The 220,358-nt window shown below is 51.3% G+C and overlaps 11 protein-coding genes across 16 annotated transcripts; 6 read left to right on the top strand and 5 right to left on the bottom strand.

The window, feature by feature from the left end:
* Positions 1-11,399: 11,399 nt before the first annotated feature.
* CTNNBL1 (catenin beta like 1) lies at positions 11,400-59,303 on the top strand. The gene is made up of 16 exons (XM_088174901.1): positions 11,400-11,538; positions 18,976-19,164; positions 21,335-21,441; positions 22,302-22,443; positions 26,063-26,158; positions 28,271-28,364; positions 29,081-29,172; positions 31,759-31,831; positions 32,105-32,163; positions 32,822-32,970; positions 37,544-37,725; positions 46,087-46,184; positions 47,247-47,327; positions 53,210-53,347; positions 53,926-53,998; positions 59,053-59,303. The coding sequence occupies exons 1-16, from the start codon at positions 11,509-11,511 to the stop codon at positions 59,139-59,141; spliced, it is 1,692 nt and encodes a 563-aa protein (XP_088031027.1). The 5' UTR covers positions 11,400-11,508; the 3' UTR covers positions 59,142-59,303.
* A 7,868-nt stretch (positions 59,304-67,171) lies between these two features.
* Positions 67,172-79,815, top strand: VSTM2L (V-set and transmembrane domain containing 2 like). 2 transcript variants are annotated; one of them, XM_088174902.1, is made up of 4 exons: positions 67,172-67,328; positions 74,603-74,775; positions 75,880-75,930; positions 78,486-79,815. In XM_088174902.1, the coding sequence occupies exons 1-4, from the start codon at positions 67,220-67,222 to the stop codon at positions 78,795-78,797; spliced, it is 645 nt and encodes a 214-aa protein (XP_088031028.1). In that variant the 5' UTR covers positions 67,172-67,219; the 3' UTR covers positions 78,798-79,815. The 2 variants fall into 2 exon arrangements, with proteins under 2 accessions (XP_088031028.1, XP_014745553.1); XM_014890067.2 differs by having other exon boundaries at positions 67,177-67,328; positions 74,606-74,775.
* Positions 79,816-81,785: 1,970 nt separating this feature from the next.
* TTI1 (TELO2 interacting protein 1) lies at positions 81,786-96,703 on the bottom strand. Its single transcript, XM_014890089.2, has 7 exons — positions 94,111-96,703; positions 93,432-93,626; positions 92,512-92,654; positions 91,535-91,675; positions 89,933-90,137; positions 89,170-89,257; positions 81,786-83,222 (listed from the first exon to the last, which is right to left on the bottom strand). The coding sequence occupies exons 1-7, from the start codon at positions 96,701-96,703 to the stop codon at positions 82,988-82,990; spliced, it is 3,600 nt and encodes a 1,199-aa protein (XP_014745575.2). The 3' UTR covers positions 81,786-82,987.
* Positions 96,704-96,794: 91 nt separating this feature from the next.
* RPRD1B (regulation of nuclear pre-mRNA domain containing 1B) lies at positions 96,795-121,603 on the top strand. 2 transcript variants are annotated; one of them, XM_088174899.1, is made up of 8 exons: positions 96,859-97,028; positions 98,490-98,619; positions 99,658-99,791; positions 105,772-105,884; positions 107,608-107,734; positions 108,802-108,977; positions 117,755-117,810; positions 119,142-121,603. In XM_088174899.1, the coding sequence occupies exons 1-7, from the start codon at positions 96,878-96,880 to the stop codon at positions 117,785-117,787; spliced, it is 864 nt and encodes a 287-aa protein (XP_088031025.1). In that variant the 5' UTR covers positions 96,859-96,877; the 3' UTR covers positions 117,788-117,810; positions 119,142-121,603. The 2 variants fall into 2 exon arrangements, with proteins under 2 accessions (XP_014745577.1, XP_088031025.1); XM_014890091.2 differs by lacking the exon at positions 117,755-117,810 and having other exon boundaries at positions 96,795-97,028.
* Positions 121,604-126,261: 4,658 nt separating this feature from the next.
* Positions 126,262-139,295, bottom strand: TGM2 (transglutaminase 2). The gene is made up of 13 exons (XM_014890112.2): positions 139,090-139,295; positions 136,587-136,766; positions 134,220-134,462; positions 133,014-133,132; positions 132,094-132,222; positions 131,458-131,638; positions 130,409-130,544; positions 130,189-130,292; positions 129,828-130,067; positions 129,409-129,681; positions 127,663-127,823; positions 127,321-127,457; positions 126,262-127,024 (listed from the first exon to the last, which is right to left on the bottom strand). Exons 1-13 carry the CDS (start codon positions 139,097-139,099, stop codon positions 126,868-126,870), a joined length of 2,070 nt encoding a protein of 689 aa, XP_014745598.2. The 5' UTR covers positions 139,100-139,295; the 3' UTR covers positions 126,262-126,867.
* Positions 139,296-145,519: 6,224 nt separating this feature from the next.
* Positions 145,520-158,475, bottom strand: KIAA1755 (KIAA1755 ortholog). Its single transcript, XM_088174898.1, has 14 exons — positions 158,352-158,475; positions 155,552-155,749; positions 153,793-155,080; positions 153,532-153,684; positions 152,872-152,995; positions 152,440-152,557; positions 151,734-151,820; positions 151,533-151,649; positions 151,113-151,211; positions 150,729-150,877; positions 149,689-149,827; positions 149,320-149,442; positions 148,562-148,753; positions 145,520-148,482 (listed from the first exon to the last, which is right to left on the bottom strand). The coding sequence occupies exons 1-14, from the start codon at positions 158,352-158,354 to the stop codon at positions 147,523-147,525; spliced, it is 3,750 nt and encodes a 1,249-aa protein (XP_088031024.1). The 5' UTR covers positions 158,355-158,475; the 3' UTR covers positions 145,520-147,522.
* Positions 158,476-163,960: 5,485 nt separating this feature from the next.
* Positions 163,961-172,760, top strand: LOC106861649 (bactericidal permeability-increasing protein-like). 2 transcript variants are annotated; one of them, XM_088174897.1, is made up of 15 exons: positions 163,961-164,159; positions 165,113-165,227; positions 165,840-165,968; positions 166,378-166,533; positions 166,926-166,989; positions 168,892-168,955; positions 169,334-169,425; positions 169,591-169,767; positions 169,950-170,009; positions 170,134-170,301; positions 170,588-170,655; positions 170,878-170,920; positions 171,251-171,314; positions 171,800-171,876; positions 172,479-172,760. In XM_088174897.1, exons 1-15 carry the CDS (start codon positions 164,039-164,041, stop codon positions 172,524-172,526), a joined length of 1,446 nt encoding a protein of 481 aa, XP_088031023.1. In that variant the 5' UTR covers positions 163,961-164,038; the 3' UTR covers positions 172,527-172,760. The 2 variants fall into 2 exon arrangements, with proteins under 2 accessions (XP_088031023.1, XP_088031021.1); XM_088174895.1 differs by having other exon boundaries at positions 166,375-166,533.
* A 2,871-nt stretch (positions 172,761-175,631) lies between these two features.
* LOC106861648 (bactericidal permeability increasing protein) lies at positions 175,632-182,991 on the top strand. The gene is made up of 15 exons (XM_088174894.1): positions 175,632-176,577; positions 177,371-177,470; positions 177,739-177,867; positions 178,296-178,451; positions 178,844-178,907; positions 179,362-179,425; positions 179,894-179,985; positions 180,151-180,327; positions 180,533-180,592; positions 180,717-180,884; positions 181,171-181,238; positions 181,461-181,503; positions 181,826-181,889; positions 182,375-182,451; positions 182,718-182,991. The coding sequence occupies exons 1-15, from the start codon at positions 176,457-176,459 to the stop codon at positions 182,763-182,765; spliced, it is 1,431 nt and encodes a 476-aa protein (XP_088031020.1). The 5' UTR covers positions 175,632-176,456; the 3' UTR covers positions 182,766-182,991.
* Positions 182,992-183,979: 988 nt separating this feature from the next.
* Positions 183,980-192,494, top strand: CDK5RAP1 (CDK5RAP1 mitochondrial tRNA methylthiotransferase). 2 transcript variants are annotated; one of them, XM_014890170.2, is made up of 13 exons: positions 183,980-184,235; positions 184,835-184,938; positions 185,396-185,430; positions 186,085-186,185; positions 186,321-186,531; positions 187,245-187,365; positions 187,630-187,860; positions 188,113-188,210; positions 188,323-188,378; positions 188,494-188,624; positions 189,501-189,650; positions 190,044-190,184; positions 190,316-192,494. In XM_014890170.2, exons 1-13 carry the CDS (start codon positions 183,995-183,997, stop codon positions 190,394-190,396), a joined length of 1,701 nt encoding a protein of 566 aa, XP_014745656.2. In that variant the 5' UTR covers positions 183,980-183,994; the 3' UTR covers positions 190,397-192,494. The 2 variants fall into 2 exon arrangements, with proteins under 2 accessions (XP_014745656.2, XP_014745658.2); XM_014890172.2 differs by lacking the exon at positions 183,980-184,235 and having other exon boundaries at positions 184,272-184,938.
* A 4,249-nt stretch (positions 192,495-196,743) lies between these two features.
* LOC106861610 (uncharacterized) lies at positions 196,744-202,644 on the bottom strand. 2 transcript variants are annotated; one of them, XM_088175234.1, is made up of 11 exons: positions 202,373-202,642; positions 201,929-202,105; positions 201,467-201,839; positions 200,966-201,070; positions 200,358-200,504; positions 199,984-200,047; positions 199,313-199,373; positions 198,634-198,725; positions 198,508-198,550; positions 197,781-197,836; positions 196,744-197,615 (listed from the first exon to the last, which is right to left on the bottom strand). In XM_088175234.1, the coding sequence occupies exons 1-10, from the start codon at positions 202,557-202,559 to the stop codon at positions 197,805-197,807; spliced, it is 1,281 nt and encodes a 426-aa protein (XP_088031360.1). In that variant the 5' UTR covers positions 202,560-202,642; the 3' UTR covers positions 196,744-197,615; positions 197,781-197,804. The 2 variants fall into 2 exon arrangements, 1 of the variants encoding a protein (XP_088031360.1); XR_015807429.1 differs by having other exon boundaries at positions 197,524-197,615; positions 197,706-197,836; positions 202,373-202,644.
* Positions 202,645-210,479: 7,835 nt separating this feature from the next.
* Positions 210,480-218,145, bottom strand: LOC148221814 (BPI fold-containing family B member 3-like). Its single transcript, XM_088175075.1, has 16 exons — positions 217,883-218,145; positions 216,708-216,819; positions 215,696-216,404; positions 215,278-215,379; positions 215,059-215,181; positions 214,640-214,703; positions 214,173-214,233; positions 213,730-213,809; positions 212,922-213,131; positions 212,731-212,784; positions 212,480-212,650; positions 212,023-212,090; positions 211,687-211,729; positions 211,228-211,291; positions 211,029-211,105; positions 210,480-210,790 (listed from the first exon to the last, which is right to left on the bottom strand). Exons 2-16 carry the CDS (start codon positions 216,802-216,804, stop codon positions 210,716-210,718), a joined length of 1,998 nt encoding a protein of 665 aa, XP_088031201.1. The 5' UTR covers positions 216,805-216,819; positions 217,883-218,145; the 3' UTR covers positions 210,480-210,715.
* Between the last annotated feature and the right edge of the window lie 2,213 nt (positions 218,146-220,358).

Raw genomic sequence — 220,358 nt, 5'->3', positions numbered from 1 at the left:
TGAGGTGCCCTCGAGCCAGCCTCCTGCTGCTGGCACAGATCAGGATCAGCAAGTACAGGGATACAGAGGGACACCCCATCCTCTGGAGGCACTGAGCCCCTCAGTTGGCAGCACGGAGTGCCCACACCATGGGCATGGACTGTGCATGGCCCCTCAGGTCCAGCTGTGCACCTGCTGAGGGCTCCTGCCCCACTGCCATGTCCTGCCACTGCCTAGTGCCCCACTGCCCCCACTGCCCCCACTGCCCCATGGACCTTGGTGGCCCTGCTCTGTGGCGTGGCCACAGCTTCAGTGGTGCTTGGACGCTCTGGAGCTTGGGATGTGCCTGGCTCTGTGCTGTGGGATTGCTCCTACCTGCTCGTTCCATGTGGGACCCCAGTCCCAAGCAGCCCTGCAGTGCTCCAAGGGCTAGCAGAGGGCATCCACCCCAAGCCCCCCAGCACTCACCTTCGTTCCGAGCAGCCGTAGGGGCTGCCTGCAGCTGGGCACACAGGGCCAGGATACCCAGGAGCAAAATGAGGGTGGTCTTCATGTTGGTGAATGCCACAGGTATGGATGGGCAGTGCGGTTTGGCAGGGTTTATATCTGTGTGGGGCTGGGGAGGGGCAATGCACACAACCTTCGTGTGCCAAAACACTCGGTGCTGCCGCGTGTCACAGTTGTGCCCGAGGCAATGACTTCCTGAGAAATGATTTACCTGGCCTTGTCAGCCCTGGCAACCCAGCTGCAGCAGGGGGAAGGACCCTCAGCACCCTCATGGGGAAAGGGAGGTGAGGCCATGGGATAGGGTCACCTTACAGCCATGAGGAGCCCAGAATTACCCAGCTGTGACAAGTGATTAGATGAATTTGTGGGATAGGAACCCAGAGGGGGCTGCTCGGGAGGATGTTCCCCTGGGGCCTGCTGTCCTGGCAGTGTGTCACTGGGGTGACACAGCGCTGTGGATCTGTGCCCATTCCAGAGACCCAGCACCTGCTTGTCCCAGTCCTGGCATGGTGCCTGCATCATGCCACGTCTGCCAGTGGAGCCTCAGGGGACAATGGGCTGGGTCCCTACGGGGAAGCATGGCCTCAGGGGGAACAGCGTGGGAAGCCTCCATGAGACACAAGGCTGGGTGCACCCGTTGCTGAGCACCATTCCTCCGTGGGGACAGGCTGGTGGCTCAGTGCCGGCACGCCGCTGGCTGCAGACATGTCACAGCAGATGGGTGCTGTGGCGGGGTCAGCACTGGGGCTGCCTCTCACCTCCCCGTGCTCCCAGACTGGTGAGAGGTGACCCTGAGATACTCAAGGTCAGAGGTTTGGAGGGGTGACAGGGAGCCCAACTGAGCATGTGGAGGGTAACCATGCCAAGGGTGAGGTGTGCTCCCTCTTGGGGATCCCACGGTGGTGCCAGTGCTAGGTGTGAGACCCTGCTAAGCAGGACCTTCCTGCATCCTATTCCATGCAGACAGGGGCGTGGTCAAGGGACTGCAGCCCAGCCAGGGGGCTGTTCTGTGACTCCTCTCACTGTTGAATTGTGGCCATGCGGGCACAGTTCTCTGTGCCTCACTGAATGGCAAAGGGCACCTGCAAGTGCTGCTGACAAGTTGGGCAGAGGCAGTCTGGCTTGGGGGGCAGAACAGGGGACTGGCACGGCTGCAGCAAAGCACAGGGGACAGCTGGGGCTGCAGTGGGTGGAGATGGACAGAACCAGGTTTTTGAGGGGCTGGTGGAAGAGACTTGTCCTGTGCTGGAGCTGGAGAACGGCTTCAGCTGGGGTCCCAGTGTGTGGAAGGACACCAGAGACATGCCCTGCCTGGGAAATTGTGACAAGGCCAGCCTGCCAGGATGCAGGCATCTGTGCTGAGGCCAATGCGACCTGTGTGGCCTCATTCAGGGCTTTACAACTTAACGACTGTACTTTCCCACTTGGAAATTCCTGTGTGCGTCATCCCTGTTCTGAGCAGCCGAATGCATTTGCTCCTGCCAGAACTCTGTGTCTGAAGCAAAAGGAGACCTGAGCAGGATCCAGGGGCTTTGAGAACAGCCTGCTCACATGCATGGAGACACCTTTGCCCCGATGTGGCATGTGCCACAGTGCAGTGGTGGCGATATGGGGGTCACCTGCCTATGCCGAGCATCCCTTTGGCTGGTGCTAGTGGCCCAGGGCTCAGCGGGTGCCTCGCACTCTTCCTGCCCCGGCTGCTGTGTGCCCGATGTGTGTCACGGCGTGGAGCGGCATCAGTGCCAGTCGTGTGGCACATGTCAGTGCGAGCCTGGCATACCCTTTGCCATAGGCTGTGGGGCATGGACCCCCTGGTCCGGGCAGCCCCTTCCCCACCTGCACCCACCTCCCTCCCGCGGCTCCTCCCAGCCGGTGCCGGTGCCCCTGGCGGCTCCTCCCGTCCCCTCCCGCCGTGTGCCGCGGCTCGGGGGCCGGTCCCGTCCCGGTGCCGGTGCCGGTGCCGATCCCTTAGGGCGGCCGGCAGAGGAGGCTATTGCTCCGCCGGAGCGGACCGGGAGCGGGCCCGGGCTTTGCCGGGCTCTGGCAGCGCTGCCCTATCCCGTTCTGGGGGTGACCCAGCATAAGAAGAATGTGGAGCTGCTGGAGCGGGTCCAGAGGAGGCCACGGAGATTGTCCGAGGACTGGAGCACCTCTGCTCTGGAGCCAGGCTGGGAGAGCTGGAGTGTTCAGCCTGGAGAAGAGAAGGCTCCGTGGAGATCTTATGCCACCTTCCACTGCCTAAAAAGGCCCCAAGAGAGCTGGAGAGGGACTTTGGACAAGGGCGTGGAGTGACAAAACAAGGCGGAATGACTTCCCACTGATAGAGGACAGAGATATTTTATTAGAGATTAGGAAGGAATTCTTCCCTGTGAGGACAGCGAGGAACTGGCACAGGCTGTCCAGAGAAGCTGTGGCTTCCTCACCCCTGGAAGTGTTCAAGGCCAAGTTGGATGGGAGTTGCAGCAACCTGATACAGTGGAAGTGCTCAGTGTCCCTGCCTGTGTGCTCTAGGACTACTTGGCCCCGAGCTGGCACCGTGGCTGCTGCTGGGTGCTGACATGAAAGTTCCTGTGTGTGGGACGCAGGGAGCTGGCACCTCATGCCCAGCACATTGTTCCTAGAGCTGGGGGAGCTGAGGGAGATCAGGCAGGACCACACCTGACCCCCAGCTCAGGGTGAGGAGAGTGCCCAGCACAGGCAGGGTACTGCCTGCTGCAGCCCCACTCAGCCCTGCCTTGAGCTGTCTCTCACAATCTGGGGGTTAAACAGCACTGGCTGCTTGAACACCCGCAGGGACTGCTGCTCAATAGCAGCTCTAATAGCCCCTATCCATAATGCAGTGAAGTCAAGACAAGAGCAGTGGTCTAAGGTGGGCTGGTGTTGTCGGCTCACAGCTCTGTGCCACGCGTGGCACCCGAATGGTGGCACGGCCACGCGTGGCGCCTGGCTGGCGGCGCGGGAAGGCGGCCTCCCAAAATGGGGATTTTATTACAGCCATACATCACGGCGGCAGCCTGATGTGGGCAGACGGCAGTGATTTTTCTTCATGGTTTACAGACAAATGAGGGGAAGGAAAATTGATGTGAACTTTGCTATAGCGAGAGGTCGGGTGCGGGCAGGGAGCTGGTTATGGATGAGCCAGGGACTGCTGGGACTTCCTGTCCATGGGGCCACTCCCGGCCCCCTGCTCCAGGCTGGATGGATGGGAGCACTGGCAGCAACAGGGCTGGGAGCTTCATGTCCAGCATGGAGTGCTAGAGTGCTGCTGCTCCAGGGGCTTGGAAGAGCAGGGCCTCCCATCCCTGTGGAGGGATGCCTGGAGGGATGCTCTACTGCTCAGGGGGACCATGTGAGCAGAGTTATTAATTCCAACATGGTTTGGCCATGCCGTGATAGGTGGGCTACTGTCACTGGCTGCTGGCGAGACCTTGGCTGCTCTTACCACAATTAAAGTTGCATCCAAACATCACAGTCCTGCCCAGTGTAAGATAACAGCTAATACCCTCCAATAGCAGTTATCAGCTTCTCCATATGGTCCATAAATATTAATACAATTCTAATTAGTTCCTTTAAATACACTGCCTAATTTCCAGGGCAATAAATCAGAAGCAGGTTGTCCACTCACCCTGCTCATACCCATTGCACAGGGACTGATAAACCCCAGGGTTTGTCATTAACCCCTCCCCTTAGATCCAGGGAAAAGAGGGGCCCAGGTGCAGTGTGTGAGCTGGGAACTCCCTGTAACCCTCATCAGCAGTAATTCTTTGATGTATTTCCCCAGGTGTGCTTGGTTTGCATTCCCAGTGATTTGCTCAATACCAGGACTGCCCGTGTCTCACCCTGGCAGACAAAGGCTCTGGATTGATGGCTCTGTGCCAGTGTACTCCTCTGGAAGATCTGGTCCAGCTGCAGCAGTGCCACGTGTCCCCCTGGCACAAAGCAGTTCCTGACCCCTGAGGCAGGAGTATGCCTGGGGGGTCTCTGTGCAGACCCTGGCCTTCATCCCCCCTTCTGATTCTTCCTTCTCCTGGGAGGTGACAGCAGTGACCATCCTGCTCAGAGCTCTCCTGTGAGCTGGAGGAGATGGGATCCTTTCAAAGGTGCTTTGTGTGGGGAGGTGTGTGCCCAGGGTGATATTGCTCACAGGAGTGCAAGGGGCACAGAGCTCCAGCTGGGGCACAGGCATTAGGTCTGAGAGGAGCATGGCATCCATCCTTCCGGCGCTCTGGCTTTGGCAGTACTGGAAAAGAACAAATACCAAACTCATTTGCTTGAGGAGGAATTAATACGGTGTGAAGCCTGTAGTGGATGATTTAGGAAGTGAATTTAAAATCTCAACACAAATAGATTTTTTTATAAGGTCAGAGGAAAGATTAAATGCTACAGACAAGCACAGCACTTGCCATTTCCAGCATCACTTTCACCATAAATATTTTTGGCTGGCGCTGTCCCTGCGCTGTCCACGTGGGTCTGAGGCTGCTCACCATGGCAGTGCTGGGTGAGCAGGGATGTCCCCATAGAGGGCAGGATGCTTCACCATCTTCCTCCTTACCAGATTGCTGCCAGCACATGGAAGCAGCCAGTGATGCTCCATGGTGATAGGAAGGAGATGTAGCGTGTGTGGCCATGCTGCTTGTGTTACTGGAGAAACCAGCTGTAAGTGCTCCAGCTTGGGCAGGATCTGTTCCCAGACCCCTCCAGTATTCCTGCCAGTGGTGCAGGGGGAATCTAAACTGTGGTGCTCACCCAGCACGGTGTGTGCCCATTGCCAGTTCCTGTCTCCTTCCCAGTGCCTGGCAGTGACCAGGATTGATGACAAGAGATTTGAAAGGCTCCAAATGTGGAGGTTATAGCACTGAGCCACCCCCATCCATCACCGGCCATTCATTACCAAGTAACACCCTGCACGCTGGGCTGATTTCACACCTTATCTGAACCCAGCAGCTGTGCCCTAAATCCTGAGTGCCGAGACTGTCTGGAGGAATTCAGCTGCCTGTGCTTAAAATTAGTGTTAGCATCTATCATTTCCCTACACCAAATGGCTTTTGTGTCGGCACTTGGCAGGGCTCATCTGTCACCAGGGCTCCAGGCTGCCCAGCACTATGCCCTCTCTGTCACTGTCACAGGACCCCTTGTTGGCAAAATGTCACCCAAAGGACAAGTGCAGCAGCTTGGCCTCTCCTTTCAGCTGGCCTGGTGGCACTGCCAGCAGTGAGGGTGTCCTTTGTCCCCTCGGCATGGCAGGCACCAGCTCTGCTCTAGCCCCAGCACAGCCAGGCATCTGGCACAGGCACAGCCTGACACGTGTCCTCTGGCATGGTGGCTCGCTGCCTCACGTGCCACGATGCCAGCACAGCCATAGGGCCAGGCGCCTCTGGCTGCAGTGCCCACAGCCATTGCCGGGGAGGTGAGTCACTCCTGCCAGGCTGGTGCTGCCGGAGCTGTCGGCGTGATGAAAAGCCTCCCGCAGCAATGCAGATAACATACAAGCACAGGTCAGGCGAGGCCCCTGTAGCCCATCCATCAGGCACAGCAGCTACAGGCGCTCCTGGTGCCACCATCTGATGCACGTTATCCGGCACAAATGTGTTTCTTCCCCCAAGGTTAAACGGATGAGTGAGGTTCAGGCGCTGACAGCTCCGCCTGCCCCGCGCCAGCGATAAATGAGCTGCAAGAACCAGAGGGAAAAAAAAGGTTTGTTCTCTGTCAAATGCTCCTTTTGATGGTGCTGGCACGAGGATGGGACCTGCTCCTGGTATGGCTGCAGGGCAGCCAGTGATGGCACTGTCACTATGTTGGGTGATGGGCAAGAGCAAGGGCTTGGTGAGCTGCTAGAGTACTCTGTGATGCTGGCAGCAGGCACTTGGTGTGGCCCCAGCGTGCTGTCAAACCACGCTGGGACTGGCAGGGATTGGATGGGATGGTGGCGAGCCTGCTCCTTCCCAGGGTGCCTGCCTGCCCTGGGCACTGCCCCAGATAGAATGCCAGGTGAGGGTCCCCCACCCTTTGCAGTGTCCCTGCCAGGCTGTTGTTGCCCTGCTCAATGTCACACTCAGAGCCTGTCAACGTGAAAAAAGGTTTGCAGGCGATAAGCGATGGGGCTGCGGCCGCGCCGTGCCGCCCGCGTGTGATTTACTGCGGCGTCGCTAACGGAGCGCAGATTTTTCTTAATCTAAATTGAAAACTACTCAAGTAGAAAAATAATTTCATTGCTTCATCCTGAAGGGGCGGGGGGAGAGGGAGGGGAAGAGCTGTGCCAGGGAAGGCAGGGCCACAGATGCCTGCACCCCCTGTGCCATCATTCCCCATGGCCTTGGGCAGCTCCTATGCTGGGGACATGCAGCAGCTGCTCCAGCTCGGGCAGAAAAACCAGGCTGTGTGAGCAGGGGGCAGCTGCCAGGACTTAGCTCTGGGATTACAGGGCACACCCAGTCCTAGCTGGGATGCAGCCCCCCAGTGCAGGCTGATGCTGGCACAGGTGGGGGTGCGCAGCCTCACAGATAGATTGGTAATTTGGAGCACAAGTGAATTCTGGGAGCATTTGCTGAGCTGGATAATAACGTGCCCAGTGAGCTGCATCCCATGCATGCTGCCAAATTAAAGAAATTTTTTTCTCCTTTAATTTAAAAGTCACCGTTGGGAAATCTCCACTGGCCGCAGCAGTGATTTCCCCTAGGCTGCCTTTCTGGAGAAATCTTTAATTTTGATTGTCACACTTTGTGGAGTTTATCTCAGGGAAGTAGAGCCATAAATAAGGTGCTGCTTCAGCACCTAGGCTCCAGCTGTACCAGGACAGTGAATGGCATGGGCACAGGTGAGGAGCGGGGAGAGCCTGACCACAGGCACTTTCTCCTCTTGCACCTTTCTCTTCCCTCCCCCTTCCAGTCCCATCTAGCTCCCTGCCTGGCTTCTCACAGCCTGATTTCACAGGTCAGCAACCTTTAATTACCCGGGCCTATCCCCACCCCTCCCACCAAATGATTCGCAGGTTCATGAAAATCTCATTAACCATAATACCACAGCTGGGTTCCTGTGCTGGCACTGGAGCCCTCCAGCTCCTGCCGTGCTGCGGGCTCAGCCAGTGCTGTGCCCTGGCATCCAGCACCACGGAACCCCAGGACCAAGCATGCACGGATGCTGGCCAGGAGCTGTGCCAGGCTTTCAGGGTAGGAAGGTGGTACTGGAGAGGGAGGGCACAGGCTGTGTTTTGCTCCATGCTTACACCTCCACAGCCCCAGCTCAGCTGGTCACGGTGCTGTGGGGCTGGAACGGGTGTCATGGTCAGATTGGGGAAGTGGCAGGTCCCAGGGCTTCCCTGGCACCTCTGGTGCCTCCAGCTCTGGGAAACCAGCACACAACCCTGACAAGGGGCCTGTCCTCTCCCTCCTGGGGCCTGGGGAGGGCATCTCCCAGCAAGCTTTTGAGCAATTAAGAAACGAGAAGGGATTCAGGCAGCTCCCTTTGGCGTGGAGCTGGCACAGCAGTGCCGGGTGAGCTCAGGAAAGGTTACACCATTTTCATTTTACCCTTCAGTAATTCCAGCACTTATGGGTGTAATTAAGTGGCAGCCTGGTGTTATGAAGCTATCAGGGCGGAGAGACCTGAATCCCAACGAAGTCCGTGTGCGTGCCTGTCCCAGATTGTTCCATCTGTCTGCGGTGACACCACAGCGATGCCGGCGGGTCCAGGGATGGGCTTTGATTCCATCTGATGCTCATTGCTCCCTTGCTGGTGGCTCAGCCCTGTCCAGGCACCCAGTTTTGATACTCTCAGAGAGTGAGCACAGACACCACGGAATGGAGGGAGTGTTAGGATAGTGGAGCAGGCAGGTCCATGCTGGTGCCATACTTGTCACCACAACAAAGCATTGATCCGATGGTGCCCTCCAAAGAACAGCCCCTTCATGTGTGGCCTCCTGATGCTGCAGAGCTGGATGGACCCAGATGTGCCAGTGGCACATCTCTCCTGTGGAACAGGGTCTCCTCAATGTTTGGTGGCCCCTACCCTGACTAGGAGAACAGGGGCTCTGTGGCCATTCTTCTTTCCTGCTTCAGTGGGACAGCAGGGTGGGAGAACTGCTGCCTTCCCCTTTAAGCATCATCCCAGCTTAATTCGATGGTTTTGAGTCCCGGCTCATGATTTCTGCAGCAATTTGGGCTGAGATTTCTCTCTTTCCCTCCATTATCCACTCTGATTAACTCAGCTGGCCCTGTCAGCTCCCATTCCGGCGCGGGGAGCCCTGTGAGAGCCTGTTAAAATGCATGAGCCTGTGGCAGTCGCTCCACTGCCCAGCAAGGCTGAACCAAGGGAAGAGGCTGCAGGCAGCAGGGCCGTGGTGGGGAGCTGGGGGTTCTGGGGGTCTAGTGCCGGGGTGCAGGTGCTGTGGAGGTGCCAGTGTCCCCCTCTGTCAGCATGGGGGTGTCTTGGCCAGAGCTGGGGTGGGGGGGACCCTGTGGGGTGCAGGACCCAGTCACCTCCACATGCCAGGCTGTCGGGTGGCTGAATCTTTCCCCATGCTAAGGCTCATTTCCCATTCCTGCTCTGACTTGTTCTCTTTTTCTCATTTTAATAAAGACGAAAGCATCCGGAAACGCGGCTGCACCCGCCAAAGAGCGAGATCTGACATAATTAAAAAGTGGCTTCAATCAGGCTGTTTTCCTAATGGTTTGTCATATCAGCCCGCACGGCCCTGCACCCCCTGTGCTCCCAACCCCCTGAGGCATCATTTACATTTCTTAATAACCCCTCATTAATATTCATGACGTGGGTAGGGTAATAACGGCTGAGTGCACACCACTAATTCAATTTCAGCGAGCCTCAGTGTGTTTAGTTAATCACTGGGGGACCTGGGTTACTCAGTACAATTATTTATTCGGAATTAGATCTCGAGGCATCTGGGTTGAAACCTGAACTCGGAATAAAATTAAACCAGGATTCTCCTCCTCTCCTCCTCCTCCTCCCACCTCCGCTCCCATCCATGGTTCTGAGCATCCCCTGCAGCCCTGCTTTGCTGGGATGAGGAACTGGTGTTTCTATGTTGGGACTGCTGCAGTTTCTTGGGCTTCTCCTCATCTGCAGCTCCTGCTGGGTCCTGGCTTCTCTGTGCCCATACAGGGAAAAGTGTCAGGAAAGGCCCGGGGACATGGTCAGCCCTGGGGGTGGCACCCCAATCCCTGTGGAAGGTGGGTGCCTGGGAACAGGAAGCCAGGATTTCTGGAGTCTTTGTTCTCCCAACCAAGCCAAATCCCAGGGTTTTGCTTCAGCCCCTTGCCCAGCTTTGTTGTATGTTCCACCTGGGAGAGGCTGGTGCCAGCCCCATGCAGCACCCAGTGCAGCTGCTCATCTCCATCCTTCATTTATTTCCTTGAGAGCTTTTTCAACACTTTGATTTTGCTCCTGGTTTCGCTTTTTAATTCAATATTTTGTCCCTGTGCTCCAACTCACCTTATTGGATAAAAATTCTGTTATTGAATCCTGCCCTGCAGGACTGGATGAGAATTGGGTTTCCCAGGCAGCAATGTGGTGCCTTGGTTCCTCATATTTTGAGTCTTCCCCCTGGCCTTTGAGTCTCCTCAGGGAGGTGAATTGAACATTTTCTATTCCTTTGTTTAACAAGAAGGTCGAGGTAAAGGTGCCAGCTTCACTCGCTGTGCTGAGGTTGGGGCTCTTCTTGTTATTAACTATTTTTGCCTTCTCCCAGCTCCTCCCAGAGCTGTTCCACTCAGCAGGAATGAGGTGGAGGGGAAGCCTCGTGGCAGGAGCAGGTCATCATATTCTATGTGACTGTGGATGGTCAGTTCTTGTCCCCACTGCTCTGTGTGTGTGTGCTACACCTGCTTGCCGTGGTTATCCCTGGATGGGGTCAAGCTTCCCAGTAGCTGAATCTTGTTCCCAGTATGTGCCAGTACCCCTTGAGGGTCTCCAAATGTGGTGGTTTCACAGCTGGGGAATTATCTGTATGCTCAATACCCCAAAGCCATTTGAGCTAATAATTATCTTCTATTTATCTCATCTTTAACATGCAGATTTGTTGAGTTAATTTTGCTGTGACCGATCTCCTATATTTTCTTGGAACAATGGGGGATGTGAGGACTCCTTCAGAAACATTATATATATTTTTTAATTTTCTGAGATTTCTCAAACCAGATTCCTGCTGAGATAACTGCTAATAACCGCCATCATTATGAAAAATTACTTTAGCTCAAAACTGTTTTTTAAAGCACAGCTGAAATAAATTCAGTAGGATTTCGGCTGAGTTGACTCTCTCCTAATTATTCTTATTTGTTAAACTGAGAAATGCCTCAGTCTGTCTGGGGTTCTGCATCTTATGGAATTACAGAGCGATTTGTCACGACCTCAGCAAACAGAGGGGCCGTCACGTCGCCGCTGCCGCACTCCGGGCGCAGTTATTGGCCTGTTTTCAAGGTGACAGCGGTTAATGACGCCGCGTATAAATAGAAGTGTGCTGTCAATAAACGCCGGCAGCAGCCGCCTGCATTCCCGAGCCCGCGGAGCGTTTGCAGAAGGTTATGGAAAATGTGTCACGAGACAGTGCTGGTTCCCGCTGTCCCCGGGGGGGCTCTGCTGGGTGTCGCTTCCCCCGGGTGACAGCAGCGCCCCGGTCACAGCGGGGACGGGACCCCGGCTTCGCCCGTGCCACCGGGCGCTCGGGGCAGGGAGGACCCTTCTGTCACCGGGGTGCGTCGGGGTCCCGTCTCCTCCCTGCACCACGTATCACCGCGGGACAGGCGCGACATCCCCGAACCCTGCCCCGGTAGCCCCGGCGGGCTCGCACCGTGGGGCGGTGGTCGCCCCGCTCCGCCCACTCCCCTTCGCGACAGTCCGCGCTGCTTTACGGCAGTGTGGTGCCTCCCGCCTTTCCCTTTCCGGCACGGCCCCCCCGCCTCGCTTTCCGGCAGTGTGGCGCCCCACCACCCGGCCTGCGCTGCCTGCCTTACGGCAGGTGTCGCGCGACCCCGGTGGTTTGCGACAGGTTCGCGGTGGCGGGGCCCGGTGGGTGCGATGGACGTGGGGGAGCTGCTCAGCTACCAGGTGAGCTCAGGAGGTTGGGCTGTGCTGGGAGTGTCGCGGTCCTCTGCGCTCCGGCCGCCAGCGCGGAGGTGCCCTAATCCGTGACCCCGCTGCACGGCATCACGGCAGTGATGCTGCTCCAGCTCCAGCCGCGGGCCTGGGGCGGCCGCCGTGCGGGGCCTGCCCGGCCGCACTCGGTGCGCTCGCACGGGGTCTGTTTAAAATGCCGCTAAGGTTTGGGGGTCTCTCCCCCTCTTCGGAGAAGTGGTGCCTGGTGGGACCCGGTTGCCGGGGGCTCTGCAGGACCGCGGCTTTGCCGGTGGCGTTTTAGCCACAGATGGGCAGATTGGTGCCCGCCTGTGCTTGGAGCAAAGTCTGAGCTCGCTACATGGCTGTTCTAGCATGTCTCTATCCCTGTTTTGTGACGAAACCCATTTAATTTCATTTTAATAAAATTTTTTTTAAGAAGTTTTCCTTATAAAAGTTTACCTACTCGGTGCGTTTTCTTGCCTTGCGGTCACTGATTGCTCGTTATGTGCAGGTATCAAGTTTATTGTCCTAGGAGCAGATTTCAGGTGTTCCCTGTGGAACAGGGAATGAAGGTATGAGCTGCAATAACATTTTGATACCTTGGCTGGTATAGTGTTGGGCTTTGCTTCAGTTCTCAGCCGGGCTGCAGCAGTGGGGTTTCCCTATCACCTAGGGAAAACACCTCGGGACATTATCAGTCATGTAAGTGCAGCCGGGTCTGCTCCTGAGCTGAGAGCACAGAATTCCTTGTGGAACTCAGTGCCATCCTGGTGTGCCTCCTTCTGTGGGGCACAGAGGTGAAGGCAATGTCTTGCTGTTCACTCCATGTTTGTGCTTTGGGAATGTGTTGTTTGGAGATGCTCAGGGAAAAAGGGAAAGTGGCTGTTGGGTTTGAGAAGTTTCTCAGCAGTTTTCCCAATGGCATTGAAGTGTTTTGGGCATGGCTGTGGGAGGAGTCTGTCTTTGAGAGCTCTGCTGGATTCCTCCTTGATAATACCCAGGATGTTTCCTTCTGTGGATTGCTCTGTCTCAAACGTTCTTTCACATCTGCTGCATCCAACAGCACAGCCCTGCTGGTCCCACTTCTGTATTTCTCTGTCTTTTTAAAATGCGATTTTTTAACGTCAAATTAGAATTTTAATTTCTTATATTCCTTTGATTCTTTGGCCTTCTCCACCCCATCTGGGGGTTAGCGATGTCATCTCTTACATGTCTGGGATGCAGGTTAAAAGCACAGAGAGGTAAACCCGAATGAACTTTGTAATTTTTTAACCAATTTCCAGTTTGGGGTTTTGTTAGTTGGTTTTTCTCTTGCTCTCAGAATGTGGACTCCCCAGGATTCCCTCCACTCTGGAGGGAAATGTCTGTCCACTTTACTTTGCTCACTTGGATTTTGTACAGCTTTCCCTTGGATGAGCTTTCAACACGGCAAGGGAGTGATTGCTTGTGACAGCAGGGGCTGTATTCTGCCGAGGTAAAGAAATGCTGCTTAGCTGCAGGGTATCTAAATTTTCATTTCATTTCTTGCTGCTGAAATTGTTCTTAGCTGTGGGGAAAGGAATTCTGCAGCTTTCAACCAACTGCTGAAATAGTTCCTGAAGGATTTGTCCTGGCTCTGTGTTCTCCTGGGCTCTTACCTGGATTCAGGTGGTTCTCGTGTCACTAGCTTTGGTGAGCATTAGAAGTCAGTGGTGCTAAATTCTGACCTCCAGAACTGGGTACAATGATGACTACAGGTGAAAGAAGTGGAGGAGCAGAAGGCAGGCAAATAGCTCTGGTTCTGAGAAAACGAGATTCCCTTCTGTGAGGACATTTCTGGCTGAGAGGTGGGGAAAAATAGTTGGGAACAGAAGATTTCACTGCCTCCCATCCTGTGGGTCAAGCTCTGCCTTCGGGGAGGGTGGCTTGGCAGCTCGCCCAGCAGCTCCAGCCCTGAATTTGGGAGCTTCCCTGCTCTAGGCTGAGCTGTGGGCTGGCTCAAGGTCTTCCTGGTTGTCCTCTTTGCAGGGATGGTACTGGCTGTCAGGGAGGTGGTGTGATGGCTCAGCTCTCTGATTTTAATCTCTTGCTGCAAATGAGTTGGTCTTCTCAATCTCCCTCAGCACAACCCAAAATAATTGCTTTCCTCTTACACTGTTTTGAATTTTCTCCTCTAAATGTGTAATCTGTGCCCTTGCTTCGGCAAGAAGATGTTCTCCCTCAGAGCCAAACTTGGCGTGGAAGACTGCAGGCACCGTGCCACCAGTTCAGCACCAAGTGTCTGCCAGAACGGGAGAAGAAACCTCTTGCAACAAAAAATACAATTAAACAGCACCTGGCCGTTTATACAAAGCTCAGGAATCCATAAACTTTACGTGTTGCTGCAAAACAGTTGCAGATGGTCTAAAGTGATGATTAAATATTGCTGCTGTTTGCCCAGATCCTCCGTGTTTGGTCTCTGATTACAGAGGGTAATTAAGAGGACAAAGCCAACACCGGGGCTATTCAGAGTCTTTTTTCAGTTATCTTGGGAGGGAATAAGGGAGATTATTTGAATTCTCATTAAAGGTAGATTTCATCACCGTGAGCAGTCATTACAAACTGCTAATTTTTTTGATGGAATGTCAGCGAAATCAAGCAGCAGAAGGAGCAGTAACTAAGGGGGTGAGATCTGACTGCACCGTGCTGGGCGATCTCCCGTTGTCTGTCGGGGTTGAGTGCGGTGTGTGCTGGGGTGGATCTCCGTGTATCCATGGGGGCACACCATAATTTCTGCTGCTGGTACAGATTATTTAGTGTCAATTTGCAATGTAGTGGATACATCTGATGGTAGGGGTAGCTCAGCTGATCTGGTTGTTGGCTACTTACAGCATTATTACCCCGGTAGCTCCTCTCCTGATGGCAGGTAAAACAAGGAGCCAACATTGGCTCAGCTATCTGCCTCATCCCTTGGCTCTGCTGCTGGGAGTACAGCCCCGTGCTGCCAGAGCTGTCTTGGTGCTCTCACAGGGTGGCAAGTGAATCTCTAGTTTACTTCCCAGTTTATTGTCTTTGACCACCAAACCAGAGGCTGTCAAGGAAGATCCCTGTCCTGCACCTCCCTGATGTTCTCTTTGGGTGGTTCAGAACCTCACAAGGGAAGCTGGAGGGCACAGGGTTTAATTCCCTCTGAAATTAATAATCCATATCTATGTGGGTACTGTGTGCACCTGTCATTGCATTTGCCTCAGTTTATGTGATTTTGGATCGCTTGGGTCTTCTGAGATTTCTGATTTTCCTGGGGTACCAGTTCTTCCAGTCTTTAGCAGTCAGATCCTGCACCATTTAGAAGTGCAGTGTGTCATGCCTTAGGAAAAAAAAGCACGGAAAAGTGAGATTGATAGTAGCCTGGTTTATCACAAACATTGAAAACAAAATTAGGAAGTCATTGAAGATTCCTCTGGAGATTAGGATCCCAAACTGACAGCTGCTGTGCTGCTTTCTGAGTGGCTCTTTGGAGCGGGCTGGGATGTGGGCACAGAAGAAGCTGTATCATTTATGAAGATTTATTTCAGATCTCATTAACAAAAAATTTCTGAGCTTCACAGTAACAAGATTACTTACAAAACAGATACCTTAGTAATATGAAACTCCTGAGTATTTCCTGAGTAATATGAAACTACAGAGACATCTCTAAACGTTCCTCGTGCTTGACGAAGGCTGAAGCAATCAGGATTCTGAGAAATGTGTGTTCTGATTTTGTGAGGTACTTAACCCTGATATTAATGTGCAATCACTGCTTGGAGGGAGCCCAGGGGTGCTGGCAGATTATTGTGCTTTGATTTAGAACGTTGTTTCCCTGTCCCTCATTGCACATATGGCAGGTGCTGCTCCTGCCACCCTGACCAAGGGCAGGCTCAGCCTTACCTGGCTGTGCATAAACCAGGACCTGTGCCAGGTGTGCTTGGGGAAAGTCTGTACCCAAAGGCTTGGTCCCAGTGAGTGTCAGCTCAGGGTATGTCAGCTAACAGACAGCACCAGTACAGGAGGACTACAAGAGAAAGGCAAAGATAATTCTCCTCTTCCCAATTACCAGCTTCTGTTTACTTTATCATATTTTATAAACAGTAGCTTTTTTAAAACCCTTTTGTATGCATTGGTTTTTGTGTGATGCTATCAGTGTTAGATTTAAATGAAAATGCCTACTGAATAAATTACTGTGAATGCCCTGCATTCAACAGGAACAGAATTAAGCTTAGCTAACAAAACAATTGGAAAAATGCTTTTCTTGTGCATTTTCTAATGAATTCCAGCTTCTTGCCAGATTCACCTTAGCTTTACAACTAAGTAAAAAACCCCACATTTTGTTTATCAAATGATTAACTTTCTCTTCTCTGTCAGAAAGCCAGAACTTGTGCAGATGTCTGTGAAGCCGTGGAATTGGTTAAATAAATGTGTTTGGACACAATCTGTGTGTTTGCTGAGCGAAATGTACCAGGCTCAGTGCAGCAACCTATGGGCTTAATTCTTGCTAGTTGGTAACAGTCCCTTGCAAAACACAAGATGAAAATCAATGAACAGAAAGTAATGCCTGCCTTAAATCAGTTGTTCATGACTGTGCATCTCCTGTGGAATGAGCAGGACCCAGGTGTTCCACTCGGGCCTTGGTTTCGTGGCTTTAATAAGTGCTGGTTGGGAACAGCAATGTTCTTAGTGAGGTTTTGCATAACATCAATAAGGAGAGGCAAAGCCTTAATGCCTGCTTAATAGCGTTTGCCCAGAATTCAATTACTGCCTATTGCCAGGCTGCTGGCAGCGTTAATGATCACACGCGGGGCACTTCCATGATTTATCATAATGATTCTGGTGTGTGCTGGAGACGCCTCCCCCAGCAATGCATAAATACAAAAAAGGGGAAAATAATTGAGATGGAAGTAAGGGTGTAAATTCTGATCTTGAGGATTGTGTATTCAGAAGAAATGGAGAGGGTTTCGTGGTGTAGTTTTAATTAGGTTTTGTTCTGGGATGCAGTCCCTTCCCATGGCACATTACTTTGCATCTGACAGACCCTCAGCTCCCTCAGCCTCTCGTTACACCTCGGGTTGCCAGGGGCTTTGGTCCTTTTTAATGTTTAGAAATAAGAGTGAGAAATGTCCTTTTTAATGTTTAGAAATAAGAATGAGGAATGCGACTCTAATTCCAGATTAGGAACATCCGTGGCAAATCTTGTTGAGATTTAGACGTAAATTTCAGGATTTATGTCACTAATTGCTTTATTTGTGTTTGTGACATTAATCTGTCAAACATGGTTTAGGACGAGTAGGGTATTACCAAGGAATGAATGGAAGGACATAGGAAGGGCAGGGCCCTTTGTGACATCACGGACATTGAGTAAGGGCTATGGATTTACTGAAGTTTTTTTCCTTGGATGGTGTCATTTAGAAGAACACCTTTTCCTTATTCTTTTTATGGGGCTGCTGGTTGCTCAGAGAGTGTTTGAATTATTAGTTGTTGTCAATGACACGTTTGTTTCCAAATGGATCTATGTGAAATTATATTTTAATGTACCTAGAAGATAAGTAATAGGAATCTGCTAAAAAAAAAAAGCCCAATCCACAAAACCCTCCAAGCAAATAAATTTTTCATTTCACAGAATCTCTGGGTATGCTTCCACGTCATGGCTATTGAATTATGAGCTGAATAACTGCTTTAAAAGTGCATGGAGGCACTTTAGAAGGGTTTCAAGTCAGGAATGTACCATCTGTAATGGAAATGGCAGAGAAGATATAGAGAGAAAGGAGACAGATAACAGAGCTTGAGCAGGTCTGCAGGTCTGCCTGGGAGCGAGCAGACCCAGCTCTGATTTGTGATAATGTGTTGTCTGGGAAACTTGATTCTGCATCTTCCCTAAAGTGGTGACAAGGTGGTAACCCTGAAAACAAGGTGATCGTAGACAGGCTGCTGTCTGGCCTGCGTCTTAACTATAATTAAGTCCTCATGTGCTTTTGGGGCTGACCGGGGGGGGCTTTATTTTTCTACATCTCCTGAAAGCAGCGTTTTCTCTGGAGCAGATCATTTACCAGCTTGTCATTGGTACTGGGCTGTGCTGCTGGTGCAGTGTGTAGTGGAACTGTAACCACAGCTGGATTTCCTTATGAGCCTGCAAGGTTTATTACCCTCTGCAGCCCAAAGTTCCTCACCTGCCAGGGAGCTGTAGTTCCTGTCTTGATGCTCACACTAGTGCCAGACCTGGCAGGACAATGACACTGTCACTTATTTCCTCTGCACCTTTCTTTGGATCAAACGTGTGAAGGATCCCAGTCTCAGATAAAAGCATGGCCTGTGTTCATGTAAGCCTGGTGTGACTTTTGCCATTGTAGACAAAGGGTCCCACAGAGCAGAAGAGTAGGGGCTGCCTGCCAGGTGATGTTTTATAAATTAAGATGGACACATGAGACCTAACAAGGTTACAAAATCACCTACCAGGTGACTTGAGCAGTGATGTAAAGTAAAAGTATTTTTGTTATTATTTTATTATTCTTGATACATACACTCCTTTTAAATAGTAAAGAATTAAGGTTTGTTTTGCTGTAGTTACAGAGCATAGTGTACTCCTATTCCAGCTTGGTTGTCCTTCAAAAATATGAGAGACTAAATTTAATATCCTTGTAGTTTTTGAGTGGAAAGTTTTCCTTCTCTTGCAAATGCTTTTATCCCTTTCTGCCTGAATGAAAATATGGGATTAGGATTAATGGACTTCTTGTCCTTGGCAAATTACCTTTAGTTTTGACAATCAGCTAGAAATAGTGGAATAAAATAATAGGTTGTTCCAAGCAAACCGTGACAGTTTGGGCGCTGTTTAATCCAGTGCCAAGCCCCTGCAGAGCTGCAGCAAGCAGCAGTCCTCCTTGTCCTGCCTACACTGAGTTGGGCTGATTCTGCTTTTACTTGTCAGCAAACTTCAGACAGAAGGATGGGGATGAAATGAGATGCACACAGGAATTCAATATAATCTTGTATACATTGTGGGTAAAAAATTATCTTTCCTTGCTGTCTGCTGAGCATATCAGTCTGCTGGCTGTGAAATGTGGGTTTGTCTCAGCTGAGTCAGCAGATTGGAGTTCTGTGATGGGCAGCTGTGCCCCACTGAGCAGGGCTGTTCGGCCACTCCTTGTCTGTGCACTCCTTGTCCTTGCTGTCTATGAAGATACTTTCCCATGAATTGTGTTCATAGATCAAAGGAGGTAGGATGTTGACACAGCTCTTGGCAGAGGCATTCATCTACTCATGTGATGTTCCACTTCACTAAATTAATTTCCTTCCAGTTTTCGGAGTTGTTAAGTGTCATGTAAGCAAATCTTTTAAACAACTAGTAAGAATTTCCTTGGCATTGCTTGTAATATTGGTATTCTGCTTTGCAAGGGTCACTAAACACTTGTATTCATTCACCTTTTATTTCTCTGACTTCAGCCTAACAGAGGGACAAAAAGACCCCGCGATGAGGAGGAAGAGGAAATCAAAGCACGTCGGAAACAAGCCAGTGCCCGAGAGCATGGTCGTCATAGGGAAGAGGAGTCTGCTGCCCTGGAAGAAACTGATGATGAGAAGAAAAAACTCCTTCAGATAATTGAGAGGGATGGAGAAGAGGAAGATGAGGAAGTAAGTCCTCTGGGAAAAGGAGAGGCAGTGGAAATAACCAAACACCTTCTCTGTGATTTGCTGTTCTTACCATGTAGGTGGTGAGGTTTAACGTGATTTTCCTGTGCTTGTACAGCTTCAGTCTGTGGGTTTGCTTTCCTGAACTGCGGGGTGTTCATTAATTTCAGATTTCTCAAATATATCAGCTGAAGATTTAAAGCGGGGGCAAAAGGGAGAGGCTTTCAAGTCTAATCTCTGTTTGGTATGAGAACACCCAAATCACCTTCTAAAGTATGTGTTTAGGAAACAGTTTCTGTGTTCTAACCAATTTCCTGACTATTGTTCTCATCAGTACCCCCAACCATGCAGCTTCTCCCCCTCTTTGTAGCTGTGCGGCAGCAGCAGCAAATAAACAAACATTCTTCTGTACAAGAAAGGTCTTGGGTCAGAGGAGGAGGGGGGCAGCTGTCAGGGGTAAATGATTTCAAGCCTTGGAGACAGAAATCCAATGCTGCATTGGCCTTTCTGCCAAGGGCCAGGAAAAAGATCACTTTATAAATGTGACACATGGATTGGTATAAATCTAGAAGATATTTGCTTCCTGCTGCCTGTGTCCTGTTTGATAAAAAAACAAGCAATATTCACCACTGCAGAATCATGTAGCTTTGTAAAATATCATTGTCCTTTGTATACAGCATTGCCAGCATCCGTCTTTGAGAATCTCTCTTGTTTTTTTTGATGTTGAGCTATTGCCATGACAGTTGTTGCTGATAGCAGAGAAAGATAATGCAGGATTTCTGTAGCATTTCAGCTCCAGGGAGGATAGATTGAGAGAAGAGTCCTCCTGACTGGCTAGAGTCTTGTGGATTCCTGCAGTGTGCCAGTCCCTCATCTTTGTCAAGTGGAGTCCTCTCAGCCAGACATTTTAAAGGCTGAAAGTCCAGTCTTTCTATAGAACTCAAATCACTTGTTTATTACTTTGGACTACAGCTAATATAAGTGCCATTAAAATGTGCTTTGCCCCAGTAAATTTGATGTGAAGAAGCTAATCTGTAGGACACTGCAATACTGAATGCAAATTCAATACAAGATATAAAGTAGATCCTAATGGAGATATCGTAGTGATATGTGTTAGAGGAAGCAAAGAATCAAAGGAAACAGAGGGAAGCAGTGTCAGCATGTGTGGGTTGAAATCCCACTGCAAGAAGAATGTGCTTTGGGCACTGTAGTATTGATTGGCTGACTGGGGTGGTGACATGAGTGGGATGGCAATGAGACAGGTTGGGCAAAAGAATGGAGGAAATCCAATAATAACTGAAGGCTAGGGCTGGTGTTGTTATTGTAATGGAGTTTGCTGAAGAAATGGAGGTTTTCTCTCTCATACCAGATTGCTGCTTAGAGTCAGTGACCAGAGAATCTGCAACTGCAGCAGCAACTCTTGATTTAATCCTGGGCAAGGGATGGGCACAAAACTTAGCTTAAGATGGGAGGGTGTCTGGTTTGGTGTTTGTTTTGAGAGCTTCTCTTAAATAGTGGTTGTAACACAGTCAAATAGAGGAGAGGGAAGAGGTTACCCAGGGAAATCTATATCATCAATTTTTTAATAAAAGAAGTGCATTAAAATCATAAACTAAGGAAAATGTTTGTAGGTGTCAGGGAGGCAGCCGAGGTTGCATTGCTGCTATACAGCAAATATACAACCCCAGCTGAGAAACACCTTGGAGCATTTACAAAATAAAGAGAAAATATAGAATAGAATATTGATTTATTTTTTTCTTTAGGAGAAGGTTTTTAAGATACCAGTGAAAGCTTATCCAAGTGAGGAAAATGCGGAAGAACATAAATTCAGGGCAGTTAAATGTAGGCTTACAAAAAGAAATAGCACAAGGGACTTCTGCAGAGAAGCTCTCTGTGGGCACAGGCTATGAGTGCAGGTTTACTCTATGTCAGAAGCAAAAAAAGCCTGGATATGTACTGGTGGTGCCAGGTTACAACAGGTGTAAAAGAGCAGCTCGAGGTCCGAGCTGGAGTGGGTAGTGATGGTGTGTGAGGTGTTTGGCAGCTCTCTGCAGTGAGATTCCAGAGCTGGCTGGAATTCCCAGGGCCCTGGGCCTGGCTGCAGTCCCACCACATTGCTGATGTTTCTCCAGCCATTCAAAGCTCACTTTTCTGCCTTTTCTGATTTGGTCAGGAGGAACCTTTGGATGAAAGTTCAGTGAAGAAGATGATTCTCACCTTTGAGAAGAGATCCTACAAAAACCAGGAGCTGCGGATCAAGTTTCCTGATAATCCAGAGAAGTAAGACTATGCTTAACTTTTTTTCCTTTGATTTCAGGTGTAAGCCTAAATCAATTGCTGGAATATAGAGACATTTTCAGTTACATAAGGCTTATGTAACAGCAGTTATTGCCTTGTAGTTCTTCTAAACATTATTTGAAACTGACTTTGTTAATTAAAAATGGCTTTGTTGAGATCTGGCGGGGCCAATATATGGCTGGCAGCACAAAAACCATTATCAGCAATAATTAAAGGTTTCATCCCATCATTTGATGTGAAGGAGTGTGCTTGCATACCAGCCAAAGGTCTATGTGGGGAGGAAATAATTTCGTGTTACCCACTGCTGTGGTGAGCAGAATGGCTGGATGGGCTCAGAGAACCAGATGTGGTGTTTGCGTTCTAGAAGCCTCTTCCTCCCTTAAAGGTGTTCTATTATTCACATTAAAGGGATTTCTTCTTACACTTCAATGCCATTATATTTTGTCCAGTTTACTGTCCTTTCCCTTACCCAGCTTATTTTTATGGACTTCAGACTCATACAACCCACATATGTGCTAGCTAGGGAAGGTACAGCGCTCTGCAGAATTTATTTTGTAAGCAGCTTTTTTCATATGTGGCTGCAGCATCTTGATTTTAATTTTTTCTTGAAATTCTAGAAATGATTTAGAGAATTGGAACAAATCTGCTTATTTGCTCTGTATAAATTATATAGTAGAAATGTTCATGCTGCTGCACGATTAAACTTCAAGAGGCAGGCATAGGACAGGGAAGATAGAAATGCTGGTGCCATGTTCACCTGAGGTGACAAGTGCTACCAGGTGTCTCCTGGAAGGCAGTGGTCTCTTTGTGCCTTTTTATTACCCTTTTTTGTCTTGCCTCAGGTTTATGGAGTCAGAACTGGATTTAAATGACATCATTCAGGAAATGCACGTGATTGCGACGATGCCCGGCCTGTATCACCTGCTGGTGGAGCTGAACGCTGTGCAGTCTCTGCTCGGGCTGCTGGGACATGACAACACAGATATCCTTCAGTTTTAAAGCAGCTCTCATGAGAGAGGCTTTTTACAGACTTTTCTGTAATCCCTCATATCCTCTTTCCCAGGCTCCTGTAGATGTTTTTCTCCTCTTCCCACCACACTGAATTTATGTGTTGGTTTTTTGTTTTTTTTCCCAGTGAAAGCCCTCTTTGTTCAAGTAATATTGATTCTGAATTCTTTTTCAGTGCTGTTATTCTCCTTTCTTGTTTTATGACCCTTTCATCTAGTTTTGAGTGGCAGTGTTAGAGTGTGAGCAGACGAGCAACAGAGGAGAAGTGAAGGCCTGGGCTTAGCAGTGCTAATCTCCGATTCTGCAAACTTTGTCTGTAATAGCCCCAGTGAAAATGAAACTATTTATGCCTTCTTGCTGAGAGCTGAGCTGTCAGCTGTTTGTCGTGGATTCACTCACCACATGCTTCACCTTAGTTTGTAAATGTGCCCTCTTCACATGCCCATGCCTTTAGTTTGGTGAGTACAGAGCTCAAGGCTGTGGGTGGCCCCTCTGGTTAAGTACCTATCCAGAGACAATTCTATTTTCATGCTCAGTGAGGTCCAGTGTCACTGACCTTGATCCCTCTGTGTTCCTGGCTCTTGTACCTCTGAAGCTTTAAGGGCATCTGAGAAAGAGTTTCCCATTTTGGTAGTGTTGATCAAAAACAGTGCCATTTTTTGAGTATCCTGGTGCCTCGATGCTTAGCTGTCAGCTGGGAACTGGCACTATGCTCAGCTCCCACTGTGCAGTCTGTAAAAGCAGATCTCGGCCCGCTTTGCTTGTAAAATATTCTATAGCAGATTAAGCTGAAAAATTGTTACATGACTTGGGAGATTGCCTGTCTGTGTCCTGAAAATATCAGTGAGTGGAGGGAGCAGTGAATCCCCATGGAAAGGGCACTGGGTGTTAACTTGGGACTCAGGCAGTCCTTTTTCCATTTTTATTGATCCATGGCTTTAGGAAGGTAATTTATTCTTTGCTTCTTTATGTGTAAAGCAGGAGATAACACTTACCAGCTTTCCTGAGGTGTTTTGGAATACACAATGTGAAAAGGCCTGTTACTGCTTCATGTTGTGGTCTGATGCACAGATCTTGGGTTTTTTTTAGCACTTTTCTTTATAGCACCATCTATTGAGAATTCATAATTCATTCTTTCTAAGTGGGTGCAGTGATCAGAAGCTAAAACCAAAACATAAATATTTTATTGCATGCCAGTTTATATTAGTGAGCACTGTGTTTGGGTATTTTGACTTGGATCAGGTAGAACCTTGATGTGGTGAATGCTGGTCCCTGCAAAACAGAAAACCCCACAGCTTCCCTTATCCAGGATCTGCAAGGAAATGCTCTCAAATAACTGTTAACAATTTATGTTGTACAGGGGGAAGCTCCTCCCATGCAAATCCAATTTCGTGGTTACTGTAGTTTAATTATTTATTTTATACCAGACACCACAGACTTGTTTGTACTATACACTTTTATACTGAATTTCTCATTCATAGGGAAAAAAGGAACTGTGGGAGTATTGCCTGGGATAGTAGAGCTGTTTTCCAGATGAAGTGCGCTGGAGTACAGCTTGCTTTGTCCTGTCAGCCATGGAAAGCTTTGTGCTGGGGTCACTGCTGCTGTCAAAGACTTGTCAGGGTTTTCATTGTGAACTCTTTTTATTTGGTTTGCAACTTGCCTGCCAGTGAGTTTACGGGTAGGAATTTGGCCTGAGAACTGCAATTTTGGGAAAAGTATATTTCTTGTTATAAAACTGCTGAAGTGTTTTGAGCTCCACTGGAGGCAGAGACTGCTGCTGCTCACGTACAGGGTAGAAGCACTATTAAAGTGAAGCATCTAGACATAAAACTGAATTGATACAGCTCAGGTTTTCTAATGATGTTTTGTTAAAACAAATGGGAAAATATTTTTTGAAATGAGTTCTTCAAGGAGAGAACGAAACAAATGGCTCTTCAGATGTGATTTAAATGTGGTGTCTTGAGGAACTAATGCAAGGAGACAAAAGCAATGTCCAGGGGGAGCAAATAATCTGCTGAATGATTCATACAGTTTTACACAAAACATGTGAATGAAAGATGATCACCAACAAGATTTTATTAATGAAAGACATGAAAGCTTCAAGCGAGGCTTTGCTTTACTATCTCCTAAATTTTATAGGACAGCTGATACTCTCGCTGCAAGCCTCAGCAAAAGCTTCCCAGACAGGAATGCTCTGCATGATGAACTCTGCTGAGTTCTTTGCTGTGCACTCTCAAAAGAACCTGGTTCAGTTATCTTTGTAGCACCCAGGGGACAGCAGAAATCTTCAACTGATTCCTCTCTGAGCTTTCTCTCCCATGAGTTGATGAAACCCCATTGCTTCAATTTGTCTTCATCAGTCATGTATTAACCCCCAGACCACCTCAATGGTCCTCTGCTCTCCTAAGCACAGTATGTCAAGGTCTCTGTTTTATTGGGAGAGCCCACAACTGAACATAATATTCTGCAAATTGCCCCATGAGTGCCAAGAAGATATGAACTCCTTCTGTTGACTTGCTGGTTTTGCTCTTGCTGGTGCAGTGCAGTGTGTGATTAACCTTTGTCCCTGCAGTGACACTGCTGAGGTGACACTTGGCTGAAGTTACATGCTGGCGACCCACCTGCAGCAGAAGGTCCAGGCTCTCTCTTGCAGAGCTCACCTCTCCAGCTAGCCCCAGCACACGGCTGAACCTCGCTAAGAAAAGACAGATGAAAATACTTTTCCTGTTGCTGCTTGTGTGTCTGAGCAAATGCACAAATAGGAGACCTGGGAGCTGGTTTGTCAGCCCGGGCACTTGAGAGAGATCCATCACAGAGTGGTTATTTAGGACATGCAGAAAACCAGCGTCTCCTGCTCTGCCCCTGGGACGTGGGCAGGATTGATCAGTGTGTCTGAGAGAATAGGGAAGTGGGTCTAATGAGCTGGAATACGTCTTGTCGTACAAGGGAGCTGTGCAGCAGGCAGGGGAGCTGTGTGTTATGCAGCCCAGAGTTAATGAGTGAAAATTGGGCTGGCAGAAGCTCTGCTGTTCCTGTGAGGGCTGCGGTTTGAGGAGTGTGCTGCCCTAATTGGGCTGGGCAGAGGGGGGTGATGCTCCTGCTGCTGGCGGTGCCCTCGTTAGGGCTGTGTGTGTATCAGGTCAGCAGGGCTATCACTGAGAGCAGAATACCCAAATCACATTATTATAACTCATTTCTCTTTGCTTGTGTTCAGTCTTGACAATGTAAAACAGTGCCTCATTAGATCAACTCCAGCACGTTTGATTTGAAAAAAATAAGTACTTACCATGAAGGAAACAGTAAAATTGCCTGATACAGTAAGCACAGAATCACATTTGTTTTTATCATTCCTAATTGTTCAGATTTCCTAATTTTAGTGCTTGTGGGGAAGGTCTGCTGCAGTAGTCTGTGTGCTCTTGTGTCTGGTATCCTGTGCCCTGCTGCTGTGATTGTAATGCATTGTATCACCTCACTGGTAATGTATTGCCAGTTGCTTTGGGGTCATGTCATGAATGCACTGGCCTAAGAGGCATCTGCTATTGATACTAAATGTGTTTGCCTCCCTGTTGGTTGTCCTTAACACCCAGCACATGTTTCCATAGCTGTGGTTGACTTGCTGCAAGAGCTGACTGATATTGATACTCTCCATGAGAGTGAAGAAGGAGCCGAAGTCCTCATAGATGCTCTTGTAAGTAGGAAACCCCAGATTTTTTCAGTGCCTCAACATCTGCCTCAGCCCAGCAATGAATACTGACCCACCCTGCTTTCTGCAGCTCTGGGTGTCTTTGCTGCCAACATCATGATGGAGATAGCTAGGGGAAGCCTGTTCTGAATCTGAGTCCACAATGGCTGTTTTTGATGAAATGCTAGAGTTTGGGGAGTGGGTGGTTGCACCATTTGCAGATTGTTGCACCACTTCTTTTTTGGAAGGAACACTGTCATATTGCAAAATTTGTGTGGGCTGGGAGATTTTTTGGTGCAGGGAGAGAGAATGAAATAATAATATTTGTGACTTGGACAGTGTCCCATTGAAAACAGGAGCTTTGTTTGCATTTCCCTTCTCTCCTGTGCAAAAGGGTGACCTGGGTTCACTCATGGAGAACTGAAGTTTGTGGCAGTTACCCAAAGGACAGTGATGATGCTGTGATCTGTCAGTCTCACCTCTTGCACAGGAGACTGGTTGTCTTCTGCCCAGAAACTCTTGTTTCAAGCCCAAATATCTGGGCTTGAACTGGGGCTTCTGTCAGTGATGGTTGGATTTTTTCCTAACAAGAAATAAAAACTTCGAAGTTTCCATGTAGCAGAGCAAATGAACTTTAAGCGTGGAGGAGGGTCCAGAAGTAAGGATTCCTTTTGGCACAGAGAGTAAACCAACCCAGAAAATTACCTAGGTGGGTAGGAAATACATTGAATGGCATTAAGTGTTCCCTGCATGTTTAATACTCTGAGTACCTCTTGGCATCTGTGGGGGTGGATTTCCCCTTTTCCTGGTGTTTGTGCTGGATGCCTCCTGCTCCCCGGCTGCAGAAAAGGGGGATATCAACTCTCCACAGAGGTGATGCCCAGCCAAACATAAATTTTACAGGTCTGTCCTGCCTTGGAGCTGGTGAATTGGCTGCCTTTGAGAGTCACTATGGCTGTGTCTGTGTCTGGTTCTGTAACTATTGTGTTGAATTTGGAAGACAGGGAATTACAGGTTTTCTTTTGTCTGCTTTGTTTGGCTGCTCTGTTTTCTCCTACAGTCCTTCTTGTCCAGTCACTATGATGTTACCTTCCAAAGGTTAATGACAGTGCCCAGAGCCCAGTCCCTCCAGCTGGCCTCTGGGCTGTTGTTAATTACTCTGCCTTGGTGAGGAGATTGCTGGGTGAATGAAATGGGAGAGAGGAGCTGCTAGAGAAGATGTTTTCTATAAAATATGTGGAGAGGTAGTAAATCAACTGAAGTTCTTTCTCTGTTTTCATTGTCCCCAGCTCACTGATAATAGCCATGTTTAGAGGTTTCATTGTCCTGCTTGAAAGAAACAGGTCAGGCCTATCTTGGGAGAAATGTTTAGATATCTGCTTTTTAGATTACTTCTTTTTTTTTTTTTTTTTTAAGAAAATAGGTAAAAGATTGTAGGGTATCTGAAGATTGGTGCATTTTTTTCTGCAGCAGCCCATACATGTGCTTTTCCCACATATTTACTGGGTCCAAAGCTGCATTAGAGTGTTTGAATTGGTAATGTTATTTTGTGTAACTCTTCTTCCAAGCTCATGTCCACGATGGAAAGTTTGCCAGAGTTAAGATGGAATCTTTCCAATTCCAATTTTAAAGGTGTATTTTGGGTATGAGCTCTGTGATTCAGGGACTCGCCCCTGCCTCTGCTTTTCCTTAACTCACTGAAGGCAATTTAGTGCTTTCATCTTGAGAGGATTTAACTGAAGGACTTCAGCTGGTGATGGTTCAACCCTTGGGTTTGGATCTGTGGGTGTGAGCATTGTTCTGTCAGCTCTTTGTACCTGTTAGGTGGAATGTCCAGCAGCAATGTAGGCAGGCAGCAGTGACCAGCTGGGAGTGCAGCTGCTTGCAGAGCTGACAGTTCTGTCTGCAGTGGTTTGTGAGCCTTGTGCTTCAGAATTCGGAGGGGTTATAAATCCGTCAGGCTGGTTCAGGAAATAAGACAAGGTGCATGTTTGCCTCTTGATGCTTTTCTGTTTAATCTGAAACAGAAAAGCTGTTTCATTGATTAGGAAAAACATAGTGACAGATTTTCAGTCTTGTTTCTTATCTCTTTATCTTTTCCATGACCCGGGGATTTAGGTGGAGGGTCAGGTCGTGGCCTTGTTGGTCCAGAATTTAGAGCGCCTGGATGAAAGTGTGAAAGAGGAGGCTGATGGTGTCCACAACACCCTGGGTAAGTGGCAGCTGCACAGCCCCTTGCTTCTTTCTGTGGTTTGTACCGAGGGGTGTGAGTTATCCCTTCCTTTCCCCCCTCCTCTTTTTCGTTTGGACTGCCAGTACTGCAGTACAGGATCTGGTGCAACTTTTATTCAAGCACAGCTTGGAATCGCTCGTCCCTGGAGCCAGAGTTTGTCCTTTGTTCCATGGCTGCATGAAAGGTGCCTCTTCCCAAACCAGTTGCATTAGGAGGTGCAGATACATGGATCACAGCGCTGCACTAGGGGCAATCACAGAGCTGTTTAGGTTGGTAAAGCTGTCTAAGATCACTGACTCCAGCTATTAACCCAGCACTGCCAAGGCCACCACTAAACCATGCCCCAAAGTGCCACATCTACACAGCTTTTAAAACCTCCAGGAAAATGCTCCACTGGCCACGTACTTGCTATGAACATATCTGTGAGCTATACTTTGTTTCTGTCTTAACAATATATTTAAGTTGCAGGTAGTAAAACATTTGCAATTCATGGAAGGACATAACTGCCTCTCTGCTCCCTGATCGTTGCACAGTGCAGAACCATTGCAGGGTGGTGCCAGTCAGACCATCACTCACTCCTTGCAGTCCTTTGGGATTGTAATTTCCCAGGACTGTTAGAATGAGAGAGACTGGAAACATGAGGTTTGTAATTTTTGATGGGGAAAATAATCTCATTTCTGTTTCTTTCTTCCCAGGAATCGTGGAGAACATGGCAGAGTTCCGGCCGGAGATGTGCACGGAGGCTGCACAGCAGGGTCTCATGCAGTGGCTGCTCAAGAGGCTGAAGGTGAGCTGGTTTCTCACTTTCCTTCTACAGACCAGTTAGCACAAAAAGGAGCTTAAGAAAAGCCAGTCGTGCTTGTGTGCGTTGTGAAAGCTCAGTTAAGGACAAAAAGTTATAGTTCAGGGTCTATGTCCTCAGCAGGGTCTATGTCCTCTTTTAGTTTAGAGACACGCTTTGGTCTTGTCTTTATAAATTTCTTGCAATAGAAATTGTCTCTTTTATCTTTTCATATGATTCATATATGTAGGATTTCCATGTGTGAGATCTGTGGGACTATGAAAGCTGACCAATGAGGGGGACACTAATACTATTTAATGACCTTTGCTTCCCACGATTCTAACACTTCTTTGAGTTTTAAGTGATGTCTGTGTTTAAATGCTGCTGAGGGCAGCTTTTGCCTTGAACTCAGCTAATTGCCTTTTAAATTAAAAGCTGCTTTTCATACACTATATCCTGTGACAGCGAGTTACACACTTCTCTGTCTTGTGTGAAAAGATGCCTAAACATTCATTGGAAAATGCTATAGAAAAAGAATGGATAGTTCAGCCCTCTCACAGAAATAGTAAAGGAAATACAGCAAAGAAATTCTGGCTGTTCTCTAACCTGTCAGTAACGCATTAGCAGTTCCATGCTTAAATGTCTGCATGATTAGAAAGCCTCTGAATTCCAGAAATTCTCCATCAGCTGTGTAAGTGCAGGTACCCCTCTGTGCACTTCACATCCTTGTTAGCAGAAGTAATCTGTAATTTCTCACTACAGGTAGTAACATAATTATGTCCTTTGCTTAAAAAGAAAAAGCGAAGTTAATTTTAGTCTTGGCAGGTAGGTACTGCTGCCTGCCTTGGAACTGCTGTTGCAGCTGAAAGACTGAGAAACTTGGGAAAGCAAAATAATCCCCAACTAGGAATCCCCTGCCTGGTGCCACAGAACATGAATGCTCAACAGCATTCCAAGCTTGTGAAGGGTGTGTCTGTTGTGTTCTCTGACTGTGTTATCCCTGGATTTGGGATATGGGATCAGGCAGGCCTTTTTCTTGTCTGTACAGGGTTGTGAGGAGCTAATGAACCCCTCTCCAGGTGCTTTGGCTCTTGGCAGTGCTTGGTCTTGAATCTCTCGCCCTGACAGATGTGTTTGGGATTAACCCAGATTCTTGGCAGCTGGGTAGAGCTGCTGTGGAATGTCTGTGGGATAAGTTTTAAGATCAGGGTTCTGTCTGGGCAGTGATGAGGACATCTGGCACACAGCACAGTGCATGACTTTCTGTTTCCTGACAACATTTCAGGTCTTATAATTGTATTGTGACTGTCAGAGCTGCCTCAGAAAGCTCAGCTGGAGAGCTCATAGCTCACTTCTGCAAACACAAGCAGGGTTTGATGATGTGTGCAGTCCTGGGAGATCAGAATGTTGTCTCTCAGGATTTTCAGGGCAGCAGTTGGTCACCCCATGGCAGAAGCTGACAGGGCTGTACAGCACCGAGCACCTTCCCCTCTCCTTCGTGGTCTGTCTGGAGGTGTCACCTGGCTGCTGTAAATACCATCTTCTGAGGAGTGGTTGGGGATCATTTGGAATAAAAAGCTTTATTTAAAGTCAATACTTGGTAGTGTTTGGGGTCTTCCTGCTTTCCATATTTCTATGTGTTGCATGATGCTTGTACACCATGCTCTGTTCCATGGGAGCAGGGTGGGATGATTGCCCAGCAGCCCTGCACAGGCAGGACTGTCCATCGTGCTGCAGGGAGTTGTGTGTTTGGGGAAAAACTGGGGGACATATGCTATGTTTTAAGCCTAGGACTTCTTCTTTTTCCCTTCTTGAACAGTGGAGTATAAATAGCTGGTAACTGATGATTTTTAAACTTGTTTTGTTTTATGAGTCCCTCAATAAACCAGGTTGCATTATTATCTGATTGGTTAATGTTCAGTCTCTTTCTGTAGATGAAGCAGCTTTGGCAGCATGCAAAAACATTGGATCCAGTTCAGAATCCACTCTAGGGATTTTTTTTTTTTTGGTTCAAATTCAGCATTTTCATTTCATTGTAACTTCTTTAGCATATGTGAGGATGGAGGGAATATCTGAAATGGAAGTTAGGTGATTGTGCAGGCAAAACCCATCTCATGTTCTTCTGACTGTGACACTCTGATCTTCACAGGAAACTCTGGCAGTTATTATATAATGTTATTGTGATGTATGTTCTGAAATTTTGGTTTTGCTGACAGGCACGGACTTCCAGAGCAGAGATAAGTGCTGTGCACCCACATAACATTGTAGAAAATATATCACAGGAAGGAGATTCTGTGTGGCAAACAACTGGAGACTGTTCTTGGGGTTTTGATTCAACTTGCCCAAACCTAATGATGTAGGGCCATGTGAAGAATCATAGTGGGCCTTCTACATGTGTGCATGAGCCCACATGCACCTCCCATCACCCCTATCAGAATTGTTAACTTCTGTCACTGAAGAAAACTGAATTACTGCAGTTGGGTTTTATTTTAAGTGCTGCTCATACATTTGGTGATTTGATTAATGTGTTCTTCAAATCAGTGAGATGCTGAGGGCCGTACCCTGATGGGTCTCTTATTCCTTCCCCCACAGGCTAAGATGCCTTTTGATGCCAACAAGCTGTACTGCAGTGAGGTGCTGGCAATTCTGCTCCAGAATAATGATGGTGAGCCATGCCTACCATATCTGTTGTCAGTGAGGGCAAAATCCAGGCTTCTCTCAGATCACAGCAGCCCTTTTCTGCCTCCAGCTCCTCTTTGTTGGCTTTACTCTCCCCCATGTGCTCCCTCGCCTCCACCTTCTCTTTCTCTGCAGCTTTTGTGCTCTGTCAAGCTGTATTGATTTTGTTTGCTGATGTATCAGTGTTAGATGGCTGTAAAATCTGACAGTTAGCTTCATTTTTCTCTCTCTTTTCCCCCTTCCCCCCAACTCCGTCTAGACAACAGAGAATTGCTTGGGGAGCTGGATGGGATCGATGTGCTGCTTCAGCAGTTATCTGTGAGTAATTTCCACATGCCTTTTCTTCCGTTGGGAGGCTGCTGGGCTGGGTGGGAGGAGTGGAGAATATCCTGGGTGCAGGTGCTGTCCTAGCCGTGCTTCATATTTGGTGAGGCATAGTCCCCAAACAGCTTCCATGTGGTGTGTCACCCATGGTCAGTGGGATGAATCCCTTTTGTAAAGATGTTAATGCTGAGGTACATGGAAATTATTACATTATTATTTCATGGCAAGTTGGAGGTAGGCAGAGTTGTAACTGGTCCATCTTCAGCATGCTCCACTCCAAGCACATGGCTGCCCGTGTTTGAGCTGGCTGAAGGTAGTGTGTTCATAGCTCACCTGTATTTCTTCAGGCACTGCTGCCTGCAGCACCCTCAGGTATGAATTGTGTAGGAATCTCTGGTAATCAGCTTATCCACATGCTTGAGTGTGAATTTGCCTTCCCCTTGCAGGCCCTGTGTAGTATCCTTTAAATCCTGCACCAGGCTGCTGCACTTTTGTGGGTGCCCAGTCAGGGCAGCAAAGGGCAGCAGCTGCAGAGGATACAGCAGTGACCTGTGTGAGCACTGGCTGACGCCTGTCAGGTGCTGCAGCTTTTTTTTGCTTTTTTTTTTACAGCCAAACATTTGGGGGTAATTTTGCTTTCTTTGTCATTCAGGTGTTTAAACGGCACAATCCAAGTACAGCAGAGGAACAGGAAATGATGGAGAACCTGTTTGACTCCCTTTGCTCCTGCCTAATGCTCAGCTCCAACCGTGATCGCTTCCTGAAGGGTGAGGGTCTGCAGCTGATGAACCTGATGCTCAGGTACGTCATTAGCATTGTAATTTCCTTCCTGCTTTTGATGTGCCAACACATGTTCTGGCTAGATATTTGTGGTTTTAAAATAAAACTTCTGTGTGAGGATATTTGTCTGTCATCTCTTTCTTTTTTTTTTCCAGCAGGTAAGTAAGTTGGACTTTCTCTGACATGGAGTCCCATCCACTCTTTGTCTTTAAGTTTATTTCCTAAAAACTGAGGTTGCCACAGTGGCTCCTGGAAAATGGCAGATCTTTCATCTGGGTGTCTGCCACAGAGAATGTTGTAGGTCAGGTAAACCCTCTAAGGGTTTGAGGATCATCTTTGGATGTCTCTAGGGAAAACACTTTTCTTTTTGCTCCCCAGTTCAGGCTCCACTGTGTTGTGTAGCCTCTGAGCTGCTGAATTTTTGTGGATGCTGATAAAAAAATTACTTTAGTGAACGGGGCATAAGTTTGCATTTCTTGTGCTGTGCTTTGTCACACGCTGAACCTCTGGGGTTTCTCTGCTCTCTCTTCACTTTTCCTTGCTGGTCTGACACTGAGTTGTGTCTGCTGGGCTGTCTGGCTCCCCAGAGCTGAAGGAGGGCACAGCGGGCTCTGTCTGCCTGTCCCCAGAGTGCCAGGCTGTATGCTGGCGGGTTAGCAAACACCAGCCAGGAATGCTGAGCTCCTGCAGCTCAGGGCTGGGGAATGTGTGGCAGCAGGGAACTGAATAAATAACCCAACTTGGATTATTCAAATAGGAACACTGGGTTTTCTTGAGGCTAATTAAGGAAAAGCTCCAAAACTAAGAACAGGAGGGAGGCCTCCCTCTGCCTGGAGTCCTAAGCTGCTAAACCAGCCTTGCAGAACTAATTAGTTGGAGTTCTTGTGCCATGTGGGTGGGATTCAGTGTTTAGATTTTTAAGAGCTTTTTCCCCTTTTTTGTGTCTACTGTTTACCACTCTCTGCACCAGGATCCCAGCTGGAAATTTATGACGAGAGGAAAATTTCTCCTTGGCTGCATTTTGCCCCCCACAGTAGTTGCAAAGGGGTTGGGAGGGACAGAGTGTGATGGATCTGTCAGCAGCAACTCTGTCTGATGGACTGAGTTTCCAAGGCCTCAAACTTTGGATTCTACAGTTTGAGTGGGATTGGTAAAGTGACAGTGGAAAAAACCTAGCAATTAATAGAATTTGTTCTAGAAGCTTCTGTCACTACTATCCACAGGCACGTACTATACTGACAGCTGATTATTTTGTATTTTTTAAACTCTTCTAATCTAGTTCTAGTGCTTAGAAGCTCTCACAAGTGCTCAGTTTTTCTTGGACAGAGCAACTTAGGTGACCACAATCTGTTGTAAATAGGGAGTGAATGTGGATAGTTGTGATCTGGAGCCGTACATCTGTATCTTCTTGATACCTTCGTGATAAACAGCAGAGAGCAGACATGCCATTCAGTTGTGATTGACCACCTTGCCCACAAACAAGGCAGAATATTTTTCTCTCCTTTTGTTGTCCTCTGAAGGCCGGGGGCAGAGATTATTATTTTTGGGTTTTACTTTGGAGGTGGTTAATCACTGTACCACAGCCTGTGTGGATGAAAGGAGAAATAGACCAAGTTGAAAGTGTATTGACATGATGTGAGATAGATAAGCTGTGTGAGAATAAAGATATCAGGCTTGAATCTCCATTACTGTCGTAGGGAACACAGCATTTTGTGTCTGGTGCTGCCCGATCCATCCAGTCAAGTTGTTCCATTATTGATGGTTGTGCACACAAACCTGCAGAGAGCTGCAGCAGCTTTCAATGAGTATTTAATGGGCTCATGATATTCCTACAGATAGTCATGAGACCAGGATGGTTTCTGTTTTGCTGAGCCTTAAAATGTGTGGCCAGCAACAAAAGGTGATGTTGTATCATGTGAACCTCTCCTGATTTATGGGGATTCAGTGGTAATGCCTGAAAATGAGCCCAGTGTGGCTGATGTGCTTTATGTGCATGTCCGTGGCCAGATGGGTCCTGGGCTTGTGCTGTGATCTGGGACTTGATTGGCCCTGAAGGAACTGGGGCTTCACCAAGCAGGTACATGGCAGGTGAGCAGAGAGTCTGGGAGAAGAGCAGATTGAGAGGGATGAAGTTGGTGACAGCAGGAGTGAAGGAGGAAATTTGGAAGTAGAATGAGACCAGGGCTTATATAATTATTTAATTTACATCTCTGCACCAAAGGAAGCTTGTTTATGTTATGTTGCATCTTTATCAAAAACAAGATGGTTTATCAAGGTAGTAGCCACCAGCAGAAAGTTTAGAAATGTCCCTTAGAATTAAACTAATTTTTTTTTTAGGTCAGGAAGTACTTCTCAGTGCTCAGTCCTTCAGTCTTGCCTTAGTAACCTAACTGCATTTTAGCCAAAAGAGAGGAAAACAGGCTTGTCCTGTCAGCTCCCTGGTGCACTGGCAGGCAACTGATTGCTTTGGCTCTAGAGCTGTGTGGGGTTGGAGGAGGTGCAGCCGTGCTGCTCCCAGGGGATGTGTCAGGGACATTCTCTGTTCCTCAGGAAAATGACATGTGGCTTTCCCAGCTGTGAACCGAGGGGCATGTGTATGCACAGAGACAAATACAGCCCAGGGAGCTCACGGGGACCTGCATCACTTGTGCCACAAAATGTTCTGTCCTGCAGCTATGCTGAGACTTTTCTTGACCCTCAATAAGAGCTTTTGTCTCCTGTACAACAAAACAGAGTGAACAACTTCATATGGCTCCCTGAAGCTTTTCTGTAGCTATTTCAGGGTATATTTTTTTATGATTATTAAAATATTTCTATGTTTTCTTGTCCTGCTGTTCCTAATGACCCCTGGAAACATAAGCTGTCTCTTTACTAAATCTTCTGGTTAATTAAACGGAACCATTTTATGCACACTTTCCCAGGAAATCTAGTGTTCTGCTTTTACCGGTATTTTGGAAAGTTAAAGGCTATGTTCTGCTAATGTGGAAAGTACAAATTATGTCAGCACCTTGATTTTTTTTTTTAATAATAGATGTATCAAGTTGTCTCAGATGTAAAGTGTTAAAAGAAGGTAAACAGTGGCCAGTGAATAAAGTTGTAATTCAGAGTTTCAATTAAACTAAGGCCCGTCCACATTTGGTGATTCTCATGTTTGCTTGTCTGTGAATTAGTGTTCAGCTAAAAGTTCCCTCAATGAGCACAGATGAGACTAAGATAAACTGCTTGCCCTCCGGCAGAATAAATATTTCAAATAAAATCAACTCCAGACAGTCCAGGCAAGCAGCTATTGATCTCTAAAAGCCTGAACTTAAATCCAATGAATATTCCAGAGCTCAGGCCTGCACAGCCTTCCTAAATGCTGATCAATATGCAATTACTTCCCCTGAAAACATTTCTGGTGTCATCTGGCCTAAGGAGTACTTTATTTTTAGCTCTCTGTAGTGGGGATGTGAGGGTGCCAAGCCATCCTCCTGCATAGCCCTTGGCTGGTGGGGGGAACTCAGAGTCCAGCTCCCCTGCTGCCCTCCCACCATGGGGTCACAAGTGCCTGTGGCTGCACTGGGCAAGGTCTCTTTCAGGCCAGGGTGTTCATATATGGATATTTTGGTTTGCCTGTTGTTAGGGGCTCATGAAAATTGGTCTTTGCAGGGAAGTTGTTCTCCACAGCTCTCTGGAGGCTTTGAGGAGCCCCTGCTGATGGACATGGGGTCCTGGTGGCTCAGTCTGCAGCTGAGCAGGATCAGAGGAGATTGGCATGTGCTTGGGGTGAAAGGTGGTGAGGTTTGTTACTGTCCTATCCTGGAGGGAATGTCCTCCTAGGCTGGCCTTTGGGGACACTGGTGGCTTATGTTCTCCAACCTCATGTTAGCTCCTACTGATGTTCACTTGGTCTGGGCTGTATTATTGTCCAGTTTTTTAGCTCAGTTTTCCCCTGGATGGATTATAAATTCCTCTGGTTTGGTTTGTGAGGTACAGGGCAGCTGGAGATCATTTTCTGGGCATCCCTGTATAATTGGTATGAGCTACCACCATCAACATTCTGAACTGGCATTAAAGCAGAACAGCCCAGGGTCTGTCTGCCTCCTTCCATTGTGTGGTTCTTGGTGATGGGATTTTATTATAACTGACCCAACTATGCTCACCAAACTTACTCCTTTATTAAATTAAACTATTATTAGATTGAAATCCTGATCTTTTTGGTGTAATAGCATTTGCCCTTTGTATCCAACACAGCCTCCCCCTTCTGTTTTGTGCCAGTGTTTGTAAAGGAGTGAAAAAATACCTTCTTCAGTAGCCAAGAAATAAGAAAAAAAAAACCATGACAATAAAATACTTAAAATGAAATAACAATAGAAAATAAAAAGAAATAAAAGACATTAAAAAAAGAAATAACCAAGACAACATTCTCAGCCACAGTTTTGAAAAGAGTTACTGTTGATACAATGTTTTGGCTTCTAGAAGAGAAATCTAGCTTAGAGCTTGTGCTCATACTCTTGATCTTGTCCTTGTCGTGTTCCTTCCCTTTGTCTCTTTAGAATAGAGTGCTCCAAAGCTCCTCATGTCCTTGTACAATTTAATTTACCTCTTTTCATAGAGAGAAGAAGATTTCCCGCAGCAGTGCCCTGAAGGTGCTGGACCACGCCATGATTGGACCAGAGGGCACAGACAACTGTCACAAGTTTGTGGACATCCTTGGGCTGAGAACCATCTTCCCTCTCTTCATGAAATCACCCAAAAAGATAAAGAAAGTTGGAACAACTGAAAAAGAACACGAAGGTAGGTGTGCTTCCAGATCCTTCTTGTTGCCATGGAGGAGGTGAATGGACAGGCAATGTCTGAACAGTACCTGCAGGGAGGAGGGAAGGGCCCAGCACCCATCTTTGCAGCTTTCAGGTCTGGGTGTCCAGCCTGCTGCTCCCTGACGTAGCTGGCTGTTGAGGGCACAGTTGTCCTGCTTGTTTGGTATCAGCAGCTCCTGGCAATTCCATTTCGTGGGCTGTTAATAAGTTATTTTACTCCTGTAGAGTCTGTTGTTTGAAGCTCTTACTCTGATGCAAAACTCTTTTGAAAAGAGTAATGAGGCAACTACAAATGTCACCTCAAAAGCAGTGTTTTCATGGCTCTGAGCACTGAAGTGTGACTGGATGAACATCAGGCATTGCAGAAACAAACTGCATTGCTTTTGAAGTTGTTTTTTTTTCCTTTTTATATTTTTTAACTCTCTGCCCTGGAAAACTGCTTTAACAGAGATCTACTGTGGTATAAAACTACGATTACTGTGGGGCCTTATGCTGAGCTGAGTGGTCAGTCCCTCCTGCTCCTGGTAACACTGCCTTTCCCATTTTGTTGTTGGACTATGTCTTGGAAGAAATTTTAAATACTACCAGTGATGCTTAAGGTTTTGTGCCAGTTCATTGCTCAGGTCAGTTCTACAGAGGGTGAATATTGTCAAAAGCTGAAGGAGGTGCGAGTGGGTCTCACATATGCCTGGGATCCATCCTGAACTCCTGCAGCAAGCCAAGAGAAAGTGGAAGGAAATAGCAAAAACACGGGAGCTCTAAGCCCAAATCCCCTGCTTTGGGACTGTCCTGGAGGCTCAGGTGGAACTTAGGGGAACTCAGGTGTTCTCCCAAGGCCAGGAGAGGGAGGTGCTGTCCCTGCAGAGCTCTCTGGGTGCTGGCTGAGGCATTGGCTGGGACTGAGCAGCTCCTTTCTCTGGCTGAGCTGAGGACAACAAGTGCTTGTCCTCCCTCCTGAGGACAAGGCATGGGCACTGGCATGGGATGAGCATATGTGTGACAGTGGCTGCTTTCCTGGCACAGGTGGAGAGCAGGGGCTCACCTGTCAGCCAACCCCAGAGCAATTCACACACCTGCTGACAGTTCTGGTCACTTTATGTGCCTTGTGTTGCTTATCTTGGGTAGGTAATGGTGAGGGGGAAATGCTGTCGTGTGGCCTGGGGTTAATTCAGTGGACTTGCAGAGATAGGTTTAGTTTCTGTAGGTTATGTAATAAAATTGCACGTTTATGTAATGAAATACGCAATTTACGCTTTGATGGATTTTGGGGATGTTTTGAAATTTTCATTTGCACTGTGAAAATGAGGTTTGTTTAATTCTTCTTACTGAGAGAAATCTTCAACTGGAATAGGAGGTTCTGGGTGGAGATCTGAGTCTGTGGCTCATGCCATTGACTTAATTTTTCAGTTTTGGAAAGTGAGCTAATCTCTGTCTCATCTGCTGCTTCTGGAGACTGCAGTTGATACCTGTGTGCAGTCCTGGCTGCTGTGAGGATTAGTCTGGAAAGCCCTGACAGGGTCAGTTTCTGACTATTTCTGTGATAGCATGAAAAGCCAATCTGGCCTCAGGAAAATTAGGTGATCCATGCAAACAGGATTTGTATCACACCTCCATCTCATTATCATGCTGAAGAAATGGAGAACATTAAGATGAGTCCAGAAATCAGTTCTATTAAAATAAACTCTCTCTAAAAGGCTGTGGTAGTAAGTCCAATTTTCTTTGTTTTGCATCACTGGGCAGGTGAGTTACTGAATTTCTAACGACAGGAGGTAATAGAGATATTCAACAGGGTTCCCTGGAGGCTGTCACGCCGTTGTCCTGACACAGTGTAAGCAGCACAGTGTGTGCTTTTACTCTGCTGAGTGTTGCCCTAACCATGCAGTAGTTGCTCCTGGGGGGGAACATGGCACAGTCTCCTGGATGCCTCTGTTTTTAAAGGAAATGGTGCAGGTGTGGCATGATGGTTCCCTCTGTGCTGTTCTGGTCCTAGGACCGTGCTACTTTTTGCTTATCTCTTTGTTTATTGATCAAAAAGAACGCTTATGTTCAGTCTGCATCTTTTCTCATAAAAACTTTATCTTGTGTTCAATCTGGTTTTTTTTAAAAAAATAATTAGAACAGTCTTGTATTAGGAGAGCTTTCATGTGTATGCCAAATGGAGGAAGAGATTCCTTTAAAGGATTCTTTGGAATGGCTTTGCAGCAGTGGCATCAGTATTTGTTTAAAGCAGCTCTGAGGAGCTGGGCTGTGCTCGCCCTCTCTGTGTTGCTGCTGGCATGGTGTCAGGCTGGGTACCCCATGCTGTGCTGTGAAACAAAATCCTCGGTGGGCTCTGAAACCTGGGGCCTAATTACAGCTGCCTAAAGACCAGCCTTGCTAAAATGCTCCAGCACTGGATAAGGTACCAAACAGCTCTGCTGAAGGGTTTGTCCTGTCTGTCCCTTTGTGTGCAGTGGCTGAAGTGCCACCAGGCTGGGGGTCCTGGCACCCACTGTGGCTCCAGGTACTTCACCTCTCACAGGACATCCAGTGCTCAATCTCTAGAGCACCAAGTCTTCTGTATGTATCTGATGGTTGTAGGAAAATATCCCCTTGTCTTTATTTTATAGCAGTGTTGCTATTTACATAAGAGATAGTCTATAAAACCATGTTTGTTTTATTGTCTCTAAGGTGGTGTTCTGAATGTGACAAAATAATAAATACCCTGGTGAAAAAAAATCTCAGTGTGACTTGCTGAGCTTTTATTTATTGCAGAAATTTATAATCCAAATTAAATTTGATAAAAGTAACTTCTCTGTAATGTATTTCTTCCTTTCTAAATGCTAGCATAAAGGTGTCAGTGCTGGTTAGCTACATTTTAAACACTGTCAGTGTTTAAAAATTATTTTACTCTAGGGAGCTTGTGAACAATTTAAATCCAAACTGCATGTATTTATGCTTTATGTACACTATGTAATTAGGAAAAAAGAAGGGGAAAATTTCTTAACCATCTTTATGGATGATCTGAGCCTGAAGATTGGGCCTGTGGTGTCTAACTGAGTGCACATTATCTACACTTGAATTTTGCCTGTGTTTGTACAGATCATTATATTAGGATATTAGATTTGGGAGAAAAAACTCGTTGGAAACAATTTCCCTTTTTCTGAGGCAGTGAAGCAACTCAAACCAGAAATATTTTGCAGCTGAAGACAGACATGGCTTAGAGTTTTCCTATGTCTGTGGGGTTGCAATACTCGTATGAGTGCCCAGCTGGGTTGGGCAGCCACAAAGAGAACCAGCCTGGCTGTGTAGGAGGTGCCATGTCGTGGTTGTGTGCTGGTTGAACAGCAGTGTCCCTTTAGTGTCTGTGATTGCAGGGAATGGACAGAATTCTGCCTCTGGGTGGTTCTTGGCATAAATAGAGGGTAAGATTTTAAATAACACTTCTGTGTTGTGACTTTTGAAATGTGGGGGTTGCTCTATGAGCATCTGCATTCCCGAAACCTTCCTGTTGCAGAGCTGAGGGTCAGGGTGTCCCCCTGTCCATGAGGGTGCAGCAGCTCTCAGCACACTCAAGTCACAGCACAGTTGGATGTTGGCTTGAAATTCTTGAACAATCTCGGTGAACTAAAAATGGAGAAAACACAAATTCCTCCTGAATTAGAGAGTCTAGTGAAGCAATCATAGCTGGCTCGACAGGCTGTATATCCTCCTGCTCTTTCTCTGGATGGTTATTTGCAGTCGAGTTTTGCTCACTTGGAGAGTGTAATGAACTATAAAAGGATGTTTGTCCAATTCATCTTCATTTAAAAGCCTTCTCTTGTCTTAGATGTCAGTTTTACTTAGGAATGCTTAATTTGATAACCTGAGAATTAGTTCAGCCAGTTTCCAAAGGAGAATTCCTATCGCTGGGGTGTTTTGCTTGTTTGCCCTCTATCAATAACAAAGCCTCTTTTGGAGATCCTCAGCTACACCCTCCCTTTAAAAACAACAACAAAACCCATTTCTTAGTAAATATACTCTTACTCCTTTGTGATATGCACTAAAGGCAACAGAGCCCTTGGAATGAATGTCTGCTGCAGAGCCCGGTTCCCTGGGCATGGGGAAGTGAGAGGGCAGCAGCAGAAGCATGGCCTGATAATGAATTATTGGTGTTAACTGAGCATCCTCTGCTAGCCAGCAGAAAATGTTTTTCTTTTGGTGGTCTTGAGGAGTGAGCACCCAGGGAAGGCATCAGTCTGTTTAAGCAGAACTTTATTATGCCAATTTGTTATTTCACCATCACCCTCTGACAGGAACCTGTGATTTGAGTGAGCCATGATACTGAGAGCAGAGTTAAATTTATCTCAATTAAAGTGAGCGTGCTCTGTTGCAAGAACATCAGAAAAATAAACTTTCTCAGTCAATAGCAAGAATTTTTTTTTACATTCAGCTTGATGGCTGGATCAGACTTAGCAGGGCTGTTGCATGTGGAGCTTTTCCAACCCTCCCAGGTCCCTCTTCACCCATCCATAAAATTGGTGTTTCTTGCTTGCTCTCAGTATTTTAAGATAAGATTTTTCTTGGCAAAATGAAGTGATACTCGAGTGGGTTACTCTTCTGAAACGTAGATTATTAATGCACATGAGAACAAATCAGGTTATCAGATGCAACACCACTGGAATAGCATGTCCCAGTGCCACCTGTAATACTGGGATGGACCAGTGGCTTCATCCAGGTTTCCCAGCAGCCTTGAAGCCAGAGTTGTGTGCCTAGGAGGGGTAGAAGTATCTCAAAGAGCTGGCTTGCTTTTTTCTAGTATTTTCCTGCTTCTAATTAGAAACTACAATTTATCTTAAGCATTCTTTACAAGACAGAAGGCTCTTAAATGTGTTCTGCAGGGTTCACCAGATCATCTTGCATGGCCTCTAATGGGCTGCTGTCCCTGGCATCCAGAACTGCCTGCTATCCCCTTCCTGCAGGATGATGCTTGCCTCCTCTTCCTCGCTGTTGAGCTTCCTCCCCTGCCAGGCAGATGTCCATTATAATGAGATATAAAAAGAAAAAAATAAAAAGCAAGGGGTGGGGATAATAAAGCCAGAGGAGTGTAGTGTTACAGCTTGATTTGACAGGACCTCCTGCTGTTGCAGCTGCCAGTGCCAGCCATGGAATAGATTAATCTGTATTCCAACACGCCGAGCTGAAGTCAAGATCGATCTAATTAGGGTGTTTTAAACACTGCTTGCATGCTGAAGTCTCTGTGCCTGTCTGGAGAGGAAAAGGCTCCCAAGAGCTTGAGGTGATGCTGGGCTAAGCAGGACCCTGGTGCTGCTGCAGGAAGCACATGGAATACGACCTCCTAGAGCCAGGGAAGTGTGTGGGATGGTGCCCTGCAGGACTGGGATGGTGAGGAGTGGCAGGGCTTGCAGGTGAGCTGGCCATGGGGCAGCAGCAGTGCTACTGGCTGATGAGACAGAAGCTTCCCATCTTCCCACATCCATGAATTTAGGGGATTTTGGGATTTTGCATGAGAAAAGTTGTTCTTGATGCATAGTAGTTACCAGCTGGTACCTGCTATTTCTGTGAAGGCACCTTTGTGGTGCTTCAGCATAGATCAGTCTGTTTACTTCTCAAAGGAATCCCATTTAGACATTCTTGGAAATAGGGCTCTGTCTGCAACCTCTGCCTCTGGCCTTGTCTGTGGAAGTGATGCATTTTATGCAGGTGTTGTGGACTTTGGCTAAGTATTACATTCCAATGGAGAAACTCCCAGAATATTCTGTAGAAGGGAGGCTGCCTGTGGCTTCACCCTGGGGCAATGCACAGCTCATGGCCTCTGTCTGCACTGAGATCAAAGCCAGGCAGCTGCAGGTTCTGCCTTCTGGGGACTCAGAGCAGCATCATCTACTCACCATTTCCCAAAGGAGATCAAACCCTGAGTAAATATTGTGATTATAGCTTTTAAAATCTTGCACATGTGAGATGGAGATTGGGTCAGTCCGTGGTAAAATGATGAGACCCTGTCTGTGGGAACCTGCACCCCAAGGTTAGTGTTTCCCCCTTCCCGTGGCTGTGCAAACACTTTAATCCATTGAATCATGGACTCAGCCTCTCATTCCATCAAGCTTTGCCCTCATTTTGGCCAGTGTCCTTGACCATGGATGTTGGTATTTATTGGGCCAGGACTTGCATTATCAAGCATAACCTTGATTTTGGGGTGCAGCATAAAACACTCTAGTGCGTTACTTTTCAGGAAGCTGATAAAAATCCAGTTTAGACAGTTCAGGAATATTTCTGCAAAATATTTCTTTGATCATTTTGACCAGGCAACTGAATATTCTCTGGATTTTCTGCAACGATATGTTGAAAGAATAACCTTGTTCTGAAAACCTCTGTGTCAGCTCCTTTAGACTTGTCAGTAGTTTTAAAGATTTTATTGATAAAATGGATAAATATCTGCATACAACCACCAAAGCAAAAATGATGGCTAAAATACATTTCCTAGTAAAGGAATATTGGAAAAAAGCAATGAAGACAGATCATTGGTGAGAATACTGCTACTAAAATGCTGCATCAACACTTCCAAAAAAAGAAGGTTGGAGAAAAAAATAGCGTGACATACAGAATGCTGACTTCTTTCTTAACCAGCAGAGCATATGTTGGCATATATGGGGGGGAAAAAAAAAACCCCTTCATTTCGTTGAATTTCTTCCTCCTTAAGAAAATGGGACCTTGCAAGAACTTGAAGGTTTTTTTAGAACGCTTTTAATGCCAGCACTTAATTTGGTGTAGCTTTTTTGTGGAGCAACAGTTTGCGTGCAGTGGCACCCCCGGAGCCATCCTTCACCCCCGTTAGGCTGTCGGGATGACGGAGCAGCCGCTCGGCGCGGCCGCCCGATAAACCTGTTATCTGCCTGCTCCTCCTGCCGGCACCGCTCCCAATCTCCTTGGAACATGAAAAATTGACACCACCTCAGGCAGAAATCTGTTTCCAAAAGGAAGCTCCATTTATAAGCAGCTAATGAAATGGGGGGGGGGGGGGGGGGGGGTGTGAGTGTGTGCCTGTGCAGCCTCTCCTCGTGCTGCCCTTGTGCAGGATGCTGATAATCCGTGCAGCAGGGAGCACAGGCACCCCTGGCCAGGCAGCCTGTGTGCCTTCGCTTTCCAGGACCTGGGCAGCTGGGAGCAGGAGCTCGCAGCAAACGTGGTGGTGTCGCTCATTCTTTGTGCTGGACTGATGGACCAGGGCTGGGGAAATGCCTGTGTGACAGCAGTGAGATGGTGATCCCTCTCCTCTGCATGCTGTGTTTCCCCCTCTGAAAATGTCAAATCCCTCTCCTCTGCATGCTGTGTTTCCCCCTCTGAAAATGTCAAATCCCTCTCCTCTGCATGCTGTGTTTCCCCCTCTGAAAATATCAAATCCCTCTCCTCTGCACGCTGTGTTTCCCCCCTCTGAAAATATCAAATCTTGAGGCCCCATTGCTCCCCACCACCATGGATGAGGAAGTGTTCATGGCCATTAATTTTCATCAGTCTTAATCAGCAAGATTACAGTGAGGACATCTTGGAGAAGCTAGGGTGGCTAAACCACCAGGTCTATGTTTAATGCAGTCATGCAGGTGGGAAGTAGTACTGGCTGGTTTGGGAAGGAAAAGAGATTCAAGCCCTTCTCCTTTGCTTTGCACTGCTGTGCTTGGGCTTGAGTGAGTGGCTTGGTCACCTCTCAGAATGCTGGGACATTGACACAGGTGTCCTCTGTGTGCTTGCAGCCTTGACTTTTTACTTGTCTCCTTGGTTTGTGCTGAAAAATATGATCCCCAAGTGCAATTCAGAAGACTGTCAACATGTTTATTTGGTCATTTCTGGTTTGTTGTGGCCCATTTTTATTCATTGATGGGATTTTCTGCAAATGAAAGTGGTTGGTTTGAGAATTTTTCCACTAGCTCATACCACTTTAGTCTCTGCAGGAGCGCACTTATTCCCTTTCTCCAGCTCTCTTGTTTCAGTAGCTGTCCCTGTTTTGGTGATCTGAGGGTCATTGGGGTGACAGTGCTGGCTTTGACCAGGGCTCCTTCAGGCCCAAAAGAGGAGAAAACCAGAGTGGAAGTTGTGCTCTATGTGAGGTCCTTTAGGTCCCTGAGGCAGAGGAGGAGGAGGCCTCGCTGGCTGGGCTGGAAGGAGCTTTCTGTGCTCCCTGCAAACGTGGCTTGTGGCTCTCACTGCTGCTCTGTCTCCCCTCACAATGATGGGAAGGAACCATGGTTCTGCTTATCAACAGCTACACAACTGGAGTGTTAATAGTAAATTTAATGGCATGTTACAGAGGGAAATAAGCTCCTCTTCCTGATCTCAGCATGCAGTTTTCATTTTGTATTTCTAGAACATGTCTGTTCCATCCTGGCCTCCCTTCTGCGAAACCTGAGAGGGCAGCAGAGGACACGGTTACTGAATAAATTCACAGAGAATGACAGTGAGAAGGTGAGTGCTGAATGTGTATCTCAGTCTCTGGGCTGCCAGGTTGGAAGGGTTCTTGCTCAGGGTGCCTGGTGCACTCGCTGAGTTACAAAAAGCCATCCTTGTACCTGCCTGCAGAGACTTCTGCTGTCACAGACCTTTGTTCTCTTATTCACATTGTGTCTACAAACTGCAAAACTGGACATTTAGTGCATGACCTCCACATCTCCTGTGCTCTTATTTTCTCTTGCTCTTGCATATGGTAGTAGCAGTTCTGTCCTGGGTTGTGTCTGCTGAAACCTGGCCATAGAAGACAATCTGCAGTATTACATCCTGCTGGCTCTGAGATCAGGGCAGTGTGGAAAGGCGCCAGTGTGTCTGCTGAAGCTCTTTTGCAGAGAGTTTAGGAGTTACTGTGGTACATATTTAACATTCCCCACTCTTCTCCTAGACTGTTTCACTTTAGTGGTGTTTGCTCTGGGAAATTCTTCCCAAAATATTTACATGGTGGTGGATAGATCAAAGCTTCGCAGAAAAGAAATAGCTTTTGCAAACCAGGGATCCCAAGGGATTTCTAAATTCTGCCACTGGGAAAATACTGGTTCCTTAGTATTCCTCATTAGTGTGTTTTAAAGGTGTTTTTCATAACCTGTTCTACCAATTGTAGGTAATTACTAGATAGAATTTCAGCTGCCCTAACACAATTCAGAGGAGAGTGAGGGAGCTGGAACATCCAGCACAGATAGACAAGTCCACTGGGGAAACCAAGAGCCTGGAGGACCACAGTACAGAGAGTGAGCTGGGGACACGTGTCTGTTTGCTGCTGTTTATGTGGCACTGATGGGACTGTGTTCCATGCAAGATGACATCCAAATGCCTGCAGCCCCAGCGTGCTCATCCGAGCAGCACCTGTACCCTCCTTCTGTAACACGTTCCTTCCTAGGAGGGACAGAGCTGCCTGTTGCTTTGTGAAGGCTGAAGCTGAGAGGAAAACAGAATTGCATAAAGGATTAAAGATGATTGCATTGTTCTTTTTTCTTGCTTATTATTCTTTCTTTCTTCTTTCTCTCTCTTCTGCCCTTGCAGGTTGATAGGCTGATGGAACTGTATTTTAAGTACCTGGATGCAATGCAAGCAGCTGATAAGAAGATTGATGGGGAGAAACACGTATGTATTGCTTAAGTTTTGCCAGATCATGTCTGTAACACCTCTGCACAGCCGTGTCATCTGCACAGGACTTCTGGCTCAGCCAGTCACTATTCTCAAGTGTGCCCTCATACCTGTGCTGTTGCCTCTTAATTCCTATTGCCTCACTTTCCAAGTCCCAGGTAACCTCAGATAAAGTGAGCCAAGAATTTCTCTACAAGTGCTTCTGGCTGTCTCTTAGAGTGAATTTTACTAGAAGTACCTAAGTCTGTGCTTCAATTTGCCTTCACTTTTACCTGGCTGCAGTCCTGCTTGGTTTGGCAGATGGAGAGCAGGTGAAATGCAGAGAGACAATTACATGATAATGTGTGAGGCCTCCTACCCTGGTCTGCAGAGTTGTGATCAGCCGCAAGAAAGTGGCTGTGTTGATGAGTTGGCTGAAGTGCAGCCGAGGGCTGTGTGCTCTCTGCACACCAGCAGTGAATGTTTGAGTGACAAGAGCCTTGGTACGGCACAGCACTTTCTTGGAACTGAAGCTGGAACAGACCTTTTGAAAGGGAACGAGCGGCTGGAGTCAGGAAGCAGCTTGCAGAGCTGTTAGCGAGCTTGGCCAGCTTCCCACAAGATTATCTGTATCAGTGCTGGGGAGGGTGTGAGATTGATTAGCACCGATGGAGAGCAATGGCTGCAGCTGCCATCCCACACACTGCACGCTCCGTGTGCCGCGGGCAGCAGCCCCCCACCAGGCCCCAACAAACAGCTGCCTGCCCGCTGCCAAGGCTGCTTCTCTGGGCACTGCCAAACATTCCGAGGGCATCAGAGCACCGCTGCTGCTCAAAGAGGCACGGGAGTGAGTGATGAATGGAGCTGCTTTTGCTGCCAGCAGTCAGGCTCCATATGGACAGCGGCAGCGTCATTGCTGAGCGGTGGCCTGGAGGAAAACAGCGTTTACCCTTTCCTGCTTTCCTTCTGTGCTCTGCCCTTCCTCCTCAGAACAGGGCAAGAAATTGTTTATTCTTTACGTCTTGGTGTTGGTGAGGGAGTTTTAGAACTCAAAAACCAGTGAGGCTTTTTCCCGGCCCTCAAATGGGGTTCTTCACCCTTCCTCCAGTCTAGCTCAGGTGTTAGGGTGATGGCTCCTGGGGCCCTTGCCTCATGGACGTAAATAAGATAACAAAAGAGGCTCTTTTCCCTGATGAAGTTACAGGGTTTATTTCTCGTGGGTAGCGAGGAAAAGAGGGAGCAAGAGGGAAAAAAGAGACAGAGGTCAGGGGGCACAGATCTTTTCTAGGGTCTGAACAGGGGGGCGGGGAGAAATTGGATCCCAGCCAGCCCTGTATGGCCAGGAGGGGAGAGGGACCAAGCTACAGGGCATAGCAGGGGTCACGGAATGTACAATTTACAATGCATCTAGGAAATGCAACAAACCAGAATGGATTTTTTCAGCTGAAGCCTTGTAGTGTGTTGAAGCTGCCTGCACAGAGCCCTAAAATACTACATGCAGGGTGAGGGTATGTGCCCTTTACCTAGGAACACCCTGGAGCAGCCTGCAAACGTTAACATCTGTAGCAAACAGCCAGCACAAAGCAGGAGTGGAGGAAATTTGAGTGTGAAGAAGCTTTTGTGGAAGCTTTTCAATTAATAATATTAACCCATTCCTGTCTAGTAAATGTACAAGACCTTGTAAAACCAAGGAACGTCAGATTCTCCTCCTGTATCTAAAATAAATGGACCACAATTGTTTATCTTCTATTAGAACTAAAAATAGGATTTGGCAGAAGCATCTCATGGGTGCAAAATATTGGCCACAATATGTATAAAATATGATATTGATATTCATTTGATGATATTCCATTCCTTGGAACACTTTTGGAGAATTATCATTTGCTTTATTTTGTAGCATCATCAGATGGTCAGTGGGACATGGTCTCCTGAGATCTGAAGTGGCTCAAGCATTTTCCCCTCACAGAAATAGGCAAAAGCCATCATTCTGTCTGTCACATCACAGCACTGTCTGGCTGTGACAGGATTTACGGGGCACTTTAATGTTCCTTGTTGTGGCACATGAATCACTGAGGTGGATTGTATGAACACTTCAGAAAGTGTGCTGTGTCACTGGGGGGCTTTTGACCTTCCCCTTGCAGTAGAGGACATAGTACCCCCAAAATCTGGTGTACAGGTCCTCACCTTTCTCCCTGCCCCATGGAAAAATGATACTTGGTGAGATTTTACAGGTTCAGCCTACACTGATGAGAGTGAGATCTAAATGTGATGGACAGAATATCCTGGTGTAAGTCTTGCATTACAAGGAGTGAAAAGCTGCTTACACAAGGAATGACTGAGTGTTTTATCTTTAGTAGTGCAGCTGGCATAAGAAGCTCCTGCTCTTGCAGTTCTCCTCCTTTTTATTTCTTTTAGCTTGGCTTATTTTAGTGATCTGGCTTATGGCCCTGCTTTTCAGCCCATGGCAGTGATGGTAGGGGAATAGTTGAGGGTGGAAGGGAGGGGAGGAATTTCAGCTGTTCTGAGCAGGAACAGTTTTAATAATCTGCACCCTAATCTAGACTGTGAAACAGGATGAGGCCATTGAGCCCCATCTCAGTGTTACCCCCTTGTTTGCGTCAGTGAAATCTGTTCAGAAAGGGTCAGAGGTGATAACGTGTTGATTATGCTAATTGCCATGGGAAACCCAGGAGCAAAGTCCATGAGAGCATTGTCTCCAACACCTGATGCCTGTCTTAGCACTTTTCTCAGAGTTTTTAGTTAATGAAAATACCTTGTTCTCCTCTCAATTTCTTTAATTATTTCTGTAGGAAACGGTGCAACATCCTGTGGCCTTTACCTCTCTCTAAAATGAGGTATAATTATGGGTGGCAGCAATAGCCTTGATGATCTCTAAAGATGGTAGGAAATGACAAGAGATAGTTTAATATTTTTATAGTTCCACAGAAAATTATGCTCATCAGGTTTATTCAATAAAATATTCTCACCAGACACTTTGTGCTATAATGACTTACAAATTACATGCTAATTGTGCTACAACTCAGCCACTCCATCCTTGAAAGGAAGAGGTGGAACTCCTAGGATGAATGTGGTGTCCACAGGTGGGGATAACAGGTGGGGATTTGTGTCAGCCCATCCTTTCACTTCGGTGTAGAAAGACCGAGTTGCTTGGAATTGTGCTGAGGGCAGGACACGATGGCTGTGAGTGTGGCTCTTAGCCTGTGGTCTGCAGGTCCCTCCTGAGCATGTCTTGCATCCCTCAGCTCTCACCAATGATACAGACAGAAAGTAGTAAGGGGAAAGACTCCATCCTTAGAGTGACAGACGCATTGTGGTGGTTGTTTTAGTGCACAGCTATTTGGAGCATGCTCATTTCTGTCCACCCGCACTGCCCTCGCTGTTCCACGTGGTGAGGATGTAAAACCAGGATCTTGGAGGTGTTCTTTGTTCTTGATCAGTACCCATTCCTTTTGTTCTGCCCAGCTGTGCAATGTGTGCCGGAAGGTGAGTGATAGATGAGGATGGAAGAGGATGCAGAAATCTCCTCCAGAGCCCATGTGGAAAAATGTGATTTTTGGTACAGCATGGCACATCCATTCCATCTTTAGGCTTGGAGTCTCTACTTGCCACCTTGAGGCCTGTCAGTCCTGCCTCATTAGTGTGAGAGAAGCTCATTTTAGCTTCACAGAAGCCCATCTTATTGCTGTCTTCTCCCATCAGCAAGGGGCATCTCAGTACATATTGCTGGCAGATTAGAAATGGCACCTGAGCGCTCATTTGGAGGTTAGCGACTGACAGCTTTGAAAGAGAGACCAAGTGGTAAAGGGGCTGCTTGCTACTGTACTGCAGGCAGATTAGCACTGAAAGGGTGGCTATGGTTTAAAAAAAAACAAAAGAGGACTGTGAAAAGGCACCTTAAAACTGTACTTGTCTTCTAATTCATATCTGCTTAATTTACTGCACAAAATAATCTCTGCCGAGAGGGGCTGTTGGAGCCGCCACCGCTGTGTAATCAGGAGCGCGGCTGCCTGGATCCAGCTCCTGTGATCACTGTGCTCGGATCAGAATACAGAGCAGACCCAGCCTTTGTTTCTTGCTCTGGAGATTCAGAGTCCTGGCCTGTGGATGTTTTTCTGCTCAGGAATTTAGCACTGTTGAGCAAAGCAGCCAATGAGCCTGTGTGCAGTGTGGGGTGTGATCGGTGGTTCAGGAGTGAGTGTGTTGTCTTTCTTGAGTGGTTTTTTTTTTTTTGGATAATTCAGTCAGTGTTCAGCTCTCTCACTAGCCAAACTCATCATTGTTTAGCTTTAGAGACCAGATTTGAGCCATTTGGCATGGATTTAGGGTGAGGGAAGTCACTCTCTGCACAAAATTGGATTTTTCTATTTACTGGCAAGAGCTCACATGCAGGCTTTGCCCAGTCATGCCTGTGCCCATGATTTTGAGAACTTGGAGTAAATGACAGTCATGCATGTGTTGGAGTCTTCAGGATCTGATGCTAAAGCATCACATCTTAGTGTAGCAAAAGCAGTTGATTTCACAACAAAATTAAGAAGGCGCTAGCTTCTAAAATTGCTCTTTTACTGATAGACTGGATTTCTAGGAGGAAAAGAGAAGTATTTTACTACCTAAACTTTCCTCTCCCTTTCAAGAGGAAGTGAAATCAGCTGAGTAAGTTACTCTAGATTTCTCTCCAGGGAGCATCCATTGCCCCCCTCCAGGGCTCATTTTCCTTCTTATGCCTAAAACCCCCAACTCACCATGAGGTGCGAGGGCTTGGCTTGACAGGACAGCAAAATTTGGCAGCTTCAGTCAGCTTTGATGCTGGTGACCTTGCATGCACGTGTGCCTGGAGCACGTGTGCCCGAGGAGGCGCGTCCTGTGGAGCGTTGCAGGTACGGAGCGCTCGCAGGTGATGGCTCTAATGAGGAAATATCGCTCGGCCGGCGCGCGCCCACCTGCCAGACGGCTGCAGAATAAATCACAGAGCTGCAGCGAGCTCACACGGCTGATGAGCTGCTTCCTTTGGTTAAGAATGAAACCACAAGACAAACCCCAAAATGCAGAAGGTGACACAGTTGTTTGTGACACCTGTGACATGTGGCACAGTTGTTTGGGCCTGTCAGCCCCCGTGAGGATGGCGCACAGGCACGTCCTGTGGCCAGCTCGCTGCCAGGTGGCTTTTGCCGGCTCTCTGAGCATGAGGGATGGAGTGGAGGAGTGGAATGGCTTCTTTCATTCTTCCTCTGGCCTCCCTCTGGGCAGGTCTCTCTGGTGAAACAGAGGAAGGCTGGATGGTGGGTCATCATTCCCATGGGAGTCAAAATACCCTGTCCTGGATCTGCCCTGGGAGCACCCCTTAGAAACACAGCTGGAAGAACCTGGCTGGGCACAGAAAAGCTGCAAAATCTTGTGCAAGATTTTCAGATAGATTTTCTCATCTATCAGTCAATAATGAAGCTAGAAACCTGATTGGTCTTTGAGTATGCTGGAGTCATGTTCTGCACTGCTGAACAGCACCCTCAGATGGCCAGTAAAAGAGCAGGTTTTGTTCCTGACAAGTTCTGACAAAGAACTTGTAAACCATGGATACATAGTTCCATAGTCACACACTCTCACCCCTCAATGTAGAAATGTGATTTGTATGTTTAAATTAAAATTTTAACTTGCAGATGGACACACTTCATGACCACCAAAGGCAAAACTTCTTCAAAAATGAATGAAATGTTTTGTGAATTTAAATGAATTGTTAAAAATACTTCTTCGGCAAGAAATATATGGCTGATGTTTGAGGGAACGAAACAGTTCTTAAGAAACCATAAAATCACCAACATTTTGCCACTCCTAATGAGCAGTGCTCTGACAGAATCCTCACACCTTTCCTTTGTGTGTCTTTACAGGACATGGTGCGCCGAGGAGAGATCATAGATGATGACATGGAAGATGAATTCTATCTCCGTCGTCTGGATGCTGGGCTCTTTGTGCTGCAGCTCATCTGTTACATCATGGCAGAGATCTGTAATGCCAACGTTCCCCAGGTAAAGCTGCATGCAAGGTTGGCAATTCATCTTTGTTTCCACAGGCTCTAAATCCTTGCATATGCTTTGTTGAGTAATTGTTTCTCTAGTTTGCTTTTGAAAAGGAAACCTGTTTGTTGGACTTGTGTCCATACAGCTCCATCAAGTTGCAGCAGATAGGAGGGCATTAGTGGGGACAGGAGCTGATTGTTGTCACTAAAATTCATATAATGTGTGTGAGCAAGGTCAGGGTTTGAAATGGAAAGGCCATGTTGATGCCGTTGCTGAGGGAGCAGGGGAAAGGGACCTGCTCTCGGGAGGTCTCACAAAAGCACAGCTACAGCTTTTCTTGATCTGTGCAAAATGCTGCATCTCTGCATCCTCTGTGAATACACTGGGGTTTGTGAATGCATCCTGTGGCTTCTTATTTCTGTGCCATGTGCCTTCCTGGGTGTTCCTGAGCAGATGCTGAGGGCTGCCAAGACTGAGTTGGTTGTTGTGGTGGTCATGTCTCCGCTTATCCCTCAGAGTGGGGAAAAAGGAGCTCTGCATGGACTTGTGTTGAAGATGTTTTTCTTCTCTCTCCTACTCCCCATCAGATTCGTCAGAGAGTCCACCAGATCCTGAACATGAGAGGCAGCTCCATTAAAATTGTTCGACACATCCTGAAGGGTGAGTAGAGATATCTTTGTGCGAGTGTCTCATCGCTACCAGGGACAGCTTGGGCATCGCTTTGCAGGATGAGCCTTCACATGTAATTCTCCTTGGCTTCCTGAGCATCTCCAGGCAGCAGCTGAGCAGTGTTGTGAGCTCCTGGCAGGGCTGGAATCACCCTGATTATTGGCGTGCTTTGCTTTGCCTCTGAGTTAGGACACTTGCTGTAGCTGCTGTCAGAGAGCAGCACATCACTCCACGCTTCCATCAGTTCCAGCCTGGCTGGAATTCTCTGCTGACTTTAACGTGAGAGTAAATATTTAAGGGAAGTGTACATGCCTGCTAGAGGGAAGAATAGTGGAGTCTCATCTTTCATTAACATGGCCTTGCACTTTACCATCTGCACCATATTAGTACCTATGGTGTATTTGTCTTGTTCTTAGTGTCAGATTAATATGGCTTATAGCATTAAAGTATCCTCCATAGCTTTTAAATGTAGCTGTTGTGATTTGCAATCCCAGTTTTAAAGTACTGCTTGTTATTTTTAATGCTCATAGTGAATTAGAGCAATGCCTATTTGAGCTGTGGCCCTCCTCTGCCTGCTGTCCTTCAGCAGCAGCAGCCAGTGGAACTGGGAGAGAGGAGGACAGGACTCAGCCTCTTCCCTTGGCTCCTTGGAGGCGAGAGGCTTAGTGGGAGCAGCAGGGAACCAGAGCTGCCCAGAGAAGATGCTTCCTTATGGAATATATCTGCTCCAAAGGAGCTGTGTTGTTTTCAGCGTGGGGCAAGGAGTCAGTTTTTCTTCTGAACGGAAAGGAAGTTTGGCAGCATTTCTGGGATACTGGGCTGTGGGATGTGTTCCAATGTTCCTGCTTTTTTTGGGAGCAACATTGTTCTCCTGGGCTTTTCTTGCCCCCACTTCAACAATGGCAGGTACACACAGGTTATATCCTGGAGAACCTGTGTGTTTTCTCCCTTCTCATACACAGGAAAAAAGGAATCAGTAGGCTGGTTGGTGTGACAAAATTAAGAGTGATTTTCTGACAGTGTGAGATTACCCATAGCTGCAGGTAATCTCTTTGGCCCTTGTCCTTGGCCACAAAGTGCAAGTTAATGCCTGCTGGTGAGCAGAGGGGCTGTTCACATAGAAAAGACATAGGATGTCTTTTCTGATTTTAGTTACGGTATTTGAAAATTCCTGCCTCTAAACTGCCCCTTTCCTGTGTGCAGTACGGCACGCATCCACATGCAGGTTCCCACACTTGCCCTGGGCCGTGTGTCCCTGAGAGAGTTGTCTGCACACCTCGCTGGATTTGCACACCTCACAGTCACAGCTCTGGCTTGTTGACTTACATACCAAGCTGAATTGGAGGGCAGCTGCATTAAAATTTCATCTGATTCTTTCTTTCTCAGACAGTGACTTGCATTGTGAAACTTTCTCCGCGGTTGTATCGGGTGTTGCAAGCTCAGGGTCGTGCTAGATTGGGTGCTCTGAGCAGCACCATGTTCCCTGCCTGCAGGGGCACATTGGTTTGTTAATAATGCAGGAATGGGTACAGAGTTTGGGCTCTGACTGCAGCTCTCCCCAGCTGTTACACTTGCCTGTTTTAGAGACTTTTTGAGACAATAATGAAAACCTCAGTGATAAATTTCTCAGTGGGTGCTTCTGAAGTCCCTACAGTGGGACCCAGGAGGCAGGAGCAGCTCTGGGCTCAGCTGCAGTCTGGGATCTGAGATTTGGGCATTTCGGTAGTTACACACCCATGTCCACATACATAGTCAGCACAGATTCACCAGCCTGGAACAGCAGCACCACCAGGGACATGCACCTGCTTCTCTGAAGGAGTAAATTCCTGGGACACAGCTTCCCAGGGAAGCAAAGGGGTTGGAACAGGGATTTGGGTGTGGATCCTGCAGTGTGCTGCTGGGGCCAGCAAAGGGCTTACAAAATTTCACTGGAGTCAACTGCACAAGACTATTGCAAGTGACTGAGAGATCAGGAGCTTGAGCCTTGGCTGGAATGTTTCCAGGCTACTTCCCAACTTGCTCTCAGGACAGATGAGGACTGGTTTATTTTTACTTTTCGTTCAGTGTTTTGCTCTTGTTGAGTTTTTATTTTCTATTTTTGCATACTAATTAGGTGCTCAGTTTTTAGTTTGATTTTTATGGCCTACATATTCTCCATGTTTCTCTGGCAACCTGACAGCTGATGGATCCCTTGGGGTGGCTCAGAATTACTTACGATGCAAGCAAGGAAGCGAGACTGTTTTCTTATGGTAGAGCTTTCAAGGGGGAGGAGTGGGCAGGGAATAACGGGAGGCTCATTAATGCATTTCTGCAGGCTGACCAGTCCTCCCACACTTCCTTTTTCTGGAAGATCAAGCATTTCTTGCAACAGGACAGTTAGTTTATGCTTTGGAAGAAAACAACTGTGAGCGGTGTGTACCTTGGCTGGGGAGATGTTTTGGGGATGGAGGCTGGATTTGGGATGGCAGCAGTGTCTGTATCTTGGGGAAGTGCCTGGTCTCCATCTGTCATTGGGAATGAAGCACAGGCCTCTCTAAAATGATACTTGGCTCTGGAATGGCAAATCTCCCTGTTCCTCACTGATCACTAGAGGGACTAGCTATTGATCCTGGCTCCCTTGGGAGCTCTGTCAGAGCTGCTCCTACAGAGGCCCCTCCCCTCACACCTGGTGTGAGGTGAGCAGGAACACTGAGAGCTGGGAATGTGGAATTGCACATTCCAGCCCAAACCTGTTAACACAGGTAAACACAAAGGAAGGGTCAGTGTGCTCTGAGGATGGAGCTCAGTCTGGCTCATGGTGCCTCCATCTGTGCAGGCTCCAGAGCTTCCAATATCCATTACAAGCCTCAGTATTTCCCAATTGATTTTTACTGTTCTGTAACCATTGTATTTTGTCTAATGAAGCAGAAACCAATCTTGGGCCCTTTCCCTTTGTGTAGCTACAGCAGTGTGTAAGCTCTGGTTAACTGTTGGCAGAGGCAGCTTACATTTGATTTTTTTTTAGCAGTCTCAGTGAAGTGGTGAAATTTTAAATAAAAAAGCAAATACATAAAATCTCGGTCAGAGATTTACTTTTTTAAGCCTGTTTCTGGGAGTTTTATCTGGTGTCTTCAAGCTGCTAATGCTTCAAATGAGCATTAGCAGCTGTCATAACACAGTAAACATTCTGCCTTGGAGTCACTGGGATTTTAGTCTTACAAAGCCTAGATGTTTAGAAGGAGAAATGCTGAGCTTTTGGACAAGATAAGAAGAATTTGTGTCTTGTTTTTGTTTGGGTGATCTCCTGGTACAAAGGAAGGGCAGTGTCATTAGTGGCACTCAGCAGCTCCCTGCTTGAGCCCTAGTCCAAGCAGTCTGGCCATCCTTACAGCTGGGGGCAGAGCTGCTGGCTGTGCCAGGCTTGGAGACTTTGGCTGTCCCTCACTTGGGTTTGGAGAGGCCACTGCAGGTGGGAAATGTTGCCCTTGGGCTGCAATAAACTCCAGCACTCACATCCACTGCAGCTGTTCCAGAGGCACTTACCCTGCTGGAGTATGGAAGGGGCTGCTGGTAGCTGGCTCTGCTGCTGCCTCAGGGGACAGGGGAGCCTGAGCTACGTGCCAGCCTGGGCTGGGAAGGGGACCCCATCCCTGTGCACTGGGATCATCTCCTGCCTGAGGTTTGGATCCCCAGTGCAGCCCTCGGCCAAAGCACACACAGTGCAGGGCTGGGCTGCCTTGCAGCAATCAGTCCATACACAGGGAGCTACAAGGAAATTGTCCTTGTAGGAGCTTTCTGCTGCTTTTAAGAGCTGTAGAGAGGAGCTCCTCCATCAAAGGAAGGTGCCCTGAGCTGGTCCTTTTGCTGGGACAGTGGGCAGCTCAGGTTCATCTGCAGCAAACCTCAGCATTACCACCTGCTCATATTACAGGTACTGGAGCAGTTTATAAATATTAAAAATATTTTTCCCAGAGGCTTGGCAAAGAACTCTACTGCTCTTACATGGAGAGAGAGAGAGAGAGTGTACACACAAGAGGGAAGACTCCCACATCAGCTAACTTCTGCCTGTCCTCATTGCTTTCAGTGCTCCTGTAACAAAGGCTTTGATGGAGCTCAGAGTGTGTCGCTGTGCTAAATGTATAAATATTAAAGCAAACTTTATACAGCAACTTACCATTCAGTGCTGAATACAAGCTGTTCTGTTTGTTTGGAAGAAGGAAAAGAATGCAAGCAGGCGGAAGCAGGGAAGCGCTGTCTTAACCATCAGCCTGCTCCTGATTTCCTCAGATTTGTTCAGCTCTTTGCTTCCGCAGCACAGAACCTGCTTTTCATTTTTTCTTTTTAAACCTCTTTGAAAAAGCAGGTTCTGATTGCAGGAAGGAGGGAGCTGGTAGGGGGTGAGAGTTGCCAGCTCCAGATGAATATCAGGAAGGAGAGCTACAGAGGGAATGCTTAGTTCAGTGGTGTTTGGCCATGTGCATGGATGGGCAAGACTGTGGTCAGGGTCTGGTGTCCTCTGCCTGATGACAAAGAGTTTGGTTTGTAGTTAAATCTGAACTGGTGGCTTTTCTTTTGTGTAGTTAAAAAAGGTAGATGGAGGAATTGGGGTCTCCTCGGCAAAAATCCTCATTCAGGATGCTTGGACAGTAGGCATGTTAAACCCAGATCTGGGAATGGTTAACAGTTGTCACAGACCCCGCCTGACCTTCCCTGATGACACTCAGTGTCCAGAGGAACTAGGAAGCCAGTGATTTGCATTTCTTGGGCATAGTGATTCCCATGCCAGGGAATGGGTGCTTCTGGGTGCTGATGTCTGTTCGGGCCAGAGCAGGGAGTTCTGTCTCTGTCTGTCACAAAAGCTTTAATGAGCATCAGCAGGTGTTTGTTATGCAAAGCTTTAACCCTGGGGATAGGCAGGAAAACCATCAATGCTCCTTGCATTAATTCCCATTTGGCTGTTTGCAGTACTGTGGGTGTAGATTCTGCTGTGATGGCTGCAGGAGTTGTTGTCCTTGGTTTGTTCGTGTTGCACTCTCAGCCTGTGTCCCTCCTCTCTCTCCCTGCAGAGTACGCCGAGAACATCGGCGACGGGAAGAACCAGGAGTTTCGGGAGAGCGAGCAGAAACGGATCCTGGATCTGCTGGAGAATTTCTGAGGACCTGGGAGACACCTCTGTGTCTGCCCACAAGGACGTGGCGCCAGTTCTCCCTCCTCCTGCCCCTCCTCCAGCCTCTGTTGCACGATCAAAGTGATGTTTCTATGAAACTGCTTCTAAATGGGATTTGGGAGATATTAAAGATAGTTTGCTTTTTTTTTAGTTCCTGGTTTGTTATTTGTGCAGTGTTCTGTGAGTGGGGTTGCAGCTGCATACCCAGCACAAAGCCAGCATGAAGTTCCCATCATTTTTGTCTTTTTCCCCCTAAATCAAGCTGCAAAGGATCAGTGTGAAACAATACAAATGTATGTGTGGCAGGGAGGGCAGAGAGGAAGCCTGGATGGCTCGAGAGACTGTTTGCAGGTTATTCCAGCTTGATCCATTAATGAAAATGTACAGCCCTTGCTCTGACAGGAACCAAAGAGGCTGAAGTGGTGATGTATATCCAGTTCATCCCTTCTTCAGTGGCAGAAGAGATCCAGGAACTGGCCACATCAGCCATTCCTGTTAAATCTTCCCAAAGGTGAGTGGGAATTGAAAGTAGATTCTGGTACACATTGGTCGCTGTTCCCTCCTGAAGAGGAAAAAGAGGGAATTAGTCTGTTGGACCTTTATTCAGAACTAAGAGTGAGGGGAGGTAAGCAGTGACATCCCAAATTCCATTGCCTACCTGTCACAGTCAGCTTTGGGTCTTGGCTGTGCTTGTTCAGTAGAAACCAGTGTTGTGGTTCTTGGACAGGGAGCTTAGCTCTTGGAGCAGCAGCAAGTCCCCCAGAGCAGAGGGATGGCCCTGCCTGCCCCAGGGAAAGGGGCCACAGCTCATTCTCATCAACCTCTGCACCACGGTGTGGTTTTGGGTGTCCTTGTGCCAGACTCCGGTGCTTCCCTGAGATGGGACTCCCAGCTGGGATAGGAAGTAGCAGAGGATATTTTCCTGCATCCTCTTTTCTGCTGCTGAAGTTAATGACTGTCATCACAAGCCATCGTGGCTCCTGCAAGCTGGGCCATGCCTAATTTAGAGAGATTTGCATGCTGGAAGCATTCATTTTTTATCTCCAAGAAAAATGCATTGTCAGGGAAGCTTAAAGGCTTCCTTCAATCCTGACTGCACAGGCACTGCTGGCCTGGTGCTATTGAACGCTGGTGTTCAGGGGATCAGCATGGAAGTCGTGGCTTCAGCAGCCACAAAAAGCTGCAAAAATACATTTTTTTTGTGCAGAACTTGTCAAATTCTTCACTTCTTTCTTCTGTTTTCAACCTGCTTCCTTAAAGGTGTTTTTTCCTCTAGCTTTCAGGTGTGTTTAGGTTTTTACTTGAGTCTGGGAATCATTCCCTTTCCACACCAATGGAGTTGTGGTCAGAGGTGGTCTTTGGTTTCCCCTGGAAGGTGACTGGCTGTTCCCTCACACTGCACTTGTGTTGGAGGAGCTTAGGAGAAAGGGAATGATGTAAGACAGAGAGTTTGAGGCAGGGCAGAAAGGGGACTTAGTGAAGGAACAGGAACAGCCTGTGATGGGGCCTCAGCAGCATCCTGTGAGATGATGTTCCCTCTGCAGGGCTGGGGACGTGGTGCCACCCCTGTACTGTCCCTCACAGTTCTCAGGGCCATGGTGCTTCCCCTGCTTCACCTGGGGAGCAGGAATGCCTTGCCATAAGTATTTTTGTTTTCCCTGGCTGAAAGAAGAATTTGTGGGATTAAGGGGTGGCTGTGTGCCCATCCCACCCAGCCCAGCCACTGTCCCTGTGATGGATGAGGGTGCTCCAGATGTTGCTGAGGAATTTGTGCAGAGATGGTTCCTGCAAGTCATGGTTTTACGAGGTAGATGACAAATTATTCTCTTCTAATTTCCAAGCTCTTTCAGAGGGAGGAGCCCCACTGCTCCAAACGAGTAAATTTGGTCGTAGTAATCACAGCAGGCCCTGCTATGCACCCACACTCTGGCACCACACCCCACTGCTGTGAAACACTGGATCCTCTGCCTTGGTCCTTGGGATAGGCTGGGGGCCTGCCTGGGCACACTGTTATTAATTAAGGTAATTACTCAGCTTAATGTGCTGTTCCTGGCCAGCTCATTTGGGCTGTCATGTTGAGCAGCACAGAAAAGCCTTGGAGGTGTGAGGATGGGCGCCCCGAGTCTTGGCAGTTGTGGAGAATGACGTTATTGTAATTGAGGGAGGATTAAAAGGTGGAGCTAATAACAGATTTCCTTGAGGAAGCATCCATAGGCTACAGACAGGGGGATTTGAGCCCTGGTTTAACCCTGGAACAGCAGTATCACTCTTGGCTTTTGTGGGTTTGGCTAAATGTGGGTTTTGGGAGAGGGTGTGGGAGTGGCACAACCCACAGGCAGCACCTGTGGGACTCTGGGCTGCTGGGACTGGGTGACAGGAGCCTGGTGGCCTTGGCTCCTCTGTGAGCCCTCTTTGTGTTGAGCCACACTCCCCTGCCCAATCTGCTCTCAGAATAGCGGGCCAGCCTCGGCACAGAGCAGTGGAACATGCAGGGACAGAGACCCCTCTCCATTGTGCCCCTCCCTGGGCCCTGCTTTCTTGTCTCTGATTGTAAACAGATTTGACTAAAGAGGTAAATGAGAAGGTAATTAGAGGGAACATGATGGATGAGGCGCTCTGGTGATGGGAAGCAGGAAACTTGCCCTCCAGGAGAAAGAAGCTGGGGGGGTGTTCTTCAGCAGAGCACCTGCAGTGCCTGCCTCTTCCCTCTGCAGCAGGATCCTGGGATGCAGTGGTGGGAGCTCTGACCCCTGGGGACACCCAAGGCTGCCCCAGGCTGGGAAGAGCTGTGGGCAGTGGCTGCTGCAGGCAGGGATGAGCTTGTCACCCAGACACCTGGGCTTTGCCAGGGTTCGGTACCAGGTGCACGAGGCTGCTGAGCCCCAGTGCAGGATTTAGAAGCAGGAAAGCAGCAAAGGATGAGGGAGATGCTGTGCTCAGTCTGTGGGGTCATGGGATTCCTCTGCTCCATAGAGGTGCTTACCCTGGTGGGGTTTTGGTTGGGCTGAGGCCAGGTTGGGTTTGGCTGCAGCTGGGAAAATCCTGGGGCAAGTCCTGGGGAAGCTGGTGTGGGAAGGGGGAGGGAGAGGGATGGTGACACCACCCATGCAGTGGGTGACAGGGTGGGAGCCCCAGTGCTGGCAGTATCAGGGAGGGTGGGAGCACTGGTTTCCTCCTGCTGGGAGTGGCAGGAGCTGATAGTGTTTCCCACTGGCCGCAGGAGACAGGCACCGATCGTCCCCACTGTGTGTCCAAATCCATCTTCAGCTCCGCTCCTGGCTGAGCCTCCCTAAACGGGGAGAAATGAGTGTAAATCATGGCTGAGGAACATCTCCTGATATCCCAGTGGAGGGACTGAGGCTGTGCTAAATACAGCAAGAGGCTGTCAGCACTGGGAGCAAACCATCAGCTGCGAAATAAGTCACTTACACTATTGATTTTTTTAAATATTTTTTTTTCTTTTAAGGCCTTGCTCTCAGGGAAGGCTTTTCTCCAGGGGCAGGAAATTATTTGGAGGAGGAAGGGCTTGTTGGTTTGTGGTATTATTTGGTTTTTTCGCATTTAATTTTTTTGGTGCTTAATGGTTTGGAAAGAGGGAACTGTTCCACAATGAGGGACACCTGTGATGTTGCTCCTTTCCATCGAGAACCTGGCGGTGGGTTCTGCAGACGAAGGAGTTAATGGCCTGGAAATGGGCTTGAGTTCTCTGAGGAAATAATTCTTTTCAAGTAATTTTCTTCTGAATTTTATGCTTTGGAGATTTCCCTGTGCAGGGGCTGCTCTGGGCAGAGGCCTTTAAGTCCCAAAGCTCCCACATGCTGGGGAGGGGAGGGGTCCTGCTGCCTTTCTCGCATTGTGCTGGGACTCCCAGGGCTCCCCGGGGTGGGAGGGCAGGGACACAGGGCTGTGATCATTCCAACACAGGCAGGAGGACCAAGACACCGCGTGTCCCTGCCCAGGAACGCTCCCGCTGCTCTCCCAGCCAGGTTGTGCTGCTGGGAAGGGCTGTGCTGGCAGTGACACAAGGAACCCATGGTGGTGCTGGTGTTTGGAGCAGGGTTCCCTCTACCCAAAAGCCCTCTCCTGCTCGGTCTGTTATTTTTGATGCTGTTGTGGCTGTCGTGGAGTGGGTGGGTGGGTTGCATTTGCTCACCTGAACTCCCACTCTGCCTCCCTGGCTGCTCCCTGCTCCGGGGGATCCCGACAGGCGCTGCCTCCGTGCTGGCTGTGCCCGGGATGATTTGTGGAGGAGCAGGCTCTAATGTTGCCTGGCGGGAGCATTGTTTTCCTGCAGCGCACGCAGACCTTTGTAAATAATCTAATAATGCAGGAATGTCAAACTTCAGCTGTGGAAGGAAATCCTTTTATACAGGAATTGTCAAGTCTCTAAACAAGTATCAGTACTGAGCTCAGTATCAATGTGGAGGGTGTTTATTCTGCCCGTCACAGAGATGAACAACCCAATTCACTCTCCCAGGCAGACACAAATTCGAGCATTGGCTCCTGGACCTCAGGAGAGCTCAGTGCTGAGCCTTGGGGTGCCCCTGCATGAGCCCTTAAAGAGGTGAATTTCAAAACAATGCATGAGTCAGACTCCGGTGCTTCAGCAGCTCTGGGGTTTGGGGTTGAGGTTTTTTTCTTCCAGTTGTTGGGCAGCTTTTACTTTCAAAAGGGAACATGGGGTGTTGGCATTGGAGTGAGCACGAGCAGCCCTTGGAACCAGCAGGAAGGACCAGTGCTCTTGCTTTCATTCTGGGTGTTCTTGGGCAGCTCCAGGTTAGAGCTGTGTCCCTAGGGATGTTCTTTGTGCCCCTCAGGGTCTGAGGGTCCCCCTGAGGCTGATGCCCCATGAGATGCTGCTGCTCTGGCTGACTCCCATCCCCTTCTAACCTCATCCAGCTCTTCTGAGCTCCACTGCACCCTCCAGCTTTGCAGATTGCCTTTTCCTGATGGACAGATGTCCCGGGGAATTTACATGCACGAGCTGTGACCATGGTGGATGTGGTGCCTCTGGGATCTTTGTGGTTTCACTGCATGGAAGTGCCCGCTGCTTTCCTCCATCTGGCGAGTGCCCCCCCCGAGCAGAACTGAGCAGTGGGCAGGAACCTGGCACTGACAGAGATAAGGAGTGTTTCATCCTCGAGAGCGAGTCCCTGAGCCCGTTGTGCTGAAAGAGAAGCCCTGTGAGGGAGGCGCCGGCTGTTCAGAGCAATAACAGGGAGCAGATAAGGGACCTCGTTACTCAGCGGGTGCCGGCTCAGCTCCGGGAGCTGCTGGCTCCACTCTCGCTTCTGTGTGCCAGTGACCCCCCCATATCCCTGTCAGACACACAGGGCGTTCTTTGGGGCCGCAGCACCTTCCCGAGGCCTCGTCACTGATGGATTAAAATTGAGGAGGAGAAGCAAACCTTCCCAGCGCACTTAAGACGTGGGCACTGGCACTTCTCTGTCTGCTGGGCCCTGCATGTCCCCAGTACCCGTTTTTCATCCACTGTGATGGCAGAAAATCTGCTGGAAATGGGACTTAATTCAGGCTCTGCCTCTGGAGGTGTTCCTGCCTCCAGGAGGAATTTATGCTCTTTGCTTCCTCTTGGCATGATTTAAATATCTCTGGTGGTGCACAGGCAAGTTTCAGGCCTTGAGGTGCAGCTGCATGGCCTCAGCCCCCAGCGGGGGATATGCTGCCCTCGTGTTGGGGTGCAGGAGCTGGGCTGAAGCCAGGAATCCCTGCCCATGCCTGGGATGTGTGGTCACCACTGGGTGACATCTTCTGCTCTGGCTACACCTGTGGGTGGGTGCTTTGCAAAGTGGAGTGCCAGGTCTGGGGGAGCACAGTTTGTAGCTGCCACTTCAGTGTGGGTTTGGTTTTATTCCCTTGCTGGCCAATGGCAGAGGATGGACCCTGGGCCAGACAACAGCCATGAGACTGAGCCAGTCACCCAAAACGTGGGGCACATGAGTGCTTGGCCTTTGCTGTTTCTCCTGTTGCACTTGACCCCATGAATGAACCCCATCTTTCTGTACATGAACTCTGTCTTTCAGTGCAAGAACTCGCTGTTTTGGGAGTTCATGAACCCCATCCTTTGGTACCTGAATCCCCCTGTTTAATGCATGGGTTTTGCCTCCACATGTGCCTCTGGGAGAGCTGATGCTTTTGCTTTGTCAGGATCTAGAGCTGCTCCCTGACACAGCTATGTTTGCTCAGCAGCTCCAGACAGCTTTACCTCAGAACACCTGAAGTCCTTTGCCACTGCTGTTGTTGCCATCCCAGAGTAGGATCCTCTGATCCCAACCAGCCGTGGAAACTTCTAAATGCAGCCGGGCATGGCTGTGATGCCCATTTGTCTGTCACCACTACTCCCTCCTATCCTCGGCTTTTAACTCCAGAGGGAGTAATGAACTTGGGCAGAGATCAATGCTCTGCTCTGAGCCAGGCTTTATTCTGACATGCAGCAAATGCTGCAGCAGGCACAACTTTTTTTTTTAAATTATTGATTAGTAACACAGGTACGAGGCAGCACAGCTCCTGGCCAGGGACCTGCCTTGCTGGAGGGGAATGGGAAGAATACCCCCACTCCTTCTGGAGCCCTGCCAAGGGAAGGCTGAGGAAATACAGTCAGTATTTTCAAATCCAATTTAAAGAATCTCTTTGCAGCCAACATCTGTCATCTCATGGCAGAAAACACCTGAAATAATCTGATTTTTTCTGTTTATCTAGAGAGCAAATAATATCCTTTTGATTGCTCTGTTGCATACAGATACTTTTGTGTGAGTGACGCCTGCTCTGTGCCTCCTCTGGTGCTGAGGCCAGTGTTTAGGAAAGGGATACGGCACCACTGGACCCCTTGGTGAATTTTAGGCTTGTCAGAAGAGGTGTCTGAATTGCTCAGGTGCTGGTGCTGTGGTTGTGACCTGCTGTGAGGTGCAGCTCTGGAAGTGTTGGTGCTGTTGGTGGGTTTGGCCTCAGGATTTGTGCACCCAAAGGAACATCGGGGTCCTTCCAGTTCCGTGAAATCCTGCTCGTGGCAGGAGCACGGTGCCCGTTCCAGCTCTCTCTGCTGCCACTGGCCACACTCCAGCCGGGCTCTGAGGGTTCATGTGAGCTTGCAACCCACCCCAGCTGCGGGTTCTTCATTTTGAGACCAATCTTACGCAGTCTGGGACAGAGATCAGGATACACGTGGGGACGCGTGTCCTTGCTCTTCCTGTAGCGTTTCAAAACCCATCGAACTGCCCCCACATGGGCCCTGGCACTTGCGGTGAAGCCGGAGCACTTGGCACCGCACCCTGTGGGCACTGCATCTGCAGACGCTGGGGCAATGCTGAGATGAACTGGATCGCACTGGGCTGAGCGGTGCCGTGCCGTACCGTGCCGTGCTTTACCGGGCCGTGCCGAACCGGGCTGGTCGGGCGGGTCCGCGGTCTGCACCGGGCGCTGTCCTGGGTGCTGAATCCTCCCCCGCCGACACCGGCGGTGCGCGGGAACCGGGGACGCCAGGGAGAAACCTTTCCCTGAGCGGGACCTGTGGGAGCCGCGGGGCTCTGGCCGTGCCAGAGGGGTCCCAGCGAGGCGTGCGAGTCCTGGCAGGACAGGGGTCCCCAGGGGTGCCGGGGGGTCCCGAGTGGGCGCGGCGGTGCCGGTAGGTCCCGGCAGTGCGGAGGAGGGGTCCAGGTGGAGCGGTCCGGGTGGAGTGGTGCGAGGAATGCCGGGGGGTCCCGGCGGGGCGGTATCGAGGGGTCCCGGTGCTGCGGTGCCAGGGGTCCCGGCGGGGCAGGGCAGTACCGGGGGGTCCCGGGGGTCCCGGGTGGGCGCGGCGGGTCCGGCCCCGCCCCGCGCAGTTTAAGAATGAACCGTGGGAAAAAAACTTGGGGGGTGCGCGCGGGCCGGGATCCCTCCGCCGGGCGGGGGAGGCTCCGGGCGAGCCGCGGCACCGCCTCGGCGCGCGGCGCCCTCCGCGCGAGGGAAGAGCTCCGCAGCGCGGCGGCGCCGGGACCGCGGCGCAGCCCCGGGGACAGGGCTCGGCCCGGCGGCGCCGCCGCCCCCGGGACGGACGCGCCCGCGGCAAGATGGGCGCCCTCGCCCTGGCCCTGGGGATTTTCCACTACCTGGGGCTCTACCTGCAGCTCGGCGCCGCCTCCCGGCACCCCCCGTGGGACGCCCCGGCGGCGGGCAGCGGTGAGGCGGCGGCGGCGGCGGCCGGGGCTCGGGAAGGGGGCGGCTGAACGGCGGGAGCTCCCGGGGCTCGGTGCCCCGCGGGGCTGGCGGAGGGTCGGGGCGGCTCCTGCCCAGGCAGCGGGACGGGTGCGGGGGCTCGGGGGTCTCGGTCGGGCTCCGCCGCCGAGGGCAGCCTCGCGTCGCGGTCCGTCGCGCCGGCGGCTCGAGGAGCGGAGGGCAGCCTGGGAGAGCTGGGGTTGGGCTCCGCCGCTCCCGTCTCCGGTGCCCGGGGGGCGGCCTCTGCCTTCGCCGCCGGGCTGCCGAGTCGGGGGCTCTGCACCCCGTGTCCGTGAACCTCCTGGTGCCGCCGTCACCACCTGCACCCCGTGTCCGTGAACCTCCCGGTGCGTCTCCCGGTGCCCGCCGCCGTCCGCACCCCGTCTCCGTGTGTCTCACGGTGCCGCCGCTACCACCCGCACCCCGTGTCCGTGAACCTCCCGGCGCGCCTCCCGGTGCCGCCGCCCGCCCCGCCGTGCGGTGCCCCACGCCCCGGCAGCGGGGCTCCCCCGCCGCCCCCCGCTCCCTCCGGTGCACGGTGGTTCGGCGGGTCGGTGCTGCTGAGCCCGCTGGGATCCACCGGGATTGGGAAAGGGGAACCTCTTCTTGCATCCTGCACCCTCCGGTGAGGAACCTGGCGTAGGGGCAGCTCCCTCGTGGGTACCCAGAAGGTGACAGGGGACCAAGCCCCCTCGGAGGAGGCTGCTGAGACCCTTCTCGCTCTCTGTGGAGTGACACGGGCACGTTCAGTCTTAGCGCGAGGAGTGACCACGGGGACATGCTGGGTGCCCGGGTCCCGGCTCTTCCCCCGCCCAGTTCCGGGGCCTCCCGTGTGCGGAGGGACCCACTCTCTGCCCCGAGGAGCCTCAGGCACATGGTCTCGGGCCATGCCAGGGTGGAAGGTGTGAGGTGTCCCGCAGCAGTGCGTGGGCTGGCAGGTACCTGCCTGCCCAGGGAAGGGATGATCAGCCTCTGCATTGGGGGTTCACGGCAGGAGAGTTTCCAGACCTGCCAGGCTGGTATGCCAGACGGAAAAGTGGGTGAAGAGCCTCCATTAGCCACCGCTGCTCCCCTCAGAAATTCAGCAATAGGCAAATAAATAGTGAAATGGTCGCTGTGAGGGAGCAGGGAGCCAAGGAAATGAAATATTCTGGGAGGGCGAGTGCACTTTGGAGCCACATTACAGCTCGCTACTCGAGCAGTTCTGCAGCAACTCACTTAATCACAACAGAAACCTTTATTAACGATACTGAAAAGCAGTGAATAAGTGGGTCATGTATAATAAGCCATTTGTGTTCAGTAGGTGAATACCAATTTGATAAAAGCTGTGTGTGCTGAAGACCTGTATAAATCGCTGTTTAGCAGATCGGAGACTGATCATTTCATTACTGGCTGGTGCAGCTTTCCCTCCACTCCACGAGAGTCCAGCAGGTTGGAGACGTGGAGCAGGAGAGGGGCTGTGGCCGGCGGGATGGGTTCGGCTGTGGCAGGCGGGCACGGACAGGTCCTGCCAGGCTCTGCCCGCAGCAGGCAGCGCCCGGAGCTCGCCGCCATCTCTGCCCGGTGCTGGAGGCCTGGAGGAGCCTCCACGGCATCGCGAGGCTCTGGCACAGCCCCGGAGTGCGTTCACTCTTCCTTTTAACTTGTCCACGCCGGATGCAGCGAGAGAATTGACCGGGAGCAGCGTGTGCCCCGCAGGCATCGGAGAGCGGCCGTGAGCATCCCTGGGGCGCGGACGGCTCCCCCATCCTGCTACCCCACCGTGGGCAGCGAGGTTCTGCTTGCAGGGCAGCCACGGCTGTAGGAAGGGAAAAGTCACAATCAAAGAAAGTCCTTTACCTGCTCCCATAGCAAAGGCTCTGCCTTTGGCAAGGATGGAGCCAGGATGGGCTCTAACTGCCCCGTGAGAGCATCTGAGCCGCAGGATTCTTCCCACCATCCCTTCCCTACCCACCGTGCTGCCTTTCTCTCCCTTCTCTCCTCAGGCTGGTGCCTTCAATTATTCATGCCCCCCATTGCAGCCTCTGCACGCTGGGCTGCTGCCATCGGCTTTTTCATGCGCTGGCTGGGAAGCTCCAGCCGCCTTCCCAGCCTGCTGGCTCTGGAGCGGGGCAGGGGAGCCGTGCCGTGAGGAGGAGCTGCCCGGCTTCTTCCCGGTGTCGTGTACGGGCGATCTCGCCTCGCCTCAGCAGAGCCGCGGCTGGAGGCTGGAGGCAGCGGTGCCCCGGCTCCCCAGGGCGCTGCCCTGCTCGGTTCCCGCACACCCCGGTGATTATTCTATCAATTACTTTCATAAACACTTTGCATTCTGCCGGATTTTTTCACACTTCCTGGTGGGAATTCTCCATGCGATGTGTTTTTCCTGCTGCTGTTCGTGCAGTCATTCAACGCAATTACATCTGACACCTCTCCTCATCAAACGTCTGGGCTTTCTCTTCCCTTGAAGCGGCTGACAGACGACGGACCAGACACTGGGAATTATTACGTTAGGACAGTGACAGCTAATTTTAATCATAACGTTCCCTGTGAGCGAGGCAGGAATCAACCAACAGCCGGCATGGCTGCACGCAGTCTGGGAGCTGTGGGCAGCACGGTAGGGCTGGAGTGAGGACCTGGAGTGGGCCAAGGAGCTGGAGGCTCTGCACTGCTGCCTCCTTCCTCAGGGGCTGCTCCGAGGGCCAGATTGGTCCTCTCCCCTTCACGGCTCCTCTGGGATTTTGGTTCATGGTGTGAGTGGGACTCGGGACAGACAGCCCTTCCTGGCCCTATCCTCGACAGCTCTGGCTCTCTCCGAGCCCCTCTGTTCTATGGCTGTTTCCTGCAGGGCTCCTTCCTGGCTGGCTGCCCCCTCTCTAAGGCTCCGTCTGCGGTGGGTGCCCGATTGAACACCGGGGATGTTGGCTGGGCTCGGTTGTGATGGGTGTATTGATGGTTTGGATCGTGTGCTCCGTGTGGAGCCGGGTTGGGATGAGCTCAGCGGTGATGGGGTGGGCAGAGCCGGGCAGGAATGTGCCGTGTCCATGAGCGCCAGGCACTGTAGTGTGGGCAGCTCTCGGCAGCGGCTGCCAGTGCCAGTGGCTCGTGTTTTGGGTGCCGGGTGTGAGACCAGGGGGGGCTGACCCTGTCTGCCCCATCCCATTCCTGCTGAATGATTCCGGCTGAGAATCCTCCCCTGGCTGCTGGGAGCCGTCCCCTGGCAGAGAGCGGCACCAGGGCGAGTGGTGGCTGCACGCGGGCCGTACACACGGCTGGAGCCCCACTGGGAGCTGTCAAAAAAAGGCCGGTTTAGGGCTTTGCTACTTATACTATCAAACAACAGCTCTTCCTTGAGCCCCTTGGGAGGGAATTTTCTAAGAACTGCGAGTCCTCAGGAAGCAGATGGGAGCAGCAAGTCCCCTTGTGTAGGCAAAGCTTTGTGTAGCCAGGGAGAGCCACAATGGAGAGACTCACCACTGAGCTCTCTCTTGCTGAGGGGGTTAAACATTATGGGTGCGGCAAGCACTAGGGGCAGGAGCTGGGGCAGCCATGGGGCACTGTTGGAAATACCTGCAGTTTTCAAGGTTAATTCCAGCCCTGTGGTGAGATGAGTGCTGGCCTGATCACAGTCACTAAGTTAGGTGGGGTTTTTTTTGTTTTTAATTCACATGCTGCAAATTTGAGCTCCTTCTGCTGCTCATTTGACAGTAAAGAGGGGCAGAGCAATGGCGCTGCCATCCCCAGCGTGTGGTGGAAGCCTCCCGGCCCCAGGCACGGCCGCAAGGCTCCAGACGCGTCTCGTGGGAAGGGACATGGCTGGAGGAGAGCAGCGCTGACCGCCAAAATCCTCTGCCCGCTCGGCTGCCGGGGCCGGAGCCCCCTGCCCTCTCTCGGCAGTGACGCGGCCGTCACGCCGTGTTTATGCAGCGGTTTGCACCGCGATGTGTTTGCAGCGCCCCGGGGTCAGCATCCCTGCTCGCAGGCTTGTCAGGAGGAGACGCATCCACAGCTGTTAGCGGAGGTGGGGAGGGGAAGGGAGGGAAGGGAGAGAAGCGAGGCTGCAGCCCGACCTGTGCAGCAGCCTCTGGCGGATCCGGTGTCCCGTGGTGGGGACAGTGCGGGTCACACAGGCACTGGGGTAATGCCCAGGTCTCTTCTGGATCCATCCGGAGGGTGCCTCCTGTGCCTCCCGATACCCTGGGATGGCTCTCGAGGGGCTGTGCCAAGGGGTGGCGGGACCCAGGAGGGCCCATCTGTCTCTGGGTCCGTGCCCTGCCCTGTGCCGGGATGTGTCTCGGGTGCTTTTGCCGCCGGCAGGACTTGGTGCCCCTGAAGCCGAGGCTGTCGCTGTCCATCAGCCACAGGAGCCGTGGGTTCCTGGAAAAGGGGAGGGTGCCGGAGGGGTCGTGGATGTCTGGGGAAGGGGCTGTGGGTGCCTTAGGAGAGTGATGGTGGATTCTGTTGGGACACATTTGCTTTTCCTGCAGCGGTGCAGCACAAACCCAGGCGATCAGAGCCGGCCCCACACCAGAGACGCAGGGCAGGGTCTGGATGGACCCTCCAATGGGCAGGAGCAGGAGCACAGGGACGTTTCAGCTCCCCCAGCCCCTGTCCCTGCCCAGCGTGGGACGGAGCCAGCCCCAGCCCCGCCGCCTGCTTGGCGTTTGTCACCCCACCAGCCCTGCCGCAGCTCCGGTGAGGGGAACCAGTTCCATTGGACACAGAAAGAGGCTTCTGACTCCCGGCTTAGGGAAAAAATCCCTGCCGGAGCCGGAACCTGCGCTGACAGTGATTAACAGGCGTTTGCAAATGTCCAATGCATATTTCATTGTCCTCCGGTACATCTTTACACAACAATTAGCCTGAGTTCGTGCCCATGACGCTGCTCCGGTGTCGTCCTTGGTGCCTTGTGGGGGCTGTGGTGGGGGGCCATGGAAGCTGGCACAGCTGTGGGATGGCAGACAGAGTCTTGGAGAGGCTCCTGGGGGCTGCATGGCTTTCTGTGCTGCGTGGGGCCTGTGGACGAGGCAGGTGGATGGAGCAGGGGTCTGTGGTCATTTCCAGGGACTCGGGGCAATGCATGACCCGCTCTTGCCCCAGCACAGCCCCTTCCCCGTGCAGAGCGTGACCAAGGTGAGGGATGGTGCCCACCGCAGGGAGGGAGCTGCAGCCCGTCTGTCTCTGGTTTATGAGAGCACCAAGCTGTCCCAGCAGGCGTTTTCAATTCTGTTTATCTGTGTTTCCCCATTGAGTTCATTTTATTTCCCCTGATTTTTATTTCCTGGAAGATTTATTGATCCTGGTGTTCTCAGTTTATGACAGGTAGCAGACCATAAAGCACACGGAGCAGCGGCCCCCGACGGCCCCTGCCTCCCTCCCGCTGTGGGGATGCGGCTCCAATGTCAGTGGGGGGAGAGGGACGGGGCTGGGGTGGGCAGGGGACCGGGACTCTGCAGGGACAGGGCACTGGCCAGAGTTGGTGTGTGTTCGCAGGAGCAGTGTCCAGGCAGCTTAGCTGACCCAGTGCAGGGTCCCTGCCCAGCCTGGGACTGCTCTCATCCCCACTCGTGTCCTTGTGAGGGGCAGAGCTGAGGGTGCAGAGTCACCTCTGTCCAGGCAGCGCCGGGGTCCATGACATCCATCAGAGAGGACACACGGTGCTGCTGGAGGACGTATCTGAAAGACACGTGTCCCCAGCAAAGGTGATGACCCTGGGTATCCATCTGCAGGATCTTTGCTCCTCTGGATGCGCTTGGAGGTGGCCGAGCTCTGGGGTAAATTAATACATACGCTTCCCAATTAAAATCGAAAAGAAAGAAGGCGCTTGATTCAATCCAGCCTTTTCTCAGTTTATCTGCCAAATTCTCGTCTGTGGGAGCAGATTTTAATTGTCTTCCCAGTAATTTGGACCTGGCTGGAGCTCTCAGGCCGTCACCCCGCCCCTGCACTGCTGGAGCTGTGGTGTCTGGGGGGCTGGTGCAGGCTCTGCCGCGACCCACTGGCTTTGGCCATTGCTCCTGCCAGCAGGAATTCTGTGGGGCAAGAGCCTGATTCTGGCTGCAGCCAGGGAATGGGTGGGCGAGTGCTCGTTGATGATTGGACACAACAGCCTCAGAACTAATGTGGCTTGGAGCACAGAGGAACCCTTTGTCCTGTGCCAAGAAGACCCCCCTGCTCCTCGCACAGCCCTCGGTCACCAGAGCTGTTCCCTTGCCTGGGGCTCCCTCCACTCCCCGGCACAGATTCCACGTGGCTGCTGGTGCGGGTTCTGGGTGACCGGGATGTGGGAACAGCACTGGGAACCCCACCAGGACACCCTGCCTTGGTAAACCCTGGTGTTGGGTATTTTCCTCTGCTCCCTGCTGAGATGGATTAAAGGAAAGCGATAAGTGGATGGGATTTCCATGCGTCCAGAGGGACGGGGAGATATTAGAGGTATTAACTTTTTGTCTGGGCTGGTAATAATTGGTTTTCAGAGAGATCAGGGCTGGAGAGAGTGTTGGTCCCGACAGGCTGTGTGTCCCAGAGGGCGCCGGTGGTTCCGATGGGACCCGCACTGTGGCTGCGAGCCGGCAGTGCCGGCAGCCTGGGGTGGTGAGTGAAGGCAGGAGGCACAGGGGAGCAGTGACCGGGGTGTGCAGGGGGCTGGCAGCCCTGTCCCCATGCCGTGCCACGGAGAAGCCACTGCACGGATCGTGGCAGCAGCGTTTGCCGGTGCCCTGCACGCTGGGGCCGTCTGTATGGGGGAACAACAGTCTCTCCAGAGGAGATGAAAAGAATTCTAATTACATCTCTGAACAATATTTGTTTTGAGCGAGGAAAGCAAACCATATGGCGTGTGGGAGCCTGTTTGGGGCCGCATTAAGTGAGGATTTGTTTTTCAGTTATGTCCTGATCTGAGTGAGATGCCATCATGCTCTATTTATTTCCTTCACTTCACAGGTGTGGCAGGTCCCGCACTCGTTCTGGGGCAGGGGTCTGAGGGATGCTATGGGATCAGGGGTCACAGGCTCCCTCCCACTGCTGTTTGCAAAGTGCCTGGTGGGGGGGGGGGGGGGGGTCAGGCAGATCTGCTGGGGTGGGGAGGGGACACGGGAGTGGGAAAGGAGAAGTTGGGGATGACAGGGACGTGACTGGGTCTGTTTGGCCAGGGAAGGATCCAGGCACTCCTGGTGACTCTGCCTGTGTGGCCGGAGGCATTGTCCTTCACTGGGACAGTGCTGTGTCCCCGCAGGCACCCACAGCCCTCCCTCTGTCTCCAGCAGCTCTTTTCACCGAGACCCCCCACGACATGACGGCGCAGGCGGGTGAGGATGTGGAGATGGCGTGTTCCTTCCGCGGCAGCGGCTCCCCCTCCTACTCCCTTGAGATCCAGTGGTGGTACGTCCGCAACCACAAGGACTGGACGGACAAACAGACGTGGGCTTCCAGTCAGGTAATGCCCCTCATCCTCCTCCTCCACAAGGCAGAGCCCTTCAGGCAGAGCCCTTGCCTGTCCTTGCCATGGGAAGGGCTTTGTTTGCAGCCGCTGTTGGGTTTTGGTGGGGGACCCCAACCCGCAATAGCATCGCAGGTGCTGACCGGACCCGCAGAGTTTCACCCTCTGCTCTGACAGAGCGCAGCCGCGGCTCCTGTGATGCAATTAACAGTCTGCATGGGCTGCTCAGCCTCCAGCTGCACTGAGGATGCTCTGGGGCCGGTGGGGCTGGGCTGTCCTGATTACCCTTCCCAGCCGAGGGGGTGCCTGGCCCATTGCCAGCACCCATCCCAGGCTGAGGCTTTGTTTTTGTGCTTGTGCCTTCGCCTATCTCATCACCAGCTCATCCCTCCTGGCCCTGCACCCTCCATCCCTCCCTTGTCCCCTGTTTCCCTGTGTATTGGTCCAGCAAACAGCCTCTCTCTATTTCTCTCTCTGTTCACACAGAGATAAGGGCCAAAGAATGGGAAACAGCTTTGGGGATTTTAATGAGCCTTTATTGTAGTGTCTTTGGCAGGGCTGCTGCTGGTGTTGCCATAAATTGAGAAGCCTCAGGGCAGTGCTGCCAGGATGTGGGGGGGAAGTGCTGCCAGGGGTTGAGGGTGGACAGGGTCAAGGGTGTTGGAGGCACTGGGAATGCACAACCAGTGGCTGCTGGAGGGGAAGATTGGTGGCAATGGGGCAGGTGCTGAAGTGATGGGGACAGAGTTCCAGGGACAGGGGCACTGGTGCAGCAGTGATGCCACAGTGATCAGGGCTCCATCCCCACTCCTAGATTGTGGGGAGCACCTGGAGCTGAGATGCAGTGGGACCTGTGAGTGAGCACCCCATGTTCCCTGGCTTCTGTGCTGCTGCTGATTCTTCCCATCCTGGGTACCCAGTGTGGCTTCATCTGCCCTGAGTGCCTGAGTTTGCTGGGGCTCGGCAGTCTCTTCTCTCTTCCCCCTTCTCCCTCTTCTGTCTTGCTTGGGGCAGCCGTCCTGGAGTGGGAAGGGGTCTGGTGGACTGAGCTGACCATTTCTCTTCCCTCTCTGGTCTCCCCCTACCCTGCTTTTTCCACAGCTGAAATCATCACCACAAGAGGAGCCTGGGAAAGAGGCGACAAAAATCAGCGTGAGTTTGGGTGATGGTTCTTTGTGGGAGGCTGTGCTTGAGGGCTCACCTGGACATTCCACTGGTCCCAGTGCCACAGGCTGGGAACACCAGGGTGGGAGAACTGGGTCTGCCTTGGCTCACTCCTGAGGGTGACCAGGGTGAGGGGTGGCTGCCCTGCTCTCCCTGGCACTGAGAGGCACAGCTTGGACTCTGAGCCTCGTCCAACATCTGAGCGACACATTAATGCCAGGGATAAAATAATCCGATTGACTCGGCGGATTAGCATCCCAAAGCCATTTAGGCTCATGTGAGCAGAATGAGGAGCCACTAATCAGTTAAAGAAAACACTCTTGGCCTTCTGCTGCTAGGCGTGTGCCCTCCTGGCTCTCCTTGTCTTGGGGAGCTCTGCATTTGGGGGTGCCACAGACGTAGAGCTGCGCTGGAAAGCTTCCCACCATCACCTGGCAGCCTCTCCTGGCACTTCCATTTTTCCTTCACTGAGTGAGCAAGAGGGGATGGGGTTAGTCAGGCACCTCTGGATTCTCAGATGGGTGCCCCCCACACCCAGGATCAGTCTCATCTCTGGGGAGCCCTTCTCAAGGGAGAGCATCACCTTTCAGCACCCATCTGCATGATCAGTGCATGATTCTCTTGATGGTAACAAATCCTCCTCCAGGGGTCATGTCCCCTTTGATTAACGGACACCCATAACCCCTATCCAAACCTAAGCAGATCCTCTAGGATCTGTTCCTCACCACAGTGCTGTGGCTCCCTGCCCCACAAGCAGCAAATTCCAGGACTGCTGCTGGATTCGGGCTCTGCCAGACCCTGTCTGCTGAGCTCGGGGGGGCTGCTGCTCCCTCCATCCCACCCGAGCCCTGCTCCAGGGGCAGGAGGGGCTGCAGAGGGTGCACGGAGCCATCCTAGGGCAGCACTCCCTCCCAGCTCAACCCGTGCATGTTTCAGCATAATTAGGCAGTTAATTGCACGCTGGGATGGAATTGATGGGTGTGCAAGTGTAACCAGGATTTATTTTGAATCATTCGAGGTCTCTGCTGCCTCCTCCAGATCCAGCCAGCAGGGAGAGGCTGGAGCTTCAAACCTCTTTTGTTTGTTGTTATTTCAAATGTCCTTGATCATTAAGTGTTTATGGAATGGAGGAGGTAAATGAGCATGGGCGGTTCTGATGGAACTTGAGGTACAGCCACAACAGCAGGTGACTGGGAACAAACAGCAGAGTCAAACAGTGAGGGGGGATGTAAATCCCAAGGAGGAGCCACCGTGCCAGGCACCCCTTGGCCATGTGTTATCCAGCAAACACACCTGGTGCTGGAGATGCTTTGCAGGGATGAAGAGAAGTGAAACATGGTGGGTCTGGGTTTATGTTTCCCCCTTTGAATCCAACAGCACAGAGCTGAGCTGAGGCTGGGCACAGCAAATCTGCCCATCCTGGCCATGCCAGGGGCTCTGTCCCATTCCCATGGGCAGTGAGGGCCGACACTGCCTTGCCTGTGCTGGCAGAGCCACAGGAGTTATGGCTGGTCATAAAATCTTCCCTCCTGAGGCTCAGTGACCTGCTGGGTAGCGGCTCCATGGCCACTGGTGGCACCAGCAAATTGGGGTTTTATTTTATTAGTTCTAAATTTCCCAGCCATTAATTTCAGTAATTTCTGGCTCTCTCGATGAAGAGGTTTTTATGAAGCTCCTTTTCCATGACAATCTCAGCATCTGGGCTGGTACACTTGTACCAGGGCCTGGCAGATCCTGCCCCTGCCTTGTCCTGTCCCCCCAGACCCCCACTTCCAGCAATGCAGGATTGGGGCTGCACGTGGCCACTGAGCAGCCCTGAGACGCTGTTTGGGGTGGCCCTGGCTGTGTCCTGTGGCAGCAGCTGCCTCTCAGCAGCCCAGAGTGTGCAGGGCAGCTGAATGCAGCAGCTTGTATGTGCTCATGTGTGTTTGTATGTGCACGTGTGGGCAGCTGTCTTCATGTTCCAGCACTGAGCCCCCACAGTGAGGGGCTGAGGGGACATTGAAGGGTCCCCACGCTGCACCCTGTGCTGTTTGGGGTGAGTTTTGCCCCTTTCCGGCCCCGTTTCCAAACACCATAAAATCCTCAGCTAACAAATGCAGCGGCGAGTAGAAAAACGGCCTTTGCCATCCAGTGTGATTATAGGGAACAGAGCCAGGGGCCTCGGGGTGGGTTATAAATCTGATTTATTGACCCAGCCCAGAGCAGCCGTGGCTCTGGCTAGTGAGTAAGTCTTAAATTTCATTGGGTGATAAATACTGAGAGCGAATCAATTTGGTAGAAAAGCTAATTAGCCAGCGTGGTTCCGCATCGATCTCTGAGCCCTGCGTGGCCGGGTGCGAGCCAGGGCTTCCATCATCCTGCAGGTCCAGGCTGGGGCTGGGTCCCCCCGCACCGACTTCACCAACCTCTACCATGTCCTCTCCAGCACAAGGATGAGGTGTGGCGTGCTGTCACACACTCGGGGGTGGCACTGACCCGGGTGTCTGGGGGGGCAGTGGGAGCGCTGGGGGCCCCCTGACCGCCCGTCTGTCCCCATGCAGGTGGTGAAGGTGGTCGGCAGCAACATCTCCCACAAGCTGCGGCTGTCGCGAGTGAAGCTGGAGGACGAGGGGACGTACGAGTGCCGGGTGATCGACTCCAGCGACGGCAAGGCACGGCACCACAAGGTGAAGGCGTACCTGCGGGTGGAGGCAGCGGGGGGCCCGGGGCACCCCCAGGACACCGAGCTGCGGGAGGCCCCGCTGGCAGAGCTGGCAGCGCCGGGCTCAGCCCACGCACACCATCACCATCACCACCACAAAGCCGGGAAGGAGCTGAAGAAGCGCTCGGCAGACACCTCCTGCGTGCTGTAGATGGGCGGTGCGAGGGGACGCCGGAGCCCCCCCTCCGCCCCGGACTCAGCGGAGCCATCAAGGGTCCCGCACCCCCTGCCACAGACTGGCCCCACCACCCCGTCTTGTCCAACACCCCTCAGCATCTCCCTCTCCCACGGGCGCCGCGGGTTTCTCTCTCCCCAGGGCTCGGCGTGGTGCGGGAGCCGGAGCTGTCAGTGCCATGGGTGCATCACTGGGGCTGTGCCCGGGGCCAGGCCGTGTGCCCACACCTGGTGGTCTCCATCCGCCCGGCCTTGTGCGGCTGGGTGCCCGCTGCCACCGTGGTGCCGCGGGCTGTGCTGTGTCCCAGCTCTCTGCCCAGTGCGGACTCCCCCTGCCCTCTCCTCCCCTGTGCTTCGCAGACCCAGCCGCCTGTTCCTGTAGGTTGCCCCGTTTAGTTGCTCGGTTCCAGCCCCACATTGCGTATCTAAGTTCCAGCCTCCATCCTACAGCCCGTGTGTATCCCCCCCTGCCTGCCCCGCAGCCCCCAGCACGTCGAGGCTTGAGCTCAGCAGAGGAAGGACGGCACGGCACATTCCTGGCATCCTCCCGCCACGCTCGGGCATCGCTCAGCCAGGCAGCTGCCCGTGCTCCGTGTGTGCCTGGGAAGCTGTGCCATCGCAGCTGGCCCCTTGCACCCATCACTCCTCCTTTCGCAGAGGATGGGGCGCTCATCCGCCAGCCCCGTCCATCCTGGCCCCATCCCGTTGCCCGTGCGAGGCTCTCGGCTCCCTCTCGGTCGAGCGTCCCTCCCTCCCAGGCCACAACACCACATTGCCCAGGGCAGGGGCTGGCCCATGGGCTCTTGTGTCGCAGTACAAACAGCAGAGCCCATCCCTGCTGCCCCCACGGGTGACCACGGCCACTGGGGACGGAGCTGTGGGGAGGGACAGGGGGGTCCCGAGCCTCCCCGCCCGGTGCCGGGCGCTGCTCCCCTGCTGCCCCCCAGCCTGCCACCATCAGACCTGCTGCAGCTAATAAAGCTCTTTAAACGAAACCTCTGCGGGTCTGTGCTCTCTGTCTGTGGCAAGGCTTTGGCACTGTCTCGGGCAAAAAGGGGCAGAGCTGGGGCTGCTGGACTGGGGCCGGTGGGGATGGGCATCAATATCATCACCTGCAGCTGAAGGCTCAAAGCTTTAAAAAGCTGCAGCTGGGGAGCTTCTGCCCAGCCTGGGAGATCCTGCCCTGAGGGATGCAGGATACAGCAGGTCCCAGGTGAGCTGGGGATGCTCCGTGCTGTGGCCATGGAGCGCTGGGTTCTGTGGGGTGGCTGGGTGGGCTGCCAGGTGAAATCTTGACACCCACCTAGGTACCCAGACCAGATTTCCAGCCAGGTGGGAGGTGGGGGCTTCCAAAGCAGAGTGCTGGCTGCCCCTGGGGCCTGGCTCTGCCTCTCCAGTGAGAAAGCAACTCTGAGCACTGGCAATGCCCAGCCTAGCCCAGCTGCCCACATTCCTGCAGCTTCTTTGCAATTTGTTACTTCCTGGATCTCCATCATGCTCACCCCTTGCTGTGCCATAGCTATCCCTGGCAGAGCTGTGGGGCTGGGACTATGCTCAAATTCTTCCAGGCAGGGATTGGGATTGCTGGGGGAAGAAGAGAAATTGGGATGCATTGGTCACCAGTGCAGCAAAACACAGGATACAGCAGAGGAAAAGGAAGACCCAGGGACACGCTAGAGAGGTCAGGAGACTGCAAATCACCTCCAATGGGGAGTAAACAAATTGCTGTGCAGCATAGTGATTTGTAAAACCTGGAGGTGAGCTTTAACAATAACAGGTTTTATTAGAAGAGATTAATTTTGCTGAGTTTATAGGAAATCTTGGGAGCAGGAGTTGAGGGGAGGACCCTGCTGGATCTGTGTGCATGGCTCAGCAGTGCCTGGTGCCAGGGGCTGTGTGTGGGACTGTGTTCCCAGCTCCGGGTGTGGCAGTCCCCCAGGGTCCTGGCTGGGTTTGTGCATGGAGGAGGCAGCTGGACATGGCTTTCTCGGCTCTCTGATCCCAGAGAGGATGGCTGGAGTGGGGGGAGCCAGGGGTCCCCACCCCAGAGTGTTGAGGGCTGCTTGGTGGAGGAGACTTCTGGTGGGGAAAGCCCTGGGCTTGTGAAGGGACTGAGCTTAATATGCAAGTCACTGCTGGGGAGGAACCAGCCTCATGAAAATGCCATTTCCACGCAGTCCCTCTCCCTGCCATTATCCTGCCTCAGACAAAAGCAATTTACTCAGCCTCCAATAAAGCAAGGGTGATAACGAAGCTGAGAGGAGCTCACTGTGACAGGCAGGACAGCCTCTCCTGCTACCAGCACCCACCTGCTGGCTGGGGCTGAGGCTGTGGGGAAAAATCTCTGGACAGCACTGTGAATCACAGGTTATGGGTGGGGTGCAGTCAGTTGTGCCAGAGCCCTGGCTGGGTGATGTGTTTGGCTCCTGGGCACTGGGCAGTGATGGGACAATGGTGCCCTTGAATGCTATGCCTGTCCTGCAGGATGGCAAGTCTTGGCATGGGCAGGCTGGGTCTTTGGCGTCCCCAGCACAGCCGAGCAGAGCGAGGCTGGATGCAGCATCTGCACCTAATGGATGAGTTTTGTCAAGTGCTACAACAACCCAGAAAACTGCACCAGCCCCAAGGGCGCTTGGAAACCAAAGACAGTATTTCACCTTCCTGCCTGCCCTGTCAGAGCAGCTCTGAAGGCTCCTTTGTATAGAACCCAACCAGCGTTAAGCACTGAACAGATATTAAAAAAGAGTAAAGCTGACCTGCAGCCCTGTCCTACTGGATAAAAAGCCACTGACTTGTGTTTTCCCTGGAGAAACAAACAGGAGGAAAGCCTAAATAAAACCAGGGAGACAAGGGGAAGTAACTTCAGCTGAGGGATGTGGCAGCAAAGGCAGTGCCCTTGGGCCCACCAGGACAGATTTGTTTTGGATGTTCACCCAGGATCCCAACAGTGATGCACAAAGCCTGGTCCATGTAACAATTTATTTATTGCTTTGGTTTTTGTATTTCTGAGCTTGCTTCCAAATTTAGTAAAGAATCTGCCCTTTTGCTTCACTTGCATAGGTCTTCCCCGAATGTCAGGAGGCAGCCTGCTACCAGGAGCTGCTTGTGTGAAGCTGAGGGATCCAGGAGCTGGTGAGGTCTGGGAGGCAGCTGAGCAAAGCAGTGCCTGTGGACAATCTCTGCAGCAAAAGCCTGGGGATGTGGGAGCTGGAGATCCTCTCAGCAGGGGCTGAGACCCCAAAGACAAGTCATCCTCTGCTCACTGTACCGTGTTGTACCTGCTTTGACAAACCATGGCACTGCCGGGGTGCCCCAGTGCTCACAGGCCCTGTCACTGCTGGCACTGTCTGACATGTGCTGGGACACAGGCACATGCTTCATATAATTCCCCTTAGGATGGGGGTTGGAAATGGCCTGAGAACCGTGATCTGGGAATGGGAGAAGCTCTAAATCACTCCCAGGTGTAAATGAGGGCTGGCTGATTCTCTACAGAACCTCTCGGAGAGTGAGACAGAGAAGAGAGCACGTTTGGCTGCCTCCATCTGGTCTCAGCAAATTGCAGCTGTGAGGAGCAGCCCTGATGCTTCCGAGAGGACACGTTGCTCTTGCCAGTAGCACAGGTGAGGAATTTATTGGAAATGCACTTTAATTTCTGAGATTAACTGCTTTTAAAGAGAACAGGTTTATAGTGCACCCCAAACAAGATTCCCTTCCTGGGAATGGTAAAGACCAGAAAAAGCTTTTGCTTTGAGTTGTCAGTCAGTGTCCAGCTGAGAATGGGAGGGATCATCACAGCTGTGAAGAGATCAGAGAGGTGTGGGGGGTGCTAAGGGGGCACCCCCCCCAAGGATCAAGGGTTAGGAAGTAATTTCTGGAAGATGATTCACTCTTCATACTGAAGAATTTGGAATAGATGTGCCATTTTCTCTGCATGTGGTGCTGGTGAGGTACAAGTCAGGAGGAGTCAAGGTCACGTACCCACTTCATCCTCAAACACCACTTCAAAAAATAAACCTTCTGCCATGGGGAGGTGTCTCAGCCAGTGCCCCACACTGGGCAGCCCTTCCTTTGCCCCTGAACCGTTTGGGCTCTCAGTGATGGTGTTTTCCCAGGTGAGCTCTTATCTTGGTGGTTCCTCTTTCCCATCCCAGCTGCTGTGTAGGTATGTCAGGAAGGAGATGCCTCCTGTGTGCTGGTCCTGGGTCCCGTGCCCTCCTGCTGCTGCAGCCTCTGGAGCAGGAGCAGCACGTTGTCCGTGAGCTCGTTCCGTGGCTGCCCCATCCCGCTGAGCTTCACCGGGTGCAGGCTGGGGTGGGGGGGCTCGTACCCCTCGGGGCAGCACACCTCACTCAGGAGCAGCCAGGTGCTGTCAGGGTCCACATGCATCAAGTGCAGGAAAACACTTTGGAAAACAGTAGAAAGAGAAGAAAGAAGAGTAAGGACAAGGCCTTTTGGTTGGCACCTAACAGGGTTATTAAGAGCTAAGGAAAGCTTTGATGCTGTTGGCAGCATCTGGCAGCTGCACAAATTGGCTCTTTACAGGGGGCAGTGCAGTGGCCCCTGTGCCCAAGAAAGCAGCTCAGTGTCTCACAGCTACTGGCACATGGGGGAAAATATTTATGATACCACAGAGTCACTTATGGACATGAAACAAGCAGCTGGTGCAGAACTGACCCAGGCTTGGTGCTGGCACAAGTGTAAACCTGCCTGTCCCACATGCTGGGGAGGTGACTGTGGGTGACTACATGTGCTATCTGGGATCTTTCGGACAACAGCTCCTGCAGAGATCTTGGGAGAAGTTGTTTGTGTTGTTCACCACCCTCTATGGTTTTTGGGGAGGGAGAGCGTTAACCCATCTGGGCCTCTCTTCCTTTCCAGAGGTGGCAAACCTAAGAGACAGCTGCCCAGGCTGGGCCCCAAGGGAAGCTCAATGCTGCATTTGAGGGCTTTTTGCTCAAGTGAGATCTCCCACCATCCCAAGTCCTTATTAGCTGCCTCCAAATTTTTGTCGTCCTGCATAGCACCTTTCACAAAGCAGGATTTTAAACCAAAACCAAACACAACCTTCATTAACAACAGAATAAATGAAAAGAGGAATCACAACTTCCTCTGCAGATTTACTGCTGTGTTGCTGGTTTTCACTTTGCATTTCCATACCTCAGTAAGATGGGATTTGCCTTTCCAGCATGCCCTTCACACAGGGCTCCAGCTGTGAGCTGCTGGGACACAGCTGCTGCTGAAGAGCAGGAAGCTCAAGGAGTGAAAGGGCAAATGCTGATTTGTGTGACCTACACTTACCCATCCCCTCCTGCCAGTTCTCCCTGCAGCAACCTTTGGGCTTAGCTAGGTCTGTGTCAGGGTTTAATGCACAGAAGCTGTACTGGGCTTAACTGGTATTAAACTCTCTGGCTGTGCCATGAACAAAATTAGACTGGAATTTGCAAGGCCTCTTCCTGAATAGTGCTGAGTGCTCTGTGAGCACCAAAGACACTCAGCACTCACCACACCTGTGGCAGTTTTCCAAAACCCCAGTAAAGCCCAGCCATGGGTCTTCAGGTCTCTAGTTTTCAGTGAAATAATGGAGCTGTGAGGAGAACAGCTGCTAGGTGAGGTAACGGGAAGAGAAATCAAGTCAGTCTGTCTCTGCTCCCCCAAGAAGCACAGGACTGAACTCCCTCTCTAAAAGCAAAGATCACTTGCTACAAAAACCACACAAAATCCAGATCTGATTGCTGTCCAAATTTCTCCTGGAAGAGCTTTCATCCCTAAAGTGAGGTTGCTTCCAATGTAAAGCAGGGAGAAATCCCTTTGAGAAGCTCTCCTCTGAAAGGGAGTGCAGTGCCATGGGTAACGTGAAAGAACACAGAAATGAGATGAAGGTAGGAGAGAGCTCCCTCTCCTCGGCACAATAACCCTGTGGATGTGACTTGTTACTCATACACAGCCAAAGATGTTGCTTTTGCCTCTCTGCCATTAACACCTCGCCTGTCCCTCAGTGCAGGTCTCTGAACGACAAGAGGGGAGATGTCACCACTGAAGCTGTTGGCAGTGTCCCCTCCCAAAGGTGCTGGTAGTGCCTATCTGCCTGCTCCAGAGAAACCAGTGGGAATGTGCTCTACGGTGATAGCTGGGTTTGGCAACAGCTGCCTCAGCAACACAACCTTTTTTCTGTGGATTGGCCAGATGCAGGTGAGCTCACACTCCTCATTCCCCTGGCTTTGTTCCTGCAACTCTGCTGACTGGAAGGGGAGGACTGGTCCACTCAGTTCCATCCCAACTGAGGGGCTGGCAGGGGCTGGGTAAAGAGCTCTTGCTGCTGCCATCCTGGCTCCAGCTCTCCAGACACTGCCATGCCCTCAGCTTGGCTGTGAGAGTGGGAGCACACAGCTCTGTGTGCCAGCAAACACCAGCTCCCAGTGGTTCCACCCAGTTTTCAATGGGCTGCTGGTGGGCAGCTGCAGAGATAATCCTTGCTCCTTATGGCTGGGATGGGAGCAGGCAAGGACAATGAATTGCTGTGAAGTGAACATGGGCATGGGGAATGTTGTGCAGCAGGCTGCTGATCCCCAGCACACACAGAGCTGTAGCTCATATACTCACAGCACAGACACTCAGCCCTCTAACCTCTTCCCAATCAGTTGCTCCAGGGAGAGCGACCCTCAGAGATTACCCAGACCCTGGAGAAGTCACTGCCTCTGGTGACCATAATGGCTTGAGGTTGTGATTATCCCTGATAGCCTGGAGTGCTCTGCAGCTTAAAGAACAACTTGACTTATACATTTTCAAACTAACTCTGGGGTAGTTTCCAAGCAACCTGTTTCCATAGCAAAGAATCCTAGGGTTAATCCAAGTTTGTTTTCTGTTGTTGCCTTTTTCTTTTTTTTTTTTTCTTAAATATCACTTTATTGAATTTTGCCTTGAGCAGGTGGCTGTTCTGGTGTCCTTCAATCCAGCCTGGGAGTGACAGCTGACAATGAATACCCAACAAACCACACAAGGAAACCAGAAGAGGTAAGCTGCATAATCAACCTTGGTAGCAAAAAAGGTCCCAAAATAGCTCCTATTTGTCCCAAGTGTGCTAAACTTATTCTACTAGCACAGAACAATTTGTCTATTCTGTTGCCTTGTCTTTTCCCAAGCTCCAAGCAAAGCCATGGCACAGTGAGCAGACTGGTAGAAGGACAAGGCTTCCTGGCTTCCCATCCCTGCTGAGTGTTTAACTGGATACAGCCCACCATACGCTTTGGTAAGAACTGAGGAGATTATTTCGGTGTCTTAAGGGAAAAAAAAATTCCCGACTGCTGGCGGAAAGGTCATGGGCTGCAAACATTTAGTAGGAATTAAGTGTAAATTTCAAAACAGTCACTTGAAACTGAAAGAATGGAAAACTACTTGTCAGTTTTGACAGAACCCAGTGACAATTTCCTAATCTCTTTTCCTTCAAGGTTTTATTCCCTGAAGTGAAAAGCTTGTCAGGGATGATGCGACTTCATAAATTGACGAGAAGCTCAGATTTACATATTGTGACTTTCAGTTTCCACCATCTCTCCTGGCCTTGTTCTCAGTGGCAGGGCCCCACCCGCCCCACCCCTTGCTCAAGTCTTTCTGGGCACTTCCCCACCCTTGCATGGGCTCATCTTCTTCAATGGTGGCAAAGACTTTTCTAGTGCTCCTTGGCATTCTCAAACTCTTCTTCAGTAGATTTGGTCCCGTTGGTGATTTTGCATTTGATTTTTGTTTCTTGTTTGGTTTTTAAAAAAGCTTTGGATAATACTCTCCTGGAATACTCCCAGCAGTCATCTTCTAGTAAAGCCTATTGTTATTGTCCCATTTTCTCTCCCTCAGATGTGCTGGAGTTCTTTTTCTCCCAGCATCTATTTTTGCCTGTTGAGTATTGCATGAAACTGCAGTTACAAAAATCACTTACTCCCACTGCTTCATCTAATAAAGCTACAGGGTCCCATAAATGGGATTAAGCAGACTCCTTGGGGCATGATAACATCCCTGGATGATAGCCAAGCTCTCTTTTTCCTTCTCCTTTTTTTTTTGTGTGGCTCAAGCACCTTGGCCAAAAATTCCTGCTCAGCCCTTGGCATGCCTACAGAATCCTCATGTAGTCAGTGTATGATTTTTGGAGCTACAACTGACTTTGCAAGTCCTGACCTTGCTTTTGGCAGGTCACAACCCATCAGTTGAATAAGAATCCTAGGAGCTGAGCAAAGGCCAGTTAGTATAAATCACCATGGCAAGCTGATTCCAAACATCCTTTTACCTCATATGATTTCTGCAGTGATAAAGCTGAGTTATGTGACGTATGCTGGCGCTCAGGCTGGGGCTAAGATTAGTTCTGGTCTATCTGTTTTTAGAAGCATTTAAAATGCAGAATTTCTCATGTATCAGGCTGATAACACTGCCCTTGCTTAGATGGAAAGGGCCTTATGTGTGACAGCCCGTGTCAGTTTGCAGGATTACTTTCAGGCACATAGAGAGCAAGAAGAGCCAGAACTTACAGGAATGTGGTGGTTCAGCAGCTGGAGAACAGAAATGGAAGGGTGGCTGAGAAGTGATTCTTATCCTGATACAGGAGCTGATTGTTATGGTCCAAACTAATTTTTTTACTTTTCCAGGCTGAAACCTTGTATCAGGGAAATTCAGTTAAAAGTGTGTGATAAGATGAACTCTGATACATCCAGGCTCCAAGACCAGGGAATGCACAGGACTAAACTGAAAAAATTAAACCCAAAAGAAACCTCCAAATGCTGCCATGTCCATAGAGTGAGGCCAGGCATGATGCATGCCTCAGTGCACACATGTGTCTGTCAATGGAATTAAACAGGAGACAGCAAAGGCTTCTATGAGCAGCTTGGTTCACTGACATATGTGATGTATGGTGCATCAAAAGCACGGGGGGAGGAGCAAAACATATGGCATTTTCCCCTTAAAATATAATAAAAGTAACATACAGGAGAAAAATGTTAGTTGCCCTGAACTTTGCTGCCCTTTTGCTCCAACAAGTGAGCTCACTTCACCATACAGCTTCCAACAGGGCTCATTTCATTTTCCCCCTACCCCTGCTGTTGGGGGGAAATTGCACAGCTTCTCAAGCTGCTTGGTTAATGATTTAAAAGCTTCAGATTCCAAATATCTAGATAAATCCTGGTGTTCTGCTTTTCATCCAGCATTGCTTGCACAGACTGAGGCATTACTGCATTAAGGGGATGCACTCCCACAGCATAGAGCCCCTCTGCAGAACAAATGCTGCTGGAGCCTGCTGTGCTGCTGTGAAAGCCTCCAAGGTAAAAATAAACCTGCTCCCACCCGCGCAGAGATACAAACAAAGGAATGCTCCAGCTCCGGAGAGTGCTGCCTCTGAACTGCTGCCCAGCCACACAAAGCCCTTCACACCCTGCACCCCCGGGAGCCCGTGCTTTGTGAAAGGGAATGGATGCGCTGCACTTCCCTTCGCTTCCCTTTCCTGCCCTGGAAATCCGAAACCGCAGAGCCTGCGGAACGTGCTGCTTTCCCCTCCCCGAGGGGAGGGCATTTTCCCTCCCCGAGGGGGAGGGCAGGGCTGGTCGCACAGGAAGATGGGGGGGATGCCTTTCACCCCCATCCTTCCGCAGAGGGGCCTTCTGATTTATGTCCTGTGTTCTGTACCTGGACTCGTTTTGTCTTCTGAAATCTCTGGCCTTGGTTCCAGGTGACAACATATGACAACAGTGATTTCTTATCCTGACAGCAGAACATGCTGAGCAGGATTTTGTACACCAAGCAGCAAAGTATATCTGTCAACATTTCCTGGAGCTGGAGTGTGTTCACCTAAACTCTCTCTGCTCTTTTAGAGTCTCCCAGCCTTCTCAGAGCAACACTGGTGCCAAGACTGACAGCTTCCCAAACAAACTCTGGTCCACCTGGCAGAGCCTGGGCTGGAGCCCAGGGAAAATGGAAGGACAACAGAAGTAAATCCCCCAGCCTGCAGAAGGTATTAAGTGATAAAATACAAGGGAATGCCTGGCACATCCTCTTCCATGGCTGTCTTCCCTCTGCAGTTTGATGCCACCAGTGGGCCAAGAGCCTCAAGTATTCGGTCAGGAAAAAGCAAGCAGCACATCTTCCCCTCTGTTCCCAAATGCACTGCAAGGTAAGACCTGTAATGTCTGTGCAAGCTGACAATTGACCTCTCTAACTCGTTTTGGGGAGTAAATGATATTTCACCACAGAACACTTCCATGAGAGGCCCTGTTGTACAGGACTTGAACGTGCTGGAAGGCGGAACAGGTGCAAAAGGAATGCTCCCTCTGTCCCCCACTATTTGTACACCCAACACACCTGCATTTAAGAGACATTACCTCTGGGCAGCTTCTTGCAGTTTCACAGGTTGCTTGGCACTGAGGTAAATCAGGCAGGCATCTGCCACTTTATTCAGGTCACTCTCGCCTGCAGAAATGGAACAGGAAAGAAGGGTAGGAGGTGACCTCCTCAGCAGCTGCTGCCTAATGGAATCAGCTCCAAATTGGCAGCAGAGGCTTCAGAGCCTTTGAGCTGTCTGACCCGGAGCTCTTCTGACCTTCCCTTTTAAGCATCTTGCTGCAAAGCCAGGAAAGCAATCAAGGGCACTGAGAGGAAAAGAGCAACTAGCCAGCAAACCTTCTCCCTCATCAAAGTCAGTTCCAGAAATTTCACTCGGGGAGAATTTCAGAATTTCATTCAATAGAAGAGCATGATGTGCTGGATTTAAAGGGTCACCCAGGGATAAGACCACAATGGAACCAGTCAAGCTAGCCAGAAATCTTATCTGGGTTCCAGTTTGTCCAGTAAGAACAAAGTGTGGTCCAACAGCAATGCAAGGACTCCGTTGTGTACCCTCTTCTCATCCACAAGTGGGATGAGCAGTCAGATTTTGCATGTGGTGGGAACCTTCTCTCCCATTTGTCTCCTGAGGAGAAAAGAGTGCCCAGCACCTCTTTACAGAGCTCCCAAAGAGAACAGATTCAGGCTAGAGAAGATCAGGAAATCAATTCTGTGGGCAGCAGGAGGAGAAGTAGCAGCAGGTTGAGGAGAGAGTAAAATCTGACAGATATTCACACAACCTGTGCTTTCCCTGATACTCACCCATGTCCAGCCTCTCACAGAGAGAGCCCAGGCCCTGCAGCACAGCCAGCTGCAGCTTGAAGGCCAGTGTGTGGCTGTACACAGGCCCAGCTCTGGCACTCACTGGGGCCTGACTGAGGAGGGAACTGGTCAGCTTGGGCAGGACATCTTTGGAGAATCTCTGCCTCAGGAAGTCCCCACATGTTTGAGCCAGGGTACACAGCACCTAAGAGAGACTTCAGTTACAGGGGATAGTGCACACACTGGTCTGGGAGCAGCTCAGTGATCCACACCAGCCTGGGGGATTCAGACATTCGCTCTCCCTGGAGAATTGTTTTTGCAGGCGAGAGTATTGTGACCACACCTGCCCCAGTTCCCCCATAATGAGCAGAAGATGAATGTTTGAGAAACTGAGTGAGCTGCACCCTGCTCTGCAGTGTCACCTGGCTGACCTCCTGAGCTGCCCTTCCTTCATTAGCACAGGAAAGGTAAGAGCAGCCGTGCAGTCTCACTCAGAATTAGTGGAGAGGTCTCTGATGGAAAATGCCATTAAATACCATTATATCCTTAAGTCTCTTTTGTGGTGCAGACAACCTATCTTTCCAAGCATGCCAGCAAGCAGAAAGGCAAATTGGCCATAGAAAAGGGCATCCAGCACTACTGGTGTGTGCCCAGGATCAAACTCAAACTGGGTAGAGAATGGCCTTAAATGCACGTAAAAACAAAGGGGACCAGAACACGGATTTCTCCTTTGGAACGTCACTGAGCTCATGGTCTCAGTGTGCAGGACTAAGATGCTGGTTATGTTGTGCTTGCTTTACACTGATATGACACTTCTAGTCCTGGAATTTAGTCAGGAAGACACTTAGGGGGGAACTCATACAGCAAAACCCAAGCTGGGTGCAAATTGTAATGATGACTTGAACTTTCCAAGAGTTAATTAGTTTTTGTACAGCAATCTCTACCTCCTTTTAGGGCAGGCACATGATAGGTATGGCTATTCTGAGAGTCTAGCGTGTGGCTTCTGGAATCTGGGGAATCAAAACTCTATTCACATTGAAGGATTCTAAAATGAATCTCACTCTGCCCAGCAGATTAATTCCTCTGCAATGCTGGGGCTGGCAACCCCTGGAAACATGCTTTACTGGCCAGCCTGTGAGTCAGGAGGAGAAAGGAGCCAGCTGACAAGGTCAGGAGCTCTTTAATAATGCAATTATAGGGCCAAGTCTTTGTTCAACCTCTCCCCTCCCTTGCCAATGCCTCAATCATGAAATGTTCCCCTATCTTCAATCTGAGACTTCCAAGAGGATGCTGCGACTATGTCTCCAGCAAGGCCAAGCTGCACTATACGGTGACCCTAACAGCTGCTCAGGCTGTTGAGCTGTTTTTCTCATCCCTGCAGTGGGATGCTTCCCCCAGCAACAGCATCAAGGGTTTACCTGTGGACAAGCTGCAGTGAGAGTGGTACAAACCCACCCACAGCAGAGCATGGTGACCCCATGCTCCAAACCACATTTAAACATCTCTGCAGGATCTTGGTGCTCTCTCCTGAGCTGCAGCACTGCCTGAGCCACCTCCTGCCCAAGCCTCAGCTGGAAATGCTGCTGGCAGTCATGGCCATACCTTGAAGGCTCTGAGCACTGCCAGAGGGTCGTCGCTGATCAGCCGAGTGACGAGAGCTGGCCAGACACGGTGAGCCATGGGAAGTAGATGGTTTCCATGAGGATGCAGCATGGTTACACAGAGCTCCAGCACGTCCAGGACCTGGGCAGGAGGGGAGGGAAGAGACTCTGAGTGCTGCAGTGCCAGGCATTCAGGTGGATCCCAGCATCACGTCAGGAAGCTGGGAGGAGGGGTTGAACAGCAAAGATGCGGTTTTACCGCAGCAGGAATGGGGACAAGTGAACAGTGCTTAGAGATCAGGCCTGCTTGGAAAAGGACAAGCACTGCAGTGACACAACCTGTGCTGGGTACCGAGCTGGGCTGCGAGCAGGGCAGGATTCGTGCCCTGATCCCACAGGCTGAGGTGTACACTTGGATCCCACTGCAGCTGTGGCAGCAGAATCACCTGGCAGAGCTGGGGCTGCTGGGATGAGAATCTGGGTTATGCCTCATTTTTCTATCTCACTTTGCACTTTAAAAGGAGGCCACCTTCAAAGGGTTTTCATAATTAGAAAAAAGCCAGGCTTTTAGCCCTGCTTATCATCACCCCAGCTACTTCAAAAACATTCATCAGCCTGTGCACTGTGCACTGCAGCCTGAGAAAGGGGGATGGGAGGCACAGATGGGAGAAGGATGCTTCTGTTTCCTCCACTAAAGGACAAAGCACAAGACTTAACTGTCATGAGCATCAAGGAAAAGTGCCCTATACAAAGCTACCTTTAAGATTCTGCTCTGCCTGGCTTCCATTCCTAATCCAGAGCACTCGCAAAAAACCATCTCCCTTTCTCTTGCCAGGTTTGGAGGATCTGTCCTGCTCAAGCATATGGTAGCACAAACCTGGGGATGGCAGGGAGCCCAACGTGCATGGCACACACACTGATGAGCTACTAGCCCCTTCATGGGCACCATCTGTCCCCTCAGAGCTGGCCATTACCGACCTTCAGCCGCACTCGGAGGCTCCCATCAGACAGCAAGTGGATGCACCTCTCCATCACATCCCTGGCCAGCCGAGCATGGCTTGGCATTGCAGCTTCTCCTTCTGTGTCAGAGCTGGGCTCTGGCTTAGCAAGGGGAACCTCATCTGGAAGACAAAACCACTAGTGAAGCCATGAAAATTACTTGGGAACTCTAGGAAATCACAGCATCTACCCCCAACTACTCTGCAAATCCATGAGTAAAGCCCTTTGGCATTTTTTAATGTGCTTAGATAGAGTTAAGCCTATGAGTTCTGTGAGTTAGTGTCAGGTTCAGTTAAGAGTGTGGGGCTAGAGGACGTTCGCTTTCTTTACTGGACAATGCAGCTGTTCTGACATTTGCAGTCTCTTCTCACCATGGACTTATTTCCCATTGATTTTTATTAAAAATGAAAAGCCTGAGTGTTTAAACATGAAGTATTTAAAGGTCAGGATTGCAGCACAGCCCAGTGAAGACTAAAAAGTTCCCTATACGAATGTCTGCAGTGCCTGCCAAGGCCAAGTGAGAAGGGAGCAGTGGCATCATTAGCCAGGAGAAAACAGTACAGAGATTCCCAAGGTAACATGAGGAAAATGCATAGGGTCCTGAAAAGGGGAAACTTCAGGTCCTGAACCTAAATGAATTGTTTCGAGGTAAGAAAAACCACAAGTGTGCTTGTGTCTCAGAACTAGAGAAGCCTTGATCTGCAAACATTTGGCTCCCCACTCAAACAGAACAAAGCGAGAACACCCAAAAGCATTTTACACGAAGTGAAGGTCAGCTTAAAGAAGACCTGAGACTGTCAGCCTGGTCCCAAGGTCCCCACATGACAAAAGGACTCCTCAGAGGTCACAGTCTCTCTGCAAGCTGACCATGCTCCTCTCCAGCCACACACAGCACTGACCTGCCTCCTCCTCCTCCAGGTCAGGAAGATCACCCTCTGCGATCTGTTTCTGGCTGACATAGTCAAGGAAGAATCGTTCCACTTCTTGACTTGTCATTGTCACCTCTTGCTGCCCCTGGGACCAAGACCTGCTCTGCCCCTTGTCAGCCTGCCTTTGCTGGTGCTCCTCAGCGCTGGGCATTCCAAACCACTGCACTGCAAAAAAGGAACTGACATGTCACTGAGCAACCATGATCCCCTCCTGCAAGTCAGCAAGGTGCCGTGGATTCCATGAGAGATGAGATGGTTCTCCCACCTCATGGGATTGCACCTGATTCAGGCACCCGCTGTCACATCCCAGTCACCTCCTTGATAGTATGGGAATATTAAAAAGGAATACATGCTACATTCTCCTACAGAATGTTCATAGAAGCAGTGAATCCAGCCATTCTCAGCCACTAAAGGCCATGCTCCTGTGAAAGGCTGCAGGCCAGGCAAATTGGAGAGGGAAAGCTACTGGTCTTTGCTTGATCTTTGATCTTGATCTTTGCTTGAGCGCTGCCCCAGCAAGCAAAGCACAGTGGCCATCATACTGCAACCTTGGCTACCTGGAACCTCCCATGGCAAGTGGAAAGGTCCAAGACAAGCACCCTTAGTGACAGCAAGGCTAAATTACACAAAGTAAACATCGTTTTGGTACCTAGAGCAGTCATGACTGAGTGGAGAACCCTGAGGAAGGTGGAAGCCTGGCTATTGTAAGACTGATCTAGTGCAGACAGGACATCTTGGATTACATCTTCTATCAGTGGCAGCAAGCTTGCATCTGAATTCCTCAGCATTGTGTCCAGGACCTGGGATGCACGTGGCTGATGTGCCAGCTGGCGCAAATTCAGGGAAATCCCGTTCACCAGATAGTCAGAATTTTCATTGATCAAACACTGCACCGAATCATAACCGCAGGCCTCACATATGTCTGCCAGTGTCCCCAGTGCTGTCTCACTGATGAGCAGGGTCCTGTCACCAGCCTTTTCCAGCACAGGGTAGAGAGCTGACAGCAGCAGCAGTCGGAACTCCTTCCCAAGGACAGCGGCAAAGCAGCCAACGCCCTCCAGCTGGATGCAGATCTGCCAGATGTTGCTGTTCATGGTGCGGGCTGTGACTGGGGGCTCCGAGGACAGGAGGAGAACGCTGTTGGATGCCCCTCCCGCACGGAGACCGAGTCCCAAGTGCTGCTCTGACTGCTCAGAGCTGCTTTCCTCTGTGTCAACACTAGTGACCAAATACCAGTTCGCCTGGTCCATGTACTCATCCAGAATGGACGTTATGGACCCTTTGACATCATCCATGTTCAGTGGAACTTCCCTCTCCTGCAGGAAATCCACTCCCACTCCGGCAGCTCCCATGACCAGCTCGTTGAGGATCATGGCTGCCTGCTTTCGGTACAGGCCAGACTCACTGTACAGTCCCATGAAGTGATCCACAAGCAAGTAGAGGTTCCCGTAGTAGCCAAGAACACGGCACACTTGCTGAAGGAGCTGGAAAACCTTCTCCTCCGTGAAGAAGCGGAAGTATTTCTTCTGGCACCTGCCCTTCTGCACACCTTGCTGCAAGGGGCCTGGTGGCGCAGAGCGCCGAGACTCCACTATCTTCACATCTGTCACGTCCAGCTCCAGAACCTGCACCAGTGCCTTGGACAGGCGCTGCAGGTGGGACATGGAATTGAGGACAATGTTAATCTTGGGGCCCAGCAGCTTCAGGTAGCCAAGCAATAAGCTCAGCGTGGAAACCTTGCCCGTGTCATCCTGAGAGTTCATCAGGCGGGGAAGAGCTGTGGCAAGGGAATGGAGGTTCTCAGAGAGGACATCAGCAAGAGCCCTGTTCTGTGCCACAATCCTCTGCTCTGCAATCCCTTGCAGAACTTTGTTACACCTGCTCTGGACTTCACTGTTTTCATCATTAACCAGCCCAACCAAGGCCTTTAAGAGGTGATTGAACGAGTCCACCAGTGACTGACTGCAGTTCCTCAGTAAGTGGTGGACCAGCTCCACCAGCTCCAGTCTCACCTTCCAGTGGGGGTGAACTGAAGAAGATTCAACCACTTTATGCAAGAGAAGAGAGAGTTTTTCAGCAGTACTTTTAGTCCAGTCAGATCCTCTGTGGATCATTAGCTCTGATATTCTGTTGTGTTCCACTGGCAGCTTTTCCTTACTCTTTGGGATTCTGGCTAGCTGTTTGTCAGCCATGACCAAGCCAACAATAAGATAAAAGAGTCTGATGGCAGAAACGGTGGTTTTGTGACCCTGTTTGATGTCTCCAGCAATAACTCGAGACAGTGTAATAGAAATCCCGGGCAGAAAAGAAGCAAACAAATCCCCACATTGCTGCTCCTCATCTTCATCCAAGTGTCGGTGCTCCTGGCAGTCACACTGCAGAATCAGTACTTGCAAGCACTCCAAAGCAGAGATCTTTATTTGCTTTGCTTTTTCTTGCTCTGCAAGTGTCAGAAGCAAAGACACAGCAAATCCTAAGAGCGGAAGGCTGGAAGGTTGGTACAGAGACAAGATAACATCCCCATAAGCCGAATGCATCAGCGTGTGGAGTGCCTGGATCACAGCCAGCTTCAGCTCCTCGGACAGCGGGGCGGCTTTGCCCGAGCTGGGAGGGGGAGCGAGGCAGGTGCAGAGCTCAGAGAAGAGCTCCTGCAGCAGATCCTGCTTCTTCACGCACGTCGCCGCAAGCACGGAGGAGATGCACTGCACCAGGCTCTGCACCAGCCGCTCCTGCTTGGGTCCCGGCACCCGCAGGGCGAAGCGCAGCGGGAACAGCACGTACTCCTGCAGCTCCTGCAGGGCCGCGCCGCTCACCCCGGCCAGGTGCTCCTCCAGTTGCCGCACGTTCTCCACCGTCTGCGCCCGTGTCAGCTGCACGCAGACGGGGCGCAGCGCCCCGAACGCTGCCTGCGGGGTGTCGAACACGGCCATGCCGGGGGACCGGGGGCCGCGGGCCCTGCCCAGTGCCGGGGGTCCCGCCTGGGGCCGGGGCCGCGCTGAGGCCAGGCCGGGCAGCCCTGAGGGTGCCGGAAGTGACGCCACAGTACCAGCACCACAAAGCTCCCGCGAAGTGGGGTGGGCACTATGAGAAAAGTCTTGGGCACTAGCAACGCACATGCGCCAGCGACGTGACACTGAATTAACGGGGCTGTCAGCGCCACAAAGCTCCCGCAGGCCTGGGCAGGCGCTGTGAGAAAAATCGCGAGTGCTCGCAGTGCGCAGGCGCCGCTGGTGGTTGCGCATGCGCTGAGCCCGCCCGCCGTGAGGCCCGGCTCCCTCCGGCGCTCCGTACGATGCCGCCCCTCGCCCCGCGGCGGGGTCAGGGCGCGGGCGGCCATCTTGTGGCGGCGGCCCCGGCGAGTTGTTGTCGGTGAGGCCGCGCCGCGCCCCCACCGCGGGCGGAGCAGCCCCGGCCCCATGTCCTCCTTCTCGGAGTCGGCGCTGGAGAAGAAGCTGTCGGAGCTGAGTAACTCTCAGCAGAGCGTGCAGACGCTCTCGCTGTGGCTGATCCACCACCGCAAGCACGCGGGGCCCATCGTCGCCGTTTGGCACCGGGAGCTCCGCAAAGGTGCGCGGGGGGTTTGTCCGGCGGGGGCCGCTCTGGCAGCCCCCGCCCCGAGGTACCGGGGCCGCCCGCCGAGCTGCCGGGGAGCGCGGCCGGTTCTTCCTGGCGGAGCTTCTCGGGCCGGCGCTGGGAGAAGTTGGTGCCTCGGGAGTTTGTGGGAGCCTGGGCGCTGTTTACATGCTTTTGTTGTTGTTTACTAAACTTCGGGGGGAATACCACGTGTGAGGGGTGTATTCCGGTGATACAGGCGGCGTTTTTGGGAAGGCAAAGGGTGGAAGCACAGCCAAGTGTGGGTTGAGAGGGAGAGGATGCTCAGCTCTGGGCGGGCGGTTTGGGTGTTTAAAAAGAGATGTACGAGTTACGTTCCCTTAGAAGTGCTCTGGCTGTTTGGCTCCATTTTGGATTCATACAACTCACGCATTATAGAACTAGTGAAAAGAGATAAGCAAAGAAAAAGTAGTTGTAGAAGTCTATAAAACTCGTCGGTGTTATCATCCAGAAATATTTTGTGCGTGTTTTTCTTTCAGATTAACAAAAGGTAATTTCCCAGATGGCTTCATCCTGAAGTCAAGGGAGAGTGCCAGTGCCTGGTGGAAGGTGGTCCTGCTGATGGCAGGGGGTAGGAACGAGGTGATCTTTAAGGTCCCTTCCAGCCCAGACCATTCTGGGATTCTGTGTGGATGCCCTGTCCCCAGGTGCAGCTCTGAAAGCTTCCAGTGCCACCATTCCCCTGCGGGCACCACCACTGTGAGCCCCTTGGAGCAGCTGGGGTGTCTCCTATGTGACTGCTAGTTTCTGCCATTTGTAGTTTATTCATGAGTTTTTGGAAGATCTGTGTTTGCCCTGTTGTGGAAACGAGCATCTTTGTTTTCTGCCTTGTGTTCATGGTTGTTTTCCTTGGGGGAGCAGTGAAACTCCCCAGTTCTGGCCATATTGAAATAGAAACTGGTGGTGTCAAAATAACAAAATTTAAGGTGTATTGAAGAAATTTGATGTTTGGAGCATTGTTTGTAAAACTTGAGTTTCCACAATAATTTTATCCTACAGTTTCACTCAATTCTGAATTACACCGTTTTATTCAAGTATTTTTCCTGAAGTTAACTAATAAAAAAGTAAACAAATTCTTTTATTAGTTTGCTGGTGGGTTAGAACAACTTGTTTTAATTGTGTTTAAAATTTATTGGTTTTTCAGAGTTGAAGTATCACTGTGTGCAAAAACTCATGTTTGCTTTGTGAATTAATTAAAACAGAGCAGAAGTGAGGACATTGAGAAATACTTGACTTGAAAGCCCCTGATTTCCTTTGGTAGCATAGAAATGTTTTGAACTTTGTTTTTAGACTGCAAAGCTATAAACAACTTTGAAAGCCCTGTTAATGATTCCAGGTGGAAGAAGTGGGAAATAAATGCAAACTCTCCTTTTGTTTTTTCCTTTTTTCTTTTCTTTTCTTTTTCCCCTTTCTCAGCAAAATCAAGTAGGAAACTTACTTTCCTGTATTTAGCAAACGATGTCATCCAGAATAGTAAGAGGAAAGGTCCTGAATTTACCAGGGAATTTGAATCTGTTCTCGTGGATGCATTTTCTCATGTTGCCAGGTATGTTGCTGTATTTCTTCAGCTTTCCTCTCTAGGGATTTGCATTCTTGTTATTCAAAGTTTAATTCAATTGGATTTTGTTTTCTTCTTAAGTCTAGGGGATGCTTGTACCCTCTCTGTAGTAGAGATTGGATCCTGACTGCTTTGTGGTTGGGGACTGTTTAGTGTAAATGACTAACTTTGTGTGTGAACCAGTCCTTCACGCTTCACATATTTGTTCTCTATGTGCAGCTCCTATGGACTTTATTTCAATTGTTACTTAAAGATCTGGCAGATCTGTTTATGGGCAGTGGAACTCAACAGTTGGGTGTGTATATTAAAGCCACATAATGAATGGCTCTGCCCCATTGTCAAAAGACTTTAAAAGAGCTGATGTTTTGGGTCACTGGATTCTCACCAGCCTACTGGTTTGAGCAGTTTCTTTGTGTGTTACCTTGATCAGTAATATCCTTGCGGGAGGAAGGAAGGATTTCACAGTTGAAAGGGAAGAAGTGATACAGCCACCACCTTATCAAAAAATGCACTGTTGTTTAGTTAAGGTTATGTCTAAACAGCATAATAAGTCCCGTTATCTCAGCTAAACAACATTAATGCTCTGGGTCTTTGTTCTGGAGGGCTGGCTGGCTGTCACAGCATTTAACTGCCTAATGATCCAATCAACCTGATTTTAACTGGGGTGTTACTGGCTGAAATAACTGTTTAAAGTTAATACCTAGAGTGTCAAACTTGTCAGCGTCAAGGCTTTTTATAAACTCTTATTGCAAATTGTAAATGATAGCAACTTTCTTCTTTCGCAGCTTTTCTGCCCTTACTTTGAGGTGGGAATGGTGGGGCACTTCCAGGCAATCTTTAGGTCAAATAAAGGGGAAAGTTGGCCACAAGTGTGTTTTGCACCGTTTGTCTCAGACAATATGAGCAAGATTCTCTCCAAATGTTCCCATATTGCAATGGGTGCAGCTGCCAGTTTGGAAGATGCTCTCTGAAAACATAAGGAGTGTTGATCAGCTGAACTGTAATGATTTCCTAATCTTTGAACAGAGAAGCAGACGAGGGCTGCAAGAAGCCCTTGGAACGATTGCTGAACATCTGGCAGGAGAGGAGTGTGTATGGCAGCGAGTTCATCCAGCAGCTCAAACTGTCTATGGAAGACTCCAACAGCCCCCAAACTAAAGGTGAGTGCATATTGCTTGTCATGTGTGTTTTGTTTTTAAATTGGTGCATGTTTCACTGGAAATACTGTGAGGAGTTGAGCTCTAGGTTTGTTTAGTTGAGTTGTTCCCAGAGCTGGGTCATGGAAATTTTTCAGGACTGTGTTGAGAAGTCTGATTTTCATTAAACTCTCAGTTCTGATTTGCAGGTGTGCTGTCCTTTGCCTTGGGGCTGGCAGTGAGCTTACCTGGGGGTGATGTCTGGTGCTGCTTGTGCAGATACAATGCTCCAGGGCTGCCTTTTGGGGTGAAAGCAAGTCAGTCACGCAGGGAACCGTTGTGTCCACCTCAAGTCAAGTGTCCCACTCTGCATCTCTGAGACTGCTCAGCTGGGTTATTAGTGTGTCTTATTTAATACTGTTAGTGCTTTCATTCACATATTAATTGTTTTGTTTTCCATAGTTACTGTATTTTATTATGATGCAGCAAGGAGTTTTGAATAGTTGAAGTCTGGAATATATGCCCAAGAAGCTTGTCTGGTCTCTTTTTTTTCTTATGCCAGCTGATGTCATTTGGAGAAAACTCTTAACTTTGCGTAATTTAATATCATTAGAAAATCACAGGTATAACCTTATTACTGCATGAGACCTGTGAGAAACTGAGCATAATAAGCTTGTGTTTACTGTACTTTGATTTACTGCTTTGGCAGATCTTGCCTCTTCTATAGCACTTGGAGGTGTTTCACTGGTAGTGCTCCAGTGAAAAGAGGGGAGCAGTGGGATGCCTGAACCATGGAAGGTGAGGTTCATTAAAAATCAGGAGTGTTCTGATTAAGGGAATATGTGTCCACCTTACAGCTGAAGGAAGTGGATGCTTCATTCCTGGAAGTGTTCAAGTCCAGGTTGGATGGGGCCCTGAACAAGCTGGTCTTGTGGCAGGTGTTCCTGCCCATGGCATGGGAGTTGGAACGAAGTGGCCTTTAAGGTCCCTTTTCTTAAGCCATTCTATGAAGTGTCAGTGTCTTCAAATGAGCTGGAATGACCTTGCTGCTCTGGTCATATTTTTTTCTATTCCCCATAGAATTCTGATGGTGTGAGAGAGTTGATTTGGTCATTAGTAAAAGGCTCATACGCCATTCTTAGGTGGTGAAAAGAAGGTCTGATTGAGTTGGTATTTAATGTAGAATTAATATGAAGATATGAGCATAAGTGAGATCTGTATGTGAAGATACCTCTGGCTGTAGCTTTGTGCTTTTTCACCCACTGCTTTGGGCAGGACTGCTGGATGGATGCTTTAGCAGCTCACACCAGTGCCCTTCTACATGCCCCTGATTGAGGCATACCTTTTGAAAGATTTTTGCAATTTTTCCTCAAACTGCTGTGACCAAAGGGGTTGTCCCATCTGTATGGAGACAGAGGGAGTCTGTGCTCTGGGGGGTGCAGGTGAACAGTCTCTGCATGAACTGGCTCATGTTGGGGTTCCTCTTGTCTGGGTGCAGTGAATGAGGCACCTATGTGTTACTAAAGGCCAGAATTTACACTCCTGATAACCCTGACCTGATTAACTGAGGATTTGAAACTTTAATTTAGTGTACCTGGGTAACTGTTTCACAAGTGTTTAACTTTTAATCTAAAGGCATTGGTAATTGACAGCACGTGTTATTTCCTGGTCACCTGGCAACCAACTGTGGCTCAGTGTCCTTTCCCTTTGGTTGATGGTATCAACCACTTCTGCTACTGTTGTCTTCTCAACTTAAAAACATTTGTACAAAACCAAACTTCCTAAGCGTAACAGATCTTTGTCTGTGGGAAGCAGAGTAAAGGAATACAAACCCTTCAAGAACTGCTGTGTGCACAGCTTCACTTGGCAAGAAACTTAGTTTTTGCCTGGGTGATTAGAAGTATTAATGTAGTATCTTTTATTTGAAGGAAAGTTCAGGCCTTTTTATGAGTGTGAATGCTACTGCCTTGTCAATTCATGGTCAAAAAGAAATTTGAAAAATTCGGCAGAGTTATCCTGTAGATTTTTTCATGCTTTGACTGGCGTGTGTGCAAATGAGCTTCTTGATAGTATGAGCTAGTTTCACCTGGGGGTTTAATGGATTTCTGAGATAAATTGGTGTTTGAGTTTCTGGTGAGTTGCAGAAGGCTTTTTTGTGGCTACTGTATTTCATTTCAAACAGGTGAATATAAGCAAGATGGAGATTAAGGTGTCCTGGTTTACAGATAGAGCAATTGTCATGAATGTGGAAAACCATAGTCCAGTGCTTCTCCAAAGCCATTCTGGCCTTCTGGGTTTGTGGACTCCCAAGGTAGACACAGCTGAGAAATAGGCAATGTTAATGTCTGTAGATTGGTGCAAGCTGTGCTGTTAAAATGTTGGAGCTCCTTAAGGGCATCTGGTGCTGTTGGTAACACCTGGTGCTGGGATAACAACTATTCTTCAGCCCGAGGTATGGCAACAGGTCAGTGCAGGTACTTCTCTGTTATTTTTCATACTGCAGTGTCTTAAATTCTTGGGCTGGTGGGTGCTTCTCTCTGAGAAGAATGGCTCTGCTTGTCTTGAAATCACCACTTAGAGTTGTGAGATTTGCCAAAATGTAGTGGAGTCCTGTATCAGTGAGTGTTTCAGTGGTACGGTTTGTTTCTTGTTTTGTGAGTAGCAAGGCCTTGGGTAATGCACAGCAATTCAGTTGTCTGCACATGCTGAGTTCCTGCTGTGGAGCTGAGCTGATTTCCCTTCAGAGAGACAGAGGGGTAAGACAACCAGCCCTTTCTAAGCATTGTATTCCCTGGTTTGACTGCTCAGTGGTGCAGCTGACTACCAGATTTTAGTCTTTGGGGTTCCTTAAGGAGATGTGCATATGCATGGAAATGAGCTTTTGAATATTGATACGTTGTTTTATTTCTAAATGTATTCATTAAGCTTGCATTTGCTTTCTCATTTTTCTCATTTTTATTAGAATGTTTCTTTTCACAAGCAATAGGGAAGAGAAAAAATACCCATTTCTCTCAAAGACTGGAAAAACTAGGTCTTAAAGGTTTGATGTGAAACCCTTCAGGCAGTATGGCCAATATATATAGCTGATGTATTTTCTTTTTGTTGTCTTTATAACAAGCAGTTGAAGAAGGTCCTTGAATGTGAATGTGATGTCACTCTTAACACAAAACTGAGCTGCTCCCTGACTGCTTTCATTGTATTTATGCTGCAAATTCTGGTACAGAAAGTCAGACCTGTATTAAAATATGGGGAAGAACAGAGAGGAGAGCAGGCAGGTAGGCTTCTGAGGGTAGCTGAAATAAAAGCACCTGGACACAGGTTAGTTATGATTTTGGAGCAGCTCAGCTCCAGTTGTGCTCACCCTAGGAGAGGCTCCCAACAAATATATATATTTTAATGAGAACTTCAGCAACCACAAGTAATCTACCCCCAAAGAGAGAGGGTTTGGAACGGTTGGAGGGGGTGCTGGCTCATTAGAAGCTTGTTTACCTCTGAACAGGGATCAAGAGCTATGAACAAAAAAGTGAGCACCTGAGCTGGGAAGATCCCTCAGGTGTCCAGCTGACAAGAGAAGCTCATAGTTGTCAGCAAGGCCTTTGACACTGTAACCTTCCTTCAAGCCAGCAGAGATGGTTTGTATCATAATAATTGGTGCAGAAATACTTTTGTCAGTGTCTGTGGACTCTGCAACAGCAAGGTAACCACATCTTGGAGTGTCACTGCAAAGCTGTTAGGAGAGCAGTTATCTGTTGTTTTGGAGAAATGGAGAGTGCTTTGCCCTTTGGAGACTTTTCAGGAGTAGTTTAGTTTCTGTGAAGAGCAAAGCAAAGCAGGAGAGCTGACTTACTGGGGTTTCTCTGTCTTCTTTATGTTCGTGTCAAGGTGGGCTCTTGGTTTTCATGGAAGAAGCTGTCTGTATTCTACAAGGTTATCTTGATTGTTTTGGATATGCATTACATTCTGATTAATTCTGGATGTTCTCAGTGCTTGTTTTCCCCTTCTGTGGCTGGATTTGACATGTTTTTTGCTAGTGTAGACTGTGATGGTTAAAACTACTTCTGTCTGGCAGATTTTTTAAGTTACCCAAGCAGGGTATATTATAATCTGTGCTGTGCTTCTCTTTCAGGGGTCCTTTTGCTCCATATGCTCTTGAGTTTGCAGATAAGTGTAGGGCTTTTTTTCTATTTTGATGAAATTGGGATAGTGTTTATAGAATTCTCCAGTGAGTGGTGCTTAGGTTTTCAGGTGCTTAGCACCACCAGTTTCAGAGTGGTTTCAGTCAGACTCACTTGGCCTTGTTCAGATGGAATATTCAATGAATCCTCTGTATCAGAGTGGTGAGCAAGTGTAATGCTGTGTCTCGTGGTAGACCAGTTGGCAACACAGCAGGAATAACTCTTTAGCAATTTGAATCCCAGCTCTCAATTTAATTTCACTTGTGTGATCGCTGTGGTCATGCATTCATCTGTTGGTTGGCTCATGTGTATCCTCTGTTGGTTAATTATTTTATGATAAGTACATACAAGTGATAAATATTGATGACCTGTTGTGTTGGGCTGGGTAATTTTAAATGCTCTCTTTGGCCACTTTATCATCTGCTCATCTCCTGTTCAACCCAACTTGTGTTTCTTGCAGATCTCTGTGGGCAGCAGCTGTTTTCCTTGTTGATCTGGTGCCTCACTGGCTTGTCAGTCAGATTGTCAAGCACTCATACGTCAGTTGGATACATATAAGCATTAGCTGTCCTTTTTCTAGCCTAGGTAGCTTTGCCCTATCAAACAGCAACAATTCCTTTAGTTTAGGGTAACTTTTGTGTGCTGCTTTGCCTTCCATTGAGTGTGTCTGTTCTCTGCCAGATGTGTTTGTGTCTGTGGGAAGGTCGTTCAGCTCTTTTCCCAGCAAGCAAGATGTAACAGCTCCTCTGATTTCTCTCCATTAGAATGAAGCTTTTTCATCTGTCCCACCTGACAAGGCAGGCAAAACTCTGCATTAAAGGACGACCTTTCTGTTTGGTTCCCATTAGAATAGGACAACCTGGTTTTGCTTTAAATTGGTCTTGGATTTTCCCATGAATCAGAGTATATACTGTTCTTGAACTCCTTGATTATCTTGGCAAGACTTGATTCCATTGAATAGATGTTCTTAAGACTGTCCAAAGATTTCTTACAAATTACCCTGTATCTTACCATCTTTGGTGGCAAGTCTGAAAAATTATCTACCTTCTTTTGAATGTTCTGTGGCTGGATCAAAGGCTTCATTATGACTTCTGACTCATTTAAATAAACCATCTCTTCCCTTTCAAGCTAATGTTTGCCATGCTGAGGTTCATTTAACCAATGCTGTCTTGCTTTATGACATCCCTGTTTCTGAATTGTTGCAGGTTACCTGCTTGGAGATCAGTTCACCCTTTGCCCATCGCTGTTATTGCAATCACAAGATGTTGTCACATCTTGGAGTTGTAGTTTCACAGAACTGTCCTGGAGCCCTTAGTTTGATGAAAGAATGGAATGTTGAATAACCAGCAATTATTGTGTTGATTGTGGGACCACAGTGAGCATACAGTTGATGCAGAAAGATAACTTGAAATTCTTCTGTCCTTATGTACCTTCGCATCAATGCTGAATTTCTACTGATAGAAATCCTCACCTGTACACTCAGTGTTAGCCTGAGTATCTGAGGGTTGAAATCTGTAATTTATTGACAAATAGCACATTTATTTGCCTTTCCTATTTTCATTGTGGGAGCCACAAACACATAGGAAGTGCACACTGCTCCTGTGTCCTCAGGCTGGCATGTACAGTGATACATGGGGGGAAAAAAAATCAATCTTTTATTACTGTTTTGCATTTGAGTGTTTGGAATATGATGCCAACATTAAAGTCCAGCTGTGGTCATCCCCTAGAGGGCTTAATCATCAGAGCATCCATCTGGTGTAATTCTTTGAAGTAGAGATAGTTAAAGTGGGCAGAGCTGGCATCCAAATGAGTTGTTTCTATGTCTTCAGTTGCAGAGGAGAAGAAGTCTTTAAAGCGAACTTTCCAGCAAATACAAGAGGAGGAAGATGATGATTACCCTGGGAGCTACTCACCCCAAGACCCCAGTGCTGGGCCACTGCTGGTATGTGGAATGGGTTGAGCCTGGGAGGACCTCTGGAAGCCATATGGCCACCTCCCCTGTGTCACAGCCACAAGGTGGAGCTGACAACAAGTGAAATGGGTTTAGTGGCCAGATACAGCTTGGGGTTGAGAAGTCCCTGCGAAATGCAGATTCCTTTTTCTTACTCCAATAGTGTGTCACTTCTGAGCAATTCCAAGGTCTGAATAGTGCTTCCAGGAAATTATCTGAGAAGACTGCTAGAAGAACAGGCCATATTTTAAATTCTTGTTGAAATCATTGTGTAACCTCTAAAAACCTAAAGCTGTGAACAGTAAATACACAATTTTCTTTTGTAGGCCATATCTTTCCATAAATTATTATGAAGCACAACATTTTTATGTTTGTATGGAACTGGTAGGAAAACCAGCACTGAAGACTTTAGATACTCCATGTTACTGGTGTGGAAATATTTGGAATGAAATAGAAAATCATTGTGGCCAGTTGAGGCTACAGAATGAACATATGTTAGCCCAGAGTCTATTTGAAGGGGATAAAAAAATTACACCATCCATCTGGTAAACTGTAAACATCGAAAAATAAAAATAAGTAACAGTTGTCAAGGAAATAAGTGAAAATTTTGTTGTTTTTACCTCCAGATGCCTTGCAGCTTATGTTTTCTCTTGTTACTGTTGGAAATCATTTGCAGTTTGCAAGGAAGTAGTAAATATTAGGTAATGGACCTCTTTGGTTTTCAGATTAAGAAAATATTTATTTAAAATTTGTCAGTGTTTTGATTAGTTTTCAAACTATTGAACTGTAGTTTAAAAATCAGTGCTTGTGTTTATGGGCCTAGTGTTCTGTTTCAAAACCCTCCCCTACTTCAGGATTTTTAAAATAAAAAGCAACACTTTGTTCTTCCTGTTCAGGGAGTTTCTCTGTTTTAAATTTTTTGGAGCAAGGAGGATATACAGCATGTCAGGGATGGTCCTCCTAGCTGTCCTCATCCTTGTCCTCTTAAAGTTTGGATGCATTTTGACTGAATTAATTCAGACTGACACATGTTTCCTCAGTGCACTAAAGCCAGCTGAGAGATGAGCTGAGGGGCCCAGTTCAGCTTGCAGGGAGCTGGTTGAGGAGAGCCATGGCTTTACAAAATCAGATGACAAAGTTTGCTTTATAGGAAGAGCTTTTATCATCATTGGAGTTTATAGTCGGTAACAAGTTACAGAATTCTAAACCTTGTCATGATGGAAATCTAATATAGTGTTGTTTGGACTGATGGAAATTTGATGCTGGATGTTTTTGCTCTGTCAGAATGCAGCTTTGGAACAGAACAAAAAGGTGCTTGTACACTCCGGGGAGGCAAAGAGACTGTTAGGGATGCTTGAGTGGAAGATTCAATCCCAGCTTGAGGCAGCACACAGAGCTGGTGGTTCTCTCAGACTGGTGTGGTCATGTCCTTCTCAGCTATGTCTTAAATGATCACTTTTCTTAATTGGGATGAGAAGTTTCCCACTGCAGATCCTTGAAAAAGGATGACCCTGCTGTAATTATGCAGGAGGAGCTAAACACTGGGATAGTGTATACTCAATGAATACTCCTTGTGTTAGGTTGAAATTTTCTTGAAGGAAATATTCCCCAGGTGGTGCCTTTTTAGAGGTGGGTGAGCTCCTCTGCAGTCACCACATCCCTGGGAAGTGGATGTGGTTAAAGTTACCTGGTTTTACTGTTGGCTTCCTTGTAGACCGAGGATTTGATCAAAGCCCTACAAGACCTGGAAAATGCAGCGTCAGGAGATGCGACAGTGCGGCAAAAAATTGCTTCCCTGCCTCAGGAAGTTCAAGACGTTTCATTACTGGAGAAAATTACAGGTATGAGACTGGAAGATGAATGAACACAGGTCCAAAGAATAACTTAGTAATCAAAGTGTGTTTTTTTTTTTTTTACTTTTTTTTTTTTAATAATCACAATGTATAGTGGAGTGAATTCCTGCTTTTGTGTCCTTGCTTTGTAGTTCCGGGGTAATTAACAGATAGCAATCCTGTGAAGTAACGCTGAAGATTAAGCTTACATAGCTACTTCCATTTTCTTGGCTTGGACTGAGGCTTTGGTACTTTGAGAGCATCATCAGCATTTTGCAAGAATATAAAGGAAATTAGGCCAGAGTTCTCAAGTGGATGTGTTTGCTTTTGAGCACTTCAACTGTTAAGATATCTTGAAGTTTTATCAGACTGTGCAGAGTACACACATAGTCCTTGATTGATATATTTTTGAGTTCTACCAGACTGCTGAGTACACACGTACTCCTTGATTGCTGTGGGAAAGGCAAATTGCTACCCCCTTAATCTGTCAGTCTTTGTTTAAATTAACTTCAGCAATTGCATTTGAAAAGTAATTTTAATAGAAGCATTTAGAGCTTGAACTGATTTGACTCTTGTTCCTGGAGGTAGTTTTAATTTAGAACTCATTATGAATTATCACTTATTTGGCTGTTCATAATATATTCTTACAGTGTCCAACTGGACTGTGTGCAATTCTTAGATTTGTGTCAATGCATTTGAAATTACTCATATATAAGGGGAATTAACAAGTGCACACTGTTTAAATGTAGATTTGTTTACTTGAAGGTACTTCCTAACATTTAAATTAACCTGTTCATAGAGGCTTACTATTCACAGATTTATATCCCTGCTTTCATTGATACCTCTGCAAGGATTACATAGTCAGTTATGTCAGTGTCTAAAATACAGCCCACGAAGGGTGTATGTCCTATTTCCTGTATATCCCTGGGATAACAGCCCTTATTTTCCTGTCAAGCCAGAAGTATATTTACGAACAAGATGTTATTGTGCCTGCGGCTCACGAATTGCAGCCATTCTGTCAACAATTTGAAGTTTTAAGCTTTGTCCTCTAAGTCACCCAACGCTTTTGCACGCAGACAAGGAGGCTGCGGAGCGGCTGTCGAAGACGGTGGACGAGGCGTGTCTGCTGCTGGCCGAGTACAACGGGCGGCTGGCGGCCGAGCTGGAGGACCGGCGCCAGCTGGCACGGATGCTCATCGAGTACACCCAGAACCAGAAGGATGTGCTCATGGAGAAGGAGAAGAAGCTGGAGGTGAGTGCGCGTTACCAGAGCTGGCAAAACAATTGGCTCGCTAAATGCTCGCCCTGGACTCCTAATCTATGGGTTTTTCCCGAGGGAGATGATTGCCGCTGTTATCTTTACACGATTCCTGTGTTATCTTTATGTGATTCCAGGTCTTACCTTTACACTTAATTCCAGGTGTTATCTGTACTTTTGGTTTTAGGTTATCTAGGTTCTAGTTGTCATTACACTTGGAGTAGAATGGTTAAGAAAGCAGTGTCGTATCTGGAGAGTGCAAATCTATTCTGATGTTCAGTCTAGATGTTTCAATGCACCTGGAAAGCCCGGAGCTCTATGCTTCTTAAAGAAAAATAGACTTGCCTAACACATACCTTATTTTGTTATGACATGTCCTTTTTTCAAAAAATTAACTTCCCTTTGCCATAATTAGTTGATTTTTTTTTTTTAATATACTGCTTAGATTTTTTGTTATTTTTCCTGATGGTTGGGTGTCCTTCATCTGCCTCCTGAGCCCCTGCTTGTTTGGGGGAAGCAGTTTAAGCCAGATCTCCTCCATCCTTTAACAGCCACATACCCACAGCTTCTGTGGTGCAGTGTAAATGGGGCTGGTAGTGAAAGACAATGACTTGTGTTTCCTGTGCAGCTCCTTTGAACAGGGAGGGCAGGACCCTACAACAGCCTGGGGCTGAAGTGAGTCCCCCTGCTCTGCCCAGCATTAGAGGCTGTTTACAGCTGTTTACAGCTGTTTATCCAAAACGTGCCTTCTCCATGGAAGTTCTTTCAGCAGCACGTAGTGGGACTAGCAAGGAGTTTTAATTAATGACTGTGGTTGTATGTCACTCTGCCATCTGCTAAACTGCCCCTTGGCGGCACATTAAGGCTTCTCTGCACCGCGGTGCTGGTGATGAGCAGCTGCTGCGGGGTGGGATGGGAGGGGATGTGGAGGACAAAATCTCCTGGAAGGAGACTGAGCTGCAGCAATTGCAGTCTCTGTTTACTCTCATGGCAAACCTCATCCTCTGACAGCTCGGCAACTTTGTTCCCAGATAAAATTCATTCGGAGTGTTTTCTTTGCCTGTGTTTATATTGGAGTTTCTCAATGCCTTGTGACTGAATTTCTTCAAGCATAGCATCAGTCTTATGACTGAGTCAGAAAAAACACTTTTAGGCATGGATACAGATGATGCCATGAAACCAGATCTTGTTTGGCAACTGATTTATTTTCTGTGGAAGTCTTGGGTCAAGTTTTGGGGTTTTTCTTGCTTAAAGAAGGACACCTATGTGTATGTAAAAAAACTCATAAATTATAGACTGATATTTTTATATCATATTATATAACATATAATATTTTTATATAATTACTGGTGTTGGCAGTAAATAGGTAGCAAAATGCTGCACAATAATATTTTTAAAGGCCCAGAACAATTAACAGTTTTGAGTCAATTTGAGACTGTGAAACTGAGAAATCCATAATGACAACATGAAATTAAAATTTGTAATGCATTAGCTGAAATGTTGTGACAGTTGCGGAGGTTTCGTTTGGAAAATATCCTTTTGGTAAAAACTGCTACTTGAAAATTGTAACACTGGCAGAGGCAGAAATGTAACCCTGAAAATTAAGTATTTTGCTGGCTGAGTTGCTTTGTTAATTATAGTAATTCTGCTGGTGGCAATGGGACAGGCTTCTTGCGCACTGGTAGGTGTAAACGCAGTTCTTGACTATATTAGAAAATAAAGAATGATCCTATTTAAATATTAGGATCTTACTAAATATCTGTTTAGGTTGGCATCTTTGTCATTCTGCCAGACAAGGCGGCCTCAGTGCTGTAGCAGTCTAAACAGAGTTGCAGGAAATGCCACTCCAGCAGTGAACATGAGGCACAATTGATATTCGTGTCAGCTCTCAAACCTCAGTGAGGGATGTTGCCTGATTACAGCGTTCCATTGTTCTGCCCTTGTAGAGGGTTAATAAACAGTGGAAGATGCTGGTTACAGATAAAGCAGGCCAGATCTGCTTATCAGTTTTGTTTGAGTCTTTGATGTTCTCACATTATTGATAAGCCTGGATTTTTCTTTGTAGTGCTAATAAGCATTTTACTAGAAGGATCTGAAACTTGTAGCAATTAAAAATGTATTAAAAAACCAAAACATTTACTCAGGCAGGTCTGAAATTAGAAAATAACTTAAAACAATCTAATTTTACATATCTACTCATTGTAGGCTTTGCTCTCTTGAGGTATCTTTTGCAGAATCTTTGGTACTTTGAGTTTTTCCTCTTGTGCTGTAAGTTTCCTGACTTAGATGAGAGGGTATGTTCAGATAGAAGATGGATTGTTTACTTCACCATCCTCATCTAGCCAAGGCTGTTGGTTGGGGAGAGGGGCTTCTGACAGAAATGAAAGTCGGGGCTATATTTTAAGAGATGCAAATACCTAATTTGGCAATAACTCTGGATGTTTTTTGTATTTTATTTACTCACAAAGTCTTTCACTGTGATAGCAATGAAAGTAGCTAATCTGTGTCTTTTTGAAAAGCAGCTTTTTTTGTCTAAAGAGCTGCAGTTGTTTACTAATCCTGTTAATGCTGTCCCTCATGAAACAGCAAATAGTGAAAACATACATAAACTCAGTGTGTTTGTATCTTGTGGGCTAATGCCCAGAATACTCTGCATGTCAAACCCCTGTGTCACAGCTCGTGTCATCAGTTGCAGTAAGGCTGAGGGACAGTGCTGAGGAACATGGCTTTGGAAAGAAATTTCACATCAGGATGGATACAGCTGGCACGAGTAAGGATTGAAACAGTGGGGGGCGAAGAAACACTGGTGATTTGAAGGGAGAAAGAACAGACACTGAAGGTCATAACATATGGACAAACTCTGCTTTTAGGATAGCAGTGGAAAAAATCAAAGTGTAATAATTAGGATTCCTTTATCCTGGGAGTGGTATTGTGGTAATTTGACTGTAGTCTAAGAGCACTTAAGAAGGTAGATTTTCTTTAATTCTATCAGTCAGTAGAATCAGCTAGCCCCAAACTGATACTAAAGAGCCTATAACAAGGCATGTATTTTCAAAGGTAAGTATTCCTCACGTTAACTTCCTGAAAGGTATGGGGGATACTGTCATTCAACAACTGAACACTGAATTTCTTTTAAAATGGTGCTTCATCTTGCTCTGCAATTATGGGCTTGATCCTGCAGCTGCTGTTTGATCTTCCGTGGCAGGAATAGATCAGAGGTGGCCTGGACATGCACAATAGCAGATGACAGGAAATAAAATCCACTTTCAGACAAGTGTAGAACCAGGAGCTGTTGTTTCTATAAGAATGAGATGTGCCCTTGTATCTCACAGGAGTGTTGAACTTCAGTGGAAATTTCCTGATTTGTGTTATTTTTGGCTGTTGCTCCCCCATTACAATTACTGAGCATAATCAGCTGGAGAGGTTTTTTTGTCCTCCAGCACCTGAGCCTGAAGAACTTCAAGGAGAATTGTCTTTTGAAGTCACAGCACTCTTCTGGAATGCATGGCAGGCAATGAGAAAAAATCCAGGGAAGTAGTTTGTGTAAAATGGAAATGTAGTGGGGAGAACATCCTATGCTGGTGTACCAGGCAGCTGTAAAATGAAGTCAGATAAACAGATGAGATTGGAAGAACCAAGGAAAAGTAGAACAAGGAAATGGCAAATTGTGTAGAAGCTTCGTGGGTACCTGAAATAACTACTGACAGTAAGAAACCTGGAGTGAGTGGAGTGTTTTAATCTGAAGAGGCAGAAAAAATAGAAGATTGTGCATTCAGAGTTTTTGCTTTGATGTGCAGTTGGTGAAGGCAATTCTTCCACATACCTTCTGTGTATGTGCTGGGAAAGGTGACATGAGGAACGCTGGAGCATAGGCAGTGTGTGTTCTCAAGTAAGTGTGCTTACATGTCTGCAGCTATAAATCTAAATAACATACTGTATTTAAGATCCAGGGAATATTAGGGGAAATATTCTGACTCTTGGCTGCAGCTGAAAAATTGTCACTTAGAATCCTGCTGAGAGCTCTGGGGTTTTTAGATATTTGTGGGTTTTAATATTCATGGCTTCAAGGCACCTTTAATAAGGTGTTAATGCTGTGCCCACACAAATTTGCAAACCCTCTTTGATAATGCATCTCTGAGGGATGAAGTGTATTCTCACTTGAGGTTTTCTGGAATGCCCAGCACTACACATTTTCTTGAAATACAATTTAGTTCAGTGGGTTAATAGGCAATTTATTGCTGTGCTGCTTCCACTGCCTGGGTCTGTGTAGTGTGTCACTGTTGGCACGGCTTTGTGGCTGCTGCTTCCCTCAGACAGGAATTCTTGGGTTGTGTGGTATATTCATTTCAGTGGTTTAGACAGTGAAATAGGAGATTAAGTTTTAGGGTTCCTGCCAGGAAACAGAATTTGGTCAGTATTTGACATGTGTGAAGTACCAGGAGGAGCTGTGAGAAGCAGCAGCAGAGTGGGGTCGGCTCGGCGACCCTGGCAGTGAGAGCTTGAGCTTGGAGCACCCAGACAGTGTCAGACCTGGGTCTGTAGGACCAAACTGGTGACTGGTGGGACAGTCTGTGCACCAGTCCTGCCAGGTGTGAGCCACTGGTGCCTCTGGGTGTGGGACAAGAGCACAGGCTGCTCTGTGGGGATGTGAGCTGACAGCTGCAGGGAATGTGGGTCTCTTGGGTCATGTATGGCTCGAGGCAACAGCTGTGTTTCTTTGCATAATGCAGAGATACAGTTCTATCACTTTGTAGGTGCTTGTAGATATTTATAATTACAGTAGTGCTGTAAATAGAATAATACTAAACAAAAGTGAATAAAAATAATACAATATTAACATACAATGTTGTTACACATTTTGCTGAAGTGAACGAGTGTATGACCACTTTCTTTCTTAGCTAGAAAAGTATTAAGATGCTTGGAGAGGTGAAGATGTAGCTGTTGGCTTGTGCCCTGGATATTGATTTTTGTGGTGAACATCAAATGCAATCCCTCAGTTTTTATTTCTGGAAAGGTGTTTGGCACATGAAATGATGATTTGTGTCCATCATACAGTGGCAGCAGCCTGGGCTTTTTCTGAGAACTTTTGAGCATTGCAGAGGTTGAGGCATTCTCAGCAGCTGAAGAAATGCTCTGTGGAGGCCTCTACTGCTGCCTCTTCTGTTGTCCTAAACAAAGAGGAGAGCAAGGAAAGGAGTTGAGAGTGTGTAATTCTGCCAGGAGCAGAAACACCATCTCTGCTGAAGATGAATGACTCTGCAGAAGAAAGAAGCCTTGTCAAATTTAAAAGAGCAAGACTGAACAAATTTAAGGTCTAAAAATGAACTGAAGACTCTGTAAGGAAATACATCATTCAAGCTCTGATTCCTGGTCTTCATCTTTCAGATAAAACCTCAGATTTGCTGGTTTAGTGCTGCTGCACAATGAGAAAAACTGGCTTCACCTTGGCATTTGGTTTCACTTTGCTTTTGAGGAGGCTTCTGATGCAATGAGCTTGTGGAATGGCAGAAGTTTTCCTTTCTGTTCTTTTTCTAGTGACTATGTTTTGAAAGTACTTTACATAGGTTAAGTGACAAGGAGCAGAAGCTAAGGAATACCTAATCAACCTGCTGCAGTACTGTGGTGTATTTAATGTTTTCAAAAAGAAGTTTTACCTGAACATATAATCACATGGCTCTCACTTTACTACATACTGTCCAAATTTCTGCTGAGCCTCTGATGCATTTTTCCCCTGGCTTGTGGTGGTCTGCTTTCTTACAGCTGGCTCAAGCTGCATCGTATCAAAACTGCGCCTGACCAGCTGCTCTTCCTAGTCACTTTCCAAATTCTCATTAATGCTTAGCTTGATGTTTTTTCAGTAGATGCAATTGCTGTGATGACTTACAGCGTGTTCCAGCTCGACCCTGTGCAGGAGAGGATGTGTCCAGTGCGCACTCTGAGCCAAAATAAGCTGAAATCTGTGCTGTGAAACGTGACAAGGTGAACCAGGCCACGCAGCAGTGCTCAGGATGAATTTCCTGTCATGTTGATTACAGTCAGTTCTATAATGTTTAAGCACGGCTGCTTTGGAATGAAACACTCTGTCAGCTTCATTCAGCAGTGGTTAATTCTGATTTTGCATGTTTCAAGGACTGAGTATCTAATTCTCTTGGCCACTGAGGATGTAGAATGCCACGCACCGAAAGGAAATGTTGATTAGCAAAAGCATCTGTGTGGCGCAGTGCCAGTTTATTCCTCTATCATCCTGAAACTCCTGCTTACAGCAGAGATCTCATTATTTTGTCTAAATAAAGCAAATAACATCCAAATACTATTAATCTTAATATAAGCCTACTGAGCAGTGAGGCAGTTAGCTCAACACAGAGTGAAAACGAAGGCCTCAGAAAGCAGCAGCTTTTTTTAGCTGGACTTTGTGTTGTTCAGTTTCATGGAACGGAAGGACCTTGTGGAAAAATCTGCAAGGTGCAGTTTCCAGGCATGTCATGGGCTATATGAATGACATGGTTTCCCGTAAAACCTGCTTCTAGAGTTCTGTGTTGCAGAATGTGGCAAGAACTTGTGGAAAAAGAGAAGCCCTCAAGCTGGAAGGGGGTTCTGTGTCTCTGCTGCTGCATATTCTTGAGGCGAGCAGGCAGCATTCCCTGTCCCGGCTCATGGGCTCTCCACTGCTTGACAGCTCTGCCAGGAGTCAGCACAGCATCTCAGGCCCAGAGGGATGGAGAGGGTTTAAGCACGGAGCAGACAGTTTCCTGCCATGCTCTGTGATGTGTATCCAATCTGTCCAGTAAGTATTCATCTATTCTTGGAAATCTTGGTTTCTGGATTACTCCCTTAGTCTCCATTCCTGAATTTAATGATGTTTTTCTGAGCCAATTTTTAATGGTTTGGGGGCTGTTGCTCCCTTTTCCTTGTGAGAATTTTTATCTTATTTTTTTTAGTTTGATTTTTAACTACTTGTTAAAAAACAAACTGAAAAAATTAGACCTTTGGTGTTGACTAGATAATACATGCATTTACTTATTAGTAAGGGGGAATTACTTAGAGTTGAAAGGAATATGGTTCTCAAAGTGACTTGGTGTTTATTTTTTGTCATCATATACATCCAAAAGTCTCTCTCCAAATTGAGAGGATGTTTCTGATAACTCAGTGTTCCATGTAGCCTCAGTGCAGAGTATCTCTGAAACAAGCTCATACTAAGAGCCATATTTTCCTAAACACCTGAAGCTGTTAACTGTGAAACTGGAAGCAGGTTGGTGCTGTTAATATGCAGAATTGCTCCTAAGTCTGTATGTTTGCCAACAGCAGTGTGGTTTGGACACATCTTGGTGGTTCTTCATTTATCAGTGTGTTTCATGAGAACTGGGATGTCAGGCAAGGCATTGGCAAGATTCTCCCTCCCTTAAGTAGCTCTATTGGGGAAGGAATGTTGTTTGCATCTAATATAACTCTAATGGTCACGCAAATCATCCTCAGCTCAAAAGCCATCACATCCCAGTCCTCACTATCCGTGAGAAGTGATGGATCCTGGTCAGCTTGTCAGTTTTGCCCTGAAAATGGCAGGATGTTAGTCTTCCTATGGAGGTTGTACCTGGTTTTACGTAATTGTTTTATGTGTATCCATAATTGGATCCATAAATCCATAATTGTTTTGTGCGGATCTTGGCAATCCAAGCCGTATTTGAGGTATTTTCTTGGCTTATGCCTGGAATTTGCAGCTTCTTTTGATCTTCACTGCCCATTTATCAGACCTGGAGGACTTGCCAGCTGCCTTGCCCTTCTATTTTATTGTTCTTATCTTTAGTGGGAATTACTACAGAAAAGGAAATACCTGCTGATACTCACTCTTGACAGCTTGGCATTCTTGATGAGGAAATGCTGCTCATTCTTTCCTGGCTTGATATCCATCACTCCCTGACAATGGCCTAAATTATGGGTTTAAAATTATTTTTAAGATGATCTTCCTTGTATCTCCAAGTCCAGCCTCTTCCACGTTCTCTCTGCCAGCATTTGGAGTAGAAGAGCTCAGTAGACGTTCCTGCTGTCTCTGCTGTGTGTGCAGGATCTGATGTGTTGCTGTCTCCTGCCTCTAGCACTGGGCATGTGCCAGCCCTGAGCTGAGCACTCTGGGCACTCTCTCCCTTCCCCAGGGTTGGCTCTAACGTTCTTTTGGAGAAGAATCCCAAGTGTTGGAATGCTGTGCCTCCATGGCATTCCTCTTTATCTGCTGCTGCTCTATTCATGCTAAAGAATCTGGGGGGGGGTTGTTTTTGTTTTCTTTCTTCATCTCATGACTTTCTTGACTTGTTTCTCTCTTTAAGAATTCTGAAAAGAGTGTGATTAGGAATGTGGGTGCATTCTTTTTTTGGTCCTGGTTCTCTGTCTTTCATTAAAACAAGACAAATCCTCATAAAATTAATGTGTGCACCTTGAGGTTGGTTTTTTTTTTTTGGTTACTGTTCTCTAGGCATGAGAACAGCACCCGGCATGGAGCTGGGAGGGCTTTGTTTGGACTTGATTATTTCACTGTATATCCTGTGTATGTTAACAGATTTGTTTGGTTATATTAACTCACTGAGCCTCATAAAGGATTTAAGTTTGAAATAGGCTGTTAAAAGACATTCCTGCTTGGTGCCAGCAGGAAATTCATGGGATACACTTTCATAGCCATTGCAGGGGTATCGGGAGTTGTTGCGATTGACGGCTGCTCTCACTGTTCTAATTCAAAATAATGAAATACAGAGAGTGTAAACTCCTTGCTTGTAACCCCACAGGAACTGCTGTGCTTTGATGTTTGGAGAAGGTGAAGAGAATTTCCATCACTGAGAAGGTTAGAAAGTCTGGATTAAAGTTGTAAACTCTTCAGAAAGATGTTTTGATTAAACATGTGCCTAGTTTCATTTGATCTTCAGAGATATAAACTTCTGTTTGCCAAGTAATTAAGAAATGAAAAGTAAATTGATATTCTAGCTGGCTGTGTGGCAGTCTGTTCTGTATATGGTTTTTTTCTTAAGCTCATTGTTTCCTGCATTCTGGAGGTGCCATGAAAAGTAGGCCACATGTAGCTGAGTAAAGACTGGCACATTAAAAAAAAAATTATGTGTTACTGGAGTTTTATTCCTTCAATTGCTGTCTTCTGTGATTATTATGTGAATCTGTAGAATCACAAAACTTTGCAAATTACATAGTCTTTATTTAATATTCTGTACTGGATAACTTGGATGTGTGGTGGGCTGCTCTTAAGTGACCTCTCACCAGAAGTGACCAAGGTGCAGTTAGTTCTTTCTTTGTTCCATTTTCAGGATCCAAACTCCTCTCTCTTCTCATTATGATCACAAGTCACTGGTGTCTCTGGGACCTGGGGAATTTCTGCACATGGATAGGGATTTCTTACTGCACTTCCACTACTCAATCCAGACCCCATTTGTGGAAAAACCACATGCAAGTTTCCTCTTTGGACATTTTTAGTTTGCTCTTTTTTTCCCCTCTAATAAAATCCTGAAGATTTTAGTGTCTGTGTCCAGTGTGGGTGTGCCTTTCCCTGGTTTACATTCAGTGGTCCTGCAGGTGTTTCCATGGTGTCCCTGCCATGCCAGTCTCATGGCACAGCTGCTGGGGTTGTAATGTGAGCTCATAAAGGAGACCCTGTTTGACAACCAAAACTTGGGTTTGATTTAATGACTTGAAAGGGGAAATTGGATTAATTAAGTGTTCAAAACTGATCAAGTTTGAAAGCAATGAGTGTTTTGGCAGCATAGTAGTACTTGTGATGTCCCTCAGCCTGTGGCTTCTGGCAGTGGAGGGGTGTCAGAGGAACATTCTGGCAGCAGCTAGGAGTCAGTATTTGGGGAAGAACACAAGGATAAAGCAACTCTGCACTGACACTCCTCTCGACTGCACCCAGCATCTGCTGGTTTGGGGACATTTTACATGTAAAATTGGTAAGGCAGGGCAGGGTTATTAGTTTAGGGATGCCAGAGCTGTCAGCAGGCTGTGAATTTGGGGCAGATGGCAGGGTCTGCAGTCATGCCAGCAGTTGCTCAGAGCACCAGGGCCTGGCCACCTTCTGTGAGTCTTCACCTGGAAGATACTCCTGGCTTAACTAACAGCACTGTTAATTAACCTGTGCTTAATCTTTGTTCTCTTGTTTCTTTCCCTCAGGAATATAAGCAGAAGCTTGCTCGGGTAACCCAAGTGCGCAAGGAGCTGAAATCTCACATCCAGAGCCTTCCAGACCTGTCACTGCTGCCCAATGTCACAGGAGGTCTGGCACCTCTGCCATCTGCTGGGGACCTGTTTTCAACAGACTAGAACAAACCATGTGTCCTAGTTTTCATTATTACCAGCAGAAGTGAGGAGACTCTGTGTCGGCTGGAAGTCCAGTCTTCCAAGATCTGCAGTAGGAAGGAACTTGCAGACCCTGCTTTGAACCTCTTGGCTGCTCGTACTCACCCTCTGTGTACACTGGCTCACGTGAGGGGAGGAAGAGGAGTGAGTTTTGTGAGCTCTGCAGGGAGTGGGGTTGGTCTGTTTAGGCAAACTTCTCTCATCTTTTCCTGTACTCTTTAGTTGCTGTTTGCTCTTAGCGCTTGTTACCCCCACAAAGATCACGAATCATGTGCACACATACCTGGGAAGCTTCCAGAGGAAGGTTGACTGTGCAGCATCTTCCCTCTCTACAAATATTATTTCTGAATAAGTCTCATCTGTTGGGTTTCTGAGCCCCATCTCTGGGAGCAGTGGAATGGCTCCTGGGCCTCGTAGGGATTTGTGTGCATGCAAGTCCTGTGCCACGGCGGCATCAGGGGAGGGCGTCTGCTCAGCACCAGTACAGGGAAAGATTTTTCCTAAACCTGCAGTTCTTCATAATGCTGTGGCCTGATGTGAAGGTAGTTCCCATTTGGCATGGGTGTAAATTGAAGTCACAGGCAATAAAAATAAGCAGCTTTTCTTCGTGAATTAGAGGTAGACTCATAAGTTACACTGTGCTGAGCAAAGCAGAACTGGATGTTACCTAAGTGGGAGTGGAAGTAAATTTTGTTCTAGCTACCTTAGATTTATACCACATTTTTCCTCTTCATTATATGAAATTAGATGGTGATGGAAGCTTTGATTCAATGACCTGAGAGGCTGGAATGGTGTGTGGCAGCTGCTGGTGTCCCTGTGACAGGCACTGTTAGGTCTGCTCTCAGGATGGTTACATTGAAAATACAATGATATGAACTCTCCATAGCTTTAGTGAAGTTGTCTGATGCACAGAAGTTAAATGTGGTATAAATATTTATTTATATAGAAAATAGACCCATATATATGCATATATCCTGTATGCACATGTACCCTGTCCATGCATGTAGATATTAGAAGGATGTACTTAATTTTGTGTCACAGATTGTGAGTTGATTTTTATAATCAGGAAAAGTGTAAAAAAAAGGTAAATTTTAAAAGCTCTTAATTCCATTATGTTGCTGGCTAGTGTTTTAGCTGCCAGGGGTGTAGTTACATTTCAGTTTGTGTGTTAGGTGTGACAAGCTGGACTCTGATCACTGAACCATTCCAATCTGGATACAATTCTGTTTAAATTTAGCACCTCTCACTATAAAACAGGTTCTGTTTCTGGAGACACTTGATCTGGTAACACAGGTTTTGTAAGACAGAGGCTGAAATGAGCTGAGATGCTCTCTGTGCCTCCCTGTGGTCTTGAGCTGGTGTCAAAGCCAGGAGAAGAAAATGCAGCAATGCAAAGCTCGTTGTGCTCCGCGTTAATTTATTTTGCAGGCTGTTCAGTAGCCCTGTCAGCATTCAGGTACAGCAAACAACAACACAGCATCTTTTGATCATTCAGTTGTTCAGAAGCTCACGTCCTTTTCCTACTGACACTTCCTTTTGTCCTTTTTTTACGCTCCTTGCACCCTCACTGCCCAGCCAACAGATGTTTTTTTCTCTTTAGTTTACAGGAATTTTTCCATTGGCCGAACTATGCGTTCCCTGAGTCACTTTGACTGTGCAGCCTTTTATGGTCCAGACTTTAGATTAAGCACTGTACATTCTCTCTGCTTTTGCCAAAAATGAAAAACAAACAACAAAAAAAACCAACACCAAACTTCAAGAACCCAAACCAAAAGACTCTTCCATCCTGATTCAGCTCACAGAGTTACCCCAAGGCTGTTAAACCATTATTTTGAGCATTGATTGAATGTGTATCCATTATAGGACAAAAACTGTCAAAAAAACTGATGTAGACAAATGTGTTGGCATCTCACGTTTGTGTTTTGGGCAGATCTGTGAGAGAGTTGTCTGGTTTTTTATTTTTTAATTGAAATGTTTTGATTTTGTTTTTTTTTTCTGAATATATGCGTGTGTTTTATTTTGCTTAATTTAAATGAAGTCTTGTGGTTTTTAATTTTATTTGTTTTACTTTTTGGGCAAAGGGCATCTGATGAACTGGGTGACATTTTCTGAAGGTTAAACAGATTTCCCCACAGTGTGTCTTTTTTAACAAAAGCTTAAATCTGTATATTAATTGACTTAGGAATTAATTTAGACATATAGGCTGCCATTTGACAGCAGTATATTCTGAAATGTCTCATAGATATCTATTTTTGAATAAAGAGGGTGTCATTGAACAGTAGTGTCCTTACTTCTTTCCTCAGTGCTCTGGCACCCTGTGGGTTTTGTTTGGGGTTTTTCACCCTTCTAAAGCCCTGGCAGTGACTTGGGGAGATCCTTGTGTCAGTTTTCCATGCACAGTGGAAATGGGAGATTTCAGGACATGTCAATTGTTACTCTGGGAAAAATACAAATAAAAGCCAAACCTGGAGTGGGAGGAAGGTGCCTCCCTGCATGAGCAGCAGGAGCTGCTGTTCCAGCAGGGGCAGCGTGACTGAAGCCTCTCAGCTTTGGGGGTCTTCACATTGCCCTGGGAGTTAATTCTGGATATTCTGGGGAGGCTGAGGGGTTCTTCAATTAACCAGTCTGCAACAGCCTCTGTGGACAAACAGTGATTGTTTCATATGCCCTGGAGAGTATCTGCAAAGAGGATTATGTTTTATACTGATTTACAAATCTTCCCTTAAAGGGACTATATTTAGCAGTGCTTTCACAAAGGCTCTGCTTTGCAGAGGCTGGGCAGTGTTGTGGGAGCAGGAGGGAGCTGGTGTGGTTCCTCCTAGTGAAAACCACCTTTGTGTGGTGTTGCAGGAACTAAGGTGGGGTTTTCAAAGACATAAATGTGACAAGGTACTAGCTGTCCTTCCTTGCCTTTGCAAATCGGGTTTTTGTTGTTTTTTTAAGAGCTGGAACAAATGCCTCCAAAAATATTTGATTGTTCGGCAGCTGCTCTTGCAGTTCAGTACCTCAGTGTACTGGTGTGCATTCCCTACTGTGTAAGCAAGGAGTGATGATTTATGTGCCTGTACAAGGTGAGGAACTCACTCCTGGCTGACTAACAGGTTAACTGTGAGATCCCAGATTGTGATGGTGAGGAGGAAGGGCTGGCAGAGCCTTGGAAGCAGGTAGTTGTGCTGCCAGAGTTTTGACCCAGGGCAGGCTGCTATGGGCTTTGGTTTTTTTGGGCCAAGTTTTGATACGTTCCTTGGTCAGTTCCAAACTTTATGTATATTTATCTCTAGGATTAATTGGAAAAAGTATAACCCTTCCCTAATGCTCTAAAAAAAATATGATCTGGTAAAACACTTGGATGAAATGTCACAGCAGACATGGCACTGTTGGAGTGAGGCTGGGACACATTTGCCAGTGATTTCACTGGCTTCAGGGATGTGCCACGGGCATCCTTTGCCTTTGTCTCACCTGCTGGAAGGCAGCAGTAGGTAGAAAATGTGTTCTTTATTTTTATTTTCAGTAGTGGCTTCATGTAATGACATTTGGGAAGAAGTTTAATAAAGGTCAAGGGCCTCAGGCATTCATGTGTTCTGGAGCAGATGGAATCATGGTCATGCTGGTCATGTACAGGTAAAACCCAGAAACCCCAGGACCAGCATGGAAGGGGGATGTTTAAGGAAAATGAACACTTTGTGTACAGAAATGTCTCCTGGGTGTAGAGCAACCTGAATGTAGCCGTGGAAAGGGGTTTTAACCCTTTAAGTGCAGCAGAAATAAGATGCACAGCTACATGGTCGTCTTTCATGATAGAAAGAGACAAGTTTATTCGGAAACACACTTGGTTTTATAGCATGACTCGCAACCCCAAGGGTAGAGAAAAGGTGATTGGTTCAGAGAGAAAACATCCCATTCCCAGGGCCTGGTCAGGTACCACAACAGGTGTTGTATCTTTGTTATTAATTCCTTTTTATTTTGACCAAATTATCACCCTGGGAGAAATTCTCCCTAGCCTTGAACTGGACCAGCTTATCAGCTGGGAACAGAGCTGAAAAGCTGCAGCCTGGAATATTTTTCAGGCTGTAATTTTCTTACTTTCTCAATATGTGTCCTACACCTGAGGGACCAGTGTTCTACAGTCCATCAAAATTGGATTCTGGACAGGGGTTGCAAACCCATGTCTAGTGTTTTCCCTTGGCACAAGGATGTGATGGGCTGCAGCTTGACTGCTGCATGGTGGCCAAGCATTGCATTACTGCTGACGGAGCAAATCTGTGTGACAACTAATACTAAATCATTCACAGATTTAGGGTCTTGTCACTTCTTTCTGGGAAGAGGCAAATCTTATTTTGTTTTCTGAGAAAAGACAAGTTTTGTCTTTCTTGGAAAAGACAAGGCTTGGCTTGGTTCTGGGAAGGGACAAGCAGCTGACGGTCTGCAAGTCCCTCTGCTGCCAATGCCCAGCTGACCAGTCCTTACTGGTTTGTGTGTCAGCACAGCCCACCATGGGGCAGGACAGGGACCTCACAGGGAAGGACAGGGGTGCTCCTTTGGGAAGCTGCATCAAGGATCAGGCAGGCACAGAGAGGCTGTTGGAGTAACCCACGGGATGGCCATGCTGGAAGAGGCATCTCTCCATAGTGTCTCTTGCACCTTCAGTTGCTATGGAAGAGAGGATAGTTTCACCTGAGGAAGCAGTGGGACCTCCTGCCATTGGGGGTTTAATGTCTCTTTTGCTGTTTGATGGTGCCTCAGTTGTCTAGTTGGACCAAGGAGAGTAAAAATGTGTTTCATGTTTGTGGAGGAGGAGGGAGACCTTTGGAGAGGCAGTAGCATTTGGAAATCCCACAGATTTGTTCTTGTGAAAGCTCTGATTTATAGGAGTTTGTTCTATTTTCGATCCATCAATGAAGGTAAGTTAAAGGTCATCAAGTCTAAAATGAGTTTGCAATCAGTTCTTGGAAAGTCAGCATCTCCAGTGGAGCTGAGATATATCCAGAACCTCTCCTCCCCAAGAATGCTCCCGCCTGCCTTTGGCACTTGGACTAGCACTGAGTTACAAACCCTCCCATGCAATGAATACTTTAATTTGTAATTTATTGCTTGCATGGTGAGAGTGCCAAAGGGTCTGCTGGATGCAGCCCAGAATTGTGCCAGTGATCTGGGATGGGCACAGGGAGAGGGCTGCAGTGTGGTACCACATTGTGATCTGAGATGGGCACAGGGAGAGGGATGCAGTGTGGTACCACCTTGGTGATCTGGATTAGGCACAGGGAAGTCGACCTCAGCTCTGTGGATAGTGGAGGAAAAACCAGCCCTGAGAGCCAGCCCCTGACACTGTAACTGCAACGTTTGGAGTCTGTTCCCTTCTCATCGGAGCAGCCTTGCTCTGCCGAGGCTCAGATGGATGGGAGTGACCTTCAGGAATAGCTGTTCTAATGTTTATTTTATCAGGACTCGGCTCTGAAGCAGTGGAGCTGCTGGTTATTTTTAACCCAGGCTCTGAGCAGCTGGAGGCCTGGCTCAGCAGAGCCCAGTAACAAATGCTCTAAAGAGGGGCCGTGCATCATTGCTGGGCTGAGGAATGTTCCTGACAGGGAAGGCAGTGCTGGTTCGTGCTTTAACTCCTTCAGGATTCTCTGGGGCTCTGTATACTCTTGGCACTGGTGTGTGTGGGTTGGTGCTGCCAGAGTTGGGGCTGACATGGCCCCATCCCTTGCCCTGAGTGCAGGTGAGAACCCCCATCCATCCCTCCTCTCCCTCCTGGGGCTCCTGCCCTGTCCCTTGGCAGAGATACCTGTGCAACTCCTTATCCCTCCCTGTGCCAGCCCCATGTCTGTCCCCACTCTACCCCACGGGGGTCCCAGCCTCCAGCTGCCTTTTTTGAGCAAAGCAGGACAGGGAGGTGTGGTGGTTAAAGTTCCAGTGGGTAAGGAGAGATGGATTGTGTGGTTCTCCTGAGGGTGATTTATTGGCTAAACAATCTGCTGCTGCTCGTGAGACCTGGGCTCTGCTGTGCCCACTCAAGCTCCATGGTGGGAGCAGGAGCCAGGGCTGGAGCCGAGATGGAGCCTTGGCCTCCCATGGGGAAACAGAGCCAGAATTTGGGGAGATCTGGCCATGAACCTCAACCTGACTTGGGAAAGAAGCAGCTATGTCTGGAGCCCTGCACATGGAGATTTTATCTCATCCTAAAGAAAAACAGAAAGGGAAGCTGGAGAATGGGCTGCCCTTGATGGGAAACACTCCCAGCTGCCCATCCAGCCTGCGTCACGGCTGAGATGGGAAACCCCACGATGTCAGGGTGACCGGGACCAGCCAGTGTGAGAGAGAGTCTGCTGTCCCACAGACTGTCCCCCTGGGCCTCTGTGTCCCCTCTGACCGTGGGACACTCAGACACCACCAGCTCTCTAATGTTTTTTTTGGTGTTTGTTTATAGGAGCAGGGAGGCTCCCACCCTGTTTGTGGGGAGTGTGTGGGAGGGCCATTCTGACATGGAGAGTGTTTCTTTTCAGCGGAGCCTTGACCCTGGTTCCAGGTGTGAGAGAAATCCCCACTCTCCTCCTGCATTCCTGTGCAGGATCCAGTTGCCCTTCACCTGCCCCAGCCTGGGTGGACAGCCCTGCCCAGAGCCTGGGTGTGCAAGACCTCTTGGTTTGTTTACTTGTAGTGTTCTCTATCCAGTTCTCTGAGCACAGTATGGAACCATTCCTGATAGGGAATGGGGGCTGAGTGTAGAGCACCCTGAGAACACCAGACCAGGCTGATTTGGGGCAGAGGGGGTGGCCAATATGAAGCCAATGTGGCTGCAGTGCCAGCCATGGGAATGACCCCCCCAGCTGAGTGCTGGGTTGGGAGAACTCAGCCTCCACCCAAATGGATGCTGGGCAGGGAGTTGCTGGGTCCTGTTGTGGGTAGTGGAAAGGCAAGAAGAGCCAGATATTGCTTTTAAAGTGAAAAATAGAGTTTTTATTCAGTGTTTGCATAGTTGCTTCATATCAAGGTAATCCCATCCCTCCCTGCAGTATCTGCAGTACCAGGATGGTTTTTAAAGCCAATTCCTGGCTGTACCCAAGCAGGTTGTTTGCAGTATGTATTTATAGATTTATAGATATATGGTGCATAGACAGCTTAGTGCTCACAGTATAAAATCTCTCTCTATGGAGCTGCAGTCAGAGGATGGTGACAGCAGGGGCTGGAGGGGTCATTCTGCTGCTGCCTCTGGAAATGGGCTCTGTGGGCTGGGGCTGCCAGCACTGCACAGAGGAGGGGGCTGGCACGGTGGTCCTGGTGTGCCCAGTGCTGGGGGACAGCCAGGACAGGGATGTTTCCACCCACAGGGCGAGAGAGCAGCAGTGAAGTGAGCGACTGCCACAGCAGCCCCCGGACCTCACTAGCCCCTTTATCATGTCTGTGCTCTCGGGGAGGAGCGTGGCATCACTGCCACCGTGTCGGGGTCAGGCTGGGCTCTGGCAGTCACCCTGCTGGGACCATCCTGGGCTAAAGCGGCTGGGGACCAGCAGGGCAGGGCTTCTGCTGCTGGGGGAGCTGCTCACACGGGCTGGGGGGCGATGATGACATTGCGGTAGCCCTTGACCCCCGTCAGCTGGTCACTCTCAAAGTCCACCATCAGCTTCTGTAGCCCTGACAGCCGTGGCATCAGATCCATCCGGAATTTGGCCTCTGCCTGTGGCTCCACTGGCTCCTCACTGTGGGAGGGCAGGGAGTCAGTGTGGCCTGTCACCCTCAGAGCCCCTTGTCACCCTCCCAGGGCCCATGGTGCCACAGGACAGTGCTGGGACTTTGGCAAGCAAAGACCTCTGTAAGGGTGGTCGAACCCCTTCCCCAGCGAGGTGTAGGGCAGGGATACCCTGAGTGCACAGGGACCAGCACAGCCCTGGCTCCTGCTGTGCCACATGACTGCCCTCCGTGGGGGCTCCAGACACAAATCCACCCCCACACCTCTCCCAACATCCCAGCCAGGTGAAGGGGGAAAAGCTCTTACAGCTCCTTGACCAGCTGCCCATCGGTGAGGCCAGTGCCCTCCACCACGAACACGCAGCCATTCAGGGGCACTGCCAGGGGGTTCACCAGGCTGATCTCTGCCACCAGCTTCCTATTCTGCATTGGCTCTCCTAAAATCTGCAAGTAAGAGAGGTTGGACCCCAAGCACCACCGATCCCGGGGCCATGGTGCTCTCCCTGCCCTGGGGCTGAGGCAGGACTTTAGGGATGCAGCCCTGCTCAGTGAAGCAGGACCTGCTGCCCAAGCCCCAGGGGTAACCCCCAGATAATCACAGCAATTCATTCCCCTCAAACCTGCCTGGGATGGGATATTGGACCCTTACCCTGATCTTGATTGGTGGATTCTCAACATAAATGTCCCTGACAGATACGATGATGTCGCCAGTCTGGTGATCGTTCAGGAGAGCCACCACCTTGATGAGGTTGTCCTGGGTCAGTTTGTCCCTGTACTCTTCGTACAGGATGCGCATGGGCACCCTATTGTCTGGAAGGGGAAGCAGAGAGGGGTCAGCACCCATGGCACCTCCAGCCCAGAAGCCATAGTGCTGTGCTGACACCCAGCTGCTGCTGGCATGGTTTGGGCTCTCCAGGAGCTTCTCTAGGTGCCTTGCAAGGATGGGGGAACTGGGGTTCCTGCAGGGCTGGGGTTCCAATACTGAGTGCCAGAAGGGACGTTCAGGGTGTGAGGACTGGAAGGAACCATGTCCTAGGGCAAGACTCCAGGGTCATGCCTACACCAGGGGTCCAGCATGCCAGCCCTTGGCAGCCAATGTGGGCACTGGGAGGCAGCCAGGTCCCTGGCAGCTGCCCTCACTCAGCCCTCAGCATTGTTTATCTGAAAGTCCTTCTGGAATGGGGCTGTCCAGAGGGAAGGATAGGGAAGGAGGCTGAAAGCAACCAGCAGCAGAACTGCCTGGAACAAGGAGCTCAGAGTGGATGTGACCGTGAGAAATGGAGCCTGACATTCATGAGGCAAGATTTGAAGTGCTGTCGCATCAGCTGAGACTGTGGGGAGAGGAACAAGCCTGGCTTCCCACACTGGCACAAAGTTCTGGGGTGTCCTAACGAATATAGTCTGGGAAGTCCTGGGGTCTGTATTCTGAGGCAGGAGCTGAGGGTAGAAGTTTCAGTAGCTCATAATTAATGTTTCAGAAAAAAAGGTGTGGGATTAATTTTGCACAGGAATGTTAAGTACCCCAAAGGCTACAGGGTTCCAATAGCAGGGTGAGCACGTGTCCTACTCCCCCATCCAACCCTGCAAAAGGCTCCATGTACCAGCTGGTGCTTCTGCCAGCATGAGAGAGGCACATCCCTCTCCTCTCCATGGTGGCAAGAGCCAGCACATTCCTCATTCCTGTAAAGCAGCTCAACACCTGGAAGAGCGCCGAGTGCTGCGTTTGCAAGAGGAGCTGCTGAGGAGCAGGGCTCGGTGTAGGGTAAACATTTGGCTGTTCCAGGGTAGCAGATGTGTGGCCTCTCCAAGCCCTGAAGAGTCTCTGCAAACTCTCATAAACCCAAACTCGTGCTTAACGACCAGATGGTGATGTTCACGTGTGACAAGGGTGAGGGAGGTTCAGGGGCCGTGCCAGGACAGCTCTGCAGCCGAACGCCCACCCAAGGAGACACCGAGAGTTTCAGCACTGCTGGCCAGGAAACCCAGTGTCTTTCACTTCCTCCAGCCTCAGGGCTGAGCTGGGCCAGTTCTGCTCTCCCTGGTGTAGGAAGATCCCACCAGAGAGCCCAGCCTAGCTCAAAGACTGAGGGAGAGCAAGAAGAGATGCAGACAAGAGCCACAGAGTGCCTGGGGTGCCTAGGGATGGCAGCCTGGGTGTGCCCAGCTCACTCCCTTGGCATAACAGCTACAGCAGCAGTGGCTTGTGCAGCTCCAAATGCATTTCCAGCCTCTCCCTGAGCAATTTCCTCATCCCCTCACCAAGATTAAAAATCTACAGTGGTAGTTAACTAAGGAGGATGCCCCAAAGTGGCATTGCCTACTGAGCAGCTGAGCACAGGCTGACCTGATGCCAGCCCTGGAGAAGCACCACCTGCACCACCAGTGGGTCTCTTACCTGCCCTGGGCTCAATGGCGATGTCAGCTGGGTCTGTGAGGCCGCACTGAGGCCCGAGGGTGCCGTTGTGGCTGACGGCACGGGCACAGAGTGTCACCCTGCAGACACGCTCCTCGTCTGTGTTGTTGTTGACGACGGCAAAGACATCGAAGTCACTGCCCTTGTTTGCACCCTCTGACACCTTGATCCTGAGGTGCAGCCCCTCATCCTCCTCCCCGATGGACTTCTTCTGATGCTCTGCCTTCTCAAACACTGCCCGCTCCTCCTCAGATCCTGCGGTGCATAAAATTCCTGTGATTCCCTGGAGTGCGGGGAGGGCCTGGTCTGGGCTGCCCTGAGCCCTGGAGCCCTCCTGCTGCAGTCGTTCCCCAGCAGCAAAATCCCTCCCTGGACATGTCTGCCCCTGAAATCCCCCATACCCTCTGGGTATTTGTAGTTGTGGGTGATGTCCTCCCGGCTGTCCCTGCCTACGCTCTTGGTGCTGATGTGCTTCCCCACATCTGAGGATCGGATGCTCTGCTTCTGCATCCCGTCTCCCTGCACCACCCAGTACACCACGTCGGCGTTCACCTCGGCGAAGATGAAGGGGATGTCGTACTTGAGCAGCATGTCACCTTCTTTGATGGCTTTGACCGGGGCTGGCCCGCAGCAGTAAACTCCTGCATGGAGCAGAGGCACTGTCACCACTCCAGGCTTCAGCCACAAGGGGTGGCTGTGGTGGGGCGACCGAGCCGTGTCAGGGTGTGAGGTGATGGAGCTTCCATGTGGAGCACGTTGTACCTTCACTCTTCTCCTGCGGCGTCGGGTCCAGCACCTGCCACCCATCATAGCCAGCTGCCAGGTCTGGACGGGCCATCCACGACTCCACCCAGCAGTGGAAGTTCCTGCAAGGGAAACCAGCATGAAGAAGTTTCAGCCTCCTCCAGCACCTGCCAGGCTCTGGGCAAGGGGCAGAAGCAGCTCAGGGCTGGGCAGGCTGAGGTCCTGCTGTGCTGCTCACCAGATCATGTCCCGGGACCGCCTCTCCTGCTCCCCCTTCTCGTTGATGTAGCGGTCAATGGTCAGGTTGGCATTTGTGTCATGGGCTGAGTTGTAGTTGGTCACCACCCGGCTGGGGATTCCCAGGCACCTCATGACTGCAGGGAGCAGGGCAGGGTGAGACAAGGGCCCAGGTCTGCACCACTCCCATCCCACAGAGCCCCAGGTCTGAACAACTCCTGCCCTTCCCTTTGCCTGTGAAAGGGGTGTCTGGGGACTGATCCCCAGGAGAAGGCAGTTCCCGCATCCACAGCGTACAGACAAGCTGGTTGGGTGGCACCTGGCTCTGACAGCCTGACAGGTTTGATATTGCAGCAGAAAAAAGGCACAAAAAGCATCTGTGAGAGCTTTGGAGGTAGAGTGTGGGCAGCCGTGCTGAACCCCGGATTTCATCTCCCAGCTGTCTTTCACTGCACAGGGAGCTCCCCAGGGAGCACGGAGGCAGTTACAATGCTTCAAAGGAAGGCTATAAACCTCCATGAGTCGCTGAAAATTCACTTTAGTTTTCTGCTATTTCTCTCCTCTAAAAAGGGTCTTGTCTGTCTGTGACACATCAATGCTCTCACAGGCAGCGTTTTTCTTGGGGCAAAGCTGTGTGAACATATGTGAGTGTTTCCCAGCAGCAGCAAGTCTGGAATTGTCCTCTTCTTTTTTTCCCAGACTGATTGCCCTGGTGGCCATGACATTATTTTGATCTTAGTGGATTCGTGACTTTATTGCAAACTTGGCCTTAAAGCCACTTCCCTCACCCTGGCCTGCCTCAGTCCCTCCCTTGCTGCCTGGCTGGAGAGCAGTGCAGATTGAAAAAACAGAGCCCTTTTCTATAATTTTTTCTCCTCTATTTCCTGACAAACTAGAGTAATAGAGAGCTAATTGCAAAGGAATCATTGCAGGCTGATTGCAGCTCTTCCCTCTGGACCCAGCACCAGGAATGGATGGAGGGCAGGGGCAGACAAGGGGAGAGGGGTGACCCTGTCCTGTGGAGGAGAGACCAGAGGCATCTGCTCTCACCAGTGCACGCCACGGCAGCAAAGACCCAGCACTGGCCGTACTTGACTGGATGGCACTCAAACTTCTTCCACCTCCTGAGAATATCCACACTCCCAATCCAGGCCATGGGGCTCATCCCATCATCGTAGCAGTTGTCCCACCGCCCAAACAGCACCCCTCGGTCCTCATCATTACAGTTTACCTGTGGCAGGAGAAAAAGGGAAGGATGGAGGAGCAGGAACAGGCTGGGGAAGGAGGGAAAGAGCCTTTCCCCCATTCACATGCACTGTCACCTGCATTAATATTCTGTATCCATGCAAGAGCTCACTGGGATGTGGGTGGACATGGTGCTAATTAGGGATGAATTTTAGAAACACATCCTCCTGCCTGGGAATTTGGGAGTGATTATCCCAAAGCTGCTCCTGGAATGGTCTGTGCCCATCCCTGCTGTTTGTTTCCTCTAAAAATGTTCTTATGCATGTAGTAGCAGTAAAAAGGGAAGGATGTAAAAGAGAGGGGAAACACCCCAGAGAAGGAAAATGGTGTAAGTAGGGGGGGATGGCAAATGCTGCATGGCACAGCTGTGGCTGGGGGGTGTTAGCAGCCCAGGGAAGGTGGGGTGCTGGGGACACCCTGCTGGCTGCAGCCCGGACTCACCATGGCGCTCACCACCCTGCCAATGTACACGGGGTCATTGCGGCGGGAGCAGTCCCGGTCCTGGTCCCTCAGGTGTTTGGGGTTTATGTCCAGCATGTCGAGACAGATGGCTAAGATGTCATCCTCGAACTGGTAGAGAGCAGGGAGAAAAGGTGGTGTGAGGTCCCCACAGAGGCTCTGCCATGTCACCTCTGTCCTCCCTCTGTGGCTCACTGTGATGCCCCTGCCAGCAGAGCCGCTGGGTACAGGGGGTCACACCTCCTCAGGGTCCCCTCCCCTGCCAGCATCCGTTAAGTGACGTCGCCACTGTCCCCACTCAGCCTGTGAAGCCTGTGGGCGAGCTCCTGCTACATACTGGGGCTGGATCTGATTTCCTGCAACCGCACAGGGGTCAGGGCATGGAGCTGACCTCCAGGAAAACCTATTTCTCAGGAAGGGTTGAGCCACAGCCCTTCCTTGAATTGAGGTGCAGATCCTGTGGAGGCCATGGGCACCCCCACTGCTGCGGGCCCCCAGCCCTTTGCTCAGGGAGGGTGGCTGAGCAACCCCTGTGTCCCAGGGGTGCAGCTCGGGGTGTGAGCATTGCCTTATCAGCACCCCTGGCACAGTGCCCAGGAATGCGTTATCAGGCACCGGCTCCTGGCACAGCAGGGCAACCCAGATTAAGGACACATGGCCACGGGGCCCCCAGGAGCCATGAGGAAACACTGCCCTTGCCTTGCCATGCTTTGAAGTCAGCACATTCCCTCTTGGAAATGATATTCCGGTTTCTTTGACCCGTGCCTGACTCCAAGGTGCTGACAGCATTCGGGGTGCATGTTTGTGAGAGGCACACATGTGGCACCAGTCCCTGTGTCCTGTAGCACCAGAGCTGGGTTAGCCAGGGGTCCCAAGGGTCCCAGGGGGCCTTGCCCACTCACCTGGCCAAAGTTCCAGGGGATGGAGAAGATGTAATCACAGGTGCCCTGGTAGATAAGCCCGTGCTGGGACAGGACGTACTCACGTCGCTCATTCTCGTCACGCAGGAAAACTGTGTCCTCTGTGGGGACAGCAAGTGATGAGGACAGGGCTCTGCCCTGCACAACCAGCTTCCTGACCCCCTCCCTGTGGATGGATCCAGTGGGAAATGAGGCAGGAGGGGCTGCAACTGCTCATGCCTCAAACAGCTGCCATGGAATTTCACCCCAGGTTGATTTAAACCGATGGGAAATTTTCAGCGGGTTTGTGGTTTGCTTTTCATTCTTTCTCATGTCTCCATCTTTCCTCCCTTTTATTTAATGGAGATGGATCAGGGAGGAGGGGAGACCTCCCTGGGGGTGCAGTGAGCAGTGGGAGTGGGTGTGCTGGCTCAGCACCGCCAAAGCCATTTCACTCACAGCAGCTACTCCTGTGGAAATCAGCATTTACTGGAAATATTTGCAGAAGGAAACCCCACACGTCCACCCCCCGTGCTCAGCACAGCCCTGGTTGAGTAGAGCTTCCTTATGGCCCCTTATCTCTGCAGATCCAGCATGGGACTTTGAGATCCAGGAAACCAGCTGGTCCAGAAGCAGAGGAAGAACATGGAGAGAGGAAAATCCCAGTGCTGTTGAACTTTACAGCACTGAATTGAACCTCCCCTCTGGGTCTGGCTGCCTAAATTTCACCAGAACAATGATATCAAAGTCACTGAGTCCACAGCTAGGTGCCTTGGTGAGGATAGGTGAAAATGGACCTGGTGGGAGCAATTAGGGACAACTGGGGGCAATTAGGGATATTTAGAGGCTTTTCCCCTATCCCCTACCTGGCTAGGAGCTGGTGCCAGGGACTGCTCAGGACTTCACACCAGCAGCACAGTGGTGAGCTCCCATGGGCACTGTGTGGTGGGGGCAGCTTGGACAGGCCATTGAGTGTTTGGGCTGGTGGCAAAGGGGCTGTGTGTGTTGTAGGGTGGGGACGGTGCTATTGGCCCCAATCTACTGCAGGGATTGTGTGGAGATGGAAGCAAAGTGAGGCTTTCTGCTTAAACCTGTGTTCAGACCAGGGTTTGGGACACCTGGAATGAGACCTGTGGGGGAGGTGCTTGGGGAGCATCTGGTGTTTGCCTGAGCCTTGGAATCCTTGGACTTGAGAGGTGAAAGCCTCACCTGGGTGCCAGGGGTTGAAGAGCAGGACAAAGTCCCCGATTGGGTAGCTGGAGCCCTGGTAGTCAGTGCAGCTCTCCAGGGTCATGCTGTAGCGGCCGATGCGAGCGTCGGGCGGGGAGCAGAGCGAGACAGAAAGGGACTCCCCGTCCTGCTGCTGGATCACAGCACTCCAGCACGATTCCTCTGGGCAGTCAGTCATGACAAAGTGGAAGCCAGTTCCTGATGTCTCACTGGGGCAGGGCCCTGTCAAGAAGGAGTAGGTCAGTGCTCCAGGGCCCCTGGGAGCCCCATGCCATGGAGGCTGCACCAAGGGGAGCTGCTCCAAGCCCCCCTGCCCTGTGGCAGCTGCCTGGATCTTGGCTGTCACAGTCTGGGAGCATTCACCATGTAGTCTGTCAGGTACTGAGGGCACAGGGTGGCCCAGCTGAGGGGAGCTCAGGCATGTCTCTCACTGTTTGGGAAGGGACAGACTTGCCCTGTGGGGGCCAGCAGAGCACAGGGGTGCTTGCCCTGGTGCTCACCCCAGGGTCAGGTCTCTGTTCTCAGATGCTCCTGTATCTCAGATTCTCCTCGCTCCTGCCTCTCCTCTGAGTAGTGCTGTGGAGTCCCTGCACCCAAGGCATGGGGGCTGGCAGAGCCCAGCCATGAACCCCAGACCCCCATCACTGGGTGCCCCAGTACACGTGTGCAGCCTCAGGCATTGCTGCACACATCCCAGCATTAGGGATGACCTCAGTGGCCCAAGAGCCAAGCCTGGGACAGTGTGATCCTTGCTGGCCACACCAAGCTGCAGCAATGGCCAAGCCACCTGCACCGAGCCAGCTCCAGACCCGCTCCCCGGAGCGGTGACGCCCAGCCCAGCCCAGCCCAGCCCAGCGGCTCCCTGGCCATGCAGTGCCTGGCCAGCAGCCGAGGCAGTGGTGCCACTGCTGTCCCCTCTCCCCACCAGAGCACAGCTCTGGCTGGTCCCCCGCCAGCCCTCGCCCACAGGCCAGTCACCAAAAATACTCGTGAACTCATGGAAGTGACACAGTTTCTCCTCTCGCGGAGGCTGGGCTGAGTTCACCGTGTCCTTTGGGCAAGAGCCAGCCCAGCACTGCCGTAGGCTGGGCAGTCATGGGAGCCTTCCTCCTCCTCCCTCCACATCCCACAGCATCCCCCTGGACTCCGTAACCTGAACGGAGCTCTGCCAATACAGCCACTGCAAAAATGCAGCTGTATTTTCACTCTATTCTTCCTTCCCTCTTCCTTGTGGGAGGCCTCGTGACCTCGATGGCTTTGCCGTCCCAGGACGGAGGGACAGGTCTGAATGGAGGGACTTGCCTGGACAGGTCCAGCCCCGGTGAGGAATGTGCTGGGGCTGCTGTCGGTGGGGTGGCACTGCCACGTGCTTCTGTGAGCACCAAAGCACCTTTGCCCTCTTTCTGCAATGCTGGGGCTGGACTCCAGCCCAGAGGAGCCTCTGCCAGCCTGGACCTTGGCGTGGGAGGCTGTGCCTGTGGCTACTTCCCCTGCAAAACCAGCCTGGGACTGCCCAGCTGGAGAAACTCAGGGGTGGGAGTGCGTGGGCAGCCCCCGTGGGCTGCTAGGGCTGCTGGTTTAGGGTGGGCTGGGAAGTGCTGGGTTTTGTTTTGTCACCAGAGCTTTTGGGATGGAAAAAGGAGAATTTTAGTCTGCGAGGAAACTTGGGTGCAGTTTGACTTAGAATTCTGTCCGGGTTGACTCAGCATGGTGCTTCAGTCCCAAAATAACTCCTGCCTGAGAAATAGTTTCCTCTCCCTTTGCTCCGAGCTGGCAGAGCCGAGCCCCTGCCCGGCGGCTGCACCGAGCCCTGGCTGTGAGAGCAGAGCCCAGCCCTGGCCCCACCTGGGGGGCTGCACTGGGGGGCTCCGTGGGAACATTTCTTTTCTCCAGTGTGTTTCCTGAGCAAACCCTGCTGTCTGAGAGGCAACAGGGCTGGGTGTAAAGCCCATCAGCAGAAATGTTGTGATATTCTGGCTGAAATATTGATGTTTCTCAGAGGGATGGGAGGGATCCTGGCCACAGCCAAGGTACTTGCTGGTGAGCTGGCAGCTCTGTAATGCCCATCATCCCATGGCTTGGCCCTGGGAGGAGGAGGAGGTGGTGATGATGCTGGTGGCTTTTTGTTTTATTTCTTTATCACTTCTCTTCCGCTCTCATGAAGGAGATGAGTTTCTACCTTTTTTCCTTGTAGCATAAAAGCTGTGCACAGCACCAGCCTCTGCCAGCTGAGGAACAGGGACTGTGTGACATGGGGCAGGCACTGTGGCACAGCCAGGGAGCAGGGGCAGAGGCTGGTGACACCTACACATCCCTCCCTAGCGACACAACTGTGGCGGCACTCACCCGTCTGCACGTTGAAGGAGAGTTTGTCCACGCCCTCCTGGTAGCCGCGGCCCGAGAAGCGCAGGGTGATGGTGAAGGGCTGTCCCCTCCGCACCACCAGCTGCTTGCAGCCCATGTCCGCCGTGCGGTGCTCCTGCCCATTGCGGTCACAGTGCAGGTCCCACGTCTCCAGCACCAGATCTGCAAAGGCAGTGCCAGGTACAGCTCTGACCATGCAGCCCCGATGCTCGGGAAGGAGGGGTGGCTGTGGCCCATCCCGAGCCCTGGGTGGGACCTTGGTGAGGGGTCTGAGCCTCCCCCAGCCACACTGCGCTGTGCTCCCAGATATGCCGGGCAGAGCATCTCTCCAGGAGGGCACAGTGATCGTGCCACATTCTGAGCATCCTTCCAGGAGTGCTCTGAGGGCTGGGCTCCCGTCGTGTGCTGTGAGAGGGGCACAGCTTTGGCAGCCAAGCTCACAGTAATTTTTTGCCCTCCTGATCTATGAAGTGCCGTGGAGCTGCCTCCATGATGCCAGAGCTGTGCCAGGCTGTGTCTCACAGCACCCAGCACCAGAGCAAAGCCCAGTGCTCAGCTCTGCCCTCAGGGGATCTTTCTCTGGGGCTGCTGTCTGTGTGCCCCCACCCCAAGCACGTACTGTGAGTGAGCCCAGAAATGTCCAGGATGTTCCTGTGCCTCAGCCAGGCCTCCTCCAGCAGCTTTACTGTGCTGCTGACAAGTTGGTCAGAGCAAGTGTAAATTCGGTGACAGAGGATGTCTGATGCCCCAGACATAGCAGGCTGCTCTGTTCTGCTTGCAGCCCAGGCAGGGCTGTGTGCTGGAGCACCAGCAGCCACTTCGGCCACCCTGGGCACTGTGCTGGAGTGATGAGACATCGATCATCATCACTTGAGGCCATGGACCCCTGACTGCTCTGCAGTGATGTATTAATCACCAGAATAACCAAAAGAATTCTGTGCAGCAGAGCACACGGCAGGCTCAGTGCCAGAGAGGGACCGAGTAGATCAATGGGCAATACTCAGCTTGCTGCCCCACGCCACGGCTCTCCTCAGCCATGCCTTTCCTAGTACCAGCTCTGGTAGTCATCAAGCCCTCCTTGGACCAGTGACAAATGAAAACAGCAGCCCATGAGCTCACTGTTCCCAGAACACTGCTCCAGGCTCTCTGAGCAGTAGTATGGGCCCAGTGGAGGGCAGTGGGCTTGTCACTGCCCCACCACAACGTGAGAGCTGCTTGAACGGTCCATAACTAAGGGCAAGGTCTCCACAGCCAGTCCATGGGAACTGTGAAGTGGGAACAGAGCACAGACAAGTCCTTTCCTTCCCTGCCTCCCCCTCTGTGAGCAGTACAGCCCTGTGCTATGGAACACTAACTGTACAAGTGGAATCTCATGGTTGACATGGAGCCAAACTTGCTGACAATTGGAACAGGATCAGAGAACAGGATCAGGGGTTCTCCTTGTCCCAGTCATCCTGGGGTTTTCATCCTCAGCAGATTTAGTAAAAAGTAGATGTCTCAAATCCCAGGTGCCTCTATCCAAACCAATGGGTGCCAAGAGAGGGGTGGGAAGGAGGCTGAAGTGCTGCAAGTGGTAGCAGCATCCTGGGCACTCAGGAGTAGGAGCTGCCCAGTGTGCTCAGGGCAAGAAGACACAGTGTTAAACTGTACCAGGGGAAATTTAGGCTGGACATTAGGAAAAAATTCTTCACAGAAAGAGTGATTGTGCTTTAGAATGTGCTGGCCAGGGAGATGGTAGAGCCACTGTCCCTGGAGGTATTTTAAAAAAAGACTTGATGTGGCACTTAGTGCCAGGGTCTAGTTGATAAGGTGGTGTTAGGTCATAGGTTGGACTTGATGCTCTCAAAGGTCTTTTCCAACCTATTAATTCTGTGATTCTGTAGTGGCTCAGCTATGTGTCTGTGTGAGTGTCTGACCCGAGGGACCTGAGCTGGTATTGCTACAGCAGCTCTGGGAGCCAGGACAGCCTGGGGCACTGTGGCACAGCAGAGCAGTGATGCTGTCTCACCCAGAGGGCTGTGTGCCCGTGGGAATCACACAGACCCATTTCCTGGGACTTTGGGGTCAGCTGTGTGGGAGGTGGGGGTGTCTCTACCCTGAAGAACGAAGCGTGCATGATTCCCCAAGCCCAAAAGCTTTTTGTGCCTAAGCCTCTTGAAATCCCCTCACCCTGTCAGGACATGGGCACATGCTCTCGGCCCAGCTGTCCGCCCTCCTCTACCGGGAAAGCTTTAAATAGCACCAAACTTCATCCTACGGGTACTGGCGACACCCGGGCTGGAGGAGAGGACCCGCACGGACCCTGCTAGGCTTATTATCGCCGTCCCGCTTTAGTCTTTCCCATTCCTACCATCGCCCTTAAATTCTGAGGGTCAGGGACCGGCTTTAGGTCCAAGCGAGCAGGGAGGGGAGCGGGGGTGCGGCCGCTCGGGACTTCCCGGGGAGCGGGACCGAGCCCGGCACCTGCGGGGGTTCGCGGTCCTACCTTCGGCCATGGTGCCAGCTGGGCGGTGCGGGTGCTGGCGATGCCGCTGCCGGTCTCTGTCCCGGTCTCTGTCCCGGTCTCTGTCCCGGTCCCTGTCCCGGTCCCGCTGGCAGCACTGTCGGTGCCGATTGCCCGTCCTTGTCGCGGTCCGGATGCCGAGGGAGCTGCCCCTCACCACCCGCCGTCCGGCCCCATCGCCCGTCCCATTTATCCCGCCCGCCCCCCGCGCACCCCCCACCCCCCCGCGCCGGACCGGCGGAGGGAAGAAAGGGAAAACAAGGTTTCCAGGAAACGGGCGGGTTTAGGTCCCACCTATTGAAAACAGCCACCAAAAAAAAAAAAAAAAAAAAAAAGAAAAGCAGCAGGTCCAGAGCGCGCTGGGTTGGCCCCACGAGAGTCTCCCGGGACCCCACGGTCCCCGGGTAGGAGATGGCCCCGCTGCCGATCAAGAGGAGGGGAGAACAAGGGGGCGGAGAGGGGCTGCCCAACTTCCAACGAAGTGCCAGGACTCGGGGCTGTTTTCTCCTTATAAAGTTCTCTTCTTCCTCTGGCTGCGTCCCCATCCTGGCCAGTCCTGGTGGGATGTGCCTGTCGGGAATTGCATCCCCTTCCCGTAGCTGCATCCCTGAGAGATGGAGTTTGGAGGGAAAATGTATGAAAACTTTGCTGCTGGACAGCAGATGTGTTGGAATCAGCACTGATTTCTCTGGGACGTGGAAGTATGCACATAGCAGTGACCACCACATTTCCTGGAAGTCCCTGCCCCACGTACTGGCCATCCCTCTCCTCTCTGGGGGTCCCTGCCTCAGGGTCTTGCCAATGGTACCACCTGGGGCTGCCTGGCCTGTCCCGGCCCTCCCTGCGTGTCCTAAGGGTCACCCAACACACTAGAGACCACCTATCGGGGACAGAGGGCTGAGACCCCACACCTCCATGGGCTCTTGGAGTTTGGGAGTGCACCAAGCACTTTAGCAACAGCATGGCTTGTTATGAACAAAGTCTTGAGAAGTTCTGGAATAACTTTGTTCAGTTACTGGTTTTCTTTCATGTGAGTTAAGCTGCCCAGGACCAAGACCAGGACGGGGGGATGTTCCTGGTGAAGCCCTAACTGCCCCTCACCTCATCTGGCCTTTGGATGGATGCAGGATGCTGCAGTTGGGAACTGGGAACCTTCCTCAGCCTGACAGGCCCCCCAGACCCCTGAGCTCCTACCCCTCCCAGGTCTGGTGATTGGTGCATCACTCCAGGGCTTTTGTGGGACCTTGTGGATAGTGTCCTGTAAGATGGTTGGGATCCATCACCTGGTGTACTTAGGGTCACCCCACAGGGCCCCCACAGGGACTGTGCCCTGCTGCAGCCCCCCTGTCCTGGTGTGTCCCATTGCCCCAGTGTGGGGAGCAGCTGGATCTGCCCTCCCCACACTTGGGGTGATCCTGCTCAGGGGCCCCCAGCTGTGGGCAATGCTCCGCTCAGGTATGTCACCAGCACTGGGAGGGTCTGCAGTGGGTTGGACTCCTCCTCCAGCTCTACAAAGGGATTTTTGGTTCTGACAAGGTTGGTAAGGTCTAAGCATGCCAAGGACAGAGACCATTAAATCCCATGTGCAGGGGGCTTCTGGTGTGCTCTGCTCTAGGGGCACATGGCTGGTTTTACAGAACCACTGCCCCACAATGCAGCAGTGACTGGGGGTGTCCCATCCTCCATCACCTTCTTTAAGGGAGGTGGGGAGGGACATTGGAGCAGAAGCAGTAAATCCATGCTGAGAGAAAGCTTGGGACAGCTGGTTTTAATGGAAACAATTAAGGTACTACTCCTCCATGTGTTTGTATGGGCTGGGGGTGTGCAGATCATAGTGGAGGATCTTTGCCAAGTGCCCAGCTGGTGCCAGCCCGGCCCTCGTCACCCCAGCAGCGCCACCTCACTACAGAAAGATCTGCAGAGGAACAGCCTGACAGTGCTGCCCTGTCAGTGTGCCACTCTCATGCTGGGGTCTTGCTCTCTTTGCTCAGATTTGAGAAGGGACACTGTAAATGACACCCTCCTCCTCTTCCCAGACCCCTTGGTCCTTGTGGGCAGCAATGGGTCGAGTTGTTCCCATGGATGCAGGGAGGGGTCAGTGGGGGCGAGGATCCCACGGGCTGCCCCTCTCTCTGAGCCACAGGAATTACTGTCCACTGCCAGGCCACTGTGATGCCTGGGGAGGGCTGGTGGCCGTGGGAGTTCACAGCTGGTGTCACCTGCCCCGAGCTGGCCTTGCTCCCAAGGCTGCTTCCAGGGAAGCACAGGAACCTGTGCCATTGGCACTGACAAGCGCTGGTCTCTCTGGGCTCGTGCTGCTGGGGCTGGTTTCGGCTCTGCCTGCACAAGCCCACTCTTCCTCCTGCACACTTGTGAACTCTGGATGCCCTCTTCAGTGGAAGTGCACACGGGATGTGCTGTTTGCTTGAGTTAATGTGTGACAAACTGCCGGAAGAGCACGGTCGGCAGTGGAGGAATGAGAAATGGCTGCTTCTCTCTCGGCTTGGAAGGACGAGCAGTTTGTTGCCGTGAGGGGTGTAGGGGTGTGTGGGACTGGGCAAGCTAGGGTGTCCGGTGCTGGGCAGGCTGTTGGAATTATCTTCTGCCTGGTTTCCTGGCCAAACACAGAGCGGGAACCACTCACAGTATCTGTCCCTGCTCTGGCACCTTGGGCAGAAGTGGCAGGAGACAAGTGCCTGGCTGTCCCCTGGGGCTGTCTCCCAGGGCTGTCCCTCTGACTCTGTCCAGTCAGGGCTGTCCCTCGGGGGCTATTCAGGGAGCTCTGGGCTGGTGCCATCACCCCACCAAGAGGAAACCTCCCTTGTTTCCAGCTTTAGAGCCCACTTCACTCACCACCTTGTATCGCAGAGGCATCTGTCTGCCCAGGCACTGGAAAATGCCGCCCACGGCAGGCCAGCCACACTGCTGGTGTTATTTTTACTCTCCTTACTAAGACAAGGTTGCATTAAGAGGGTGTTTGCACTGCTGAAGCCCAGAATAACTCCTCATTTGCTCAAGGTGTTCAGTGCAGGACTGCGACTTTCCTCGTCCCCGCCCCGCTCCTGGAGCTGCTTCAAAGCGTGCCGGTGCCTGCAGTGCCGGTCCCTGCCGTGTGTCCCGCACAGACAGAGCCGCTGTTTGCTCTGCTGGGTGTGTGCCGGGGCGGCTGCAGCCCCTCCAGAGCCCGCACATCCTGACTCAGTCCCTTGTGCAGGCAGATAAACAACCCTTGAAAAGGGGCAGTGTCTGCTCTGAGTCGCCCTGTTAAGTCGTCAACCGACTTCAGGAGCTCTGCCCATCTCCTGGGGTGCTTCCCGCCCCGGGTATTCCCCAAACTCTGTCCTGCAGGTCCTGCAGCCCCCCGGAGACCGTATGCTCCTCGGTGCGGAGCCCGGCACCGCTCCGGGGTGAGGGTCTGTAAGGGATGTGACTTCAGGACAAAGTGCTTTATGCCCATGTGGACAGGGCCAGCGGGGAGCTCTGGGGGCTGTCTGGGCATCCTGGCATGCAAGGTGCAGCAACTACCCCTCTCACACCTCTGTCTGTGAGCCTAGGAAAGTACTTCCCAAAGCTGGGACGAAAGACTTGGAGCTGCTCCATACGTGGTTGGCAGACCCAAGGATCCATAAGGGCACACAGGCTGGGGTGAGGGAGGACGGGGTTGGTGACGGCATCATGCTTAGTTTGGGGCTTTGGTTGCCACAGGCAGCTCTGGCGCTGAGCCAGAGGCTGAGCAAGACGGGCTCAGTGCAGCACGGGGCTCCCGAGGTGATGGGGTTTAGAGCCGGCATAAAGGGGGGCTTGTTCCCAGCTGTGGGCAGCTGCCTGCCAGGCCAAGCACTGCAGCCTTTCCTTTAGGAGGAGAAGTGGCTTTTAAGGAAAAGCAGCTAGTTTTTCCACCTGGCCCCCCAGGCAGGCGCGGTGTGCTCCGGTGTCGCAGCCGCAGGGCAGATGCAGCCCGAGGATGGAGGCGTCCGCTGCGCTCAGGGCAGGGGAGGGATGTGCGGTGGTGTCGGACGCAGTCCGGGGCTCTGGCTCCCGGCTCACGGCGCAGGCTGAGCCAGAGGCTGTTCCCGAAAAATGCGGAGCCTGAACCAGCATCCTGGAGGGATCAGCCAGCAGCTGATAACCAGCTTCTCTTGGGAGTCCTGGTGCAAGGCACCCCCTCCCCATCCCAAGGGGGGCTCAGAAGGAATCCATTATGTAATTATCTTTGGTTTTAGGCGGAGTCTATATTTTTATTTAAAAGAAACGAGAGAAAAAACCCTCTCGAAAGTCTCCGGGTTTATTGGGTCTGCAGAGTAGGGGCAGGAAAGGGGCTTCCCTGGCAAGGCTCCCTGGGAGGTGGGTCCTGTGTAGGACAGTAGTAATGCATGCAGGAGAGATGGATTCTCCAGTTGTGCCAAACCTTTCCTTGCCGGTGGCCCCAGGATGGCCACAAGGCCAGTCCCACTGTGGCAGGGTCCCACAGCACTCGAGAGTGGGCTGCAGTGCTGCAGGATGGACTCACGTCCACTGCCAGGATAGTTATGAGCCAAACACAATGTTTTGCAAACTGATCTGGCTGTACCTGGTGCAAACTGAATTCCAGGCTCCAGCTGTCATTTCCCAGCAGTTTGTTGGAACCCCCCCAGCCCTCCCTCCCCAGGGCTCCTGTTCCCCCAGGGTGCCGCTCCCCGGTAATCCCTCACCACCTTCACAGCTTGCAGGCTCCAGCGGGTCTGCAGGGGGAAACAAGAAGGGTCTGTGCTCCCCAGTTGGTGCATAGAGTGTTTGTGCTCCTTGGTGAGCTCACATGTCTAGATTTAATGCCTGTGTGATTTCCCCAGGGCTAACACGTGAGCCGTGTGTGTCCCAATGCAGGTCACCTGCCCTGTCATCATCTGCCCAGGGCGGGTGTCTGCAGGGCCCCTGAGCAAGCACTGGCAGAGGCGATTTCCATCCATCCTTTGGGATGGAGCACAGCTGGGATTTTGGAAAGCAGCTGGCCTTTCCCTGGCCAGCTCAGATCACATTGAGTTACGTCCAGCCCTCGGAGCTCTATCCTTTGGCGTCACCCTTCACCCTTCCTGTTTTCCTCTGGTATCACTGGTTTCTTTGGTTTTCCATTGCTTATGGTTATCCTGCAGCTCCCCAGAGCACCAGCAGCCCCAGCTCAGTGACAGGCAAGACCTCAATTTTCTCCGACAGAGCAGGCACTTGGAGATAATGAAGCTTCCCTGGAATACCTCTGCTTGCAGCTACGTCCCAAAGCCAGGACTGAGCTGGTGTCCTTGTCCCACAGCTCAGCCCCCTCTTGCACCCAGAGCTGCCTCTGTGTTTACCCGCTGAAACAAATCTACTGCCCTGGCTGCCACCCAGGAGGACAAATCCAGGCAAGACAGTGTTCCCACTGTGGCACAGACCAAACCCCCAACTTGTGCTTCTGAACTCCCATGGCTGTTTGTGGCTGAACCCCAGTTCCAGGGCTGCCAGGACAGGAATGGGGCTGTGGTGGCTCTGCTGGCACCAGAACTGCTGGGTGGCCCATCTGGGGTGCTCTGAATTTTTCCACATGATGTTGTCACTGCATCTCTGCCTTGTCACCCATTTCCCACATTTGACTGGGGCAGGGCACAGCTGTGGGAGCATGGGAGCCCCAGTGCTTCCTGCTCTTCCTCTTCCTCTTCTTCTTTTCTTCTTCCCTCTGTCTCGTCACAATTGAACCCAGTGACCCTCCAGCCTCTGCAATTTATAGGGCAGAGCTTGATGGGAATCTGGTGGTGAGGAGGAGGAGGAAGAAGACTGCTGTGGCTGTCTCCAGTTGAAGCTCCCTGCTCTGTGCCACCCCAGGTACTGTTCTGCTCTGCTGGAGCAGGGCTCAGGAGCCACAGGGAGAAGTGAAGGTCATTCCCTGGGGCTGGGATCTGTGCCTCATCCACGGGTCCTCCAATTCCCTGAGCTGGTTTTGTCATCTGCTGTGTCCAACATTTTTGACCTTTTTTCCTTTGGAAAGAAGTCTTTCCTGGGTTCTTGTGGGAGCTTCCCTCCAAGGTTGGAGGGTGATCTGCACCCTGGCACTGCCAGACCCTGACCAGCCCACACTGCTGGATCTCTGCCAGCCCCTGACAAATGATTTTGCCATTTCACAAGGGAAAGGAGACATTGATTAACTCCTATACTTGCCTTTCTGGAAAGGTTATGGCTTAATTGGTCAGACTTAGTAGCCATAAATCATGTGCTTAACGACAAGCAGAGATAAGAAAATTTCTGCAGAATGTTGCAAAACACTTTTTGGTAGGAGGGATCGGGGTATGCCCACCCAGCTGTGGGGGCTGATGGCTCTTCAGTGCACAGGATCCTTCCAGGGAAACGATTCACCCTCCAGCCACAGGCCGGAAATTCCCCTTTCTGTTATCGGTTCAACTCAGGATTAGCAAAATATCCTTTTTTTATTTTACTTATGGAAAAAGAAAATAACAGGAAAGTCATTGTTTGCTTTATTCAGAAGAATCATAATTCCATCTGGTTTGAAAAATGACTTTCTCTTTCTCTTTCTTGCTGGAAAGTGCTATTTCTCCAACCTAAAAGCTGTAATGGGGGGATTCAGCAGAACTGCTCTCAAGAGAGCAGAAAATTGAGCAAGGGATCTGTCAGGCTTGGCTTTGAATGATGCTGCAGAGAGGAAAGATTTTTGGGTCTCACAGTGAGCTGGGCCACCTCCAGGTGGGCATGGCTTGCACTGGCCACATGGGACAGGGAGTGGGCACACTCAGCTGTAGGGCACGGGGAGCAGGAGCATATCATGAAGAGGTGGATTGTCCTGGCTCAGTGGCCTTGGTGCCATTCAGGATGTGGCATTATTGGAGAATGGAATGAACTCTAGGCTTGCACAGGACAGGCTGTGCAGATCTGTCTGGGTTTTCTAGGACGACTTTTAAACCAAAAGGAATGGGGATGGACTCAGTGACCAGGATTTCAGTGGAGTAGGGACAGAATTGTCAGCAGCGAAACCAGTGCTGAGCTGGGGAAGATGGAATCTAAAATAATTGTAGGGAGAAGTAAAGAGCAGACAAGTGGGTAGGACTAGGAGTGGTGGCAGGCAGAGTCCTGTGGCAGGGCAGGGCAGGGGTCGGTGCCGTTAATGCTTCAATGATGACCCAGACAGGAGGAGCGTGGCGCCCGCGGGGGGCAGCTGGGGCCGTAAGGAGCTCAGCGGGGCTTGGCTTCGGGATCTGGCAAAAACAAGGCTGAGGGGGGTATGAGTGATGCTCAGGCAGACTGGGATGGGCGAGTGCCCTTTGCCGAGGCGCAGCATCCCGCAGGGTGCGAGCCATGACCGTGCTGGGCTGGGAGGAGGAGTGTGTTTTTCTGGAACAGCCTCCAAGGCAGAGATTGCTTCTCCCCCTGATGTCTCTTGATTAGCTCATGCTGTGGCTGCCCAGGGGGGCGGCCGGCAGTGCCTGGCCCCGACACTCAGGGTCCCGCCTGCCATCGCCTGCTCCCGGGTGCCCAAACACGCAGTGCGGGGACAGCATCCCTGGGGACCTCAGGATTCTTTGGACTGGGATTGGCAAGGTCGCACCCAGGCCAAACGGGTCCCAAAGGCATCAGGACAGCGCGTTCCCAAAACAGAGTGGGGAGGCTGGGCAGGATGACAGCACTCTGCTGATGTACTGGGAGGGAGAACAGGAGACTGAGGCACTTAACCCTTACAAAAGGGTCCTTTGAGCAGGACCAAGGTGCTGGCAGCAAGTAGGAGAGCCAGTCTGTGGACACAGCCCATGTAGGGGGCACAGGGGGCATTCTTGGTGGCACCAGCTGCCCGTGGGCACTGTGCTGGGATGGTGGGAGCAGCTGGAACTTGGGTGAGATCCCCAGCAGCTGGCTCTCAGTGGGACACAACTTCTCACTCTCCTCCATGAGGACCATCCAGGTGTTTCTCTTCAGGTTTATTAGTGTTAATGGAGTTAGTCCTGTGTTAATGACCACACACAAACCCAGGGCCCACTGCTGGGGCTCAGCCAGGGCTGCAGCAGCAGCACAGGGATGGTGAAACCACCCAGTGGAGCAGGGAGCACAGTCAGTGGCAGGAGCATCTCACAGGTCTGCATGCCCCTGGGATGCTCCAGGCACAGCTTCTAATGTGGGAACCCTCCCCACTGCCTGAGACTAGGCTGGCACTGGTAGGGATAAAGGCACTTTCTGGGAGAATTGCTACACATCTGGTAGATTGTGAATGAACTCTGTGAGCTACTGATGGAATTACTGCTGATCCATGGCAGGGAGAGCGCTAAGGACAGGGAACCAAAGGTTCTGGGACTGAGGGTGGGCTAAGAAGTTCCAGCATCCCACCTCTGAGCATGGGAAGTCTCATCCAGTCCGTGATCAAGACTTATGCAGCTGGACAGAAACAACCCCAACTGGATGAAGTGTTTACTTGGCATTTGCTTTAGCTGAACTTTCAGTATGGTGGTTCTCCAGGTAAATGATCTGGTGGGCCTTTTCGGATGGGCAGGGTAGTCTGGGACTCTGGAGGTCCCTGGGCAAAGCCAAGTTTGCTGCTGGGGCTTCTTCCATGGAATTCTGTGAATCTGAGTCTTCAGAGGAGAAACTGCTCTGGCTGGAAATCTGGAAGTACTGGGCAGCTTCTGCCCGTGGCCCCACTGGTGCAGCAGGTGTGCTGGGATCTGAGGCAGTCCCATGGGGCACAGCAGCAGGACATGGTGGGTCAGCACCTGGAAAGCGTGTCCAGGGAGGCAGGGTGAAGGGACGCCTCCGAGGGGGCTGTCTGCGCTCCTGGCCGAGGTGTCCTGCTGCTTTCAGGCTGGCTTTGCTCTTGGGGTTGGGATGGGGGGTGTCAGCAGAGATGTGGTGCTGAGAGGTGTGGGCACCCTGAGGCCCCAGCCAGCAGTGGGGCTGCAGAGAACTCTGCTCCACACCCAGCGTGGAGCCAGGAATGGTGCTGGGCTGGGATTGTCCTGGCCCCTCAGGGCTGGTCTCTGGCTGCTCTGCCAACCCCCTGCCCCCCAACACTGCTGGCTTGGTGCTGGGGACTGCTCTGCACACCAGGACGTCTGTGTGAGGGGCTGCAGACCCTGGGATGGAGGAGTCTCCCTGCCCATCAGCTTGTGCTCCCCAGGCCTCCTGCAGCTCTTCCAGCATCTCCTCCAGGATCTGCCGGGTGTCCTGGTACCTGTGCTGTGCCTCTGTCCAGGCTGCCAACCCTTGGCTGCTCTGCATCCTGCGCACCTGAGCCTTCATCTCCTTCAGCTTCTCCAGGGCGAACTCCACCGAGAGCTTTTGGAAGGATCTCTGCAGGCAGCGCAGTGCCTGACCCTCCCCGCGCTGCGCCCGGGCCGAGCACTGCCGGCAGTCCAGCTTCAGCCCTGCCACCTACAAAAGAGATGACAATGGCTGGTTTCATGGCCACCAGCAGCACCGTGTCCTGCAGGGAAAGATCCCCTTCACCCACCTTGTTGGAGAAGCGGATGAGCTCCTGCAGCAGCTCCCGCTCTGCCTGCCGCCGCTCCAGCTGCTTGGAGAAGCTCATCAGCTTAGTCTGGAAAAGGGCTGCAGCCACTTGGAAGGCATCTGCCTCAGGGAATGTCGTGTCTCGGACCTCAGCTGCCTCCTGGCAGAGGGTCAGGCCATGCTGGTACCGAACCTGCAGGGACCAGAGGGAGGAACAGCTCCACATCTGGGAACGGTGCTGACCTGGGATATGTGTGCAGAGTGATGTACCACAGGCAGCACTTGACATTGCCATTTACAGATGGATGGGAAACAGTTCTGGGCAAGTGAGAAGAAACAAAGCAATGGGATTCTCCAAATCTCTGCTCTGCCCTGGTTCAAAATGCACCAAATGCACCTCCTGTCCTGAGTGGGGTCACTATGCTTCACCTTCCCTGCAGGGCGTGTGACTAAAGGGCCTACACATCCAGGGGAACCAGAAGATCCTCATCACAATGTTATTTGTTGTCTGATAGATGCCTGGGCATCTGGAAAAAGGAACTGCATGGATGGACTGCAGCAGAGGTTGGGAACAGCAGTCCCAGCTCAGCACACATCAAGGAACAGCACAGCCACCCCCTCACAGGAGCAGGACTGCCCCACAATGCCGAACTTGATAACTGCAGTGTGACTCAACAGCTCAGGGACACTCATTTCTGCTCAGAAGCCTCTTTCCAAACCCCGGGGATGTCTGTTATAGAAAAGCCCCTCCAGACGTACTGTGGCCTGGGCAAGGAACTCCTTGAAGTGCTCGGCAGAGCCCTGGCAGCTGTCGGGACTCCAGTCCTCGGTGCCCATCTCCTGCAGCCGAGCCGCTGCCTCCCCGTCCAGCCAGGACCCCAGCTGTGAGAGAGCAGAACAGGGATCAGCAGCGTCCACAGCACCTCCCCTTCCTGCCCCAGCCGGGCATCCCAGCCCAGGCTCAGTCACACACAGTCGCCCATAATGAAAATCAAAGTTCAGGCAATCCTGCCATTCTCCAGGCTTCCAGCATCATCAAAACCAAAAGAAATGTGACCAAAACACTCAACCATGGAACACCACAGAGGGCAACTTCACCTTGTGGCACCCCAGGGACAATCAGCTCACCTTGCCAAACTCAGTCTCGAGCTCCCGGACCTTGCGGAGGAACTCCAGGCGCTCCAGGCAGCTGTTGGATTGGGACACGAGGTTGTGAAGTTCTTCCTCCAGCTGACTATACAGCCCCTCAGCCAAGTCCATACCAGTCCTGGGGGTTGGGACGAGAGGGGCCATCAGTGCCAGGTGAGCTCATGGATGCACAAGGTGAAGGGAGCAGGTCTCTTGCTCAGCTCCTGACCCCAGCCCTGCAGGCACCTAGACATCTCCCCAATCCATGGAACAAATGGATGGCAGGGACCATGGGATGGGAAAGCCCTGTCTATGAGTGCAGCCCAGCCCCACTGAGAGAAGGGAGCAGGAGGGAGCAGTGGATCAGTGCTGCTTGAATGCATGGACTGTGGAGCAACATGGCACGGCTGGACCAGTGTGTCATCACCAGATGGGTGCAGCACTCCTGGCCGAGAGCGACATCACGGGGTGAGTATGGAATGGCCCAATTACAGCATGGCTGGATGAGTAACAGCATGGCCAGATTACGGCATCACTGGATGAGTATAGCATTGTCCAGGTGGGGGTGACATTACTGGATGACTACAGCACGGCCAGAGGAGCCATGCACAGCCGGATTATGGCATCAGTGGATGAGTGTGGCATGGCCAGACAAGTGCGACATCACTGGACGATCACGGCATGGCCGGGTGAGCACAGCACAGCTGGCTGGGCGCGGCATGGCCGGCACGTGGCCCCATCTAGTGGCTTTTCCTGAGCCCAGCCCCAGGCATTGCTGCCGGCATTGCAGAGCAGTGACAGATCTGGCCTGCCCTGCGGCAGGAGACCCTCTCAGTGATCTGCCACCAATGAGAATGAGGGGACTCCTGCAATGGGCTGTCCCAGACAGGTGGTCCATGCTTCCAGAGCAGGAACAAGCATGGCAATAGCTTGGGCTCATGGGGACTGGGCTGTCCATGGGGAGGTGGCTCTGTCAGCCAGCAGGAGCCAGGAGTCCCTGGCATTGGCACCCCTTGGCCAGCAGAAGTGCCGTGTAATACCTGACGTGGTCGGAGGCACAGAGGCGGGCAGCCTCCCTGCGCAGCCTGGCCAGCACGAACCCACCCTCACGCTGCGCCCGCACCAGCTGAGGCTCACTCAGCACCTTCTGCATCAGCTCCCGGTGCCTCCTGATGCCTGCAGCCACATCCTGTGGAGGAAGGGAGGGTCAGACAAGTGTCTCACCTGGGGTCTCAGCCAGAACAAGATGGGTACCTGGGGCTGCACCAGACAGGAGCAGAGAGGACAGGGAACAGCCCCATGGCCAGGAGCAGCCAGTCTTGGAGCGGTTATGCCAAGTTTTGGGAGAGCAATGTTGCTGTGGCTGTACTGCAGATGGGCACTTTGGGAACGTCCCCAACCTGTGGTGCTGCCACCCCTGTTACCTGTGTCCCTGCCAGTGCATCGGTGTTCCGCAGCTCCTGGATGCAGCGCTGCAGCAGCTCTGATGCCTGCCTGAGGCTGACTGTGAAGGGCTGCAGCTTCTGTGGGGGACACACACGGTGGGTCAGTGGGGGCAGCCTGCCCATGAGGAGGAGGAGCAGTGCCAGGACAGAGCAGGAAAAATGGTGAGGCACTGGGTTAAAGCTGATGAGGAAGGGAGTGTGGAGGTGGATGGGCAGCTGCAGGCAGGAGCAGGTAGGAAGGCGCTTGACCCTCCTGTGCTCAGAGCTCTCCTTTTCAATTCCCCTCTCCCAGCCCTTCCTGTTGCTTTTCCAGGGATGTGTGTGGGACACATAAGACGCAGTGGGGACAGAGGGACATGAGGGAGGTGAGGCAATGGCTCATGGCGTGGTAACAGACACCTGGAAGAATTGAACCCACTCGCCGTGGCAGTAGGGGAAGGCACCATCCAGCTCTGGGGGCAGCTGGGAGCTGTCGACATGGCGGCCCAGAGCCTTCAGCGATGTCACGGTCTCCACCTGCAGGGCACAGGGCTTGCAAAGCTGCCTGGAGCAGGGAATAACCCCCTATTGCACCAGCTCAGGGCACAGGGACAGGCTCACCTGCACCCCAGACAGCTTCTCACGGTGGGAGACCAGCTCCTTCTCGGCCAGGAGCAGCATGCTGTGGATGCAGCCTGGAGAGACACTCTGCGGGAGGCAGGGGAGAATCACCAGGGCAAACCCCACATGCAGCCCTCAGGTCACCCAAGGCACCCATGGCTGGGCTTTCCTGGGTCGGCTGAGGCTGGTGAGCTCATTGCAAAGGAAAAGACTCCCACTCTCACTGGTGTGGGAGATGGAAACACGTCACTCAGGCCATGACCTTGTCCCCATCACCAGCTCCCTGGCAAAGGACCATGGGAAGAACTTCATGAGTGAACCCCTTCTCTCACACCAGTGAGACTTCTCCATGTGAGGAGCATCAGGGCCAATGTGGGTTTTATCAGGCATGCAAAGGGTGCTGTGGCAGGGGGGCCCCCATAGCCCTGGACAACACAGGGAACTACCTGGGGTAGTACCTGGGCACTGGCACAAGGACTCTGTCACGACAGTGGATTGTCACTGTGGAGCCTATTTCCTGGTGAATTCACATTGCAAGAGCTGGAGGGCTCTTGGTGATGACAGGGCTCAGAAAAGATCTTTTGGAATCACATGGAGAGCAGGAAGAGGGGAGGCTCTGAGGGACCCCTAAAGGGTGGCAGCACTCCCTCCCAGACAGGGACACCCCTGGCATGTCTATGGCACAGGCACACAGAGCCCAGTGTACCTGGACAGAGCGGAGGGCTGAGAATAGGACAGGAGCAGGCGGCTGCTTCCTGGCATCCACCACAACTGTCAGCCCAACATCCTTCGCTTCTCGCCTCTCACCATTCTTCACTTCTTGCCTAGTGAGGGGAAACACAGCAGGAGTGAGGATCCTTTCCTGGGGCAGGACCCTCTCAAAGCCCCCTCCCACATCCTGCACTCCCAAGCAGGGAGGAACCCACAGCCACAGGCAATGGCCTCGTCCTTGTGGCATGCCCCTGCCAAGGGTTCAGAGCATTTGCCTCTGGTATGGGCATGGTCCAGGGTCCTCAGGGATGTGCCCAAACCAGTGTTTGGGATGCTGGGCATCCATCCTGACTTAGCCTGGAAGCTGCCTGGGAGCCCTGAGGCAGGCAGCAGCTGGGGGTCACTGGCAGGACCTGCTGGCCCTTACCTGGGGAGGGAGCAGAGGTAGAGGATGAGCCTCGCCAGCTCAGCAGCTGAGCACCACGCAGCCCGCCAGGCACTGCCACTGGTGGTCACCAGGAGGAGGGCCCTGCCCAGCCTGTCGGAGCTCCCTGGGGGGAAAGGCTGAGTGATCCCTCTGGCAGCCACCTTGCCAGACCTGAGCACCCCACAATGGGCTGAGGTAACCATGAATGCTGCCTCAACTCTGGGCCTGCCATGGTGCAGTCCCTGTGGCCCTTCTGAGGGGGAGGAACCAGACTGGGGGGGGCTCTCTGCATGAACGTCTGGAATTCCAGAGCTGCTGGGGACGTTTTTCCTGAGAAAAAGATGGGTTTTGTTACTGCTTTTTGGGAAAAAGAAGGAGCCAAATGTTTAGTGTTTGGCAGCTAAAGCTGAACAGCTTCACTGCAGAGGAATGGTGTGGGAGGGCTTGGGGCGGCTGGGATCGGGGCAGCTGCTCTGCACAGGCTGCCTGCATTTATGTTTTTAATGTTTTTGCCCAGCTGAAAGCAAATTTTCTGCTTGGAGTATTTCTGGCCTCCAGCAAAGCCCTGAAACTTTCCTCCAAAACACCCTCTCTGGCAGCCTGTGTTTCCATCCAGAGGCCTCTCCCGCCCATTCCCCAGTCTCACGGTGCCAGCAGTACCTGGCAGGCAGATGATGCCTGAGCGCAGCAGCCCAGCATGCAGATCCTGCCAGGCTGGAGGCTCCCGACCAGCAGTGCCAGCGCTGGGCACAGAGGGACCATTCTTGCAGCTGGCACTTTCCTCCATGGGAGCAGCAGTGGCTGCATTCATACCTGTGCACAGGGATAGAGGACAGAGAAGCTGGTGACACTCAACAACACAGAGGAATAGCAAAACCCCAGCAGTGCCTGGTCAGATGCTGCAGTCCCACAGGATGATACCTTTCCCTGCTGCCCTGGCTCTGCCCATCCTGGGTGAGTAGATGGCCGACATCTTCTTCCAGGCCCCCTCGTGCTGGCTGGTGACTCTTTCATCCCCGGGGGCTGCCCCGAGCCGCGCACCCTTCAGGAAGGAGAACTTGTGGCTGGAGCCTGGGGGGAGCCGGGGGCTGCCCTGCTGCACCAGCCCCCGTTGCCCTGGCACCCCAGGAGTGGCTCGGCGGGACCGGCGGGTGAGGAGCGTGGGGCTGCCAGCCCCCTTCCTGTGCTGTGCAGGGGTCTCACGGGGGATGGCAGGGGGCAGCTCGGAGCCAGGGCTGTCGGGCTCCTCCAGGATGGCTGCCATCAGCCCAGAGCCGAAGCTCACCGGGTTCTGCTGAGCAGCCATGTAGGAGTCACGTTGGCGGCACTTTGGGCCATGTGGCCCTGGCTCCTGGCTCAGCTTCCTCCCCAGGCACGGGCTGCAGGGACTCTCCTCTGAGCTCACTGCTCCCTCACAGGGCCAGGTGTCTGCTCCCAGTCCCTCATTTGCCCAAGGGAGCATCTCCTCGGCCCCAGCCCTTATTCTCCCTGGAGGGCAGGTGGGCAACAGGGATCTAAGGACGTCCATGTCCTCCTGAGATTGTTCCAGCAGGTCCACATACTCCCCCTCCAGGTTCTGGCTGATGATTTCACTGAGGCTGGGCACATCCAGCATGGCTGGCTTCTTCCGCAGACCTGCCTGCTCCACCTTGATCAGTCCTGGGTATCGTCCCTGGCTTGACTTCCGAGAGGTGGCCTTGCAGCCTGGGATGGTGCCCACAATGTTGCTGTAGGGTGTGGGGACATTTGCTGTGCCATGGGGCACAAGTGTGCTGAGTGCTGCTGGCTCAGGAGCAGGTTCATGGTGGGCACCAGCAGGCACACTGTCAGCTCCAGCTCTGGGCTTGTCGGTGAACTCAGGCGTGGCAATCCGGCTCCATGGCAGTGGGGTGACGCCGTTCTCGGTGGCTACCAGGCAGGTGTGCAGGGGAGCTCCGGCCCAGCTGCTGTTCACCTCCTCCAGCCACGCATTGGTGAAGAGCAGTGCGTGGGTGGCCTCAGGGACAGGGGTCTCCTCCACTGAGCGCAGGTCCAGGGAGAGGTGCTTGATGGTGACACGTGCTGTCTGCTCCTCACAGGGTTCTGCTTGCAGGTAGAAGTCCCCAGGGCGCAGCAGGAGGGGGTTGAGCGGTGCGAGGTGCACAACCACCTTCTCGTGCAGACATAAGGGCCAGCCTTCATGGAGAAAGATGCGGTTAAAGTAGGGAGCCTGGGAGGGAGGAAGAACACAGTGCATGAGAGAGGCCTGCCAGCTCTGTGCCTCCCAGCCACCCCCACGCACTCTTGCTGCTCAGCCCTGTGCTTCCCACGATGAGGATGGAAGAGCCTGGTGACCCAATACACGTCCCTGAGCTAAGCCCCTGCAGCACAGCCCTGCAGCCATGGCTATTCCCAGGGTGTGGAGTCTACCCAAGCGCTTACAGAGGGAAAACTTCTGCTTGAGCCTCTCTAGGATCAAGACAAGATGACCACAGAGCCCCCCTGCCCTTATTGCAGGGACCATATATGCGGGACAAATCCCAGGGAGCTGGGTGTGCCACGGTCCCCTCCGCAGGGAGCAGATGGGACAGGGAGTGCAGGGAGGGAGCCCACAGGTCAGCGTGCCAGAGGGACTCTATAGGGCAAACCCCCAGTGTCCGGGGGTGGCTTATGGGGGCCGTTGTGGGGCACGGGGGCTTACACAGGCTGCCTGCCGCAGGCGCTCGAAGAGCCGCTTGGCCGGGATGAGGAACTGGAGGAGGCAGCAGAGCCCATCCCCCTGGTAGCTGGTCTCCAGCAGCCGAAACACCTGGCTCAGGACGGTGGGAGCAGTGGCTTCGAAGGGTGGGTAGAGGGCCTGGAGAGCACTTTGCACCGCCGCATCCAGCGACCCGGCATCCTGCGGGAGGGAGGCAAGTGTCGCTGGTGGGAGAGTGGCCCCGCAGCGGGGACACCGTTTCCCCTGACCCGGTGCCTCTGCCCACCATCCCACGCTGCACTGTGCCACCGTCGGGGCCCTGGGACACCCACACTGGCAATGCTGCTGTGCACAGGGGCTCCAAACCCTCCTGGGGTGGAAACAGGGGGTACCAGGAGTGGAGCAGAGCAAGCACGGCACAGGCGGGGAGTGCGGCACGGCGGATCCGGTTTCCAGCGCCGGGCTGTGGTTAAGGAGCCTGGGATAAACCCCGAGGCAGCAGCCGCCTTGCTCGGCCGCCAGCCATGTGGAGGCGGACGAGCCGCAGCAGCCGAGGGGTTAAGCAGAGTCAGACCAGACAGATCGTGGGGCTGTGCTGGGCTCCGCAGCTCGCTGCAGGAATGCAGCAGATGGGAGGAAGAACAAACATCTGAAGATGGATAGGGTGTTTTGGTCCAGACTCGTTGCTGAATTCGCCAAACTCAAAATTATTCCTGTATTTTCTGGGAAGCATTCTGCCGTGTTGCATCCCCCGGCACTGCCCCAGAGCGAGGTGAGGACACTGGGTCTGCGGTTCCCAGTTCATTGTCTCAGAGCTGCAGGAGCTGTCGGCTGTGTGGCACGGCTGGTACATGGAGAGAAGCCATCCCATGGCTCCTGTGATGCCCGGGATGTGCTCTAGGCAGTGCGGGGATGAGTCTGGCACAGCTGTCAAGAGGACCCCATCAGCAAGTGGGGAAGAGGAGCATCCTCCAAGCAGGTGGGTCCTGCTCGTGTAAGAGCACCCAGGAAGTCTGGTGGGATTAGCTCAAGGTGAGCATTAATTTAAGGCAGCTAATCCCTGGTCCAGGAGCCCATAGAGAGACAAAGGGGCCACGGTTAATTCAGCTTAATTAGTTTTAATGCGCTTTAGCTAAAGCACTTTGCAGTAATGCTCTGGTTAATTCTTCATAACTCTTCTTCTGTGTCTCAGCACAGGAATCTCCTGCCCTTGCACCTGACAGGAGAAGCCACAGAGCTGGGCAGAAGAGGAGGCAAGCCAGCCTCTTCTCAGGGCCCTGATCTACCACTGTGTTTCCTGTCTAGGCTTTCTGCCATTGGACCTTTCTCCTCAAGCTTTGTCTTATTGTGTACAGTTCCTAAAATGGACCTGGGAAACCCCTGATGAAGGGCAAATCCCAGCATCCCATTCCATGCGTCTCCAGTGGGTGCCCAGCGCTTCCATGCCCAGCACTGCCGAGCTCAACTTCATCTCTACCCCAACACCGAGGTGAGGAGCCACAACAGCACAAGGATCCATCCAGCTCCAAATGCTGCCATGAGAGATGAGCCACAACTGCCTGCCTTGCCTCCAACAGTCTTTTAAATCCTCCCAGGAGTGGTGACTCCACCATTGCCTGGGCAGCCTGTGCCAGGGCTTGACAACCCATTCAGTGAAATTTTTCTCTAGTATCCAGTCTAACCCTCCCCTGGCACCACGTGAGGCTTCCTGTTCCTGAGGTTTCCTGTTGCCATATCACCCAAGACTTCATCATGTGTGAGCCAGTGTCAGGAGAGAACCAGAAACTGATGGAGGCACCAGACACAGCCCGAGTTGGCCTGGAATGACTGACTAAAAATGTTTTTATGGAGCATCACAAAGCACTTCATCACTGGGGGAGGCTTTTGGGGTAACTATGGTGCAGTGGCTCCGAGTTCGTAGGCGAAGCCGCATCCGGGCCGGCCAGGGGCCCGTAGGAATCTGAAAGCAGCCAGTTATCCCAGTGCCTCCACCCGCTGGGAGGGAGCCGGAACAAAGGCATTAGGGAGCATAAGGAGATTTACATTTGCAAAGCTATTTCCATTTTAATAAGCCAAAGTGCTGTTAAATAGAGATTGATATTTCTCCCCAAATACCCATATTTTTAAACTGGTTTACATCAACAAGACGGGCTGGGCTTTGGGGTTTTGGTGTGGTAAAGTTGCCCAAAGCCACAGGGTGACTCAGCTCCAGCTCCTTTCTTCCCCTGCTCAGGAAGGAGCGAGGTTTGAGCCTGGGACCAGTCCTGAATACCAATTCCTCTGCCTCTCGGCAGCGCTTGCTGTCACCAGCTTTGGCAGGACACGATGCAAGCGCTCAGCCTGGCCCAGATGGGGAGGCCGCGCTCAGCAGAGCCCGGGGCAACGGCACGTGCCGGCTGCGGTGACGAATGATCCAATCGGTCTGGCGAGCATCCCCCTGAGCTGGCACGGCTCACACAGCAGCTCACACTCGCTGCACCCATCCCCCTGACAAACTTCGCAGCGAAGTTTAAGCATCGCAGGATGCAGCCCCGCACACACCTGCCCAAGCGGCCACGTTCCACCTCCACACCTGATCCCCAACCTTGCAATGACCTCCACCTTCACACCCATCTGTCTCTGCCTTCCCACCCACCTCTGCCCCGACACCCACTTCCACACCCACCTTTGCACCTCCTTCCACCTTCGCTCCCGCCCTCCCTCTGCTGTCGATCCCGCTGCCCACCCCGTGCCCACCCGGTGCCCGCGGAACGGCAGCCACGGGAAGGGGCAGCAACAGGGAGAGGGATGCCCTAGGAGTTACCATGTTTCCCAGGAAGTGGCAGAGGGGTCGGGGGCCGCGGCACAGACCGTCCCGTCCCTCCTCCTCCTCTTCGCCAGCTCTCCCCGGCCCGGGGCTCCCGGCCGGTCCCCGTTCCGCCGGCGGCTCTTCCCGGCGCCGGCGCCTCCGGAGCCGCGGGCGGGGGCTGGCAGCCCCGGCCCCCTCCGCCCGCCGCGCCTCTTCTGAGGGAAAAAAAGAAGAAAAGAAAAAAAAAAAAAACAACAAAAACAAGAAAAAGAAAGAAAAGAAAGAAAAGGCGAAGAAAGCGGGAGCGGGGCGGGGCGGGGGAGGGGAGGGAGTGGGCTGGCGGGGGTGGCCCGGAGAGAGCCGGGGGGGCGGGGGCCGCTTTCCTGTGCCCGCCGGCGGGAGCCCCCCGTACGCTCCCAAGGCGCGGCCCCCACGGGGACAGTCCCCTCGTGTGTCACCAAGGGAGGGGGGACGGCCCCCGGCGGAATGGGATGGGATGGGATCGGAGTGGAGGGAGAAAGAAACTCCGAGCGGGTGGCAGGAGGCGGCTGTACCGGGGTCCTCCCCCAGCCCCCGCCTTCCCCCCCGAGCAGTTCCAGGCGGAGGGTCCTGGTACACGCCGAGAACAGGCAGAGCTCCGTGTTCATGTTTGTGTACATGTGCGTGTAGATGCTTGTACATGCATTTTGTGCGGGCGTGCCCCTCTTTTCCAATCCACCCAGGGTCAGTGTGATCCCCCGGCAGTGGTCTATGTCCTGGATGGATCCCATGGCTCCCAGTTACCGTTCCTGAGTTGCCCCAAAAGCGCAGCAGCAGTACAGTGAGTGCTTCTCTGGGGACTTTGAGCTGTTCCAGGGATGGGAAGGAGGTACTGAGGGGTAGGATCATGGGATTCAGCAATCAGAACGGTACAAAAACAACCAGCATAAGAGCCAAAGCCACAGATTTGGTCTCTCCTAAGGCAAAGTGCTGTTTCACACAGCCCTGCCAGTCCTGAGCACAAATACTTCTCCCAACTCCAGGCATGCTGGGCACAGCTCTCCCAGCCTCTAGCAATGTGGCCACAGCATCATCAGCTCTGCCAGCACTGCACTATGTCCAGCACTCTCTGCGCCTTGCTCAGGCTGGAGTCATTTCCACTGTTGCATTCGTGGGAATGGGCTCAAGGCCGGGACTGGGGCTGGGAAAGGAGCAGGGCGGGTGGGACGGCCGCAGCGTGGGCTGCAGGCTGCCGGGGCAGTCTCGCAAGTGAACATTTGTCCAGGGATCAGCGAGCGGCCAAAGGACACGCTGTGAAAACAAGCCGAGACGGGAGGAGGTGCAGCTGGGCTGCTGGCGTGTGGGAGGGAGGATGGCGCCAGGGAGGCCTTCGCGTTTGCTTCCCATTTCCTTGGGAGCTGGTGAGAGCCCTCCCGCTGCCTGTATGGATCACGAGTACTGCAAGGGCTCAGGCACCAGTGGTCGTGCCGGTGGGCAGAGGCTTGGCCATGGGTATTATGCGGGGGTGCCCAGCTGAGTCCACTGCAGGACTGGCACGTGGCTCCAAGCCAGCATCCCCAGTGCCAGCTGGGACCAGCTCATCCCTCATCCCTCCCCACCAGCAGCCAATTGCCCCTGTAATTGTGTTACTCCTCTTACCAGCTTCAGGTTTTTCATAGTTCCCCTGAGTGCAGAGGAAGATGAGCTCAAGGCTGTGACCTTTTTTAGTTGCTTGGTCACCTCTGAAATGGACCCAAGAGGTCCTTGCATCTCTTAACAGACACCAGGGCCAGGAGAGGGCGTTGAGGGCAGGGAGAAGGACAGTGTGGCTGTGTCCTGGCACCAGCACAATGGATCGATTCCTCTGTGATATTGGTGAGCACGAAGATACAGATATGAAGTTGAGCCCAGAGGGACCCCACCACCCTCCACCCAGAGCAGCAGCTCCCCACCTGCACCGTGAGGTGTCTCTTGCCATCTGTGCTCAGCCGGGCCAACCTGCAAAGGTAACCAGCTTTACATCCCCACATCCTCCAAAGTCCTCTGTGCCCTCCAGCCAGCCTCAGACAGCAAGGCTGGGAGTCGGTGCTGGGGAGCAAGTCCAGCAAAAGGCACAGCTTCTGGGGGCCACCCGGGTGCCCCCGGGGCTCCTTACCCCATGAGCTCACCCTTCTCTGCTGCTCCTGTTCTCCATGTCCTGTTTGTCCCGAGCAGCTGCTGGGACAGGCTGCATGTGGCCTCTTGCCCTGCCCCTCTGCCGGCACAGAGCCACCATTGAGATTCCCCCAGGCTCTGCCCGAGGTCACCATTCTTGCATTTTTATTTTTACTTTTCTGCAAATCAACCCTCTTGGCTCTTTGTGTCCCCTTTTGTCTCCCATGAGGCCCCCAGACTGTCACAAGCTGGCTGTGAGAGGAGCCTGCCTGTCTGGGGGAATGCAGCCCTTGGCAGGGGGAGACACACGAAGTGCAGTGCTGACATGTCACTGGGAAGTCACTGGGATGTCACTGGGATGTTGGGGTGGACGGATGGTGAGAGTGGTGAGCCCAGCATCAGGGTTGCTCTCTGGGGCTGGCTCCCGGTGGGACCCTGGTGGCTCCTGCCCACATCCCCACATCCAGGGGCCATCCCCACGTTTGCTGCTGGCTGTGCTCCACGGGGCTCTGGCTGTGTGAGCTCTGGGGTCCACGGCTTTCCCCGCTACCTATGTTAGATTAAGTGGTCAGGGCTGGCGTCAGCAGTGACCTCACGGTGGCCCAGAGCCCTCCCAGCTCCAGGAACAGCCGAGGCTGGGTCACGCTGAGGCTGCAGCTGGGAAAACAACTGTGGAGGAGCCCCCGCATGTCCCTCAGCTGTATTTTTAGTTGCTGCTGGGTCAGAGGCTGTCAGAGATGTGCAGGTGATAGTGGACAGCATCAGGCTTTGTGGTGCAGTGAACAGAAGCCACACCTTGATGACAGGGTTTCTCTGAGTTCTGGTGAAGTCCCTGTTGGTCTAGGGGCAACCACAGTTGCCACAGGTCCTGACCACAGCCCAGTTCTGTGGGTGACAATGAACTTGTCCTGGCTGGAAATGGGTAAGGGAGGTTTTTTTTTGGCTGGTGACTTCTCTTTTCAAGTTCTCACTAAACCCAGCCCGGCTGCTCTCACTTTTCTTGCTGAGTCCATGGGTTTTCCCTGGTGTTTCCCTTCCTGCCAGTGGAAGGCTGGAGAGCAGCAGCAGTCATGCCTCTGGCACTGGTACAAGCTGGCTGGGAATTCCCGGGCTGGTAATGGCACTGGGGAGCACAAATGTGTCCGGATTTCCTTGCATATGGCAAAAATAGCTGATGTCCTCGTTCGCAGCCCCAGTCCAGCTCCTGTTGTCCCTAATTAGCCCCAGCACGTGGCTGCAGGATAGCTTGAGCCATGGCAACACAAGAGATATGTGGAAAGAGCTGGGGCAGGATGGGGAACTGCCCACACGTGCTGAGGAGCGTGTGGGGCCAGAGAGATTCCTGACCTGGGGGTCAGGGGGTGGCCTGTGGACAGAGGGGTCTTGACCTGCAGTGCTGGGCAAAGTCAGCAGCAGCACAGGACTCCTGCAAGTCCCTCCTGGGCTCCTGACTCCCATCTGACCATTCCCATTCCTTCTCCAGCAACCTGGGGGAGCCAGCCTTTCCCCAGTGAAGCAGACCCCACATTTCCAGAACAGGCAGAGCAGGAGAATTCTTTACCTGTCCAAAGGGTTGGGGCAGGCAGGGCAGGATTTCATGTTCCATCCCCTCTGTTACCACTTGCAGGAAGCACTACCGGGACCGGCACATATGTTGAGCTTTAGATGTGGCTTTGGCTGCTCCTTGCCAAACACAGCAATGTTTGGTTAGTGCTCGGGTCTTTGAAGGCTTTTTTTCAGTTCAACTCCAAAATTTGCTCAAAGTCAGGGGTAAGATTTCCTGGTTTTGTTTCCTTTCTGTGCAATAGCCTATACAATTTCATTTCTCCTTATGGAAGAGTTTTGGCTCCTCCATGTTCCTCCTGAACTTCTTGAGTGTTGTTTTGACACAGCCCTTCAGTGAGATGGGGTTGTCACCATGTGAGGTTTGGGGAGCTCCTGCTCCAAAGTGAGCCAGACCCAGAGAAGAGCTGATGATGGGTGACAGGGAGGGTCACGATGCTAAGGAGGCTGTGAGTGGAGATTTGGCCTTTTGCCTTTCTCCTCTGCTCTTGGATGCTTCTTTCTGGGCAACAGGAGATCTAGGGAAAAGGAGCACTGCCCATGGGCTCCTGGCTCCCAGAGCTGGATTGAGCAGGCACAGATGGAGAGTTACAACCTGTGGGTGATGATGTTGGGTACCTATGGGACACAGCTCTGCCCTGGGTGGTTTGTCCCTCTCTGCAGGCACCATTCTTGCCATGTCCCAGTTTCCCAGGTTCCAGAACTGACTGTGACTGCCGTGCCCCTTTCAAAAGCTGTATCCGCTCATACAGGCCTGGTGGGCATTTGCTAGATGTCTGCCAGGCAGCCTGCAAGTGACCCTGCTGAAAACTTGTGGAACAAAAGGCAAAGAGGAACAGAATGCCTAGGCCTTTCCATTCTTGATCTCCACATGTGGAGTTCCACAACCAAGGGATTGCTGTGCTTGAGCAACAGCTGCATTTCACAACATCCTTGATTGGCTCAAGGATGTTGCCTCTGGCAGCCAGGACTTCCTTGGATCCAGCATGAGATCTGCCTGCATCAGCAGGCATGGGTTTCCTGTGCCTGAACCCCAACAGGAAATGAAAGTAACTGAATCATTTCTTCTTCCCTCACATTTGTCCTGCAAGAAGAGATCAGCCAGCCCAACTCTCCTGGCTGAGGGGGCACAGGAGTGTTCCCCCCTCACACCTGACTGGCTGCACCCAGCTCCTGCCCCTATCTCCAGCCCCGTGACAAGAGCTGTGACATAGCAGGCCACAGAAGTGTTGTCTTTGGAGCTTGATCCTGGGGTGATGGATGTGTCCTCCTGTGCATGGCTGCTCTGTGCAGGAGCCTTGTGACAAGGTTTGGAGGTGCAGGGCACCCCACTCAGGTAGTTGCCCTAGTGCAGCTGTCCAGCCCAGGCAGGTGCCCCTTTGCCAGCCTGGCTGAGTGTGGGGATCCCTGGAGTCTGATCACATGAGTTGAGAAGCTGTGACCTGCCTTCTTTAGCCATTGCTGTGCCTCAAGGCTGCTCTGGTGCCCCACAGCTGCTCTGGTGCCTTTGGAAGGCCTGTGCTGTAACAGAAGCAGCTCACAGAGTAGCCAGGAGAGCCATGGGACAGGGACAGGGATGGAGAGCAGCAGGGCTGGGACCCTGCTCCTGGACAGCCCAGGCTGTTCCCAGCTTTTACGGGTGCAGGCTGCAGGAATGTGGCTCTGTCAGGCTCAGCTGGCAGTGCCAAAGGCAGCTCTTCTCCACAGAGGATGCCACAGGCAGGGATTGCTGGCACTGACAGAGAGCAGGAAACTGGGCTGTTGCCTCCACTGCTGTTGTTTCCACTGCTCCTTCCCTGCCTTGGGTGATTGGCACCAGGTGTGCTTCTGTGCTGGGCCATGCCATGGTGCCAGCAGCACAGAGGAGCAGGGCAGTGGCCAAGCAGGAAGTCCTGGGGACGCCCCCCACGGCTCCAAACACCACCCTCACTTGCAGTTCCCGTTTTGGCAGGGATATAAAGGTGGTGTGAGCAGGGAGAGCCCAGCATAGAACAACATTGAAGGAAATGAGGATGCGAGTGCAGAGCCTGGCGGTGGCTTGCGGGGCACTGGCATTGTGCCTGGCACTCACCACAGCCACCAACCCCGGCTTTGTGGTGAGGATCACCCAGGCAGGCTTGGACTACGGTGGGTTCTGTTTCTGATTTCTCTCCTTACAGATGCGCTGGTGGCAGAGGTGTGGAGCCAGGCAACCTGTGCGAAGTTCAGAGTCCCGGGACAGGATGGGGGATCACTGGCCATGGGTGCCCGTGTGAGGAGCACAGGGGCAGGACAGGGAAATCCTTGGACAGGGGTGCCAAATGCACCATCACCCAGGGCTTTCCCTGTTGCACCTGCCTGCCCCCAACCGCACAATACGATGGAGCCCCTGCAGAGGGGACAGCCCTGTGGGGTCTCAGGGAGCTGCAGCCAGGCAGTGTGGGGGGCTGGCACAGCAGGAGGGTGCTGGTCTCACAGCATGTCCAAGCGTGAGCCCTGGAGGAGGGAGCTGCAGAGCAGAGAGGAGCTGGGGAGTTTGAGGGTGGGGCAGTGACAGAGATGGATGGGCGCCGTGCTGGTTTTATCGAGCAGGCAGAGCCCCGGCTCCAGCAGAGCACAGTTATGGATTGAAATACACTGTGTGAGAAACAGCTCATTTACCAGGCAGCTCTGCCAGCTGTATGGGAGAGAACGTGACTCCCCTTCTCAGACGGAGGCAGGGGTGCATCACCCACTGGTGTTTTGCCACTTCCTGGTAAAACTCCATCCATTTTTGCCTGCTGGCATTGGGCATGGAGCAGCCCATTGCCTCGGACTTTCCAAACACCTCACCTGGTTGGCAGCCTGGAGAGTGAGGATTGGGACATTTCTCTCCTTTCTGTGGTCACCTTCCCCTGAGGCTGCAAACAGGGCACTAGACAGCCTTGCCTGTGTGCTCACAGGGCTCTGTGCTTTAAAGGTTTGCATAAAATGTTTGTTTTAAAGCCAGCCTTGGAGGCAGCATCACCTGGATCTTTCCTTGGATCCTTCTGCTGCATGCCTGGTGTTTGTTCCAGCTCCTGTGGCAATGGTGGAGTGATGCTCTCCCTGTGTCCCTGTAGCCCATCAGCAGGGGATGGCGATCCTGGAGAAGGAGCTGGCCCAGCTGAACCTGCCAGACATGTCGGGTGACTCTCGTGTCTTGCACGTGGGGAAGGTTCACTATGAGCTGTCCAGGTGAGCCCTGCCCGTTCCTTGGAGCCATCCACTGCCCCCAACCCAAGCAATGGGCAGCAGGAGTGGGGAGCCCCTGGAGCAGTGAGGACCATCCTGTCCCCTCCACAGCTCCCTGAGATGTTTGCCCTGTCCTTGGTACATGCAGATATGTTCCCATTTCACTCCCTGTCCATGGGGAAAAGAGGAAGCAGGGGTCATAGCACTCTGGGTGTGGGTGGTCTGTGTGCAGTCAAGGCCTGGGTAGTGGAGATGGCCTTGCCTTTGGGACCAGAGCACATGTTCCTATGTGCAGCAGGAGCCCAGCCCGTGTGGAAATGTCAGTTCCCTGCTGCCCCACGTTCCTTCATGTTCCTGCAGCACACCATTTGGAGCTGCTGTGGGTGGCTGCAAGAGCCACATTCCCAATGGTGCCACTCTGTTCTGTGTATCCCTGCAGGCACAGCTTTGCAGCAGCAGAACTGCAGCTGGGGATGCTGCCAGTGCAGTGACTCCACTCCCTGCCACTCATCCTCCTTCCCTCCCTGATTGTCTCACTCCCTCCCTCCCTAGCCCTGTGCTTGGGAGCAAGGAACCACTGTAACATGACTTTTATTTTTATTCATATAAATTTAGATTGCGCCTTCGTGATTTCCATTTGCCATACTCCCGGATTACCCCGATCTCCAAAGTGGGTCTGCAGGTCTCCATCTCCAACGCCTTTGCTGAGCTGGATGGGGACTGGCGGGTGAAGTTTCTCTTTATGTGAGTGCCCAGCTCTTCCTCACTCTGTGTCTCCAATTCTGGATCTGGACAGATTTTTTCTCCTGTCCCTCTCTTTTGTGTTTTGGGCAGCTGGCACTTTTCTCTCCCAGATATGATGGATAAAACAGGATGGGAAGAGACAGGAACAAAGCACATGAAAGGGCAGCTATACATGGGACGCTCAGATCTCTCTTCAACCTCCCCTACTTGCTCTCACTCCCCTCTCCTAGTTTATGTGCCTGTGAAATTGGTTTCTGCTGAGTTTGAAATCTTTCCCAGTCTCCTCTGGATGAACCATACAATGGGGAGAATGATCTAGATAGATTATTCATCCTGAAGCTGATTTGAGGTCTCTTCACCAGGCCTCGGCATTGATGAACTTCCCTTTCTCATTTCCCTCTCCCAGCAGCCGGGACCACGGATCTTTTAACCTGAAGGTGGAAAATGTCTATATCAAAATCACCTTGAGTCTGGGCAGAGACACCACTGGGAAGCCCACCGTCAGCACTTCGGCCTGCAGTGCCAGCATCTCTGAAGTGCGGGTGCTCTTTTCAGGCAAATTGGGGTATGTAAATTCACTGGAAGATTTGGAAACACTGAGTGTTAGCCCACCTGCCATAGGAATGTGGCTCTGCCATTGGAAAGTGGCCCTGGTGTGAGGAGCAAATTGTTGGCAAATCTGAGGTGTCCTGGTCTTAAATCTGGCCTGAATTTCTCCTGCTGCACATGTGGCTGCACATTGAAGAGGGGTGGATGTGGTTAAGGCAGACACCAGACTCCTGTGGTTTACCAGGGAGGCTGTTTGCAAATCTAAACCCTGGGGCAAAGCCAGATGCCAAATTGGTGTGGGAAGGATGTTCCCAGGCTCTTGCATCTCTAGGGTCTCCCTTTCGTGGGCACATCCTTCTGCAGTATGGATCTGAGTTAGATAGGGCTTCTCTCTGTGTTTCTCTGCAGGTGGCTTTACAACCTGTTCCACAAGTTTATTGAATCCAAGTTGCGAAAGATTTTGGTGGACAAGGTATGCGAACAGTAGGGCAGGACCCTGGGTCTTCTGGTGGTCTTCAGCCCTCACTTGTAGGTGATGTGCTCGAGGGATCAGATATAGAGAGGTAACTAGAGTCAGAGCACACGACTGTGTTGCCAATTCAGTAAAAACCAAAGGAATGGGCGTTGCAGGCTCCATAGCATAGTGTGACTCAGGCTGAATTTGAAACCTGGAGCCTTTGCCAAAACCCAGCATAATTGGTTCCTAATTAACAAAGACTTTTCTTTCCATGTGGTCAGTTAATTAGATCTTATGTCTCAAGCCAAACTCATTGTAACCTGATCAGAGCTGTCCTTTAACCAGCCGTATTCTGTAGGGCTTTGGGGAGCACTAGGGGGGAAACTCTCATTCCTGGATTTCAGACATTTGGTGTTTTGTTTTACTGAGGGGGGTCAGGGAGCTCTGGTACTGCTGCCTGGTACAGACACTGACATGCAGGAGACCTGAAACAAGACATGGAAACAAGCTGTTAGCAATAATTACTACAAGGATAACTGGCATGAGTTACAGCCTCTCTGGATGTGAACCTTGCTCGGGAAGGAGGCAGTTGGAGAACAGGCAAATCCCACTCCTGCAGCAGATCCCATCCTCCCCAGACACTATTCCAAATTTCATGCAACACCTTTCTCAAGCCCCCTGGGGTCTGTGAGAGCAGATGGTCTGGCAGCAGGAGCAACACCAGGGCTCAGAAACTTTTTCTGCTGTTTTGTCCCCTGGAAGAAGAACAGCTCTAGGACTGCAAAGGGACCCCACTGCCCTCTGCCCCTCCTCCAAGCCCCCTCTGCCCCACACACATTCTTCATTGTCTTTGTGGAATGATGGTGTGAGGGGCAATGGGCAGGACAGGACAGGGATTGAGCTGTGCCCTGGGCACAATTGGGCTATAACCCAGGCCAGGCAGCCTGTGTCTGCCTCCTGCTGTTGCTGCAATGCTTGGGCAGTTCTAATACCCCCAGTTCTGGGACTCCATTCACAGAGAGATCCCAGTCACAGGGAAATCAGGTCACAGGGAAATGTGGGTCATGGGGAAATCCCAGTCACTGCGACCAGGGCTGCATTTTTCTGCCTGCAGCAACATCCTCTCAGGCACTGATAGGGCATTTCCAACTCAGACAGAAAATGATCACTGGGGACAGGGAAGAGCTGCAACCTGCTGTCAATAAGGCTATGCCCAAGGCTCTCTTGCCTCCTCCTCCTCATCTCTTTAGTGTGGTCGCTGCCCCTGCACAGTGCTGCATCTCACCATCAGCTCTGTGGGCTACATGCCCAGTCAGACAGATGACAGATCCTGCCCATGGTTGCTGGGATGTTACAATGAAAACATTGAAAGGAGCTCGTGCAGATTTCCTCAGCCATCTGCAAGATGGTGCCCTGCAGTAAATTTCCCAGTCTAGTAGTGATCCTGCAATAAAATCCACACAAATTCCAGGGCTATACTTGTGGATGACAGAGGCAGAGGGATGCATTCTCCTGTCCTGGCACACAGCTCTAGGAGCTCAGCAAAGCTCAGCTTCAGTGGAGTCAGTGCTCCTGCCCCTGTAGGGTGGGTTAATCCTCTCAGTTGCTCTTCTTCAGCCACATCCTGGTTGCTCAGCACAGTTCATTCCTGCATGGGCCACATGAGATTCATTCCAAGGGTCTCCCCACAGCTGAACTGTACTGCAGGGAAATTGCTGCAAGCAGGTGCTTGTAGGTATAAACCCTGCTTGTGTCTTGGACACTTAATGTGCTGCCTGATGAAGGGAGACAATCATCACTCATGTGCTCTTTGATTTAAGCAGGTTTTGTCATGGAGCAGGGAGCGTGGCCGAGGCTCTGAGTGGGGGCTGTGACCCGGCTGCCCCCGCTCAGCTCTGTGGCCTTTCTGTTCCACAGGTCTGTGACAAGGTGACCAAGTCTGTGCACAACGACCTCCAGACATACCTCCAGACCCTGCCAGGTACTGGGGGACTGCAAATGGGTTTGCTCCGGAGCCCAAGCTCAGAGCTGTGGAGCACCTTCTCAGCAGATACAAATGACTGTGGCTGTGGAGATCCCGTCAGAATCTGTGTCCAATGACTTGCAGGAGCTTGGGCTGCCTTAGCTGGGGGATCCAGGCTATTCCTCAGGTCCAGGAGCTGGTTTGCATCACTGAGAAACATTCAGGAGAAAAATGTTTTCTTTCTCTACTAAACGAAGCAAGCAGAGGGGCAGTTGGTAATGAGCTGATGCACCATGCAGCCCAGGCATGGCACTGCCCAGATGCCACTAGAGGCTGTCTGCTGCCAGCTTTCTGAACCATGTCATTCTTACTCATCTCTCTTTCTTGTGTTTACAGTCACAGCCAAGATAGATGGCAAGACTGGGATTGATTACTCCTTGGTGGCATCCCCAAGAGCTACTGCCAAGTCCCTGGATGTGTACCTGAAGGTGAGAGGCAGCCCTGGGGACACTTGATTCTGCCAATGACATTGCCACAGGCATGTGGGAACCAAGGTTTTGGTAATTGCTGCAAATGCTGTTTGCCAGCCTGAGTCAGCAGGTGAGCCCCCACTGCTGTTTGCACCCTTTCTCCACATCTCTCCTTCCTCCCAGGGTGAATTCTACTCCCTGGCCCACCGCTCCACTGTCCCCTTCCCACCACTGCCACTGGCCTTCCCCTCGGATCACGACCGCATGGTTTACTTTGGAGCCTCCAGCTACTTCTTCAACACAGCTGGCATTGCCTACCACGAGGCTGGGGTACTGGTCTTTGAAATCACAGAGGACATGGTGAGTGGCACGAGTGGGACAGGGCTGGGAAAGAGGTTCCATTTGGTGAGATGCCCCAGTGAGAGAGCTGGGGGCTGTGGGATGGGGCTGGGCTGTTGGACATGGCAGCATTTGAGGATGGGAGGGCTCACTATGGGCTTCTCTTTGCCACATTGCCCCAGTGTGACAGTCCTCTCTTGTAGATCCCAAAGGAAGGGGGATTCAAATTGGACACCTCTGTCTTCTCAGCCTTCATTCCCCAGGTGAGCAGTCTGGCCCTGCCTGCCCAGAGCTCCTGCACACACAGGTTTTGTTCTGTGCCAAGAGTTCTCCCTCATGACCGAGGGTTTGTGCCATCATTCCCATTCTCTCCCTACTCCCACACAGCTGGAGGAGATGTACCCGAACATGCCAATGAAGTTCATGCTGTCCACTCCCACTGCTCCATTCCTGACTATTGGACCAGGAGGAATCTCGTTCCAGCCCGTTGTGGATGCTCAGGCTTATGTCATCCTTCCTGACTCCAGCCTGGTTCCCCTCTTCGTCCTCAGCCTGGTGAGTTCAGACACAGCCTGTCTCTGGGGCCAAGAATGGAGTTTGAGCTGTGCCCAGTCGTGGTGCCCAGATCCTGCCAGGGGAGGTGCTGAGTGCTGACCAGGTACAGTGGGAGTGTCCCCAAGGGACCAATTCCTGAGCTGACAAATGCCAGCTTTAATGCTGGATGCAAACGCCCCTGAATGGGCAGTGGTGTGTCTCATCTGGTCAGAGCCATTGCCCCAAGTGTCTGCTTTGGAGTGAGGTGGGATGAGCACTGCCAGAGCTCTGTGCTCTCTCTCCCCAGACAGGGAACGTGTCTGCTGTCATCAACGTGAGATCCGGCCGCATAGTTGGGAGGCTGGACGTGGGCAGGTACAGAGGGGAGCAGCCACTGACTGGGCAGGGAGTGGCTGGGGGTGTTTCTGTTTTGGGTGCCCAGGGACAGAGAGGGGGTGGGAATGTCCCAGGGATGTGGGCTTGGTGTGGAAGGAACGAGCTGGGGCTGGAGGGAGTGGGATCTGCATGGCCATCGATGGGTGGAACTGCTCCCTCTGTTGGGACACCCTCCACAGCATCACTTCTGTCCCTGTGCAGGATCAGGCTCTCTCTGAAGGATTCGGCTGTGGGCACTTTCCAGGTAAGCTCTCCTTGACCATGACCAGAGCCCTGAGCAGGGAGCTGGCAGCCTGCTGGTGCCAGGACAAGGGCTCATTCCCTGCTGCCTCCCAACATGGGACCCCGCATTGACCCTGCAGCCACCTCCTGCCTCAGCCTGCAATGCTGGGAAAGGATCCGTTGCTGCTCTCACCACAACGTTTCCTTCCCTGCCAAAGCTACTGGTCTCTGGCAAAGTGTGTGCCCTTCCCAGCTCCTTGTCTCTTTTTCTTTTCCTAATTATCCTCCAGTGCCTGCATATCTCCTGTCATGCAGGCCTAAAGTTTTTCTTCCCCCTCTCCCCACTCCCCAGGTTCGAATGATGCAGTCCTTAATGAATGTCTTGACTTCCAGTACCCTGCTCCCACGTCTCAATGGTGAGAACATACTGGAGGGAATGGGGTTGTTGGAGCACCCTCTACTCAGGTTGCTCCATTCAAGTGGTCCCAGCTCACTAATTAAATCCTCATTGCCAAGGCTGATCAGGCAATATTGCATGCAGGAGGCAGCAGTGAAGCAGTGGGAGCCTCTTGCTGCTCTGACAGGCTCCCAGCAGCAAATGCAATGGAAAAAATGAGCCCTATGCATATCCTAATGCTTTCCAGACCCTTTACTCAAATCCCTGCTTCTCCTGCCTCGCCAGCAGCTCAGACCAGAGTGGGGCTGGTGGCTGGAGGGGGCTGTCGTGGCACTACACACAGCCCTGCTCCAGGAGCTTGGGAGGAGTTTCCTCTGCCTGCCCCAGGAGCAGAGGAGGAGAGGAAAGGGCTGGGGGGAGGAGGGGGCCATCTTCTCTGTGTGCTCTGTGATTCCTTGACTCCCGTTCCCACCCCAGTGCAGACACGTGTGTTGTCTTTTCCAGCCCGGTTAGATGAGGGTTTCCCTCTGCCGCTTCTGGACAGGATTCAGCTCTCCAATATCCTCGTGAAATTCTACCAGGTGAGTGAAGGTGGAGCACCTGGTCCCAGCTGGGGTGTATCCTGCTGCCCCTAAAGCTTAGCAGCACAGCCTCCAAATCCAGTTTCCCCTGCTGTGCTGGAAATAATAGTTAGGAAGTGTGCTCTCAGCAGCAAAGCAGGGCTCTGTTTTTCCTGGTTGCATGGTGGGAGTCTGGGATGGCACCACATTGTTCTCCCGTTCATCCCGTGGGATCTGAATTTCCCACGACACTTTTTATAGCAGCATCAGCCTCAAATCCCCACTTTCTCTGACCTGCAATGCCTATATGTGCTGTGATGCCTGGTTGGATGAAGTTCCTGCTTGCCCTGGTGTAAGGAGCTGTACCAGGTCCAGGGGAGCAGAGAGAGCCCCTATGGTGGGTTGCCTTGGGGAAGCCCCAAAGTGGGGTCACCATGGGGATGCCAAATAACTGTAGTGAGATGTGGCTGTGAAATTTCTCCAGAGCCTGCCAGGGGGGAAAAATAGGCATAGGGGCTGGCAGAGCCACATGTGCTAATCCATTCTCCCTTCAGGGATGTGGGTGCTGGGCAATGCAGCTGCCAGGACCCATAGCAGCCCAGTACTTTTTCTCTTTCTTCCAGAATTTCCTGCTGCTTGGAGCAGACGTTCACTTCCAGCCCCGGGGATGAAGATAAGGCGATGAGAGCCCTTCAGCACTAAATATGCTCCATTCACCACTTTACCATTCCCTGCTTCCGTGCCTGAGCCAAAGACCATTAGTCCTGCCACTGTCCTGCACTGCTGCCTTGGCCTGGACCCCCAGCTGGGGCCTCACCTGGCCCTTTCATGAGTTGGGAGTCCCCTGCCCTGGGCCAACTCCTCCCCTCCTCCTTCTGAGCAGCAATAAAGGTGTTGGTGCTGGGGCTATGGTGTTCGTGTCACTGTCTGTACCTCGGGCCACATGGGGCCAGGTGTGAGCTGGAGCTGGATTGGGATCACCTGATTTATCTGTTTCCATTGCCATGGTGATGCACCATGGAACACCTGTGTCCTGCTGTCTTGTCCCTTCACTCCTTGGGGCACCGTGGTTGGAAAGAGCACAGTGGAAAAGGCCCTGGGGTGCTGCTCAACAGCAGGAAACAGGACCAGGGAAGGGATTGTGCTTTGTCCAGTTCTGGGCCCCTCACGCCAAAATGGACATGGAGGTGCTGGAGCATGTCCAGAGAAGGGCAATGGAGCTGGGAAAGGGGCTGGAGCACCAGGAGCCTCTGAGGGAGCTGGGGGGGGGCTCAGCCTGGAGAAAATGAGGCTCAGAGGGAATCTTCTCACCCTCACAACTCCCAGACACGAGGGTGGAGGCAGGTGGGGGTCAGGCCCTGCTTCCAGACAGCAAGCAACAGGACAAGAGGACATGGTCTTAAGCAGTATATGGGGAGTTTTACGTTGGATATTTGAAATAATTTCTTCACATAAAGGGTCATTGGACCTTGGAATGGGCTACCCAGGGAGGTGGTGGTGTCACTGTCACTGGAGGTGTTTAAGGGAAGACTGGACGTGGCACTCAGTGCCTTGGTCTAGTTCAAATGCTGGTTCTGGGTCACAGGTAGAACTCGATGATCTCGGAGGTCTTTTCCAACCTAATTAATTCTGCGAATTTCTGATTCCCGCGGTGGTGCCGCCCAGCAGCGGGGCGGGCCTGAAAAGGCTGCGGGGCTGCATTGTGGGCACTCAGCGAGGCCACTCCTTGCCCCAAAGCAACCCTGTGTGCCGTGGCCAAGACATTTTTTCTCCCCAAGAGCTTAGTCCCTGAGGTGTTTCTGCAAGACAGATGCTCTCAGGCAAGAAAAGTGATAGCAGATAAGATAGAGTCAAGGCATAATCCCCACAGCACAAACGGCACTCTCAGGTGCCATTAGATTCCCTGCCTTTATCTGAATTCTCCTCACAAAGCACTAGGGCCGCTTAAGGCTGGGAACATCCGAGGCTGGGTCACGCTGAGCCTGCAGCTGGGAAAACAACTGTGGAGGAGCTCCCGCATGTCCCTCAGCTGTATTTTTAGTTGCTGCTGGGTCAGAGGCTGTCAGAGATGTGCAGGTGATAGTGGACAGCATCAGGCTTTGTGGTGCAGTGAACAGAAGCCACAGCTCCCCACACCTTGATGACAGGGTTTCTCTGAGTTCTGGTGAAGTCCCTGTTGGTCTAGGGGCAACCACAGTTGCCACACGTCCCGGCCACAGCCCAGTTCTGTGGGTAATAATGAACTTGTCCTGGCTGGAAATGGGTAAGGGAGGTTTTTTTTGGCTGATGACTTCTCTTTTCAAGCTCTCACTAAACCCAGCCAGGCTGCTCTCACTTTTCTTGCTGAGTCCACAGCTTCCTCCGTTGTTTCCCCAGCCCACAAACACCTGCCAGTGGAAGGCTGGAGAGCAGCAGCAGTCATGCCTCTGGCACTGGTACAAGCTGGCGGGGAATTCCCGGGCTGGTAATGGCACTGGGGAACACAAATGTTTCCGGATTTCCTTGCAGATGGCAAATGGACAGGTTATGGCACCACAGAACAAAGATGTATTCAGATTTCTTTGCAGATGGCAAATGTGCCTAGGTTGTTTACAACCCAAGGAGTAGAACTGCCTGGTCCCTGTAGTACCTGGGTAGCCCCAGCAAGTGGCTACAGGATAGCTTGAACCATGGCATCACAAGAGATATGTGGAAAGAGCTGGGGCAGGATGGGGAACTGCCCACACGTGCTGAGGAGCGTGTGGGGCCAGAGAGATTCCTGACCTGGGGGTCAGGGGGTGGACAGTGGACAGAGGGGTCTTGACCTGCAGTGCTGGGCAAAGTCAGCAGCAGCACAGGACTCCTGCAAGTCCCTCCTGGGCTCCTGACTCCCATCTGACCATTCCCATTCCTTCTCCAGCAACCTGGGGGAGCCAGCCTTTCCCCAGTGAAGCAGACCCCACATTTCCAGAACAGGCAGAGCAGGAGAATTCTTTACCTGTCCAAAGGGTTGGGGCAGGCAGGGCAGGATTTCATGTTCCATCCCCTCTGTTACCACTTGCAGGAAGCACTACCGGGACCGGCACATATGTTGAGCTTTAGATGTGGCTTTGGCTGCTCCTTGCCAAACACAGCAATGTTTGGTTAGTGCTCGGGTCTTTGAAGGCTTTTTTTCAGTTCAACTCCAAAATTTGCTCAAAGTCAGGGGTAAGATTTCCTGGTTTTGTTTCCTTTCTGTGCTATTCCCTATACAATTTCATTTCTCCTTATGGAAGAGTTTTGGCTCCTCCATGTTCCTCCTGAACTTCTTGAGTGTTGTTTTGACACAGCCCTTCAGTGAGATGGGGTTGTCACCATGTGAGGTTTGGGGAGCTCCTGCTCCAAAGTGAGCCAGACCCAGAGAAGAGCTGATGATGGTGACAGGGAGGGTCACGATGCTAAGGAGGCTGTGAGTGGAGATTTGGCCTTTTGCCTTTCTCCTCTGCTCTTGGATGCTTCTTTCTGGGCAACAGGAGATCTAGGGAAAAGGAGCACTGCCCATGGGCTTCAGTCTCAAGGATGTTGTCTCTGGAAGTCAGGATTTCCCTTGGATCCAGCATGAGATCTGCCTGCATCAGCAGGCATGGGTTTCCTGTGACTGGACTCCAAGAACACGAAATGAAAGTGACTGAATCATTTCTTCCTCCTGCATCATTATCTTAAAATGAGAAACCAGCCAGCCCAGCTCTCCTGGCTGAGGGGGCACAGGAGTGTTCCCCCCTCACACCTGACTGGCTGCACCCAGCTCCTGCCCCTATCTCCAGCCATCGTGACAAGAGCTGTGACATACCAGGCCTCAGAAGTGTTGTCTTTGGAGCTTGATCCTGGGGTGATGGATGTCTCCTCCTGTGCATGGCTGCTCTGTGCAGGAGCCTTGTGACAAGGTTTGGAGGTGCAGGGCACCCCACTCAGGTAGTTGCCCTAGTGCAGCTGTCCAGCCCAGGCAGGTGCCCCTTTGCCAGCCTGGCTGAGTGTGGGGGTCCCTGGAGTCTGATCACATGAGTTGAGAAGCTGTGACCTGCCTTCTTTAGCCATCGCTGTGCCTCAAGGCTGCTCTGGTGCCCCACAGCTGCTCTGGTGCCTTTGGAAGGCCTGTGCTGTGACAGAAGCAGCTCACAGAGTAGCCAGGAGAGCCATGGGACAGGGACAGGGATGGAGAGCAGCAGGGCTGGGACCCTGCTCCTGGACAGCCCAGGCTGTTCCCAGCTTTTACTGGGTGCAGGCTGCAGGAATGTGACTCTGTCAGGCTCAGCTGGCAGTGCCAAAGGCAGCTCTTCTCCACAGAGGATGCCACAGGCAGGGATTGCTGGCACTGACAGAGAGCAGGAAACTGGGCTGTTGCCTCCACTGCTGTTGTTTCCACTGCTCCTTCCCTGCCTTGGGTGATTGGCACCAGGTGTGCTTCTGTGCTGGGCCATGCCATGGTGCCAGCAGCACAGAGGAGCAGGGCAGTGGCCAAGCAGGAAGTCCTGGGGACGCCCCCCACGGCTCCAAACACCACCCTCACTTGCAGTTCCTGTTTTGACAGGGATATAAAGGTGGTGTGAGCAGGGAGAGCCCAGCATAGAATAACATTGAAGGAAATGAGGATGCGAGTGCAGAGCCTGGCGGTGGCTTGCGGGGCACTGGCATTGTGCCTGGCACTCACCACAGCCACCAACCCCGGCTTTGTGGTGAGGATCACCCAGGCAGGCTTGGACTACGGTGGGTTCTGTTTCTGATTTCTCTCCTTACAGATGCGCTGGTGGCAGAGGTGTGGAGCCAGGCAACCTGTGCGAAGTTCAGAGTCCCGGGACAGGATGGGGGATCACTGGCCATGGGTGTCCGTGTGAGGAGCACAGGGGCAGGACAGGGAAATCCTTGGACAGGGGTGCCAAATGCACCATCACCCAGGGCTTTCCCTGTTGCACCTGCCTGCCCCCAACCGCACAATACGATGGAGCCCCTGCAGAGGGGACAGCCCTGTGGGGTCTCAGGGAGCTGCAGCCAGGCAGTGTGGGGGGCTGGCACAGCAGGAGGGTGCTGGTCTCACAGCATGTCCAAGCGTGAGCCCTCGAGGAGGGAGCTGCAGAGCAGAGAGGAGCTGGGGAGTTTGAGGGTGGGGCAGTGACAGAGATGGATGGGCGCCGTGCTGGTTTTATCGAGCAGGCAGAGCCCCGGCTCCAGCAGAGCACAGTTATGTATTAAAATACGCTGTATGAGAAATACACAGCAGGCTGGTGCCTTGGCCCTCCTGCAGATCTCACCCAGTGCACAGTCTGCAGACTGAGGAGTGGGACAACTCTCTCCTTTCTGTGGCCACTACCTTCCACTGAGGCTGCAAGCAGGGCACGAGGCAGCAATGCCTGTGTGCTCACAGGGCTCTGTGCATGGAAATTTGCTTTAAAGCCCGCCTGGGAGGCAGCATCACCTGGATCTTTCCTTCGATCCTTCTGCTGCATGCCTGTTCCAGCTCCTGTGGCAATGGTGGAGTGATGCTCTCCCTGTGTCCCTGCAGCCAATCAGCAGGGGATGGCGATCCTGGAGAAGGAGCTGGCCCAGCTCAAGCTGCCAGACATCTCGGGTAAATCAGGGAAGGTGCGCTATGAGCTGTCCAGGTGAGTCCTGCCAGTACCTTGGAGCCACCCACTGTCCCTAACCCAAGCAATGGGCAGCAGGAGTGGAGATGGTGGGGAGTTCATGAAGCAGTAAGGACCATCCTGTCTGCAGAACTGCAGCTGGGGATGCTGCCAGTGCAGTGACTCCACTCCCCGCCACTCACCCTCCTTCCCTCCCTGATTGTTTCACTCCCTCCCTCCCTAGCCCTGTGCTTGGGAGCAAGGAAGCAGTGTAACAAGACTTTTCTTCTTATTCATGTATTTCTAGACTGCGCATTCCCAATTTCCGCCTGCCATACTCAAAGATTACCCCGATCTCCAACGTGGGCCTGCAGGTCACCCTCTCCAACGCCTTTGCCGAGTTGGTTGGGAACTGGAGGGTGAAGTTTCTCTTTATGTGAGTACCCAGCTCTTTCTCCCTATTCAGGCACTGGCTCTGTGTCTCCCTCTGTGGATCTGGACAGTTGTTTTTTTTCCCCTGTCCCTCTCTTTTGTGTTTTGGGCAGCTGGCACTTTGCTCTCCCAGATATGATGGATAAAACAGGGTGGGAAGAGACAGGAACAAAGCACATGAAAGGGCAGCTATACATGGGACTCTCAGATCTCTCTTCAACCTCCCCTACTTGCTCTCACTCCCCTCTCCTAGTTTATGTGCCAGTGAAATTGGTTTCTGCTGAGTTTGAAATCTTTCCCAGTCTCCTCTGGATGCACCATACAATGGGGAGAATGATCTAAATAGATTATTCATCCTGAAGCTAATTTGAGGTCTCTTCACCAGGCCTCGGCATTGACGAACTTCCCTTTCTCATTCCCCTCTCCCTGTAGTCGGAGCAGTGGATCTTTTAACCTGAAGGTGGAAAATATCTATATCAAAATCACCTTGAGTCTGGGCAGAGACACCACTGGGAAGCCCACCGTCAGCACTTCGGCCTGCAGTGCCAGCATCTCCAAAGTCCGAGTGCGCTTTTCAGGCAAATTGGGGTATGTAAATTCACTGGAAGATTTGGAAACACTGAGTGTTAGCCCACCTGCCATAGGAATGTGGCTCTGCCATTGGAAAGTGGCCCTGGTGTGAGGAGCAAATTGTTGGCAAATCTGAGGTGTCCTGGTCTTAGATCTGGTCTGAATTTCTCCTGCTGCACATGTGGCTGCACATTGAAGAGGGGTGGATGTGGTTAAGGCAGACACCAGACTCCTGTGGTTTACCAGGGAGGCTGTTTGCAAATCTAAACCCTGGGGCAAAGCCAGATGCCAAATTGGTGTGGGAAGGATGTTCCCAGGCTCTTGCATCTCTAGGGTCTCCCTTTCGTGGGCACATCCTTCTGCAGTATGGATCTGAGTTAGATAGGGCTTCTCTCTGTGTTTCTCTGCAGGTGGCTTTACAACCTGTTCCACAAGGTTATTGAATCCAAGTTGCGGAAGACTTTAGAGAGCAAGGTAGGTGAGCAGTGGAAAGCAGGGCCCTGGGTTTTCTGGTGGTCTTCAGCCCTCACTTGTAGGTGATGTCCTCGAGGGATCAGATATAGAGATGTAACTAGAACCAGAGGACAGCCCTGTACGGTGGGTTAATCCCCTCAGTTGCTCTTCTTCAGCCACATCCTGGTTGCTCAGCACAGTTCATTCCTGCATGGGCCACATGAGATTCATTCCAAGGGTCTCCCCACAGCTGAACTGTACCGCAGGGAAATTGCTGCAAGCAGGTGCTTGTAGGTATAAACCCTGCTTGTGTCTTGGACACTTAATGTGCTGCCTGATGAAGGGAGACAATCATCACTGTGTGCTCTTTGATTTAAGCAGGTTTTGTCATGGAGCAGGGAGCGTGGCCGAGGCTCTGAGTGGGGGCTGTGACCCGGCTGCCCCCGCTCAGCTCTGTGGCCTTTCTGTTCCACAGGTCTGTGACAATGTGGCCAAGTCTGTGCACAGCAAGCTCCAGACATACCTCCAGACCCTGCCAGGTACTAGGGGACTGCAAATGGGTTTAGGAGAAGCTCTTCTTAGCTTTTCCCAGTCATGAGAAATGTTTTACTTTGTGTCCGCTCCCCATCTCCTGGTGTTCCAGGGCCCAAGCTCAGAGCTGTGGAGCACCTTCTCAGCAGATACAAATCATTGTGTCCTGTCTGGCTGTGGAGATACCTTCGGGATCTCCTGTGGAGATCTCCTTGTGCCCAAGGACTGGTGGAGGCTTGGGCTGCCTTAGCCAGGGGATCCAGGCCATTCCTCAAATCCATGAGATGTCTATGAAAAAGCCAGGAAAAAAATGGGGACTTTTGCTTCTTAGCAGAAGCAAGCAGAGGGGCAGTTGGTAATGAGCCGATGCACCATGCAGCCCAGGCATGGCACTGCCCAGATGCCACTAGAGGCTGTCTGCTGCCAGCTTTCTGAACCATGTCATTCTTACTCATCTCTCTTTCTTGTGTTTACAGTCACAGCCAAGATAGATGGCAAGACTGGGATTGATTACTCCTTGGTGGCATCCCCAAGAGCTACTGCCAAGTCCCTGGATGTGTACCTGAAGGTGAGAGGCAGCCCTGGGGACACTTGATTCTGCCAATGACATTGCCACAGGCATGTGGGAACCAAGGTTTTGGTAATTGCTGCAAATGCTGTTTGCCAGCCTGAGTCAGCAGGTGAGCCCCCACTGCTGTTTGCACCCTTTCTCCACATCTCTCCTTCCTCCCAGGGTGAATTCTACTCCCTGGCCCACCGCTCCACTGTCCCCTTCCCACCACTGCCACTGGCCTTCCCCTCGGATCACGACCGCATGGTTTACTTTGGAGCCTCCAGCTACTTCTTCAACACAGCTGGCATTGCCTACCACGAGGCTGGGGTACTGGTCTTTGAAATCACAGAGGACATGGTGAGTGGCACGAGTGGGACAGGGCTGGGAAAGAGGTTCCATTTGGTGAGATGCCCCAGGAGCACTGTTGGAGAAGCCCTAGTGAGAGAGCTGGGGGCTGTGGGATGGGGCTGGGCTGTTGGACATGGCAGCATTTGAGGATGGGAGGGCTTGCTATGGGCTTCTCTGTGTCACATTGCCCCAGTGTGACAGTCCTCTCTTGTAGATCCGAAAGGATGCAGTATTCAGATTGGACACCTCTCTCTTCTCAGCCTTCATTCCCCAGGTGAGCAGTCTGGCCCTGCCTGCCCAGAGCTCCTGCACACACAGGTTTTGCTCTGTGCCAAGAGTTCTCCCTCATGACCGAGGGTTTGTGCCATCATTCCCATTCTCTCCCTACTCCCACACAGCTGGAGGAGATGTACCCGAACATGCCAATGAAATTCATGCTGTCCACTCCCACTGCTCCATTCCTGACTATTGGACCAGGAGGAATCTCGTTCCAGCCCGTTGTGGATGCCCAGGCTTATGTCATCCTTCCCAACTCCAGCCTGGCTCCCCTCTTCGTCCTCAGCCTGGTGAGTTCAGACACAGCCTGTCTCTGGGGCCAAGAAGGGAGTTTGAGCTGTGCCCAGTCGTGGTACCCAGATCCTGCCAGAGGAGGTGCTGGGTGCTGACCAGGTACAGTGGGAGTGTCCCCAAGGGACCAATTCCTGAGCTGACAAATGCCAGCTTTAATGCTGGATGCAAACGCCCCTGAATGGGCAGTGGTGTGTCTCATCTGGTCAGAGCCATTGCCCCAAGTGTCTGCTTTGGAGTGAGGTGGGATGAGCACTGCCAGAGCTCTGTGCTCTCTCTCCCCAGACAGGGAACGTGTCTGCTGTCATCAACGTGAGATCCGGCCGCATAGTTGGGAGGCTGGACGTGGGCAGGTACAGAGGGGAGCAGCCACTGACTGGGCAGGGAGTGGCTGGGGGTGTTTCTGTTTTGGGTGCCCAGGGACAGAGAGGGGGTGGGAATGTCCCAGGGATGTGGGCTTGGTGTGGAAGGAACGAGCTGGGGCTGGAGGGAGTGGGATCTGCATGGCCATCGATGGGTGGAACTGCTCCCTCTGTTGGGACACCCTCCACAGCATCACTTCTGTCCCTGTGCAGGATCAGGCTCTCTCTGAAGGATTCGGCTGTGGGCACTTTCCAGGTAAGCTCTCCTTGACCATGACCAGAGCCCTGAGCAGGGAGCTGGCAGCCTGCTGGTGCCAGGACAAGGGCTCATTCCCTGCTGCCTCCCAACATGGGACCCCGCATTGACCCTGCAGCCACCTCCTGCCTCAGCCTGCAATGCTGGGAAAGGATCCGTTGCTGCTCTCACCACAACGTTTCCTTCCCTGCCAAAGCTACTGGTCTCTGGCAAAGTGTGCGCCCTTCCCAGCTCCTTGTCTCTTTTTCTTTTCCTAATTATCCTCCAGTGCCTGCATGTCTCCTGTCCTGCAGGCTAAAGTTTTTCTTCCCCCTCTCCCCAGGTGCAATCTCTGCAGTCCTTAATGAACTACTTGACTTCCAGAGTCGTGCTCCCACGTCTCAATGGTGAGAACATACTGGAGGGAATGGGGTTGTTGGAGCACCCTCTACTCAGGTTGCTCCATTCAAGTGGTCCCAGCTCACTAATGAAATCCTCATTGCCAAGGCTGATCAGGCAATAGTGCATGCAGGAGGCAGCAGTGAAGCAGTGGGAGCCTCTTGCTGCTCTGACAGGCTCCCAGCAGCAAATGCAATGGAAAAAATGAGCCCTATGCATATCCTAATGCTTTCCAGACCCTTTACTCAAATCCCTGCTTCTCCTGCCTCGCCAGCAGCTCAGACCAGAGTGGGGCTGGTGGCTGGAGGGGGCTGTCGTGGCACTACACACAGCCCTGCCCCAGGAGCTTGGGAGGAGTTTCCTCTGCCTGCCCCAGGAGCAGAGGAGGAGAGGAAAGGGCTGGGGGGAGGAGGGGGCCATCTTCTCTGTGTGCTCTGTGATTCCTTGACTCCCGTTCCCACCCCAGTGCAGACACGTGTGTTGTCTTTTCCAGCCCGGTTAGATGAGGGTTGGCGTCTGCCAATGCCAAACGGGATTCAGCTCTCCAATATCCTTGTGAAGTACCACCAGGTGAGTGAGGGTGGAGCACCTGGTCCCAGCTGGGGCCCATCCTTCTGCCCTCAAATACTTGCTTAACAGCACAGCCTCCAAATCCAGTTTCCCCAAATGTGCTGGGAAGTGAAGGATGTGAGGTTGTTCTTCCCTGAGATCCCAGTGACCCAGCAGTAAACCAGAGCACACGTGCCAATCCATTCTCCCTTCAGGGATGTGGTGGGTGCTGGGCAATGCAGCTGCCAGGGCCCGTGGCAGCTCAGCACTTTGTCTCTTTCTCCCAGAATTTCCTGCTGCTTGGAGCAGACGTTCACTTCCAGACCCGAGGATGAAGATAAGGCGACGAGAGCTCTTCTGCACTAAATATGCTCCATTCACCACTTTGCCATTCTCTGCCCCTGATCCCAGCACCAAAGGTCACTGCTCCTGCCAGTGCCCCACACCACTGCCTTATCTTCCTGCTGGGGCCTTACCTGGTACTACCATGAGCTGGGGGTGCCCTGTCCCAAGCTACCTCCCCCTTCTTCCTGTGAGCAGCAATAAAGGTGCTGGTGCTCAGGCCTGAGTGTCAGTGTCACTGTCTGGGCTTGGGTCCACACAGGGCCTGGTGTGAGCTGGATTGGGATCACCTGGTTTGTCCATTTCCATGGCCATGGCAAGACACCATGGAACACCTGTGTCCTGCTGTCCCTTCACTGCAGCCTCGGGACAGTGTGGTTGGAAAGAGGACAGTGAAAAAGGCTCTGGGGGTGCTCATCAACAGCAGCTGAACATGAGCACCAGGTGTCCAAGAAGGCCAGGGACATCCTGGCCTAGATCAACCTGGCCTGTAACCAGTAGGGCAGCCATGCTATGGAAGGGATTGTCCCTCTGGTGTGGGTGAGGCACACACCTCACGTCCTTTGTCCAGTTCTGGGCCCCTCACTTCAAAATGGACATGGAGGTGCTGGAGCATGTCCAGAGAAGGGCAATGGAACTGGGAAAGGGGCTGGAGCACCAGGAGCCTCTGAGGGAGCTGGGGGGGGCTCAGCCTTCAGAAAATAAGTCTCAAAGGGAATCTTCTCACCCTCACAACTCCCCAAAAGGAGGGTGCAGCCAGGTCGGGGATCAGGCTCCGCTTCCAGACAGCAAGCAACAGGACAAGAAGACATGCTGCACAAGGGGACTTTTAGGTTGGGTATTAGGAAAAATTCCTTCACAGGATAGGTCATTAGATCTTGGAATGGGCTGCCCAGGGAGGTGGTGGAGTCACCGTCACTGGGGGTGTTTAAGGGAAGACTGGACGTGGCAATCAGTGCCCTAGTCTAGTTGAAATACTGGTTCTGGACCACAGGCTGAACTCGATGATCTCGGAGGTCGTTTCCAACCCTAATTAATTCTGTAATTTTGTGATTCCTGCGGCGGCACCGCCCAGCAGCGGGGCGGGCCCGGAACGGCGGCGGGGCGGAACGTGGCGCCGAGGGGCGGAGGCAGCGGCGGGGCCGCATTCTCGGTGCACGGCGGGGCTGCTCCGTTCCTAGCCGGCCGGTCCGTCCGCCAAAGCGGCCCCTCGGCCACGGCCATGCTGCCTGGGACCCGAGCCCTGCGGGCGGCGGGGCTGCTCCGCCCGCCCAGGGCCTCCCCGCGCACCGGGGCCGCCCGCAGAGCGCGCTGCGGGCCGGGGCAGCGGCCAGCGGAGCGCGGCGTCGCGCTCCCCCCGGGGCCCGACCTGCGGCACTTCCTGAGGGCCGCTGCCGCGGGGCAGCCGGGGCCGTCGCCGGAGCTGCCGCCTGAGCCGGGCTCTATTCCCGGGGCCCCGCAAGGTCTGTGGGTCTTTGGGGCCAGAGCTGTTGAGGTCAGCCGAACCCCGCTGCTGTGGCCTCGCTGCCGGGTCAAGGGCAGCCGTAAGGCCGGTGCAGACAGTGGTTCTTCACAGCCTGACCAGAGTGGGGAAAATGGGTTGTTTGGGAGCTTTTGGGGCCCCTGAGAGGGTTTTGGCGCTAGAAGGAGTTTAGTCCTTGGCTGCAAAGTCCGGTGTGTTCTTCCACCATGGAGTTAGGCAGAGAGCAGGTTGCTCTGGCGCCTGCCCGCCGTGTATGCTGGGCTGCCAGTGGGGCTGTGGCAGCCCCTGTGGGGCCGTGGTGCCCTGGCGGGGATGATTTCCACTGCCATTGTATCTCAGTAAGGATACAGTTGCTGCTGCTCTGCAGTCACGGCCCGACCCTGCTGCGTTGCAGAGCACGCATGTTTCCCAGAATTTGTCCTTTGGTTTATCCTTTGTGGGCTGCAGGTGCAGGCAGCTTTTGTGCTGCTTCCCTGACTCCAGTGGTGGCATTGAAGGCTTCTTCCCGCAGAGCAGGGGATAGGACAGGTTGTGAACAGGAGCTGGTCAGGCTCCGGCATCACACACCCTTTGTTGCAGTGTACTTGGAGACCTACGGCTGCCAGATGAATGTCAATGACACGGAGATCGCCTGGGCCATCCTGCAGAAGAATGGCTATGCCAGGACAAAGAAACTGGATGAGGTGAGGCAGCACCTTGGCAATTCTCCTGGAGTATGGCCCTCATGCCCTGGTTGTGCCTGCAAGTCTCAGCTTTTCTCTGGAGTGCACCCCTGTGTGATGTAATGAGTTTTGCAGTCTGAGTCCTGTGACGGAAACTACTTAACAAGTGTGGTAGAAAGCCATGGGTTGTCTTTATTCTTTAAACTACTGGGCTCTGTCTCAGTTGGAGAGGGATTGGACACAGCGGGATCCTCCTGTCTCATCTTTGAGTTTACTTTTACCATTTAGCGAAGACTCTGCTTGTCTTCTGTTTCTTTCTTGCAACTCTTTTTGTTGAAACCTGCCGTGTACTCAGGCAGGTCTTTTTCCCTGAGTTAAGTGAGTTTTATAGTCTACCTCTTCAGGTTACCTGGGCAGAGCATGAGAAGTTATTGTTTGGCTTTTATAGATTCTTCTCTTTTTGTTGCTTTCAATTTAGGCAGATGTGGTTCTTCTTGTCACCTGTTCCGTGAGGTAAGGAAATGTTTGTCACTGGTGCGGGACAGTTTTTAAGGAATTACCATTTGAAAACCAAGACAATATAGGTGTTGCATGAGGAAAGGCAGGTGTGAAACTGGCTGGTTTAGTTGAGGTTAAGGCTGGCTGCGATTTACGTTAGTTATGCTATGAATTATTTCTCTGGGTAGTGAGAGTGTAAGCTCTGTATATATGCCATGGGCAGTGAGAGACCTGTACAATTAATGATTTTATTTTCAAATGTTCTGTCTTCTCTTGAAGTGACTCTCTAGTACAATGTTTGTACTTAAAAATGTGAGAAATATGTTTAGGGGCAATTTGATATAAAGGGAACTTTGCTTTTACTGAATGCAGAAGATACCAAATGCTCATTGTCACTTGCAGGGTACCTTGTACTGTTGCCAAGACACTTTTTCTCCCCAAGAGCTTAGTCCCTAAGGTCTTTCTGCAATGGAGATGCTCTCAGACAAGCAAAGTGATAGCAGATAAGAAAGAGTCAAGACATAATCCCCACAGCACAAACGGCACTCTCAGGTGCCATTAGATTCCCTGCCTTTAGCTGCATTCTCCTCACAAAGCACTAGGGCCGCTTAAGGCTAGGGCTCTGCTCAAGAGCAGCAGTTGGAATAGGCAGTTTTGGTGTCTCCCCAGGGAAAAGGCAGAGCAGGCCATCTGGAACCGTCTGCAGCACCTCAAGGCCCTGAAGGCACGGCGGCCCCAGACTCGCGCTCCGCTCCGCATTGGGATCCTGGGTATGGCTGTGCTGCATTCCTGTATCCCACTGGCAGCACCCACCTTTCCCTGGGCTGAGAGCAGCTGGGAGGGGCTGCAGGGGAGTAACCAGGAGCAGGCACTGCCTCATGAGCACCCTTCTCCTTTGCTGGCAGGATGCATGGCCGAGAGGCTTAAGGAGGAGATTCTGCACAGGGAGAAGCTGGTTGATGTCGTGGCAGGCCCTGATGCCTACCGTGACCTTCCCCGGCTGCTGGCAGTGGCAGAGTCTGGCCAGCAAGCTGCCAATGTCCTGCTGTCCCTAGATGAGACTTACGCTGACATTCTCCCAGTCCAGACTAGTGCAGGTGGCACGACAGCGTTTGTGTGAGTACCTTTTCCCAGTGCTTATTTCTGTAGCTCTTGTTTTGGAATCTGCTGTGCAGAGCGGATGTGTCAGTGACAGCAGCTGTCCAAGAGATGCAGTGCCTGGCTGCACTGAGTCTCCCAGCATGTGTGTGTGTGTGTGTTTGCTGCTGCTTTGCTGTGTGACTGAGCCCTGAGCTCTGGCTGTTGTAGACTTCTCTCCCTCCTTTGGGAATTCTGACTCTCAGCCTGATGCTGCATGCTGCACTGAGTAATTTCTGTGCCACTGTTCCTTCCTGAAGTCCACGCCTCTCTCATCCCCTGCCTTCTGTGGTGCCCTGCCCCAGGTTCTGCTATTTATTCTTCTAATCCTCCACACATTATAACTTCTGATTGTTTAGTTTTGATGATAACATTGTCAGATATGAAATCAGATTCTGCTCGGTGTGGCTGTGGCCTATGGAAGGACAGTATTGCTCTCTGCAGGAGTGGGATGTGGATCTCTGATCACGGCCAGGCTGCAGTGGCAGTCTGTGCCTCATTAATTCTTTCCAGCTTTCTTGGAAATGTGTGTGAAAAATCAGGAGGTGTTACCTCAGGACAAGCTGAATCCAGTGTGGATGGTCTGTGTGTGGAGCTGGCTGCAGGCAGCAGTACTGGGCTCATCCTGGGCAGGATGCAGCATGGATGGCTCTGGAGGAGTGGGGTGTGACCTGTGCTTTACCTCTCGGCAGGTCCATCATGAGGGGCTGTGACAACATGTGCAGTTACTGCATTGTGCCCTTCACCCGAGGCCGGGAAAGGAGCCGCCCCATCGCCTCCATCCTTCAGGAAGTGAGAATGCTCTCAGATCAGGTGAGACAGAGCCTCCTCCCACCTGTCCCGAACCATGTGAGGAAGGGTGATTCTGGTAACTGTTTTCAGTGATCCTTGTAACCAGTGTCACTGCCTTTATCTGCAGAGATGAGGTGGTGGTGGGGTTCTACCAGTGGCTTTTTGATTCCCCTTGTAATACTCCATGACAAACAGGGAGTGGAGGGCTTCTGTTGGAAACTCTGTGGAGTAAAACCATGGCCATCCTGCCCAGGTTATATTTCTTTCTCTCTGTTTATTTTGTAGGGAGTGAAAGAAGTGACCCTCTTGGGTCAGAATGTCAACAGCTTTCGAGACCTGTCTGAGGTGCAGTTTCAGTCAGTGGCTGCCCCGGGCCTCAGCCGTGGCTTTAGCACAGTCTACAAAGCCAAACCGGGAGGTTTGCGTTTCTCACACCTGCTGGACCAGGTCTCTAGGATTGATCCAGAAATGAGGATCCGTTTCACCTCTCCACACCCCAAAGATTTTCCTGATGAGGCAAGTGTAATATAAACACCTTGGCCTCTGCTTGCAAGCAGCAAGGCAGCTCTGAAACGTGAGATATGGGCTGTGCTGCCATCCCAAAGAGAATGTGGATTCCCAAATTGGCAACAGCAGCTCCTGGGAGTTGGATGTTGGGGCTAAAGCTGGAAGGTTTGCCGTTTGCTGGCTTTTACCCTGGGAGGACTCTTCCCTTGGTACCCTGGTACAGTTAAGTTGTCTGAGACATCTCCTGATCACTTACCACAGGTCCTGCAGCTCATCCAGGAGCGACACAACATCTGCAAACAGCTGCACCTCCCAGCCCAGAGTGGGAGCACGCGAGTCCTGGAGGCCATGCGGCGAGGGTGGGTCACCGCACGAGGAGCCCTGTGCCCTGCCCTCTGGTTTTGGCTGCTGGTTTCTCCTCACTGATGTTGTGGGTTTCCAGTTAGCAAATCCATGTGCTGTTCATTGCAGATACACAAGAGAAGCGTATTTAGAGCTCGTGCACCACGTGCGTGACTCTATTCCAGGTGTGTGTTCCTTTGGCTTGGTCTGAACTCGGCACAGCTGCATCTCACTGTCCTTTCCTGAGTGCAGCAGTCCTGTCTTCCATGAGGGGAGTGTACAGCTGTGCGTGTGTTACAGGAGTGAGCCTGAGCAGTGATTTCATCACTGGATTCTGCGGGGAGACAGAGGAGGATCACCAGCAGACAGTGTCCTTGCTGCGGGAAGTCCGCTACAATGTTGGCTTCCTGTTTGCCTACAGCATGAGACAGGTGAGTGCAGGCCCTGGTGGAGAAGGCTTTTATCTCTGCATGTGTCCCCTAAATTCTCAGTGCTGTTTCTCACAGTAACACATTTTTTAAAAAGCTGTTGAAAATCATACCCAAAGACTTGGTATACTCTGGTAGATGTTGTTTGTCCCAGGTAGCGCTTGTAGGATATATGTTGTGCCTGGGAAGCGTCCAGCTTCTCTGTAGGAGTGTCAGGGTTGGTAACTGCTTGGTCACCTGGCTCTGCAGATGCTCCAGGGTCATTGCAGGGAAGCAACTGTCTCAGCAGAGGCTCCGAATACATTATTTGCTGAGGAGGAATGTGCTGATGGAGCTGGGCTGGAGCCAATTTATAAGGGTCTGTTAGTCAAGTCTGGAGGGAAGTGGTGAATTTTGGAGAAGGTATTTCCGTGAGAAGAGTGGGTAGTTGGTAAGTCTCCATTAGAATTCTCTCCAGAGTGTGTGATACTGTTGGGGAAGAGTACAGAAGGTTGGGAAACATAAGGAAGCAAAGGGATTTGGATCAGCATTCAGAACATAGATTAGAAGTAGTAGAATCTGTTGCCTGTCTGTGGATAGACAGGCACAGGCACATCCCACATAGGAGTTGCAAAACTGTTTCACAACCACTGCTACTCAGTGCCCTGCATCAGACCTTCTGCCTAAAAGGTGGAAAAGAAAGATGTGAGGAGCACAAGGACGTGGCTGGCACTGGAATAATTCTTTTGTGATACAAACTGAAATGCTGTTGGAATGTGGAAGGTTGTTGCTGGAAGAGCAGTGGAGCTGGCTGGGGTCAGACAAACAAGACTCTGGGGTCAGACAAGGCTCTGAGCTCAGGCTGGGTGCTGAGGGGCCGCACTGGCTCTGTGTGTGCAGAAGACCCGGGCGCATCACCGGCTGCAGGACGATGTCCCCGCAGATGTGAAGAAGCGGCGGCTGGAGCAGCTCATTGCCACCTTCCGGGAGGAGGCTGCGAGGGCCAACGCGGCCCTGGTGGGACAGGCCCAGCTGGTGCTGGTGGAAGGGGTGAGTGGGCTTGGAATGGAATTGTCCTCCTCCTTTCTTGCTGGCTCTGAGGCTGTGCACAACGGTCATCACTTCTGCCTTCTCACTTTCCCCCTGTAATCTCAGGACTCCCATTACCGTTTCTTCATACTTAAGCAGACAGCCTGACTTTTCCAGAGCACTGAGCTGAGCAGAGGGGATGGGCTCAGTTAGGGATGTGTCTGGCCAAGCACAGAATTTGTGCTTTGGTGTGTGAGTGTCACCTAGCAGCTCTTGCCACAGTGCTCTGTTCCAGGGCTTGGTTAATGTGGGTTTAATGCCATCAATAGTGCTCAATTAATTCCTGAGGCAATAAAGCCCAGCAGTGAATCAGAGCAATTGCCATGCAGGTAATGTTCCCTGTCCTCTTTCCAGCCCAGCAAACGCTCTGCCTCGGAGCTGTGTGGGAGGAACGACGGCAACATCAAGGTGATCTTCCCCGACGCCGAGCTGGAGGATGCTGCCGAGTGCAGGGCTCCAGGCAGAGCCCAGCCAGGGGACTATGTGATGGTGAAGGTGACCTACCTGCAGTGCTCATTTCCTTGCACAGTGCTGTTCTCTAGGGCAGCTGCTGCCAGAAGAGCCTAAAATTAGAATGGATCCTCTCTAGCCTTTCTGTACCTGAGGACCTGTGCTGTTTCTTTCAGGTAACCTCTGCCAGCTCACAGACCCTGCGGGGAGTTCCGCTCTGCCGGACCACCCTGTCCCGTGCTGCTGCTTCTCACTGAGGGATCCCTGCTGCCCCTGGATGGAAGCAGCACATATTCTCCATGAAGAAACAAGGATGTGTGATCAGGTGGAGATATGGTAGAACCAGGGAGATATATATGTATATTAAAATTTATTTATTAAATAATAAAATACATGTATATTTCTGCTTTGATGCAAATTTACCCCTCATAGATGTATGCAGATTCAAAGGGGTAGAAGCTCTGTGTGAACTTGCAAAATCCAAGTACTGTGAGATTGTGTATTTTGACTTGCCCTGAGGCTTGTCCCACCCTCAGTGCTGCAGGTCTGTCCTCTGACAGTGATCACGTCCTCTGGCACAGCCCAGTCTGAGAATGGATGTTCAGAGCAGTTCCTTCTATGAGCTCAGCTGGATTTAGGTGCTGCAAAAGCTGGTAGTACCTACAAAACACAGCCCCAGGAGCTGCTGGAGAATGGCAGGAGTACTATCAAGGGGTAGAAAGAACTGAAATAACAGAAGATTGATTAATTCTTCGCAAATATTGGCAAAATGCTTGGAAAGGGGATGCAAAACTCACACCATGCTTGGCGTGTTGGAATGTGGCACTGGACTGTGGAATGAAAAATGATGTTTAATGTGCACCAGTGAATCTGTTGTGTCTGAGGCTGAAGGAATGCAGCCTTGCCCTGCTACTGGGGAGGACTGGATCTTGTCTGGAGATTTCCTTGTTTCTAGACCTGGGGGATGCATGGGAAGATATGGCTGCTAGTTGAGAGTAATCTCTGGGGTGCAGTTTTGTTATCCAACTATCTATAGGTGTCCTTCCCTTTGCTTACTAAAAGAGGTGGTTGTATTGATTTAAATGGCCAGTAAGTTCTTCAAGTGCATCTGGCAGCTCCTTGTTTTCATCAACCTGCAGCTGACCCTGGCTGCACAGTGTCACATTCCAGCCTGCTCTGTAAAATTCAAACAAGGACCTGTGACCTGCACTTGTGAGTAAACTGAGATGTGAGACAGGATCACCCCTTTTCATACAGATAGTCACGTCATTAAAATAAATCCGTGTAAAAGGCTCTAGCCAGTCACCAGTTTTGAAGGAACAGCTGGTACTAGGACAGTCACAACATGAATTTGCAGAATTTCAAAAGTCGCCTCTCCTGCTCAGCTCTTTCTGGGCTGTAATTGTATCTCTTTGAAAACAGCATGGTTCACTGAATATTCATTAGGCTTCAAGAAACAAATACATTTTGCTTATTATGTCAGAGCTGAATCCCTTCTCCTAGAAGTGAATCTGCATAGTCAGCGCAGTCTGTGTGAGCTCTGAGGTGCTGACAGGCACGCAGGGCTGGTCTGCCCTCCTGCTTCCACATGGGAAAGTGTCTTTGGTCCAAGTTAACAAACCAGGGCCTGAACCTCTGCTGCCCAGTGAGAGTGAGCCTGTGATCCAGGGGGATTTCAAGAAGAGGCAGCAGTTTGGGATGAAATCCCAAAGGAAGCAGCAGCATGTATAAGCAACAGCCCTCAGAAGTGATGGGCACTGAGGCCAACATGCTTGGCTCATCAAGTCCACTGGGCCGTGGCCAGCTTTAACTGCCCTATGGCAAATCTTTCAGCTCGTGATTTCCAGGTATTTTGGGACCAGCACTCTGGAAAGGGCTGACACCTACCTCTCCCTGCTTGTTTTGACCTCTCCAGCAGCACCTATTCAAAGTGGGCAATGCAGACCAGAGTGTGCCCTCCCCCCTCCATCCTGCTTTGAGGCCAGCTGTGACCGTTTTACAATCATTATTTTAAGAGCGGGAGTCTAATGAGGAGGAGAACTGGGTTTTACATTTTGATGAGGAGGTGATAATGCTCACTGCACGGGCTCCCCGGGGAGCCATAGCACTCACCATTTGCTTCGCCTCCTTAGTTTTTATTGGCCTCGGGAATGAAGACCGAGGTTTTAAGGCAGCAAAGCATCCATTAGGAAGTGCTTACAGTGACCTTGGAGCCTGAGTCAGTCCTTTGGCAGTGCATGGAAGAAGGAATGTGTTGTTTTCCTTGAGGCCTGGAGGTGAGATGCGAGAGTTGGGATAAGGGTTCTGTGTCACTTGTCGGGTTTGCTGACTAAATCTACTGTTGGGAAAGCGGAACTCTTACCTCGTGTTTTTTCTTGCACGTTTCTGTTCCCACCCTGAGTGGGGACGAGAGCCCTGAACTCTCCCATCTCCCTGATGTACACCTGTACGTTCTGCAGGTTGAAGTAGTGCCCTTCCAGTCAGTCGTGCCCCAGTTACGCCCATGGGCAAACACCTGAGGAGGCGTTTGGCAGATCAGGTTTCCCAGTACAGACCTGAAGTGCCAGGATGACATTTACTTTCCAACAGCAGCCGTGCCCTGAGGGTGTCTCCTGACACCGAAATTTCGTAACACACAGCCTGCACTTTCCCTTCTGCTGGCAGGGTGTGTGGGCGAGGCTGGACATCACCCGCACACACAAATAGCTTCACCTGGCAAAAAGGTCGCTGTCAGGGAGAACAAGAGCCCGTTTGTTCCCTGGATCCCCATCAGAGAACAAACTTGTTTGTCCTCAGGTCTTGGCTGTGCTCAGGGAGTGGAGGGACAGACAGCAGCAGGCACTCACAGCCCCTGTTCCCTTCTCAGCGCTGGCTTTTATTGGCCTAAGCACAGCCTCAAAATTGATGCCCATCATTGCCTACACTCGCCTGCCCAAACTTGCTCCTTTCTCCAACACTTTTGAAGCAGCTTGGGCAGAGCAGTCAGGCTTTTCCCAGTGCCAGAGCTGGCCATGGTGTATCATGTCCTCCCCCAGAACCCCTCGAGCTCTGCAGTCTATTTTTCCTCTTCATGTCATGGTGCTGGTGGAGGGAAGGATGGATGTTTTCCCTGATGGAAGCCTGTAAGCTTGCTTTAGGTCAGCTGGAGCCTCGGTCTGCCGAGGGGGTGGCAGGTGACAAGGCATTGACTCTGAGTGATGCCAGCAGTCTGCCAGGCTGTGCCAGGGGAAATGCTTTTCTCCTCTTTTCTCATGGGTTTTCACTTCAGCAGACAGGCTCCATGTGCCTGCCGGCCCATTCCCCCAGGCCTCCTCCTCCTCCCTGCCCTGGGACTGCTGTGGGCTGGGGGTCTAGGGAGTTTTTCTTCAGCAGCTTTTCATCACTATTTCTGAAGCCAGCTCTTTGCACAGAGCTCTGGGCTTTAATGCAACATAAAGAACTTTCAAAACTGTTTTCCACTTCTAAAACCAGTTCTATCTTCAGTTCACTCCTTTCTGAAAATGGCAGTGGTTGGGTTTTGGCAGAACAGGTACAGCTGCTCCTACAGGCTCCTCTGCAGCCGATGGTGAACTCTGTGCTGTGCTGGAAATGCAATGAACTCTCCATTTCCATTGCTTGGTGCACCCCCAGACCAGCCCCAAGCTGTTCTGCAGCCCCCCCAGGCTGGCATTGTCTGTCCCCAGCGTCCCTCCATGTCCATGCGCCTTCCCGGAGCCCTGCTGGGCTGTGACCTGCATGGCAATGACGGAGGTACTGGTGAGTGGCAGCTCCGAGTTCTGGGGTTTGTGAATGCAGAGGGTATCTCACAGTCTGTCACAGGCACTGCTACTCTCTGGGGCCCAGCAGTCCTGAAGCTTTCCCTCCTCCCTTGTGAGCAATTTATTTCCTTTACTGACAGACAACTATTGACTTCTCATTCTCCTGAAGATGAGATGTCTTGTCTCATCAGGTTTAAATTAGTTTTATCTTTAGCCTTTCCTATTAATAACCTCTCATCACGGTGTCATTACTTGATATCTATTTTCTGATGTTTTTCATTAATGGCTCTATATCTTCCAAATATTTTTTCAAATATTTTTTTCCACTGCTGCTGAGTTATTTAACAGTCAGACAGAGATCAGAGACATGATGATGGTCTGATGCTGGTTAGAGACAGCATGGAATGGCCCAGCACCACTTGGTGTGTGGGGCAGGGCACTGGGACTGATGGGGCGGCAGTGGGGCTGCACTGGGGCTGTCAGGGGTGGTCATGCATTCCCTCCCTGTCTCTCTGCATCCTTCTGATCTCTGACATGCCTGTGGCTCTCAGAAGCACCAGTCAATAGAGTAATTAAAATGCCTCCCGTGAGGCGAAGGTGCTGCAATTCCTTTGGACAGCTGTATCTGTGAAAAACAGAGGACTGCTTTCTGTGATTTGTGTGCCTGGCAGGGGCTCTTCCCCTTCAGCAGAAGTTCCACTAGGAAATATGAAAAGGAATTATTTCACATTATTTCAAGGGGGCCCCTGCCCAGGGTCCATGTTCCTGCTGGGTCCGAGCCACCTTCCCCAGCAGCCATTCTAGGGCAGCTGCCACTGCCAGCAGGAACGTTGAGCTGGAAACCTGGGGACAGGCAGGGCTGCCAGCACAAGGACAAGACAGGGCTTTCTCATTATATCTTCAATGGTGTCAAAAACAAAGTCCCTCAGTGTTGAAAACACCCAAATCTCAACCTCACTGCCCTACATTTACTTCTTGCATTAAGGAGGAGGAGAAAGGTGTCTAATTCCTGGAGGGCAATCCCAGGGATGACAAGAGCCTGATGCACAGTGGCATATCTAACAGAACTGTCAGGGTGTTCAGGGACACTGCTGGGGCTGTGTTTGCCACTTACAGAGCCAGGTCACCACGGGATCTCTCACCTGCCCTGGCTGTTGCTCCCATGTAGGAATTACAGAGTGGCTCCAGGAGGGGCAATTTGCAGCACCACCTCCAGTAGAGAGTTTGAGAGTGATTAATATTCAGCACACTGCTGTGAAAATGAACAGCCAGAAAGGATTGTCCTCCTCCCCTTCCTGCATCCATGAGGATAGTGAGTGGAACAGAAATGAAATTCACTTTTGATCAGGCTGATTATGGGGTTTTGAGACTAAACAAGGTGGTCCCTTCTCTGTGGGTTATTTTGAGTTTGGCATTTTGGCTCTAGAGTTACCGAGGGAATATTTACACCTCTTTTTGCAATCATTCACAGCAAGTGAGCCTAGAATGGGGCTTGTCACGGTTCCTTCTTCCTCCTCCTTTTGTCCTTAGGAACTGGAAACTGAAGGTGCCCAATGAAGCATTACGGATTCAATAGCTTGGGCCAAGGCACTGCCACCCATCCTGTCCTCCTCCTATGACAGAGCTCTGGCACTGTCATTAAAGGTAGCTGGCATCTGCCTTTCATCTTTGTGCACTGAGCACACACAGATTATCAGCACCGAGATCCATTCCCAGACCCCCAGTGTGTGGGTGTTACTGCAGGCAGAGCGAGGTGCTCTGGGTGCAGCCTAGGGGTGCCCAATGCCCACCTCATTAGCACTGGTACCTCTGCCATTGATTGGCAGGGCAGGAGTGGCATTGGCTGCTCGGGGTGAGGTAAAAGAGAGTGAAGGAGCAGCAGGAGAAGCTGGGCTGTGGTCCTATGGCACTGGTGACACATCAGCCACACCATTACCTTGGGAAAAGAGCAGTGAGAACCTCCAAGTTTTCAGGGAATATTTAGCCACTCAGAAGATGTGGCCAGGAGCCCTGGCCCTGGCAGTGTGGTACCAGGAGGATGCTGGCTGTGAACTCTCAGCTAACAGCACCAGGACTCCCCTGTGCCTGTTGGATGGGGCTCTGGGGCCCTGGGCAGGACCAGAGGGACCCATACCGGGCAGAGGTGGAGAAGGGCGTAGGTGCTGCCCACCAGGAATGCCCAGCAGAACCAATGTGGACACTTGGAAATGGTTGGTGGCACACGGTGCTGTGCCAGTGGATCTGGAGGCTGCAGGGCTTGGGCATCTCTCACCATGCAGCCTCTCTGTCCTGAGGCTATGGCACAGCCAGCCCTGGGATGAGGTTTGATGCCAATGCAGCCAGGAGTGAGCTACTGTGCCCAACAGTTTGTTGGCTACTGTCACTGCTCTCCCCGGGGTCCTGGGGATCCCAGCCCCAGCCTGGGGGGCAGCTGTCTCCCTGGGGCCCCAGGGATGTGTTTGTTCATGTCAAACAGCTCCCAGCTCACTGGCAACAGGCAGGAGCAGGAATACACACTAAAAGAACCTGCAGCTCAGGAACAGGGGCAGAATAAATCTGCATAAATACAAATGAGGGGAATATTTATTTGCCACATTGGCCACGTTTCTGTAGCTACTTTAAGCTGTGAGAGTGGGGATCTGGCAGCCTGGGCAGGGTTTGGGCTCAACTCTGGCCTGATTCTGGGGCTGCAGCCCCTGTGGATCCCCACCTTTCAGCAGACTCACCTATTCAATATTCCTCACATGTGAGTTACTCCTGTAGCTGATGGGAGAGATAAATAACAAAATCCTTGCAAATGCAAAAATCCTTTGGCAGTTTGGAAAAGAACCAAGTCACGTGCTGAATGCAGATGAAGAAAAATCATTTTTATTGTAAGGAGTAACAGAAGGGTGTGAATTTGCCTCAAATCCACCTCACCCACAATGCAGCACATCCAAATCCACTTGGAGATTACAAGGCAGGATAGCGTTCACTCTGATCAGTTCAAAGCGTCGCTGTTTGGGAACAAATAGGCTGAGTGTGTGCCTGGATTAGGCTGGGAGCTTTTTTGCCTCTTTTTCAGTATGAAATAACTGGAAACAGCAAAAATCCCTTTTGAAATGGTAAGCCAATCAAGAAGCAGAAGGAGAGCAAAGACAAAGTGTTTACAGCTCATTGAATTAGTTCCTTTTCTTTCTTCCCTTCTCAGGAGGATTTGTGCAGTTGGTACAAACTCATTAAATTTCTGAGGGGACCAAACCCCTGCCTGACTGCATCCAGCACCTGGAATGTTCCCTCTGTGCTGAGCCATTACCTGGCCTAAATCTCAACCCAAGCGAAGCTGGGGTGGACTCGAGGAAAAACCAGGGGATCAAGGTCATCCCTTCATCACTGAGTGCCATAGCAAGTGGTTTGTGGCCATGACAGCCAGAAGGGACACAGGCAAGACCTGGGCCTCCTGCCTCCACAGTCACAGGGTCACCAACATGGCTGATCATTGACATAGCTAATTATCAATATGACTAATTATCAACATAGTTCACCATTGGCATGGATTATCATTGGCACAGATAACTCTAGGCTGGTCAGAGACACCAAAATCTGAGAAGGCTGAAAGGTACAGCAGAAGAAAGAGTCTTTTCTTGGTTGGGTTTCTCCATTTTCATGCCTATTCTCCACCTACTGAGTCGTTTTCCTCCCTTCCCTCCTCCTCCTTGAGAATCGTCTGCAGGGGGACCTGGAGGGATACCAGAGTTGAGATTTTAGGCAGCCCTGTGGTACCCCTGTCACCTCCCATACCAGGCAGCAGGGTCAGGACTCTTCTCACCCAGCCCAGGTACTGGCATGAGCACAATCAGCAGCAGAGCTCTGAGCCAGGTCCCAGCCAGCAAATCCTCCTTACCCCAGGGTGCTGCCAGTGCTGCAGCTACGGATTGATCCCGGGATCGACACCTGCGGCTGGAGGGAGACACCAGGTCAGTGCACTGCCTGCTCCGAGTCCCCAAAGCCTGACAGTCCCCTGGTGTCCCCCACCACAGCACCAGGCTTGGCAGTGCCTGATCTGCCACTGGCCTGAGAGCCCCCAGCTTTATGGGCAGAGATGATTTAGTGCCCTCAGGAATACGGCTCTGGGGAAGCTGGGAAGACTTCCAACTCTTCCTTACCTTCCCTATATATTAACTTTCCATGCATATGAAGCTGAAAGCTCTTCCAATCACCTCTGCAAATATTAATTAATCCTCGCAGCATCCTGAGGACCATTATTCACTCTTATTAAGCAAATATTATTAAATCCTTTTATAAGAGGTGAAGTGACTTTTCCAGGGCTGTGCAGGGCACAAGTAGCAGTGCACAGACTTTCTCTTGCTACTGTATTCCAGACCTGCACAGGGGCAAAGCTGCTCACATCTGAGCTGAGAGCCGCCTCTGAGGACCAGGGACCCCAATCACCCCCAGCCATGGGGACCAGGGACCCCACTGCCATGCCCTGTGAGGTACAACTCTCAGAGCCATGAGAACCCTCCCCACTCTTGGCCACTACCCAGGTCTGTGTCCCCCATTGCAGTTGCCCCATTCTGGCTCACAGGCACTGGTGGGGATCCCCATGGCAGCACTGGGGCTGGACTTACTCTGAAGGAGCCAGTCGATGAAGGTGCTTGGGAATGGGGAATTCTGCAAAGAACAAGGAGGTGAAAATGGAGGGGGGGCAGCAGTGTGGGGACATGGGATTGAAAACAGGATGGGCATGGCTCTACCTGCAGATCCAGCTCCACATAGTGCCCGGCTGTCACTGGCAGTTTGGAGAGGGCAGAGTAGATTTTCCCCAGAAGCCCAAAGGAGATGACGCCTGGGGAGAGGGAGAGGCCATCAGGGCTGGGCAGAGCTGCCTGTAGGTCACTGCTGTGCCCACCCAGAACCCCTAACAGGGGTTAGGAGAGCATTGTCCTGCCCAGCAAGGAGGAATAACTCCTTGTCCTTCCTATAGATCCCAGATTCCCTGGGGTTCAAAGGTTCTCATGAAAGCTGCTGCCCTGGAGCTCCCAGGTGCAGATCCCATCACAAGGGAAATGTCGAGGGTAAATGGGAAGGGACAGTTCTACTTTCAGTGAAGCAGCAATTGTGTGTGAGGTTTGGCATGAGCAGAGCTGGGGAGGGGAAACCCCCTGGCTCTGTGGGGCTGCACCTGGGGGTCCTGGAACAGCCAACTCTTGGCAGCAGCTTGGGTCTAGAAAAACACCCATAAGAAGAGTGGGACTGTGATGTCTGGGAGTGGTGATGAGCCAGGACTCCTGTGGAGTCGGTGGAGAAAAACTGCTCCTGCTTCCACAGCTCCAGCTCTCCCAAGGACACCTGCTGCCCGTGGAGGTAGCCAGACACACAAACCCAGAGTGTCATTCTAAAGCTTAATTTAGGAAAGAAAATTTAATGACTTACGGTTGAGGAATTGCAGATTAATGTTGATGATGCTGACCCAGGCGTTCACTAATGGGCAGAGCTGCAATGGTAACAAGTGGCACAGTCTTGGTGAGAGCACTGTGGGTGCAGCAGCGTGTTCCCCACTCGAAATTCATAGATTTAAATCAGGATGGGACAAACATCCTGATTTCATCCTAGAGTATATTTCTTCCACAGAAAAAGAGCTACATGATTTGTTCAGCCCCCTTCTCTAAATGACACAGGTTCTACTGAACAAGGTAAAAGATCCTCTAAAAGACCACTTTTAAACAGGGCTGTTGCTTCTGCTCACCCCCACAGGGAGCAGCTGGGTATAAATTACCCTGTAACATCGCATGATGAAATTGAAATTACTCCTAACAGATAAATTCTGACTGGAAGGAAGATCAAGCAATTTTGTGTAACTCACTTATGGGCTACCCGGCATGTATCTGTGCATGCACAAATATATATATTGTGTGTATGTGTAAATATACATAATATATATTGTTCCTACCAAGGGCAGGGGGACCGGAACTAACCTTTGAGGTCCTTTCCAGTCCAAACTGTTCTGTGACTCTGTGTGTGTGTAAATCTACCAGGCAGTTCTGGCAGGAGCCCTGACTGCAGCTGAAATGCAGCTTCACAGCAAAGAATGTTCAGACACTCACCAGCGCAGGGACAAGGGACTTAAGAGACTTGTTCAGCAAGCTGCTCACCAGATTGGTGAGGAGGCTGGGGAGGGAAAAGACAGACAAAAATTACCAGGGAAGTTGTCAAAACCCAGGACTTGACATCAAGAAAAACTGAGTTTCTCTGTGCGGCTCAAAACTGAGCTCCTCTGTAGAGGAGCCCCCTCCTCTTCTCTGATGTTAAGAGATGCTGCAAGCCCAGAGCTCCCCCAGGCTTCAGCAGGAATTACAGATGCTCAGGACTTCGCTATCTGAATCCCAAAATCTGCTTGTTATGCTGTCAATTCGTGCACAGATTTGAGACTGAAGTTCTGTCCCACTGCCAACTTGCAGGAACTGGCTCCCACACTCACCCCTTCCGCAGGCTGACGCTGAAGCCACCAAGGAGGTGGTTGCAATCCTTAAGCACCAGCTTGAGGTCACCAGGGGTGTCCTGGGTCACGGCAATGTGTGATGTGATGTTTGCTTCTACTGAGGATCCACTCAGAAACTGAAAAATCCTGGAAAAAAGGAAGTGGCGTGGAAGATTATGGAGGAAACCAAAGCAGCACAGGAGAGCGGTGCCTGTGGCAAAGCCTCAAGCATAGCCCCGGCTGAGACAGTGCTGCAGTTTTGGGACTTCTCTCAGGTTCCTTGTCCTGTGGCAGATCACAGACCCATAGAATTGTTCAGGTTGGAAAAGACTTCTAAGATCCAGAAGTCCAATTATTAACCCAGCACCACCATCATATTCACTAAACCATGTTCTCAAGAGCCATATCCATCTGTTTTTTGAACACTTCTATGGACAGTGAGCGTCTGTGGAGTGAGGACAGCTGGAAATGGTTCCAAAGAGAGTCAGGAGCACAGCTTTCCTCAGCCTCTTGCTCAGTGTTTGGGGATGTTTGTCCAGCACTCAGGAGTGTCCCATCCTCCCCAGCGCCCTCAGGTCCCTGTGGCCTTGCTCCCCAGCCTCACTCACCCCGGAAAGCGGAGCACCAGCTTCGAGTACAGGTTCAGCACAAGCTCAGTCCCACGAATAACCTTCCATGACACTCGGGCGTTCTCGAGGTTCAGCACCTTCAACCTGGGGGTTGACACCGGGGCAAACCCACCCTGAGATGGCAGGATCAGCAGGAGCAGATCCTACAGTCCCATCCCTTCCTGCTCATTGTTTGACCTGTGGATATTCCCAGGTACAAGTGAAGGTGGGGAAGGATCAACTCTCACTCTGCAAACAGCCAATCTCAAAGCTTGGCCAGGTTTCTCGAGGCTATGTCCTCCTGAGTTTCAGCCATTTCCATGGCAGTGTCACCACTCCCACGGCTAACATTTCTCCCGTTTCTGGTTGGAATTTCCCCTGCTGCAGATTCTCATGTGAGCTGCGAGCCCAGGACTGGTGGTTTGTATGAGAGGCAGTGTCTGATCCCCTGGATGTTGTGGGTCACCCTGCAGTGAGCCCCACATGGGGCTTCTGACTCACCAGGCAGAGCGTGTCATCTTCTGGGAGGCTCCACCACCCAGCAGCCCTCCTGCACCCAGCAGTCCTCCTGCTCCACCCAGAAGACCATCGAGTCCAAGCAGACTTCCATTGCCTAGGAGACCTTTTCCAAGCAGCCCTGTGCCAAGCAGACCTGTCTCTCCAAGAAGGCTGTTATTACCAAGGAGGCCATTGCCGAGGAGACCATTGTTGAGGAGACCATTGCCAAGTCCTTCCCCACCAAGGAGGCCAGTTCCAAGTCCTTCTCCACCAAGGAGGCCTGTGCCAAGTCCTTCTCCACCAAGGATCCCTGTGCCAAGTCCTTCTCCACCAAGGAGGCCTGTGCCAAGCAGCCCATTGCTGCCAGGTTGTCCTCCTGCAACGGCCAAAACTTTGTTACTCTCCTGTCCTTCACCACCCAAAAACCCTCCTCTCCCAACCCCACCCTGTGCCAAGCTTAGTCACCTAGGAGCCCTGTGCCAAGGACCCCTGCTCCGCTGGGTTCATTGCCTGCACCTCCACTTTCTGCTCCACTTGGACTTCCTTTGCCCAGGAGGCCAGTGCCAAGCAGCCCACCTTCACCAAGAGCACCTGTGCCAAGCAAACCACTTTTTCCACCGATGAGACCAGTGCCAAGCAGGCCTGCACAAAGAGAGTCCCAGTTACTGATTGGACTTCCACTCCTGGGAGGATTTCATTGACAGGAAAGGTTGGTTGGCCACATTAGGGTGCTCTGCTGGTAAGGTCTCAAGGGACCCCTGAGCATCCTTGAACAAAGTTGGGTTTCCCATGGAGATGGGTCTGTCAGGAGGCAGCTCCCTGACGAGCATAAGGACATGCCATGAGCCCAAAATGGCACAGGGCTGTGCCATGACTCTCCCTGGAAACACAGAAAATATTTGAACTCACCACCGCTGGGTTTTGCTGGGTTCAGCAGGTTGAGGAGGCCCTGAGAGGGAGGCAGGAGGCCCCCGAGAAAGATGAGACACCAGAAGGGTTGCATGTCCTGGCACAGCACCTGTGGAAAGACCCACATCACCCCAAGCACCAGTTTCCCATGGGTACTGACAGCCTGGGCACTGGGCCAGCTCTCCATCCTTCATGTGCACTGTCCTGGGGTGGTAGGGAGATTCCTGCTGGACATACAACCTCTAGACATCATCCCCCCCATCCCAGGAGGTCATCCCAGACCTGCAGCCCCCTTTTCCCACTTCTGGTTATCAGGGAGCAGCTGAAGCCCAGTGCCACACTGCTCCAGAGCCATCGATGTCTCCATGTCTGCCTGGGCTCCCCCACTGCAGAGCTGGGTGCCAGACACTGCAGGGAAGCAAAAATGGTATTTTAAGAGAGGGAGAGGGATGGAGATGAGGCAGGAGGACCTTGTACTGAGAGAGACGGATGGCTTCCAACCACTCTGAAACGGCCCTGAAAGAGGAACACTCACAGGGGCACAGCTGAATAAAAAATGACGAGTGTCACAGTCGTGTCCTTCTGCCCGCTGTGAAGAGCACCCTGTGCTATTGAAGTTCAAAGCACGGCCAGAATCAGACTCACATTCCCGTGGGCAGGTTGTTTGTTTTTCTCATCTTGTTCCACTCAAGCTGTGAAAAGAGCCCGTTTTCCCTGTGTTTGATCTGCCCCCAGCCAAAAGAAAGTACCTTCAAGGACCTTCTGTTCCTGCCCAAGCTGGGCTTCTCAGGGTGACAACGCAGGCTGGGGAGTATTTGTTTATGCACAGAAAGGTGTTTGCAAAGAAATGAGAAAATTGTCTCTCTGCAGCACTGCCAGGGGTCCCAGCTCCAGGGCCACTTTCCTGGACAGCCGTGTCATGGACAGACGCCTCAGCTTGTCCTTTCTGAGAAAAACAATGTACAAGGTGCAGATTGCAGAGGTTCAGCACTGAGAAATATTTAGGTCAGACTGAACAACTTCTTTATGTCTTCCAGATACTTTAAAAAAATCCCTCTATGACAGTTCTCGGCACAATTAAATTAGACTTTAATTCACTCTACTGTCTTTTACATTTTCCCTTTGATCAGCACGTAATGATGCACAGCTCCTGTAGCTGTGATTATTGAACAGGGGAGAAGGAGAGAGGCTCGAGCAGCTTCTATTGAAAATCGCGTCAAATAAAATCAGTGGGATTTGTTGGAGGGGCTCTGAAAGACGTGTGCAGCATTGCAAAAGGGTACCAAAATGGAAGTCAGGACTCTTAGAAGAGCTCTTAGAGAGAATACGTGACCATGCAGGCACCTATCTCTGCAGTTATTAACAATATCTACCAGGGTGCTGCTCCTCGGTCACACACATTTCACTGAGCCGAGCATCTTGCACATGCAAAAGGCACGTCTGGCTTTGCAGATAAACACTTATTTTACACCAGCTGAGATGAGGTCTGGAGAGCTGAAAATTGCTCTGAATTCTGGTCACCAAGATCATGAAAAAACTCCCAGTCCTTTCTGCCAGCTTAGTCATTATCACAAACTTAACAACAACAGGAATAAACGTGGAATTTAACAAGCGAGAGCTCTGCTAGCTTTAAAAATTAATTTTCATAAATGATTAAATGCTGCTACAGAAATCAAAGGAAAGCATCATTAAAATTCCTGCTTTTCAAGCTGGGTTATGCTGTGCTGTAGGTCGCCTGATGGAGCTGGCACGGTGGCCAAGGTCCTTCAGTGCCACTTACCTGGACCCTTGGATGTCGAGGTGGAGCTGCCCAAGTCACAGCTGCTGGCAGCTGCTTTTATATGCCCGAGCTGCAGGAATGAGGAAAGCCAAGGAAAGGATGGAGCAGGGACAGTTCCCTTTTGCTGGCTGTGAAGTGTGACCCCTGCACCAGCCTGACCCTGAGGCCAGCAGCATCCAGCCAGCCCAGCAGCTCACCCCTCACCCTGGGGGTGGTGCCCACCAGCTCTGGGGAAGTGTCCCAGGGTTGGTTCAGGACAGCTCTGCACCATCATATGGAGCAGAATGAGTCCAAGGACAGTGAGAGGTGAGCAATTACCTCCCAACGAGTTAATTACATACAGAAACATCACAAATTGCAAAACAAATGAAAGAGAGTGTGGGTTTGTGGGGCACCGTCTGCTCTGAGAAAACTGCCTGTGGCCCAGAGGCAAGAGGGAGCTGGCTGTGCATCCAAGAAAGATCTCCACAGTTTAAAGGAGGCTTGAGAGGCAACAGATAAAAGAAAGCAGGGAAATAAATAGAGGAGAAAGGAAAAGGAACATCAAAGATGACAGAAAAATCTGATGCTGATGTTCCAGGTGTGCTTCAGGGTGGATCTGTGCTGGACCAGGGCAGGACAGTCTCATAGTCAGTGACGCTGCAGCTGTCCCAGGAGCTGTCCCCTCTCATCCCAGGAGAAATGGGTGGCTTCAGAGCCTTAAATTAGCAGAAGTGGTTCATGTGGTTCATGCAGAGTTCATGGGCATTGCTAGGTAATTTCCCCCCCAGATCCCTAAGTGCTCCCAGAACAAAGCCCCAGTAAAGCCCAGGGCAGGTGAGGGTGTGATGGGTGCCCAGCATGAACAGGATACCCCACAGCTTTGGGCCCAGGCCCTGCAGAGTCTGATGTATTTGGGTCTGACACAGCATTGCTGGCAGAGCTCTGCACCCCCTGAGCTGGGGGTAGACAGAGGGGACTGCAGCCCTCCCACCTGAGGTCTGTCCTGAGCCCTGGGGTTTCACCACACCTGCCCTCCCCAGAGGCTTGAACACCTGCTGTGGCTGCAGAGAGGGCTGGACTTTATTGAAGCTGAGCACAAGAATGCAAAGTACACACACACCCTTCCCAGCAGCCACAAAAGAGTCCAAAAAACAATGTTCCATGGAAAATACACGTGCCTTCCTTCTGCTCAAGAATGCAGGCAGGATGCAACATTTACAGGGATAACACCAACTGCTGTTGGGTATAGAGAGACACTCAGTGGGATCCTGGGGCAGGTGAAGTCAATTTTCAGCAGTCTAGGGAGGAACCTCCTCTCCCAGCACACCTGTGGGACACAAACCAGCCCAGCACAGTGCCACAGGAGAGGGAGTCACTGCTGAACTTCTCCCCAGGTCTCAGTCCCAAACTCTATCCCCCCTGTGGTGCAGACCCTGTCTCCTCAAGGTGTCCTGTGGTCAAACAAAGAGGTCAGGGCTGAGGTGGCTCCTCCAGCCTCTGGCCAGGCTGCAGCCCAGCCATGCCACGTTGGGTGCAGGTCCTATCTGTGAGGAAACTGCCCTGTGGTGGGGGGGGAACTATGGAAGGAGTTTCTGCATGGGCTGTTCCTTCATACATGTGTTGTTCAGAAGGCAGAGGGACATCACTTGGGTGGATCACCATCACCTCTGTGATTTTTCTTTCAGGTCACCACTGGTGCTTTGGGGACTGCAATTTCCATCAGCAATTCATGGCTCAGGGTTTACCTTGAGAATCTGCCAGCACACAAAAATGAAGAGTTTCTGCTGGTGGGAGCACAAAGTCACCAGCAGCTGCAGAGCAGGTTGCCCACTGATGCAGCAATTGCACAGTGCTGCTCTCCAGGACAGGTCTGATCCTCAATTCCTGCGACCCACCCCAGCAGTGTCTCAGCTGAAGAAGGACATCAAGAGGCCCAGTGGGAGAAGCTGGTGCCCACTGTGGGTGGCAGGGGTGGCATGGGGGCCTGTGGGGGTTTGGGGACAGTCTCTGGCTTTCTCACTGGATAGTCCACCAGGCCTCCAGCCACATGCCCAATGACAGTCTGGAATCCCAGGGGAAGGAAACACAAGTCAAAATGTTTGCAATATTTGCCTTTACGGTTAACTTCACATTCCCTCACTGTGCAATGGCTGCATGCACGGCCCCGAGTCAGGGCCTGTGACACTTCCTTCTCCAAAACTCTGTGTAACCTAAGCCCTGCTGTTCTCTCCCATGACAGAGGTGACAGCAAGGCACGAAGCCAGGACCTCTGCCAGCTTCCACAATCCCCTGCCCAGCTGTACTTGGCTGAAGGAGACCTTGATGAACCGAAGGGAAATATCCCAAGCCATGTGCACAGATGAAAGGAGAAGATGCAGGACTCACATTCAAGTCCACCTTGAGAATTGGCCAGTTACCAGGGGAAAGCTGGACATGGAATGCTGCCCAGCAAATCCAGGGGCACCAGTGCTGGAAGGGAGTCGGTGATTCCTTGTTGTACTTGGCTGCAAATCCCCCTCCCCTACCTGAAGTTCCTTTTCATCCAGAAGAGCCTGGCTTTCAAGTGGACTCTGGGCAGGGAGCTCCCGGACCCCTGCTCCTGGCAGATGTGGGGCCAGGGTGGAGCAGAGGAGGGAAAGGTGTCCCAGTCCTCCCTCAGCTGGAGTGGGTGACACACAGCACAAGGCAGGACAAGACGGGGACCCACTGTGTGCTCACAGTTCAGGAGTCCCAGCTGGTCACTGACGAGTCCAGGGCAATGCTGAGCACTGGGCAGAGCTGCAAGAGTTGGGGAAGGTCAGTGAGAACCCACATTGAGAGCCAGAGAAGGACACACAGCCCTGCTTGGCTCTGCCAGGCTTTCCCTGGGCATGGGAGCACTGGGCACCTGGAATGGTAGCCCTGCTGGTGACTACACCAGCTCTGGGTCTGGCCCTGGGCAACTTCCTCAGAGAAGTGGGGAGACCCAGGAGCCTGTGGGGGATGGCTAGAAAGATCCTGGGGCTTTCAGGTGGAGGAGAGATTCCATGAATCCACAGCACAGTCCAGGGCATCATTAGAAACTCTCAGCATTTGGGCAGACATCACATTGGGAATGAAGGAAGGAAGGAGAAACTGATAGAGACAAGAAATGTGTTTCCCACTAATTCCAAGATACTGGGTGGATGCAGCAGCCCTGGGACAGTGGCTCTGCTCCTGCTCCAGGCACCAGCAATGCCACAGGGAGCTGCACCAGATCTTTTCAGACTCGTTGCTCCTTCCTGGAATGCCTTATTTTTCTGATTTACCAGATTAGGAAGAAGCCTGTTCAGGACACTTGCCAATAAATTATCCACAACTGGGAGCAGGCTGTGGAAAAATAAAGGAGCACCATGAAAACAACCTGCTGCAAAGAAAATGGGTCTTGTTAAACAATTCCCTGTGAATAGTGTGGAGCACAGACCTCCCGGAGCAAGGCAATTGCAGCAGCAGAGTGAATCGTTTCTGCTTGGATTTTGCATGAGATAACTGTAATTTGCATCCCAAAATAGCCGATGGGAAATTTATTGCTGCCTTTTATCTGCTGGTGTATAGTCTCCTTAAATGAGCAGAGAAAATCTCAGACTGAGTGGTTCCTACACTACGTGCTCACGTCTCAGAAGACCCACATGCCATGCCCATTAAAAAAACCTCTAAACGCAGCACATGGGACAGAATTGTGCCTTGAGATCTCTGGGACAGCACACTGCTCTCTGTGGCTGTGTGAGGGGTGCACAGAGACCACCGGTCACCACCTGTGACACAGCCAGTGGGTGGCTGTCACCTGCAGGGATGGTGCGAGGCAGAGGTGTAACAGGGAAATGCCCTCACACATTTGCCATTCGCAGGGGTTGGGTTAAGGTTGGCAGAACTTGATGGCGAGGTGGGTCATGGCAGCAGAGGAGGACACCTCCATCACTCACCCTCTCATGAGTCTGATTTTAACTTTGATTTTAACCGATTTAACCAAACAACCACAGCACCAGCCCCAGCCCGACCCACCTCTTGCCATTGAGGGCACTCGAGTGTAGGGTTGAGGTAAGCACCCGTGCCAGGCAGCAGCTGCAGGGACACCCAGCTCCACCATCCTCAGCCTCCCGGGACAGCAAGAGGGACACAGCGAGTGACAGCTCTGAGCCCAGCTGGCACCACCGCTCGCCCACAGGGGATGGGGGAGTCAGCGGCCACTCAGACCAGAACTGGCAAAAGACACGGAATTTCCTCATTTATTTTCCTGTTTAAGTTACTTTCCAGTTTTGCCAGAGGCTTGGTCCTTTTGCCTTGTTGGGTTTTTTTGTTGGTTTTTTTTTTTTTTTTTTTTTTGGTGCTTCTGCCGGGCTCCCAAGCGGAGCGGAGCGGGGCAGCGCCGGGAGCTGCGCGCAGTTCGTGCACCCTCTACGGGCAAAGGCTCCTGCTCTGCCTCCTCTGCCTTCCCTGCCCGGCTCGGGAGCCTCTCCTGCCCTGCAAACCTGCGCGATTTCCAGGCAGCCACCAGATCCCACACAGAGCTTTCTCCTTTTAAGAACCTGGCCGGTTGAAATTTTAATTGCATGAACAAAACTACTCCAGACTCAGTTTGGAAGGGGGGGTTTGTTCACAAGCATCGTGCTCTTCCCCTTCCATGTGCAATTCCTCTCCCTTTCCTGGCTGACCATGGAATGAGGGTGTCAATCCCAAAGGACTCCCATTGGTTCCTGTCTTCCGGAGTGGCACTGGTGACCCACTATCACTCAAAACTCCTTTACTTCTTTACAGCCCAACCTGAGCCCATCTCACCCTGAGGCGAGAAATTATATCAGTGACTCACACTGGTCCTTCTTATTAAAATAGCCTATTTTTACCTTACAATGATAAAAATAACCAGAACCTCAAAAGGATGTCACTACACTAAACCTCTTTAAGCTTCCATGTTAAATGAATGGATTTCCAGAAAAAGATTTTTATTTTGCTATAACAACCTCTTTTCTGATTTTTCAGACTAGTCACTAAATATAAACTAGAATTACTCACCTTCATTCCTACTATTGTTGGATTTATTCCCATGTTTTTTCTTGGCTTACCAGAGTATATCATAAGGTTTGGGGATAAAACAGAGGCTCTGTCCCCCCAGGCTCACAGTATCTTGTAACACTTTTTGAACTCTTTCTTTATCTGACCTTATCCTGAATTTCAAGCCTGGCTTTGCTCAGCTCCTGATAAGGTGAAACCCACACAGCAGATACTTCTATAGGGATGGTGCTGCAGGAAAAGTGGAAAGGTGCTTAAATTTTCAAAGCTGGCTAGTGGATTGAGGATGTAAAGCACTGTTTGTGAGTTTTATATATTCCACCATAAATAAGGACTTGTAAATCAGGAAAAGCATTGAGCCACAGGTTACAGGACAGCCAGTATTGGGCAGCACTGTAACCCAAGAGCCCAGGGCAAAAGGGAAGGAAAAGGTGTCTGAGACTCCATTGCTGCAGCACGTGAGGCTGCCCGACCTGAAAGAGCTGTGCTGGGAAATCAGCTTCTTCCACAGAAATCCCTGCTGACACTCGCACACGGGCTGGCATGTACAGGAAGAATTTTTTAAGTTTCCAGCAAGTGCATGGGGAGGCTTTGGAATAGTGCCTGGAGATTTTTGTCCCCTTTAGTGCTCGAGGAACCTGAAGAAGTGATTCCTGAGGCTTGTCCCACCCATCCTGCAGCTGCCAGCTCCTTCCCAGCAGACGGTGTTTCCTCCAAAAAAACCCTGTGCTGGGACACCCCCACGGCCACTCCTGGCCATAAGGGCACTTTTGTTCCAGTGTCCTCAACACTTAATACCTTTGTGAGATCAAATATTTTTTTTTTACAACCTGGTGCGCCTTACACAACAAGGGGATAACACACACTTAAGTAAATCCCTATGGAGTGTGTGGCCACATTGTCTGTGCCTGGCTCTGGACAGAGCCTTGCACAACCAGCACCAGCAGGCTCCATGTGGCACCTGCTGCCAGCAGGAGCTGCTCCAAAGGGCTCAAAGGAGAGGGAGATACCAGCAAGAGCTGTGCCAGCACTGCATGACAAGCTCCCCTCTGCTCCCCACCATGGGCATGAGAGATGGGCTGCAGCACAGCACTCACCTGCACCCAACCCAGTGCCCCTCTGAGAGGCTGGTTCACACCTGGTGCCGCAGGCTGAGCTCCAGAAATGCTCTCTTCAGGTACCAGTTTGTCCTCTGAAGGCACAGCCTCCCCACCCATCCATGTGCTATGTGGCACAGGGGCATGGAGCAGGCAAACAGGCGTGGGGAGCCAGAAACACATATAAATAAATATCCAGAGAGGAAACTGTGACAGTGAGAAGTTTTATTGAAAGAGCAACACTAGAGCACACTTTGTGCCTAAGAGCTCTGCTTCCTGGCTATGGGTGTTAAAAGTGGCCACGGGGACCCCCAAACATCCAGCAGCTTTCCCATCCTGATGCTGGCCAGAGCCTGCTGCCTGTCCTGCTCAGGGCACAGCCACAGCACAGGGCAGCACTTGGGAGAAGGGAAGAGGGAGAGAGTGGAGCCGAGCAGGGCTTGGGGTGCATGTGCTGCCTCAGAAAGGGAGCAGCATCGAGGCTCCTCTCGAGCAGGAATTTCCTAGAGTGGTCTGGCCGGAAAAGTCGTCCACCTGGAACAAGCAGAACAAAAACTGCTCAGTTTTCTCATTCAGATTTTCACCAGCTTTTCTCTGTATCCCAGATGAGGTTTTCCTGTGAGTCCACACCAGCAGAGGGAAAATGGGAGCTGCCCATAGGAAATGAGGTTGGCCAGGGTGATGCAGGGCTGGGGGATATGTGTGTCCCAGCCCTGGGTGAGCACATTCCCGCCCCCCAGGACACAGCAAAGTGAGAAAACTCAATTCTTACATCAGTAATGTCGACTTCAACGTTCCTGAGGTTGGTGTTGAGGACGTTGGGCAGTGGGACTGACACACGGAAGGCATCTGCACAAACAGGTGTAAGAATCTCATCACAGGAATGAAACCCAGAATGAAGGCAGCAAGGGGAGGGGGCAGCCCCAAATCCAGCAGAATCTGAGATGAGAGGGCACCCTGACCCCCCATACCTATAACAGAAGGTACATATACAGCTGTGAGGACCTTCTTGAGCCATTCTGCGAACGAGGAGGCCTGCAGGGAAGAGGATGTGTCAGTGGCAGAAGAGAGCAATGGTTATTGAGCCGTGACAGGGTTATCAGCTGAGTTCTACCCGGTTTGCTATGAAATACAAGAACTAGGAAGCTTCCCTCAGTGAAACACTCCCAGGACTGAGGGTGGATATGCTCTTTGGGTCATTTCTTTTTGATTATTCCTCTCCCATTCCCAGCATGCCCATTCTGCTGCCAACAAGTGAGGAGAGACACCCAACTGTCACTGCTGTAGGGCACAGGGGTTCTGCAGGGCAGAGGGCAATTGTAGAAGGGTGAAAACTGAAGAAGAATTAGCTTTTGTTTATCCTCTCCTACACAGAGCCTTTGGCCATTGCATCACTCACTGCAGCACCTCGATCCAGTGCTTGCACTTACACTGGGAGCGTCAAGACTCGAGGGGAACCGTGTCAGGTTGATGCTACAAAAGATAAAAACAAGGAAGAGTTGGGGTGTGTTGGTGCAGCCTCCTCCAGGCCTTTTCTTGGTCTGGAAGTTTTCTCACTCTTGTAAAGATACAGGATTTTAGAATTAGAACGACTTTTTAACAACTCTCTCATCATGTCAGCCGTGCAGTTGGTCTGAGGTTGGGGCTGTGAGGAGGCAGGAAGGCTCCAGCAGCCCTTGACATCTTTACCATGTTTACATCCCTGTCCCCTACCAGCCCCATTTGTCCCCAGGCACAGCCCCCCCACCCGCAGAGCTGGGCTCTACCTGTCAAGAGCCAGGGAGGTTTGCAGTTTGCCATCAGAGACTGATGGGGTGATGCTCAGAACAATGTCCTGGAAATGGAACAATGAAAGAAATGAGGTTATTCCCCTGCACAGCTCCCAAGACTGAAAAGTGTATTTGTAAATTACCCATTCTGAGAAAAAACACTTGTCTGTGCCGAGAAGCCACATTTTTGTGACAGATGGCATCATGTATCTCTCTCCCCAGGGTTCGCCTTCCTGTCTTTATTTTGTGTTATTCTGGAAACATTTCACTTACACTTTATGCTTGGTTATGAGCTTGTTTAAAGGACTGGGCATCACTGTTTTGATGATGCAGTAAATACAAAAGTATAAATGCTGCAGGGCCAAGGGTAGGGCAAGCCAAGGGGACGGCAGCAGCCATCCAGCCTCAGCCATTGCCCTGTTACAGGCATCTCATCCCCTGGGAGCTCACTCACCACATCGACGGAGAACAGGAGCCCCTGGGGGGTCTGCAGGGCAGGACTGGCAGCGTCGATAGTGGCTTTGAGGGTGACAGTGGCTCTTCCATCCCTCACAGTCACTACTGGCTCCTTGCTCACTCGGACACGCAGCTCCAGTGGCAGAGAGCCAGGGAAGAGCCGGGTGAGCTGCAGGGGCAGAGAAGGTCAGGGCAGGGGTGGGGTGAGTGATGGGGTGGGAATCAATGCACATGGAGAAGGTGACTGACCTGGGGGATGATGGGGAAGAGGGCAGACATGGTCAGCGAGCTGCTCTGGGGAACCTGTGGGAACAGCACCGGTGACATCTCTGCCCAGGAGGAGTTGTGCAAAGCCCAAACTGGGCTCAGCTGGACCCCACAAACACAAGCAGGCAAAGGTGGACACCCTTGGGTCACCCAAGAACAAGCAGGACACTGACCTGGCCTTGCAGAGGGGAATTGCTGCCCATCAAGCTGGTGATGCTGAGGTTGAGGGCTCCCTGCCCCTGGACCTGCTCCAGCAGGGCGCTGAGGGTGTCCTGGGGGAGGCTGAGCCGGGGTGGGCGACCAGTGGCCAACTGCAGGCTGGCAGTGAGTGGCAGTCCCTGCATGGGGGTCATCATGCCAGCCCTGGCATTCTCAGACAGGAGCTACAGGGGACAGAGCAGGGAGGGATATTGGTGGTGCTTGGAGAATTGCACTGGGCACCCTGCCTGCCTGTGCACCTCGTGGAGAGGCTCACACGAAGTTTGTCAGCACGTAAATGATGGCAGGGCTGCTCCAGGCTGCTCTGGCACAGTCAAGGGCTGCATCTGCTACATCTTCCCCACTGAAACACTGCCACATACCCTGATTGGAAAGACACTGATGTTTTATGCATGATTCTGGTCTCTGTCAATTACCAAACTTTGACAAACCACTTATAAACAGAATATGCCTGTGAGCAGTGATTGCTGCTCCTGTATGAAATTAAACTTTTCTGATTAAAAACTATGAGACTGCTACAATTATCCTTAATTAAGTAGCATCAAGGCACTCTTGCTCATGCCATCATCAAGGATTAACAGGCAAACATAAGGTAGAGACCCAGCAGTGGCAATGCAGGGATGTGACTGGGGCAGACTCATCAGAACCTTCCTGTGAACATGTGCCTGAAGGCAGCTGAAATCTGAGTTGCCTTTGACAAACAGCCACCATGAATTCCCCAAAGTCTGAGGTTTTGGGACCAGGGAACACAGCAGCACTTACATTCAGATCCATCTGGATGGCGTCACGACTGAGGATGGAGAAGGAGGGCAGGTCCCCCAGAGCCCCGAGTGGGAGCACCTCTGTGAACACAGGGAAGAAAACTCAGCTGCCAAGGCAGGGGATGCTCTCAAATCCCATGGTCCCAGGAGTTACTGGAACCAGCAGTAGCTTCTGCTCATAGCATTCCCTGCTAGAAAAAACACTAGAAAACAATAGTTTGCAGCAAAAATGTTGTTTCTAAAAGCAACCATTCCTGCGCTGGGTTTCTGCAGGAAGAGCTGGCTGCTGCTGCTGGGGCAGGGAAACTGAATGTTGGGTTTGAGCTGCGAGCTGTGGTTTTAGAAAATCGCTAAAATATTTGTATTTACCTAACGTAAAAAGCCAAGCAATGCTGAGGGCAGGATGTCACAGGGAGGAGGGGAACAGGAGGTGTCAACACTTACGGTTCCTGGAGCCCAGCAGGGAGCTCAACACCCTGAGCCTGGCGTTGATGATGTTGCAGCCCTGGGGAAGCAGAGGGGAGTGAGAGGGTCCTGGGACCCCCTGCACCGGTGGGTGACATGGCACCAACACAGCCAGTGACAGAGGGCTCTGCTGGGCTGCACATGTGGGCACATCCCATCACACAGGACTCAGCATCGAGTGGGTGAGCAGCCCCTCTGAACCAGCATGGCTCTCACCTGGGGCAGTGGCTGCTAAACCAGCACCTGGCTCTGTTTGCCAGCAGAGCCTGGCACAGGTGATGGTGCGGGTGCCTTTCAGCAGGACAGGCTGACCGCCCTGCTGAGCTCACAGCTGTGCAAATATCCACATCCATGGGGCAGCCTGGCCTGCTGCCTGCCCTGCCCATGCTCCTTGCCCACCCAGTGTTGTGCTGGCGAGTCACATGAAGGTGGCTCTGCAGACTCACCAGATCCTGCAGGGCATTGCTAAGGAAGCGTTTCAAAGGCTCCTCCAGAAGTGGCACTCTGGGTCTGGTAACAGGAAAACAGGAAATAGCAAGTGACAAATAATGCTGGAAAGTAAGAGGACTTCATACAAGAGGCCTCGCTTGCATTGTCCATACTCAGTGCTGAATTATTATCATTCCCAAGCCCTCTGAATCCTGCCCAGTGCTAGGTTTGCCACACCCAGAAATGTTCTTTTCTTAGCCCAAATTTTAGAAAAAGATGAACAGTTCCCCTCTGAGCCTGACAGCTAGATCCCCTTCGAGGCACCAGGCAGAAAAGTGCTGCCATCAATGACCAACAGCACCAAGGTGTCACAAGAGTCACGGGCTGGCCATGGGCCACCCACTCACACAGATGTTATCTCACACCTGGTTCATACCTCACAGAGGTAATTATGTCAACAGTCTTGCAGTTCAGAGCGTTCTGGTGAGCTGTCCACATGTCCTGGACCATCATGGTCGCATCTACCTCCACCTGCTCGCAGACTGGCTGGCCTGGCGCACTGCCCAGGGGAAGCACAGCAGGCAGCTCAGGACACTTCTTTCCAAAGAGATGGTGACCCCCTGCCCCAAGCCATCCCCTGATGGACATGCCATACCTGCTCTCCACCAGCAGCTGCGTGTTGAAGTCCACTTGGTGCCCAAAGCCTGGCAGGGAGCGCAGACTTATTTTGGGGAGTGTGTTGTTCACAATTCTCAGTCTGGATGGTTGAAACAAGGAAAAGGCAGTGAACAGCACATTTGTACAGCCTTGTCCCCTCAGCCCCCAGCACTGCAGCTGTGCTCTTGGGGTCCTCTTCCCCCGGGTCATCAGGCACCCTCACCAGCCAGGAGCAGCTTGTGGCACATACAAGGCACAGCAGAAACTCCCAGCAGGTGAATCCCCATTTATGAACCCACCCCAGGAGGGGAGGGAGAGGGCCCTGTGTGTGCAGGTTCCAGAACAGAACCTCCTTTCCCCAGCCTGGCTCAGACACACGGGGCTGCTCAGGGACACCATCTCCCACTCGCACTCACCCCATGAGTTCTTCACTATTCCTACCAAGAAGGCTGCCAACGAGACCGTTCTTGCCAAGGAGACCATTTTTGCCAATGAGAAGCTCCAGGACGGTGTCAAGGAGAGTATCAACAAGGCCATCTTTGCCAAGGAGACCATCAATGACACCACCTTCACCAAGGACACCACCGAGGATGCCATCTTGGTCAAGGAGACCACCTAGGAGGCCATTGCCACCAAGGAGACCATTGCCACCAAGGAGACCACCTAGGAGACCATCTCCACCTAGGAGACCATTGCCACCAAGGAGACCACCTAGGAGACCATCTCCACCAAGGAGACCATTGCCACCAAGGAGACCACCTAGGAGACCATCTCCACCTAGGAGACCATCTCCACCAAGGAGACCATTGCCACCTAGGAGACCACCTCCACCAAGGAGACCGCCAACAGGTCCATCTTCACCCAGGAGACCTCCAACAACTCCATCTTTTCCAAGGAGGCTGCCTACAGGACCATCTTTGCCAAGGAGACCCCCAACAGCACCGTCTTTGCCCAGGAGACCCCCAACGACTCCATCTTTTCCAAGGAGGCTGCCTACAGGACCATCTTTGCCAAGGAGACCCCCAACGACTCCGTCCTTGCCAAGGAGACCGCCGAGCAGATTCCCACCAAGGAGACCACTTGGAGCTCTCTGGGGAACACCTTTGGCTGGGGTATCTCTAAAATCTGAAGAACAGGAACAGAGATCACTGTGAGCTACTGTATGCTGTGGACTCAGCATACAAGGTGTGCCAGCCTGACTCTTCCCTCCCCTCCCCTGCCCCTTTTCATATGAAAGAGGTGGTGGCACCAACCATGGTAAAATAACTGAAGTGCCATCTCCAAAGTGCTTTATAAATGTAAATTACCAGCATTGCCACTACTGCTGAGCAGATCTGCATCAGCTTCTGATTTTCTGAGCGTGGTCAAGAAACAAAAAGAGAACTGGCCTCAAAAGAAGGATAAATCCTGTCTCTTACATACACTTACCATCCATATCTGCTCTGCCAGCCAAGGACAAGAGTCCAAGTCCTTGTGAAGGGATCAGCAGGCTGTTGAGGAGGACAATTGTCCACAACACTGACATCTTCAGTCCTGATAACTGTGGGAAGTGATTGCCATCAGTGCAGTGCTGGGAGAGTGAGCACCAACCCATGGAGGGAGGAAAGGGAAAGGAAGGAGGAGAAAGAAAGAATGCCTGTCAGGGAAGACAGAATGGGGAAGGAAGCTGTTGGCACCTCTCCTGCCTCCTCATCACACTGGTGATGATGGACAGTAACCCTCCTGGTGGCACTTTCCTGCAGGAGGAATCAGAATGTCAACACCAGTTACTCCAAACACCAATGGCCAGAGCAGCCAAGGGGAAAGGAAAGGATTGTTGGGATGTTCCTGCTGTGACCCCCCCAGTGCTGGTGAGCAATGGCGTGACTGAGCTGCATGATCTGGGGCACATCCATTCTGGATGGAGATTTCTCCAAGAAACAAATCTTGCATGCCACAGAATGGGGAAACAAGACATTTATGACATGATTTTCTCTACAAGAAAAGCAACAAAATCTACAGAGTATACAAATGCACCAACATATCTAGTAAGGAGAGAACCTCCAGGGTGAATGTCATGATTTCTACACAAACATCAGAATCTGATGCTTCCCTCTGCATGGAAATACCTGATAGAATTGTAAGAAAAAGAAAGTAAACTTTAACATTTCAATGTCAGTGAAATATTTCTGTGGGACCTAAAACTTAAAGTAGCTTCTTTTTCTTTTTTAAAGAACCAAAATGAACTTCATTGCTCCAAATCTATTTAAATGTAAATAACTCATCAAAAAGGGATCAAAACAAGTGTGAGAGGTCTAATTCACCTTAGCTAGAAATCTATGGCAGATAATCGAGTTATACCAAAGATAATTTAAGTGATAATTGTTTATGAAAACCCGGAAATACCCTTTCTTCTGCAAGGACTGCAAATGCAATGAACACGCACATCTCTTCTGGAGAAACTTGCACTGAAAGGCACCATTTACTTCTCAGAGCATAATTCAGGCAGGCAGCAGGCAAGAATAATAATTTTTGTTAAAAGGCCAGCACTCCCAAAGGAAAACTGAGGGTTTGCAGAGGCAGAAGAAAGGAGCACACTTTTTGAGGAATAATTTTGCTCTTACCTGGCCAAGTTCTCTCTGCAGTCAACGTCCCTGTCTTCTGAAGATCACTGGGATCCAGTATCTTCATATATAGAGCTTCACAGCAGGAAAAAGGCAGGTGATGTCATTTTGGGACATCCAAAATAATTGGTGGGGAGCAAAACAAACAAGGTCTTGTTTCTGGTGACTTCCACTGCAAATATTTCCTTGGAGATATTGGGAGTTAGGTAAATCATTGAGCAACAACCCGGAGGCGCAGACTCAGCCAGCTCTGGGTGCCTGGTTTGGTACATCATCCTTTCAGCCTGTCAGGATGGAGACGTGCCTGAGATGTCATGCCCTGATAAAATACCTTCCTTTTTTATTTTTTTCCTAAATAAAATTGATGTTCCGACTAAAAATGTGTCAAAACACTTGCCACCCCCGGCTGCTCATACTTCTGCAGTCTCAGGGCTGCAGTACTGAGCAGTAAGCCCTTGTGTGGGGATGTGCCACATGTTGTGATGAATGAAGGAACAGACAGCACCTTTTCCAGTGTAAAGACACTGTGGAGATAGTAACAGAGCCAGGTATTCCCTGTCCAGGCCACCAGGACGTGCCCAGCATTCCCATCCAACTTGCCTACAGCCTGGTCAGACGTCACGGCCTCACAGATACCCTGAGCTGACAGATTCTTTGGAGAGACCCCACCTAACTGGGAAATCCTGCCCTTATCTATCCAGTGTGGAATTGCCTCCAAATCCATCACCTCTGCTCAGAGTGCTCCAGAGGGCTGGAGGTGGGATGTGCTTTAACAGGAAGACACTGTTGAGAGGCTGATGCCATTGACCTGGAAGCTCCCAGGCCAGAGATTGTTGGTTTGGGGTCTTTTTGAAGTTCTGGAAGGATTATTGATCCCATTGTGGGCACACCTTCCTATCATACCAGACCATGCAACAGATGTGCTGCAGCTGCCCAGGAAACACACTTCTGCCTCCTCCCTGCAGCTCTCTCTGGGCCCCTGCCCTGATTGCTGCCCAGGAGACATAGAGACACTGCAGCAGCTCTTTGGGAAATGAAAAAGGAAAAGAAACCTTCCTCCATGGGTCCCAGACCAAACGTGGTCCCCATGCATGGAGCACATCCTGGCAAGCACAGCAAAAGCTGTCTGTGCTGAAGGGAGAATGCACCAGCTGAGGGGACTGGGGTGAACTCTTCACTCCCTGATGTCTTCGTTGACAGCAGGAGTGGATGGCAATGGCTGCTCCCCAGCTCTGCTGAAAAATAATCCAGAAAAACTGCTTGTTCAGTGCTAATACTTTCTGTAAACTTAGAAATAAATATTTCCAGCAGATTAGCCAGCTTTGGACACACATTATTTCCAGCTTTGAAAAAATACCTTAGTTAGAGGCCAAGGAAGGGGTGGCAAAGATGTCAAAGCACTAAAGGAGTTGTCACTCTCCTTGCAACCTGATCAGAGGAGCTCTGGAGCACAAAGCCCGGCTGTCATGGTGAGATCATGACCTTTGATAAGATGGACGAGGGTGTTAACAAGATGGTTTTAAGTTATCATCCATCCTGAATCGCTTCATACTCCAGGAGCCACTGTCCAATAGCAGAATTACCATGAAGACAGCCCGATACTGGTCAGTGCACAGGGAAGGGGCAGGGTGGCAGCTCTGGGAATAGCTCCTGTGCAGTGACCTTTCAGGCATGACAGGAACTTGGCCTCTCCCCAGCAGCTGCTGAATGCAGAGGTCTCTGACCATTGGATATTTTGGAAAGACGGAAGCAGATTCCCATAAAGACAATGACAGTGTGATGTCCAGGTCTCGCTAAAGTGACTTTCAAAACCCCAAGACCACAAAGCCAAATCGCTGAGTGAGGACAGAAACATGGAGGAAACCACAACAGATTTGGCCGAAGGGAGAAGAATAGAACTGGTGTGAACAGACATGTTTGCTTCAGTTCTCTGTGCTTGGATCACCTGAAGTGAAGCTCTCAGGCAAACAATAAGGGGCACATATTCCCAAGAAGAGTCTGAGACCTTGACATTAGCAGGCTCCAGTCAGAGCAGGCTGGGACAAATGTCCTATCTATGGTTGGAAAGTGGATCTGCTCTGCTCTCCCATTGATGGCATCATTCAGACATGGCCTGTCTGCCTGAGGAAACCAAGGTTTGCCCTGCCATCCCTCTGGGATCACTGAGAGATGGGTACATCCCTGCTGCTGAGGGATCAGGGCTCCAGGGAACAGTGCTGGACAAGGCTGCACATCCATCCCAGGTCACCACTCCAGTGACATGATAGTGTGGCTTGGCAACAGAGCTGCTTCACGAAAAATTAACTCAGGTGCTCCCTGAGATTCCCAGCCTTGAAAGCTGTGGACAGATATTTGGATTAGGATTCTTTTTTTTTTTGCTCTTCTCAAAGGATTGAGATTCAAACCATTTAAATTTTTTTGTTAGCTAATGAAAGAACAATAAGGGAAATCTGGCCCATGCTTGCAGTGACATAAA

Source organism: Sturnus vulgaris, chromosome 17 (genome assembly GCF_052056855.1).
Source record: "Sturnus vulgaris isolate bStuVul1 chromosome 17, bStuVul1.hap1, whole genome shotgun sequence".
Taxonomy (NCBI): domain Eukaryota; kingdom Metazoa; phylum Chordata; class Aves; order Passeriformes; family Sturnidae; genus Sturnus; species Sturnus vulgaris.
This window is presented reverse-complemented; position numbering and strand designations above follow the sequence as displayed.

Bases quoted from the DNA above. Each gene is read 5' to 3' on its own strand.
- CTNNBL1 (XM_088174901.1), top strand. From the start codon at position 11,509: ATGGACGTGGGGGAGCTGCTCAGCTACCAG. The intron at 32,164-32,821 runs GTGAGTAATTTC...TTTGTCATTCAG, and splicing joins TGCTGCTTCAGCAGTTATCT to GTGTTTAAACGGCACAATCC. The intron at 46,185-47,246 runs GTGAGTGCTGAA...CTGCCCTTGCAG, and splicing joins CAGAGAATGACAGTGAGAAG to GTTGATAGGCTGATGGAACT.
- VSTM2L (XM_088174902.1), top strand. From the start codon at position 67,220: ATGGGCGCCCTCGCCCTGGCCCTGGGGATTTTCCACTACCTGGGGCTC. The intron at 67,329-74,602 runs GTGAGGCGGCGG...CTCTGTCTCCAG, and splicing joins CGCCCCGGCGGCGGGCAGCG to CAGCTCTTTTCACCGAGACC. The intron at 74,776-75,879 runs GTAATGCCCCTC...CTTTTTCCACAG, and splicing joins AGACGTGGGCTTCCAGTCAG to CTGAAATCATCACCACAAGA.
- TTI1 (XM_014890089.2), bottom strand. From the start codon at position 96,703: ATGCGCAACCACCAGCGGCGCCTGCGCACTGCGAGCACTCGCGATTTT. The intron at 89,258-89,932 runs GTGAGTATCAGG...CCATTTCTGCAG, and splicing joins CTGTGAGAGGCTGGACATGG to GCGAGAGTGACCTGAATAAA. The intron at 83,223-89,169 runs GTAATGTCTCTT...TGTTTTCCAAAG, and splicing joins CTGCAAGAAGCTGCCCAGAG to TGTTTTCCTGCACTTGATGC.
- RPRD1B (XM_014890091.2), top strand. From the start codon at position 96,878: ATGTCCTCCTTCTCGGAGTCGGCGCTGGAGAAGAAGCTGTCGGAGCTG. The intron at 97,029-98,489 runs GTGCGCGGGGGG...CCCCTTTCTCAG, and splicing joins GCACCGGGAGCTCCGCAAAG to CAAAATCAAGTAGGAAACTT. The intron at 107,735-108,801 runs GTATGAGACTGG...TTTTGCACGCAG, and splicing joins ATTACTGGAGAAAATTACAG to ACAAGGAGGCTGCGGAGCGG.
- TGM2 (XM_014890112.2), bottom strand. The intron at 130,293-130,408 runs GTGAGCAGCACA...TTTCCCTTGCAG, and splicing joins CGGTCCCGGGACATGATCTG to GAACTTCCACTGCTGGGTGG. The intron at 130,068-130,188 runs GTACAACGTGCT...TGCTCCATGCAG, and splicing joins GCCGCAGGAGAAGAGTGAAG to GAGTTTACTGCTGCGGGCCA.
- KIAA1755 (XM_088174898.1), bottom strand. The intron at 153,685-153,792 runs GTATCATCCTGT...CCCTGTGCACAG, and splicing joins AGCCAGGGCAGCAGGGAAAG to GTATGAATGCAGCCACTGCT. The intron at 152,996-153,531 runs GTACTGCTGGCA...CTTTCCCCCCAG, and splicing joins AGGCATCATCTGCCTGCCAG to GGAGCTCCGACAGGCTGGGC.
- LOC106861649 (XM_088174895.1), top strand. From the start codon at position 164,039: ATGAGGATGCGAGTGCAGAGCCTGGCGGTGGCTTGCGGGGCACTGGCA. The intron at 166,534-166,925 runs GTATGTAAATTC...GTTTCTCTGCAG, and splicing joins CTCTTTTCAGGCAAATTGGG to GTGGCTTTACAACCTGTTCC. The intron at 170,921-171,250 runs GTAAGCTCTCCT...CCCACTCCCCAG, and splicing joins CGGCTGTGGGCACTTTCCAG to GTTCGAATGATGCAGTCCTT.
- LOC106861648 (XM_088174894.1), top strand. From the start codon at position 176,457: ATGAGGATGCGAGTGCAGAGCCTGGCGGTGGCTTGCGGGGCACTGGCA. The intron at 178,452-178,843 runs GTATGTAAATTC...GTTTCTCTGCAG, and splicing joins CGCTTTTCAGGCAAATTGGG to GTGGCTTTACAACCTGTTCC. The intron at 179,986-180,150 runs GTGAGAGGCAGC...CCTTCCTCCCAG, and splicing joins CCCTGGATGTGTACCTGAAG to GGTGAATTCTACTCCCTGGC.
- CDK5RAP1 (XM_014890172.2), top strand. From the start codon at position 184,462: ATGGAGTTAGGCAGAGAGCAGGTTGCTCTGGCGCCTGCCCGCCGTGTA. The intron at 184,939-185,395 runs GTGAGGCAGCAC...CTTTCAATTTAG, and splicing joins GGACAAAGAAACTGGATGAG to GCAGATGTGGTTCTTCTTGT. The intron at 185,431-186,084 runs GTAAGGAAATGT...GTGTCTCCCCAG, and splicing joins CTTGTCACCTGTTCCGTGAG to GGAAAAGGCAGAGCAGGCCA.
- LOC106861610 (XM_088175234.1), bottom strand. From the start codon at position 202,559: ATGGAGAGCTGGCCCAGTGCCCAGGCTGTCAGTACCCATGGGAAACTG. The intron at 202,106-202,372 runs GTGAGTTCAAAT...CTCTTTGTGCAG, and splicing joins CCCAGCAAAACCCAGCGGTG to GCCTGCTTGGCACTGGTCTC. The intron at 200,048-200,357 runs GTGAGTGTGGGA...TTCCCTCCCCAG, and splicing joins AGCGTCAGCCTGCGGAAGGG to CCTCCTCACCAATCTGGTGA.
- LOC148221814 (XM_088175075.1), bottom strand. From the start codon at position 216,804: ATGTCAGTGTTGTGGACAATTGTCCTCCTCAACAGCCTGCTGATCCCT. The intron at 212,091-212,479 runs GTGAGTGAGCTC...TTCCATTTCCAG, and splicing joins TCCTGTTCTCCGTCGATGTG to GACATTGTTCTGAGCATCAC. The intron at 211,106-211,227 runs GTATGGGGGGTC...CTGTTTGTGCAG, and splicing joins ATATGTACCTTCTGTTATAG to ATGCCTTCCGTGTGTCAGTC.